At 36.2% G+C, this 219725-nt stretch overlaps 5 protein-coding genes and 1 non-coding gene across 10 annotated transcripts; 3 read left to right on the top strand and 3 right to left on the bottom strand.

The window, feature by feature from the left end:
* The first annotated feature begins 11740 nt into the window (after nt 1–11740).
* LOC123558087 (interaptin-like) lies at nt 11741–54240 on the top strand. 5 transcript variants are annotated; one of them, XM_053542596.1, is made up of 27 exons: nt 11741–11862; nt 20892–20944; nt 21451–21533; nt 23205–23281; nt 23790–23887; nt 24972–25158; nt 33895–34049; nt 34775–34813; nt 35299–35422; nt 37031–37148; nt 37431–37536; nt 37771–38005; nt 38967–39148; nt 39781–40035; nt 40856–44002; nt 44268–44441; nt 44805–45053; nt 45319–45390; nt 45640–45874; nt 46228–46392; nt 46661–46796; nt 46988–47118; nt 47442–47743; nt 47959–48201; nt 49520–49639; nt 51233–51261; nt 52223–54240. In XM_053542596.1, coding segments are annotated over exons 2-27 (6699 nt in total). In that variant the 5' UTR covers nt 11741–11862; nt 20892–20908; the 3' UTR covers nt 52224–54240. The 5 variants fall into 5 exon arrangements, with proteins under 5 accessions (XP_053398571.1, XP_053398570.1, XP_053398569.1 ...); XM_053542595.1 differs by lacking the exon at nt 51233–51261 and having other exon boundaries at nt 11741–11852; XM_053542594.1 differs by lacking the exon at nt 51233–51261.
* Nucleotides 54241–65228: 10988 nt separating this feature from the next.
* LOC123556371 (heat shock 70 kDa protein 12A-like) lies at nt 65229–73005 on the top strand. Its single transcript, XM_045347019.2, has 5 exons — nt 65229–65382; nt 69183–69569; nt 69754–69969; nt 70196–70352; nt 71458–73005. Exons 2-5 carry the CDS (start codon nt 69186–69188, stop codon nt 72504–72506), a joined length of 1806 nt encoding a protein of 601 aa, XP_045202954.2. The 5' UTR covers nt 65229–65382; nt 69183–69185; the 3' UTR covers nt 72507–73005.
* Nucleotides 73006–80369: 7364 nt separating this feature from the next.
* Nucleotides 80370–96061, bottom strand: LOC128556851 (heat shock 70 kDa protein 12A-like). The gene is made up of 5 exons (XM_053542593.1): nt 95918–96061; nt 91176–91501; nt 90652–90870; nt 90028–90184; nt 80370–88899 (listed from the first exon to the last, which is right to left on the bottom strand). Exons 2-5 carry the CDS (start codon nt 91497–91499, stop codon nt 87848–87850), a joined length of 1752 nt encoding a protein of 583 aa, XP_053398568.1. The 5' UTR covers nt 91500–91501; nt 95918–96061; the 3' UTR covers nt 80370–87847.
* Nucleotides 96062–106624: 10563 nt separating this feature from the next.
* On the top strand, nt 106625–106697 carry Trnat-ugu (transfer RNA threonine (anticodon UGU)). The gene has a single exon. It is a non-coding gene; the product is annotated as a tRNA-Thr (tRNA).
* A 1132-nt stretch (nt 106698–107829) lies between these two features.
* Nucleotides 107830–164467, bottom strand: LOC123556359 (PDZ domain-containing protein 8-like; the record flags this gene model as incomplete). The annotated part of the gene is made up of 23 exons (XM_053544422.1): nt 107830–111322; nt 112770–112959; nt 115053–115196; nt 119693–119862; nt 120283–120431; nt 120706–120800; nt 121052–121127; nt 125710–125892; nt 128415–128521; nt 129176–129379; nt 129891–130007; nt 141744–141871; nt 144238–144502; nt 147299–147377; nt 149256–149338; nt 154806–154895; nt 156108–156208; nt 157346–157559; nt 158999–159079; nt 160244–160420; nt 161314–161406; nt 161750–161828; nt 164274–164467. Coding segments are annotated over 23 exons (3129 nt in total), but the record flags the coding sequence as incomplete, so codon positions are not given.
* A 971-nt stretch (nt 164468–165438) lies between these two features.
* LOC128557242 (PDZ domain-containing protein 8-like) lies at nt 165439–217226 on the bottom strand. The gene is made up of 23 exons (XM_053544421.1): nt 217108–217226; nt 215272–215478; nt 212782–213092; nt 208599–208677; nt 208164–208256; nt 207270–207446; nt 203152–203232; nt 202599–202812; nt 200262–200362; nt 199380–199469; nt 198387–198469; nt 197429–197507; nt 195803–196067; nt 195021–195148; nt 187473–187589; nt 186758–186961; nt 185989–186095; nt 182716–182898; nt 167560–167635; nt 167214–167308; nt 166791–166939; nt 166197–166357; nt 165439–165696 (listed from the first exon to the last, which is right to left on the bottom strand). Exons 2-23 carry the CDS (start codon nt 215419–215421, stop codon nt 165439–165441), a joined length of 3201 nt encoding a protein of 1066 aa, XP_053400396.1. The 5' UTR covers nt 215422–215478; nt 217108–217226.
* Nucleotides 217227–219725: the final 2499 nt, after the last annotated feature.

Genomic DNA, 219725 nt, shown 5'->3' with positions numbered 1-219725 from the left:
CACCTCTTAATATTAACTTATCCCCTATTTTCAGATGCCAATAAGGGATTGACTTTTCAATAAATTTGAAACTTTTCAGAACCAACTACGGGCCTGTAACGGCAAAAGACCTCTGTTAGTTTAAGGCCACCAATTGTTTCGACATACAGGTCTCCATTTTAACATGTAACTAACGGCGGAACCTCTTTTTTCAGAGCTATCTTAGTGAACAAAACAGTGAATAGTAATGGTTTATTTGAGCACGATTCGAGTGAATGATGCATCGTTGGCATCATAGGAGAAAATGTAAGAGTTAAAGATGAAACTTTTTTCAATACACATCAATTATTGCAAATATAGTCAAATGTAGATCTGACAAAAAAATGCGAATGCAGATTCAAGGAATTCGAAGTCCTTGGCAGATAAAAAGACTGTATTTTGAAGATTGTTTTCATACTAACCAGTCAGAACATACCTTATTCTCAGTTCTTTTTGAATTGGTGGTCTCTGGCCTACAGACAAGATAAAAAGTAAAGCGGACACACGGGCACGCGCGAAAAGAAAAATCTTTTTTTCGGCGACGCCGTCTAAATTCGTTTTCGTTACCTATGCCACGTGACTTCAGTTTGCAAATCAAACTGCTTGATAGCGCATTATAGATAATTCATCAAAATGGAAGATTTATGCAACACTCTGCCTGATTGGACGAGAGTGTCAATTTCTTTCACTCTGTTGATTGTGCTACGCTGAGTGAAATGTAGACAAAGCGTTTATCCTAAACGACGCTGTTCACAGTTTTAAAGCTAACTTTGGCTCAGTATATTTAGCAAGAATATTGATATATCTCAAAATGATAAGTAAGTTTAATAAATATATGAAAAACCTGTTCAAATACCAACATATATCAAATTAAAGAAAGAGCTGAATACGGTCTGCGTATCACATGAATAAGGGTATGATAAAAGTCTTTTATGTAGAGAAGTGCTTTTTAAAAGATTTTCCTTGTTACAATTGTCGTCTGTATATGAAAAGGTTTCTTGCTTTTGTGACTTATTCAGATTGCATATTAAAATGAGTACTTGTTTGCTTTGATATATTTGTTATAAATTATCTAACTGATTTATTATATATGAATATTTTTTCTTTAGTATGGTATGCAAATATTGAACTCAGTTGAAATCTGTTTCATTATATATATGCTATATAATGACTGAAATGAAGGTACGCTGCATACAGTTTATCTATGTGATATGACTACGGTCAAACTTTGCTTATGAAACAGAAATATTGAAATAGTTACAATTGTATGTTTTGCTTGACCTTCACTTTTTTATAGGTGTGACGTCATTGTCCAAAGTTTCATGAATAGCGAATATGCATTTGTTAAAGCGGGATCAGTTGGCCTATTTTAGAAATAAATAAAAATAATAAATAAAAAATCCTTTAATTGATTTTTTCTCATGTATTCTAATCATACTTGATTTGTAGCATTTTTATTAGGCCCGCAGCCAACTTTGTTCAGCTGGGACATTTGACCCCTTTTAGGGGCTGCTAGAGCTAAAACTGGAAATGCCTTTGACTTCATCTCAGTGTTGTAATATTTTCTGGTTCTTCGGGATCATTGATTTCAATTCATTTAGATTTGAAGATTGAATACCGCTTAAGCCGGAGCTAGTGGGCGTGGGCAGTGTTGCATTTTCCATTACTGCTCATGAACAGACTCAATCAAACCGAGTCTGCAATTTTGACTGTTTGCCTTGTTTTCGGTGCTTCCGAGGGATCTACTTTCCAGATTTTATTTATACAGCGTCTCATGAACAGCTTGGTGGATCTTTGTCATACTTGGTCTGGAGCATCATTATAAGGTCCTCTTCCAAATTTATTTATATAGGAACTTGGGCCCTATTAGGGACCACTATAGCTAAAAGTAGATATGCCTTTCTTCGCATTAACCACTAAAATGTAGTGGATTTTTATCAAACTCGATGTGTAACAATATCGTAAGGTCTCCTGCTGTTTTGTTACAAATGGGGATAGGGACCAATTTAGCTAAAAATATAAACACATTTAATGACCTCTTCTCATGAACCGCGTCATGAATCTTCATCAAACTACTGCTGTAATTATTCGTCTAAGGATAAACGAAGCAAAATTGCAACCCTACGAAACCTTTGCGAAAAATTAAAAGAGAACCATTTAAATTGTTAAAGTGCAGTGTTTAGTTTTGCAATTTGAAAAATGTTAGATGAAAGATGAATGTTAGATGAAAAATTCATAAACTTCTTTCCTTATTACAATTCGCCGACTATCATTTTTAAAGATATTTCTTGTTTCTATTATTCATATTTTTAATTATAGGAAATCACATCTAAAGAAGTCTAAAAATCACATGAAATCACTTTTAGTTAAAATAATTTTCCCATGGGAACAGCGGCACGTAATGTATAAGAAGACGTGTGAGTGTTGCTTTCTACATAAGCTGTGAGTTCTGAACTCTACATATCTTTGGTACCATAAAATTGTATTAATTAATACGTCGAGATCTAAACACAGGACTTCTTGTCCACCAAAATTAGTCATCTAACACCACACTGGTCGTATCTTTAGAGAAGCTGAATATGTTACCACATAATTTACACCAGAGATTCATAAATCGAGCGTAGAAGGAAATAATATCGGTAATCATTAGTCATTATATCAACAACAACAACAAAGAAAAAACAAACCCCTATGCTATTTTTGGTAATGAACCCCTACAATATAGTAAGTATAGTATACATAACAGTGTATATAAAATACAGAAAAACGAAAAAAGAAAATATACCGTATTTAAGACAAAATAAACGGAAATGTCTGCAATGTTTCAGAAGTACTCGTTTTTATTCACTTTTGGCCCTAATATATTTTGTTGCTCACCTTACCAATTGTCTGTGTAAGGACTGATGCCATACGATCCGCTCTGTCTTCCACAGACTTTGGCAAAACCGCCTTGGAAGCTTGTACAAGCTGCCCGCTTATACCAAGTATTATAAAAGGTTTTAAACAATAACTTATGTAAGCACAGAGCACAGCCATTGCTGACCAACCTTCCCACCACAGAGAACCATACATATCAATATACACCATAATTATAAAGGGCGACCAACATGCAAGAATAGCAAATGAAACGATAATATTAATTGTCGCTAACTTCAAGGTTTTGTCCATAACGGCAGATTGTAAAAGCTTTTCCAATATGTTTTTGTTTTCCACATGTATATCTCCATTTGCCCTTTTAAAAGGAGTCATCGTACTTCTAACAGAATTTCTGGTTGAGCGGTTTGACATTGAAGCTGCGGTTGATATGATTCCTGGACCATACGTGTCATCAAGGCTTGATTCGTCGTCGCTGTCTCTACAATAATGTTGACTTGTGACCGCAACTTTGTTTAAACATGTAGGATGGGAGTGGTCATTTTCGCACGGCCGTTTGTCCGAATCCTTACTGATTACGCAAACGTTTGGGTAATCTATATTCGCGGAGTATTCTTTATCTAGAATATCAAGAGCTGTTTGAAGAGACGTGTCGCTTGAACCTGTTGCTCGTAAACAGTTTACCGTCGGATCTGTTGATTTTCTAAATGAAGTAAGCTCACTGCATGTTGTTGTGTCCGAGTCACAGTGTCTGAAATTTTTGCAGTAAGAATGTGTTCTATCTTCCATACTGACGGTAATTCCTGACTGTGTAGGAATGTTCCCGTACGATTTTGTCTGGTCTTCCATGCTAACTGTAACATCTGATCTGAACCGATTACAGCTGCGATCGGGCATACCTTCCCTAGCAATACCATACAATTTTGTCTGGTCTTCCATACTAACTGTAACATCCGATCTGAATCGATTACAGGTGCGATCGGCCATATCTTCTCTAGCAATGCCAAACTGTATTGTGTGGTCTTCTATGCTGACAGTTTCATCTGATATGAAACGGTTTCGTCTCTTATCAGACTCTGGCTCTGCAGTTCTGTTGTGTGATCCAGTCTGATCGTCCATTGTAACAGTCTCTTCTGATAGTGTGTGTCGAAGCTCAGACACTTTTGTATTCCTTGATAGGAACCTTTTTAAAAGCACTATTGATACAGTGAATGCTAGTATAAGTGATATAAACACGCTTATGGAGAAAATTCCATTAATATAAGCTTTCTTTATAGACCTGTTAGGTCCGCATTGGTATTCGCTTGTCCTGTATACAAAGCCATCTTTCCAAGTGGTAGGAATCGCTGCAAGTGTGATAGAAACTAAACAAATACAAACTATGGAGAAGAAATGTTTGCATGTTGTAGGATATTCGGTTTCCAGTTTGTGTTGTACAAGTGTGATAAACGAGGTTGCAAGTGCTAATGATAAGAGTCCAAATTGTATCAAAAATGTTGCTAAGTTGAACATTCCATTTATAGTACAGTATGTACCCGGGAGATCCTCAAGTTTGGAGTACGATATGAACATCCCGGGTGCTAGAACGAACACTTCTGCGAGTACATCGACCGCCACCAGTAGAGTGATTGTCCTTCTTATTCCAACATGCTCTTGCTTCGCAAACAGTTTACACACAGCTATGTTGAATATTATACCAAGAAGAATCGCGATAAGGCAGGTAGTTCCAAAAATATATGGAAATACATCTTTCTCCAACCAAAGAAGGTACGGTCGGCTTAGAATCAAGCTACCTGCTTCACTTATTGATAAGGTAGTGTTATTCGGCATATTTTGTGTTAATTTTAAGCAACACGCACAGTTTAAGATCAGTTGTGCAAATAAATTTGTTGAAAGGAGATGTTTGTGTTATATTTGTGCTATTTTAGTGTATTCATTGAAAGACAAAATGATCGGATTATAAATACTGGATTACAAGTATTGCCGTATTGGTTGCAAAGAACAGACAGAACGTGACTTAGTTTCAAAAGTTTCATATTATATTATTACGTTCTAAGAATAGCAATGATGTTTACAGACAAAATAAATATAAAGACAACACATTAGCAACGAACAAATACAGGAGCAAAGCGGGAACCACATTTGTAAAGTTTAAACCACTCCAGTTAATGGTGCCCAAAACTCCAGTTTATTCTAAAGTTACAGTTCAGTGTAAACTCTTACACATGCAATGAAAACAGGACGCGTGAAATGCAAAACACGAAAGTATTCTTGCAAAACAAACAGTAAGCCTGAGGAACAATAAACAAATGTACTCCAGCAAAAGAAGGGCTCTGTGAAAGAAGCCAGGAGACTGCTAAGGAAACAGTTCATTCTCGATATGTTGTATTTCAAATATCTCTGTTAATAAGCTTAATTGTAACATGTCGATTGCGTATAATGAAATCCCCAACGTGACTTCACACTGGCAAGTCGAGTTGATTGAGGAAATTGTAGCCTACTATTAGGATATTATCAAGACAGCGTGATATATTGGTAAGTGCAGAAATAACGTTTGTTTGCGTATCTAGAGAAATATCCAATTGAAAAAGATATCTCATAATAGTATAAAAAAAGTATGTGACAATGGGTGCACAACTTGTTCCTGCAAGAAAAAAACATATGTCCAAAAAAACTGCATTCCCAGATCTGATTAAATGTTGTTCAATAAAAAGAGAGAGGGGGCTTTACAATCCATCACAAGTGTCTTTTTACAGTTTTGCCAGTAAACAATTCTGTATTGAAATTTTATTTGCAAGTTGTCAAATTCTCTTTGACACTTTTTATTTTAAAGTAATGAGTTTGTCATTAATTGAATTATATGGTAAAGTGTAATAATATGAAGTAGAGAAAGCATATGTACTGATAATAGAAACCTTGAAATATCTATGAATTCGTCATGTTTAATAATATATTTTTACATTCTTTCAAATATACATATGTTATAAACTTATAATAACATATAACCGTCGTTTATATGACTGAAAATTGTCGAAAAAGACGTTAAACCCAAACACACACACACATAATAAAATATGAGTTTTAAGAACACACGTATATGTATATATGCACGATTAATCCGTGTAAACGGAATTCGCAATAGAATTTTTCATAAATTGATAATCTATGGAGACTGATCAATTGCTGGATAAAAGACAATAATATGCTAGGGTTGGTTAAATGGTAAACTTGAACAAACGAAACAGTTTAGAATTTTCCTTTCTAAGAGCCTCCTTTCGACGGGAGATGTGCCTAATTTGTTGTAGAAGTACGGTAGTTTGTAATAAATGCAGTCTTAAGACTTCGTTAAAATATGGAAAAATGAGAAAAAAAATATTAAACTGACTTAAGTCTCACAGTATTATCTTATTAGTTGAAGAAATGAAAAGACCATGCAGATGAAATAAATTTTATATAGCTAGGATCAGGAAAAAGTTGGTTTAACTATTTGAAATGCATTGTGATCTAAATCAATATTTATACCTAGCTGAAAGCATATTGCAGATCGCTTTAAGTAGAACCAAGCCTACTTACAAATTAGAAGTCAGTAGTAAAATCAGCGGCCTCTGCAGTTCAAACATTCTCTGTCGCCATCATCGTTGTTGTTGTATCTTAACCTATACGTAAAAGTGTAAAAAACAAGGATAAATATCCAACACACGCAATGGAAAAGAAAGCAAGGCGTGTAAAACATAAAAATGGTCCGGTATAATTTTATAAAAAGCAAACCTTAATTAAGAACCAAAAACGCAAAAACGCATGTACTCAATGCCTTTACAGAAGACAGAGCATCAAGAGAAGCATCCTTATTGGCCCGACAAAACAGACCAGAAGCGAAGACAGAACACAAAAACATTTCAGTCCTGGTGGACTTAAAAACTGCTTATCTCATCGTCCCCGCACCCCACCCCCTACCCCTACCCCCTCCTCGTCCGTCAGATACAATCAAAGAGGGCAGCATTGCGTACAACTGTAAACGGGTTGAACGTCGTAGCCTCTCTTAATAAACCGTTTTATAATTTTACCAAATACAGCTGGAAATTGCACCTACGTCGTTATGATGCAAAATAGGACAGTGTGGAATGTGGCATAAGTATGCAAGTTTAAGAGTTGGCAGATTTACTACAGCTTTATCGTAACATGTGATTACAAAAAAGTGTTCCAAGGCATTGACGTGTGTCCTTTTTTGTCTGTACCATTGTATACATCGGTGCCTCTTTGTGCGATGGGTGGCTTTAATTGGTGCCTCGTTATGCGTTGTGTAGTTCAGATAGCGTCTCGGCTCTGCTTGGTACCTTACTGTGAGGTGAGGGGTTCTGGTTTTGGGCTCGCTGTGTGGCGGGTGGCTCTCTGGTTGACGCCGCGCTGTGCAGCCGGTGCTCTGGTTAGTAGAGTGTGTGACTCTGGCTTATGCCTCGCCGTGCGGTGTGCGTTTATGGTTTGTACCTCGCTGTGCGGTATTTCCAGAGTGACTACGTATTTTTAATAAAATCACAGGACTGATTACTTTTAAATCTTTTATCAGGTCCAGTTTTAATTACTGTCCACTAATTTGGCACTTCTGCCATAAAACTAGAAAAAAAAATGCTCTTAGAAGTGTGTTTTACGACTATGAATCATCTTCCTCGTTACAAAAGTCACTGAAACCTTCAAATATTCAGTCTCTTGTAAACATTAAAAAATTAAGGTCAGACTTCAGATACACAAACATGCTGCATGGTAACATTACACGCAAGGAAAGTATTTTGTATGAGCTCTTTCCGTTTTGAGATTGTGAGTGGAACAGTTTGCCAAACGACGTGCGTAGAGTTGATAACTATAAAGAGTTTATCAGGCTGATCCGCACTTTCAAGAACAGCTCGTAAGTTTGTCTATTTGCCTCTTAAATTGTTGTAATGTGTCTTTCTTTTCTTTATTTAAATTGTGTTTTCTTTGTTTTTAGTTTTGTTGTTTGTTCTGTCTTGTTTAAGTTACCGTTGAGCTTGCATTTTATTCTATATGCTTTTAATAGTTATGTCATCCCCCACTGGGGGAGACATATTATTTTGCCCTGTCCGTCCGTCCGTCCGTCCGTCCGTCCGTCACACTTCATTTCCGATCAATAACTGGAGATTCGTTTGACCTAGAACCTTCAAACTTCATAGGATGGCAGGGCTTATGGAGTAGACGATCCGTATTGTTTTTGGGGGTCACTCTGTTAAAGGTCAAGGTCACAGGGGCCTGAACATGGAAACCCATTTCCGATTAATAATTTGAGAACCACTTGACACAGAATATTGAAACTTCATAGGATGATTGGACATGCAGAGTAGATGACCTTTATTGATTTTGGTGGTACTCCATGAAAGGTCAAGGTCACAGCGGCCAGAACATGGCAGTTCATTTCTGTTCAGTAACTTGAGCACCATTTGATCTAGGACCTTCAAACTTCATAAGGTGATAAGACTTACAGAGTAGATAACCCCATTTTTAGGGTCACTCCGTCAAAGGTCAAGGTCACAGGGATCATCTGTCCGTCACACTTCATTTTTGATCAATTACAGGAGAACCATCTGACATAGAACCTTCAAACATCATAGGGTGATAGGCCTGACAGTAGATAACGCTATTTTAATTTTGGGGTTACTAGATCAAAGGTCAAGGTCACAAGGGCCTGAAGATGGAAAACCGTTTCTGATCAGTAACTCGACCCAGAACGTTGAAACTTCATAGGACGATTAGACAAGAGAGGAAATGACACCTAATGATTTTTAGGTCACTTGATTAAAGGTCAAGGTCACAGGGACCAGAACATGGCTAACGATTTCCGATCAATTCTTTGAGAACCATTTGACCCAGAACCTTCAAACTTTATAGGATGATAGGACTATCAGAGTAGATTACCCTTATCGATTTTCGGGTCACTTGAGCTAAGGTCAGAGTCACAGGGGTCTGAACATGGAACACCCTTTCCGATCAATAACTTGAGAACCACTTGACTCAGAATGTTGAAACTTCATAGGATGATTGGACGTGCAGAGTAGATGATCCATATTGATTTTAGGGTCACTTGATCAAAGGTCAAGGTTACAGGAGTCTGAACTCCGATCAATAACTTAAGAACCACTTGACCCAGAATGTTGAAACTTCTAAGGATGACTGGACATGCCTATCCCTATTGTAGCCGACCATCAGTGTCTCTTTGACTTTCGCTCCTGTCCCCTATTGACTTCTTGCCTATTACGACTATGCACTGGGAGAGACATGCGCTTTTCTACAAAAGCATCTTCTAGTTTAGTTGTGCGTACGTCAGTGCTCTATATGCATGTTAATGTGACATTTATCCTTCAACATTGTCTATGCATTTAGTGTTGGCAGTGTAATGCGCATGTGAATAGTATCTATACTTAATAAGTTACTTTAGTTTTTGTTCACTTTTTTAGTATTAAAATCACCATTATAAACAGTTTTGTAATCTGCAATTTTGTAATCTAAATTGTGTTTCCGTAACTTTAAATGCATGGTTTACTGCATTCCCTGTTTGATATTTATCCTTGTTTCTTTATATACTCTGCATAGTCAGACTCTGTCACTCTTTATGTTCTAGCTCACCTGAACTTTGTTCAGGGTGAACTTATAGTATGGATGGATGTGCGTCCATCGTCCATCTTCTATCGTTTTGTGTCAACATTTTTACTTAAACATCGTCCCTTCAGACACTACTGTTAAGATTTACTCCAAACTTGGTCAATAGCATCCTGGTATGGACCGCTATCAATTGTTTACAAAATATTCAGCTTGACCTCTTTCACACCTTTATAGGACTTCTTCTCGTGAACCGTTTGAAGATCTTCATCAAACTTGGTTTGTAACACCACTGAAAGGACCTCTCCCAGTTGGGGATGTCTGGCCCTTTAAACGGCCGTTGGAGTTGAAAAAGGAAAAAAGTGACATCTTCTCATGAAACACTGGCTGGATCGTAGTCTACTTTGGCCTGTAACATCCTCTTTCAAATTTGTTCAAATGGTCCTGCTTTGTCCCTTTTAGGAGACACCGGACCAAAAAAATATTTAAAAAAAAATCCTTATCTTGAAGTTCGTTCTAATGGCAAAGCATTTGGACCATCTGAACAAAAATATTAATGTTCAGTGCCTTTCTTTTATATGCACATGTTGCTGTTCCAACTATTTATTTCTTATGCTATCGTAAAATCCAAATCTATTAAATATTTATGTTATTTGTAATTGTGTTATGCAAAATTTACTTGGCATCAATATTAAAACTAATATTTTAATTTACTAAATTGTGCTTAAACAAAAGCGTGTGTCGTTCCTTTTAGCTTATTTATCTTTTTAATTAATCTCCTTTTTTATATATGCTTGTCGGAAAAATAGCTTTATTGTTCCTTCTCATGAGAAGGAACACTTATGGTGAACATGTAACACTTGACTGAGCAGGTAATGGATACAAGGGTATTATCAAAGGCATCCGAATTCCAGTAGGCGCCGCCATTTGGTACTCATTCATATTCGTTAAAAATAGCCTCTTTGCCAATGTGTTTTTACGCATCTTTAAGTCAATCTTTAGTGAAATACAACTACGTAATAAACAGACATACAAAAACAATAATTTAGTTTAAACTATCTAACTCCTAAATCTTACATGTCATATTGTAGAATCGAGATTAACTAAATGAATATTCATCATCTAAAAATAGACTCCCGCCCAAAAATATCGTCTACTATTATTCTTCTCGGTTGCATTCTTTGCTGCTTCCAGAGGTTCTTGTTACGATTTTATTTCATACCAACTTTATTATTTTAACATTTTAAGTATAATCATCAAAACATACTGCACATTAATAAAGTTATTCGAGATGTTTTACTTGTCTGTGAATGCTATTGCACGATACGTACCGTCGCCGGATTACGACATTTCAATTACTTCCCTTGTTTGTTATCTAGAACTGTATAATGCATTTCTTCACTTTACTGAGCTATAAATATTTCGAACTTTGTAATTTCATACCTTTTGATTAATTGTTTTGTAATTTTCAAGTTGTGAACTTTTTGTACGCACTTTTTCAAATTCATCAGTTTGTTGGTGCCGACTTCTATAAAAGCCCTTTTTCTCCTGGTTTAGTCATTCTGGAGCTGTAAGTATCCATTCATGCAATGCAATTACTGGCATATGGCAGAACTTTTCATCCATTGTATTGCTAATTAAAATTAGGCAAACATACGACCAAATTCTGATCTATGCCACTAGGACAGCTGTCGACATTGGTGCCCGAAATTTTGACAGAGTGATGGCATTTATTGTCCGCTGATAATATTTAGGTATGATCGCTCATCTAAAGGTGTTTGTTTATTATTTTAAGTTAAATAAATGTTTGTGTGAAATAACTTTAAGTATTCTTACATTTATTTATTAAAATAGATAGATAAGAATACACGTAAACTAGCAAAAAACATAGTTCATAATTATTTTATTAAAGATCCCTTAAAATATATATTTAATATGCGCTAGAAGGAACCTTTTGGTAAGCTAAATCTTGTATGATGAACTACTGTTAACTTAGTATTGTGTGTATATTATATCTGAAATAAAGCTTCTTGTATCATGTACTTCATACATGTGTGTTAATAAATTGCACCACAGAGCTGTTCAAAAAATTTTATCACAGCAACATTTTACATTTATTTGTATTCCTCTAAATGCTATAAACACTATACGGTGATAAAGACAGGGCGTAACAGATTGACACGGCTCCGAAATGAATGATTACGAATATATTTGGAACGAATAAAACCGGAAGTTCACAATCTCTCTAAAACGAGGCTCGCCGCAAATTTTAAAAACAAAATTACGATAGGGATGTCAACAAAGAATTTGTGTATTTTAGTTTGAATTCCAAACCGAAGATGCAGTGAAAGGAACAGGTAACAAAATGTAGCTAACCTTTGAATTTACCGTTTATTTTAAATTTATAGCAGATCTTCATAACAGTTGAGCTGAATAAATAAAACTTTGTCGAAAGGGTATCGAGACAATACTCCTCTGGGACAATACACCCTTGGACTTTACTCCTCCAGGTCTTTACACCCTAGACCTTCAATGTCATTGTTTGTGCGGATCCTGTACCTGAAGACACACCAGCTCTCAATGGGAAATAACTCGGACTCTATCCACTGTTGTCTGATGTAATGGACAAGCTCCTTTTGTTGGTCATTGGTAGCACGCGCTTCTAGACTGTTAAACGTTGTTGCGATATGATTGCTTGGCAGGAATGGCAGAACAAGGAGTTTACGGATCCAATCCCAGACAGACATGCGCTCCATGTATGCTGGACCTAGCCCAACAGTTTGTACGTGACGCCACACAGACTGTGCCCATTTTTATCCAATGTGCATTGTTCCGATTATGAGTATATCACACAAAACATTTAATTCTTTTAAAATTTTTAATTGCAATCATCATCAAAGGATCAATTAACCTTTGAAATTCTTGTTACTATATTTGGGTGTGCAAACTTGGTAAATTATTGTGTTTGTAAGATGCTAATGCTTTAAATATTATCAATCAGTGGTCATTAAAACATCAAAGATTCAGATGTTAATGTTTCTTTTGTGATGATCAATTGATTAACATAACAATTATATTAAGGTTACTTTAATCTTGAACTTAGAAAAGTGTGACACAAATCATTTTCACTTTTGTATTATTACAGCTATAAAGTTTGATTTTTAAAAAATAAACAAGATTTTATACTCATAATTTTGAATAAAATAATTAAATATATGAAAAAGTTGTAAAAATATATATATAAAACCTTGGACTTTACACCTTCCTTTTGGAGGAGTAATGTCTCAGGTTTGGAAGGTGTAAAGTCCCAGGGTGTATTGTCCCAGAGGAGTAAAGACCTGTATTCGTCGAAAGCACAGGCTCCAGTCCAGTGAAATTCAAAATTAGAATTTAGAACTTACTAAAATTATATCCCAGCAGCGCGTCGGCTGAGTGATGTCTTCAGTGTGCGCTCGTTTTGTGTAATTCACGTATTTAATTATTTTCGCCAATTCATAAGTTGGGTGTACTGTATTTGGCAGTGGCTACGATTACGGTACCGTAATCCTAGCCTCCGATTCTAGGATTACGGAAGTTCCGTATTCCTAGACACAGCTATGAGGATAGGCTAGGATTACGGAAATACTTAAGAGGCATCAAATGTATGTTAGGACATGCACAAATGTTATTGTAAACTAACTTATTTCACTAAAAATATCGTGTGTGTTTTTTTTTTCATGCCTGTCCTATTATTTCGTGCTATCGATCACCCATTTCGGGTTAGTATAATCTTAAAGAAACAGGCGAAATCAACATCCGTATGTATAAATAAGTTTTTCTTTCCAAAACCACACTTAATAAATATATTTCTTGTTTGAAAATTGGCAGACAAATGAAGAATTATATATATTCTTAATAATAGCTCAAAAATATTTTTTTAAATATTTATTCCTTAAAAGTTTATGATTTAATTTTGCCAGTCACTTTAGATTTCCTCGCATATAGAATCGGGCGAAATCAACACCCGTATTCGTTTTCGTATTTCATTTCGCTATTTTAAGTGAAAAAAGTAAGTTTACAACATCATTTATGCATGTATTATATTTGATGCCTCTTAAATACTTCCGTAATCCTAGCCTATTCTCATAGGTATGTCTAGGAAAACGGAACTTCCGTAATCCTAGAATCGGAGGCTAGGATTACGGTACCGTAATCGTAGCCACTGCCACTGTATTTACCTCCTGCAGTCTTACACAGATGTTTTGAAAGGAGCTTGAAAATAAAGCTTGTACAGTGCTTTAGGGTATAAGTTGATAAATTTTGTATTTAGACTTGAATTATTGTATAAATTTTCATATCAGTCTTTTACTGGCATGTAGTCTAAATAATGAGACCTCGGGCAGACCGATTTTACATTTTGATATTTTACGTTGTCTACCTAGAGGTCTCAACCAGAAACAATCAAAACTGTGGTGGAAACTGTGGTCAATTGAAATAACGATTTATCAGTAGTCACGATTTTTCTTTAGCCCTAACTGCTTACCTGTTGTTTTAAATCATAAATAGTAAATAAAAAACATAAGAACAGGACATATTTATCAAGAATTTCTGTTGTAAAAAATTTAAACCTCTAACGTCAGCGTTTTTTTTCACCAAAATATTCGGCGGAATTCGGCCCCATTCCCCCCTCGAAATAGTATGTTTTTTTCCCCTTTCCGATGCCTAAAATTCCCCTCCGAAAATAAAAAATAAAATGCCAATTAATTAAATCATAATTCACTAGTTTATTTTATTTATTTTCATATAGAAAACAGTTCACCGCGGTATCTCGCGTTTTGTTTACATCGACACCGTTTGGAGTAACTTCCCTTGATAAATCAGTATCATCGAAGCGCTTTATTATTCTGCACAACAACGCTGTTGAATGATAGTCTGTAAATGATTTGCATTCTATTTGTTTGGCCGGGTAGTGTTGAGTTTTCCATCTTCTAGTCAGTCAGGATTTGATTTTATGCTTTGGGAAGGGACTAGTCCAACGCAATTTTTTTTACAGTTTGTGTTTTATTGTGACAGGTCAAATGTAACAGTGACTGCAAATGTCAGAATTTGACAGAAATAAAAAAAAACGGCCACTCACCGACTTGTTTAGGAAGGGACCAGATGTCTGCTGTAAATTTTGGTAGTCTAATGGATGTCTTATCCTCTACATTTGAAAAATTTATTCAGATATTTGGTATTGATATGCTACATTGTGTTATATGCATGATATGTCATGTCACAATGTTCTTATGGGCCCTGAATTTATCAATAAACTTGAAACTATAGTTTATTTACACACAAATGAAAATTCCCCTTTTCTTAGTTTTACGTCTTATTTTTCCCCCTCCAAAGGGCACCGACCCCCTTCCCCCAAAACTGAAAAAAATCACTGAACGTTTCAATCGTCTTCATGTAATGGCGGTCAGAGGAGTGACCAATATAAACGCTTTGTGTAGTAATGTGTTTACCGGTGATCGGCCATTTTCCAATATGTAGTACACTCGTGTTAAACCTTGGCATTTTTTTAACTGCCATAGTTTGAATTTCTCTCAAGAAATCTCGGTAATATATACATCTTTGAAAAGGAAAAATTACAGGCTTTCTATGTATGTATTGCTTTTTTTTATCCGTTGCATTATTATAACATAATTCCCGCCCAACAGATTCCATTGGGTGTTACTTACGCAAAGAAGAGGACAGTGCTACCACATTCTTTACCTTTTCTGGTTTGTACTCGGAGGCGGATATCGACAAGTCAAAATAATATAACGATATTCAACTCTTGAGTACAATTATTTGGACTAACTGACATGCAGACAAAGTAGACAAAATAATTCGTCATCCAGATTGTTTTATATTTGTGACGGGGCAATCTAAACGTCAAAAATTTGAAGGACCAAACTAATGGAGGATAAATCACACTACACAGTCTTGTAAAGTTATTGGTTTTACCGCTAAGGCATATTGGCATACTGTAGTCTAAATAATGAGACCTCGGGTTGACCGATTTTACATTTTGATATTTTACGTTGTCTACCTAGAGGTCTCAACCAGAAACAATCAAATCTGTGGTGGAAACTGTGGTCCATTGAAATTAACAATTTATCAGTAGTCATGATTTTTTAGCCCTAACAGCTTACATGTTGTTTTAAATCATAAATAGTAAATAAAAAACGTAAGAACAGGACATATTTATCAAGAATTTTTGTTGTAAAAAAAAATTTAAACCTCTAACGGTTCAATGTCTTCATGTAATGGCGGTCAGAGGCGTGACCAATGAAAGTAGTACTGTAGTAATGTGTTTACCTGTATCGGCCATTTCCAGTATGTAGTACACGCGATTTAAACCTTTGAATTTTTTTAACTGCCATGAGTTTGAAAGTTTTTTAAGGAATCTAGATAATATATATACATCATTGGAAAGGAAAAATTAAAGGCTTTCTGTGTATATATTTCTTTATTTCATCCCTCGCTGTATGTTAACATAATTCCCGCCCAACGGATTCCGTTGAGTATTACGTACCGTTTACGGAAAGAAGAAAACATTGCCAACACATTTTTTACCTTTTCTGGTTTTTTACTCGGAGGCGGATATCGACAAGTCTAAAAAATATAACGATATTCAACTCTTGAGTACAATTATTTGGACTAGGCGTACTGTACATGGTAACGTCTATCGGGGTATTATTGGACAAAATTCATAAAAATAAAGTTTCACATGACTTACCATAAACAAGACTCGGAAATCCTTTCTCACTTTACAGCTGCATGTGTACTTTCCATTTCTCAAAAATAGATTAGTCAATATTACGTCATATGACTTGTTACGTATACAATTAATTTGAGGTGTTCAAAGGGGGAGTTATCGGTCATGCCGGGGTATTACCGGACACGTATTTATGACACTAGTCATACACCATCAGTTTGATTTTGGCACATTCAGTAAGGAATATTTTGTGGAGTAATGCATTTCTAGGCAATATTCATTCCTATATGCATGAAATATAGATCTACTCTACACTTTTTTCAATTTTAGTTAATCACTGTAATGGTTTCATAGGCGTAGCAAGGATTTTCTTGAAGGTGTGTGAATACGAGACAAATGGGGGTAGGTGCAGGAGGGGCTTTCTTTTTGGTCTGTGTCTCCACCAACCCCTTCAGCAATTATAATTGAACTTTTGCGAGCAACTAGCAGAAAATTTGGACTGTTGTAAAATTTATTATTAATGCGGTTAATATAGTCTTACAATCTTTTTAAACAAGTGTCCAAAAACACCCCTTGATGGGCCTCCATGGAGAGCAAAGCCTTTCTGTCATACAGACTACCTTGATAATACATTGCATTGCTTTTTTATCATTCCGACTGTACTCGGGTGCCAAATCACAACTTGAGCACATCATTGTATATGTTTTCAAAGAAATATTCCAACAAATGTTATATCGGAATGTTAGTATTTGTAACAGGAAATTGATTTATTCTGCATAGGTGAATATTTTTGTTTGCATTTTTGTTACCTTTTATCGATGTTGCTTCTGTAGTCGTCTGAAATCAGGCGGCAAAAACTTTAAAAAACACGTGACTGGTGTAATAATGCATTTTTAGCTCGACTATTCGAAGAATAGTCTAGCTATTCTACTCACCCTGACGTCGGCGTCGGCGTCACACCTTGGTTAAGTTTTTGCATGCAAGTACATACAGCTATCATTTAAAGGCTTATAGCTTTGAAACTTATTTATTCTTTTTCTAGGTCAATTACCAACCTCACTGGGTCAAGTTCCATAACTCTAACATGTATTTTGAGCAAATTATGCCCCCTTTTGGACTTAGAAAATTTTGGTTGAAGTTTTACATGCAAGTTACTATCTCCAAAACTAATGCAGATATTGAATTGAAACTTCACATGTGTCTTTGGGGTTATAAAACTAGTTGATAGCACCAAGTCCCATAACTCTGACCTTCATTTTGGCCAAATTATGCCCCCTTTTGGACTTAGAAAATTCTGGTTAAAGTTTTGCGTGCAAGTACATACAGCTATTACTAAAAGGCATATAGATTTGAAACTTATTTTTTCTTTTTCTAAATCAATTACCTACCTCACTGGGTCAAGTCCCATAACTCTGACATGTATTTTGAGCAAATTATGCCCCCTTTTGGACTTAGAAAATCCTGATTAAAGTTTTACATGCAAGTTACTATCTCCAAAACTAATGCAGATATTGAATTGAAACTTTACATGTGTCTTCGGGGTTATAAAACTAATTGATAGCACCAAGTCCCATAACTCTGACCTTCATTTTGGCCAAATTATGCCCCCTTTTGGACTTAGAAAATTCTGGTTAAAGTTTTGCGTGCAAGTACATACAGCTATTACTAAAAGGCATATAGAATTGAAACTTATTTTTTCTTTTTCTAGATCAATTACCTACCTCACTGGGACAAGTCCCATAACTCTGACATGTATTTTGGGCAAATTATGTCCCCTTTTGGACTTAGAAAATCCTGATTAAAGTTTTACATGCAAGTTACTATCTCCAAAACTAATATAGATATTAAATTGAAACTTCACATGTGTCTTCGGGGTTATAAAACTAGTTGATAGAATTAAGTCCCATAACTCTGACATGTATTTTGGGCAAATTATGCCCCCTTTTGGACTTAGAAAATTCTGGTTAAAGTTTTGCGTGCAAGTACATACAGCTATTACCAAAAGGCATATAGCTTTGAATCTTATTTATTCCTTTTCTAGGTCAATTACCAGCCTCACTAGGTCAAGTTCCATAACTCTTAACATGTATTTTGAACAAATTATGCCCCCTTTTGGACTTAGAAAATTCTGGTTAAAGTTTACATGCAAGTTACTATCTCCAAAACTAATGCAGATATTGAATTTAAACCTAACATGTTTCTTCGGGGTTATAAAACTAGTTGATAGCATCAAGTCCCATAACTCTGATATGTATTTTGGTCAAATTATGTCCCCCTTCGAACTTAAACTCTTTTGATATTTAACATTTTGGGTAATAATTTCCTGCTTCTGTGACAATATTTCGAATAGTCGAGCTGGGCTGTCTTACGGACAGCTCTTGTTATGATTATATCTTTTAAAATAACCGATGTTCATTGGTTTGTCCAATAATACCCCGATCGACCTTAAATGTTAATTGTGTACAGTGCATACATAGGTTCGTAATTTTAGATATTACAGTTGATTAGGGGGCTCTGGATCACAGCACTGTGTACACTTACATGATGAAAATAATCATTTAATTCTAAGCATGAATATTTGTTTCAATAAGGGAAATAACATATCGAAATATAAGTTTTGCAGATTGCTGGAATGTGGAGAAAATTCGTATTTGTCAATCCATGTGATCTGGAACTCACACAACAGAGACACAAAACAATCGAGAAATTATTTTTAAACAAGAAAATATTTTTATCTTTCAAGTCTGTCAAAATGTAATGATTTGGTTGGATGATAGAAAACAATTATCATTTCACAGGTGTCACAGTGCATTTAAAGTTATAATACTGGCCAGATAAGATTACATAGCTAAAGTAATAGGAAGGTCATTTTTCTACAGCAACGCATAAAACATCCATTCAAGAAGACATTGACTGGATAAATTTACTTGTAAATTGATAGATTCCACTGATGGAGACGGATATAAAAATTGTTACTTTCGGTTTCAGTGACACAACCGCCATCATTCGGATATGTCCGTGACTATGCTAAAGGAAGTGGCTAATCATACGGTCCCAAATGAATAGTGAAATAAACCGCAGGTGGCTATTCGTACGGCAAATCGATTCCTGGTTAGGTGTCAGTACGGGATTCATTTTAGCTCAGAGATCCGTAACAGCATATTATATAAACATCTCTTAGCCTAACTTTTAGCTAGGGATTACTGTGCAGATGTAGACAAATTGATTGTGAAACATACGGGACCGTAATACGAGCCACGCTAAATGATTGTTCGTACGGGACCGTACAAAGAGCCATGCTAATCTATTTTAAGAAACAAAACAACAACTTGTCTAGCACATTCGTATCGCATTTTCTAGTAAACTGCCTTTCCTTTTATTTAACAACAGGCTTAATTTTATAACATTAATGTATTATTTGTAGAAATGGCATCGAAAAGCAAAATATTTGTAAATTTCTGCATTTATCCGCCGTCTTTACACAAAATCCTGTCACAGCCGATCAGCCATTGTTGTTTTCAACATATTAAAATTTTTGTCATGTGACACTGTCTTCGTTGGCTTACGGAATTCGGTGAAGCCTGGCGAGTGAATTAGTGACCACCTGGTCATTAAATATTTCATGGTTTTATATATAAAACCATGAAATATTTAATTACCAGGTGGTCACTAATCCATTCGTATCTCAACAATATTTGGCCATCCAAGTCTAACTAATGGGCGAATTTGTTCATTAGACTGTTTTCTACAAATCTACAAAGTTATTTGCTTTATATAAACGGTGATTTTTAACAGGATTATAACTTTAAGTTTTATTCTAAAATGATCAAAGTCTGACCAAAATGATCCGAAACTGACCGAAGTGATGACACCACTGTTGCTCCTGCAGAATAATTATTTACTTTGAATTTTCAAACCAAATTTGGTAATTTAAAAAGCAAAAGGATTTTCCTTTCTCTGTGTGCAAAAATTTGTTTTAAAAGATATATTTCCGAAGCTCTATAATAAATATAGCCCTTAGTGATCCGGAACTGACCAGTCAACTGTATTTGATAATTTTTACATAAATCAATGAGGAATTAAATCTCCTTTCGATACAATGTAAGTTTTATTTGAAATTGAATTTATGGCCAGTTCGTGAAATAATCGGAATTTAAACCTATATCATGTAAACAGGTCCCAGAAAAGTCACAAATTAGCTATATAGCTAAATCTAGCTATATATATAGCTAGAAGTAGCTACATTATTAAAAACCAAGAGCAGTAATGCAAAATATTGAAAATAATTTGTTTGGTGATATAAAGGGTCATCAAATTTCAATGGCACTATAATAAATCAGCCAACTATTTTATACTAAACTTGAAAGTGATTGAACATAACTACATTATCAAATTAATCTTCAGACTGTACACCTGAAAATTGCATGAGCACATGATTGCTTATCTAGATAGTTGGGAAAATTAGTAAACTTTTGGGATCGCTAAAGCTCATTCAAATCCTTAATTAATGTCACATTTTACTTCACCACAGTTATTACTAAAACATTTTTAAAATTACTAAAAGGAAATCGCAAATGCTTCCTCTTGTTTAGGATATCTTCAAGAATTTTTGTTAAATTCAGATACAAAATGTCATAATACATTCTTTTTGTTTCAACGTTTATGTTTGCAGAGGAGACGAAACACAGAATGGATCTTAATAAAAAAGTTGCTCTACTGAAATGGGTAGGTCATTAATTGTGGGACTTCCTTACATCTGTAGTCTAATAAAAACCCTGTTTTGTTCATGCTTAAAAGGTATAAATCAAAATTGTAAATTCATAATATTTTGGATGTTCATTTTCATATGCTACAGGTATAAATCTCTCAAATACACGACTGTATATTACTCAGTACTAATACATGTATGTAGTTTAATAATTTCTTAAATATGTATTTAATATTATGCAAGATGTTATTTAACCTTCAGCCTGCTAAATTTCTAAAATGGACTGGTCCATCATTCAATATGGGCAGCACGACTTATTATTCAAAGGGGTGTTCACTGAAAATTAACTGACTGAATAGCGAACAGTGCAGACCATGATCAGCCTGCACGGATGTGCAGGCTGATCTTGGTCTGCACTGGTCGCAAAGGCAGAATCACTTGCCGCCAGCAGGCTAAGGGTTAATGAAATCTTTTACATATGGTATAAATGTACTTTATTTAGTGTTTCTTTTTTCTGTGACAGCTGGATGCTCTCAGTGTGCGGTCAATCAGTAACTTTGAAGATCTTCGGGACCTTAGTGTAATAACAGACATTTTGTGCACCTGGTAATAATTTACATTCATCTCACCATCATCAAGTTTCTAGCATGTCCATGGATATACATCACTTGCTAACCTAGTATATTCCTTATCCACTTTGTTTCTCTACAGTGCTTTTACCCAAAATAATGGGCGAAATTCAGTCCCATTCACACTGAAAAAAGTATATGCTTCCACCCAATTTATGGAACAAATGATTTCATGGAAAAAATCTTTCCATACATGGAAAGGTTATTTATGTAAATTTAAGCACTGACATGCAAGGCAGTGCATTTAGTCATTGCTGCACAGTTTAGTCTTGCATGTTAATTTTTCATTAAACAATAGTGTTTTTTATTTTGGTGCAGATTTCTTTTTAAATTACTACAAGGTAATTTCCCCGTGTAACTTGATGTAAGGGCATTAACACTAAAAAACTAATGCTGTTTGATGTAAATTTTGTAGGAAAAAATTTTAAGTGCCTGAATTCAGCAGTAAATCGAATTAAAGGTTAGGTGGCAAAATAATCAATGGTGATAGAATATGGGATTTATACAGTCAAATTTGTATCATTCAAGCAGCCAGTCAAGGGAGTGACACAGTGGCTACTAAAGGCAGGTGACTGCTGAAGTCACATTTGAAATTATGACAAAAATCCATTTGGGTGGGTAGCTGCTTAATAATACAGGTGGCTGCTAGGTACACTGTCTCACATACAGGTGGCTGCTAGGTACACTATCTCACATACAGGTGGCTGCTAGGTACACTGTCTCACATACAGGTGGCTGCTAGGTACACTGTCTCACATATTATAATAATAATATACCTTTTATTGAATTAAAACATTGATAACAGATTAGATTCAATATGTTTGTCGAATGCATTTAATGTCCCATTGTTTTTATATTTTTGAACAGTATAACATTTAAAAGCAATAGTCTATACTGTTGACGCACCATCAACATTTTATTTACATATAATAATATACAGTATTATTATTATTATTATACCAGATTTATATAGCGCCCTTTTCATGATCAATTTCACGTTCAAAGGCGCTTTACATAGTTCAAATGCAGCCAAACAGGGCGCATAATTCATCCTCTACTAGTACAGACACAGAGCGATCTGACCAGAGCTCGTTGCGAAAAGACAGCCTGGTTCTTTAATGTGCCCAGTGTATAGCACTGATACACGCAAGGATTGCCTGGGTTCCTGACCAGTACACCTCTAGTTGGGTGGGAAACACTGAAAAGCGTTTCTGAAAATTCCCGAGTAGCTGCCGTGTATCGAACCCCCGACCTCAGGATTGGAAGGCCAATGTGCAAACCACTGAGCTATCCGTCCACCTATACAGTATTACTATATGATAGATTTCTACATACTAGATACTTAATATTATATGCTAGTTTATTTTAGCTCAACCTGGATTAAAGCTTGAAGTGTACTTGAATCACTCTCAAGTACTGATATCATATAAGAAGGCATCAGGGTCATAACCCCAGAAGGGCTTGAACCCACAACCTCTGGGTTGAATTACCAACACTAACTGCTACTGACTAGAGTAAGACTAATGCTCCTCTTTTTTAAGGCATACATTAATTATGAAAAGCATTTTTCAAGTTTTGTGGAAATATAAAGCAGTGCAGTGTGGTACTTACGAGTTTGTTTTTATAGTTAATTGTATTTGTTTTGTAGTGGGGATCTGTTACCAGATAGTGCTATCCAGACCAGTGTGGAGAAGAGGCTAGACAGTGTTAAAACATACATTGAAGGTAAACCAACAGTAATGCTGTCATTGCATGTAAAAATATTCATTATTCATATAGCAGTATGACAGGTGATGGTTTGAACTGCCTCACACGCCTAGACTAGTGGTAGAGCGCCCACTTTGAGTTAGGGGTGGGAGAGCAGATGTCTCTTCCTGGCTTCGTTGTACCATAAATGTGAATACTTGTACCAATAGGTCCTTAGTGCCTACATTAAAGGAGGAAATTTTAAATTAGTATAAAAATCAAAATCATGTAACAGGTATTTTAATATTTCTCTGTGCACAGTCAGTTGAAACTCTTTTAAATAAGCTGGGAGTACCACAATAATGAAATGCCAGAGAGAAGAGAAGATCAGGCTGTTTATACCACTGCACCGCTACACAATATACTTTACAGACTTAAATTTAGGATTTTCACCATGAAGTTTCTTTTGTTGAAATTATTCTTGTGTTTTGCTCTTGCTGTTGTTTTTAAACCTTGTTCTTTAATCGTGATTTCTGTTCTATTCTAGGATGTTATCATCAGTCATTTGAAGATGGAAGTCTGATAAATTTCCAGCTGTTAGCCAGCAGTGTAAGGGGTGATATGTTTGAACTAGAGATGGGAAAGGTTGGTGATGATGTACATAAATTAATACTAAGTAAATTAAAATTCTAGTTCTGTGATATAATCTTCCCTGTGCATTTTTTTCAGTAAAAGGTTCTGTAGAAACCATTTGCAGGCTTTGAATTGTTAGTTGGATTGATTGAAATTTTTCAAGTAGTGGAGCTTTTGTTTTCTGTTCACCCTTTCGTTGAAGTCTCCATCAATTAAGTTTTGCGTGTATTCAGATTTATTTAAAATTGCTGGGTCTAATGCTCTCAAACTTCACTTGTATATTGGATATCTTGAGGTGACTACAATGGACAAGTTGCATAACGCTAACTTTTATTTTAGCTCTGATAACTCAGTTTCCTGATTGGCAAGTAAAGTTTCCAGTTTGGGAAGCATTTGAATTCCTGAATTAAAAACTTCAGTAAAAAATTTACAAGATACTAAAAAACTTGAACAGTAGAAATTTAGAAAAATTTATCAGGTTGTAAGTTGTGTATTTTATCTCATGGTATGATATATATATACAGTCGACATTGTATTAAGAGACCACCCAAAGGACTGCTGAGAAGTGGTCTCTTAATGGAATGGTCTCTTAATGAATTTTAGTCAGATGAAAAGAAAAGTTATTTTTAATGTTAATGTAACTGTATCTATTAGTAACATACATGTATGGTTTAAAAATCTGTTTTAACATCGTGAACACTTTTCCAAGTCCACAAACCATGAAAATTATGGCTAGATTGTTTGTCAGTTTGACTGATACAAAGGTTAATTGCATTCAGTCACATGCAAAACGACCTCGCTAATTACACAGATGAAAAAATGCCCGGTAGAATTTTGGTACCCGGTCGCTTAATAGATACTTTTGTCGAATATTTTACCTGTCGGGACTACATTAATGTGGTCGCTAGTCGTTTAATGAAAAAGTCGTTTAATGGAATGAATTTATGTACTGAAAACTTTCCGGGGGGGGGGGAGGATTTTGACCGGTCGTTTAATACAAAAATCTCTTAATAGAGGTGGTTGCAAGTACGATGTCGACTGTATACTATATTTTTTGCACTGGGCATATTAATATCTGAATATGTCACTGTTACAGCTGTTGCTAGCTCTGTTAGGCTGTGTGGTTCAAGACAAAGCTCGAGAAAGGTTCATAGCACCTGCTCTAGATATGGACACCCAGAGTCAGTATGAGCTGAAAGAGATGATTGAATCCCTACTGTTTGTTAGTGATACAGACACACGTCTACCTGACGACTTCTCTGAAGTTCTCAAGAGGAAAACAGGTAATGAATTGTTAACAGTTGGGAATATTAGGAAATTCACTTACATTGGGGAAAGCTTATAAAATTAAGGTTTTGCATCATGAATTGAAACACTTGTTTGTTGGTCTGTTTGGTATAAATCTGACACTTAACATAAATCTATGATTGATTTTTAGCTTGACTTTTTGAAGAAAAAGTAAAGCTATTGCACTCGCGATGGCGTCGCTGTTGGTTAAAGTTTTTGATAAAGTCAAGTATCTCTATTACTATCAAAGCTTTTGAAACTTAAAATAGTTATTTACTATCAAAGTCTACACCAGGAGAAACAATCCTCATAACTCTGATTTGAATTTTATCAGAGTTATGCCCATTTTTAACTTAGCATTTTTTGGTTAAAGTTTTTGATAAAGTCAAATATCTCTTTTTCTATCAAAGCTTTTGACTTGAAACTTACTATTTAAGTCTACACCAGGAGAAACAATCTCCATAACTGTGTTCTGAATTTTTACTAGAATTCTTTAGTTAAAGTTTTATATAACGTCCAATATCTCTGTTACTTTCAAAGCTATTGACTTGAAACTTAAAATTGTTATTTACTGTCAAAGGCTACACCAGAAGAAACAATCCCCATAACTCTGATTGAATTTTGACAGAGGTATGCCCCTTTTACTGGCAAAGCTCTAATTCAGAGTCAAGCACTGAGAAAAGTTGAGTGTGTTGTCTTATGGACAGCTCTTGTTTTATGCACATTGTGTTTTGCATCCTACTTTGGTCAAATAGCTACTCAAATAAACTTAGTTGCATTTTCATAATAGCATTCACTTATGCAGAGCACTAGCTGACTCCTCAGTGTTAATGAATGATTTCTATTCCCAAACTGAAGTGTTGTAGTTTGTCTTGCTTGTGCTGCTTTTTGTGTGTAATATAAAAGGGCTGTCAGTGCTTGAAAATATGACCATTAAGATGATAATAAAACAGTGATCTATCAACTGATTGATGTACAAAATTACAGTAGCTATATTAGTTAAAAGTCACTAAGTACCAGAAATCTCTTGTAAAAAATAGACGGTCTGAACAAGTGTACACATTATTGATAAAGGAGAATAACATACAGATTTTAAATGTTTACATTTTCTTAAGTTTCTTTTACACGTTACAGGTGCTATTTTCTTCCAGTTTTATGTTCTGGCTAATTTCATATTGTAATTACTCTTAACTTCTGTATGTATTTATCATTGTTCTGTATCAGCATTAATATTTGGACCAGAGTTGACAGCGCTTTTGTGTAATCACCTTGCTTTATAAACAGTCAAACCTGCACTTATCACATTTAGGAAAGTTACAAGCTGATTTTTGTCTCCGTTTTGAACAAAAATAGGACATAGTGTGGAATGTTGTTGTTTGCCCATCGATATTTTAGAGAGGTTCCCATTATTGTTTTTGAGATCGGTCGATCAAAGGTCAGGGCTACAGTGACTTAGGGACTGAACATGATTTCGAGACTCTAACAAGTCATAAAGTATAATAGCTAATACATTTAGACTTTACACATTATGTTATTGCCACTCGAGGAAGATCCCTATTTTTTTGGGGAGGGGGTGTGGGGGGCGAGGTCAGTGGCTCAAAAGTTAAGGTCAAAGGGACCTGGTTTAATTTCTGGTAATCTTTTTCATTTAGGTCAAGTCAAAAAGTTAATAGCTGGAGATTTCAAACATTACACAATGACTAAATAATACCAGAGTCAAGGTCTTTTTGACTTCCAGTTCAGTTACTTGATGCCTTAATGCACATCCACCTTCCCCTTCTTCCCCCACCCCCCACACCACACCACCCCGAAGGTTGGCCATATTTATTTAGACATGCATAGAAAAAGCTGTAAAAATCAGACACTACTGGCCTAATTTTAAAATACGTTCATGTATTTGGGGGCTCATGGTCAATGTTACTGTAATAGAATCATTATTACTGAAAAAAAAAGACAAAAATTTTCTGGCTGTATAATCTTTGTTCATCATTTTCAGTCGTATTGTATAATGTTTGCATGCTACTTTGATTATGCAAATATACAGTATACATATTTTGCATGCCATTACACCTTGGAATATGTAAAATCACAAAGACTTGCCTTTCATATATGTCATAATATATTATGTTAAAACTACCAACTGGACTGTAAGCAACATGTATCCACTTGAGTCAGGTGAGCAAGATAGTGCTGTCATTGCCCTCTTGCTAAGAAAAAGTGGGTTTTTTTAAGCAGATTTTTTTAATTAGGGGAAAAGTATTTTGTACAGTTTGTATGTAGTGTTAAGTACAGAAAACAGACAAAATGTTAATTATTAAAATTGTGAAACACAAAAGTAACATTGCGTCTTTTCTTCAGTATATAAAAAAACATATTTCCTACTAAAATGTGACCCATTTGGCAGGTTCTTCTGTTCATTATGCATTATGTTTATTTCTTATTTTAGCTTGCTTGTTGTGCTATGTATTGTGTTAGAAAGATGATGCTGTTTGCTTTAAAGTCACTAATATTTGCTGTGACCTATGTATTACCAGTTCTTTCACAGGGATTCTCCAGATGATCTTCTGTTACCTCCTCTCCTCTTGCTATTCTTTCTTGCTTCTGCTGTATAACTGGAAGTGCTGTGCAAAAAACGTTCATGCTCTCTTACGGTTTCAGTATGGCTGACCAGAGGAAAGAACATTTTGTGTGATAATGTGACTACTTTTTCACTCTTAACCTTTAATAGCGGAACTTAAACAAAAACATGCATTGTAAAGATTGTATTGTCTTCAGATTTTCACACTTCAGGACTAAACCTTCCAATGTTAGAAGAAATGATCCCACACAGTGCTGTGCCTTCATTTCAGATATTGATATGGGAAAAAAACAGTTAATACTTTTATAAAAAACAGGATTAAGTGTTGTATTTAGTTTTTGCTGCCTATAACTTTGCTTCATTCTCATGCTTTGGAAGATAGATAATGCACAAAATAAACTTACTATTTAAAAAAAAAACCATATGTTATGCCTGTATTACCTATACATGTATATATACAGATATGAATTATAGTGACTTCAAAGTATCTAGGGCTAGGGCTATGTACATTTGTATTTTTTGGCCGAACTGTATCTGAAGGGTTCTCATAGACCTTGGAAAGTCCTTGAACTTGATGCTAGTCTTGAAACATGAAAATGGTTAAAAACCTAATTTTAATTTTGAAAAAAAAAGTCTGAAAAATTACGAAAGTGTCTTTGAAAAATGTTCTGTCAGCAACTTGCTTTGTGGAAAGAATTAACTTGAAAGTGTTCTAATACCTTTATATATTTTTTGATGTGTCTGCCACATTTTTACATGAAAATAAGATAGTTCTTGTTAAATTCTTTCGAATAATTATTATGTCTCCCCCAGGAGACATATTGTTTTTGCCCTGTCTGTCCGTCCGTCCGTCCGTCCTTCCGTCCGTCCGTCCGTCCGTACGTCACACTTCATTTCCGAGCAAAAACTGGAGAACCATTTGACCTAGAACCTTCAAACTTTATAGGGTTGTAGGGCTGCTGGAGTAGACGACCCCTATTGTTTTTGGGGTCACTCTGTCAAATGTCAAGGTCACAGGGGCCTGAACATTGAAAACCATTTCCGATCAATAACTAGAGAACCACTTGACCCAGAATGTTAAAACTTCATAGGATGATTGGTCATGAAGAGTAGATGACCCCTATTGATTTTGGGGTCACTCTGTCAAAGGTCAAGGTCACAGGGGCCTGAACATTGAAAACCATTTCCGATCAATAACTAGAGAACCACTTGACCCAGAATGTTGAAACTTCATAGGATGATTGGTCATGAAGAGTAGATGACCCATATTGATTTTGGGGTCACTCTGTCAAAGGTCAAGGTCACAGGGGCCTGAACATTGAAAACCATTTCCGATCAATAACTGGAGAACCACCTGACCCAGAATGTTGAAACTTCATAGGATGATTGATCATGAAGAGTAGATGACCCCTATTGATTTTGGGGTCACTCCGTCAAAGGTCAAGGTCACAGGGGCCTGAACATTGAAAACCATTTCCGATCAATAACTAGAGAACCACTTGACCCAGAATGTTGAAACTTCATAGGATGATTGGTCATGAAGAGTAGATGTTCCCTATTGATTTTGGGGTCACTCTGTCAAAGGTCAAGGTCACAGGGGCCTGAACATTGAAAACCATTTCCGATCAATAACTAGAGAACCACTTGACCCAGAATGTTGAATCTTCATAGGATGATTGATCATGAAGAGTAGATGACCCCTATTGATTTTGGGATCACTCAGTCAAAGGTCAAGGTCACAGGGGCCTGAACATGGAAAACCATTTCCGATCAATAACTGGAGAACCACTTCACCCAGAGTGTTGAAACTTCATAGGATGATTGTACATGCAAAGTAGATGACCCGTATCGATTTTGGGGTCACTCCATTAAAGGTCAAGGTCAAAGAGGCCTGAACATTGAAAACCATTTCTGGTCAGTAACTTGAGAACCACTTGACCCAGAATGTTGAAACTTAATAGGATGATTGGTCATGCAGAGTAGATGACCCCTAACGATTTTGGGGTCACTCTGTGAAAGGTCAAGGCCACAGGGGCCTGAACATTGAAAACCATTTCTGGTCAGTAACTTGAGAACCACTTGACCCAGAATGATGAAACTTCATAGGCTGATTGGTCATGCAGAGTAGATGACCCCTAACGATTTTAGGGTAACTCTATTAAAGGTCAAGGCCACAGGGGCCTGAACATGGAAAACCATTTCCAATCAATAACTTGAGAACCTCTCAACCCAGAATGTTGAAACTTCATAGGATGATTGTTCATACAGAGTAAATGACCCCTATTCAATTGTTTTTGGGGTCACTCTGTTAAAGGTCAAGGTCACAGGGGTCTGAACATTGATAACCAGTTCCGATCAATAACTTGAGATCCACTTCACCCAGAATGTTGAAACTTCATAGGATGATTGAACATGCAGAATAGATGACCCCTATTGATTTTGGAGTCAGTCAATTAAAGGTCAAGGTCACAGTGGCCTGTTCATGTAAAATCATTTTTTGGAAATAACTTGAGAACCATTTGACCTAAGGATGATTGTACATTCAGAGTAGATGACCCCTATTTATTTTGAGGTCACTTGATCAAAGGTCAAGGTCATAGGAGCCTGAACAGTGACTTGAGAACCACTAGGCCCAGAGTGTTGAAATTTAGCGGGATGACTGGACATGCCAAGTAGATGATCCCTATTGCAGCCAACCATCAGTGTCTCTTTAACTTTCGCTCCTGACCCCTATTGACTTCTTGCCTATAGGACTTTGCATTTGGAGAGACATGCGCTTTTTTACAAAAGCATTTTCTAGTTTTTTATAACATTTGTCGAAGGTTTGATTCTTGATTAGCATAGCCTCTCAACATGTTCATGTGCAGAGTTTAAATTTATTCATTTGAGTATGCATAAAAAATCATTACTGTCAATATTACACATGAACTGATACGATCAGAGTCATAAAGGGAGGTTATCAAAAACAGCAAACTCAATAATAATTTCTACTTGTGAGCTAAATATTCAAACCTTTGACATAATATGTGAGAAATCAATTATCAAAAATAGGATTTACCAAGAAATTAATATATTCTGTGTTCATAGACAAAAATATAGCAGAGCTCTGCATTATGTACAGTGTCATTATGACCCTTTAAGATAAAAATTGTACAATATTTACATACTTGCTCACTCGGGGATATCAGGTAAAATGTGTTTTGCAGTAGCAGTTGTGTGCTTTATTGAGAAAGGATTTTTCAAAAGAGACCACAGAGCATATTTGAATTTGTGAAATTTTGGGCTTTCTGCTCATTGTTTTTAGAAATGCTGAGAATTAAATAAAAGTGTTTCTATTACATATCAACATGTACCTGTTTCCAATGGGAACATGTGCAAATTTTTTATGTTGTAGTCCATATTATCTTAACATTTACATTTTTTTCTTAATTTCCTTAATAGTTAAAATTAGTTATTTTTCTTTTGTAACTGTAAGTGTGAACGTGTTTTTTCCTTGGATTTTTTTGTTTTCACCTCTTTTTAGAGTAAAGCTTCATCGTGATGCCGCTCTTTTCATTCAATTTACTAGTGCAGATGGTTAGGACAAAGAACAGGACTACTACCACAGCGGGACTCAGGGCACGCCAAATCCTTTCCATCTTCTTGTAGTTCAATTGGTTAGATAGTCTCCCTTTTTTCTTTTTTTTTTTTAATCGTTACTTTGTAACTTTAATTTAACCAAAATTATCTGTTTGTTATGAGCTTACAACATATGTTGAATATATTGGTACTAATGTTGTTGCCTGTTTTAGATCTAAGTAACAAGAAAAATTTTGGTTTGCAAAAAAAATTCGGGGTGATTCAGAGACCTGTGCAGCTTTTCTTTCTCATTCATCACAGTTTTCAAAAAAAAAACTCTAGATAAACAAATAGTTTTTAATGGCATGCTTTCATTTTTCAACAGTTTACAAATTGTTTTATTGACAGTAATTGTAAGTAAAACAAAATTCATTTGGTGACTTAAAGTGGGTATTTATATATAAAATATTACATTCCGAAAATTTTAACAGGATCCAATTCATTTTCCTATTAAAGAAGGCTGAAAACAGTGAATTATTATACAACACATTTTTCTGACGTCACAATTATTGCGTCATAGCGTCAAATGGCATAGTGGCTTGCTGGAAAAGAAACCAATTGAAAACGGGCAAATATTTAATGAATGTCATCAAGGATGCACTTTAAAATCCTTGGTTACATGTTAGATTCGAAATAATATATCTCATTTAGTGATTTGCTCTTGAATAAAATCATTGTTTGTCGTTAAGATGCGTATGATTATATCACTCGGGCTGCACCCTCGTGATATAATTCCTTCGGATCTGAACTCCAAGTCCAAACAATGATTTATTCAGCAACAAATCACTAAACGAGATATATTTTTTCTAAAATAATTCAGCAGCTGCTATGCTTCAAACCATTCTCGTAGAAACAATCTTGCAAAATACATTGTACTGGTTTATGACTTTCTTTTTATAGATGTTAACTGTTCTTAAACATCTGTAATTGGTGTTGTAAGAAAATGAACTGATATCCTTGGAGACATGCCCATTAACATCTGGTACCAGTATTCAACATTGTTACTGACATATTGTAACATCTGGATTCAGTATTCAACATTGTTATGCACAGTTATTAACATCTGGACCCAGTATTCAACGTTGTTACTCACAGTTTATGTATCTGGAAGCAATATTCAGTTGCAGTTACTACAAAGCTGAAACATGGCACTCCTATCTTTTAGCCAGTTGTGACATGGAAATTGTTGCTGTTTTTAGACTTCTTGATTTTCATTTTTTTATGTCTATTTTTCTAAAAATACCTTTCCAAGAATGTAGAATTCACCAAGTAAACAGATTGGCTTATGGCTAGAGAGAGATGTAGCTTTCAGACCCATGCTTGCTGTGTGTAAATGGTTCCATCAAGTTTTACATCAGCAAATTTTATTTATCTTTGAATTAATTTAGTCTAGTTGTTAGTGTTTCTCATTATTCTGTTGTTATCATTATTGTCAGCTTATTTTCAGATGTACTTCATTTGTAACTTTAAAACAAAATATGAGAAGAATATTTTTTATTGATTTTTAAATGTTTAAACAATTTATTTTTAAAGTAGGCTTTCTCATTTTTTTTGAAATTGAAAGGATTTTTTTTGCACATTATCTTATTCCAATATATATAATTATATGAATATAAATAATAGATACACCCTTAAACCATATAGATTACAAATGCATTTGTTCATTGTGTACATTCCAGCACAATCAGACATTGCAATATTTTTTCTATTTGTTCAAAGTATCCGTATCATCTATAAAAGTAATTGTTTCCTGTATGTTGAAATGTTTAAGTAAATTATTAAATATTATCTGATTTACAACTTCACTGATCTATTTCCTGCACTTAATAGTTTATTGTGTGAAATTTGATGAGAACAGGTGATTGTATAATTGATAATTAAGGGTCATGCTTGATGGAGCAGAACACTAGGGGATTATGGGAGCACAGTGTGACAGGCTTCAGTCACAGTTTTGTTGACTTGCTCTCAGTAGCTGATCGTTGACCTATCAATCTGTATTTTTGAGTTACTCAGTTTGAAGTTTTAATTGATCAAATTAGATTTTAGTCTCAGAATTTTCAATATGTCAGAAATCTTTGCTGAGATTCTTAAGTAAGTCTTCTTTTTTCATTTATATACAAAAGATTTTTAATATTTAAGTTACTGTTTTTTTGTTGCCAAATACAAAATGATAACATACAAGTATGAAACACTATTATTTATGAAATTTCTTTGTTAGATGTTATGGTGACTTGACAATCAATTAAAAACTATAGTGTCTATAAGATGAGACTTTTTTCAGCTAAACTATTATTAAAGGAAAATTAATTTTGTATAGTCTTCCTTTGCATGAATCCTTTAGTGCTACACCATTGAATGCAATAAATTTTATTGTAGCTTATAAATGGGTATTAAGGAGTTTTATTGGAACTGTTTTTAAATCATTTCGCTGAATTGTAAAATTTCATAATTTTTTACAGCATGTTATAGTATAGGTGTTGTTAACTGTTTCTGTACTTAAGCAGTAAATTTAAATTAAAACTGATTTCTGTTACAGATTCCGTGTTTGCCATGTATTCTAACAGTCCACAGGCGGGTAATACCAGCGGTATCAACATTCGTGACATATCGTCACCACTACGTGTTATGTCTATATCCTCACCAGTAACACCACTCGGAGCACTGATGTATTCACCGCAGCTTGCACAGAAGGTAAGTCTAGTAACACATATTTCCATTTTACTCAAATCAAGATGATACTTATTAGCAGCGACTTTCCTAACAATGCATTATTTTGTAGAACTAGAAGCTTTTGCTGTTCTGATTTTTTTCTTTGCTTAACCTTAAGCCTGCTGGCATCAGGTGATTCTGCCTTTGCGACCAGTGCAGACCAAGATTGATCATGGTCTGCACTGTTTGCTGTTCAGTCAGTAAACTTTCAGTGAACACCCCTTTGATAATAAATGATATTGCCCAAAATGAATGATGGACCAGTCCATTTTAGAAATTTAGCAGGGTAAAGGTTAATTATGTATTTTGGATTTGTTGACATTGTCGGAAAGAAAAAGCTAGAGTGAGTGAGCCTGGAGTGTTATGAACTTTGCATTGTTTTATGGATGTGACCTTGTCATTACTCAGTAAAGCATACATTTATTTTCTCAATGTCAGACAGCATGTTTCAGATAGGGTACTTGTGTCAGCTATCGTTATAAGAAAATCCCATTGTCTAATTGAGATTTGTTCAAATTTGGTGGAATTCTTTCTCAGACAAAAATTATAAGCTGTAGGATTTCCTAAACTGCTACTGCTGGCTGGATTCACATGGTCTTCTATTCCATGAAAACAATTCTTGGAAGTGAAGAGAGTTAGTATAATGTGAGTTTTAAAGCAAGATGCTGTTTGTGTACCCTCAGTATAGGTAGCTGCTAATATTGTAGATAGTGTCGCGTGAGGAGGACAAACGGAAACAAATGGAGGTGATACTTTAATAGTACGCTAATACTCACATGGACATGTTCTGTGTTGATAACTGCACTGAAATTTATTACAATAATACATGCACAAACTTTAACATTTATTTAGTTGTCATAAGAAGTTTATTGATTTCATTTTTGTTGAAGTTGCTTCATGTTTCTAATACCCACTAGCCAGGTACTAAAAATTATAATTATTTTTTTTAAATGATGGATGATGAAGTGTCTGTATGCAATGATGAATCAAGTATTGTCAGAATTGTGAGATGTGTTACATGTGTGTCATACACAGTGAGACCAGTAGTATTGTAAATTAGTTTGCTGAGTGGACTGTTGGTTGAATACTATTAGTGGCAAAGAGAAAAACAGTTCCGTCTTTGTAAATTCTACTCAATTTTTTGGTTCACTGTAAACTTTTATAAGAGACTCAAATGTGAAACTGTTCTTTGGAAAATGACCTAGATATTAAGAGATGTTTTTTATTTAAGGCGATACTGCGTAAGAAGATCCAGGAGTATAAACGTCTCGACCTTGAGCACCAGAATGAGAAACACCTTCGACAAGAGCTCGAGTATGATCTGGAACAAAGTGGACAGAAAATGATCGAAAAAGGTATAAATTGCTCGTTTATTTTTACTGACTGTTTAATTCAGAATAAATGCTTCATTTTAAACATACCATTTTTATTGAATTTATTAAATTGGTTGAATAAAATGTGAGGCTCAATCACATTTTCATTCAACAAGTTTAATCAATTTTAATGCAGAAGAACACATGCAAGATGATTTTTACCACATGTAAGCTTTTTTTCAAAGTCAGTTTGATTAACTGATGTCTTACATACTTAAAATGATGTCGGTGTCAAATTTCTATAAATACTTCTTAAATATCATGGATATATTAACCTTTACCCATAGTATATTTTAACGCATCTAGCATTACCCATGATTAATCCTTTAACGATTATGCATTATCATAGATACTCTTTTATCGCATTCTACTCACTGTGTTTAATGAAAATACCAATAAATTTTTTTGCAAGAAGTCCACAAAAGCATATTTTGGGAAGTTTTAAATGTTAATAAAGATCAGTTTAGAAAAATTGTGGTATAATTGTAATTTATTTATAATTATACTTTAATTCAGGTGGCATTTTCTGATAAAATCACATGAAATTTATTATATTGGCAGCTATTTATAGATGGGAAAATACATAGGTGACCAAAAAAAGTTTTATTTGCATTTATATTAACTATGGAAAATTATGTAAAGTGAGACATAAGATTGGTGTATAAAGGTGTGGTTACCATAACACCCTTAAATCCCTAGTTTACTGTAACTTGGAATTTAGTAATTGACCTGGAACCCTTGGAAGTGTGTTTATGGAAGCTGTCAAAACAAAGCAATTGGGGTGTTGTTTGCATCATTATTTATGTGTGGATAAAATTTATAGAAGGTTTTGATCAGTGCTTTTATCAAAAATTGTAATTAATTTAAATTTTATGATTATGAGTTCTGAAAGTTTGGTAGGGTGTAGATTTAATGATAATTAAATGGGTTGTATTTGAAATCACTTAAATAGACCTTTCAGTCTTTCATTACCTTAGTTTAAAAAAATTTTGCATTGTAACAGTAAAAATATTTTTTCTGTTGTATCACATGCTAAAAGCTAAAATTTTAATAATTTGTAAGGTCTTAGGTTGTGCTTTTATGTGAAAAATATTTACACAAATTTTGAAATTACCATCAGAAGAAATTAATTCTAAAATAATTTGTTGGAAATAAAAGGTTAAACAAGTATTATAGACTAATTTGTTGAGTACACAGGTATAAATTTGCATTTTCTGCAATAACCTGTTGGAGATAGTGTCAGATAATGCTGAGTGTTTGGGTATCAATATCAATAATTGTATCTGTATGGATGTAAAGGGTTAATGTAATGGTTATATCCCACTGCCAAGATGTCAGACATGATAAACTGCTCTTGTAGTTTTATAGGAATAAGACAGTCAGACTGATAGGGAAAAGACAAATTTTCTGTGTGCTGTCATTTTCTAGTGTTTATTGATTTTGGACTTTGCTATGAGATGTCAGTATTCAGTACTGTTAAAAGTTTTCTTACAGCATTTTGAAAAATTCTTATCAGACTTTGTAATTATATGCTTAACTAAGATTCTATAGAAATTATGTTTATTACCTAATTATGCGTTCTGTTTGTAGATAACAAAATCCGAGAACTTGAGAGACAGCTCGGGGAGGTTCGCAAGTTGAGGGATAATCAAGATGAACTGGAGGCGTTGCGTATAGAACGTGAGAGACTCGAATCTCATATCAAAGAGTAAGATTTTGTTTTCAAATACCACAGACAGTAGAAAATAATAGAATATGCTTGGGTTGTGTTACATTAAACACTGATACTTGATGCTCTGTTTGCCTAAAAGAAACTTTACATTTATTTATTCATTTATTATCTGAAATATTTATTATGGATAATGCACTGTTGATAGACTTCATTTAAATATAATGTGAAATAGTTTGATATTGAATTGAAATTTAGTGATTTTAAAAATGAATATTTTCTGTTCACAAAGATTGAACCCTTTTTCTTTTGCTATTGTAGTTTACAGTCCCGTCTTAATGAGCAGCAGGCCGTCAGAGAACAAAATCAGATGTTAGAAAGTGAGATTTCCAACATGTTGAAAGAACAGAAAATAACCAGGGATGAGGTTGGTTTCCATTTATAGTTATTATTCATTTTGAACAAAATTTACATATTTGAGCAATGTCTTGCCCATCATTGTAGAATTGTCTAGTTTGACTGTCAGCTTATTGATTCATATACATAGATTAGTGATTGATAAATAGATTGGTATGTACCTATTTTATCTTTTATAAACATTTCTAGCACAGAACTTTTACTTTTTGTTTACAACAGCAGTATTATTATTTTTTTCCTGCAGCTGGATATGTTGAATTCAGTGAAAAAGACGAGTGAAACATATCGTGTACAATCTCATAAACAACAGCTGACTATTAAGGAGCTTGAGGCATCCCTGGAGCATCGTAACCATGAGGTAGAGCAGCTTCATCAGCAGCTAGAGGAAGTGAACAACATGCGTCAAGTCTGTATGGAAAAATACAACTCAGTGAAAAAAGAGAAAGAAGAACTAGAGGAGTTATATGGTAACAATCAAGGTTTGTCAAAGTAATTTATTTTACAATATTTTTATGGGGCTTTCTTTGCTGAGTTGTTAAGTTCACTGACATCAAGTCAGTTGTCCCTCACCTCTGTGAGTTCGAGTGCTGCTCTGGTTGTTTGAAGGAAGCATTCCTCCTGTGTTGGGAAAGGTTGGCAATTTTACCCAAGTGCGTCTTCAGTTCTACCTGTAGGGTCACCTGGGGAAGGAATGATCAACAATAAGTTGACCTTTATGAAAGCTAGTGTTAAACCATTCATGATGCTGAAAACAATTTTAAAATTGGTCTTGTACAGAAGGAGGTAAGGCATTTTAAAATTAAGAAAATGGCTAACATGAGGCAGCCATTTTAGTGCTTCTCTGATGTCATTTTACACATTGCTGTAAAAAGATTTATTTGTATAGTTTCTTGATTTTAAGATATTAAACATAATGGACGGATACAAAACTGTCAGTAATTAATGTTTACATAAAACAGACTGTCCAATCGGGACTGTCAAATACAATTGACCTAGTTTACACAACAGACCACATGTGTTTTGTTTGTGATACTGTTTGTAAGCACTTGACTTGGTATGAATAGAATAACAATAGAGGGGGGAGTTAGATTAAATTTATCGACAAGAACTGGAACTGTCCATGATTTCTTTTGTTGGAAAATGTACAGAAATTATTTTTCAAAAGTAAGAAAATACAGTTATAACTAATATCTAAAGATGCACTGAATATGCCATTCAGTTTTATATTGCTGAGAAAACCAGATGGCTGCCATTTTATTAGTAATTGCTCTTGTTTTTGACGATTTTGATTATTATTTTGCAGTCTTTAATAAATTTAAGAAGTCCCTTTCAGAATGAATTAACATAGAAACTGTGTTGCCTTCTCATTTCAGTCAAATTTATATCATAAACATAAAAGTTAGAAAAAAGATCAATCATGCTGAAGTTTTCATGTTACAGGTGGCATTAGTGCGGGTATTCCTATGTACAGTGGAGAGTCGATGAATGTTGTCACAGAAAAAAGATTATCAGAGTTACAGGGGGAGTATGATCAGCTACGATCTACGTGGATAGATCCAGTCACACATCACAGTGTCAGTGAACAACTTAAACAGGCAGAACAGGCAAAGGCAACGTTTGAAGTAAGTATGATTGGTATTTACAGGGGTAATGTATTTCCAGATTAAATATGAATAAATCAGTACTTCACACACTTGTTTGCTGTGATGAGTCCTGTATTTTACAGTTGCATTATTCTTTGCTTTTGAAGAATTATAATATGCTTTTTTCTCTTTTTTTTTTTTACTTCTGTTTTCTTTTTGTAAGCCGTCAGTGAGCTCGATTAGTAGTCACTTTTGACGGGTCTGTGTAGTGCGTCCATCGATTTTGTCGGATCACACTTGCATGCTGGACAATCTTGTTTAATTTGCATGCTGTTACTCAATGGAAGGAGTGTCATGTGCAAACCATGTTCCTATCCAAAGGTCAAGGTCACAGTTGAGGTCAAATTGAAGTTTGTCAGGATTCTTGGTCATGCATGGGGGATTGATAACTAGGCATGAAGTTCCCATTATGAGACGGAGTGTCATGCAAAGAACCAGGTCCTAGGTCTGGTCAAGTCACACTTAGAGCCAAGGTGTGCGGGTCGACATTCTGCCGTAGCTGTGGAATGTATTTCTAGTATTTAGAATTACTTTTATATGCAATCTGTCCAGCAACAAAATAGAAAGACTTGGTTGGTCTATGAATAATGTAAAGTGTTTATTTTTTCAAGGAACAGTTCATTAGAACAAAAACACAGCTGATGAATGTTGAGAGTGATAACGAGAAGCTGACCTGTAGTGTGCGGCAGTTTGAAAGTCGTATTGGGACATTAGAATGTGACCTCGCTAACACAGAAGAGAAGTGCCGAGGTTTGGAGAGTCAAGTAGGCAAGTTGCAGAGTAATGAGGATAGTCTCCAGGCAGTTGTTAAAAATCTAAGACAGGAACTGTCGCAGCTACAGACCGAACTGATGTTAACAAGACAGGTGAGTCTTTTGAAAGTCAAGAGTTCAGTGTAATTGTCTGAAGTTCATGTGGTTTCTTCATGTGAGAAGCTGTTTTGAAGCTGTAAGCCGACATTAATATTTTGTATAAGGTTCACCAGTTTCATTACATTTTAATTGATTTTAAATGTTTCTTTTGAATAGTACTTCTTTAGAGGACAAGGGGCAAAATCAGAATTCAAAATAAGTGTATATAATGTTGGTGAACATTAATGTTTAAAACATACCTTTTTAGCTCGTCCGATTTTTAAAAAACATTTACGAGGTACTGTCATCACTTGATCCTCGGCATTAAGATTTTTGTTTAGGTCCACCATTTCCCAAAAACTTTAAGAGCTACAGCTTTGAGTATATAAGCCAAGAACCATACCCTAACCTGCATTTTGTCAGAATTATTGTCCTTTTTGTACTTGGAAATTCTGAACTATAACTTTTCTTACATACTGACCAGCACTTGCAGACGAGTGATGGCACCCGTAGGTGGTGCTCTTGTTTTGAACTGCAGTGACATATACAAAGAAAACATTTAATTTGATGGGTGTAAAATTTAATGATTTAGGCCAAAATTACTATTATATAGGGACACTATTTCATGGATTTCAAACTTGAAAGATAGCAAGTGAAAAATACTACAAGAAAGGGAGACAAGTTTTGTTAGGGTTAAATGATTTATATTACCACATCCATATAATCATGCAAATTTACACATCCACCCCTCATCGTTTTGAAAAATGATGATTTGATAGTATTTACTTCTTGAATTTTCAGATTTATAATAAAATGTTATCATTTACTTGAACAGGAACTGGACGATCAGAAGAAAGTCAGCGAGGATCGTAGATTAACAATAGCACAGCTAGATGAGGTAAAAACACACACGATGAACTCAGAACACCAACTTAGGCAGAGTGAGCAGACATTGAAAAGCACAATACGTGAATTGGAAATATTAATAGACAAACTCAAAGGTGAAAACACTTTGTTGAAAGATGAAATGAATGTACTGAAGGAAAAGGTGACACATATGGATGAGGACAATTCTGAATTGTCTATTAAACTTGAACAGGAAAGAAGTATTAATGCTAACACTGTGAAAAAGCTAAATACCGATCTTACTGAAGAAAAAATGACCACCGAGCAGATTCAAACCAGTTTGAAAAAACTGAACAGTGAATACTCGGAATACAGAACAAAAATGGAAGCTAAAATTGAAGAGCTTACAGAAACAGTGAGCGGAATTTCCAAAGAAAAAAATGCAGCAGATTTAGAAGTACGTAAGCTGCAGCTGGAATTAGATAGCACAAAGGAAAAGTCACAAGTGAAATATGAAAGGTTAGATAGGGAGCTTACAGAGCGTGAAACTCAGCTGAGTCAGGAAATAGAAGATCTGAAAAGAAAGAATGAAGATATTGAAAGAAAGAGACAAAAGGTAGTGGAAGAGCTGCAGACTTCAACCAATGCTGTTCAAGAGCAGACAAAAGATATCCAGAAATGTAACAAAAATATTGAAGAGCTTAAATCTAGAACAGCAAGTTTATCTGGAGATTTGGAGACGGCAAACAGAACAATTGTTGAATATGAACACGAGATTAAATCATTAAAGGAACAGTTAACTGATGACCAGGAACAAGCTGCTCAAACCACAAAGTCATTAAAAAATCAGTGTGATAACTTGCTAACCCAGTACAATGAAGAAAAAGCCTTCCTGGATCAGCAGTTAGAGGAGACAAAAGCTCAAGTTTGCAAATTAAATGAAGAGTTAAGGGCTGTTCATACTCAGTATAGTGAAGAAAAAGATTGTCTTAATCGTCAGATAGAGGAATCAAAGTCTGAGGTTTGCCTTTTGAAAGAAGAGTTGGACTCTAAATTAAATCAGTATAACAAGGAAAAAGCAGTGCATGCCAAAGACACAGAAGACACAAAGGCAGAACATGAATCTCAATTGTGTGAAGTTAATAAAAAACATGCAGATGAAATGAGTGAATTACAGGCTAAAATAGAAAAAATAAATGAAACAATAGAAGATTCAAACAAATTACATTCTGAAAAGGTTGCAGAACTAGTGAAGACTATAGAACAAAAAGAAAGTGAAAAGTTAGAGCTTGAATTTTCAAATAATGAGAAGAGTACTAGGATAGAATCTATGAGTCAACAGCTAGACTATCTGAAAGGTGTTGAGAAATCAATGAACTCTGCCCTAGAAAACTTGGAAACAGATAATGACACAATGAAAAACATGATGAATCAAAGGGAGGAAGTGAGAAAGGAGTTAGAAAAGGTAATTTATGAAAGAGATCAGGAAATAGTTCAACTTAAGGAACAGATTGCGCAGTTCACTGAACAAATAGAAACAAATTTAAGGGATGCTGAAAACAAACTTGGTACACTTGGTACTGAGAAGAGTGAATTAGATTCACAGTATTCCACATACAGAACACAAAGTGAAAAAGAAATGGAAGAATTAAGACAGAAATTAGATACTGTTATTTGTGAGAAAGACACTGAAGTAGAAAGTCTGAAAACTGAGATTGCTCAGTTGAATGAAAAGTTAAAGTGCCAGGAAGAAAGCAGTGAAAGTAAGCTCAATGCTCTGAATACTGAGAAGAGTGAATTAGAGTCTAAGTTATCTACGTGTAGTGAACAGACTGAAGCTGAAATTGCAGAACTTAAGGACAAGCTGGTGGAAGTGGAGAGTTACTGGAGGTCACAGTGTGAACAGCTTGAGGAGGAGTATGCTACAGGGACCCAAGAGCTGAGGGAAGCACACGAGAAACAGGTCGAGGAATTAGAGAGAATTTCAGAGGATAAAGATCTATATATTAGCAGTCAGAAAGAAACTTATCAACAGAAAACACAATCGTTAGAAAAGGTTCTTCAGGACAGAGCTGTTGAAGTTGATAGTTTGAATTCAGCTTTAGCAAAAGAAAGTAACGAGAACAAAAGTATTCAAAATGAATTACATAGCTTGAAAGAACAAATACAAATTATACATGAGGAAATGAGGATTCAAAGAGAAGCTCATGAGAAACAAATGAAGGAGATAGAGAAAGCTTCAGCAGAGAAAGACGTATCGGCTTCTGATAAGAAAGAGGAACTTGAACAAAAAATCTGTGATTTGGAAAAGATTCTAAATGAAAAGTTAGCTGAAATTGAAAGGGTAACTTCTTCTTTATTGAATGAAACAAATGAAAGAGAAAGAGTGCAAAGTGAAAAAGGTGCTGTCAGTGAACTGTTAGAAAAAGTAAGAGAGGAGAAGAAAAATGAAATAGAATCACTTAGGAAACAGCATTCAAACCAACTTGAAGAATTGAGAAATGGAATGAAACTTGAGCATAGAGACATTCTTTGTAAAACAAACAATGATTATGAAACAAAAATATCTAAGCTTCAGACTGAAATCGAGGAACAGAGAGTGAACTACCAGCAGATGGTGTGTGACATGGAGGAAAAGCTTGGTGGGGAGAATACAATGCTTAAAGAACGACTCTCACAGATGAAATGCCAGTATGAGACTCTCATTGAGTCAAAAGAGAAGGATATTAAGAAAACAGCTGAAGATTGGCAGACTCGGATAGAAACTGTAAAAAACGAGAAGGAAATGGCAGAACAGCAGTGTAATTTAGAAAGAGAAAGAAATAACAAGTGTCAAAGTGAAATTATGGTTTTGTCAAGTAAAGTGACTGAATATGAGAAAATGCTGACAGAGTCTAGCAATATACAAACAGAACTGAATCAGAAACTTGAAGCAGGGGCTGAACATTTGAAAACACTTGAAACAGAGTTAACCTCAGTGAAAGAATGTTTAAGTGCCAGTGAGAAGGAACTTTCTGGTTTCCGTGAGAGTATGAGTCACGAGAAGGGAGAGAAGGAAGAACTGAGCCGACAGCTGGAGTATACTCAGGAGAGGAATGATACACTGACAGGAGAACTCTCTAGTCAACAACAACAGGTAACTCTATACATTTTCAACTTGCATTCTTTTTATTTTGTACAAAAGAATCTATTAAAAGAATTTTAAACTTCATACATTCAAAAATAAACAACGTCCAGATTTGTTGCATTAAGTAAGGAAGTGCCAAATACATAGCAAATTATGTAAAAGATGGTCATTAGAGAAAATACACAGAAATATTTACCTCTGACAATAATATGAATTATTTTGTTATAAATGAAACAATTACTTTCTAGTCAAGGTTGAATGATGTATATTTCAGCTAGCTGCTGTGGAAGAAGAGAAGCGTCAGTTAGAAATACAGATCAACCAACTTGTTGCTGCTCAGGAGGCTACCATAGCTCAACTACGACAAGAAATGGACACCAAGATACGAATGCTGGAACTAGAAAAAGCTGAACTTGAAAGGCAGTTGCAGTCTAGTCAGAAATGCTATGTAAGTACACATTTCTAATTACTTATTTGGAAAAAGGTTTTTTCCATAGTCATAAAAATAGTCTTCATTTGAATGGAAGTCCAAGTACATACATTATCCATGTCAAGAACCTCGTATGGTATATTTATAAGGTAGAGGTCTTATTGTAAAAAAACTTATTGTTCCATTTAAGATCAATTCTTGTTAGATTCCACTAAAATGTTGCAGTAGTATTTCTCACATGGATGTTCTGCATTTACTAAAATTTGTGTTTATTTAGCAATCTTTTCTTCACCTTGCCAGTATGATATACAGTTAACAAAATCATAAATCTTGCATTCAGTACATTGTGCTCATGCTTCTGCATGAAACTTATTTTTACAGGATGCAATGCAGAAATCAGAAACAGAGCGACAACAGCAGGTGGAGAAATTACGTGTGGAGAACGATCGCTTGCAGGAGAAGAATCGCGAGCTAGAGCAGCGGTTGCGAGCGTTCCTGGAGGACGAGCGTCACATGAAGGAGGAAAATCAGCAGCAACGTGATCGCTGTACGGAACTCAACAACAGCCTGCAAACACAGATCCGACAGTGTAACACTTTACAGGAGACAAACACTAAACTAAAACAAGAGGTAAATGTTGATTCCTTTTGTAAAAGTTTTAACACTAGTTTTTAGATAAATTTATACCAGACAAGAAATTAGAGTTGTATCGGACAATGATGATAAGTCATAAGTATCGCACTCAAAATGCATTTTATAATGTATAACGCTTATTTATCATTTGTTGATCATTTGAATGTTAATCATTTAATACAGCCTTTATCTATTTAGAGACTAAATGCAGAATCTTAGATGGTACAGTTTGTTAACATTTTGTTTTGATACATTTATTCAGTATGAACACAACATACGTGTACTTAGAGAAGAGAAGACCACACTTGAAATTGAAAATGCAGAACTACTCAAGGTATGGCTTATGTTGCATCTACAGTCTATTTCTGTTTTCCAGAAAGGATGAAAGAATTTTGTTATTCATTTCTGTAGTATACTTACTTATTAAAGGAGAAACCGATAATTCTATTTAGGCAGCAACAGAAAAATATACAAAAGAAACAAGAATTTGCCTAAATTAGCAGTTTAAAATGATCATAAATGAATTCACTTTTTGGGAAGAGTTATGAACGTTATTTAATAAAACTTGTACAAATCATTTCAGGTTGAAGAAACTTTGAAGGCAACAGAGGCTGAGCGTAAGAAGTTAGAGGAGCACACAGACTTGTATAAGCTACATTATAACAAGAAGAAAGATATCATTGCTAAGCAGGCTGAACAGATTGAGACACAGAACAAAGAACTTGACTACTACAAACGAGCGGAGGAAAAACTCATCAATGAATATACTCCACTCAATGATAAACTTAACATGGAAATAATGAAAAATAAAACACTAGGTATGTCTAAATACATTCAAATCTTGTCAACTTTTTGTTTACATACAAGTATGAAATTAGTAAATGCATTGTTTATCATAATAGACATTGAAAAGCATACAACAGTGTGATTAAATGTGAGTGATTATAGTTTATTAGTAAATTACATTGTCAGTAGTTTTCATTTATGTGTGGACACTGCATTTGAAATGTTATTTAACTTTATTTATGTACTGCTCACTTGAGAATTTTTTGTTGAGTTTATAGATATTTTTCTAGTATAAAAACTAGAAGCAATACTGTATGGAACAAAAACAGTATGTGAGAGATCTGAAGAGTATTGTAACAGGTGTGCTTTATGTGATGATTTCCAGGTAAACAGATGCGAAGTCTCGAGACACAGCTGGACTTGGCAAACAGGAAGTTAAAAGAATACAAACAACAACTTGAGAAGAGTGGCAGTGTGTTCCTTGGTGATCCATCTGACTTCAATAAAATGCTGACATCTAGAGATAACTGTGATGATGCCAGCTTCATGGGTAAATTATTTTATGTGCATTTAGTATAAAATGGTATAAATATATGATTATTTGTAAAAAAAAACATATGCTATGTCTAATTATCCTCTTTCCAGAAGGAAGTTTTAGTATGTTTGTTTAAAGAATTTGCTTTTATATTTATGTAAAATATAAAACTTTAATTTTGTGAAGTAAATGTGTTCTGTTGCTCCAATTTAGTAACCTTAGTTTGTGTGAAAAGCTGTCATTGTTTTCTGAAAGTTTTCATAAATATGTTTGAAATTTACAGAGAATCATCCGTCGTCAGTGCCGCTGAACACATCAGTGTTTGATCAGGAGAATGATGATACATTAACCCCTGGTACACGAGCAAGTCGTTCCCGCAGAAGGATCAGCAAGTCCGTCAGTAGTTCTACAGTCTCCAGGTATTTAACTATCTCATTTTGTATCATTTCTTTTGCTATTACAAAAGAAAACCATTTTCAATCAAGTTTTGAATTTAATCAAGAATGGATAGGCTATATTTAATGATCAGTTTCGAGTGCTTGCATACTACATACTAACAGTAATATGGTGGAATTTAAAACGTAATGATAAACATGTTGTTATATTTCAGTGTTGACAATGCAGATACAATCAGCATAGGTTCAGCAACATCCCTGGCCTACAGACTGAGGTCCCGAGAGTCAGCAGTCAGCTTAAACAGAAGTATTACCAGCTTTGACTCATGCAAGTCTAATGTTCCAAGTAAGCTCATAATTTATTATACTGTATTTTTACTTTCATCATAAAACAACAACATGTATTTGTGAGGTCATGGATTCTATTTTGTGGGTTCTAGTTGCTGTAGTTGTGTTCTAAGATAGAATTTATTATTTAATTGCAAATAAGAATCAGTTCATTCAGTGCCTTTCTTAAGCCTAGATAAATAGATATACCTAAACCATTATATATATTGTATCGATTGTTGATTAAAACCATAAATTTTCTTCTTAGAATAGTCTCACAAATATAACAGTTAAAGGTATGCTATTATCTGTCTAACTGTTTGAAATATTTATATATTGCAGAAGGAACAGGAGGTATATTCCACTGTGAAGATGAACCCATGGAATTTGAATGGGGCCGTCTTGGTGAATTATCACGCAGGAACACAATGTGTCCCTCACATTTAAAAACTTCATACCCTGTTGAGACGCAGCTCTACAAACCGTCAAGATTCCGTGATGACGCACTAAGGGAGAGCACTATCAGTAATGATACTGTGATAAACATTAAGGGTCAGCAGCCTGGGAGTGGTAGGAAAAGAAAACAAGGTTGGGACAGTGCAGACTCCGGGAGTGATTCAGCAGATAGTAAAACAAGTAAACAGGTATGGATAGAAAATAAGATGTTAATTGTGTTTTTACAAACAATTTCAATGATTCATTTATTGGATTTGCTTTAGACTGATATTTTAGCACCTGTAATGTAGTGAGTTATACAAATTTTGCTGTGAAGGTGACAATTTCTACTTTTCATTTGATTCAGTTTAAGGTATTCAGGTAGCTGGTCACTTCTGTAAAATGAATTTATATCTGTTTGCAGGCAAAGACTGGATGTGTCTACCAGAAGCCAGGGCCTCCCACTCCTGCTAATTCCCGTCGGAGCTCCAAAGGATCAAAGTCACCAAACTCTCGGAGAAATTCTGGGAAAGGTTCAAATTCCAGGTCACCTCGGACCCCATTGTCAATACGTGGCAGGAGAACCCCTAAAAGAACGCCCAAAACCAACACACCTAAACGGAACACTACTGTGGACACTCGTTCAAATAACGGCTCAGGCAAAAAGGTACTGCAGACAGTGGTTTGCATGCTGGCTAAGTCTTTCTTTAGTTCATGTTTCATGACAATGCATTATTAAAATTTCTTGAGCATGTATTTATCCAAATGTCAATGGTAGAATTATTTAAGAAGTCTAGAAGACATGAACATGCCATGAGAGTTTATAATGCACAATGATATGGAAAAATTGTTCTTTTTACTAGGGATGGGAACGAATACTGAAATCAATATTCGAATATTCGGTTTGCCATATTCGAATATATTCGAATATTCGGTTTGTTTTAATGGAAGCTTTAAATTCTTATTAAGTGATTGGCATATACACAACGTATTCATTTGTTTAAAGCGTGGATCATCGTACGTAATAAGGCCAAAAAATGTTTGTTTCGGGTAACCCGTTCCTACCTAGCAAAACCTGCCGATCCTAGCGTTTTATTTCACGATTATGTCAGAATAAATCATGTACAGATTTAACTAATTCAGTGTTTTAGCTTCAAATGATACAAAAAATCAAAACGATTTATATTTAGACCGTCGCATTTTATCTAAAAATAGCAGGTCGTCCCATTTAAACACGTGACGCGCTGTTGTATTACCGCCGCCATTTTGAAAATTTTCAATCGGCGTGTAAAAATCGTCGTGTTAAAAGCAAGTAAGGCAGACTTAAACCTCTTCAACATGAACTTATGCATCAATCATATGTTATTTCTTGATTTTATTATAAAGTACTTCAAATTTAATTCGAATACGGCCGATGGCGGATGAAAACCGATCCTGCGGATGGTCTGAAACGTCATACAAATATTGTGAAAAGATCGACAATATCTACAAGTTTGGTGTTGTTTTCGAAAAAAAATAATTCTACAACTTGTTACATAAAACAGGTGCCAATAAAATGAACAAAAGATAAAAAGATATCACATTTACGCCTAATACAAACTGTTAAATCGTAGCGATGACCCCAGGTATTATGCATTGCAAGTTTCTTGTTAATTGGACATCTTTTGACATGCATCTGACACATTGACGCCTGGGGTCTGTTGCAAACTGTTAATCCATAACAATGGCCCCTGCCAATTATGCATTGCTATTTTCTTGTTAATTGGACATCTTTTGATACGCGATAAACAAACATGACATGGTTTTATTCTGTAGAATTAGCATGCTCATGTTACCCAAAATCAATGATACTTATTTTGAAAAAAAAATATACAATAATTTACGAATATTCGAATTTGATTTTCATATTCGAATATTCGACCGATTTTCGAATATTCGAATATTCGGATATTCGTTCCCATCCCTACTTTTTACCAATTTTTCAGTCAACAAAGCGGGAGAGTGTTGCCTTCAATGTCGGGTTCAGTCCACTTTCCCTGGGCCGCTCCAATCGTCTCACACGTCAGCAGGCATTCATACAGAAGCAACCACCTTCATCCTCTCAGGTCAGTAATCTTATAACCATGTTTGAAAAACGATCTACTCCTACCACTTTCAGTTTGCAGAATTCAAGTAGGAATGCTACACCTTGTTTGAACCTTAAGAATATCTTTGAAGGAAGAGGCAGTGAGCAGAGCAAATCTCAGTACAAAAATGATAATAACTCTGTATCTAAAGAATACACTTCACGGGAAAGAAACAACTTTTGTCCATCAGTGGGGGAGCTGTCCGAAAGGGAAACCCCATTTTTAAGTAAGAGTACCAGCATGAATGGACTATGTAGGTTAAATGAATCCAATGTTCCTGTAGTGCCAAAAGTAATGTCCGATACAGATATTACACAGTTGGTGTCTCAGACCAAACTGCCACCTAGAGATCCAGCATCACATGGTGCTAAACGCAGCCTTGTATACAATTCTACACCATCCATGAATCTTAAGAGACCATCTCCAAAAGTCAGAATGGCATCTGCAGTCACCATGGCAACACAGACAAGTTCAAGCCAACTGGATGTAACACATTGTGGACCAGACATATCACAAATAGAGAATAAACCCCTACCAACATTCAGTATTGAGCGGGCAGAGCATATTTATGATGAAATTGAAAATGTTAACCCAGAATTTCTTCCTCCACCAGTCAAGCCAAGAGGTCCGTCAATGGTGTCTACCCCACTACTTAACCGACATTTATCTGTAGCAGGTGAATATGTTCCTCAGAACAGTTTAGATAGCACAGATAACCAGTCAATCTACTCTGCACGCTCAGACAGTCACATTAGACATCTTCACAATTCTCCAGACTTTTATCGTCAGTCAACACGTCCAAAGTTCAAAGGGAACACACCAAACACCAGGAAAATGAATAGTTCAATAAACCAGGTGAATATGAGGAAGAGCTCCTCAGTGTCCGAATATAAAGGAACACCAAAACGTCTGAGACTAGCCACTATGACACCAGTCAGGGTTCATTCCTTTTTACAAAATGAACCAAGTCATGCATTTCAGAACTTTGATGATTTAGATTTTGGAAACAAACCACCAGCTGGAAATACACCAAAGAAATTATTAAGTCGTATAATAACGAAAATTAAAACCCCGAAATTGAAAAAGTCGAGAAGAAATATTCATCACCAACATGAGGATGATGATAATATGTTTTAATTCACAATTATATTTAATTTCCTGAAAATGTTAATGTAGATGTGATGTAAAGATGTCATTTAGGAACAAGTGTATGAATATATCTGTAATGTGAAGCATATACATGTATTGATATGATGTTTCAGCATGACATTATGTTTAATATCAAATTTTAATGAATGTACAACTGTTTTTATGGGAAGTATTTGTAAAATTGAAGAATGAAGGTTTTCATAACAACATCCCTTCCTTTGTTTTATGATAAAATTTCTGTCCTTTGCATTTCTGTGTGGCGTAATTAGGGAACATTGTTTTCAATAGTTTCTTTGATAATTAATCAATGTATTTTAGTATATACATGTACTTGTCCCTCATATGTAGTTTACTTGCACAAATGCATGTTGGATCAGTTTGTATGATTCTGCCCCATTCCTGTCTTAATTGTTTTACCTGTAGCTACACAGGAGAAATAGTATGAGAAAATGGTACGTTCATCTTGCAGTTCAGCATGCATGTCACTGTTCTATATCACAGATTTTCTTCTCTTATATACTACCACATGTTTGTAAAATTGATGGGCAAAATGCATGGCAGAAAGAATTTAATGAGTGGTATTGAAAATTGGATAAAAGGAACAATTTGTCAAAATGTCATATAGTGACAAAATAGTTAACAGATACTTATAATACATATTTGCACTTTTAGATATGTCATAAATTTTGCCCTTACCTGTTCAAGACAGACACTGTTTATACCATACCTCTTTGAATAACTGGCAAACAAACCTGTATGAATAAGTGGCATACAATGTCACAAAATGAACCTAACAAAAGGGAATACAGAGGACAATAGTAACCATACACATAGACAAAAAAACTCTTTGATACGTGAATTTTATTTAATTTGTTTGTACTACAATAATTATTGTTCCGACTTCTCGAGAGGTATGATAGGACTTTGTTTAACATTACACACAAATGTGTTACATCAATAATCCATAGGTAATAACACACAAAGACATTTGCATATTTCACTTTCAGCAAACAATCTTATAACTTGCTTTCTTTCTTTCCAGCATTACAGTCTCAAGCTGTTTCACAGTTTGTGTTCTAAGAAGTTTCTACTAACTATAATTTTGTTCCTGTATTATTTAATTAACATGTAACCATTTTGCAGCTACATGTCAGTTAGATAGCCTCTAGCTGGCTTCCATAAATGATACTGTTATGGGCATAATTTGATATTTAAGCCAGGGTTACAAGTTTTGTCACTTACTTGTTTTGTATAAAGTTATTACTTTTACTTGTCTTAAAGTAGTTATCAGCATTGTATAATAAAAGTAGAATAGATCAGCATTGTGTGATAACTGTCAGTCATTGTTAATCTTATACAGTTTGTTTTTTTGTATAACTAGGATTCTAAAATGTTTTTTTTTTTCCATTTCAGAATGAACCCTACATAAGAAAGCCCCTGGGTACACGGAACATTTTACAGACTGGTGTATGAACTAGAAAAGCAGGGTATTGCAGTGTTTATATTAAAATCCAGTTGGACTTCAATGTGAATATTGTGTAAAGAACAGCTCAGTGTAAATCTGTATATATTGTGTATAACCTAAGGTGTATTCTTACCTTGCAAGTAAACAGAGTGTTTGACTTGAGAAATAATTTCTCTAACGAAGAAGGAGAAAACACATGAACTGGCTTTTTAGAAAATCCAGCATGTATAAAGAAATATTTATAGATTTTATAGTGTAGTGAATTAAAATGTAGCTACCAATAACCTGTTTTAATATGTACATGGTTGTGTCAACAGTGATATGTTTTAATTTATAAAAGTGTTGTCTTTGCTGTATTTTGTAGTCCTCAGTTTTCCCTCTTTTCTAAATGTTACACTCTCTGTCTTCTTCTAATGTGACACTTGTGTTGTATGTATATGCAGTGTTAACCTATATTCATATTTGTTTTTCAAATACAATCTACAAGTTATTAAAGTTACAAAAATACAAACCATTGATCTATGTGTGCACCTTTAGGTTACTTGGGAAATGTTGAAAATCTGTGACTTCGTATTAATATAGAAATTTAACTTTGTTTCTTCAAATGGCACGATAACTGCAGTCACATTGTTGTTTTTGAACAGTGGCATTACTTTTTTTCCGTGTTATATTTTTACCATTGTAAATAATGTACTTAAGATATTAAGATAGTGCTGTGAACATGGACTGTTTATTTTAAAGGGATAGAAAGAATAGACACTAACTTATATTTAAGGGACTAGAATATAAAATAGATATAAGGCTCGTAATCATCAACACTTGAGCCGCACCATGAGAAAATCTACATAGTGCATTTGCGACCAGCATGGATCCAGACCAGCATGCACATCTGCGCAGTCTGGTCAGGATCCATACTGTTCACTAACAGTTTCTCTAATTGCAATAGGGTTTTAAAGCAAACAGTATGGATGCATTGATGACACTGGTCCCAGCTTTTGATTAAATACGTGAATGTGCTTTATTCTGCTACTGATTCCTGGATGTGTAACTGTAAGTGTTCTTTATCCTGTGAGCACGTCTGTTGCTTATGTCAGGGACAAAATTATAATCAGGAAAATTTGCTGTCCTTCATATCTATTCAAGAATATTTGCATTGGATAAAAGAAGAGTAGATTTTGTTGTTTGATATTATATATTAGGACCTCATGTTGAGTACAGGAATTGTTAAGTTAATGGGTGTAATGTTGTCAAAAATTTAATACTCCTTTGTGTCTGTGACTTTCTCCAGTTCCTCATTCAGTTGTCCTAGTAACATAATCTGTGTGTCTGTTTATGTTAATTTTTCTTTCAAATAGGGCTTGCCTGTGTGTGATTATTCCAGAAAAGAAAGGAAAAATGGATGTGCTTTTAACTCGTACCAGGGAATGTCTAGGCCTGGATCCAACACACATACTGAATGTATAGGCTGGTTTTTCAGGTATTTGAAGCTGCCTGTGTTATATAGTTCGAGGCTAGACTGTTCAGTATGTATACACTATTTCTTGGGGTTTATTTTGGTGCTTTTAGTGATCTCAAATCATGCTGAAATTTTCATCATTGTTCATTAAATTTTTGTCACATTTTAGTCAAATGCTATCTTTTACAGTAATAAAAAAGTATCTTGTGTAGTGAAAACTGACAATCCTTTGACATTAATCTTTCATATTGTTCGACAAAATTTGTCTGTATCAGAATTAAATATATTTTATATGATTTCAGTATCATTGTTACCAGAAATTAGTACTTATAAGTTCATTTTTATTAAATGTTCTCTGCAATTCTTAGAGACTGTGTAGATCAGAAACTTATAAAGGTGTTCTACCCTTGGCCTAAAAAAATAATTGTCAGGTTGTGCATATATCATTATATCATTTTATACATCATATTTGATTAGATATAGCTATAAATAAACTACATGGAGCTTGTACTGATTTGTTTACTTTTGCTTTTTAGTTTATCAGTATAACCTAGATATCTTGAACTATGGAATAGTATCATTCACAATAAAATCCTCATCTCGTTTTTATCACGTAGTATTAAGTGTTATTGTAATGTAAGAGTTGAAACTAAATCGTCCCAGAAAAATGTCCTCAAACAATCAAAAAAATTATGAAAATTATAATGCTTTGAAAGAAAAAGAAACTATGCCACCACAGTATATGGTGAATGTAATGAATATTGAATTGTCCTTCCAAATTTAACATAGACTTAGAAAGGGGAAAAAAATTAAAAATCTTCTTTTCTGCAAGTTCAAGGCCTAGGCCTTTGATATTTGTTATGTACCATTGTCTAGTAGATCTCTAACAAGATTGTTCAAATTATGCCCCTGGGGGTCACTTGTTATATGAGTTATATAGGAATAAAACTTCAAAAATTATCAGATCATACTTCCTAGACTGTTTGCTTATAATTATCTGATGACCCCAAGTGATTAGGAGTCACTTGACTTTGACCTTGACCTCCTGACCTACTATCTTCTTTTTTTAAGATACAGCCTTGAAATGTGGATGACATGTACAGTTTTGCACACCAATCTGAAAACTGACTTTCAGTGACCATGAATGTGACCTACTGACCTACTTTTTAGCTCACCTGTCACGAAGTGACAAGGTGAGCTATTGTGACTGCTTGATGTCCGTCGTGCGACGTCCGTCAACTATTTCTAAAAAAAAATTCTTCTTGAAAACCACTGGGCAGAATTACACCAAACTTCACAGGAATGATCCTTGGGTGGCCCCCTTTCAAAATTGTTCAAAGAATTGAATTCCATGCAGAACTCTGGTTGCCATGGCAACCGAAAGGAAAAACTTTAAAAATCTTCTTGTCCAAAACAACAGGGCCTAGGGCTTTGATATCTGGTGTGTAGCATCATCTAGTGGTCCTCTACCAAAATTGTTCAAATTATCCCCCTAGGGTCAATTATGGCCCCGCCCCTGGGGTCACATGGTTTATATAGACTTATATAGGGAAAACTTTGAAAATTTTCTTGTACAAAACCACATGGCCTAGGGCTCTTCTTGTCTGAAATTACTAGACCTAGGCCTTTGATATTTAGTATGTAGCATTGTCTTGTGGTTCTGTACCAAGATTGTTCAAATTATTACCCTGGGGTGAAAGAGGCCCCATCCTGGGGGTCCTAAGTTTTATATAGACTTATATAGGAATTTTTTTTAAAAATCTTCTTGTCTGAAAGTTCAAGGCCTAGGCCTTTGATATTTGGTATGTAACATTGTGTAGTGGACCTCTAACAAGTTAGTTCAAATTATGCCCCTCGGGTGAAAAGAGGCCAAGCCCTGGGGGTTACTTGTTATATGAGTTATATAGAAATAAATACTTAAAAAATTATCAGATTATATTTCCTAGACTGCTTAATTATAATTACCTGATGACCCCAAGTAATTAGGGGTCACTTGATTCTGACCTTGGCCTACTGACCTACTTGTTTTTAAGATACAGCCTTTAAATTTGGATGACAGGTACAATTTTGCACATAGATCTTAAAACTGACTTTCAGTGACCATGAATGTGACCTACTGGCCTACTTTCTAATATTTTAGCATCGGTTTGCCATTTTAAACATATGGCTCATAACTCAGGTGAGCGATTCAAGGTCATCATGATCCTCTTGTTAGCGGTTACGGCCCTTGATTTGCCATATTTTACAGTGTCTACACTACTTACTTTATACAATTTGGTTGATATTCACCAAACTTCACAAGTGATTAGTGTGAAGCATAGTAGTGTATATTACTGTCATGTCCTGATTACTTTTTAGCTCGATTATTCCAAAAATAAGTAGAGCTATCCTACTCAACATGGTGTCTGCATCACACCTTGGTTAAGTTTTTCATACCAGTCCACATTTTGACAAAGATAAAGCTTTGAAACTTTCAACACTTGTGTACCATAACCATGTCCAGTTTTAGGCAAGAGTACAAAACTCCATTAAGGATTTTGGCTGAGTAATGGCCCCTTTTAACTTAGAAATCTTTGTTAAGTTTTTCGTACCAGTTCACATTTTGTGTAAAGTGTCTGACATATGGCTTTGAAACATTTATCACTTGTTTATTATAACAGTCTCTATCTGTAGGCAAGAGTACATAACTGATAACTATTTTGGCTAAATTATGGCCCTTTTTGGACATGCAAATTGGTACAGTTTTTGTACAAGTCCATGTTTTGACAAAACTGTTTGACATGTGACTTTTAAAGTTTGACAACTGTTTATCATCTTGATTTCTATAAGTAGGCAAGAGTACATAACTCTGTCAAGGAGTTTGGCTGAATTATGGCCCTTTTTGGACTTGGAAAGTTTTCGTACAAGTCCATGTTTTGACAAAACTATTTGACATGTGGCTTTGAAACTTTGAACAGTTGCTGATCATCATGATCCCCATCTATAGGCAAGAGTACATAAGTCTGTCAAGTATTTTGGCTGAATTATGGTCCTTTTGGGAACTGGAAATTGGTTCAGTTTTCATATAAGTCAACGTTTTGTCAAAGCCATTTGACAAGTGACTTTGAAACTTTTGTTTATCATCATGAGTCCCATCTGTAGGCAAGAGTACATAACTCTGTCAACTACTTTGGCTGAATTATGGCCCTTTTTGGACTTGGAAATCGGTTAAATTTTTGTACCAGTCCGTATTTTGCCTAACCTGTTTGTCGACCTCATATGGCTTTGAAACTTTGACCACTTGTTTACCTTCATAGTCTACTTACCTAGGATAAGGACTTTAGGTCAGTTATGGACCTTTTTTTGGACATAGAAATTAGTTAAGTTTCGCATACCATTAGATATTTTGTCTATTAACTGTTTGATATATTGCTTTGAAACTTTGAACACTTGCATACCAACATGGCCACACATTGCCATATAGTACAAGACTTATCAAAATCCACAAGTGCAGGTACATTGTTTGTCTTATCTATTCCTTTTCTTTTGTCTGAAAATCTCTGCCAAAGTGTGTTGGAGAATACACCCACTGGACGCCCCCCTCCTCCTATGTGTCGTTGACTTCGATATTTTGTGGCGGAAAAAAAATTAGGGTCAGTGGAAACCCTGCTCTGGTAATATTTTGACCCTATACTTCTATCAATGATTCGAATAGTCGAGCGCGCTGCCAACAGACAGCTGTTGATTTTAGTGGAGTCGTGACATTTGATTTGTCAAATTCTCATGGTTTGAATGCTGTGATTCAGAGATTTTCCCCGGAGTTTATCATCTCTGCAGGTGTGGGAGACATGGGATTTTCGTGAAAAACAATACCTATTTTATATCCAGTTGCTCTCGGCGCTGTTAAGAAGAGTGTGTATAGTCTATGGCTAATTTCAGTTATGGATAAAGTTTAACCTATTGGTCTAAAATGAGGCCTGGTTCGAGGTCATCAAAATTCGTACATTCCTTGAGATTGTCTAATTATGTCTCCCCTAGGAGACATATTGTTTTTGCCCTGTCCGTCCGTACGTACGTCACACTTCATTTCCAAGCAATAACTGGAGAACCATTTGACCTAGAACCTTCAAACTTCATAGGGTTGTAGAGCTGCTGGAGTAGACGACCCCTATTGTTTTTGGGGTCACTCCGTCAAAGGTCAAGGTCACAGGGGCCTGAACATTGAAAACCATTTCCGATCAATAACTAGAGAACCACTTGACCCAGAATGTTGAAACTTCATAGGATGATTGGTCATGAAGAGTAGATGACCCCTATTGATTTTGGGGTCACTCCGTCAAAAGTCAAGGTCACAGGGGCCTGAACATTGAAAACCATTTCCGATCAATAACTAGAGAACCACTTGACCCAGAATGTTGAAACTTCATAGGATGATTGGTCATGAAGAGTAGATGACCCCTATTGATTTTGGGGTCACTCCGTCAAAGGTCAAGGTCACAGGGGCCTGAACATTGAAAACCATTTCCGATCAATAACTAGAGAACCACTTGACCCAGAATGTTGAAACTTATTAGGATGATTGGACATGCAGGATAGATGACCCCTAATGATTTTGGGGTCACTCTGTCAAAGGTCAAGGACACAGGGGCCTGAACATTGAAAACCATTTCCGATCAATAACTTGAGAACCACTTGACCCAGAATGTTGAAACTTCATAGGATGATTGGTCATGCAGAGTAGATGACCCCTAACAGTTTTGGGGTCACTCTGTGAAAGGTCAAGGTCACAGGGGCCTGAACATTGAAAACCATTTCCGGTCAGTAACTTGAGAACCACTTGACCCAGAATGATGAAACTTCATAGGATGATTGGTCATGCAGAGTAGATGACCCCTAACGATTTTAGGGTCACTCTGTTAAAGGTCAAGGCCACAGGGGCCTGAACATGGAAAACCATTTCCAATCAATAACTTGAGAACCTCTCGACCCAGAATGTTGAAACTTCATAGGATGATTGTTCATACAGAGTAAATGACCCCTATTGTTTTTGGGGTCAGTCTTTTAAAGGTCAAGGTCACAGTGGCCTGTTCATGTAAAATCATTTTTTGGAAATAACTTGAGAACCACTTGACCTACAATGTTGAAACTTATTAGGATGATTGGACATGCAGAGTAGATGACCCCTATTTATTTTGAGGTCATCTGATCAAAGGTCAAGGTCACAGGAGTCTGAACAGTGACTTGAGAACCACTTGGCCAAGAGTGTTGAAATTTAGCGGGATGACTGGACATGCCAAGTAGATGATCCCTATTGCAGCCAACCATCAGTGTCTCTTTGACTTTCGCTCCTGACCCCTATTGACTTCTTGCCTATAGGACTTTGCATTGGGGGAGACATGCGCTTTTTTACAAAAGCATTTTCTAGTTTATGCTTTGATTTAATACAAACTTGCACAGAATGATTATCTTCATGATTTCTAGGCCTGGATCAAAACTGGTTCATGTCGGGTCAAAAACTAGGTCATCAGGTCAAATCAAAGGAAAAGCTTGTTAACAACCTAGAGGTCACATTTATGACTCTAGCTTCATGAAATTTGGTCAGAATGTTTGATGATTTCTAGGATAGATTGGAAACTATGTCATATGGGGTCAAAAACTATGTCACTCGGTCAAATCTTGTTTCTTTAGCAGTACAACAGGCGCGGCCCATACACTTGAGCTTGGTTCAATGATATCTTGATGTATCATTTTCTGTATTTCATTATTTTCATAAAGCCTTTGGCTTTCGCATGTGTACACAGCATTCCTTCCTGGATGTATATTTATGTCGATCCGCACTTTAAACGGTACAAATTACCCATTAAAAAATGGAATATTCCAACGCACATGCGCAGTATATAACCGGAAATATCATTCGGAAACCTTCATATCTTTCTTGGCGTGTTAAGTGACCGCACGTGTTTTACTAAGTAGTCAATAATTCAGTAGTTTTATTCTAATCTTCTAATATGACTGCTGAAAATTGTTTTGAAAAATTTTCCTGCTCTTGCCCATAATTGTCGTAAGATTCATCATCAGAAATATCAGCAGCATTAACCTGAACATGGATATTTTGTCTATTAGCAAGAGCCGAAGTCTCTTGTTGGTCAACATCATCGTAATATGGCATTTCAACCTGTTCAGGAGGGGCCTGAACTCCTAAGAGATGCTACGTCATTTGCTGTAAGTTTTGAAATGTCAAATAACGGCCAGTCCGAAGACTTCTCCGAAGAGTTTTGGCCTTGTTTTTCAACAGTTTTTACCACCGACTTAACCTTCGGTTTCAAAGATTTACCTTTATTTTTGGAAGTTTTTCCCTTGCCTAAGCGTCGGGAATTTTTTGCATATTCTTTTTCGGTTCAATATCCCCTTCAGGGAATCCTGAAAAGGTTTCCTCCAAAGAGGACAAGCCCGACACAACAACTTGTTTGTCGAACATCTCAACTTACCGAATAACTTACCAAATAAACTGTCAAGAAACGAAACTTTCGTTGAATTATTGACTACTTAGTAAAACACGTGCGGTCGCTTAACACGCCAAGAAAGATATGAAGGTTTCCGAATAATATTTCCGGTTATATACTGCGCATGTGCATTGGAATATTCCATTTTTTAATGGGTAATTTGTACCGCTTAAAGTGCGAATCGACATAAAATACGTCCAGGAAGGAATGCTGTGTATACATGCTCGGCCTCCGGCTTTATTCCAATAATGTCCTTCATCCTGCACTAAAGCTTGGATGAGGGGACATTTTCAATTTTTCAATGACTTGCTTTTGAGCCATGGGAACTCTTCTGGAAGGTAATTTTATAGGTTTCGACTTATACTAGGTCAGTTTGTGTAACCTTTCCAGAATCATCACAGAAAATGTCTCTGAATTCATACAAATGTGCTCTTAATTTTTGTAATTGCTTAACATTTAAGTTTTTGGATGCTTCATCAAGCAGCGGCTGTAAATGACTAGGAAATGAAAATGTTTCATCTTCTACAAGGTGCTCATCAGGTACTGTACTAACAGAAGTAACTGTCTGAATACTGCCTAATGTGAAGTTTCTATCAACCTTAACGTTTTTGTCTGTTAAGTTTATTAAAGATACAGGTATGTTTACTTGATCAGCTGTCACCAGAGCCTTTGCCATTAATACCCCCTTTTTAAGCATAGCCTTGTATGGTTCAGTAACACCTTGGGAATCCAAAAACATTCTATCTACCTTAGCATTCACTGTAATTTCAGATTCAGCAGGAATTTTTGTAGCATTTTCTAGCCTAATACAAGTTAGTTTGTTGTTTTCATGCCTTTGGAGGTTAATTTTGTGTTTGCCTATGATCATACAAGCTTTCCCAAACTTTAGATTAACAACATGATATTCGAGAAAGTCTTCACCTAGAATTGCAGAAATTTCATCTAATTTAGCCACCAAGAACTCATAAGAAAACACTTCATTATCAGTTTCAAAAGCTAACTTTATTTTTCCATATACCTTAAGGTCACCACCATTTGCTGCTGTTAAGGTATATGATACCTTTATAAGTTTTTCTACATCAATGCCAATTTTCTTTGCAAAGTTGAGTGAAATAATACTGGCAGCTGAACCAGAGTCAATTAAAGCTTGGCAACGGAAGTTGCATATCACAAGGTTTGTAAACAAACTAGTTCTTTTCTTGATAGAATTCAAAACAATATTATGTTGCCCATTTTCCTGTGTTTCTCAGAGGCTGAACTTGTGAGGCAAAGCCGGCCTCAAATAGTTTTCCGAAAGGATCGTAAGACATTTTGAGGCTATGTGGCCTTTATCATGACATTTGAAACACTCTATATTAGCTGATCTTTCTCGACTATTTGACCTACTTCTATTTCCTTTGGTCAGTGTTTGATTTAATGTTTTGAGCAGAGATGCAATATCATCTAAGGTAACAGCTTCTTTACCTTTAGTGGGAAAGACATATTGTTTTTGCCCTGTCCGTCCATCCTTACGTATGTACGTCACACTTCATTTCCGGTCAATAACTGGAGAACCATTTGACCTAGAACCTTCAAACTTCAAAGGATGGTAGGGCTTATGGAGTAGATGGCCGCTTTTGTTTTTGGGGTCACTCCATCAAAGGTCAAGGTCACGGGCCTGAACATGGAAAACTGTTTCCGATCAATAACTTGAGAACCACTTGACCCAGAATGTTGAAACTTCCATAGGATGATTGGTCATGCAGAGTAGATGACCCCTTTAGTTTTTGGGGCAACTTTGTTAAAGGTCAAGGTCACAGGGGCCGGAACATGGAAAACCATTTCCGATCAATAACATGACAACCACTTGACCCAGAATGTTGAAACTTCATAGGATGATTGGACATGCATAATAGATGACCCCTATTGATTTTGTGGTCACTCTATTAAAGGTCAAGGTTGCAGCGGACAGAACATGGAAATCCATTTTCGGTCAATAATTTGGGAACTATTTAACGTAGAACCTTCAATGTTGAAACTTCATAGGATGATTGGACATGCATAATAGATGACCCCTATTGATTTTGTGGTCACTCTGTTAAAGGTCAAGGTCACAGGGACTTTAACATGGAAAGTCATTTCTGATGAATAACTTGTGAACCACTTGACCCAGAATGTTGAAACTTAATAGGATGATTGGACATGCAGAGTAGGTGACCCCTATTGTTTATGGGGTCTGTCTGTTAAAGGTCAAGGTCACAGGGGCTTGAACATGGGAAACCATTTCTGCTCAATAACTTGAGAACCACTTGACCCAGAATGTTGAAACTCCATAGGATGATTGGACATGCAGAGTAGATGACCCCTATTGATTTTGGGGTCACTTTAATAAACGTCAAGGGGACAGAACATAGAAATTGATTTTCAGTCAGTAGCTTGAGAACTATTTGAGCTAGAACCTTCATAGGGTGATAGGACGTACAGAGTAGATGACCCTCAATGTCTTTGGGGTCACTCTATCGAAGGTCAAGGCCACAGAGGGCTGAGCATAGAAAACTCTTTCCAATCAATAACTTGAGAACCACTTGACCCAGAATGTTGAAACTTATTAGGATGATTGGACATGCAGGATAGATGACCACTACTGATTTTGGGTCACTCGATCAAAGGTCAAGGTCACAGGAGCCTGAACATGGAATCCTTAACTTGAGAACCACCAGGCCCAAAATGTTGAAACTTAGTGGAATGACTGGACATGCCAGGTAGATGATCCCTATTGCAGCCAACCATCAGTGTCTCTTTGACTTTCACTCCTGTCCCCTATTGACCTCTTGCCTGTACGACTATGCACTGGGGGAGACATGCGCTTTTTTACAAAAACATCTTCTAGTTTAATGATGTTATTTCTTTCGGATACAATGCATATAATGTACATGTACATGTGTACAGAATAGAAAAAATGCAAAAAAAATATGTTCAGATTGTTTTTACTCTAACTGGACAATGATCGGGTCGACGTACAAGCCACCAGACTTTAAATGACCCTAATTGCGTCTGGTCAGTATATATGATCTTGTACTTGCAAAGGTCAGTATTACAGGAGTCAAACAGGAACTGGTTTCTGGAGGAGGATTGGAATTTCAAGGTCACTGTACCGCACGAGTGGTATTATAAGAACTTACAAACTTCATGGGATGATTGTATGTGGTCAGTATACAGATGTGCTATTTTGGGTGTCAATCTCATGGTAACGGTACGTTGAAACCGAAACGATAAAAAAATCGACAATGCTTGTCATTGCTTGCTTGGGTATGCAGTCATCAACCTTCACAGGATGATTTCCTTGGGTCAATAGACGGCATGTTATGATCACAAGTGCTAGCAATCTCGAGCAGTTACAGCAGAACTTTGTTGAACTGCTGTTGATCAGTAGATGACCCCTACAGATTTAAGTACCATAGGTTAGATGTCACTGAATCATTCAGTCGATCCACCGACCAACGATTGGAACTCCAAAAGCTACAACGGTCAAACTTGAGACTGAAAATCACAAGCACAATAACCTGCGACAAGCCATCACGGGTCCAGTAACCTGCGGCAGGCCATCACGGGTCCGATAACCTGCGGTAGGCCATCACGGCTCCAGTGACCGGCAGACCGTCACAGGTCCAGTAACCTGCAGCAAGCCATCACGGTTCCAGTAACATGGGCAGGCCAGCACGGGTCCAGTAATGCGGCAGGCCATCACGGCTGGCATAATGTAAGTTTTTACATACATTACTTGTCTTTAACATCCGAGGCCCTGGCGTTACAAGTCAAATGCGTTACACAGGCATTACTAGCGACTATAATTATGGCTTCTGAATATTTTTTACATGAATTATGCGGAATAAAATGCATGTTTGTATGACTTTAATTGATGATACTCTTTTGAAGTGTTTTTCTTAATATATTTTCTTTTTTCTACGTGAAGCTGTGCATTTAAACCAAGCGTTCTGACGGTCAATTATTTTGTATAAACACAACATACTTTATAATAGCTGCGTTTTGTCAGTCAGTCCCTCCCTTCCTCGCCTTCCATCCTTCCCGAGAGGGACCAATGTCACTTTTAAACGAACACATTATAATTAACGAGAGAACAGCAGCTGTAAACATTGGCTTTTGATGAGACTACGTACATTTTATTTCTTCTTAAGACGGCTAGATCTATATACATGTATATACAGCTTCTAAATATAACACAAAAACATATGTGTTGGTCAAAATAATTCGACGTTCAGATTGTTTAAATTTGTGACGAGGCAGTCTTGCATTCTTGCATGCGAGAGACCTACCTATGAAGTTCTGACAGTTAAGAAGGTTGTATTTGGTAGCCTTGTTTGATGCTACTAAACCTATATTGTTTTTAAGATAATTTCTCAAAATGTCATCAAGTGATTTATACCAAAGTGCTTCAAACTTCTGCGATTTTTAACATACTTTCTTATTTTAGTCTCGATATAGTTATCTGCACTTAATTAACCCATAACCAATTAAAGTTCGAGCACTATTTACATTAAACGTTACATTCAGTCATCTGTTACATCTTACGACAAAAAGGTGATATTTTATGCCAATGCAGTTATACTCTTTAATATTGCATAGATATCTTATGGAGACTGTTTTAAGATCATTTATATCAAAGTATAAAAATACATCTATTTATTTTTATAGCTCTTTATTTATATACTTTTATTTTGGTAGCTTGTCGTACGAAATTCAATTTCTATTGAATTGCTGCTTAAGTTAGTTTTTTTTTTTTATAAATGTAATATATTGTCGTATAATTTGTTTGAGTGACACAATTTATTCTTTTGCTGAAATCAAAAGGTTCTCTCTCAGAAGATCTATCAACATCATCATGCATCTTAAAGTGTATCTCGAATAGTCCCAATCGTATAAACAAATATATCATAACTATTTGCTTATATTCTGAAATTTTAAACCATTTTAGTTCATATTTAATTGCATGTCCAACCGCCACCTTTCGGTGCCTCTTTAAAAATGTACATTTTCGCGGAAAGATAAAATGCGACATTTCACAATAAATGTAAAGGTATTCCGAGTGTCGCTCTGACTTACACTTCCTTGTCGATGAATTAGTATTTTTTGTGTTTATTTCTGCTATGATGTGATCACTGTGCATTTTAAGGTAGGTGCGGATATATATATGTCATAGTGTACCGTTCAACTTGTGCCAGACACTGTTTTAAGATATGTAACTTCATCAAAATTGAAAAGTTATTGGCGAATCTGTAATCTTGTTTCGGTTTAGGTAGGTTTATACAGTGGGGCCCGCAAGAGGAATGTTTTATAACATGAAAATGTATTATTCTTTCTCGAATATTCTGAGAAAAATGTACAGTTTACCCGAACTAGATTGCTTATCTTTTTTTATGGAATTGTAAGTTAAAATGTCAGTAGTCTAACTTGAGTGCAAGGGTTATCAGTTTTTGAGCAGGAACGGACATGCGCATTGATCAAATTTGAGGGTTGTTCAAAAAATTATATTCAATCAATTTTGACAATAGCGATCACCGATTAAACAGAAAGTATCTTTCAAAAAAAGATACACGGCCGCATTTTAAGCTACGAAACGTGCATGCACTCTGTGCTTTTACATACGGTGGTGTATTTATAAAGCTAGACAAAATGTAGTTTTTAAAGTAAAATTTTCATGTTTTTTTATGTATTTAACATATGTTACAGAACACATATTTTTCATCATAATTATATCAATTATATTCTCGGAAACTTTGACTAAAAAGGAAGGGCCGAAAAGTGGGGGATTTGAAATTGTCAAGGGATACCAAATGACCAATATGAGGACGAGTTGAATTGGGGACGAGTTGACTGTAAATCGTTTCGGTGGCAGGGGAGTGCAAATTTGCGAATTCCACATTGACGTGTGGGTATCAGTGTTGAAATATCCATAGAAATCTCGTTTTTGCTTATTTTTTTTGAAACTACTATGGACTATTGCAGATACTATAGACTACATAAAGACGACTCTCCGGTCCTATGCACCTGTCGCTTTCCATGCCAGATGTAGTGAAAATTGGCCAAATCACCGAAATTTTATAGACCAAAATTAGCCTAACCTGGCCTCACTTTGAACTCTGCCACTCATCTATTTTGTATTTTTAAATCCAATTTCGTAGCATATATGTATAGTGCGAATATAGATGCATACCCAGGTGGCGTGGAATGTGTCTCCCAACCACCACTTTATTTCCCTAATTTTCACTTGAAAAAAAGTGGATGGATAACAGCCGAGCGTCTGGTCGACTTTTTGTTCTGATGTTTATGTTTTAGCCTCAACCGGAAGTACGGAGCTAGGAATTTTAAAACACCCGCCATGTAGAATCATTAACCGTTCCTCATTCCCCAGATATATTAAAGAATTAATAATGATAAATAACCAGTAAGATAGATATGCCTTTATATCTACCCTGTCCTGTTTATACAGAAAATCGACCGGGGCCAAACTACGAAACCGCTCCCCTGCCACCTTAAGTTTTTAAGATGTTTAAATAAAATAAAATATAACCTGTCCTGAATCCTAAGACACTTATAGTGATATCAACTGAACAAAAAGTGTTGCCGTACCTTGCAAGATAGCCGGTGAATAAGCCATCAAAAGTGCCCACCCCTCCACGCAAAAATCAGCCAAAATTTGCATTCTGAATCAAAGTAACCCCGAAAAACTATTGACTGCCTTTAAAGTTAATTTCACATGATATTTACATTTTAAAGCCTTTCAAATGTTAAAACCATGTACTTTTAACATAATTTTGGTATACAAATGCAGATTACCGTACTTATCCTATCGGGACACCCTTTAAAGGCCACCCATCCATCCTTTGGGGCCACCCCAGTCACTATATAGCTTAATGGCATTGCTAGATATAGACACATGTGTTGCTTTTAAACAAAATGGCATGAATAGTCATTATATAGGCACTAATTTCTTCTTTTGGCCGTTTTATGATACGAATCCTACTGGCTGGGGGTCCTTAGCTTCATTATTATATGGCCACCTACTGCCATTTTGGGACTCGCTAGGCCGAATTTAGTACTCAGATATGAATAAAAACCACTATAGGTTACAGTTCATTCCGTAATGGGTTTAAATACATGAAAAAAGTCAATATTTGAGTGGTTTGAAAATTTGTCTATTTTCCTTAAGGTGGCAGAGGAGTGCAAATTTGCGAATTCCACATTGACGTGTGGGTATCAGTGTTGAAATATCCATAGAAATCTCGTTTTTGCTTATTTTTTTTGAAACTACTATGGACTATTGCAGATACTATAGACTACATAAAGACGACTCTCCGGTCCTATGCACCTGTCGCTTTCCATGCCAGATGTAGTGAAAATTGGCCAAATCACCGAAATTTTATAGACCAAAATTAGCCTAACCTGGCCTCACTTTGAACTCTGCCACTCATCTATTTTGTATTTTTAAATCCAATTTCGTAGCATATATGTATAGTGCGAATATAGATGCATACCCAGGTGGCGTGGAATGTGTCTCCCAACCACCACTTTATTTCCCTAATTTTCACTTGAAAAAAAGTGGATGGATAACAGCCGAGCGTCTGGTCGACTTTTTGTTCTGATGTTTATGTTTTAGCCTCAACCGGAAGTACGGAGCTAGGAATTTTAAAACACCCGCCATGTAGAATCATTAACCGTTCCTCATTCCCCAGATATATTAAAGAATTAATAATGATAAATAACCAGTAAGATAGATATGCCTTTATATCTACCCTGTCCTGTTATACAGAAAATCGACGGGGCCAAACTACGAAACCGCTTCCCTGCCACCTTCCGTATCAGTTTACAGTTTACAGTAAGGCCCAAAATGGCATCTGACAACAATTATAACAATAACAAGTCATAGTAACAAAATCATGTATCAGAGTGTTTGTAGTCGAACTCTGTCGTGAACGGGATTCAGGTTTATGACGTAAGCTACTAGTATTTCCGCAGGAGTCTTGTAACGGATTATACTGTCTAACAATCCGCACATCCCTTAAGAAAATATTATCTTTTCCATTCGAAACCCTGTGGATTTTTAATTTTTTTTAATTAAACTTGCACACAACTTTTATTGGCAAGATATCTCGTTGGTTTACTTGGAGGTCGGCTGACATACATTTTAAATGCGTGTATGTAGTGTTATTCTTCACATGTAACCCATCTCCTGTGCTGTCTCAATCAGACAGTATGTGTGTAAAATAACAGTGAGTTAGATATTTTTCCGAAGTGTCTGGGCCGATTTGACTAGTTATCGAATTTGGCCGAGGACTTATTGGCAAACGCATTTTGTTCAAGATTAGTGAAGATCGGATGAGAAAATAATGTTCGACTTAGAATGCGGACAAGCTTTGTGACAGACAGACACACAGACAGGAGTAAATCAATGTCTCCGACACCACTTTGAGGTGGGAGACATAGTAATAACAGTTGCTGTCTTAAACTGTAGAAACAAAGTTTGGTCTAAATTCAACTTGATACATCAAGTACTTGGCATACTGCTACAATATATTTAGACATTAAACACATTGTCTTGGCCTTATATCCGTCTCAATTTTTCCAAGCAGATCATGTATGATAACACAAAAGAATACAGCTGTTCTGTGGCGCGTCTTTAAGTACTTAAAAGTCATATTGTTTACAACAATATTTAAGGTTTGAGTTAAGGTGAAATATGGTAAATCTGATAAAATTTGAAAAAGTAGGATATCATATTATTAATTTACTATCAATACTAGACAAGGTCTATACTGTTGTAGTAAAACTTGGAGCTTAGCAAAAACTCATGAGTCAGTTTCATCGGAAAGAGAGTAGATACCAGGGCTTGTCCGTCCTCTCTAGCGCCAAGTTTGATAACAAAAAATATGCATAAATACCGTTCAGAAATTGGCAACTTTATATTTGTTACAGGAGATGAGTCAGTTCCAACAACAATATCAAGTGTCCGGGGCGACCGGCGGGGCCTGCGGTAGCAGCGGGGCCGTCGGGAGTGACAAGAAAGACAAGATGTTGGTGGCGGCCATTGATTTTGGCACTACTTTTAGCGGTTATGCATTCTCTTTCAAACATGACTATCAATCCGACCCGTCTAAGGTTTCAACCAATCAGAACTGGGTGGCAGGTTCGATGGCTCTTGTCTCATTAAAAGCCCCAACTGTTGTGTTGTTTGACGAGAACAAAAAGTTCCACAGCTTTGGTTACGAGGCGGAGAACACTTACTCAGAACTGGCGCTTGATGACGAACATCACAAATGGTATTTCTTCAAACGCTTTAAGATGAGATTGCACGAAAAGAAAGTAAGTTCGTCCAGTTTACTTTAGTTTTGTTGAACATGAAGTGTTAAAAGAGTAATTGAAGACTGCTTTGTCATAGTTGAAGCGTATACCACGGTATATAGTTTATACTTTTAACCTACCTTTTTATACACTAATAGCATAGATTACAAAAGACAAATCGATACTTTTTCCTGTCTCGGAACAGATAACTCGGACAATTGAAATAGATGATGACAAAGGAAGAAAGATGAAAGCTCTTGATGTGTTTGGGGCTGTGATCAAGTACCTTAAGGACCATTTGCTTAACCTGTTAAAAACTAGGGGCACGGAGGTTCAGAATAGCGATATACATTGGGTGTTGACTGTGCCTGCTATATGGACAGACTCTGCCAAACAATTTATGAGGGAAGCTGCTTATAAGGTTGGTAGTTTTCTTGACCGGTTTAACATTTTTTGTAACTTGTAGTATTTAATATCTTAGTAAAATGGACGAAACATGGAAGAAGCGTAAACTTAAAGGTTGTACAGTCTGCAAATCCTCAAAATGATAGCGAACATCGTCTTGCTTACGAGCATCTGAAATAGCAGCCCGATACATTTATAAAAGTAAGATTCATAAATGTGTATACTAAACATTAAACTTTCAGGCTGACATAGATGGCGGACAGTTGTCAATAGCATTAGAACCGGAAGCCGCCAGTTTATTTTGTCAGATGATTCCCACAGACAAGATACATGGATCAGACGGGGCCAAATTTGCAGTGGCCAGTCCAGGAACAAAATACATGGTGATTGATTTAGGAGGTATGAGAAACACAGTTATTTTTCCGCAATACAGTCTTCTGTAAAGACGAGTTCGGTCGGTGTGAATTAAAACCCAGGAAAAATTGCCTGTAAGATATATGACAAATGCATGTCTTTTACTCTGCTTGTGTTTTTTAAATTTAGCGACAGGCAATACACCAGATACCCTATAACGATGTTCACATGCTTAAGTTTGACTACAATGTTATGCCACTTTTTGTGCCTGTATTCGGCTGAACATGTGTCAGTTCTGCCACTTGGAAATATAAGTAAGATATTCTTTTCTATTTGTACATGGTGAAATCTGCCTTGTATTAAATTTTTAATTAATTTTACAGAAGTTAATCTATGTATATTCGGAATTACCTCCCTAAACGATTTAAGAAAAAAATGTCGTGGTGAGTAAAAATGGGGCGTGGGTGAGGATAAGGAAAAACTCGTGCTGAAAAGCAGTGGTAGTAAGCCGAGATATGGCATGTTACGAACAATGCATAGGCTCTCCGTAATATCATGTTATTTAAGTTTGTATGAATGCGTTTTTTCGCCGGCGGAAATACAGCGGAAAGTAGTAAATAATTGAAGTTATTAGGTTAAAAACAACGATCACAATGAAAGAAACTCGCTAAATATTCAAAAGCTGTATACCATTAACGATCGTTATATTGATAATGATGCTACATCGTATACTCAAATGTAAAATTGCTATGTCCCAGTCGCAGAGTTGACACTTGACAAACCGAAGTGCAGGGCAAAACCTCTTCTGAAGGGACAAACCCATCCCACAGTTTTAACACCCATCTCATTGAAATATGAAGTGGACCAAACCCCGGTCTCTCACATTTCAAGCTGACGTATTATCGTAGTAATCAGATCAAAGTCGTTAATATGGCGCTAAACAGACATTTTAGGTCGAGTAAGACATGTATTTGCAACTGAAGTATTACGAGTAATTAGTACTTTAGGCATTATCGGACTTCCTTTTCTTTAGAATGACGTTCCACAGAGCCGCTATCGGCTTCCTTTCGTTATATTAGCCTGAACGGACTAAATTGCATCCCCTGTGAACAAAATTACCAGAAATTATTAAGTTTTATTTTACTTGCAGGTGGCACCGCTGACATCACTGTGCACGAACGACAGCCAGATGGTGGCCTCAAGGAGCTTCACAAAGCAAGCGGTGGCGCTTGGGGTGGAACCAAGGTAGACGAGGAGTTCTACAAACTGCTCCTTAAAATCATAGGTGGTCCAGTGTATCAAAAATTTGTTGATGAAAATAAATCAGACCATTTAGATTTACAACGAGAACTTGAAACAAAAAAGCGAACAATCACACCTAACTCTAGTGGAAAAATAACAATAAAAGTCCCAGTTGCGATTGTGCAGACATATAAAGATGAAATGAAAGAAGACATTAAAGAAGCTATAGATGGGTCAACATATAGTGGTAAAATTACCTGGGTTGGAGATAAAATGAGGATAGAGGCACAAATATTCAAAAACTTGTTTAAACCTTGCACTGATAAAATAGTAGCTCACATTCAAGACTTGCTAAAACAACCTGATGTTCAAGGGACAAATATATTTTTAATGGTAGGTGGGTTTTCTGAGTCGGTCATGCTTCAAGACGCCATTATGAAAGCACTTCCAAAGGGCAAGGTCATCATTCCAGCCGAGGCAGGATTAACAGTATTGAAAGGCGCTGTGATATTTGGCCACCGTCCTGTGGCTATCACTTCCAGAGTTTCCAAATACACCTACGGGATTAACATATCACCGCCCTTTGACCCAGCTATACACCCAGAAGATCACCGCGTGTCCGTCGGTGGCATAGATCGCTGCAGGGACGTCTTTAAGAAGTATATCCACGAAGCAGAGACGGTCAAAGTGGGTGAAGCTCGTTCCGGGAAACACGTCACGCTAAAATCTAATCAAAAAGAGATGCTGCTGAAAGTGTTTGCATCACCGAAGCGGGACCCGATGTTTGTAGACGAAGATGACACGGAATATCTCGGTAAAGTAGTTGTGAACCTTCCAGACAGCGAAGACAAGATCCGGGTTGAAGTCAAAATGATGTTTGGAGAGACGGAACTTACTGTAGAAGCTATAGAACTGTCACAGCATACCAAATATAGAGCATATTTCGATTTTCTCTGACAAGTATTTATCTTGAGTGAAAGATTTACTGTTGATTTATATTGATATGGACTGTTATTGGTTACTTAAATTATATTTGTGTATACAGAAACGACTTTAATTCTCGGATTTATGATTACTTGACAGGACATGTAATAACTTACATGTGCATTTCCTAATCTGAAAAAGTACACGTTGAAAATTAATTGCTAAGCCTTTTTAACTGAAGACGATACTTTCAAGCTTGAAGTATTCATTTCCTTACAGAAGAACAAGTTCAATCTCTAAAATCAAAGGTTTATTCTAGCAACATTTCTACACAGGCGCAGAAATAGCCTTTTTGAATGTTTACGAAAACGATTGAGAGAAAGGCCAAATATAAAATGTACTTTTTCTAAAAACTGTGTTACGAGACATGTGTTTATATATAAAATATGCAAACAATTTGTGCAAAATGATTTGAAAATGAATTCTTCATTAATAAAGATTTGTTGGATTTTAATATAAACAGAAAACTGTTCTTTCAGAAGGCTGTTGAAATCAATGGTCCGGTCATCAGCAAGACCAGGGACCCATTTTACGAAGAACTTAAGAGTATGGTGTTTCACAAACATTATTTTAAGCAGTATCATCTTAACTATTTGACAATTCTTAGAATCGGAGGCAAGCAAAACGTAGATATTTTTATCCCAGAACATTTTTAAAGGGATTCATGTTATATCATAGGAACCCCCGTGGTCGATAGGTTAAGGTCACTTGCCCCTCATCGATTTGGGTTCGCCGCACTCGGGGCGTCGAATTCTTCGTGTGAGGAAGCCATCCAGCTGGCTTACGGAAGGTCGGTGGTTCTACCCAGGTGCACGCCCTTGATGAAATAATGGACTTATGACTGTGTCGGTGCGACGTTAAATCCAATAAACCCCTCCCCCTCCAAAAAAAAAAGAAAACAACAAAAACAAAACGTTATATCCTAAAATAAAGTGTCTTAGGAGAGGACATAGGATGCAACTTATGAACTTGGAACGCCTGTAACTCCACAAATAACGCTAGTATGAACCACCAATCGATTTTGCAATGACACTGGAAGTAAAGCCAAGATTGATGTTAAGTTGATGTGAATTTGGTATTTAATGCATACCTTTCATTGAAAACGGACCAAAAATAATACTAGTAATTAAAAACCGATATTGTACTCTTGTAAAAGTCATGCCAAATAGCAGGCGTTTTGCTTGTTTCAAATCATTAACTGAATTTCACCCATTGTTCACTGTGATGAACGGACATGCAGTGCACAGTTTCCTTAACTCTACTTTGTATTTTTACGAAATTATGCCCCTCTTTTCGACTTTTATATTCATTCAACTGAATAGTCGAGCGTTGCTGTCCTCCAACAACTGTTTTTCGTTGTACCTAAGTGGCTTCTTTGCATACAAATGCCCTACCAAAAGTAACCTTTAAAAAATACAAATAAGCAAATGGTAAGAACAGGGCAACTTTATAGTACAGATCTGTTTCGCAGTTATTGAATCATTTCAAAATTTAACTTTAAGTTTAACTCCGCTCATTATGATAAAAAAATTACACGCAGTATTTATGATTTCTGAAGCATTCTCGTGTGCGAACCAAACTGTTTTAATATTTATTAAAATCTTGAGTACATGCTAGAATGCGATGGTACGGCACGGGGATTAGGAACAACCTTGTTACTTTGCGTGTTACTGCAGAACAGTCGTAGTAAAATTATTTCCCCGAGGTAATTGGAACAGCTTAAAAACTTAAAATTGAGGCCGACAGTTAGTTCTAAGTGCAGTTACCCGACGTAGAGGGACATGTTGACTTAAACCATCGGATTATTATGGAGATTTCAATTCTATTATTATATTCATATCTTCCTTAAGGCAAAACATGTTTATTCAATTAATACATGTGCTAAAAAAATGCTTCGGCAACCAGGATAGGAAAACCGAATTCTCATTGAACGCAAATAAGAGTAAATGATTAGTTGTTAAAGTTTTGAACAAACCCATAAGGTGACCAAATTCTGATTAACCACCTAAATGAATTTTAAGTTATGTCCCAGACACAAAATATGACGTCAGATTTGACCTTTGAAAAATATTAAAAATACCGTTCAGAAATTGGCAACTTTAGATGAATCAGTGTTCATGGCGACCGGCGGTAGCAGTGGAGCCGTCGTGAGTGACAATAAAGACAAGATGTTGGTGGCGGCCATTGATTTTGGCACTACCTTTAGCGGTTATGCATTCTCTTTCTAACATTACTATCAGGCTGACCCATCTAAGGTTTCAAGCAATCATAACTGGGTGGCAGGTTCGGTGGCTTTTGTCTCATTAAATGCCACAACCGTTGTGTTATTTGACGAGAACAAAAATATCCACAGCTTTGGTTACGAGGCGGAGAACACTTACTCAGAACTGGCGCTTGATGACGAACATCACAAATGGTATTTCTTCAAACGCTTGACGAAAAGCAAGTTTGTCCAGTTTGGCGTAATTTTATTTTTAGCTCACAGATTTTGTGATCGCTCGATGTCCGGCGTCCGTCGTCTGTCTGTCTGTCTGTCTGTCCGTCAACATTTAGCTTGTGTATGTGTAGAGGCTGTATTTTTCAACTGATCTTCATAAAATTTTGTCAGAATGATAACCTCAATGAAATCTAGGCCAAGTTCGAAAATGGGTCATCTGGGGTAAAAAACTAGGTCAAATCAAAGAAAAACCTTGTGTATGCGATAGAGGCTGTATTTTTCAACTGACTCATGAAATTTTGTCAGAATGATAACCTTGATGAAATCTAGACCGAGTTTGAAAATGGGTCATCTTGGGTCATAAAGTAGGTCACTGGGTCAAACCAAAGAAAAACCTTGTGTATGCGACAGAAGCTGTATTTTTCAGTTATCTTCATGCAATTTTGTCAGAATGATTGCCCTGATTAAATTTAGGTCTAGATTGAATATTGGTCACCTGGGGTCAAAAACTAGGTCACTAGGTCAAATCAAAGAAAAACCCTGTGTATGCGATAGAGGCTGTATTTTTTAGTTGGTCAGACTGAAATTTGGTCAGAGTGATAGCCCTGAAGAAATCTAGGCAGAGTTCGAATATGGGTCATCTTGGATAAAAATCTAGGTCACTAGGTCAAATCAAAGAAAAACCTTGTGTATGCGATAGAGGCTGTATTTTTCAGTTGATCTTCATGATATGTAGTCAGAATGATTGCCTTGATCAAATCTAGGTCGATTTTGAATATGGGTCATCTCGGGAGCAAAAACTAGGTCATTAGGTCAAATCAAAGAAAAACCTTGTGTATGCGATAGAAGCTGTATTTTTCAATTGATCTTCAAAAAATTGGTCAGAATGATTGCCTTGATGAAATCTAGATTGAATTCGAATATGAGTGATCTGGGGTCAAAAACTAGGTCACGAGGTCAAATCAAAGAAAACCTTTGTGTATGCAACAGAGGCTGTATTTTTCAATTGATCTTTATGAAATTTGGTCAGAATGATTGCCTTGATGTAATCTAGGTTGCGGCTGAATATGGGCCATCTTGGGTCAAAAAGTAGGTCACTAGGTCAAATCAAAGAAAAACCTTGTGTATGCGATAGAAGCTGTATTTTTCAATTGATCTTCATGAAATTGGGTCAGAATAATTGCCTTGATGAAGTCTAGGTCGATTTCGAATATGGGTCATCTGGGGTCAAAAACTAGGTCACAATGTCATATCAAAGAAAATACTTGTTTAAACTCAAGAGACCACATTTTGGATCCAATCCTAATAAAAATTGCCAGAATATTTGTTTCCATGAAATCACTAAGTCAAACATGTTTACACTGTTATGGTGTTTCTCAGGTGAGCGACCTAGGGCCATCTTGGCCCTCTTGTTTGTTGTACATAAAATGGTTATAGAGTAATTGAAGCTGCTTTGTCATATACGCAAGCCTTTATATTTGTGAGCAGTCACCCAGATCATTGCACGTGTTGTAGAGGTGCGCGGTATTACCGGTATACCGGTAACCGTGGTACCATCTTCCCGTGGTACGATACCGCGGTACCATCGGGGATACCGGTATTTTATCAACATTATCCCTACTTTTGTTTATTTTTAATTTACATTGTCTATGTAGCCTTCCGTAACAGCAATTGACACAATGCATGATTTTCCGATTTATTTCTCTGGAATTCCCATGCTACTATTATTAGTTTCCAAAAATAACCACCCAATGGTGCAATTGAACATGCGAACATGTATGATCGACCGCGTGATCCCCAATCAAAACCTTCGAAAACCTCCAGATTATTCCGTATAGATGGATGACGTCATGGGCGCACTTGTTTTTACTTTGAGTCTGGTAAATTCGGCGAGTCCCGACTTCTTGTTTAAATGATGATAGTTTAAAATATCCCAGTATGTATTTGCACGTATTAAAAAAGAAATAAATAGTATGGAAAATGTTGTCGAAATTTATTATTTTTTGTTTGAAAACGATCTGATGAAGCCTTCATAAACGTTACTGGTTTATCAAACGGGTGCACGAATCGAACTTCAAACAAGCGCGGCCTATATACATGTGACCCAGTGCTTCCCTAGAGACAATATGGCGACTTCCGACGAATACACGCTAGTAAAAAATACTAAGGGTCATTAATCTAACTAGTTAGTCATTAGTCAAGTTAATATTCCAGTGTATTTTTTTCTTTAATTCTAGTCAAGTAACTAGTCTTCTTTGTTGCTCATAATAAATTAAGTATTTCTGAGAGTTTTTCAATATTTTTATGACCACTACCATAGCTGTAGGTCTTACGATAAATATTGTGGTATACCGTGGTATATACCGCGGTTAGGAAAAAACCGTGGTATACCGTGGTATTTTTTTCAAGGCGGTACCCAGCCCTAACGTGTTGGTTTGAAAATGTTAGAAATTTGGTGTCTTATTTAACTTACTGTAACGAGTTTAATTGTGCTGAGGTTCATCGGGAAACATTTTAAGGAAACCATACCCTTACGTGTTAAATTGTTTGGGTCATTGAACATATAGCGTTACAGCGCACATATAGCGTTACAGCGCCTACATGTATTAATCGATAGATTTTCTAAAATTTTCTATTACTATCTCGTATTCGTCTGAAACTTGCAGAGCCACATTTCCCTTTAGCAGTTAATATTTTTACCATATTTTATTTTATTCCTTCAAACCATGAAAACCAGAAAAGTGAATAATAACACTATTATATACTATATATACAAGTACAAAGGGTCGCGGAAATCTTGTCATCTTCAAGCAGTCCGGACCGTGTTAACATTTTCAATAAATCCTACAAAGCAATTTTGAGATATGACTCCTGACCGACAAAAATTGAACAAGAGCTCGTCGAACACGAAATGCCCCCCTTGATGCATTCAGTAATTGCACAAGGAACAGAAATTATTTGCTCACTGTAAACAAAAGTTCTACTGTTCTGGTTCAATGTGACATTGACCTATTGACCTCAAAATCAACAGGGGTCATCTCCTGGTCATGATCAACCTCCCTATCAAGTTTAGTGATCCTAGGCCCAAGCGTTCTCAAGGTATCGACTGGAAGTGTTTAACTGTTCCGGGTCAATGTGACCTTGACCTTTAGCCTACTGACCTCAAAATCTATAGGGGTCATCTACAGGTCATGACCAACCTCCCTATCAAGCTTCATGATCCTAGGGCCAAGCATTATCAAGTTATTGTCTGGAAACGGTTTAAATGTTCCGGGTCACTGTAACTTTGACCTACTGACCTTAAAATCAATAGGGGTCATCTTCTGGTCATGATGAACCTCACTATCATCTTTCATGACCCTTGGCCCAAGCGTTCTCAAGTTATCGTCCAGAAACCGTTTTAACTGTTCCTGGCCAATCTGACCTTGAACTTTGACAAAATGACCTCAAAATCAATAGGGGTCATCTACTGGTCATGATCAATCTCCCTATCAATTTTCATGATCATAGGCCCAAGCGTTCTTGAGTTATCACCCGGAAACTGTTTTACTGTTCCTGATCACTGTGATCTTGAACTTTGACCTACTGATCTCAAAATCAATAGGGGTCAGCTGCTGGTCATGGCAAACCTCCCTATCAACTTTCACGATCCTAGGCCCAAGCAATCTTGAGTTATCATCCGGAAACCGTTAAACTGTTCCGGGTCACTGTGACACGTGCATTTTGACATACTGACCTCAAAATCAATAGGGGTCATCTGCTGGTCATGACCAACCTTCCTATCAACTTTCATGATCCTAGGCCCAAGCGTTCTTGACTTATCATCCGGAAACCGTTTAACTATTTAGGGTCACTGTGACCTTGACCTTTGACATACAGATCTCAAAATCAATAGGGGTCATCTGCAGGTGATGAACAACCTTCCTATCAACTTTCATGATCCTAGGCCCAAGCGTTCTTAAGTTATCATCCGGAAACGGATTGGTCTACATACAGACCGACCGACAGACATCTGCAAAACAATATACCCCTTTTTCTTCGAAGGGGGCATAATAAAAACACTAATATATATACAAAGGAAATAAATATCGTCGTTCTGAACCACTCTGGCTGAAACTTGCAGGGCCTTATTGCCTTGAGCAGTTAACATTTCTACCATGTTTTATTGAAATGCTTCAAAACATGTCTGACGGACAGAAAATGAATAAAAAGACAATATATACTTGTACAAAGGACCATCAATCTTGTCTTGCTCAAGCAAGCAGGGGCCAGTTGTTCGAAACTTTAACCGGCTGTTAAACTAACCACTGGTTAAATTTTGATTCAAAACACTAGTCTTGGTGGGAAACACTAGTATGAATTTCTGATTTTATTGTAAAGAATTTTCAAATTTCATAATTCTTAACTCATACATTTGTTTTTCTAAGTCTAAGTCTAAAATGTCGAAAACTAACGCTGAAAGTTAATCAATCGATAGCTTAATCCCCTGTTAAAGTTTCGAACAACTGGACCCTAACCGTATTTCTACCAAGTTTTAGTTAAATGCTCCAAATCCTGCCATAGATATGGCTTCAGATGGACGGCCAGACAGACGGACGGACAACGCCAACACTACCCCCGCCCGATTTCGGCTGTAATGTGTACTCTGAAAATTCCACATTGGCACTGTAGTATGGTCTGAAATGCAGTTGGTCTGTTGACCCTTTTTGAAAGTCAGTTGTTTTTGGGGTTTTTTGTTTTGGTACTCAAAGATGAGTCATATGCAAGGCTAAGGCTTCAGTTACTGTAACAGAAAATGATTTCCGTTCTAATTATGAATGAGACGTTGCGATACGACTTGGTGTGTAGGCAGCTTGATAGGACAGAAATGTTGGGGGATTGTTTTGTGGCCACTATGGTCAAGGTCACTGTTAACTAAACCGTGGTAGCGATGAAACTTAAAAAAGAATTTGCTCACTCGGATTGGACTATCTTAATGTGTAGACTGTAGAGTATCAGGAGTAGACATATGCAAATACTATCTGCTTTACTAATGTTGGAAATAGATATTAAGAAATGTACAAACAGCTACCATTGTCCTCTTAACCGTTAGCCTGCTGGCGGCAACTGATTCTGCCTTTGCGGACCAGTGCAGACCAAGATTAACCTGTACGTCATGATCTGCACTGTTCGCTATTCAGTCAGTAAATTTTCAGTGAACATCCCTTTGATAAACAAGTTGTACTGTTCAATTTGAATGATGGACCAATTCATTTCAGGAAGTTTAGCAGGGTAAAGGTTAAAATTAGCTAAGAATACTTCTTTCAGATTTTCATCATATCTGTGGTCCGACAGATCGCTTCAATTGTGTTTATTGCTTTACTCACCTGATTTTTAAAACACTACACCAATGCATTGAAAACATACAACATATTATTTATTGAAATCAAATGGTTAACCATTAAACAATTAACAACAAATAAGAAAACGTGTCTAAATTAATATATTTAAATTACAAATAGTATCATGCATGTTTAATCAAGGCTTAGCAGAAGCATAACTGCATTTAATAAAATAATCACAGGTGTTTTGTTGTGTAAATAAAATATTTTGATATGCTTGCTCAATATGCACTTGAAGCTCTATCAATATATATATCAGCATTATCATATCCCACCCACCTAATATACTAGATCTGACTTGCATATATATTTTATTGATTAAGCTTCAACCACATTGATTCTGATAAAACACACTTGGACGTATAACTTCCTTTTCGTGTATCACGATTTTCATTTATATTATTTCTTAATTTTAATGTGAAAACTCCACACACATTTCCGTTAAAACAAGGAAATTTGACATCACGGTATATTTGGATCCGAGGAATAGTATGGCACGCCATAGCTGCCTTCTACTTATACTTTTTAAATGGTGATGTAGTCATGTCATTTCGTGATGTGTGTTTCACATTTCGTAATTTCCCATTCCGTGTAGTAGATAATTCAGCTGGTGATGTGCATTTCATATTTCGTGTTGTGCATTTACTATGAGACAGTTGGTGATGTGCAACAGAAAAGTCAGATGGTGATGTGCATTATAAGTAGAAGGCAGATATGGCGTGCCATGCCATAGTAGAGCGCTATAACTTTATATAAACAAGAGATCACAGAGTGATCTTATGGCCCACCAATGAGCCATTTATGAATGTTCCAAATTTCAAGACTAGCTCAAGGTCAAATTTCATTTCGGTAAACAACACTGCATGTGGTCCATGCATGTGGTCCAAATTTTAAAGCTGTAGCTTCAGAAATGTGAAAGTAGGTCACTAGATCAATTTCAAGGTCAAAGTTCATTTTGGTACACAAAACTATGCATGTGCTTCAAATATGAAGACTGTAGCTTGAGAAATGTGAAAGTAGGTACCAGGTAAAAATCAATGTCAAATTTCAATTCAGAACACAAAGCTATGCATGTGGTCCAAATTTGAAGCCTGTAGCTTCAGAAATGTGAAAGTAGGTCATTAGGTCAATTTTAAGGTCAAAGTTCATTTTGGTATATAAAACTATGCATGTGATTCAAATTTGAAGGCTGTAGCTTGAGAAATGTGGAAGTAGGTCACTAGGTCAAAATCAAGGTCAAATTTAATTTCGGAACGCAAAACTATGCATGTGGTTCAAATTTGAAGCCAGTACCTTCAAAAATGTGAAAGTGTGAAAGTAGGTCACTAGGTCAATGTCAAGGTCAGTTTGTTTCGGTACACAAACCTATGCATGTGGTCTAAATTTGAAGGCTGTAGCTACAGAAATGTGAAAGTAGGTCACTAGGTCAAGATCAAGTCAAGGTTCATTTTGCCACTCAAAACTATACATGTAGTCCAAATTTGAATGTTGTAGGTTATGGACAAGAAAATTTTAAAAGTTTTTCCCTATATAAGTCTTTATGAACCATGTGACCCCTTGGGCGGGCCATATTTGACCCTAGGGGGATAATTTGAACAAACTTGGTAGAGAACCACTAGATGATGCTACATTACAAATATCAAAGCCCTGGGCTTAGTGGTTTGGACAAGAAGATTTTCAAAGTTTTTCCCTATATTAGTCTACGTAAACCATGTGATCCCTAGGGCAGGGCCATATTTGACCCTAGGGGAATAAATTGAACAATCTTAGTAGAGGACCACAAGATGATCTCACATACAAAATATCAAAGCCCTAGGCCCTGTGATTTCGGACAAGAGGTTTTTCATTTTTCTCCCTATATAAGTCTATATAAACCTTGTGACCCCCGGGGCGGGGCCATATTTGACCCCAGGGAAATAATTTGAACAATCTTGGTAGAGGACCACTAGATGACGCTACATACCAAATGCCAAAGCCATAGGCCCTGTGGTTTTGGACAAGAAGATTTACAAGGTTTTTCCCTATATAAATCTATGTTAATTATTTTTAACCGCCTCGGTAGCCTAGTGGTAGAGCGTCCGCTTCGAGTGAGGGAGGTCGTGGGTTCGATCCCCAGCCGCGTCATACCAAAGACGTAAAAATGGTACTAGTAGCTTCCTCGCTTGGCGCTCAGCATTAAGAGGGTAGTGCTAGGACTGGTCAACCCTGTGTCAGTATAATGTGACTGGGTGGGGTATCATGTCACGTGTCTACGGCGTGATATTCCAGTGAGGCAGAACTATAAAGTTGGGCATTGTGCTCACTGCTACAAGTAGACACCGTCGTTTATATGACTGAAAAATTGTTGAAAAAGACGTTAAACCCGAACAAAAACAAAATGTAAATTATAAAAATAAACAAAGGGCCATAACTCACCCAAAAATTGTTGAACCAGTCTGATTTTCATGGGGACACATCTAGGGTACAAATACATCATTCTGACAAAGTTTGGTTAAAATCCCCCAGTAGTTTCTGAGGAGATGCGATAACGAGAAATTGTTAACGGAAGGACGGACGGACGGAGGGACGAAAGGACCACGGACGCAGAGTGATTTGAATAGCCCACCATCTGATGACGGTGGGCTAAAGACGTTTAAGAACCGAAATGATACTGTATCTATTATTAGGCACGTTTAATAAGTCACTAGACGTCTATGCACTCATAAGTTAACTATTTTAAAAGCATTGACGTCACGTCGACCTACCATATGGCGACATACATGCGCCATGAAATAGTGCTATATTTCATCTACTTGTTTACATAAAATATATATTAGAATTGAAATGATATATAGCAGAACCATGTTTTAACATATCGAAACAATACTAATCGGTCAATTATTCCGCAAGCGCATAACCTCATCGTATTGTTTAGATATGTTAAACATGTTTCTGCAACATAGTATTTCTTAAATATACTCAAGACAGTGATTTATCATAAATAAAATCACTCTTTGGAGTTCCAAACAACGATTTTTTTCTAGAGCAAATAATTGTATGAGATCTGACACGTTATCAAGGATTATATAACTATCTGTATCTTTGAAGATATTCATAATTTATTTTCCTGTTTTGTGCGGTGTTTTTACCAGCGCACTGCTATTTCACGTTTGACGCTATGACGTCATAACTGTAACGTACAGACAGTGAAAGTGTTGTTCAATAAGACGGGTCGTGTAAGAATATAAGCGCATTTTTATCAAGCTAGATTCACACTGCCTCGGATGGGCTTGCGGATGGGTTCCAGATAGCATCAGTAACGCATCCGTATAACTCCTAACTCATTCGTAAGTCATCCGGTGTATCCGTTCAGAAATCGGAGGCACCCGGGGGCAAGGGTGCAAAGTTTTGAACATGATCAAAATTTTGCCACGGATAATATATCCGTAAGGAATCCTTAGTAAATCCGGAACAGTTCTGAAAAGATTGTAATAGATTTTAAAAGATTGTAATAGTCCGGAAGACAGTCACCTTGGTCAAAAAGTAGGAGATACGAGCACATTCGTAGCAATCCGGGGATGGGAATTCGGAACTCATCCGCAAGCCAATTCAGGACAGTGTGATTCTAGCTTTAAGTAAATCCTATTCAACATCGTTTCTGATTTCTCATTCATCACTTGCGTTACTGGCAATTATTACTTTTATGTTTTTAAAATAAAATCTAGTATGGCACTGATTTCTAGTCATTTTTCTGTAAATCAACGATATATGTCAAAGTTATATAACAAGAGGGCCAAGATGGCTTTAGGTCGCTCACCTGAGTAACACACCATAACTGTGTAAACTTGCTTTACCTAGTGATTTCATGGAGACAAATATTCTGACCAACTTTCATTAAGATCGGATAAAAAATCATGGCCTCTAGAGTGTAAACAAGCATTTTCTTTGATTTGACCTAGTGACCTAGCTTTTTATCCCACATTCGAACTTTTGCAAGACTTCTTAAAAACAAACATTCTGACAAAGTTTCGGGAAGATTGGAGCAAAAAGTGGCCTCTAGAGTGTATACAATCTTTTCCTATAATTTGACCTAGTGACCTAGTTTTTGATCCAACATTACCCAGACTTGAAAACATCCAAGACTTCTTGATAACAAATATTCTGATCACATTTTATGAAGATAGAATAAAAAATGTGACCCTTAGGGTGTAAACAAGCTTATTCTTTGATTGACCAGGTGACCTAGTTTTTGACCCCACATGACCAAGATAAAAATTCATGAAGAGAGGGTCATAAATGTGGCATCAAGACTGTTTTTTACTTTGATTTGACCAAGTGACCTAGTTTTTGATCCCATATGATCCAGTTTTGAACTTGGCCTAAAAATTCATACGATATTTCATGCAGACAAACATTATGACCAAGTTTCAAGCACATCAAATGAACAAGATTGTTAACAAGCTTTTCCTTTGATTTGACCGGATGACCTAGTTTTGGACCCCATATGATGGCATAGAAACCATCAAGATAAACATTCTGACCAAGTTTCATGAAGATAGATTCATAAATGTGGCCTCTAGATTGTTAACAAGCTTCCTCTTTGATTTGACCTGATATCAGTTTTAAACCCGACATAACCCAGTTTCGATCCAGGCCTAGAGATCATCAAGATAATCATTCTATGTAAGTTATTGTATCAAATCAAAGTATAAATGAAACCTCTATATGGCTAAAATGATCAAAATAGAAACATTATGCCCCTTTCAGGGACAGTAACTCTAGAACTCATGATGTAATTTAGCTGGTTTTCGATAGGAACCGAGAACTTATTAGGAAGTTATGTGTAAGTTTGGTTAAACTCAAATATAAAATGTCACTTCTATCGTATTCACAAGGTGAAAATTAACAAATTTTGGCTCTTTCAGGGGACAGTCAGGGGCCGTAACTCAGGAACCTATGAATGGATCCAACAGGTTCATCATGGAATTCAAGAGTTACTGTTGTTAAAGATAGTTTGCAAGTTTGTATCAAATCAAAGCATAAATGAAGTCTCTATATGGCTGCAAATGCCAAAACAGCAAATTTTGGCCCTTTAAGGGGCCATTACTCTGGAACCCGTGATGGGGATTTGGCCAGGTTTCAAAAGGAACCGAGATATTATGCCAGTACAAGTTGTATGCAAGTTTGATTAAAGTTGATTATAAAAAGTGGTCTCTGTCACATGCCAAGAATAGCAAATTTTGGCCCTTTATGGGGCCATACCTATGGAATCCATATCGGAATATGACCAGTTTTCGAAAGGAACTCAGATATTATGCCAATACAAGTTGTGTGCAACTGATTGCAAAATTTGGTCTCTATCGTGTTCTCAATCCCAAACTAGCAAAGTTCGGCCCTTTAAAGGGCCATAACTATGGAACTCATAACGGGATCTGGCCAGTTTTCGAAAAGAACCCAGATATTATGCCAATTTAAGGTGTGTGCAAGTTTGATTAAAATTAATTGCAAAATGTGGTCTCTATCGTGTTCACAAGAAATTGTGAACGGACGACGGATGGACGGACAATGAACAAAATGCGATCAAAAAAGCTCTACCTGACGGTGAGCTAAAAACATAAAATCATATGTTATTGATATTTTACGAATGGACGTTTCATTACACTAATATCAAAGCCCTAGGCTTTGTGGTTTTGGACAAGAACATTTTCGAAGTTTTTCCCTATATACGTCTATGTACACCAAATGACCCCTAGGGCGAGGCCATATTTGACCCTAGGGGAATAATTTGAACGACCTTAGTAGAGGACCACTAGATGATGTCACATACAAAATATCAAAGCCCTAGGCCCAGTGGCTTTTGGACAAGAAGATTTTCAAAGGTTTTCCCTATACAAGTCAATATAAACCATGTGACCCCCAAGAGCGGGGCCATATTTGACCCTATGGAAATAATTTGGACACCCTTGGTAGCGGACCACTAGATGATGCTACATACCAAATATCAAAGCCCTAGGCCCTGTGGTTTTGGACAAGAAGATTTTCAAAGTTTTTCCCTATATAAATCTATGTAAATTATAAAAATAAACGAAGGGCCATAACTCACTCAAAAATTGTTGAATCAGTCTGATTTTCAGACGGACACAACGAGGGAATCAATACATCATTCTGACAAAGTTTGGTCAAAATCCCCCCAGTAGTTTTTGAGGAGATGCGATAACAAGAAATTGTTAACCGAATGACGAAGGACGACAGACCACGGACGCAGAGTGATTTGAATAGCCCACCATCTGATGATGGTGGGCTAAAAACATGCATCAGTCACACAGTGAAAATCAAAAACAGATTTTTTTTGTACGACACTCAAGTTAGATAACACTGAAACATGAATTTGACCGTTTTTACCTGTCACATGCCCTTTAGTAGGAACAGTGTGATGGAGTGTAGTGGACATTGTGAATGTATGCATATCAACAAATAACAAGAGATGTTTGTAAAACACATATGTCATCCACAAGGCCTCTTGGTTGTAACTATGTGCGTACCTTTAAGAGTGAAATATGCTGTAACATTGACCTTTGACCTAATTACACCAAAAACATTGTGTCGTCAACTGTTCGACGACCATAAAATCAAATATTTACTAGTCATTTTAGTCTCAAGGCCTCTGTGCCCTCGGCAGCAGACCTACTGAACACCAAAAATTTAGGGTTGTATCTACTGATCATATGTATATCTTGTAAAGTTCAACAGCAGTAGCTCCAAACTGCACATAGGCAATCATCCCATAATGGGGTTTTATCACCGTAGGCCCAAGTTTTATCCAGTTAATGACCGTTAACTTTTGTTGTTTTTTTCTCCCAGTCAATGTAACCTTGTATTTTGACCTACCGACTCCGAACATCAGATGTCATCTAATGACCACTAACAATCATCCTATGAAGTTTGACTTCTGTAGACCAAACCGTTACTGTGACCTTGACGTCTGATCTACTGACACCCAAAGCAATAAAGGGTCATTTAGGTAATTTAAGTAATTTAGTGACACAACAATAATGCTATGGAGTTTAATTACTTGAGTTGAATCACTCTCCTCAAGATCACTTTGTCCTTGACTTTTGATCCCAAAGCATAACAGGCCAACTACTGGTCATAAGTAATGCTTCACTGAAGTTTGACAAATACTGACCCAAGTGTTGTATAGTTGTTGATCAGAAACAAAAGCAAAACGGACAGACAAACTGATATGAGCAAGTCACTTTGAAGGAATGAAGGTGATAATAAGATTTGTTAATTTAAGAAATAAAATACCAGTTTTATCATTTTAAACTAAATTAAATAAATGATATGTAGCCTTGTATATTCAGCCTTTATTCTTCATCCGTGAATTTAGATCATGTTTAACTCTTCTCACATGGATAAAATCAACGTGTTCCTTGTGATATTGTACGAAACGTTAACATATTTCAGTTGTTATTGCCATGTTCAGCTCAAAAGAAACAGAAACTATTTCATTCGTTTTAAAGGAAGTCGAAATAAGACTCGAATGTAGAATTTTCAAGCAACTCTTTAGCTTCAACTTTGAGTTCTGTTTCTCCAAACATCATTTTGACTTCGACTCTTATCTTGTCGGTGCTGTCAGGAAGCTTTACAACAACATTGCCGAGGCACTCCGTATCCTCCTCGTCGACAAACACTGGATCTCGTTTTGTAGAAGCAAAAACTTTTAAAAGCATTTCCCTCTGGTTAGACTTTAGTGTTACGTGCTTCCCGGTTCGAGCTTCACCCACAGGTATCGTCTCTCCTTCGTGGATGTACTTCTTGAATATATCTCTGCAACGATCAATGCCACCAACAGACACACGGTGATCATCCGGATGAATGTGGGGATCAAAGGGTGGCGATATGTTAATACCGTATGTGTATTTAGACACACGCGAGGTGATCGTTACCGGTGTATGACCGAATATCACAGCACCCTTCACAACAGCAAGGCCAGCTTCTCGTGGCGAAATAACTTTGACATCTGGGAACGCCGTCTTTATAGCGTTGGATACCAGATCAGACTCTGAAAATCCACCAACCAGCAGAAAGATATTTGTTCCTTTAACACCAGGCTTTTTCATTAAGTCTTTTATATGATTTATTATTTTGTCACAACAGCCTTGAAACAGATTTTTATAGACAGCCACATCCATCCTCAATTTATCATTGTCCCATGTCATTTTACCGTTGTATCTCGGACATCCTTCTATAGCCTCTTTTATGTCTTCTCCCGTCTCCTTTTTATAGGTCTCAGCGATTTTTACAGGGACTTTGATTGTAACCTTTCTGGCAGTTTTTGATAAAGGCGATCTCTTTTTTGTTTCCAGTTCACGCTGTAAATCTAGCATATCTTCGGTATTTTCGTCGCAAAATGTTTGATAGACCGGGGCACCGATGATGCGTATTAACAGTTGCTTGAACTCTTCATCAACTTTAGTTCCTCCCCATGCGCCTCCGCTTGCTTTATGTACTTCTTTCAGACCACCATCTACTTGCTTCTCATGTACTGTAATATCGGCTGTTCCACCTAAAATATACAGTATCATAGGTATTAAAACGTCTCCTGAACTGTTCTTGGTTCAAAAAGTTTTATAGATTTGATGTATCTTTTCTTTCTAATAAACATTTCACTGAAAACGATATTCAGTTATTGATATTGACAAATTTTTCATGTATTAAAAAAGCTGTCAGGGATCTAACATTTTACTGGAAATATAACGCGCGCATAGGAAGAGACTAGTTGGTGTCCTGAAATCGTAAAGTCTCGAAGAATTCTAAAATAAGTATTGGTATCATCAATGGATAAATGTGGATTTATTCATCGAAAACAAGTAGTAGATCACGGTTATAGTACAGTATAATTACTCTTTATTTTGCGGGACGTACTAAAGATATGCAGAACTAGGCATTGTACTAATAACTGGCGCAAAGTTTCATTAGAATCTGGACGGGAGATGAAGCATACACAAGAATATTTAAATGAACTTTATAAAAAATCATCAAAGGGCCATGGCAATGGATTAACCGTAAAATATGTTACAATGATGTTTCATTCGATCCTAACGATAGTACAGGCGAAGTAGTACGTGCCGATAATATATACTAAACTCCTTTAAGTTTCATTGAAATCCGGTCAGATTTTATAAGACAAAAAACAAACAAACAAGTAACATGTGGACGGACGCACAGGTGGCGAAGGCAAAAACAGTAGTTTTACATTTTATTTTAGTCACATCCGTTTACACGCCAAAAAAAAAAAAACAATTAAAAAAAACATACATCACAAATTGAAAAATGTAAATGGCCACTCTCTAAGAGTTACAGGAGACTATCGATAAATACTCATCTGAAATTATTATATACATGTAGGACTAGAGCAGTAAGAATGTTGTATAAGGTCATAAGAGGCGATTCCTGCCAACTGACTGTGACTAAGTAGATGGGTGAGTGGGCAAATGAGAGGGTGGACAGAAGGACAGTTAAAAATGGTCTTAAGATAAAGAATCTACATATGATCAGATTATCTGTATTTTGATTAGCAAACATATTTTAAGGTATTTTAAACAGTACATGTCCCATGAAATGGAAAGACATAACACCTACGGAAGCTAGATAACACGATATATACAATATTAGTACATAAAACAGTACATACCCCCTAAGTCAATAACCATGTATTTAGTTCCAGGGCTGGCCACTTGAAATTTCGCTCCATCCGACCCAATAATCATGTCGGTAGGAATTGTTTGACAGTAAAGCGATGCGGCTTCTGGTTCAAGCGCTATGGACAACTGACCTCCATCAATCTTAGCCTAAATAATGGGTACACGCTAACAGGTTAAATGTCTACCGATGTTATGGAAATCACACTAATGCTTTCAGATACTGGTCCAAAAATGCTTTTCCTGACCAGATTTTGCCATAATTTATTTATGATTAATTGAATTCCATTTATTGACTAGCAGTATAGTATTAAGCTATATGATCTTCTTCATTTTATATGTTCAAAGCCTTTTCAAAACTGAATAGGTTTATATTCTTTCTAAACATGATATCAAAGACACAAACCTTTTAAGATTTTAGTGAATAAAATTTCACCAAGACTTAGTGATATACATCCTCTTATTAGCATAGTCAAAAAAATCACAGCATTTCGTAAAATTTAAATTTTATAAAATTAATACATGACGCAAAGACGGTTAAACAGAAGGTTTTTCTGTGATGCGGGTTAATAAATCAAACATGTAATAATTGCATTAATTCATTTGAAATATGTTACCTCATAAGCTGCTTCTCTCATAAACTGTTTCGCCGAATCCGGCCATATTGCAGGCACTGTTAACACCCAGTGTATGTCGTTATTTTCTACTTTTGTTCCACTGGACTCGAGCTTTTCCAACAGATGATCTTTCAAGTATTTAATCACAGCGCCAAACACTTTCTTCGCCTTCATTTTCTTGTGGGTGCTGTCTTCTAATTCCATTTCTCGAGATATCTTCTATGGTATAACATAAAAATAACGAGACTTTTTTTAAGACTTTAAAAAAAACATTTATATCAAAGCCAAGCATCATACATCTTATATATAATCATTGTGTTTTTTAAACTTCATGTTATAACATTATTTCATTATAAAAAGTCAGACTGCAAGCTCAAGTACATCTATCAAACTTTTCTATCTTGAAGTTAATTAAATAATGATGTTCTCAATCTAAGAACAATTTCAAATGGAGAAACGATTTTTTTTTTCTTGTTAGCAGTGTTCTTATAAAATAAAATATATCTCTACAGTAAAAGTTTTACCTTCTTTTCATAGAGTCTCATTTTGAATTGTTTGAAGAAATACCAGTTATGGTGTTCTTTATCCGCAGCAAGTTCTTTATACTCATTTTCAGCATCATACCCAAAACTATGAAATTGCTGCCTCTCGTCGAAAAGGACCGCTGTAGGTGCTTTAAGAGAAATCAGTGACATTGATCCTGCATTCCACGTATGCACTAAAATTTTAGTGGGGTCCTTGTTATATTCATCTTTAAAGGAAGAGGCATAACCGCTGAAAGTTGTACCAAAATCTATGGCTGCCACCATCATCTTCTCCTTCTTCTTGTTTATAGCCGAGGAATCCATTCCTGGAAAAAAGCAACAACGACTGTTAAATGCTTCATAGAGAAGAACTCTGGTGACATTTTAATATGGCTTTCAAAGTTTAAGGGACAATTCGTCCTAAAACACATAAATAAACGATACGCATTTATGTAATATATCTTGCTGTTCCTGTCCGTGTTTAAAGCGGTTAATCAGATCTTTGCCAGCTAATGGATTTGTTCGACGCTTTAAAAGCTAATCATTTACACTATAGTTTGTGTTTTTCACTGGAAGTATTTTTAACTCATCTGATGTCATATCCCCCCACTAGATATTTTTGAAATACATTTTAGGTTAATTTTTGAGGCAATGGAGGGGTTACTCTCCTCTTGATTGGGGGATGGCGGGGAGGTCCCCTCAGTCAATTTAGTTAAATTTTTTGAAATTCAGGTATGCAATAAAGGCCTCTGGTGCGTTTCTGGGTCTAAATTTTGAGAAAAAACTATTCCTTTTGTATCTTTGATCAGTTTAAGTCGTGGGGTGGGGGGGGGGGGGGGGGAGGGCACGAGCCCCTCGGCCCTGGCCCTAGAACCGGACATGGTGTCCTTAAAATTGACTCAAATTTTTGTTTAGGTCCACATTGCAAATTTGTTTATCATCATTCAGTAGATTAGTAAATTTTTGGCCCGATCCTAAATGTTTTTATGACCTTGGAGAATATTTTTTTTAACTTTCTGACAAAAAGTTGCAAAATTGCACATTTTATGCTTTAAACATGATCAGTGATGTTAGAAATCAACTTACTGATGCTCTAAAGGCATAACCCCCTTATTTGTATTCATTTTTGACACAAAAATAATTTCCAAAAAGTCTCCCTTTCTCCCTTAATCAAAAAAAAAAAAAAAAAAAAAGAAGAATTTCCGACCTACCTACCCTAATTCTTTTTAGCATGTTACCGGAAACAAAGATTTTTAGGCCTTATTGTTCCTTCTCTTAAGAAGGAACTCTTTAATTTGGTAAGTTACACTTGACTGAGCAGCTGACCCAGAAACCTGATGTAATATACAATAGAAAGCTATTGGGCGCCGTTTTACTATTTTCTAGGCATTTTTTGATATCAAGAAATGATTTCTTGATATCAAAAATTCAATTTCTTGATATCAAGAATTATTTTTTTGATATCAAGAAATGTTTCTTGATATCAAGAAATCGAACTTGTGATATCAAGAAATAAAAAAATCGATTTTTTGATATCAGGAATTCATTTTTTGATATCAAGAAATGCTGTCTATTTTTTGATATCAAAAATTCGAATTGTCTCAAGCCTACTGCATATTGGAAATAATCAGAATATGTGGTGCAACTATCTAACACATGATTTTACTTTATCATACCTATCCCTTATAATTCGTAACATTCTACCTTGGATACCGCATTTATACTTTTTTAGCCATAATGAAATTCTACATATGCTGTCAAAACATGACTTAAGATCAATAAATCTAACATACAAACGTTTATTGTTATTGATGTAATGTTGTATTACAGACTGTAAAATAAAAATTGCGTCCACGGTCGATTTACCCTTTCTGAAACCAAACTGGCTATCAGAAATAACTGTATATTTATCACAAAAAGTTTCAATTCTTTTGAATTATCCCCCTATAATTACTTGCAAGTTTGGGATCACCTTTTTTAAATACCGACACAATTATACCCTCGGTCCATTTCTCTGGAAAAAAACAGATTCTAATATTGCATTGAAAATATCACAAAGATGTGAGACTGAAATATACTATTTGACAAATTTTCAAAATATTTCATAAATTCGTCAACAGATATGTCATTTTGGGGCACACCAGATTTCTTTTTCTTAAAATAGCTCAAAATTGTTTGGGTTTACAAAATCTTAATCTCTCAATTTCAGCATATTTGCGTTTTAAATAAGTTTTCTTTTTCTTCCGAACCAACTCTTTATACTCTTTTTTATATTTACAAAAATTTTCTCTACTAGCTATTAAATGCACTTAAGGTAGTTCTGCACGTTAGGATCGAATTTTTTAATTTTAATAATGTTGTTTGTTTTGAATAAAATATCGTCAGATATCCTTGAAAATAGCAGAATAAAACAATGATTGACTATTATGCTCGTCACTGATACTAAATGAGCGTCAAATCTGTCCTCAATTTACGAAAATACGATCAAAACTCACTTTCTTAGACAAAAGTGTGGTACAGCTCATACCCTCTTTGCCAACTGTTCGCGTTTTCGAGCAATAACCAAGCTAAACGTTCAACATGGAACACTACCTCAGAATAGTATACTCCAGGCCGGGTACGGTGCTCTTTATCTCGAGTCGAAAACTGCGGTAATAAAAAAGTTACAAGACTTTTCTGACCTGAATCGACGTAAATCTGTGTGTGGTCAGCTCATTTGCGCTGGGTTTTGATGACGTTGCATTCTTGGTTTCCCCACCGTGATTTAAATAAGTGTGTTTTGCTGATCTACAATCAGCGTCGAACCAGTCTGCATCATTTGAATAATTACGATCCAAAAACGAGACCTGCTTTTTTGTCGTGAATGCTTTAGAAAACAGTGGGTCTGCAACCTTTATTTACTGATAATCGGTCGCTCATGTCAATGTCAAAAGTAATTCGATTCAATATTAGCTATAGTAGTTTAGCGATCAGACTGGTTCGAAAATTGTCCTTTTTAGGTTTCATTCCATTTGTATTGAAGTCCAGTACTATCAGGTAAAACAGGTATACAATAATTGGAATACAATGAAAAACTAACGGGAGCATGATCACTCCATTCGTTTACAGATTGTATATTGAATTAACTTATATCTGAAAAATGTCTTTCATTGCAGATGAGATAACCAATAACTGACGCCCCGTTATGTGTAACATGTATAGTTACCAACGTTAAAATCATTACCTAATCTGCGATTACTAAAGCGACATAGATCTATTAATTTCACTCCAAAATTATTACAGGTTTTATCTAAGGAGGCCCGTACCATATACGTGTCAGGAACATAAGTATCATTATCAATAGACTGGCTTATACGATCACAAATAATAAAATCGTTTTTAATACCCACTCGGCTGTTAAAGTCGCTAATAAGATACATTGTACCTAGGTTTCCGAAATGGAGGCTATTCTTACGGGACCGTAGGAATAGCCACTTCCTTAAATGCCCTAGAAGGAACTTTTGCTATGCTTTAACCACAGGCACGGGTCCACTGTATATATATCTTTTTTTAATATAACTTTTTCACACAAATATACTTTATATATGTTAGTCAAATGAAAAAGAAATCGATGACAAAAAATCCGGCCATAGTGTCATTTAAATTGAAAATGTGAACTATGCGAGCGTAACGCTATGGGCACAGGAGCCTGAAATTCTATCTATAATGCTCCAAAATGGCTAAATATAAAAATGACCCCTCCTATTCTTTTATATATATATATAGGAGGGGTCATTTTTATATTTAGCCATTTTGGAGCATTATAGATAGAATTTCAGGCTCCTGTGCTATGGGAAGCTACTCGGCAAACTTGTGGAACATTTCAAAGTCGGAGTTTATACACTTGCAGTCGCTACCTGCATGATTGCACCTTTGAAACATTTAAAGCCGTCCATAAATACTAAACTGACCCCATAAATTGCTTTGAAATACACAGAACAAGTCTCTAGGAGCGAAATATTTCAAATATCCCCGGCGATTTCAGCTGCCAAACGAAGTGATAAAAACCAGGAACACGTCCGCTATCCGGAATGAAATCACCGGGGATTACTGAAATATATCGCTCGTAGAGACTTGTACTGTGTTTTTCAAAGCAATTTATGGGGTCAGTTTAGCATTTATGGAAGGCTTTAAATGTTTCAAAGGTGCGATCGTGCAGGTAGCGGCTGCAAGTGTATAAACTCCGATTTTGAAATGTTCCACAAGTTTGCCGAGTAGCTTCCCATAGTGCTACGCTCGCGTAGTACACCTTTTCAATGTAAATGACACTGACCGGATTTTTTGTCATCGTTTTTTTTTTCATTTGACTAACATATATAAAGTATATTTGTGTGAAAAAATTATATTAAACAAAAAAAAAAAAAAAAATATATATATATATATATATACACTGGACCCGTGCCTGTGGCTTTAACTTGTAGAATATACAAAAACTGAAAAATGTCAAACAATGCTACTTAGAATATGATTGGTCACTTTTAAAAGATCATGTAGCCCCTCTTTCCCACTCTTGTTTACCGTTCGTAATGTTTGTTTCCAGGCTTCTGGTGACAAGCACTTGACCATTGGGTGAAAGAAAAGACAAACTATTTCAAGCAAAACTGTCTTTCGAAAACGAAACAAGAAAGTATTTTTACGTCTGGAAGTAATATTTTACTTCTTTATATCTAACAAAAGACTTAATTAAAAAAAAATATTCTCACCTCAGTTACTGAAATTAAATCCGCTAATAAATCGTACTTTTAATTAATTTCTAGATACATTATTTTTTGTTATCGACAGCTTGACCTTTAATAAAGTAGACCGAGAGGCACCGAGTGGGGAACGGTATTTATATCTGTTAGGAATTTGTCGGTCGGTGTAAACACCCCGGGACACCCAGGGATACCACGGGACACCCCGGGATACCTTTATCTTATAGAAAGCTTTGAATTTAATTGTTTTTATTGCAGCTTTATCATATTAAGCAATAGACTGCTGTATCATAAGTGTTCCTGACTTGAAATCACTGTAACCCTTACTGGGAGTAATGGATTGAGCCTTGCTACCTATCAAATCTCTTTATGTTAGAAAGTTTACAGTTTCTTACGGAGGATCTGAGTTTAGTTCTTCAGTTTCAATGGTTTGGTAAACTGAAAGGAGAAAAGTTGACCTAAACGCAAAACTTAACCAACAAATCTGATATTTTCTTAGTCCAAAAGGGGCCATAATTCTCGCAAAAAGCAGGATGGAGTTATGTTTCTTGCTGTTCAGCGTCAGTTTTTGATGGTGAACGTGTGTTGCAACTTTTGAAGCAATAGCTTTGATAGTTTAGGAGAAAAGCTGACCTAAACATAAAACTTAACCAGGCAACGCCAACACTAACGTCGACGCCGATCAAGTCATGAGATTCTTTTAAATCAAAGTACTGAAAGTACAGAAAGGCTGGCTACCACAAAACACTGAATGAAAACTGTGCGGGAAAGATGTTTGCAAAACCTAGTTTATCGGACGTTAACATGGGTTCAAGAGAGTAAACTATAGTTTACGCCAGTTATCTTGTGTGTTCGTTCGAAAATTTATGTTAGTATTCGATAATCCTAGTTTTTCGACCAAGAATGTAATTATTGGATAATTTGATTGCCGAGAACCATTGTTTACGGACGTGAACCTATGTTTACGACCATGAACTTGGGTTTACGAGCGTGAACCTTAGTGTACGAACGTGCACTAAGCACTTTTTACTTTAAATCTTTCAGTATTTGTCAGAATATTTAAAACGAATTTAGTATAAAAATAGCCTAAAAAGGTATAATGTCGTCATTTGTTTCTTCTCACGTTACTGTGGCAATTCCACGCAGCGATTACGTTCAATAGTACCTATAGCAAATGATCTGAAAGAATAGATTCTTAAAACTTAAGCCCTAAATATAAGACCTGACATAACTCGTATCACTTTAAGTTCATTCTAATTGATATTTCATATTTCTTATTTCCCATGTTATGTCAGGTCGTCGAATAATGCGCAGTATAACTCATATCGACGATTGTTTCTCGGACCAGCGTTTGTTTAATCAGCTACTTATAGACCAGGGTCATAATCTAAAACGAAGCGGTCAACAGTGTTGAGTTACGAAAAAGTTCCATTCATGCGGACATTTCATTCATACAGGCGAATTAATTTACCATCATTATGTAATATTTTCTAATGTTATCTAGTATTTACCGTTAGAAAGAAAAAACACTGTTATAACATATTTGTGCAAATAGATATCTTGAAACAGGTAAGTTTAACAATCTCTATACAACTCTATGGCAAAACTGATAAACGTGATGGACTATTTGAATTGCGCATGAAATTATATTTTGTGTTGTCAGTCTCAGCTTCTGTTGAACTTTGTGGAAACTCGATATATGGTTATAATAGTCTGGCGAATATCACCAGCCTAAAAATCAGATGGGCTTAAAACTAAAATTATCATAAACTTTTAGATTATATTTCCCCTACCCCCATTTTTCACGCGCAGTTATTGTACAACAATTTTTTACCAAAAAAAACAAAACAAAAACAAAACTGTTTGTATTTTATTTTAAGGGAAAATAAATTTCAATTTATATGTCATTTTCCGATTCCATTCCTATTTTTATTCCGGTTACACGTGTAAACCTGAATGCATGTTACACACAAACTGAAAGCGAAACGAAAAAAATGATGCTTCTTATTAAACATTTTACTGCTCGTTTCCTGAAATATTTTTAAACAAAAAAAAATATAAAATTTCTTAACTACCAGGTTCATTTCTACGCTGCGGTGCTATGAAAATTAGGAAATTTTAGCACAGTTAAAACATTAGTCTTTTTTTCCGCGTTTTTCAACCTAGTCGGTAGTATTTATTTGCAACCTTTATTTAACGGCTTTCTGCATTATTAAAAAAAACTGTCGTATTTGGTTTGAGCCCGTTTCAACTGTTTCATATATCGTTAAATACAATTTTCCCCGGAATCCGAAGATATTAGTTTGAGCCCGACTACAGCGCTCAATGAAGTGAGAAAGTTGTCAATTTCTTACTTAGAGCATGTGCCTACTTGTCGACAGGTTGTGTAAGCAGACCGCCTGTTTGTTAGAGAAATGGCGTAAACACAACACAATCAAAGGTTATCTAATAATGCATAAGTACAATTATTTATTCATTTCCGTACACTTTTAACTTCATGTCGTTTTGACTGTGCATATTTCGACCAGCTTAAAATCAGAATTAGCCGGGAATACTTATGTTTTGTTTTGTGGTTTTACGCCCGTTTTCGTCAATATATATTTTTTTACATTATGAGCACTTCACGCTTTTTCTACAATAACTTACAACTGCCCCATTGAATATTATTAGTCACGGATAGAGTGACCAAACGTATGATCGCTCGGCTCCAACCCTTGTGTCATTCGGCCCGACAAGGAGTGGGGGGGGGGGGGGTGTGTGTGTGTGGGGGGGGGGGGGGTAATTTTTGACTGGGTGAATCAGAAAAGAGACTATTTTCTCAGGGTTAGTTGTATTTGAAGTTTCAAAACTGGAATTATTTTAAAATCTTAACTGCACACGTTTGTTTACAAATGGTTCAAAATGTTCATTTAAAAAGGATGAAAGTTAACATTGTGGTAATGGTTGTATATACCGATGTTGAAATAGCTTGTAGCTCGACCCAATCGTATATTTTTTTTAATTCTGTGTTAAAAGATATGCTTGTATTGTTTAATATATGAAAGAAAGAACAAGCAAATATGATTAAAATTTAAAACATGAAGTTAGCAGTTAATTGTTGAAACGCGAAAGTTCATTGCTGTCACTACCCTCGCGTTTATTCATGTCAAATATTTACCGTTTTTTATAGCGCTGTTTTAAAACAGATTGAGCGGTCATGTTTATGGGGACCCGGGTTCTAAATTTTGCGTAAAAGTTTGGAAATGACACCGATCTTTCATATTTTATACTTCAGTTCATTCATTTCTACAACATATTGTAACTCTGGTGGTCCCCTCCATACATATCATCCGGTTTTGTTTTAAGCTAAAAAAGTTGAAATGACTACGATTTAGCGGCTATATCCAACTATGTTATTCACGTTATTCAAATTTGAATTGTTGTACACATACAATTGTAGAGTTTATTCATGCATAATTTGCGTATTTATATACACAGAAAGTAGATAGACATTTTTATACATTAATCGATTAGATTATGAAAAAAGCTCCCGAGCCTCATCTTTCTGAAATGACGCAGAATATCAGGGTAAAAAGGAAGCATTATTTTATTTATTCTGGTTATAATATAATTTGTTTTCGGTAAAACTAAGCTGTTGACGGTTATCTTCTAGGTAAAATTAAAATATTTATATAAAAAAATTAGGGGATGGAATGTCTTAGAGGTGAAATAACTACCGGAAGAATGTAAAAAGATCGGGGTCTGGTTTTTGCGTCTTGATACCACTTGTCTACTAAATACATTACTATTTCTGTTTAAAGTATGCACAGTAATACCCATTTGTCTAAATATCACCAACAAGTGGTCCCTTTTTTGCTTAAACCATTGAAAGTATTACATTTGCCGGTGGTCTAAATTTAATTCAAGTTTCATAGTTCTTGGTCAAATATGGCATCAGTTATTAAGCAGAAATTGCAATTTTTATAGTACCTTTATAGTTGAAACTAGAAACTACTAAGGGCCATAACTCTAATCTGACTGAAATTGACTTGCCGCATTTCCATATAGTGGTGAACATGTATGTGAATTTTTATCTAAATATTCCAAACCAGTTCTGAGATATAGCTCCGAATGACGCAGGGGATAATAAGACCAGGTAAGTATGTACTGGATACCTAGTGTTTATATGCCATGTTAACTAAATAAAGCTTACCTCTAACATTGCCCCCTAAATGAGGCCCGATGTGACAACCCCATTTAGTAGTTTGAATAATAGGATGTTTTCGAGACAGCGTGATAACTTAATGACACGTTGATTGTCGAGCTACATTGAATGTAATTTAATCACCTAAAATATCTCGTTATTTTAGATATTTGCTTATGTGAAGTGCAATACCTCATTGAACATACGTTTCATCAATATTAAATACTTTCCTAGTAATGCATTGATTAAGACGACACTATAACCATCCGTAATTATATTAGCCTTCCGTCCGTAAGTTTTCGGTGGTTTCCGTACAATCGGAATCGGCTATTTCCGTTGTTTGGGCCGGTCCGGCACCGGCCCGGTGGGCCGGGTTTTATTAATAACCATAGATCGTATACGTGGCAAAGCAAGGCTGTTGGAAGTGGCCTTATATACCTACAACCACTACACTCCTCTCCTCTCTAACATTGAAGGACCAGGCATCAACTGAACCGCCTATCAGTTTCTAGCCCGAGGCATCAACTGAACCTCCTATCAGTTTCTAGCCCGAGGCATCAACTGAACCTGCTATCAGTTTCTAGCCTCATCCAAATGCATGAATCCGTCAAACATCCTCGTCGCCATTGTAGTAAAATACCACAGACTCTACCGCGGATCGAACCCCGGACCTCGTGATCTGAAGGCGGAAACTCTAACCACGTCGCTAAAGGGTTAACCCAAAAGCAAGGTTGGAAGGCTGTTGGAAGTGGCCTTATATACCTATAACCACTACAAAGTGTATATGGCTCACGAACCCGTACGTTACTGCCACCTTTGCCTTCCACATGCTTCACCATTTGATTAGAGCTAGGCCTACCTTGCCTTTCAGCCTTGAATCACTAACAGATTTTCTCTTCCTTTTTATTTGGCTCGATTTTCAACAATCTGTTGGTAAAAAGCTGTAGAGCTTGCAGTACATAGCTTTATTCTGTTTGTACATTCGTAAACCGACCTGTATTGTATCTCCACGCTATGACTAGATACCGGAAAGGGCCCTTTTCGCAAAAAGGACTTAACATGATCGGAAAGGGCCTGCCATATGTTTATTATTGGAATTTATTTAATTATTTCTTCATATTTCATTATGACATAATAAAAGAAAATAAATTAAGAAAAAAAAGTTATCAATTTGTTATTTTTAAATGAATTATAGACAAAATACTAGTCATGACATAAAGCGCGCTGATCGGAAAGGGCTTAACATGATCGGAAAGGGCCTGTCACATGTTTATTATTGGAACTTATTTTATTATTTCTTCACATTTCATTTAATAAATGAAAAAGGAAATTATTTAAAATAAAAAAAATATCAATATTCGATTTTTAAATGAATTATGGACAATATACGGATCATGACATAAACCGCGCTGATCGGAAAGGGCTTAACATGATCGGAAAGGGCTTGCTATATGTTTATTATTGGAAATTATTTAATTATTACTTCATATTTCTGTTAACAAATAAAAAAGAAAATAATTTAAAATAAAAGATATATCAATACTCGAATTTTAAATGAATTATAGACAGACTACGTGTCATGACATAAACCGTGCTGATCGGAAAGGGCTTAGCATGATCGGAAAGGGCCTGCTATTTGTTTATTATTGGAACTTAATTATTTTTTTTTTTTTTTCATATTTCATTTAACCAATAAAAAAGAAAATAAAATATGAATTATGAAATAGCAATTTACGATTTTTAAATTAATTATAGACAAAATACGGATCATGACATAAACCGCGCTGATCGGAGAGGACCGGTCTTTGAATATATGCGGCGTAACAAACACGTGCCTCTGATTAGTCCTGATAAGGTATGATTGGATTATCACACCTATTGATTACATCAGTTAATCAGTATAATTGTAAACACACACAAGTGCCATGTGACAAATAATGTCTTTATATTATAAAATATTATAATTCACTTTACATATGTTGTACTTTGCTCATACCATGTTAATATAATGTTAATAGATGTATAGCCCAGTTCGATAACTGTATTTACCTCCCTTAGCAGAGTTTTTCCCCTTGCGCGCATTGACTTCCGGTGAGCAAATATTTCCAAAATGGCGGAGAATCCAAAGAAAAAAATAAAAGAATACCTGTCATCATTGCACTCCAGGACAAGAAGGTCAAAAAATCATAATATATAGCTGAAATTTTCTTAAAGGTACAGATAAGTCAAAATACACCTATAAATTGGAGGTACCATCCATGTTGTACCACAGGAAATCCCTACATCCAATAATAAAAAAAGTTACTAAATAAGCTAATTATAGTAACATAAAAGGGAAGTAATTAAAAAAAAGTTATTGAAAGTGAACAAAAGAAAGATCTGCCAAATAAAAACAAGAGCATTGCAATGCAATGCAAATGCAGAGCAATATACACACAAAACAAAGTCATATGACTTTGACCCTTAAGAGTGACCTTGACCTTGAAGTGAGCCATCCGAAACATGTGCTCTGCACGTCATTTCAACGAGGGGAACATTTGTATCAGGTTTCTTTGAAATCCTTCAAGGGGTTCAAGAGTTACAGAGTGGAAGGGAAATTGCTAACCAACAGACAGACAGACAGACGGACACAGAGGCGATAACATAATACGTCTCTTAGGGCGTATAAAAAGGAATCGAGATCTTATGGTAATACAAGTTATGTGCAAGTTTGGTTAAAATCAAATCATAAATGAAGTCAAAATACCGTATTTTCTCGAATTAAGGCCCCCCTCTAATTAACGCCCCCCACCCATTTTGGAGGGAAAAAAAAGTCAACAAGAACGAAAAAAAAATCACCTACCTCAATTTTTTAAGTCCACATAATAAGTAATTTACAATAAGTATCCAATGTATTAAGAACTAAACACACTTTTAAACAGTCCATGTACAGTAAGTCCAATCATCAATTAGAAAATTAAACAGTAAATCCATTTTTGACAGTTTTAATAACTTTTAATTTAAAAGCAGGCATATAAGCAGCGTGTCGAACCATTGACATTGTATATTGCGCTATTAGCTACCCGCATGTACTAAGGAAAATGTTATCGGAGTACACAGCTGCTGTTTGGGTCACGACATAATGTGTAATGTCACGAGCGTATCAAGAATTCATGAGGTACCGTATTTACATGCATAAAAGACACACTGCATTAAATTGGATGCCAAATAATTACATTTTGGGGGGGATTAAACAACACAGAAACACTTTATAGTTAGTGTGAACGATGTTTTTAATTTTTGTAAAAATTTTCATTTTTTATTTTTTTTCCGCAAATGAACGCTCCCTCTTTGGAAAATGTAACGCCCCCGGGGGCGTTTATTCGGGAAAATACGGTAGCTAATTTTGGCCCTTTCAGGGGCCATAACTCTGGAATCCATTATGGGATCTGGCCAGTTCAAAAAAGAAACCAAGATCTTATGGTGACACAAGTTTATGTTCAAGTTTGATTAAATTCAAATCATAAATGAAACCACTATCGTGAAGACAAGAAATTGTGGACGGACGATGGACGGACAGACGACGGACGAAGGGCGATCACAAAAGCTCTCCCTGTCACTATGTGACAGGTCAGCTAAAAACAGGCTGAAATTACCTGTCATTGATCTGCACCAACACAAAATGAAATATTATATCCGGGTAACCCTATGTGCTGTGAAGACTAAGAAACTCAACTAGGGCAATAAGAAAATATTTCATCAATTCCAAAACTTACTGAACAAGAAATAACAACTGGTCCGTACAAACCATGATTAACAATGTACAACAATAACAATAAATATGGGTTTTGGTGTTAAATTTACAAGACAAAAATGTAACATAAATTACAAAACAGACCATTACAAAATACACGAAAAAAAAATAAAAAATTTTATTGTGTGTGAAATAAACTATGCTCTATAAAACTGATATATGACATTTTTGTAATAGGTTTTTAAGTAGTTTCTGCCTTAAAAACAGCTGATGAAATTGGAATTTATAACTCCAGTTTTAATTTAAAGGGACATGCCTTCAGAAGAACATCACAATACAGCAATGACTGTAATGTATCAATAATCATCTGTGCAGACTGATCGCGTTCTGAACTGGTCACTACTCAGTCAGTAAATTTTCAGTGAACACTCCTTCGAATATTATTTATTTATTTGGGTTCTATGGCGCACCAACACAGTATAGGTTATATGGCGCCAAACAGGACTACAAATCTTGGTTTAACATCAAATAATAAGTGGTTTTGCCCAAACTGAATGATGGAACAGTAAGAAATTTATCAGGGTAAACATGATTAATGCATTTGGCAGCATTTCTACATATATTACTGTTTATTATGTTTTGGTATATAGATACTGGCATCATACTGCCCACAACATATGAAACTATTCTGTTACCATAGCCTGGAGATGTGTCCCTTTAAAGTCAAGTAAACTGAAACTGACAGTTGCCCTACTGTACATATCTATGAATTACTGTAAAAAAGAATTTTTGAACTGATCTCTTTGAAAAATACCAAGAATTATTCTTCAAGTTATAGAAATTCTTCCAGTTATATTATAAAAAACATAAAATGACGCAACTATGTCTCTTTTATCTGTAACCCCTGATTTTATAAAAAATATGGCCTATGAAAATAACTGTATTCATGTAAGAATAAAGAATGATATACACCAGTTTCACTATCATCTCTAGAAAGACTTCTATGTGTATTCCTTTGCATTCTTCTATACAAAATACCTTCTTAGGGGTGTACAAACAAGGAAGCAAATGTTTTCGACTTGTGCTTTAAGATAACCATTGAGCTTCTGCAGAAATTTATGCATGGTATATTAACCCTACATTAATCCAAATCTTGATTAAGTAGAGTAACCAAAAATACATGCTCACTGAACAGGACTGAATAGCTAGCAAACATAACAAATAAAAAAATAAAAATATCAAATGGCCACATATAGTATCACAGAGCAGCATAAATCAACTTAATATCTATTCAGTAATTCCAAGCACAGCCGACACACAGCCGACACATATAGTAATACAAGCATCGTTTGCATTTATACAGTTACTGTCAGCATTTTTCAATATTTAAATATATTATAATTTTGTTTACATGAAGAAAAAAAATAACCTACCGATTTCAGTCAGAAAAAAATAGAAAGGGAATGTTAACTTGAAGCACCTGGAAACTACAACTTTTCTCAAACAAACTTTCAGAGAGGACTGTGTTGAGGTTGATAGCACAATTCAGGATCAAATTGCTCAAAACTTGATCCCATGTATAAACATTGATCAGTATGATAAACAGTAAATGGTAATTCAGGTCTGGCAAATACACTTGAGTCAAACGCAACATCCTAGATCAAGCTAATATTCTAATAACCCTATTAAAATTCTGCTCATGCTGATCTACAGACCATGTGACTATGAGGTGTCACTTTAAATAAAACATATTTTTGTTGACTTTATATAAACTTTGTCAACTCACTTGACAACATTACTATGTGAACACAACTGAACTAAAGTGAAAACCAGTAGTTTCATTTAAATAAATATGTGAACGTAACTAGTGTTTTTTACATCATATAACTGTATATGTGTACATGAGTGGTGGAATGCAATACTTTCTTCCTGAAATGAGATCACAACACCAACCACTTACTAAACAAATGTGGTGGTTATAAGTTATGGTGCAGTTACAGTAACAGGTAAGGAGAAACTTTCATTGTAAAAATATTTATCATGCTCAGTGTAAATATGGCTGAAACTATGTTAGTTTTTAGATACAGCAAGAGTTAGAAAGATAATTAAATATGTTAGTGTTTAGATACAACGAAAGTTAGAAAAATAATGCATCTATGTCAGTACTCAAATGAAGTAAATATGTTAGTTTTTAGCAACAGCAAAATTTATAAAGGTAAAGTTTCAATGCTAGTTTTAAGATACAGCAAAAGTTGGAAAGATAAATTGACTATGTTGGTTTTTAGATACAGCAGTTAGAAAGATAAAGTACTATCTTAGCTTTTAGATACACAAAAGTTTGCAAGATAAAGTTACTATGTTAGTATTTAGATACAGCAAAAGTAAGAAAGATAATGTTACTATGTTGGTTTTTAGATACAGCAGTTAGAAAGATAAAGTACTATCTTAGCTTTTAGATACACAAAAGTTTGCAAGATAAAGTTACTATGTTTGTATTTAGAAACAGTAAAAGTTAGAAAGATAAAGTGACTATCTTAGTTTTTAGATATAGCAAACGTTTGAAAGATAAAGTTACTATGTTAGTTTTTGGATACAGCAAAAGTTAGAAAGATAAAGTTACTATGCTAGTTTTTAGAAATAGCTAAAGTTAGAAAGATACAGTTACTAGATTAGTTTTAATTAGATACAGCAAAAGTTAGAAAGATAAAGTTACTATGTTAGTTTTTAGATACAGCAAAAGTAAGAAAGAAAAGTGTCACGGTACGGACTTGGTCACATAAGGGGAGAATATGTGCCAGGCAGCCGGTTAGCTCAGTTGGTAGAGCACTCGCCCTGTAAGCGAGAGGTCCCGGGTTCGAGCCCTGGACTGACTGCACATTTTTCTCACCCTGTGACAAAATGTAAACACGTTAGTTTTTAAATACAGCAAAAGTTAGAAAGATAAAGTAATAACGTTAGTTTATAGATACAGCATGTTAGAAAAATAACATAAATATGTTGGTTTTTAGATACAACAGAAGTTAAAAAAGATAAGGTAAATATGTTAGTTCTTAGATACAGCAAAAGTTAGAAAAATAAAGTAACAATGTTAGTTTTTAGATAAAGCAACAGTTAAAGATTATGTTGAAACAGTAATATATGAAAGACTCTGAATATCATCAATGTCTAACACTTATCTTAACATGATATACATGACTAAGTGAAGGATGTATTGACTGGCAATACCAAGACCCCTACTGGTTATAGGGCCAAGTAAATGAAATGGAACATTTCCATCCTTTAACAAACGTATCTAAGAAGTCTGCTATTAAAAACAAATGTTTAATTGTTTTGTTACAGTGAATTGTTCTCTTTATGTGACCTTGATCTTTGAGCTATGGATTTGTGTCTTGCATATGACATATTGTTATCATGAATGACTGTGGCACGTTAATTTGAATATATATCAATGCATAAAAATGTTACAGACCAGACAAGAAAAAAAACTTAAATATTTGTCCATTAAGAATGACCTTCACCTTTGAACTAGGGATCTGAGTCTTGTGGCAAGATACTGTTTTGTTATGGTTGTTAATCATGCAAAGCTATTCTATTTGAACTGTAGACACTGGTACTCACCACTCCTATCACTGTATGCATTATTTTACAAAGTCAAGGGCCATATCTCTGGTCTGGCTGTGTGAAATCCCAATTAAAAGACCTGGTGCACAATTTCAAATATTGAATAACAATCTTGTGCAGCTTGATGACTCCAGGTCAAATACATTTTGATAGATGTACAATACAATTCGGATAGATGGTAGGACAGACACACATATGGACAAGGGCAAAATTATGTATCCCCACCCCAAAATTTTTGGAGGGCATAAAAATCCATCCATGAATGTCAAAATCATTAACCAGACAAAAATGGGATAGACAGAATGGCAGACAAGACATAAAAAATCAGCCCCCCAAAAGGGTTTTCATCCATTATTTACTAACAAACAAAGGAACATAGAAGAAAACATTTTAAGGCTTTTAATATTGTAACTTCTTATATTGCACTAGTGATTTGATAGCACTGAACAAATAATATTGTATTGCAAAATAAAAATAATCTGAAAGGAAATAAAAAAATAATATCTTGAGAAGCACTTTCAAAATTTGATTGAAATATGACTATAAGCAATAAACTGAAAATAATGCTGCACATAATAAATGAACAGTAAACATAGCAAAACAGTTACATATAAAATACCCTCATTACTTAACTACAAGACAGATGTAAAACTGTATGTTTAATATTTCTGCCCCTTATATCCACAAAACAGAACTGGCAATATATGGCTCTGGAAGACAACAATTTTTGCACAGTTTAAACTATGACAGCACTCTTCTACAAATAATAGGCCAAGATACCAATATGCAGAGCAGACAATGATATAAATCACAAATATTTACACTTAACACATATTCTAATGCAACACTTGATAAATTGCAAATTTCTTAACCTTTAGCCTGCTGGCGGCAAGTGATTCTGCCTTTGCGACCAGTGCAGACCAAGATCAGCCTGCACATCCATGCAGGCTGATCATGGTCTGCACTGTTCACTATTCAGTCAGTAAATTTTCAGTGAACAACCCTTCGAATAATAAATGGTATTGCCCAAATTGAATGATGGACTAGTCTATTTTAGAAATTAAGCAGGCTAATGGTTGAAATCTGACTTGTCCAAAGCTTAACATGAATATCTTACTCAAAAATGAATGGAAAGTGTTGCATTTGAAACATTTTTAAGTGTAACAGAGTTTACATCATCCAGATTGTCATGGAAACAACCTGTTTAGTTCTTTAACAAGAGCAGTTAGCGGAGACAGCATCGCTCGACTATTTCCATGCTTGAAGGCATAGCTGCAGCAACTAGAGCTATCACCGGTGTAAATAGTACCCCCAATGCAGATGACGAAGCAAGTCAACATTTTGTTTCAAATCCATTTATTAACAGTAGAATAAAAGTGCACAGAAACTCTAACCTGATATCAAAAGTTAAAACAGAATCTTAATTAAATCCATTTGGTAGACAGAGATAAAGTATATCAAAACTTGAAACTGAAGTTCTGAGGGTATTTCTTGCAATATTGGTGTTAAGAGTTATGGCCCTTGTGTCATATGATGTGGGTGATGATGACGAACAACTATTCTAAGCCTGAAGCATACATTAACCATGCGGATGCCAGCACAGAAGTGAGTAGGACAGCTCTTCATAAACACAGATTCACTTAATTCTGCATCAGATAACTGGACCAGTCCTAACAATGATCTGTCTCATAGTGAAGTAAATGGTAATACATATCATAACGAAAAAACATAAAAAATATAATCTACAAGTGAAATGTTGATGAAAACCTATTTATCAAAATAGTATCATTTACAAAAATATCAGTTCACTCAGTATTTCAATGTGTTACCATGTACTGAGTGATATACCAGTACCCAAACACTTAATGCTGGGAAAATACAACAGCTGCAATTGATTCAATGTGAATAGAGGTCCTGTGTTTACAGAATTCAATGTAAAATGAGGTCCTGTTTTTAAAGAATTCAATGTAAAATGAGGTCCTGTTTTTAAAGAATTCAATGTGAAATGAGATCATGTGTTTACAGAATTCAATGAGCAATGAAGTTTTCTGTGTTTTCAGGATTCAATGTGAAATGGGGTCATATGTTCACAAGATTATTTTGGAAATGAGGTCTTATATTTACAGGATTCAATGTAAAATATGATCATGTTTATAGGATTCAATGTGAAATGGTGTTACGTGTTTACAGGATTAAAAGTGAAATATGGTCACATGTTTACAGGATTCAATGTGAAATGGGGTCATGTGTTTATGGGATTCAATGTGAATGATGTTCTGTGTTTACAGGAATTATTGTGAAATGATGTAACATGCTTACAGGATGCCATGTGAAATAGGTTCACATGTTTATGGGATTCAATGTGACATGAGGTTATGTATTTATAGGAGTCAACAGGCCATGTGTCTAAAAGATTGCACACGAAATATGGTCAAGCGTTTACATTATTCAATCTGAAATAAGGTCCTGTGTTTCATGATTCAATGTGGGTTTTTGTCATGTGTTTACAAGAATCTATGTGAAATGGGGTCATGTGTTAATAGAACTCAATGTGAAATGTCTGTAACAGATCATAATCAGTTGTTTTTTTGTTCTATTTAGTTTTATGCATACTTCTGGTAGTCTATTCTGTAATTTCACCAAGATCTAGGGCTCTGCTGCTAAGATCTAGCACTGTATGCCATAAAAAATTTGGCTAGGACAATATGTTAACAAAAATGTTTAGCAAGTTTGTTCAGAAAATAAATTTTCTTCTATACACATCATGGTGAAACTATAGTCAGGTAGCAATCACAAGAGCTTTACTTAGATTCTGAGTTAACTAGATTCAAACACGGAATCATTTCTTTAAATAAATTGCACATATATAAGCATGAGCAAATGTATAAATGACTTCAATAAAAAAATTACAATAACAATTAAATACAATAATCCTTAAAGAAAAATAACTTAATACAACATTTCTAATGAAATCCAGTTTACACTTTGGTACATTAAAATAATGTAACAAACAAAACTTTAAACCCAACATGTACATAAAACCATTGACTGTTTGTTGTCATCATATATAGCATGTAGAAAATAAATTATCCAAACAAATGTTCCCAACCAAATCAGGTCTAAATCATAGTCAGGTCAAATGACCTGGGGTATTGAAATTTAAAATGCAAATTATGTAAACCTTTTAACAAGGTAAATGAACAATGCACTCTGCTAGTTTTCCAACGAAAATACATGTCTAACCATTACCCTGTTTACATTGAAACTAATCTATTCCCTATATCCCACTATCTACCTACCTGTAATAATTCTGCCCACAAAAATAAATATTTCTCTGTTGTGCTGTCTACATGAATATATACAAGATTTCTAACAAGTATATGTGTTTGTTTCCAATGATTTTAAGTCTAAATCTCTTTAAAGCTTTGTTTACACACACTAAAATTTTACTTGCTCCCTGCATGCTGTAAAATCAAATATTCATAAACTGAATCTTGACATACTTGATGATTAAAGACTACTGAAACTACTTGGGGAACCAAATCATAAGAATCTTCAAAAATAATTTAACCTAGCATGCTCTTCAACAGCCTGGTTCCTTGTCTTGTTCTATGAATTGTATCCCAGCATCCTCTGTGATTGCCTGGTTCCCCACATAAAATTATAAGAATCTTTAACTAAAATTTATCCTAGCATGCTCTTCAACAGCCTGGTTCCTTGTCTTGTTCTATGAATTGTATCCCAGCATCGTCTGTTACTGCCTTGTTCTATGAATCTGTGACCACAAACTGTATCCCAGAATCCTCTGTGACTACATCATCATCATCATCATTGGTTGGTTCCATGTTTAACAACCTCTTGTGGGCTTCCTCTTGATCTGTAGAACAGAAATAATTGGGACAATTAAAGTTAAAAACAAGCAGACGATCATGGCCCTAAATTGCTTACTTGAATCTGCCATCTTAAACAGGTAGCGAGTCATCATAAAAACATATCTGCCAAATCACTTAGAAACCTGGCCAGCAGACTAGGGAGACAATTTTCAAAGCTTTCAATGCAGATTTCCATGTAAGGTAAAATAACTACAAACACCTGGTCTACCATTTTTTGTGACAAATCATTATAATTTGAACGTTTCTGTTGCAGAATTTGAAATATTTTCTTAGAAGGATGCTGTTTTGTTCAGTTTTTCTATGAATGATGTCAGATCACACTTGCAACCTCAGAAAAAGGGTCATCATTGATATAACTATACAACTAGAAATGTGTCCATGGGACACAGATGCCCCCACTACATGACATTAGTCAGGGGCCAGAACTCCTACAATACTGAATGAATCCGGACGCGAAACCCCAGGTGCACAACTACACATGCTGACCAACATTCCTGTAAACTTTGGTAATTCTAGGTCAAATACTTTTGGGGCTATGCGCGACACAACATTAAAATGACCAATTTTTTACTAAGTCAGAGGCCATAACTCCTACATGACTGGATGAATCCGGACGCGAAACCCCAGGTGCACAACTACACATGCTGACCAACATGCCTGTAAAGTTTTGTGACTCTAGGTCATATACTTTTGGAGCTAGGCACGACACAACATTAAAATGACCAATTTTTACAAAGTCAGCGGCCATAACTGCTACATGACTGAATGAATTCGGACGCGAAACCCCAGGTGCACAACTACACATGCTGACCAACATTCCTGTAAACTTTGGTGATTCTAGGTCAAATACTTTTGAAGCTATGCGCGACACAACATTAAAATGACCAATTTTTTACTAAGTCAGGGGCCATAACTCCTACATGTCTGGATTAATCCGGACGCGAAACCCCAGGTGCACAACTACACATGCTGACCAACATGCCTGTAAAGTTTTGTGACTCTAGGTCATATACTTTTGGAGCTAGGCACGACACAACATTAAAATGACCAATTTTTACAAAGTCAGGGGCCATAACTTCTACATGACTGAATGAATCCGGACGCGAAACCCCAGGTGCACAACTACACATGCTGACCAACATTCCTGTAAAGTTTTGTGACTCTACGTCAAATACTTTCAGAGCTACGCGCAACACAACATTTTCGGAAGGACGGACGGACGGAAGGACGGACGGACAAGAGCAAATCTATATGCCCCCCCCAAAGTGGGGGCATAAAAATGAACATTTTTTTCTATATATAAAATACACAGTGAAATTATCAATGTAAATATGAAAAAAAATCACTTTAAGGGACCAAACTCCAACAAAGGTGATTCCATAAGAAAATGCAGAAAAATGTGATAATCTGAATGTTTCTACAAATGTTTACCTAAGCAATGTTGTAATCCAGCACAGTAATGTACCATCATCATCATCAATGCCTCTATTTTCTCGTCACATTTCTCCAGTTGCTGTGACACTAGTCGTCTCTGGTCAATGTCTGTTATCTCCTGGTAATTCTTCATCAACTCAGATTTATACTCTGATTCCTTATCTATAGTGTCCTGGAGCTTTGTAACCTGGAGTAAAACATTTAGTTGGACTGGATTACACTGTATGACATACGGTGACAGAATTAACAAGAGCTTTCATAGGAGACAATGCGCTCGACTATTTCAATGCTTGATAGTGAAACTGGGCACATCTGAGGAAGCTGGAGCTGTCACTAGAATGTTTAATGATTCCAATGTGGATGAAGATATTGGACAATAGCTCAAGTCGGTGTCAAATGTACTTAGTAATAACAGAGACAGAAGTGTTTCAAAACATCAAATAGTATAAAAGGGATATAATTCATGCAAACGTTCTGCAAAAGTAATGCACCATGTGTCATATCATGTGGCTAATAATGTGGAACAACTATTTGAAGTTTTAATCAAATAAATGTGATAGAGCAGAAGAGCATCACAACTGGAACCTGAAATTCCAGTGGGAAGTTATGAACTCATAGCATTTTGGTGGCAGCATCATGAACATTGTGTTTTATGATGTGGGTGACCATGATTAACAACCATTTTAAGTTTGAATAAAATCCATTTAGTAACAACAGAGATATACTGAAAAAGCATAAAAATGAAACTGAAATTCTAAGTAAAAAGTGGACATAAGTCACTAAATATTTGTGCCAGAGTTATGGATCTTGTGTCATATGATGAGGACAACAATGTTCGAACCAAATTTGTTAAGTAATAACAAAGATAAAGTGGAAGTGCAACAACATAAACCTAAAATCGTAAGTAAAAAGGGGAAATAATTCATGAAATATTGGTGTCAGAGTTATGGCCCTTGTGTAATATGATGCGGGTGATGATATGGTAAAACTGTTTTAAGTTCGAATCAAATCTGTTATGTAATAACAGATATAGAGTGAAAGTGCATGAAACCTTTAACCTGAAATTTTATGTAAACAGAGGGCCATGATGTCCCTATATCCCTCACCTGAGTACCATTGCTTTTAATGATAAGATCAAGTTTTGACAAAGATCACATAGGCATACACATTAAATATCATCAGGATAAATATTTTCTTGTAACAGTCCCTTTTGACCTATGGGTCACATACAATCAGGGCCAATCTCCATACCAAGTTTGAGGGTCCAAGGCTCAAAAGCTGCATTTTTTGTACTAGCGTGACTATTCCTTACCCTGGAAGACTTAAATAACATTTAAAACCAATCTCATTAGATGCTGCTGAGGTATATTCATTTACATAAAATAAAGAGAGGTAATTTTTCATAAATTCAGTCAAAAGATATCTATCCTGATTGTCTGAGTCCATCTGATGGCATAAATGTCATTTCAAATCAGTATCTTCATTAGTTACGGAGACATACCCATTTTAATTTGAAATAAAGGGAGATAATTTGACATAAAATCAGTCCACTGTTATCTACCCTGATTGTCTCAGTCCAACTAATGACAATAATGAAATTTCAAATGAGTCCTATAAGTACTTACTGATATAAATCCATTTTGATTAAAATCACGGGAGGCAATCAGATATAAAATAACTCCGGAGCTTACAATTGGTTCTGAAAGATTCATCATGGAATCCAAGATTTATTGTTGTTGAAGCTATTTTGCAAGTTTGTATCAAATCAAACCATAAATGAAGTCTTTATATGGCTGCAAAAGCCAAAATAGCAAATTTTGGACCTTTGAGGGGCCATAACTCTGGAACCTATGAAGGGATCTCGCCAGTTTTCAAAAGGAATCAAGATATTATGCCAATATAGGTTGTGTGCAAGTTTGATTAAAGTTGATTGCAAAATGTTGTATCATGTTCACAAGCCAAAAATGGCAAATTTTGGCCCTTTAAGGGGCCATAACTCTGGAACCCATGATGGGATCTGGCCAGTTTTCGAAAGGAACCGAGATATTATGCCCACGTAAGTTGTGTGCAAGTTTGATTAAAATCAAATACAAAATGTGGTCTCTATCGTGTTCACAAGAAAATTGTGAACGGACGACAGATGAAGGGCAATCACAAAAGCTCACACATGGAACATATCTGAGAGATGGACAGACAGTTTAAACACTGTATTCCTTCCATGTCCTCAACACTGGGGACATAACAGATAAATGTACCAATATGTGTTATTGTGACAATTACCATGTCATCAAGCGTTTTCTTTCTATCTGGTAGCGACAAGTTGGCATAGAGTTCCTTCCCTCTCTCCTTGGCTTCTATAACCACATTATCATCGAGACTGTAGGTCGGGTGACGATATCTGAATTCATCATCAGAATCATCATCCTGGTATAAACAGAAAATAGTTACGTGAAAATGTTTTAGATGTAACTGCGACATAATACTTATTTACTGAAACAAAACTGCAATTTTTATCTATACAACTAAAAGCAGGCAAACATTCTCATGATGTCTATGTTCTGCAAGACTGAACTGTTCTCTCACCCTGACAATTGATTACTTTATTTAGGCAAACTAGAAATAATCCTTGCCTTATATATACTTAAAATTGTTGTAACTGTATTGGTTATAAATGTGTATTTGTCATTTTATGCCAAATAAAGTACTGTAGGCGTACATTTTTTAGCGCGGCAAAAATTTAGCACAAACGCAATTGTTGGTGAAATATCTAATTAATGCGTGGACGTGAATTAGCGCTCTCGCGAGACTACTCATTTCTAATTTTAGCGCTGTCTGAGATGAGGCTCTTGGAGATTTACGGAGGTTCACGAAGATTTTCGAAAATAAACTTAACCGTCGGCAATTTTTATGTAATGTGTTTCTGCAGTAATTATACGTCATACTGATTATGAAATCAACTTTTTTCACTGTTAGCGGGCTAAAGAAAGTACACTTTATTTGAAATTATTTACTTAAGTGTTATACTGTAAGTCTCACGAAAATGCGATAACTGGTCAGTGAGCGTATTGTGAATACTAGTTACTCCTAGTAAATATCTGATGACTGATTAAAAGTCTAATAAAATTCAATTTTCATTTGTCATTCCAATCGTTATGTTGCGAAAGTGGCTGTAAAGTGGAAATGAAAATGTTGCTGACTGTTCCTCCAGTACCAGCAGCAGCGACAATGACGATTGTATAGAAAGTTTTGGACTTGCCAGTCCCTCTCGTGCTCAATGCTCTGAACATAGGGAAATTATTTCTAGAGTTAATAGAGAACTAAGATGGTGTGTTTCAATGATACTTTCAACTGTGTAGCTTTATGTTTACGTACAGTATATAAAGTATACTATTGCCTACGTAACTGTATTGTCTTCTTGTATTTAATTATAATAATCTGCGTGTTTTATATTCTGTATACTAGTTATAATTGCTGAAATAAAATGAGATTGTCACACGTTTTAATCATTGAATCCCCTTTGTCCTCGTGCATTCATTGTGTCTTAATACAAACATTCACACCTTTCCGTAAACGAGTGACTGCAACAACGGACATGCCCGAAGGAGATACGGAAATCAATAACAACACAAACTAGAACTGTCACAGGAGTGACTCATACCCCCACCATACGGTCTTGTCACAGAAGAATGGCAACCATAAGAAATCTTAAAAATACTTAGAATAATATAAAAATGTCAAAAAAAGCTTAATACTTAAAAAGAATTATACTTGTCTTTGGAGTACTTCATCCTGGGCTTCCACATAAAAGTAATACTAGCATAATACTTTTGTAGTAATACTAGTAAATATAAAAAATCTCTAATATTAGAGAAACACTAAAAGTGAATACAAAAAAGTGCCTTACCGACCCATGTTACCACAGAAAAATGTATTTACTTTTTACATAGGACTTATAATAAACAAGAAGACAATGATGGTCCTGAATCGCTCACCTGCCCCTACATGAACTGAGTATGACGTCGTTTTTTTTATTATTTGACATAGTGACCTAGTTTTTGAGCTCATGTGACCTACTTCTGAACCTGACCTAGATATCATCAAGATAAAAATTCTCACCAATTTTCATGAAGATCCATTGAAAAATATGGCCTCTAGAGAGGTCAAAAGGTCTTTCTATGTTGAGACCTAGTGACCTAGTTTTTGACCGCAGTTGACCCGGTTTAAAACTTGACCTAGATATCATCAAGATGAACATTCAGACCAATTTTCATACAGATCCCATGAAAACTATGGCCTCTAGAGTGGTCACAAGGTTTTTCTATTATTTGACCTACTGACCAAGTTTTTGACCGCATGTGACCCAGTTTCAAACTTGACCTACATATCATCAAGATGAACATTCTGACCAATTTTCATACAGTTCCCATGAAAAATATGACCTCCAGAGAGGTCACACGGTTTTTGTATTATCTGACCTAATGACCTAGTTTTGGACCGCACGTGACCCAGTTTCAAACTTGACCTTGATATCATCAAGGTAAACATTCTGACCAATTTCATGAAGATCCCATGAAAAATATGGCCTCTAGGGAGGTCACAAGAATTTTCTATTTTTTGACCTACTGACCTAGTTTTTGACGACATATAACCCAATTTCGATCTTGACCTAGATATCATCAAGATGAACATTCTGACCAATTTTCATGAAGATCCCATGAAAAATATGGCCTCTACAGAGGTCACAAGGTTTTTCTATTATTTGACCTACTGACCTAGTTTTGGATCGGACGTGACCCAGTTTTGATCTTGACCTAAATATCATCAAGATGAACACTGACCAATTTTCGTGCAGATCCCATGAAAACTATGACCTCTAGAGAGGTCACAAAGATTTTCTATTATTTGACCTACTGACCTAGTTTTTGACCGCAGTTGACCCGGTTTCAAACTTGACCTAGATATCATCAAGATGAACATTCTGATCAATTTTCATGCAGATCCCATGAAAAATATGGCCTCTAGAGAGGTCACAATGTTTTTCTATTATTTGACCTACTGACCTAGTTTTTGACCGCAGTTGACCCGGTTTCAAATCTGACCTAGATATCATCAAGATGAACATTCTGACCAATTTTCATGCAGATCCCATGAAAAATATGACCTCCAGAGAGGTCACAAGGATTTTCTATTATTTGACCTACTGACCTAGTTTTGAACCGTATGTGACCCACTTTCAAACTTGACCTTGATATCATCAAGGTGAACATTCTGACCAATTTTCATGAAGATCTTGTGAAAAATATGGCCTCTAGAGAGGTCACAAGGTTTTTCTATTTTTAGACCTACTGACCTAGTTTTTGATCGCATGTGACCCAGTTGCCAACTTGGCCTAGATATCATCAAGGTGAACATTCTGACCAACTTTCATAAAGTTCCCATTAAAAATGTTACCTCTAGAGTGGTCACAAGCAAAAGTTTACGGACGCACGCACGGACGCACGACGGACGCAGCGCGATCACAAAAGCTCACCTTGTCACTTTCTGACAGGTGAGCTAAAAAGTTAGAAAAATACCTAAAATATTGAAAATCTAAAAATAGGATTTCTAAAAACAGACTAATTCCTGGAATTTAAGGGGAAGAAACTCAGTACAAAAGTTGAAAAAAGGTTACTTCCCTTCGGCTCTAAGCCAATCAGAATGAGATATAGTGAAAATCAAAATTTACCTTAAATTCTAAGTAAAAGGGGACATAATTCAAGAAAAAACTGGTGTCAGAGTTATGCACCTTGTGTCACATGATGTGGGTGATGAGGTGGAACATCTATTTTAAGTTTGAATCAAATCCATTCAGTAGTAACCGAGATATAGTGAAAATACATCAAAATTAACCTTGAATTCTAAGTAAAAAGGGGCATAATTCATGAAAAATTGGTGTCAGAGTTATGCATCTTGTGTCACATGATGTGGGTGATGAGGTGGAACATCTATTTTAAGTATGAATCAAATCCATTTTGTAATAACTGAGATATAGTGAAAATACATTAAAATCAGGCATAAATTTAAAGTAAAAGAGGACATAATTCATAAAAGATTAATGTCAGAGTTAAGCACCTTATGTCACATGATGTGGGTGATGAGGTGGAACAACTATTTTAAGTTTGAATCAAATCCATTTAGTAATAACTGAGATATAGTGAAAATACAACAAAATTAACCTTAAATTCTAAGTAAAAGGGGACATAATTCATGAAAACTTGGTGTCAGAGTTATGCACCTTGTGTCACATGATGTGGGTGATAAGGTAAGACATCTATTTTAAGTTTGAATCAAATCCATTTAGTAATAACTGAGATAATAGATTTCGCGATGCGACAAAACTGACTCCTATATAGCCCCCCCAAACATGTTTGGTGGGGGTAAAATTACAAGCTTAAATATTCTATTTTGCATGATCATATATTTAAAATAATAATATGAACAATAAACAGGAATATCATATGAACTTTAAAATATTAGCAAGCAGTGTAACTAGTGCAAACTCTCAAGAGTATTTAGTTGCAAAAGTTTGAAGAAAACATCATCAAATGAAAATGTACATGAAAATGCTTGGACAAAATAATGTGCGAACATGAATTAGCAGACATGCGACAGAGCTAAAAGCGCTGTTATTAGTACACCGCTAAAATAAGTAAGCCTACAGTATATGTTATGTTATGTTAAAATTCAGATTCAGATATATAACGAAACCAAGGCTTTCATTTGTCAAACCTGATTTTGTATACCTGTGTCTGAAAAACTAGATCAAGTGCAAATACCAGACAATTTTTTCTTTTTTTATAAGAAAGCTACTTTCCTTCTGTATTCTTACTGATCAAACAAAGAGAAGCTGTTTTACAATTTGTAAGCTGAATATAATACACCACATTTACCCTTTCCATTCCTGGCAGAGATTTGTTTGAGAGATTTTTCTTCATTCCAGATACGGTAAGATGTCTGTCTACATGCTCTGAAAGACTTGCAAAGGGACTCGGGCTACGTAATGGGCTTCTGCTTGGGCTTGATGATGCTTGAGCCCGGTTTGGAATATTCTCTGCAATAGGAGAAAAAAAGTTAAGTAAAAATGTTCAAATATTTAAACTAAAATCAGCATCTCCTTACATAACTATGAAATCTCTTTGAAAATGCAATATCAGACAGATTTTTTATTGTTTCATGTTCAATGTTTTGCTAGTTATTAGAAATAATATTCCCCTGTGACTGACTCAAAATAAAATGAAACCTTTTCTGTCAAATGATTCAGTGACTTTTGTAGGCCTAATGTTTCAAACGCTAAACCCAAGCCATTTGATGATGATTCAAGTGATATGTGATTGTAACAGTGCAAAACATTTAACATAATTATTCTTTTGTTCACCAGTATATGGAAAACATACCTGTCCAAAGTAAAAGTAAAAATATGTAATCACTTTTTTTTTCACTGGCCTACTTATAATAGACAAGAAAGACTTACTGTGAGGAATATTTAATGGCAAAGAAGGCTGCTCCTTTTGACGAAACTTGAAGAATTTTCCCACTTTCCCCTCCTCTTTCTCCATTTCCTGGCCCCTCAAAGGTGGAACCCAGGTTTCCTCTGGCTTACCTGACATCTTCGGCCCCTCTCTGCAACATTTACAGTACTATTATTACAGATAGATATAACTTAATACCTGGGAAATAAGATATATCTCAACTAGAACAATGCTCTTAAATGTCAGAAACTACTTAATATTAAAAGTGTTCAAAAACTGAGTAACTTTCTCCATCTTGAAATTACATATTAAACAACTTGTGTGTTAGGATAAGAAACTTATGTCTAGAGAATGTTTTCATAGTTACTAAAGCAGAAAACAATTAACTATACAGATTATGGTCTCATTGAATGGGTGCTATTTACCTTGAGCATTTTGTCTGTATGTAGCATTTCTCTACACATTTCTTATGACACACCATCTTACATATAGAACACTTCAGTCCTCCTTTCAACCATATCTGTGAAACAATGTTAAAACTACAAAACTGAAGACATTAAATTTAGGCAGCTTCAACTCTCACGAAACATGTAGAATTTCAATCTATAACTTTATTTTACACTGAATTTTAAAACCTACATCATAAACGACGCTCAAAGCTAAGCCAGCTTACATGTAGTACGGACCTTGTACAGACATTAGTTAGGTCTCGATAGTACAGCAAATACAAGGCTGACAGCAACAAAGTATACAGTAGCAAGTGAAATGTACCTTTTTCCCACAGAAATCACAGTATGTTTTCGATGCAAACTGACATGGTCTGAAGCTGTGCTGCCCATCTAACTGTCTGAAAACAAGAACAAGACCACTGATGTGCACAGCAAAACACACACAAAGCAACATGCTAATCAAGATAGAGTGTCACAGGTCAAACCATTCTAAAGTCAATGAGCAGATACTAAACAGTAAACAGGCAGATGGATGATCAGCACATTCACATAATGCGTCTGTCTGATCACTGAACAGTTGCCATGACCTTTGACTAACAAACCTCAAAATCAAGCGCAAGGGCGTAACTACCGTTCCACATAATATGCCCATGTGTATAATTTTTTGTCAAAGTACCACCCTAAGAAGCAGCCAGACTGCACCAAATGAAGCCAATATTTCTAAAAAATTCCAGGGGATGTCACCCGTACCCCCATCGTGAAAGGGGAATACCCCTCTAACACTCACCCCCTTTCCCATGCGAATAATTCATAACCCTAATCTCTGACCCACTGAGCACAAAATTAGAAGGGGGCATCTACTGCAAATGAACAATTAGAAGTGCCTACCATGTTTGAGGGTTATAGGAAAAGTAACCCTTAAAAATAATTTCTTTTTTTAACTAAGAATGTGGCCTTGATTTTCAACCCACAAACCTAAAACAAGAGGACCATGATGGTCCTGAATCGCTCACCTATACCCACATGACCCAGTGTTGAACTGAGTATGACGTCGTTATTTCTATTATTTGACATAGTGACCTAGTTTTTGAGCACAAGTGATCTAGATATCATCAAGATAAAAAATTCTGACCAATTTTCATGAAGATCCATTGAAAAATATGGCCTCTAGAGAGGTTACAAGGTTTTTCTATTATTTGACCTAATGACCTAGTTTTTGGAGGAACGTGACCCACTTTTAAATTTGACCTAGATATCATCGAGGTGAACATTCTCACCAATTTTCATGAAGATCTCGTGAAAAATATGGCCTCTAGAGAGGTCACAAGGTTTTTCTATTTTTCGACCTACTGACCTAGTTTTTGACTGCACATGACCCAGTTACGAACCTGACCTAGATATCATCAAGCTGAACATTCTCACCAGTTTTCATGAAGATCCATTGAGAAATATGGCCTCTACAGAGGTCACAAGGTTTTTCTATTTTCAGACCTAATGACCTAGTTTTTGACCCCACGTGACCCAGTTTCGAATCTGACCTAGATATCATCAAGGTGAACATTCTGACCAACATTCATGAAGATCTCATGAAAAATATGACCTCTAGAGAGGTCACAAGGTTTTTCTATTTTTAGATCTACTGACCTAGTTCTTAACCCCATGTGACCCAGTTTCGAACTTGATCTAGATATCATCAAGGTAAACATTCTGACCAATTTTCCTGAAGATCCATTGAAAAATATGGCCTCTAGAGAGGTCACAAGGTTTTTCTATTTTTAGATCTACTGACCTAGTTCTTAACCCCATGTGACCCAGTTTCGAACTTGACCTAGATATCATCAAGCTGAACATTCTGACCAATTTTCATGAAGATCCATTGAGAAATATGGCCTCTACAGAGGTCACAAGGATTTTCTATTTTTAGACCTACTGACCTAGTTTTTGACCGCATGTGACCCAGTTTCGAAATTGACCTAGATATCATCAAGCTGAACATTCTGACCAATTTTCATGAAGATCCATTGAGAAATATGGCCTCTAGAGAGGTCACAAGGTTTTTCTATTTTTAGACCTAATGACCTAGTTTTTGATGGCACGTGACCCAGTTTCGAACTTGACCTAGATATCATCAAGGTGAACATTCTGACCAATATTCATGAAGATCTCATGAAAAATATGGCCTCTAGAGAGGTCACAAGGTTTTTCTATTTTTAGACCTACTGACCTAGTTTTTGACCCCACGTGACCCAGTTTCGAACTTGACCTAGATATCATCAAGGTGAACATTCTGACCAATTTTCATGAAGATCTTGTGAAATATATGGCCTCTAGAGAGGTCACAAGGTTTTTCTATTTTTAGACCTACTGACCTAGTTTTTGATGGCACATGACCCAGTTTCGAACTTGACCTAGATATCATCAAGGTGAACATTCTGACCAACTTTCATAAAGATCCCATGAAAAATGTGACCTCTAGAGTGGTCACAAGCAAAAGTTTACGGACGCACGCACGCACGCACGCACGCACGGACGACGGACGACGGACGCCGCGCGATCACAAAAGCTCACCTTGTCACTTTGTGACAGGTGAGCTAAAAAAACAACAAGAATCATTTAGAGCCCATTGGCAATGTTCTAGCAGAGTTAAGGGGTCACAGGTCAAACCACTGGCAAATTATAGACAGTGTGACCCTGACAAGTGATTATATGTTGTTAAAATATACACAGGACACCAACTGTCCACAAGCAATGCACCTAACAAGTAAGACAAGGTATGTCAGGGGATATTTTAGATATTGAGCAGAAAAGGGATTTGTAATAACAGTCAGTGTGATTTCAACCTTTGACCATACAGTCGAAGCCATACACTTCCATGAGCAATACGTCCGACAAGAAAAGGGACTGTAAGACAAGTTGTTCTCAAAATACCGAATGGAAAAGATTCTAGCAATAATAGTCGTAATGATACTGACCACTAATCCTTTCTGATCATAAAATCAATAGATGTCATTCATTAGCCACAAGCAATGTGCCTAAAAAGTTTGTAGATCATAGGTCAATTGGTTCCCCAAATATTGAGCTGAAATATTTTTCTATTTACAATCACTGTGACTTTGACCTTTGGCCCACTGACTTTATGTCAACAGAGGTCATGTACTGCCAATAGGCAATACATCTGCTTAGTTTGAGGATCTTAGATTATTGGTTTTCAAGATAATCAGAAACAGTGCCCTTGACCTCTGAACCACTGATCTCAATATCAGTGCAATCAACGTCATGCAATGCCCATGAGCAAAGTGCATATAAAGACTGAAGATCATAAGTCAAACTACCGGTAATGAGCAGATACAAAAAAATGCTAACAAACAAACAGACGGACAAACAAAAAACCAGCATCATCACAAAAAAAATGTTCTGTCTAGTGTATATCAAAATAATTCAATAAAAATGTTAATGTGACAAATTTAAATAACCTATTTTTGCTGAATATATTCTACAAAGCATACAAATTCAATCCGAAGGTGAGAAAATACTCTCTGAAAATCTGACAGAAAAAATGCTGTCTAAAATCTTTTTGTTCCACACATCTCAAGTCCTTCATGTTCAACCTCTGATTCATGTGGAGAAGTTGTTATTTATGTTTGAATGCAAGTTAGTACTTAACCAGAGTACTGTTACATCGGTTGGCTGAAGTTCAATAGAGGTCTTAAGTTTAAAACAGATACTGCAGCTGTCTAAATAGAGTATACTCAGAAAAGCATCACTACAAAGTCACTGCAACCTTGCTCTCTGACCTACTAGCCCCAAAACAATACTATGAAGTTTGTTTGACATGAGATATTCTCTAGATACTGACCCAAAGACCAAAAAAGAGATCTGCCAAATAAAAACAAGAGCACTGAAATGCAGAGCAATATACACAAAGCAAAGTCATATAGGACCTTTGACCCTTAAGTGTGACCTTGACCTTGAAGCGAGTCATCTGGAACATGCACTTTGCAGGTCGCCTCAGTGTGGTGAACATTTCAAGTTTCTTTGAAATCCTTCCAGCAGTTCAAGAGTTACAGAGCAGACATGAAACAAACTGATATGACTTTTGACCCCTAAGTGTGACCTTGACCTTGAAGCGAGTCATCCGGAACATGCGCTCTGCACGTCATCTTGGTGTGGTGAACATTTGTGTCCAGTTTCTCTGAAATCCTCCAAGGGTTCAAGAGTTACAGAGTGGACACGAAACAAACTGATATGACCTTTGACTCCTAAGTGTGACCTTGACCTTGAAGCGAGACATCCAAAACATGCACTCTGCACATTGACTCGGTGTGGTGAACATTTGTGTCAAGTTTCCTTGAAATCCTTCAAGGGGTTCAAGAGTTACAGAGCAGACACGAAATTGCTAACGGACAGACGGACGAACGGACACCAGCGTCGTAACATAATATGTCCCTTCGGGCATATAACAATCAGCAAAACAACATACCCACATTAATTTGCATGTGTGCATAAAAATGTGGCAGTCACATTTTAATTTAAGCCATTATGACCCTTCAGCTAACAGCTGTTATAATGCCACATGTTTTCTTTTGCAATTCAAGTGAGTACAAACATGTGTTTGCAATAACTTATCTTTCCATTTTTCAGTTCTAATTCCAACATTACATAACCTAGGTACATCTAACTGGTGACATGTAACTACAACAGATATATCTATTTCATATGACTATTCATGTATGCTATCTCAAGAAGGAAAGTTTTAGAGTTGTGAATTAAATCTCTCATGTGAACAGCTGAAGATATGAACAGTTACTATGCACATAAAAGACATCCATGCATGCAGGGCAGTTGTTAATCTGGCGAAACTTAACAGATAATGAAATATATTGTTTGATCTAAGAATACTATGTAATGTTTGCTGACTGACTACACAGTTAGAGCACAAACTGTACAGCATTAAACTCAAACAAATAGCAATATACTTACTCTCTCTCCAGAGATTTAGCTCGGATTTTCACAGCAGGTGGGTTGAGTACATCCCTTATAATCTCTTTCCTCACAACCGACTCTATAGTCTTAAAAGGTTTGTGCACAAAGGACAGTGTAATATCACCATGACAAATATTCTTGTCAAATCCTATATGCCCAGAATATGGCAGCTTTGTACGGCTGAAATGGAAAAATGTATGGAGTGTTTGTTGTATTTCTTACTAGGTATACAAAAACACAAGTAGATTAACAGTTTAACTTAATACGCTGACTGTTTCTGTTAATATGCAAAACCAACATACTACATTTGGTTTAAGGAGGAGAAGTATGATATCATCAAAGCTAACTTCCTATGTACTGTGTATCTCCCAGAAGAAAATTCATCAGTGGAGGACACTTTGGTGGGTTATGATATATCCAGTACTGGTACATCAATGTGAAGCTATCACTACAATGTGGAGCAAGCCCCCTTACAGTAATAGTTTCCTCTTGTGCAGATATAGTTCACAAGTATTTCTAAAACAAGAGCACCGCCTTGCGGGTGCTGACACTCATCTGATTTTTTTTTTATAATAGAAATATTGTCCTACCCATGATTTTCTAAGTCTAAAAAGGGCCATCACTCTTGCAAAAAGCAGGATAGAGTTATGTTTCTTGATGTACAGTGTCCACTTATGATGGTGAAAAACTGTTGCAAGTTTTAAAGCAATAGCTTTGATAGTTTATGAGAAAAGTTGACTTAAACATAATATTCAACCAAGAAAATGATTTTTCTAAGTCCAAAAGGGGCAATAATTATTGCAAAAAGCAGGATGGAGTTATGTTGCTTGCTGTACAGGGTCAGCTTATGATGGTGAACAAGAGTTGCAAGTTTCAAAGCAATAGCTTTGATAGTTTAAGAGAAAAAGTTGACCTAAACATAAAACTTAACCAAGAAATCTGATATTTTCTAAGTCCAAAAGGGCCATAAATCTTGCAAAAAGCAGGATGGAGTTATGTTTCTTGCTGTACAGGGTCAGCTTATGATGGTGAACAAGTGTTGCAAGTTTTAAAGGAATAGCTTTGATAGTTTAGGATAAAAGCTGACCTAAACATAAAACTTAACCAAGAAAACTGATTTTCTAAGTCCAAAAGGGGCAATAATTCTTGCAAAAAGCAAGATGGAGTTATGTTTCTTGATGTACAGGTCTGCTTATGATGGTGAACAAGTATTCCAAGTTTCAAAGCAAAAGCTTTGATAGTTTAGGAGAAAAGTTGACCTAAACATAAAACTTAACCAAGAAAGCTGATATTTTCTAAGTACAAAAGGGGCCATAAATCTTGCAAAAAGCAAGATGGAGTTATGTTTCTTGCTATACAGGGTCAGCTTATGATGGTGAACAAGTATTCCAAGTTTCAAAGCAATAGCTTTGATAGTTTAGGAGAAAAGCTGACCTAAACATAAAACTTAACCAGGCAACGCTGACGCCGACGCCGACAACCGCTCAAGTGGTGACAATAACTCATCATTTTTTTTCAAAAAATCAGATGAGCTAAAAAAAACACTCCCCACATATTGATGGATTCTCTTAATATGTGTACTGAGTACAGTGATCATGCAACTAGTAGTTATTGCTTGTATCAGGTCAAAGTACATACAAGTTGTAATGACTGAAGTGAACACTTGCCTAACAGTAATAGTTTCCTCAGGTAGGTGTAAATACATGTACATAGTGTACTAGGAATAGTGGACACTCTACTTGCAGTAATAGTTTCCTCAAGTAGGTGTAAGTACATGGTGCACTAGGAATAGTGAACACTCACCTTGCAGTAATAATTTCCTCAGGTAGGTGTAGATACATGGTATACTGGGCATAGTGAACATTCACCTTGCAGTAATAGTTTCATAAGGTAGGTGTAATTACATGGTGTACTTGGCATAGTGATCACTCACCTTGCAGTAATAGTTTCATTAAGTAGGTGTAGATACACGGTCAGGTGTACTGGGCATAGTGAATCCTCACCTTGCAGTAATGGTTTTCTCAAGAAGGTGTAGATATATGGTATACTGAGTATAGTGAACACTCACCTTGCAGTAATAGTTTTCTTTGGAAGGTGTAGATACACTGTGTAATGGGCATAGTGAACCCTCACCTTACAGTAATTGTTTCATCAAGTAGGTGTAGATATATGGTGTACTGGGGATAGTGAACACTCACCTTCCAGTAATAGTTTCATACAGTAGGTGTAGATACATGGTGTACTGGGGATAGTGAATACACACCTTCCAGTAATACTTTCCCAAGTGGATGGAGATACACATTTTGCAGTAATCGTTTCTTCAGGTGGGAGTAGATACATGGTGTCGTAGGTATGTTGAATACACACCTTGCAGTAACTGTTGCTTCTGGTGGATGTAAATACATGGTGTACTGGTAATACCGACATTTTACAATGACAATCTAATTGTGATGGATTCCTCAGGTGAATGTTGATACATGGTGTACTGGGTATATTAAATACATACCCTGCAGCAAGTTTCCTTAGGTGGATGTAGATACAAGGTGTACTTAGTATAGTGAATACACACCTTATAACACTGTTTCTTTTAGGTGAGAGTAGATACATGGTATACTGAATACAGTGAATGCACATCTTGCTGTAATCATTTCCTCAGGATGTACATGTAGATACAAGCTGTACTGGTTGTAATAAATACTTACCTAGCAGTGATGGTTTCCTCAGGTGGGTGTAGATACATGGTGTACTGGGTATCTCCCTGCATTGTTAGTAAACAACCAGCGGTGATATCTGCCAATGGAACACTCACCTTGAATAGAATAAACATCCATTAAAACAATTCACTTGAGAACAAGGTAAGAAAATTTCAGACAAGTCTTAAAAATGCAAAATTCTAATTCAAAACAAACAAAAAAACCCAGAAAACTAGAGATGGAAAAGATTGAGAAAAGTGCATGTCTCCCACAACTGCCTAATCATCTAAATAGTATGTCAGTCTTTATATACTGTTTACTTAATCCACATGTGCATGCGCTTTCTTGACACCAAATGGATACCTATACTACTAGTAGTATAGGCGCTGGTTTGGGGGCAAAACTGAGTGTTTTTGGTAATTCAAGGGCCATAATTCCGAAGTGCCTAGGCCGATTTGGCTAGTTATGGAACTTGGCCGAGCACTTATTGGCAGACACATTTTGTTAAGTTTGGTGAAGATCGGATGAGAAATGTTCGACTTTGAGTGCGGACAAGCTTTGTGACAGACACACACACACACACACACACAGACAGGAGTAAATCAATATGTCTCCCACACCACTGTGTGGTGGGAGATATAATAATTTGTGCCTTTTCCTCTGGGCATCAGTCTTTTTATCTACTTTATATCTTAGACTACACAAGTGGCAATAATTCACCAATTAAAAAAAATTGTAATGTCCAGAAAAAAACATTCTTTAAAACTTACATATCCTATTTTGGTGGTAAGATCATAAGATGGAAGATCGTCAGTAGGTGGGGTATTTTTAAGCTGCGGACCATCAGCCTTGTTGATTGTGGAGATATTTTTAGATGCCCTATCTGTCTGTGCCATCTTACACCATACACACACATTCACATACTGGTCTTCCTCTTTACAATCAAATTCAAATTCTTCATTCCATTCAGGATCCTAAATCAACAAAAATATATTTTCTTTAATTCAAAGTTCTTAAGAAAATAAAATTTTGATGTTACAGTGACACTGAGTATGCAATGATGTAATCAAAAGTTAAATACTGCATATAAAAATGAGCATGTTTTGCACAAATTAATAAAACATAGGTATGCCTAAATTCAAATTATGTGAACTGGCTTAATTTTTTACAACTCTAGAAAAGAATTGCAAAAACTTATAATTACATAATGACCAAAGCTTTTAATCACTGAAAAAAAATCAAACTGATGGGTAAATCTAAAAGGAAGTTTATATAGAAATCTTTAAGCAGTCATAACTGACTGAGTTATCTTTTCTTTGACAATGACCTTGTGTAGTTTCTGAATTTGACAAGATGAAAGCTACACAAGTGTTCTCTACTATGGGGACTATTCTGGTAGTAGCTCTATTATACACTCCTGTATTTACATGGAAATATAACTTCTCAGGTTGTAAAACCACTTCATAGTTCTGTACATGTACTTACAGAGGAAAATGTAATTTCTCTGGTAGCAACCTCACCAATCCTCCTCTGCAGCTCCGGGTAACTATAGCTCCCAATATCACTGGAAGCACTCACTGTGTCACTATCACCTGTCTGAACCTAAAACACAATAGTCAATATTTCCCATTGAATATGTTTAACAATTATTTTAGGAATTAAAAGTCTATTGAATTGTTATTTACAGTCCAGAAATTTGATTGTAATTCATGAACATATTGGTATTTTTTAAATGCATATCTCCTCATGTATTGAAAGGTGTACAAACAAGAAGACAATGATGGCTCCAGATCACTCAACTGACATTCACAGCTGTATTGAATAATTTTAGAACACAGGAACAATGGTGTGAAATTATTTTAAAACTGGGTCAGAGGTTTCAGCAACTATTTTCAAAGTTGTCCAAATAGCCATATAGGGAAACACGGCCCCACCCCCTGGCAGCCATATTTCTAATGAAACAATGAATTGAAGGAATTCAATAGAGGGCCACAAAAGATACTGATGTTGAATCATTTGAAGAAGGGCCTGCAGTTTCAAATAAGAAGATTTTCAATTTTGTCAATATAGCCGTATAGGGAAAACTTGCCCACTCCTAATGGCCTTGTTTTTTTCCACGAAACAGAATGATTTGAAATAATGTGGTAGAGCGTCACCCAAGGAACATTTCTGTAAAATTATTTCAGAATTTGATTAGCATTTTCTAATAAGAATACTTTTAAAAAAAATTTCTTTCTGTGGCCATAGCAACCAGAATTCAGCATGGATGACCTACCCTACATTGAAGGATTCTGAAAGGGGACTACCCTAGGAAAAATTCTGTAAAGTCTGGTAGAAATTAGTAACTAAAGAGATGCTCAAGAAACTGATAGGTGGCAGACATTCTCCAGTTTAAAAGAAGATGTAAACATTGTATGACATAAGCCCATAGAGAATTCTTCGTAGTATAAGATTATAAAGTCCAACAAGAGTCATGACAGTCCTATATCACTCACCTGACTCAAATGGGTACATGATAATTTGGTAGAGGGCCTCTACACAATGCTACATGCTAAATATCTAAGCTCTCATACTTGAAGTTTTAAACAAGAAGATTTTAAAAGTTTTTCCTAAGTAGATCTATGTAAAACAAGTTAAAAGTATGGCAAAGCTGGGCAAAGTTTGATCCCAGGGGCATGATTTGGCTGAATTTAAACAGAGGACAACTAGGCAATCCTACTTACTAAATGTTTAAGCCTTGGGTCTTGCAATTTGATATAAGGAAATGTTTTTCTTGTATTAGTCTATGTAAAACAAGTGAATGAAGTATTGCCATGCAATACAAAGTCCCCTACTGGAAGGCACCTAATTTTCTCTACTGCAGTATAACATAATGAACTGATATCTGTCAATGATGTATAAACAATATTGTACTATATATTAATCCTAAAAAAACTAGAACTGTCACAGGAGTGACTCATACCCCCACCATACGGTCTTGTCACAGAAGAATGGCAACCATAAGTAATCTTAAAAATACTTAGAATAATATAAAAATGTCAAAAAAGCTTAATACTTAAAAAGAAGTTTATTCGTCTTTGGAGTACTTCATCCTGGGCTTCCACATATAAGTAATACTAGTATAATTATGTGCCCTGGATGAGGGATGGGGTAAATATAAAAAATCTCTAATATTAGAGATACACTAAAAGTGAATACAAAAAAAGTGTCTTACCAACCCATGTTACCACAGAAAAATGTATTTACTTTTACATAGGGCTGATAATAAAAAAGTTAGAAAAATACCAAAAATATTGAAAATTTAAAAATAGGACTTCTAAAAATAGACGAATTCCTGGAATTTAAGGGGAAGAAACTCAGTACAAAAGTTAAAACAAGAGGACCATGATGGTCCTGAATCGCTCACATCTTCCAACATGACCCAGTTTTAAGTATGATGTCGTTTTTTCTATTATTTGACATAGTGACCCAGTTTTGAACTTGACCTAGATATTATCAAGATAAAAATTCTGACCAATTTTCATGAAGATCCATTGAAAAATATGGTCTCTAGAGATGTCACAAGGTTTTTCTATTATCTGACCTATTGACCTAGTTTTTGAAGGTACGTGACCCTGTTTTGAATTTTAACTAGATATCACCAAGGTGAACATTCTCACTAATTTTCATGAAGATCTCATGAAAAATATGGCCTCTAGAGGGGTCACAAGGTTTTTATATTTTTATACCTACTGGCCTAGTTTCTGACTGCACGTGACCCAGTTTCGAAAATGACCTAGATATCATCAAGGTGAACATTCAGATCAATTTTCATGAAGATCCATTGAAAAATATGGTCTCTAGAGAGTTCAAAAGATTTTAATAATTTTAGACCTACTGACCTAGTTTTTCACCGCAGTTGACCCAGTTTCAAACCTGACATAGATATCATCAAGATGAACATTCAGACCAACTTTCAGACAGATCCTATGAAAAGTATGGCCTCGAGAGAGGTCACAAGGTTTTTTTTATTATTTTACCTACTGACCTACTTTTTTAAGGCACGTGACCCAGTTTCAAACTTGACCTAGATATCATCAAGGTGAACATTCTGACCAATTTTCATGAAGATCCATTCAAGGGTATGGCCTCTAGAGAGGTCACAAGGTTTTCCTATTTCAAGACCTACTGACCTAGTTTTTGATCGCAGTTGACCCAGTTTCAAACTTGACCTATATATCATCAAGATAAACATTCAGACTAATTTTCATACAGATCCACTGAAAAAAATGGCCTCTAGAGAGGTCACAAAGTTTTTTCATTATTTGAACTACTGACCTACTTTTTGATGGCACGTGACCCACTTTCGAACTTGACCTAGATATCATCAAGATGAACATTCTGACCAATTTTTATGGAGATCCATTCAAAAGTATGGCCTCTAGAGAGGTCACAAGGTTTTTCTATTTTTAGACCTACTGACCTAGTTTTTGACCGCACCTGACCCTGTTTCGAACTTGACCTAGATATCATCAAGATGAACATTCAGACCAACTTTCATAAAAATCCCATGAAAAATATGGCCTTTAGAGAGGTCACAAGGTTTTTCTATTATTTGACCTACTGACCTAGTTTTTGATGGCACGTGACCCACTTTCAAACTTGACCTAGATATCATCAAGATGAACATTCAGACCAATTTTCATACAGATCCACTGAAAAATATGGCCTCTAGAGAGGTCACAAGATTTTTCTATTATTTGACCTATTGACCTAGTTTTTGATGGCACGTGACCCACTTTCGAACTTGACCTAGATATCATCAAGATGAACATTCAGACCAACTTTCATACAGATCCCATGAAAAATATGGCCTTTAGAGAGGTCACAAGGTTTTTCTATTATTTGACCTACTGACCTAGTTTTTGATGGCACATGACCCACTTTCGAACTTGACCTAGATATCATCAAGGTAAACATTCAGACCAATTTTCATACAGATCCACTGAAAAATATGGCCTCTAGAGAGGTCACAAAGTTTTTTCATTATTTGACCTACTGACCTAGTTTTTGATGGCACGTGACCCACTTTCGAACTTGACCTAGATATCATCAAGATGAACATTCTGACCAATTTTTATGGAGATCCATTTAAAAGTATGGCCTCTAGAGAGGTCACAAGGTTTTTCTATTTTTAGACCTACTGACCTAGTTTTTGACCGCACCTGACCCTGTTTCGAACTTGATCTAGATATCATCAAGATGAACATTCAGACCAACTTTCATACAAATCCCATGAAAAATATGGCCTTTAGAGAGGTCACAAGGTTTTTCTATTATTTGACCTAAAGACTTAGTTTTTGATGGCACGTGACCCACTTTCGAACTTGACCTATATATCATCAAGGTAAACATTCAGACCAATTTTCATACAGATCGACTGAAAAATATGGCCTCTAGAGAGGTCACAAGGTTTTTCTATTATTTGACCTACTGACCTAGTTTTTGACCGCACCTGACCCAGTTTTGAACTTGACCTAGATATTATCAAGGCGAACGTTCTGACCAATTTTCATGAAGATCTTGTGAAATATATGGCCTCTAGAGAGGTCACAAGGTTTTTCTATTTTTAGACCTACTGACCTAGTTTTTGACGGCACGTGACCCAGTTTCGAACTTGACCAAGATATCATCAAGGTTAACATTCTGACCAATTTTCATGAAGATCTTGTGAAATATATGGCCTCTAGAGAGGTCACAAGGTTTTTCTATTTTTAGACCTACTGACCTAGTTTTTGAAGGCACGTGACCCAGTTTCGAACTTGACCTAGATATCATCAAGATGAACATTCTGACCAACTTTCATAAAGATCCCACAAAAAATGTGACCTCTAGAGTGGTCACAAGCAAAAGTTTACGGACGGACGCACGGACAGACGGATGCACGGACAACGGACGCTGCGTGATCACAAAAGCTCACCTTGTCACTATGTGACAGGTGAGCTAAAAAGGTTACTTCCCTTTGGCTGTAAGCCAATCAGAATGAGATATAGTGAAAATACATCAAAATTAACCTTAAATTCTAAGTAAAAGGGGACATAATTCAAGAAAAATTGGTGTCAGAGTTATGCACCTTGTGTCACATGATATGGGTGATGAGGTGGAACATCTATTTTAAGTTTAAATCAAATCCATTTAGTAGTAACTGAGATACAGTGAATATACATCAAAATTAACCTTAAATTCTAAGTAAAACGGGGCATAATTCATGGAAAAATTGGTGTCAGAGTTATGCACCTTGTGTTACATGATGTGGGTGATGAGGTAGAACATCTATTTTAAGTTTGAATCAAATCCATTTTGTAATAACTGAGATATAGTGAAAATACATCAAAATCAACCTTAAATTTAAAGTAACAAGAGCTCGTCGAACACGAAATGCCCCCCTTGATGCATTCAGTAATTGCACAAGGAACAGAAACTATACGCTCTCTGTAAACAAAAGTACTACATTCTGGTTTAATCTGACCTTGACCTTTGACCTATTAACCTAACAAGAGATTATAGAGTGATCTTGGCGCCATCCACTGAGCCATTTTTGAATGTTTCAAATTTCAAGACTAGCTCAAGGTCAAAATCAATGTCAAATTTCATTTCGGTACAAAACAATGTGTATAAGGTCCAAATAAAGCTGTAGCTACAGAAATGTGAAAGTAGGTCACTAGATCAAAATCAAGGTCAAATTTTATTTTGGAACATAAAACTATGCACGTGGTCCAAATTTGAAGACTGTACCTTCAAAAATGTGAAAGTAGGTCACTAGATCAATAACAAGGTCAAAGTTTTTTTCGGTACACAAACCTATGCAACTGGTCCTAACTTGAAGGCTGTAGCTACAGAAATGTGAAAGTAGGTCACTAGGTCAAGATCAAGGTCAACTCATGTCAAGGTTCATCTTGCCACTCAAAACTATATATGTGGTCCAAATTTGAATGATGTAAGTTATAGACATGAAGGTTATAAGGTTTTCCCTATATAAGTCTATATGAACAATATGACCCCTGGGACGGGGCCATATTTGACCCCAGAGGGATAATTTGAACAAACTTGGTAGAGAACCACTAAATGATGCTACATTACAAAATATCAAAGCCATAGCCTTTGTGGTTTTGACAAGAAGATTTTCCAATTTTTTTCCTATACAAGTCTATGTAAACCATGTGACCCCCAGGGCGAAGCCATATTTGACCCTAGGGGAATAATTTGAACAATCTTTGTAGAGGACCACTAGATGATGTCATATACAAAATATCAAAGCCCTAGACCCTGTGGTTTTGGACGTTATTGCCTGGAAACCATTTTACTGTTCCTGGTCACTGTGACCTTGACCTTTGACATACTGACCTCAAAATCAATAAGGGTCATCTGCGGGTCATGACCAACCTCCCTATCAAATTTTGTGACCCTAGGCATAAGCGTTCTTGAGTTATCATCCGGAAACCGTTTTACTGTTCAGGGTCACTGTGACCTTGACCTTTAACATACTGATCTCAAAATCAATAGGGGTCATCTGCTGGTCATTACCAACCTCCCTATCAACTTTCATGATCCTAGGCCCAAGTGTTCTTGAGTTATCATCCGGAAACCGTTTTACTATTCAGGGTCACTGTGACCTTGACCTTTGATAAACAGACCTCAAAATCAATAGGGGTCATTTACTGGTGATGACCAACCTCCATATCAACTTTCATGATCCTAGGCCCAAGCGTTCTTGAGTTATCATCCGGAAACGGATTGGTCTACATTCCGACCGATCGACCGACAGACTGATCAACCGACCGACCGACCTACCGACCGACATCTGCAAAACAATATACCCCTCCTTCTTTGAAGGGGGGCATAAAAAGGGGACATAATTCATAAAAAAATTATGTCAGAGTTAAGCACCTTATGTCACATGATTTCGGTGATGAGGTGGAACATCTATTTTAAGTTTAAATCAAATCCATTTAGTAGTAACTGAGATACAGTGAATATACATCAAAATTAACCTTAAATTCTAAGTAAAACGGGGCATAATTCATGGAAAAATTGGTGTCAGAGTTATGCACCTTGTGTTACATGATGTGGGTGATGAGGTAGAACATCTATTTTAAGTTTGAATCAAATCCATTTTGTAATAACTGAGATATAGTGAAAATACATCAAAATCAACCTTAAATTTAAAGTAACAAGAGCTCGTCGAACACGAAATGCCCCCCTTGATGCATTCAGTAATTGCACAAGGAACAGAAACTATACGCTCTCTGTAAACAAAAGTACTACATTCTGGTTTAATCTGACCTTGACCTTTGACCTATTAACCTAACAAGAGATTAACGGTGATCTTGGCGCCATCCACTGAGCCATTTTTGAATGTTTCAAATTTCAAGACTAGCTCAAGGTCAAAATCAATGTCAAATTTCATTTCAGTACAAAACAATGTGTATAAGGTCCAAATAAAGCTGTAGCTACAGAAATGTGAAAGTAGGTCACTAGGTCAAAATCAAGGTCAAATTTTATTTTGGAACATAAAACTATGCACGTGGTCCAAATTTGAAGACTGTACCTTCAAAAATGTGAAAGTAGGTCACTAGATCAATAACAAGGTCAAAGTTTTTTTCGGTACACAAACCTATGCAACTGGTCCTAACTTGAAGGCTGTAGCTACAGAAATGTGAAAGTAGGTCACTAGGTCAAGATCAAGGTCAACTCATGTCAAGGTTCATCTTGCCACTCAAAACTATACATGTGGTCCAAATTTGAATGATGTAAGTTATAGACATGAAGGTTATAAGGTTTTCCCTATATAAGTCTATATGAACAATATGACCCCTGGGGCGGGGCCATATTTGACCCCAGAGGGATAATTTGAACAAACTTGGTAGAGAACCACTAAATGATGCTACATTACAAAATATCAAAGCCATAGCCTTTGTGGTTTTGACAAGAAGATTTTCCAATTTTTTTCCTATACAAGTCTATGTAAACCATGTGACCCCCAGGACGAAGCCATATTTGACCCTAGGGGAATAATTTGAACAATCTTTGTAGAGGACCACTAGATGATGTCATATACAAAATATCAAAGCCCTAGACCCTGTGGTTTTGGACGTTATTGCCTGGAAACCATTTTACTGTTCCTGGTCACTGTGACCTTGACCTTTGACATACTGACCTCAAAATCAATAAGGGTCATCTGCGGGTCATGACCAACCTCCCTATCAAATTTTGTGACCCTAGGCATAAGCGTTCTTGAGTTATCATCCGGAAACCGTTTTACTGTTCAGGGTCACTGTGACCTTGACCTTTAACATACTGATCTCAAAATCAATAGGGGTCATCTGCTGGTCATTACCAACCTCCCTATCAACTTTCATGATCCTAGGCCCAAGTGTTCTTGAGTTATCATCCGGAAACCGTTTTACTATTCAGGGTCACTGTGACCTTGACCTTTGATAAACAGACCTCAAAATCAATAGGGGTCATTTACTGGTGATGACCAACCTCCATATCAACTTTCATGATCCTAGGCCCAAGCGTTCTTGAGTTATCATCCGGAAACGGATTGGTCTACATTCCGACCGATCGACCGACCGACCGACCTACCGACCGACATCTGCAAAACAATATACCCCTCCTTCTTTGAAGGGGGGCATAAAAAGGGGACATAATTCATAAAAAAATTATGTCAGAGTTAAGCACCTTATGTCACATGATTTCGGTGATGAGGTGGAACAACTATTTTAAGTTTGAATCAAATCCATTTAGTAATAACTGAGATATAGTGAAAATACAACAAAATTAACCTTAAATTCTAAGTAAAAGGGGACATAATTCATGAAAACTTGGTGTCAGAGTTATGCACCTTGTGTCACATGATGTGGGTGATAAGGTGGAACATCTATTTTAAGTTTGAATCAAATCCATTCAGTAATAACTGAGATAATAGATTTCGGGACGGGACAGGATGGGACGCGACGCGACAAAACTGACTCCTATATACCCCCCTCCAAACATGTTTGGTGGCGGTATAAAAAAATCTATATAATAGAAGTCCACAAGAAACTCCAGGTAGAAATAGGTCAAATTACAGCTAAAAATTGGATGTAACATGCATGTTGTACCACAGAAAAGTGGTCTCGATTTTTCTCTACTGCCAGTAATGAAAAAGTTACAATAAAATCTATTTATAGTAACAACAAAAGGACGTAATTCTAGAAACAAAGGTGCCTCACGGTGGTGAACATTTGGTCCAAGCTACATCAAAATCCCTTCATGCATGAAGAAGAAATGCTCCGAACAAAGTCATTCTTGAATTTGACTTTTGGCCTCTAAACACGACCTTGACCTTAGACCTAGGGACCTGGTTCTTGCGCACAACAATCCGTCTTATGTTGGTGAACATTTGCGCCAAGTTACATCAAAATCCCTCCATGCATAAAGAAGAAATGCTCCAGACAGTCATTCTTGTGTCTAACCTTTGGTCTCAGTGTGACCTTGACACTAGACCTTGGGCCTGGGTTTTGCACACGACATGTTGTCTCTTCCAGGGGAATATTTGTGCCAACTGATATCTAAATCCTGTTTTGCATGACAAAGTTATAGACCAGACAGGAAAAAAATCCTCTTGACCTTTGATCTCAGTGTGACCTTGACCTTTAAGCTAGGGTACTGGGTGTTGGGCATGACACGTCGTCTCATCATGGGGAACATTTATGCCAAGTAATATTGTAATCCCTTGATGGATGACAGAGTTCTTGATCGGACAGAAAAAAAAACTTATTTACCTTTGACCTCCAATTTTGACCTTGACCTATGCGCTAATGGGCCGGATTTTGTGCATGACATGTTGTCTCATCATGGGGAACATTTGTGCCAAGTAATATTAAAATCCCTTCATGGATGGCAGAGTTATGGACGGGACTGGAAAAATACTCTGTTGACCTATGACCCCATATTGTGACCTTAACCTTTGAGCTAGGGGTCAGGCCTTTGTGCCTGACACGTCGTCTCATCATGGGGAACACTTTTGTCAAGTGATATTAAAATTCCATAATAAATGTTAGAGTTATCGACCGGACACGAAACAGACCCTGTTCATGCTATCTTAACATTTGACTGCTAAGTGTGAGAGGTCTGAAAGTTGTGCACGACACATCGTCTTATTATGAGGTACATTTGTGCCAAGTAATATTAAAATCCCTTCATGGAAAAAAGCCCTGTTGACCTTTGACCTCCAATTGTGACCTTGACCTTTAAGCTAGGGGTCCAGGATTTGCGCAGGACATGTCGTCTCATCATGGGGGACATTTGTGCCAAGTAATATTAAAATCCCTTCATGGATAGGAGTGTTATGGACCGGACAGTAAAAAAGCCCTATTGACCTTTGACCTCCAATTGTGACCTTGACCTTTGAGCTAGGGGTACGGATTTTGCACATGACACGTCATCTCATCATGGGGAACATTTGTGCCAAGTAATACTAAAATCCCTTCCTGGATGGGAGAGTGATGGACCGCACAGGAAAAAATTCCTGTTGACATTTGACCTCAAATTGTGAGCTAGGGGTCCGGGTTTTGCGCATGACATGTTGCCTCATCATGGGGAACATTTGTACCAAGTAATATTAAAATCCCTTCATGGATGACAGAGTTATGGACCGGACACGAAATTGCGGACAGATGGACGGAATGACGGAAAAGCGCATTCCTATAGTCCACGAAACTGGTTTTCAACCAGTAGGGGACTAATAAGTGACATCTGGACTGAGCCATCTTTAAGCCAAGAAGCTTTATTTGAAAAAGAAACTTGGTACAGAACCACTACACCATGCTACATGCTTTTAGACAAAAAGATTTTGAAATATTTTCTACATTAAACAAGTTACCCACATGCAAAACCAATTTTGAACCGAGAGACATAATTGGAACAAACTTTATAGAGGACTATTACACAATGCTACAAGCAAAATATCTAAGTTCTGCAAATTCAAACTAGAGTTGTCACAGGAGTAACGAATTACACCCCCACAATATGGCCTTGTCACAGAACTAAGCCAATGTCAAAGCCGAACTTGCTTGACCTTTGACCTACTGACCTCAAAATCAATAGAGGTCATCTGCTAGTCATGATCTACCTCCCTATGAAGTTTCATGATCCTCGGTCCAAGCGTTCTCAAGTTATTGTCCGTAAAAGGATTAAATGACCTTTGACATTTGGAACTCAAAATCAATATGGGTCATCTGCTCGACATGACCAACCTCCAAATTAAGTTTCCTGATCCTAGTCCCAAACATTCTGAAGTTACGGTCCGAAAACTGTTTAAATGTTTCAGGTCACTGTGACCTCTACCTGTGACCCACTGACCTCAAAATCATTAGGGGTCATCTGCTGGTAATAACCGACCTCCCTATCAATTTTCATAATCCTAGGCCAAAGCATTCTTAAATTATCATCCTGAAACTGTTTAACTGTTTCCAGTCACTGTGACCTTGACCTTTTACCTACTGACCTCAAAGTAGAACTTGACCTGTATTTCATGATGTTACACCTGTGTACCAAAATTTATGATCCTAGGCCCAAGCGTTCTCAATTTATCATCCAGAAACCGTTTAACTGTTCAGGGTCACTGTGACCTTGACCTTTGACCTACTGATCCCAAATTCGAACTTGATCTGTATTTTCTGATGTTACATTTATTTAAATCGGTCAAGCCTTTCATGAGTTACCATCCGGAAACCATGAAAACCAAAGGACCGACCAACCGCCAAGCTCACTCCTATATACACCCCCGCCCCTGCCGCACGCCAAACTTCGTTTTGTGGGGATATAATAAGATTTTTGAAGTTTTTCCTATATAATATTATGGATGTGTAAAGCAAAATAACACCAGAGACACGCCAATTCTGACCCCATGAACATAATGTCTGCAAACTTGGTAAAGGACAACTACACATTTCTACATCAGGTTTCATAAAGACTAAACCAAATAAACATTTCTGCCACTTTTCAGGATCTTATTTTCCAGGACAATAATATTTCATTTGCAAAAGATCTCACCATTCAAAACAGTGACTTCACAAGATCTTGTCATTCAAAACAGTAATTTCACAGTAAGATACATCATCACAGGATAGCCAAGAGTAAGTGAAATAGAAAATATGTTGACAATTATATCACCAGCAGAAACCCTGCAAACATCATTAACTTCATTCATAACTTAACTTATCTCAGATGACTACATGGTTTCTGTCAGCTGCAAAGTTTTCACAGATTACTGTCACAGACTACTTATTCTATCTAGCAGAAAAACATTACCTTATTAAGGCTGGTATCACTGTGTGCTCGTTGTCTATTGATTTCTATCAGCTGTTTCTGTGGCGAGGATTTAGCCGACTGACTTCCATCCCGGAGACAACTTGCCACTGATATACTCTCACATACATCTATAGTGTACATATAATACTCCTAGTTCTATTACACATGTACTTTAAAAATGTTGCTCTCAAACTAATTAAAACAAGCTGAAAATTTCACAAGAATCCGTGGACAACTGCAGTGAACATTACAATTTACAGTAAATAAAAAAGTCATCAATATGGATATTTGGTGATGAATTAAAACACAAAATGTTATTACTAGATTTTCAAGAACTAAAATGACCAAATTACCACCCTCTCAGTTTTTTCAAATGATAGAATACCAAATCTTCTTTAGCTATCTAAAACAAGAGGACCATGATGGTCCTGAATCGCTCACCTCTTCCCACATGATCCAGTTTTGAGTATGACGTCGTTTTTTCTATTATTTGACATAGTGACCTAGTTTTTGAGCACATGTGACCCAGTTTTGAACTTGACCTAGATATTATCAAGATAAAAATTCTGACAAATTTTCTTGAAGATCCATTGAAAAATATGGTCTCTAGAGAGGTCACAAGGTTTTTCTATTATTAGACCTATTGACCTAGTTTTTTAAGGCACGTGACCCAGTTTCAAACTTGACGTAGATATCATCAAGGTAAACATTCTGACCAACTTTCACGAAGATCCAATCAAGGGTATGGCCTCTAGAAAGGTCACAAGAGTTTTCTATTTCAAGACCTACTGACCTAGCTTTTGATCGCAGTTGACCCAGTTTCAATCTAGACCTAGATATCATCAAGATAAACATTCAGACCAACTTTCATTCAGATCCCATGAAAAATATGGCCTCTAAAGAGGTCACAACGTTTTTTCATTATTTGACCTACTGACCTACTTTTTGAAGACACGTGACCCACTTTCGAACTTGACCTAGATATCATCAAGATGAACATTCTGACCAATTTTTATGGAGATCCATTCACAAGTATGGCCTCTAGAGAGGTCACAAGGTTTTTCTATTTTTAGACCTACTGACCTAGTTTTTGACCGCACCTGACTCAGTTTCGAACTTGACCTAGATATCATCAAGCTGAACATTCAGACCAACTTTCATGAAGATCCATTGAAAAATATGGCCTTTAGAGAGGTCACAAGGTTTTTCTATTATTTGACCTACTGACCTAGTTTCTGACGGCACGTGACCCACTTTCGAACCTGACCAAGATATCATCAAGATGAACATTCAGACCAACTTTCATACAGATCCCATGGAAAATATGGCCTCTAGAGAGGTCACAAGGTTTTTCTATTATTTGACCTACTGACCTAGTTTTTGAAGGCACGTGACCCAGTTTCAAACTTGATCTAGATATCATCAAGGTGAACATTCTGACCAATTTTCATGAAGATTTCATGAAATATATGGCCTCTAGAGAGGTTACAAGGTTTTTCTATTTTTAGACCTACTGACCTAGTTTTTGAACGCACGTGATCCAGTTTCGAACTTGACCTAGATATCATCAAGATGAACATTCAGACCAACTTTCATACAGATCCCATGAAAAATATGGCCTTTAGAGAGGTCACAAGGTTATTCTATTATTTGACCTACTGACCTAGTTTTGAACCGCACGTGACCCAGTTTCGAACTTGACCTAGATATCATCAAGGTGAACGTTCTGACCAATTTTCATGAAGATCTTGTGAAATATATGGCCTCTAGAAAGGTCACAAGGTTTTTCTATTTTTAGACCTACTGACCTAGTTTTTGACTGAACGTGACCCAGTTTCGAACTTGACCTAGATATCATCAAGGTGAATATTCTGACCAATTTTCATGAAGATCTTGTGAAATATATGGCCTCTAGAGAGGTCACAAGATTTTTCTATTTTTAGACCTCCTGACCTAGTTTTTGATGTCACATGACCCAGTTTCAAACTTGACCTAGATATCATCAAGGTGAACATTCTGACCAATTTTCATGAAGATTTTATGAAATATATGGCCTCTAGAGAGGTCACAAGGTTTTTCTATTTTTAGACCTACTGACCTAGTTTTTGACCGCACGTGACCCAGTTTCGAACTTGACCTAGATATCATCAAGGTGAACATTCTGACCAATTTTCATGAAGATCCATTGAAAATTATGGCCTCTAGAGAGGTCACAAGGTTTTTCTATTTTTAGACCTACTGACCTAGTTTTTGATGGCACGTTACCCAGTTTCGAACTTGACCTAGAATTTACCAAGATGAACATTCTGACCCATTTTCATAAAGATCCCATGAAAAATGTGACCTCTAGAGATGTCACAAGGAAAAGTTTACGGATGCACGGACGACGAACACCACGCGATCACAAAAGCTCACCTTGTCACTTTGTGACAGGTGAGCTAAAAATATGAACACTGTTATGATGTTCATGAATCAAAGTGTAATTTAGATATACTTTTGTCAGTGGACTGCACTGACTCCTCTTCAGCCAGTAGAGATTTCGTATCACTGTTGTCCCTATCTCTCTCACTTTCCTTAAGCCCCAATATTTTCTTCTTCCCAGACTGAAGTTTCCTTGTTAATTTTTCACTCAGTTTCACAGATTCCTGACTTGGCTGTACTTCAGCATTCAGTGAGGAGGATCGTTGGTGTTTAATGTCTATACTCACAAAATCTCCGATATCATCTTGTATATCACCATTCATTTCATGTTCTTCAAACTACAGGTAGAACACGTTTACTAGTTAATAGAAACAAGAGGACCATGATGGTCCTGAATCGCTCACATCTTCCCACATGACGTCGTTTTTTCTATTATTTGACATAGTGACCTAGTTTTTGAGCTCATGTGACCCAGTTTTGAACTTGACCTAGATATTATCAAGATAAAAATTCTGACCAATTTTCATGAAGATCCATTGAAAAATATGGTCTCTAGAGAGGTCACAAGGTTTTTCTATTATTTGACCTATTGACCTAGTTTTCGAAGGTACATGACCCTGTTTTGAACTTTAACTAGATATCATCAAGGTGAACATTCTCACTAATTTTCATGAAGATCTCATGAAAAATATGGCCTCTAGAGAGGTCACAAGGTTTTTCTATTTTTATACCTACTGGCCTAGTTTTTGACCGCATGTGACATAAATGACTTAGATATCATCAAGGTGAATATTCAGTTCAATTTTCATGAAGATCCATTGAAAAATATGGCCTCTAGAGAGGTCAAAAGATTTTAATAATTTTAGACCTACTGACCTAGTTTTTGACTGCAGTTGACCCAGTTTCAAACTTGACCTAGATATCATCAAGATGAACATTCAGACCAACTATCATAAAGATCCCATGAAAAGTATGGCCTCTAGAGAGGTCACAAGGTTTTTTTATTATTTGACCTACTGACCTAGTTTTTTTAAGGCACGTGACCCAGTTTCAAACCTGACCTAGATATCATCAAGGTGAACATTCTGACCAATTTTTATGGATATCCATTCACAAGTATGGCCTCTAGAGAGGTCACAAGGTTTTTCTATTTTTAGACCTACAGACCTAGCTTTTGACCGCACATGACCCTGTTTTGAATTTGACCTAGATATCATCAAGATGAACATTCAGACCAATTTTCATACAGATCCCATGAAAAATATGGCCTTTAGAGAGGTCACAAGGTTTTTCTATTATTTGACCTACTGACCTAGTTTTTGACGGCACATAACCCACTTTCGAATTTGACCTAGATATCATCAAGATGAACATTCAGACCAACTTTCATACAGATCCCATGAAAAATATGGCCTCTAGAGAGGTCACAAGGTTTTTCTATTATTTGACCTACTGACCTAGTTTTTGATGGCACGTGACCCACTTTCGAACTTGACTTAGATATCATCAAGGTGAACATTCTAGCCAATTTTCATGAAGATCTCATGAAATATATGGCCTCTAGAGAGGTCACAAGGTTTTTCTATTTTTAGACCTACTGACCTAGTTTTTGATGGCACGTAACCCAGTTTCAAACTTGACCTAGATATCATCAAGATGAACATTCAGACCAACTTTCATAAAGATCCCATGAAAAATGTGACCTCTAGAGTGGTCACAAACAAAAGTTTACGCACGCACGCACGAAGGACACCGCGCGATCACAAAAGCTCACCTTGTCACTTTGTGACAGGTGAGCTAAAAATAAAAAGCTGCGATTTCAAAACACAACATTATGCCTCACAGGTACACCAAAGATGTTGTTGTTTATCGTTTTATTGTCTGTTTGTTTGTTTGTTTGTTTAGGGTTTAACGCCGTTTTTCAACCGTATTTCAGTCATGTAACGGCGGGCAGTTAACTTAACCAGTGTTCCTGGATTCTGTACCAGTACAAACCTGTTCTCCGAAAGTAACTGCCAACTTCCCCACATGAATCAGAGGTGGAGGACGAATGATATCAGACACAATGTCGTTTATCAAATAGTCACGGAGAACATACGCCCCGCCCGAGGATCGAACTCGCGACCCTGTGATCCGTAGACCAACGCTCTTACCTATTGAGCTAAGCGGGTGGGCTGTTTAACGTTTTAAGTTGAAAGGTGAAGATATTATGGAGGTCAAGATCATCTATATACAGATCAGATCAGTTTGTAGGTCTTGCCAAAAGTTTTGTTAAGTGTGAGTATGAATTAATTTGGTCATATATTTGACTTCTAGGACTACAAATGTGGTTTATTAAGGTTTTAAGTTTGAAGGTGAAGATAATATATGGGTCAAAGTCATTTATATATAGGTAATTTTGTAGGTCTTGCCACAGGCATTGTTAAGTGTGAGTATGAATTATATTGGGTTATTAATGTGGGCTGTAGGCACTATGGTTTGTACAGATTGATGGATGGACAAACAGATGGACAGTTCAATCACTGTAAGCCAGTTGCCATTAAAAAATTTTTCAACAAGAGATGCGGAAATTACAAAATCAGACAAAATATTTCTCATCTTATTTATTAGCAAATGCTTTTCAAAAAATGTTTTCATAATGGTGACCTTAATCCACTAAAGCACTAACTCTGATTTACAGGCAGGCCAAGTTACCTTTAAATTTATCATCAGTAAACAGACATGAAAAGTTTAATGAACCTATATGCACACTTGATTTCCAAATTACAATCATAATCTTACTACCAGGATTTCATTTTTGAAGAAACTATAAAAAATTACATTTTCTTAGTATTATCTGAAAGGCAGACACAAGCAATAAAAACTGCTTTAAGCTCAAAAGAAAAAATCAGGAAACAACAAGTAAACAAGCAATCCAAGGGAAAGCAAAATTTTGTGATACTGTTTTGTTACAATAGAATTTGAAGCTTACATAACTCGAGGGTACTACATAATATGAATAGATATTAGTCTTTTTACAACACTAAGGAACCACAGAAAAGCCATATAAGGAGAACTAACTTGTTCAAACATCTTTGACCTGAGAAAATGTGACTGACTTATTTAATAACTAAAACATTTTCATGGTAACATACCTCTAAATCCTCAGGTTGTTCTAAGTAAGGGCTTGGATCCAAAGCTAATCTACTCTGCCTTTTAACACGAATGGTAACACTGAAATAATAACAAAAATTATCATTTTTAGCTCATCTGATTTTTTGAAAAAAAATGATGAGTTATTGTCATCACTTGAGCGGTTGTCGGCGTCGGCGTCGGCGTTGCCTGGTTAAGTTTTATGTTTAGGTCAGCTTTTCTCCTAAACTATCAAAGCTATTGCTTTGAAACTTGGAATACTTGTTCACCATCATAAGCTGACCCTGTATAGCAAGAAACATAACTCCATCTTGCTTTTTGCAAGATTTATGGCCCCTTTTGTACTTAGAAAATATCAGATTTCTTGGTTAAGTTTTATGTTTAGGTCAACTTTTCTCCTAAACTATCAAAGCTTTTGCTTTGAAACTTGGAATACTTGTTCACCATCATTAGCAGACCCTGTACATCAAGAAACATAACTCCATCTTGCTTTTTGCAAGAATTATTGCCCCTTTTGGACTTAGAAAATCAGTTTTCTTGGTTAAGTTTTATGTTTAGGTTAGCTTTTATCCTAAACTGTCAAAGCTATTCCTTTAAAACTTGCAACACTTGTTCACCATCATAAGCTGACCCTGTACAGCAAGAAACATAACTCCATCCTGCTTTTTGCAAGATTTATGGCCCCTTTTGGACTTAGAAAATATCAGATTTCTTGGTTAAGTTTTATGTTTAGGTCAACTTTTTCTCTTAAACTATCAAAGCTATTGCTTTAAAACTTGCAACTCTTGTTCACCATCATACGCTGACCCTGTACAGCAAGCAACATAACTCCATCCTGCTTTTTGCAATAATTATTGCCCCTTTTGGACTTAGAAAAATCATTTTCTTGGTTGAATATTATGTTTAAGTCAACTTTTCTCATAAACTATCAAAGCTATTGCTTTAAAACTTACAACAGTTTTTCACCATCATAAGTGGACACTGTACATCAAGAAACATAACTCTATCCTGCTTTTTGCAAGAGTGATGGCCCTTTTTAGACTTAGAAAATCGTGGGTAGGACAATATTTCTATTATACAAAAAAAATCAGATGAGCGTCAGCACCCGCAAGGCGGTGCTCTTGTTCATTCAAATTGTGTGCATCTATCTTACAAAAATCTTATTTTCGTCAAAAAAAAGGAAGAAGTTAGATGCCAATCATAGAATTTGCATTACATGATTAATCAATTAATATTAGTAAGAACCTTACTGAAATCTGGAATATACATGTTTTTACTTGGCCAAGACTATTAGGGAACACAAAACAATTTAGAGCAGAGGCCTATGGTAAGGACAAAATGTTTCATGTAAAAAGGCTGTTGCTATGGGCAGGTTAACTGTTTCTAATTAAGAAATAATAAGTTCCCAAGTGTAGTTTATTATATATTAAACTGTGTTTTGAGTTCTTAAGCATAAGAATATATCATAAAGGCCATAGGCCGAAGTGATATTGGCAAGACATTCTACCCTAAAATATAGATTTTTTACTCTCTAATGCAAATGCAGTTTTCATTATCATTTTGCAGTAAATCTGATAACTGTATGATACACTGAAGATGACATGTAGGTCCAATGAGTAATTAGTTAATCTTGATCAGCATATGATAATGTCCTAGCAAAATTTTAATTGTTTAAAATATGTGTACACCAATACAATCTTTGAAAAATTTGACCTTGAAGTATGATGGCCATGACCAGGTTTTTCACCACAGTGGCCTTGCTACTTGCAACAAGCTATCTTGTAATGTGAACATTATGTGCCTGCTAAAGACCTAGGCAAGGAAGAGTAGATACAGTAATGGACAGATAGACATGCTTTACTGAAACTCTTTTCTCCCAAAATACTGGAAACACCCTGTTGTAATAGCGCTACTATATCAAACAATTCAATTACACATGTATATATTATACACACACACCTTTCAGTTGAACTTTTCAATTGTTTCATTGCATGTTTGAAAGACAGGACTCTCACATTTCCGACAGTTTCCACAATGTCACCCTACAAAATGAATGAAAACAATAGTTATTACAATACAGCACTAACTTTTTCCCTTCGTCAAATAAAACACAATACATGTACTACTGTATTACTTAAGTAACATCTTTTATACCATACAGCATAAAATCACCAAATTTAACATTCCATGTTAACAATATATGTAAGATATTACATAAATCAAATCAAATTCTCAACATTTACTTTCTTTAAAGACTTATGTCTAGCATATCAGTAAAAACATAGTAAGACTAGCATTCCAAGCAAAATATAAATACAAGATCCTATGAACATAATCACTAACTCTCCCAAAGCCAATCTCACATTGGGTTGTGTTTATTTTGATTAATCTATGCTGTGGAATTGGACGATAAATACTACAAGATATCATGAAGAAACACAAAAGTAACTAAGATACTTTTTCAGGGGGACAGTGAGGGGAGTAGGAGAGATAACATCTAACTTGAGAGCAAAACTTCAAATCAAGTACACCATTCCAATAAAATGCTTAACAACATTCAAATAGTTTCATATCTCAAGATCATTTCTATCCACTTACCCTCAAAAAGCTAGCCTCAGCAGCATACAGTTCAGATATATGCTTCCATTTCAACCCACTTGCCTTCTGAAAGCCAGCCTCACCAGCATGAAGTTCAGAGGTACACTTTCCATTTCAACCCACTTACCTTCTGAAAGCCAGCTTCATCAGCATGAAGTGAGGTACACTTTCCATTTTAACCAACTTACCTTCTGAAAGCCAGCCTCACCAGCATGAAGTGAGGTACACTTTCCATTTTAACCCACTTACCTTCTGAAAGCCAGCTTCATCAGCATGAAGTGAGGTACACTTTCCATTTTAACCCACCTGCCTTCTGAAAGCCAGCCTCACCAGCATGAAGTGAGGTACACTTTCCATTTTAACCCACTTACCTTCTGAAAGCCAGCTTCATCAGCATGAAGTGAGGTACACTTTCCATTTTAACCAACTTACCTTCTGAAAGCCAGCCTCACCAGCATGAAGTGAGGTACACTTTCCATTTCAACCAACTTACCTTCTGAAAGCCAGCCTCACCAGCATGAAGTGAGGTACACTTTCCATTTTAACCCACTTGCCTTCTGAAAGCCAGCCTCACCAGCATGAAGTGAGGTACACTTTCCATTTTAACCCACTTACCTTCTGAAAGCCAGCTTCATCAGCATGAAAACCCACTTGCCTTCTGAAAGCCAGCTTCATCAGCATGAAGTGAGGTACACTTTCCATTTTAACCCACTTGCCTTCTGAAAGCCAGCCTCACCAGCATGAAGTGAGGTACACTTTCCATTTCAACCCACTTACCTTCTGAAAGCCAGCCTCACCAGCATGAAGTGAGGTACACTTTCCATTTCAACCCACTTACCTTCTGAAACCCAGCTTCTTCAGCATGAAGTTCAGAGGTACACTTTCCATTTCAACCCACTTACTCTCTGAAAGCCAGCTTCATCAGCATGAAGTTCAGAGGTACACTTTCCATTTCAACCCACTTACCTTCTGAAAGCCAGCTTCATCAGCATGAAGTTCAGAGGTACACTTTCCATTTCAACCCACTTACCTTCTGAAAGCCTGTCTCACCAGCATGAAGTTCAGAGGTACACTTTCCATTTCAACCCACTTGCCTTCTGAAAGCCAGCCTCACCAGCATGAAGTTCAGAGGTACACTTTCCATTTCAACCCACTTACCTTCTGAAAGCCAGCCTCACCAGCATGAAGTTCAGAGATACACTTTCCATTTCAACCCACTTACTTTCTGAAAGCCAGCTCATCAGCATGAAGTTCAGAGTACACTTTCCATTTCAACCCACTTACTTCTGAAAGCCAGCTCATCAGCATGAATTCAAGGTACCTTTCCATTTCAACCCACTTACCTTCTGAAAGCCACTCACCAGCATAATTCAGAGTACACTTTCCATTTCTACCACTTACCTTCTGAAAGCCAGCTCACCAGCATGAAGTTCAGAGTGTACCTTCCATTTCAACCCACTTACCTTCTGAAAGCCAGCCTCACCAGCATGAATTCAGAGGTACTTTCCATTTCAACCACTTCCCTCGAAAGCCAGCCTCATCAGCATGAAGTTCAGAGGTACACTTCCCATTTCAACCCACTAACCTTCTGAAAGTCAGTTTCACTAGCATGAAGTTCAGAGGTATGCTATCCATTTCAACCCACTTACCTTCTAAAACCCAGCCTCATCAGCATGAAGTTCAGAAGAATACATTCCATTTCAACCCACTTAACTTTTGAAAGCCAGTCTCACCAGCATAAAGTTCAGAGATATACCTTCCATTTCAACCCACTTACCTTCTAAACGCCAGCCTCATCAGTATGAAGTTCAGAGATATACCCTCATTTCGACCCACTTACCTTCTGAAAGCCAGCCTCACTAGCATAAAGTTCAGAGATATACATCCATTTCAACCCACATACCTTCTGAAAGCCAACCTAACTAGCATGAAGTTCAGAGGTATACTTTCCATGTCAACCCACTTACCTTCTCAAAGCCAGCCTCATCAACATGAAGTTCAGAGATATACCTTCCATTTCAACCCACTTACCTTCTGAAAGCCAGCCTCATTAGTATGTAGTTCAAAAGTACACTTTCCATTTCAACCCACTTACCTTCTGAAAGCCAGCCTCATCAGCATAAAGTTCAGAGATATACTTCCATTTCAACCCACATACCTTCTGAAAGCCAGCCTCACTAGCATGAAGTTCAGAGGTATACTTCCCATTTCAACCCACTTACCTTCTGAAAGCCAGCCTCATCAACATGAAGTTCAGAGATATACCTTCCATTTCAACCCATTTACCTTCTAAAAGCCAGTCTCACCAGCATGAAGTTCAGAGATATACCTTCCATTTCAACCCACTTACCTTCTGAAAGCCAGCCTCACCAGCATGAAGTTCTAAGGTATACTTTCCATTTCAACCCACTAACCTTCTGAAAGCCAGCCTCATCAGCATAAAGTTCAAGATATACCTTCCATTTCAACCCACTTATCTTCTGAAAGCCAGCTTCACCAGCATAAAGTCTGAGGTATACTTTCCATTTCAACCCACTTACCTTCTGAAAGCCAGCCTCATCAGCATGAAGTTCAGAGGTACACTTTCCATTTCAACCCACTTACCTTCTGAAAGCCAGCCTCAGCTGCATGAAGTTCAAAGATATAGTTTCCATTTCAACCCACTTACCTTCTGAAAGCCAGCCTCAATAGCATGAAGTTCAGAGATATATCTTCCATTTCAACCCACTTACCTTCTGAAAGCCAGCCTCACCAGCATGAAGTTCTAAGGTATACTTTCCATTTCAACCCGCTTACCTTCTGAAAGCCAGCTTCATCAGCATGAAGTTTGAGATATACCTTCCATTTCAACCCACTTACCTTCTGAAAGCCAGCCTCACCAGCATGAAGTTCTGAGGTATACTTTCCATTTCAACCCACTTACTCTCTGAAAGCCAGCCTCATTAGCATGAAGTTCAGAAGTATACTTTCCATTTCAACCCACTTACCTTCTGAATGCCAGCCTCATCAGCATGAAGTTCAGAGGTACACTTTCCATTTCAACCCACTTACCTTCTGAAAGCAAGCCTCACTAGCATGAAGTTCAGAGATATACCTTCCATTTCAACCCACTTACCTTCTGAAAGCCAGCCTCATCAGCATGAAGTTCAGAAGTACACTTTCCATTTCAACCCACTTACCTTCTGAAAGCCAGCCTCATCAGCATGAAGGCCAAAAATATTAGTTCCATTTCAACCCACTTACCGTCTGAAATCCAGCCTCACCTGCATGAAGTTCAGAGTTATACTTTCCATTTCAACCCACTTACCTTTTGAAAGCCAGCCTCACCATATGGAGTTTAGAGATATACTTTCCACTAGCACTCAATTACTGTCTGAAAGCCTGCTTTAGCACCCTTACAGTCCAATGATACACTTTCCATTGCTACTCACTTACCCTGTGAAAGCTAGCCTCAGCAGCACGAGAGTCCAGTGATTTACTTTACACTGATACCCACTTACCCTCTGAAAGCTAGCTTCAGCAGCATGACGGTCCAATGATATACTTTACACTGATATCCACTTACCCTCTGAAAGCTAGCATCAGCAGCATGACGGTCCAATGATATACTTTACACTGATAGCTATTTACACTCTGAAAGCCAGCCTAAGCAGCATGAAGGTCCAATGATATACTTTACACTGAGAGCTAGTTACCCTTCAGTGATATAATTTACACTGATACCCACTTAATACCCACTTACCCTTTGAAAGCCAGCCTAAGCAGCATGACGGTCCAGTGATATACTTTACATAAAACCTACTTACCCTCTGAAAGCCAGCCTCAGCAGCATGATGGTACAGGGATATACTTTACACTGATACTCACTTACCCTTTGAAAGCCAGCCTCAGCCACACACCGATCCAGTGATATACTTTACACTGATAGCTACTTACCCTCTGAAAGCCAGCCTCAGCAGCATGATGGTACAGGGATATACTTTACACTGATACTCACTTACCCTCTGAAAGCCAGCCTCAGCCACACATCGGTCCAGTGATATACTTTACACCGATACCCACCTACCCTCTGAATGCCAGCCTCAGCCACACACCGTTCCAATCATATACTTTACACTGATAGCTACTTACCCTCTGAAAGCCAGCCTCAGCAGCATGATGGTACAGGGATATACTTTACACTGATACCCACTAACCCTCTGAAAGCCGGCCTCAGCAGCATGACAGTCTAGTGATATACTTTACACTGATACCAACTTACCCTTTGAAAGCTAGCTTCAGCAGTATGACAGTCCAGTGATATACTTTACACTGACAGCTACTTATCCTTTGAATGTCGGCCACAGCCGCATGACGGTCCAGTGATATACTTTACACTGATAGCTACTTATCCTTTGAAAGCCGGCCTCAACAGCATGACAGTCCAGTGATACACTTTACACTGAGAGCTACTTATCCTTTGAAAGCCGGCCACAGCCGCATGACAGTCCAGTGATATACTTTACATTGATAGCTTCTTATCCTTTGAAAGCCGGCTACAGCCGCATGACAGTCCAGTGATATACTTTACACTGATAGCTACTTATCCTTTGAAAGCCGGCCACAGCCGCATGACAGTCCAGTGATATACTTTACACTGATACCCACTTACTCTCTGAAAGCAAGCTTCAGCCACATGACTGTCCAGTGATATACTTTACACTGATACCCACTTACCCTCTGAAAGCAAGCTTTAGCAGTATGACAGTCCAGTGATATACTTTACACTGACAGCTACTTACCCTTTGAAAGCTGGCCTCTGCAGCATGATGGTCCATTGATATACTTTGCACTGATACCCATTTACCCAGTGAAAGCTAGCCTCAGCAGCATGATGGTGCCTTGATATATTATCCATTGCTACCCACTTACCCTCTGAAAACCAGCCTCAGCAGCAGGACTGTCTTGAGTTATACTATCCACTACCACTCGTTTCTTTTCTGTTTTGTCACCTGATAATTGCTGAAATGATAATAAGTGTAAACTTAATCCACAGAAAAACCTCATCAGTATAACTGGACTGAAAACCAACAATTCTGAGAGAACTGAACCAAAATAAAAAACAAGAGCTGTCTGTGAACAGTGAGCTCGACTATTCTCAGTGCTTGATAGTATAATATAAGCTATGAGTAAAACATTAATATTACAATAAGCATATTCTAAGTTGAAAAGGGGCCATAATTCAGTCATAATGCTTGACAGAGTTGCCTCCTCCTTTTTACAGACTGGGGTCATGATGGTAAACAAGTATGCAAAATATCAAAGCAATATCTCAATGGACTTTGAAAATATTTGGGATGGTACACAAACTTTAACATTTGTGTGACGCTCACACTCACGCTCATGCCAACGCCGACGCCTGGGCGAGTAGGATAGCTCCCCTATTCTTCGAATAGTCAAGCTAAAAATGTCTAGAGCAGACTTGAATAAATTAATCAAAAACATTAAGTAAGGCAATATATTTGTTTTTATATCTACAATGTTCAAATGTGTTAAGCATTTGGGCTGGGTGCACACTTTGTTCAAATGCAATGTTATCTTGAACAATAGAACCCTGAGATAAAATATACAAATACTTTTATTTTAAAGATTCCATCAGTTGAATTCTTGATGTTCACTGAATTTAAATCACTTGCCATTCAACATTTTCAGCAGAAGCCCTGCCACAGCTAATTCTTTCGAATGAAGAAATCTTTACCCTAGCTGCTCCTTGTTTGTTTGTTTTGGGACTAGAGCTTTTTTCAACAGTATTTCAATTATGTAATAGCGGGCTGTTAACCAAGCAGTGTTTCTGGATTCTGTACTCTGGTACTAATCTGTTCCCTGCAAATATCTGCCACCTACCCCACATGAATCTGACAAATGATTTCAGATACAATGCCAGTTATCAATCTGTCATGGAGAACATATGCCTTGGCTTGGAATCAAACTCAATACCTTACAGTCCATAGATTTCTACTCTCCCTAGTGAGTAAAGCATGCTGGCATGGTCTGTGTAATAATAATAATGATTTTATCTTAGCCGTCCAATCATGTCTGAAGTCATGTCCAGAGGGTTGCCTAGACTAAATTAAGTCTTAGTATGATCTTTACTATCAGTGTGACTAACAACCCATCAAAGCAATAAGCTAGATGTAGGGTGACAAAACCTGGGTCTGACATATATATGCTTACATCTTTGAGAATAAATCCTGGTGCAGCATTAGGTAATATCCTTAATGTCATGTCAAGAGTTACCCAACTTTGTCTCCAAACCTCCTCTATCTCTTCTTTGTCTATAATAAAAAAATCTTTACTTAAATATAAACTAGAGATGCTTTTGAGAAAAGCACATGTCTCCCACAACTGCCCCTTTGAAAAATGTCTTGTTTCTCTGGATGGTCTAGATGAATGGATTCAATTAGATGGTGTCGATGAGTGGATCCAATCAGTAATTCAAGAGCCATATTCAAAAGTGCCTGGGCCTATTTGGCTAGTTATCGAACTTGGCTGAGGTCTTATGGTCAAACACATTTTGTTCAAGTTTGGTGAAGATCGGATGAGAAATGTACGACTTAGAGTGCTGACAAGCTTTGTGACAGACACACAGACAGATAGACACACAGACTGGAGTAAATCAATATAATATGTCTCCTACACCACTGTGTGGTGGGAGACATAAATATATGTACTGATGTTTGAAAGGACTGTATCAAAAATAAGATATAACTTAAACTACAATACTGAAACACAGGATGAGAGTTGTCAAGGAATACATAGTTTATTTTTATCTGCAGAAAGTCACAAAAATATATTACAAAGCTCACTGGTTCAACACTACAGAAAATCCTGATTTACCTGGCACCTGGCCTTACTAGAATCCTGCCTTATCTGGCATTGTCTCTTGGTCCCCACATATTTGCAATATGTTCTTTATAAGATAAACTTGTTTTTACTGTGACAATGCTTACCTGTTAAATGGCATCTATAGTCTAGTTGTCCAAAGATGTAACTTAACTTTCTTAACTTTATCAGTTTTCAAATATTAACACCTCATCTTGAGAAATTCAAAGTCATTACTATTCAGGTAAACCTAGCATAATTAGCAACCTCTATTAACTAAAATGATCAATCCATATCGAAGGCTTCCGGATATGCCCAGTTTTATTGTACACATATAAACCAATACCTTTACATTTTATAATGAATTCAACCTTCTACCAAACAAAATCATTAAAATGTAAATTCTAGTCTTGATCATTTATACTGAAACCAATCATCACTTAGGCAATCATTACAGGATTCATTCTCATAACTCTTGATTTTAATCAATTTAGAGTACAAGGACAGTATACATAGGATAAGAAGCTGATTTTGTCTAATACGGCCATTTATCTCAGATTAGGAAAACTGTTATAAAGTTACCTGCTTACCTACAGACAATGTACAGAATAATTTACTCTCTGGAGATAATTCTTGCAGTCTGCTACATTTTAGAACCTTAACAGACAGTTGTCCTGGTCCTAGTCGGTGTCCATGGAAACAAATATCTGGGTTTACAAATGATTCCTCTGGTTTTACAAACAATGGTTTATATCTCATCTTGTAACTAGGTAAAACATGCTTCTTTCTTATAGTTCTCTTTATCTGAAACCAAAACTGTGTGCTCAACAAAAATAGTTGTTTTCAAGGGATTTTAAATTCTGAAGGTAAAAGATTCGCTTTATTTGTGGTTTTGAACATAAATTTTTTGAATAGTTCAAATTTATTTATTTCATATGCACAAATTAGGGATGGGAACGAATATTCGAATATTCGAAAATCGGTCGAATATTCGAATATGAAAATCAAATTCGAATATTCGTAAATTGTATATTTTTTTTTTCAAAATAAGTTTCATTGATTTTGGGCAATATGAACCAGACATACAGAATAAAACCATGTCATGTTAGTTTATCACGTATCAAAAGATGTCCAATTAACAAGAAAATAGCAATGCATAATTGGCAGGGGCCATCGTTACTTATTAACAGTTTGCAACAGGCGTCAATGTGTCAGATGCATGTCAAAAGATGTCTAATCAACAAGAAAATTGCATAATTACCTAGGGTCATCACTACCGATTTTAACAGTTTGTATTAGGCGTAAATGTGATATCTTTTTATCTTTTGTTCATTTTTATTGGCGCCTGTTTTATGTAACAAGTTGTAGATTTTTTTTTCGAAAACAATACCAAACGTGTAGATATTGTCGATCTTTTCACAATATTTTGTACAACGTTTCAGACCATCCGCAGAATCGGTTTTCATCCGCAATCGGCCGTATTCAAATTAAATTTTGAAGTAGTTAATAATAAAATCAAGAAAAACGTATGATTGATGCACAAGTTCACATTGAAGGAGGTTTAAGTCTGCCTTACTTGCATTTTACACGACGATTTTTACACGCCGATTGAAATTTTCCAAAATGGCGGCAGTAATACAACAGCGCGTCACGTGTTTAAATGGGACGACCTGCTATTTTTAGATAAAATTGCGACGGTCTAAATTATAATCGTTTTGATTTTTTGTGTCATTTTGAAGCTAAAACACTGAATTAGTTAAATATGTTCATGATTATACTGACAGAATCGTGAAATAAAACGCTAGGATCAGCAGGTTTCGCTATGTAGGATCGGGTTACCCGAAACAAACATTTTTTTGGCCTTATTTACGATGATCCACGCTTTAAACAAATGAATATAAGCCAGTCACTTAATAAGAATTTAAAGCTTCTATTAAAACTAACCGAATATTCAAATATATTCGAATATGGCAAACCGAATATTCGAATATTGATTTCAGTATTCGTTCCCATCCCTAGTACAAATACAGAATTACAATAAATTAAAATAGGATTGTGTAGACTGCTTAAAGCTTGTTGAACACTCTCTCCTTTTTGACTGATGCTCACCACTATATTCACTAAAAGTAAAAGTAAATCACATCTTGATTTATACTATACAAGATAATTTTTACTTTTATCCAAAAGTTTGAAAGAAAGTCTCAGGGAAAATTATTTTCCTACTTAAAGAAGCAAAACCTTACCTGGTTTACAATAAGTGAAGAAATTTGTGGTATTGGACGGCCATTAAATCTTGAATCTACATTGAACTCCATTCTTGGTTCCTGTGATTAAATATAAATTGACAACACATTAAAAGCTGAGCTGCTTAATGCTCTATTATATGGTCAAATGGTTTGCAGTGAGTGGTATAATTACTGACACAACCTTCTGACTCTTTGAGTGACTGTTTGGGTTTAGCAGGTTTTTTTTTCCAACCATTTTTTTAGTCATAATCAGTCTCTAAATAGTGTCCTAATTTCAAATAAAAACAATAACAGTTCAAATGATATACCCTTATTACAATCAAGAACAAACATAGTACCATCACTATGTCGAGAACAGTCAAATTCTAACTGGAACCTTTCCATGATTAACAACAGGGCCTTGTAAGTAAATAACATTCTTTATTCTAAAAGACAATCTTACATAAACTTTAATAATGAAAGAAAATGTGTAAATGGCCCTCTTACATAACAGACAGAGGATATGTAAATGGTATCTGTAGAAGAAACAGTGCATAAGTGCTGCCCTTACCTCATAGGAATAGAAGAAGCAGTGTGTAAATGTAAAGGGAAGACCCTGTATGTAAATGGTACCCTTACTTCTTAGAAACAGTAGAACTTATATCTAAATGGTACCCTTACTTCATAGAAACAGTAGAACCAATATCTAAATGGTACCCTTACTTCATAGAAACAGTAGAACCAATATCTAAATGGTACCCTTACTTCATAGAAACAGTAGAACCAATATCTAAATGGTACCCCTACTTCTTAGAAACAGTAGAACTAATATCTAAATGGTACCCTTACTTCATAGAAACAGTAGAACCAACATCTAAATGGTACCCTTACTTCACAGAAACAGTAGAACCAATCTAAATGGTACCCCTACTTCTTAGAAACAGTAGAACTAATATCTAAATGGTACCCTTACTTCACAGAAACAGTAGAACCAATCTAAATGGTACCCTTACTTCATAGAAACAGCAGAACAAATATCTAAATGGTACCCTTACTTCTTAGAAACAGTAGAACTAATATCTAAATGGTACCCTTACTTCATAGAAACAGTAGAACTAATATCTAAATGGTGCCTTTACTTCATAGAAACAGTAGAATCAATATCTAAATGCTACCCTTACTTCATAGAAACCATAGAACCAAAATGTAAATGGTACCATTACTTCATAGACAAAGAAGAACCAGTGTAAATGGTACCTTTACCTCATAAAAAGAGAAGGACCAGTGCGTAAATGGTACCCTTGTCAACTGTAACCTCCCTCGTCCAGCAAGTTTAGTCACAGAGATGGACAAGTATGCCCAAGCACCAAATATAATATCAACATCGAGTGTCAGCTGAAATCCTCCCTCGTAGTCTATATCTAACTCAACGTCTACAGTCTGAAAGATGACAGTACTCAATGGTTAACAACTATTAACTGGCAAGTTAAGATTGAATTGCTGTACCGTAAATGTATCAATTCGTTTGTTTCTCTATGAATATATAACTCTTATTCTATTAATATTAACTTTTGAATATTTAACAAGTATTTCCTGATGTCAACACTAAAAGAGAATCTAAAGTTAAACCTATTCTTCAGAAAATCAAATCCAGTGTTACCATAGTCACTTCAGTACTTTTAAAACATTTGAAATATTCCATAAAAATTAGTTACATAACACATGCACAGCAATATTCTTTCAACATCTAATTCTCCATCATTGGATATACACAATGCCTTGCTCTAGAAGTATGGGTTTAACGACCAATAATTTGGGAGAACTTCATATTAAATACCAGCAAATTTTCTCATATACATATTGCGGACCATTCCATCCAAATGCATTAGTAACTGAGCAAGCAATACAATTTCAACAGTCCACATAATTGTTACCTTTGCAAGTAAACTAATTTTATATACACAAATGTATTAGTTTCTGCAGATGTTCAATGCAAAACAATAAAATCATTTTAGTTCTTAATTGAAGTTGTTAAAGTAGCATGGCTTTCAACCACCTATTTAAAATATTAACAGCTGAAATATTTGAGCCTCGCCATTAGAAAATCAACAAAGTGGCTTTGCAACCAGCATGGATCCAGACCAGCCTGCGCATCTGCACAGTCTGGTCAGGATCCATGCTGTTCGCTTGCAATTAGAGAAACCGTTAGCGAACAGCATGGTTCCTGACCAGACTGCGCGGATGTGCAGGCTGGTCTGGATCCATGCTGGTCGCAAACCCACTATGTTGGTTTTCTCATGGCACGGCTCATTTATGTTCTATTGTTTAAATACCTGAATAATCTCTTCATCATTAGACAACTGTACATGTCTCAGCTCCACAGACTCTACCAGAGGAAAACTGCTTCCAAAGTTAAAATCTCTCACCTGTAAATGGAATGCTCATTTACATGTCAAGTCATGTAATTTTTACATATAATCAGGATATAGTTTATTACAAACAAAACAACTCAAGCTCTAGTTATCTGACTTGATTTGATTCTTCATGAAGTTGAGATGAAAATCAAATGTTTTGGAATATTGTGTTTGAAAGAAAATTGTTTCATTCAACTGTAAGATATTTATCAAACAGCCAGGACTTGGCAACCTTTCACATTAATAAATGTAATTGCAGCAAAATTTCCAAATCCCCATGCAAGAGTAATAGTGAAATTTTCAATATTCATACAACTAATATAAGGTTTCTGCATATTTCAACAAGATAATTTACCTGTATCTGGTTCATGAGTTTGCCAGTTGTAGAGGTCAACATCTCATCAAATTCTGCATTCATCTTTCTAGCTGCCCATCTATGAAATATAATACATGTATAGTCACTATTATGTACAAACTGTGGATATGTTTTACAACTATATTTTGTATTTGATTACATGTAATGACACCCCTCTAAGATTATGTACTAAATTGTCAAAAGTATAAAATTGTGAAGCCAGGAAAAAATTCAACACTGAGGGAGAGCCTGATTGAACCAGTACCAGTCTGACATTTTTTAGTAGTTTTTCATATACTGTTTAAAAAACTGTAAAATGACTTTAAGAAGGATCAAAAGAATTCAAAACCTTCCATAAAATACAGCATAACACCAGAGCAAGTCGCTTTATAATCTCACAAATCTATACGCTTATCCTCCTTGAGTACCTGCAGTAAACGTAAAAACTTTGAGCCAGAACTTGTTTCTGAGCAGTTTTTCCAGGAAACAAATTGTTTTGTAGGGTCATCTTCTTACCACAAGAAATAATGAAATAAAGTTTGACAGCCACAAGCTTAAACATTGTTCACAAACTGTTCAGTCTCATGTGACCTTGAACTTTAGACATACTGACACCCAAAACAATAGCTGTAATCTATCGACTATAGGAAATCATGCTATGATGTCTTGACGTTTGCAGGTTGAGGCATCCTCAATTTATTGATTAGAAAATATTTTTAGTGTTGTGGGCATTGTGACCATCTTTGATATACATGTACTGATGCCAAAACCTACAGAGGCTACCTATTGACAACAGGTAATCACATCATGAAGTTTGGCAGTTGTAAGTCCAACCTGAAACATTCTCAATTTATTGATCAGAAACCATCTTAACATTCACCTTTGATGTACACACTCCTAAAACAATAGGTATCATCTACTGACTATGGCAATCATCATATGGAAATCTGACAGTCATAAATCCACGAGTTCTCAATATATTGAAAATCAAATTGTCTAACAAAGGGACAAAATGACTGACTAGCATTTGTAAAATAGCAATCAATCCCAGTTTCCTCAAGGTGTGCATCATTAGTTTGAATTATTAATAATATCTGTCATGTATTTACGAATCGGATAGAAATATCCGTCCCGAGGGCACCTGCGCATTGTGCGGTAATGAGGCTTGCCGAAATACCGCCCATGCGCAGGTGGCTGAGGGACGGATATTTCTATCTGATTCGTAAACACATGACTGGTATTTTTTCTTGCATATTGTATACATGTTAATATTTTTTCTTGGCAGATTATTTTTCTTGCATACCATATTTTATAAATATCAGGTAAAAATAATTTCTTTGTAGCATTCTTTCTTACAGTAGAGCACGGGAAATTAACGTCTGTAAGCAGAAGTGACGTCATGATGTTTTGCGTCACGCACAATAACAAAGTTCCACTATAATTTTATCGTTTGTAGCGTAACGTTGTTCTTATGGTAAACTAAAGTATTTTGAATCGAGAAATATACTATAAGGAACAGAGAGAAACTATCAAGGTACTGCTTTTTTCATAATTTTACACAGACAATATATCATCAGTGCATGAACCACTAGTTGTCATTAACAGCACGAGAGTCATCTGGCATGGGGGGTGCCAGATGGGTTTTGCCGGCATGGGTAAAATCACCGGAAACGCCAGTCCGATGTGCCAGAATATGTTACTCCTTATTATTATATAACTCAACAGTCCATATTTGTGCTACTGACCAGTTTATAGTTCAACACAGGTTTGCTGGGCTGAAGTCAGAACTTGAGAAAAAAAAGCTTTCAATTTTATTTCTGATGTCATGTAAGAAAACAGATACACAAACAGTCTTGCTTGTTGACTGAAAAACCATGCAATAAATGTATATTCTTGCATACCAGATGGGGATTTCCAGTATTTTTACCTGTGCTGGAAAAATCCATCTTACAGCCTGGGGTGTAAGATGACTCTCGTGCTTTAAATGACGTATTACGAACTACATATATGTAGAAGATTTATGTAGTTATTTATATTTTATTTCGAAAAACGGAATAAAAATCCAATACCTTGACAGTTCCTCTTTGTTCCTGATAGTATAATTCTCGATTCAAAACACGGTATTTTATCAAAAACTCATAACATTACGCTGGAACTGATAAAACAAAACCGGAACTAAACATTGTTATTTGTCTTTGAAACGTCATGACGTCTTTCCTGTTTACGGACGTTGATTTCCCGCGCTTTGTTTAAATACGCTGCTATAAGAAATAGTTCTAAAAAGAAAGCTGTTCGACTGGTTTTATTTTTATTATTATACCTTGATATTGGTATTCAAGAAAAAGATTCTGTCACTGGTAATAGGTGCAGATGGGAATATTCGGCTCTCGGATAACTGTTTAGGCGGTAACTCGGTAGGAACCTCGTTACAGCCTAAACAGTTACTCTCGAGGCCGGAAATTCCTACCTGCACCTATAACCAGTGAAAGAATCTTATATTGAGGATTATGAGAACCTGACTTACCTTCTCACCCTAGCTGTATCTTTCAGCTCAGCAAAGAGAAATTGGAAAAGTACATTAAGGATAAGACTCTGATCCTTCTTCTTCTCATCTGGAATGTTTTTGTGACCCGTTTTTTCATCATGATCTAGTATACTTTTACTACCCCTCTTCTCATCCAGAACAGTCTTACTACCTCTTTTATCATCTGGAATGGTTTGGCCAGTTTTCAAAAGGAAACGAGATATTATGCCCATACAAGTTGTGAGCAAGTTTGATTAAAATCAAATACAAAATGTGGTCTCTATCGTGTTCACAAGGAATTTGTGAACGGACGGACGTCAGACGAAGGGCGATCACAAAAGCTCACCCTGTCACTACGTGACAGGTGAGCTATAAGAAGAAAGTGAATGCGGAAGGACACCCATGCCGGGGCGAGTAGGATAGCTCTCAATATACCTCGTACAGTCGAGCTAAAAATAAAATCCATAACATGGCCATCACTCCAGAAAAAATAATTGGACATAATTGACTTGTAAATATGCATATGTCCACTTCATGTTCATGTCGTATACAGTTTCCTTTCAATTTGATCCGTGGAAACTGTATCAGGAGTTGTGTACAACATGTTCTGATGTAGTTATTATATTTTAATGTCAAAAGGGTCATAACTATAAACATGGTAGGGGGTCACACATGGAACATATCTGTGGAATTATTTTGAAATAGGGCCAATGTTTTCTGAAAAAAAGATATTTTAAGGTATCTGCTATGATGCATATAGGGAATACTGTGTATATATATATATATATATATATATATATATATATATAGTAGAGAGAATTTATACGAACTAAATCACCACCACAATATACCAGACCAATTACGGCAAAGCACCTAGCAGTACAAACGAACACGCATATGCCACAGCAAGTCCACTAACCCAGTCAGATTAGTTTCGATGCTGCTTTATATACGAGCCCGAATTGTACTACACATTCGTACTGGTTCAACATTTGCATATATATACTCAAATCTCTGTTTTCATGTCTCATAAATCAGTAGTATATATATATATATATATATCACAATGCAACAATGTTGATGATGTACATTTCATTTCAACTGGGTGGAAACTGTAGGAGAAATTGACCTGAAAGAAAGATTGACAGATGGAGTAACAGATAGACTAGCACAAGGACTGAGAGATGGACAGACAGTTTAAACACTGTATTCCTTCCATGTCCTCAACACTGGGGACATAACAGATAAATGTACCAATATGTGTTATTGTGACAATTACCATGTCATCAAGTGTTTTCTTTCTATCTGGTAGCGACAAGTTGGCATAGAGTTCCTTCCCTCTCTCCTTGGCTTCTATAACCACATTATCATCGAGACTGTAGATCGGGTGACGATATCTGAATTCATCATCAGAATCATCATCCTGGTATAAACAGAAAATAGTTATATGAAAATGTTTTAGATGTAACTGCGACATAATACTTATTTACTGAAACAAAACTTCAATTTTTATCTATACAACTAAAAGCAGGCAAACATTCTCAAATGTCTATGTTCTGCAAGACTGAGCTGTTCTCTCACCCTGACAATTGATTACTTTATTTAGGCAAACTAGAAATAATCCTTGCCTTATATATACTTAAAATTGTTGTAATTGTATTGGCTATAAATGTGTATTTGTCATTTTATGCCAAATAAAGTATATGTTATGTTAGGTTAAAATTCAGATATATAACGAAACCAAGGCTTTCATTTGTCAAACCTGATTTTGTACACCTGTGTCTGAAAAACTAGATCAAGTGCAAACACCAGACAATTTTTTCTTTTTTTATAAGAAAACTACTTTCCTTCTGTATTCTTACTGATCAAACAAAGAGAAGTTGTTTTACAATTTGTAAGCTGAATATAATACACCATATTTACCCTTTCCATTCCTGGAAGAGATTTGTTTGAGAGATTTTTCTTCATTCCAGCTACGGCAAGATGTCTGTCTACATGCTCTGAAAGACTTGCAAAGGGACTTGGGCTCCTTAATGGGCTTCTGCTTGGGCTTGATGATGCTTGAGCCCGGTTTGGAATATTCTCTGCAATAAGAGAAAAACAGTTAAGTAAAAATGTCCATATATTTAAACTAAAATCAGCATCTCCTTACATAACCATGAAATCTCTTTGAAAATGCAATATCAGACAGATTTTTTATTGTTTCATGTTCAATGTTTTGCTAGTTATTAGAAATAATATTCCAGTGTGAATGACTCAAAATAAAATGAAACCTTTTAACTTTTCTGTCAAATGATTCAGTGACTTTTGTAGGCCTAATGTTTCAAACACTAAACCCAAGCCATTTGATGATGATTCAAGTGATATGTGATTATAACAGTGCAAAACATTTAACATAATTATTCGTTTGTTTATCAGTATATGGAAAACATACCTGTTCAAAGTAAAAGTAAAAATATGTAATCACTTTTTTTTTTCATTTATAGTAGACAAGAAAATATGTACATCAGGACTTACTGTGAGGAATATTTAATGGCAAAGAAGGCTGCTCCTTTTGACGAAACTTAAAGAATTTCCCCACTTTCCCCTCCTCTTTCTCCATTTCCTGGCCCCTCAAAGGTGGAACCCAGGTCTCTTCTGGCTTACCCGACATCTTCGGCCCCTCTCTACAACATTTACAGTACTATTATTACAGATAGATATAACTTAATACCTGGGATATAAGATATATCTCAACTAGAACAATGCTTTTAAATGTCAGAAACTACTTAATATTAAAGGTGTTCAAAAACTGAGTAACTTTCTCCATCTTAGAATTACATATTAAACAACTTGTGTGTTAGGATAAGAAACTTATGTCTAGAGAATATCTTCATAGTTACTAAAGCAGAAAACAATTAACTATATAGATCATGGCCTCATTGAATGGGTGCTATTTACCTTGAGCATTTTGTCTGTATGTAGCATTTCTCTACACATTTCTTATGACACACCATCTTACATATAGAACACTTCAGTCCTCCTTTCAACCATATCTGTGAAACAATGTTAAAACTACAAAACTGAAGACATTAAATTTAGGCAGCTTCAACTCTCACGAAACATGTAGAATTTCAATCTATAATTTTTTTTTACACTGAATTTTAAAACCTACATCATAAATGACACTCAAAGCTAAGCTAGCTTACATGTAGTACGGACCTTGTACAGACATTAGTTAGGTCTCGATAGTACAGCAAATACAAGGCTGACAGCAACAAAGTATACAGTAGCAAGTGAAATGTACCTTTTTCCCACAGAAATCACAGTATGTTTTAGATGCAAACTGACATGGTCTGAAGCTGTGCTGCCCATCTAACCGTCTGAAAACAAGAACAAGACCACTGATGTGCACAGCAAAACACACACAAAGCAACATGCTAATCAAGATAGAGTGTCACAGGTCAAACCATTTTAAAGTCAATGGGCAGGTACTAAACAGTAAACAGGCAGATGGATGATCAGCACAGTCACATAATGCGTCTGTCTGATCACTGAACAGTGGCTATGACCTTTGACTAACAAACCTCAAAATCAAGAGCAAGGGCGTAACTACCGTTCCACATAATATGCACATGCGTATAATTTTTTGTCAAAGTACCACCCTAAGAAGCAGCCAGACTGCACCAAATGAAGCCAATATTTCCAAAAAATTCCAGGGGATGTCATCCGTACCCCCATCGGTGAAAGGAGAATACCCCTCTAACACTCACCCCCTTTCCCATGCGAGTAATTCATAACCCTAATCTTTGACCCACTGAGCACAAAATTAGAAGGGGGCATCTACTGCAAATGAACAATTAGAAGTGCCTACCATGTTTGAGGGTTATAGGAAAAGTAACCCTTAAAAATAATTTCTTTTTTTAACTAAGAATGTGGCCTTGATTTTCAACCCACAAACCTAAAACAAGAGGACCATCATGGTCCTGAATTGCTCACCTGTCCCCACATGACCCAGTTTTGAACGGAGTATGATGTCCTTTTTTCTATTATTTGACATAGTGGCCTAGTTTTTGAGCTCATGTGACCCAGTTTTGAACTTGACCTAGATATCATCGACATAAAAATTCTGACCAATTTTCATGAAGCTGCGTTGAAAAATATGGCCTCTAGAGAGGTCACAAAGTTTTTCTATTATTTGACCTAATGACCTAGTTTTTGAAGGCACGTGACCAAGTTTCGAACTTGACCTAGATATCATCAAGATGAACATTCTCACCAATTTTCATGAAGATCTCATGAAAATTATGGCCTCTAGAGAGGTCACAAGGTTTTTCTAATATTTGACCTAATGACCTAGTTTTTGAAGGCACGTGACCCAGTTTCGAAAGTGACCTAGATATCATCAAGGTGAACATTCTCATCAATTTTCATGAAGATCTCATGAAAAGTATGGCTTCTAGAGAGGTCACAAGGTTTTTCTATTTTTAGACCTACTGACCTAGTTTTTGACCGCATGTGACACACTTTCAAACTTGACCTAGATATCATCAAGGGTAGAGACCACCAATTGTTTTCCCACAGACTTACATTATAATATTATGGCGTGTATGGCCTTCCATACATCGAAACATGTATATCTAACTACATATTTTTCAAGAACTATCTTAGTTCTACCAAAATATCGGACGAAAAACATATGAATAGTGATACTTTATTTAAGTAATTTTCGTGTGAATGAGATGACCCCCTGTTTATATCGTTGGCATGGCCGGAGAAATTCGTTTGATAAAACTTTTTTTCAATACACATAAAATGTAGCAAATTTTGTAAAAATATATAATAAAATACTGTAAATGCAGTGAAAAAATATCAATTTTGAAAAAAGAATCACTTCCTGGGTTTGTTTACATGACTGACCAGTCAGAACGCACAGACATTACCTTATTCCCAGGTATACACTTACCTCATTCCCAGTAAGTTCCCTGTACATTTTTGAATTGGTGGTCTCTGACCTATAGATGAATGTTTTGTATCACATTTTCCAATTTTACAGTGATATTGTCAGACATGATCCAATACCAAATGTCTTACAAAGTTTCATCAAGAAATGTTCAGTTTTAAGAAAGATATGGACAGTTTACTGAGGTCACCCCCTGTCGATTTATATGCCCATAGTCAGTCCCTGTCGTCGTCTGATTGCAATTTTTTTGTGAAGATTTAAGTTATCTGCATTGGATTTTACTTGGAAGCTGAAATATGATTCATTCCGTAAAAAATAGAAATAAAGTCTATTAATTTTGATCATTCTCTGACATTACAAAGATAAGAATGATCCTTTTTGGCCCAAAAGCTCAGATAAAAATGGGCACATCTGTCAAAACAAGAGGGTCATGATGACCCTGGATCGCTCACCAGAGTAATATGAGCTACATGTTTCAAATGTCAAACTGATGATTTTTAGAAATTGTTTGGAAGATTTTCCGATGTACAATCAAGTAACCCCTGGGGTGGGGGGGGGGGGGGCACTTTTATCCCGAGGGTCATGATTTGAACAAAGTTTGTAGCAGTCTACTAGGCAATGTTACATATCAAATATCTAAGATCTAGGCCTTCTGGTTTATTTTTAGCAAATTTATGAAGATTTCCCTATGTACAATCAAGTAACCCCTGGGGCTGGATCAATTTGACCCTGGGGGTCAAGATTTGAACAACTTTTGTAGAGGTCCCCTAGGCAATGCTTCATGTCAAATATCTAAGCTCTAGGCCTTCTGTTGTTTTTTTTAGAAAATTTTGAAGATTTTTCTATGTACAATCAAGTAACCCCATGGAGCAGGGTCAATTTTGACCCCGGGGTTCATGATTTGAACAAATTTTGTAGAGGTCCACTATGCAATGCTACATGTCAAATATCTAAGCTCTAGGCCTTCTGGTTTATTTTTAGAAAAATTTTGAAGATTTTCCTATGTTAAAATCAAGTGACACCTGGGGCGGGGTCAATTTTGACCCAGGGGTCATGATTTGAATAATTTTAGTAGAGGTCCATTAGGCAATGCTACATGTGAAATATCTAAGCTCTAGGCCTAATGGTTTATTTTTAGAAAAATTTTGAAGATTTTCCTATGTAAAATCAAGTGATCCCTGGGGCGGGGTCAATTTTGACCCCTGGGGTCCTGATTTGAACAAATTTTGTAGAGCTCCACTAGGCAATGCTACATGTCAAATATCTAAGCTCTAGGCCTTCTGGTTTATTTTCAGAAAATTTTGAAGATGTTTCTATGTACAATCAAGAAACCCCATGGGGCGGGGTCAATTTTGACCCGGGGGGTCATGATTTGAACAAATTTTGTAGAAGTCTACTAGGCAATGCTACATGTCAAATATCTAAGATCTAGGCCTTCTGGTTTATTTTTAGAAAATTTTGAAGATTTTCCTATGTAAAATCAAGTGACCCCTGGGGCGGGGTCAATTTTGACCACAGGGGTCATGATTTGAACAAATTTTGTAGAGGTCCACTAGGCAATGCTACACGTCAAATATCTAAGCTCTAAGCCTTCTGGTTTATTTTTAGAAAAATTTGAAGATTTTCCTATGTAAAATCAAGTGACCCCTGGGGCAGGGTCAATTTTGAACCCGGGGTCATGATTTAAACAACTTTAGTAGAGGTCCATTAGGCAATGCTACATGTCAAATATCTAAGCTCTAGGCTTCTGGTTTTTGAGAAGAAGATTTTCCTATGTAAAATCAAGTGACCCCTGGGGCGGGGTCAATTTTAACCCCGGGGTCATGATTTGAACAAACTTGGTAGAGGTCCACTAGGCAATGCTTCACACCAAATATCTAAGCTCTAGGGCTTCTGGTTTTTGAGAAGAAGATTTTTAAAGTTTTTCCTTTCGGTTGCCATGGCAACCAGAGTTCTGCATGGAATTCAATTCTTTGAACAGTTTTTGTAGAGCTTCACCCCAGGAACATTCCTGTGAAGTTTGGATGAAATTGGCCTAGCGGTTTATGAGGAGATGTCATTTAAAGTAAAAAGTTTACGGACAGACGCCGGACGGTGACCCATCCTAATAGCTCACCCCGAGCCTTTGGCTCTGGTGAGCTAAAAAGAGGCCAAAATTTAAAAAATATTCAAATTTCACGCTTATTTTTGCATGAAAACGTGTTTCTACATCATTTACAACAGATTTGTGGCCATTAACATTACCTGTGATGGCTTCCGACGAAAGTCATGTTTTAGCTCTAATATAGGGTAGAGACCACCAATTGTTTTCCCATAGACTTACATTATAACATTATGGCGTGTATGGCCTTCCATACATCGAAACATGTATATCTAACTACATATTTTTCAAGAACTATCTTAGTTCTACCAAAATATCGGACGAAAAACATATGAATAGTGATACTTTATTTAAGTAATTTTCGTGTGAATGAGATTACCCCCTGTTTACATCGTTGGCATGGCGGGAGAAATTCGTTTGATAAAACTTTTTTCCAATACACATAAAATGTAGCAAATTTTGTCAAAATGTATAATACAAGAGGACCATGATGGTCCTGAATCGCTCACCTCTTCCCACATGACCCAGTTTTGAGTATGACGTCGTTTTTTCTATTATTTGACATAGTGACCTAGTTTTTGAGCTCATGTGACCCAGTTTTGAACCTGACCTAGATATTATCAAGATAAAAAATCTGACCAATTTTCATGAAGATCCATTGAAAAATATGGTCTCTAGAGAGGTCACAAGGTTTTTCTATTATTTGACCTATTGACCTAGTTTTCGAAGGTACATGACCCTGTTTTGAACTTTACCTAGATATCATCAAGGTGAACATTCTCACTAACCTTCATGAAGATCTCATGAAAAATATGGCCTCTAGAGAGGTCACAAGGTTTTTCAAATTTTATACCTACTGGCCTAGTTTTTGACCGCACGTGACCCACTTTCAAAACTGACCTAGATATCATCAAGGTGAACATTCAAATCAATTTTAATGAATTTCCATTGAAAAATATGGCCTCTAGAGAGGTCAAAAGATTTTAATAATTTTAGACCTACTGACCTAGTTTTTGACCGCAGTTGACCCAGTTTCAAACTTGATCTAGATATCATCAAGATGAATATTCAGACCAACTTTCATACAGATCCCATGAAAAATATGGCCTCTAGAGAGGTCACAACGTTTTTTCATTATTTGACCTACTGACCTAGTTTTTGAAGGCACGTGACCCACTTTCGAACTTGACCTAGACATCATCAAGATGAACATTCTGACCAATTTTTATGGAGATCCATTCACAAGTATGGCCTCTAGAGAGGTCACAAGGTTTTTCTATTTTTAGACCTACTGACCTAGTTTTGGACCGCACATGACCCTGTTTCGAACTTGACGTAGATATCATCAAGATGAACATTCAGACCACCTTTCATACAGATCCCATGAAAAATATGGCGTCTAGAGAGGTCACAAGGTTTTTCTATTATTTGACCTACTGACCTAGTTTTTGATGGCACTTGACCCACTTTTGAATCTGACCTAGATATCATCAAGCTGAACATTCAGACCAATTTTCATACAGATCCCATGAAAAATATGGCGTCTAGAGAGGTCACAAGGTTTTTCTATTATTTGACCTACTGACCTAGTTTTTGATGGCACTTGACCCACTTTCGAACTTGACCTAGATATCATCAAGGAGAACATTCTGACCAATTTTCATGAAGATCTCATGAAACATATGGCCTCTAGAGAGGTCACAAGGTTTTTCTATTTTTAGACCTACTGACTTAGTTTTTGATCGCACGTGACCCTGTTTCGAACTCGACCTAGATATCATCAAGATGAACATTCAGACCAACTTTCATACAGATCCCATGAAAAATATGGCCTTTAGAAAGGTCACAAGGTTTTTCTATTATTTGACCTACTGACCTAGTTTTTGGTGGCACGTGACCCAGTTTCGAACTTGACCTAGATATCATCAAGGTGAACGTTCTGACCAATTTTCATGAAGATCTTGTGAAATCTATGGCCTCTAGAGAAGTCACAAGGTTTTTCTATTTTTAGACCTACTGACCTAGTTTTTGAGGGCACGTGACCCAGTTTCGAACTTGACTTAGATATCACCAAGGTGAACATTCTGACCAATTTTCATGAAGATCTTGTTAAATATTTGGCCTCTAGAGAGGTCACAAGGTTTTTCTATTTTTAGACCTACTGACCTAGTTTTTGAAGGCACGTGACCCAGTTTCGAACTTGACCTAGATATCACCAAGTTGAACATTCTGACAAAATTTCATAAAGATCCCACAAAAAATGTGACCTCTAGAGTGGTCACAAGCAAAAGTTTACGGACTGACGCACGCACGCACGGACGACGGACACTGCGCGATCACAAAAGTTCACCTTGTCACTTTGTGACAGGTAAGCTAAAAATACTGTAAATGCAGTGAAAAAATATCAATTTTGAAAAAATAATCAGTTCCTGGGTTTGTTTACATGACTGACCAGTCAGAACGCACAGACGTTACCTTATTCCCAGGTATACACTTACCTCATTCCCAGTTAGTTCCCTGTACTTTTTTTAATTGGTGGTCTCTGACCTCAAGGTGAACATTCTGACCAATTTTCATGAAGATCCATTGAAAAATATGGCCTCTAGTGAGGTCACAAGGTTTTTCTATTTTTAGACCTACTGACCTAGTTTTTGATCGCACGTGACCCACTTTCGAACTTGACCTAAATATCATCAAAGTGAACATTCAGACCAATGTTCATGAAGATCCATTGAAAAATATGGCCTCTAGAGAGGTCACAAGGTTTTTCTATTTTGAGACCTACTGACCTAGTTTTTGACCGCTTGTGACCCACTTTTGAATCTGACCTAGATATCATCAAGGTAAACATTCAGACCAAAGTTCATGAAGATCCATTGAAAAATATGGCCTCTAGAGAGGTCACAAGGTTTTTCTATTTTTAGACCTACTGACCTACTTTTTGATCGCATGTGACCCAGTTTCGAATTTAAACTAGATATCATCGAGGTAAACATTCTGACCAATTTTCATGAAGATCCATTCTAGCATAAAACTGCTGTTCTTGTCACATTTCGGGGGTGTTTTAACAGGAGAGAAAACGTGTGTTAACAGAGAGATTCTCGCGCTCGCGTGCTGTTATAACACCTTTTTATATATGCGAGTTCCGTGGCAAAGCGTAAACGTCATTCGGCCCCAAAACGGATAATTCAAAACAAAATGACGTCAACGTAAAAAACAACTCAGACATTCCCGCGCATTTCATGGAAATTTAATGACGTTGAGCTAGGGTGTATTCATTTATTAGTATTTTTTCCGCGTTTTATGCTAGAATAGCGTTAGCGCATGTTCGTTTCGTGTTATAACATCTGCAGAATCCCTTGGGATTCTGCAGACGTTATAACACGAAAAAACATGCGTTATCCCTACATTGAAAAATATGGCCTCTAGGGAGGTCACAAGGATTTTCTATTTTTAGACCTACTGACCTAGTTTTTGACCGCAGGTGACCCAGTTTCAAACCTGACCTAGATATCATCGAGATGAACATTCTGACCAATTTTCATGAAGATCCATTGAAAAATATGGCCTCTAGAGAGGTCACAAGGTTTTTCTATTTTTAGACCTACTGACCTAGTTTTTGATCACATGTGACCCAGTTTCGAACTTGAACTAGATATCATCAAGGTAAACATTCTGACCAATTTTCATGAAGATTCATTGAAAAATATGGCCTCTAGGGAGGTCACAAGGATTTTCTATTTTTAGACCTACTGACCTAGTTTTTGACCACACGTGACCCAGTTTCAAACTTGATCTAGATATCATCAAGATGAACATTCTGACCAATTTTCATGAAGATCCATTGAAAAATATGGCCTCTAGGGAGGTCACAAGGTTTTTCTATTTTTAGACCTACTGACCTAGTTTTGGACCGCACCTGACCCACTTTCGAACTTGACCTAGATATCATCAAAATGAACATTCTGACCAACTTTCATGAAAAATGTGACCTCTAGAGTGGTCACAAGCAAAAGTTTACTGACGCACGCACGGACGGATGGACGACGGACGCCACGCAATCACAAAAGCTCACCTTGTCACTTTGTGACTGGTGAGCTAAAAAAACAACAGGAATCATTTAGAGCCCATTGGCAATGTTCTAGTAGAGTTAAGGGGTCACAGGTCAAACCACTGGCAAATTATAGACAATGTGACCCTGACAAGCGATTATATGTTGTTAAAATATACATAGGTCACCAACTGTCCACAAGCAATGCACCTTACAAGTAAGACAAGGTATGTCAGGGGATATTTTAGATATTGAGCAGAAAAGGGATTTGTAATAACAGTCAGTGTGATTTCAACCTTTGACCATACAGTCAAAGCCATACACTTCCATGAGCAATACGTCCGACAAGAAAAGGGACTGTAAGACAAGTTGTTCTCAAAATACCGAATGGAAAAGATTCTAGCAATAATAGTCGTAATGATACTGACCACTAATCCTTTCTGATCATAAAATCAATAGATGTCATTCATTAGCCACAAGCAATGTGCCTAAAAAGTTTGAAGATCATAGGTCAATTGGTTCCCCAAATATTGAGCTGAAATATTTTTCTATTTACAATCACTGTGACTTTGACCTTTGGCCCACTGACTTATCATGTTATGTCAACAGAGGTCATGTACTGCCAATAGGCAATACATCTGCTTAGTTTGAGGATCTTAGGTTACTGATTTTCAAGATAATCAGAAACAGCGCCCTTGACCTCTGAACCACTGATTTCAAAATCAGTGCAATCAACATCATGCAATGCCCATGAACAAAGTGCATATAAAGACTGAAGATCATAAGTCAAACTACCGGTAATGAGCAGATACAAAAAATGCTAACAAACAAACAGACGGACAAACAAAAAACCAGCATCATCACAAAAAAATGTTCTGTCTAGTGTATATCAAAATAATTCAATAAAAATGTTAATGTGACAAATTTAAATAACACATTTTTGCTGAATATATTCTACAAAGCATACAAATTCAATCCGAAGGTGAGAAAATACTCTCTAAAAATCTGACAGAAAAAATGCTGTCTAAAATCTTTTATGTTCCACACATCTCAAGTCCTTCATGTTCAACCTCTGATTCATGTGGAGAAGTTGTCATTTATGTTTGAATGGCAAGTAAGTACTTAAAGGCCTAGATTCACTACTGCTTATCAGCGAATATGTAACCGTAACTGATTAGAGGGCAATTAGCACAGCAGGGACCCCTAGACCATGAAGATGTGTGCAGTGGAGTTGAAAGAAATTAATTTTTCTTCAGTGAAATGTGGAATAATAATAATATTACTTATTATTTTGATATTATATAAATGATAATAACTATTACTTTAATGTTATAATAATGATAATAATAATAAAAAAAATAATAATAATTATGAATATTGATATTATATTACATAAAGGATGATTAAAGATACAGTAATAATATTGAAAATAATAATAATGATAATAAAACACAAGTATAGTGAAAATTTCACGAGTTCTTTGTGCTGACAAACAATATTTTTCTAATTGGAAACTGGGTTTCTTGTATTCATGTAATCAACATTATTTGAACTTCAAATTATTGTGTTCCATCTGTACTGAATTTTCATTTTCAGTATGTTGCCAAAAGTGACTTTTTTCATGCTTTGCTTTGTAACTTAGAAACACATATACTGTTTTCAATTTTTAGACATATGTTATTTACAGTATTCTGCAAGCTTTAGATGAGTGAAAGTCACATTTTTATGAAATATCACAATTCTCCAGACAGACTTTGAAAAAATAAAAACTTGCATATTTCTTTAAGAAAGTTTATCATTATTTCATTATTGTGAAAATAAGTTTCTGATTATCTTATTATTGTGATTGATCAACAAATATTTTTCTTTACATAGAAATGCCAAAAAAAATACTAATATAACTTTAAAAGTTATCAATTATATATCAATTAAAAATAAATTACATTGTTTCCTCTTCTCACTAATTGATACACTTGTAAGGTAGACTGACTCTCCAATAAACATTGACCCTTGTTTATTGGAACCATACTGTGATGGTCATTAGCCCCCAACTGTGCTGGTCAAGACAGAAATCCCTTGGCTCACTGCCAAAATCTAGGCCTTTAACCAGTGTCCAGTAACATTGGTTGGCTGAAGTTCAATAGAGGTTTTAAGTTTAAAACAGATACTGCAGCTGTCTAAATAGAGAATACATATAGTTAGAAAAGCACCACTACAAAGTCACTGCAACCTTGCCCTCTGACCTACTAGCCCCAAAACAATACTATGAAGTTTGTTTGACATGAGATATTCTCTAGATACTGACCCAAAGACCAAAAAAGAGATCTGCCAAATAAAAACAAGAGCACTGCAATGCAGAGCAATATACACAAAGCAAAGTCATATATGACCTTTGACCCTTAAGTGTGACCTTGACCTTGAAGCTAGTCATCCGGAACATGCGCTCTGCATTATTATTATTATTATTATTATACCAGATTTATATAGCGCCCTTTTCATGATAAACACGTTCAAAGGCGCTTTACAGCAACTGCAGCCACACAGGGCGCAAAATCATCCTCTACTAGTACAGGCACAGAGCGATCTGACCAGAGGGACAGAGTGAGACAAAGCCCCCACAGAGAGATCAGAAATCAGATACAGACTTGTCCGGCTAACTTAGCCTAGCTCGTTGCGAATAGACAGCCTGGTTCTTTAACGTGCCCAGTGTATAGCACTGATACACGCAAGTGCATGTCGCCTCAGTGTGGTGAACATTTCTGCCAAGTTTCTTTGAAATCCTTCCAGCAGTTCAAGAGTTGCAGAGCGGACACGAAACAAACTGATATGAACTTTGACCCCTAAGTGTGACCTTGACCTTGAAGTGAGTCATTCGGGACATGCTCTCTGCACGTCGTCTTGGTGTGGTGAACATTTGTGTCAAGTTTCTTTGAAATCCTTCAAGGGGTTCAAGAGTTACAGAGCGGACATGAAACAAACTGATATGACCTTTGACTCCTAAGTGTGACCTTGACCTTGAAGCGAGACATCCAAAACATGTGCTCTGCATGTCGTCTCAGTGCGGTGAACATTTGTGTCAAGTTTCCTTGAAATCCTTCACGGGGTTCAAGAGTTACAGAGCGGACACGAAACGGGGGTATAACAATCAGCAAAACAACATACCCACACTAGTTTGCATGTGTGCATAAAAATGTGGCAGTCACATTTTAATTTAAGCCATTATGACCCTTCAGCTAACAGCTGTTATAGTGCCACATGTTTTCTTTTGCAATTCAAGCAAGTACAAACATGTGTTTTGCAATAACTTATCTTTTCATTTTTATACGCCCGTTTAAAAAACGGGACGTATTATGGGAATGCCCCTGGTGGGCGGGCGGCGTCCACAGACCTTGTCCGGAGCATATCTTCTACATGCATGGAGGGATTTTGATGAAACTTGGCACAAATGTTCACCATCATGAGGCGGAGTGTCACGTGCAAGAACCAGGTCCCTTGGTCTAAGGTCAAGGTCACACTTAGAGGTCAAAGGTCAAATTCAAGAATGACTTTGTCCGGAGCATATCTTCTTCATGCATGGAGGGATTTTGATGAAAGTTGGCACAATTGTTCATCATCATGAGACGGAGTGTCATGCGCAAAAACCAGGTCCCTAGGTCTAAGGTCAAGGTCACACTTAGAGGCCAAAGGATACAAGAATGAAAAATTCAAGATTGACTTTGTCCGGAGCATATCTTCTTCATGCATTAAAGGATTTTGATGTAGCTTGGCACAGTTGTTCACCATAATGAGAGGGAGTGTCAGGCACAAGAACCAGGTCCCTAGGTCTAAGGTCAAGGTCACACTTAGAGGTCAAAGGATACAAGAATGAAAACTTTCTCCGGAGCATATCTTCTTCATGCATGAAAGGACTTTGATGTAGCTTGGCACAATTGTTCACCATCATGAGAAGGAGTGTCTCGCGCAAGAACCGGGTCCTTAGGGGTAAGGTCAAGGTCACACTTAGAGGTCAAGGATACAAGAATGAAAACTTTGTCCGGAGCATTTCTTCTTCATGCATTGAGGGATTTTGATACAACTTGGCACAAATGTTCACATGCATGAGACGGAGTGTCATGCGCAAGAACCAGGTCCCTAGGTCTAAGGTCAAGGTCACACTTAGAGGCCAAAGGTCAGATACAAGAATGACTTTGTCCGGAGCATTTCTACTTCATGCATGGAGGGATTTTGATGTAACTTGGCACAATTGTACACCATCATGAGACGGAGTGTCATGCACTGGTCCCTTCTTTTGAATTACTTCCCTTTGCTGTTACTATAAATAGCTTATATTGTAACTTTTTCATTACAAGTCGTAGGGAAAAATCGAGACCACTTTTCTGTAGTACAACATGCATGTTACATCCAATTCTGAGGTGTATTTTGAGCTATCTCTACCTGGTAAGGATTTTTGTGTGGACTTGTAATTTTTTTTTTTTCTCTTTAAAGATTAACTTCCCTTAGTTGTTACTATAAATAACTTACATTGTAACTTTTTTATAATTGACCGTAGGGAAAAACCAAGACCACTTTTCTGTGGTACAACATTGATGTTACTTTCAAATTTTGGGTGTATTTTAAGGTATCTCTACCTGGTAAGGATTTTTTTTGTGGACTTAGAAAAATAAAAGAATTACAATAATTTCTAAAAAAACAAGAGCTGTCTCCATAGGATGACACATGCCCCCGATGGCACTTTGAATGAATAGTTATGGCCGATGTTAGAGTTTAGGACCTTTGACCTATGGACCTGGGTCTTGCGCGCGACACGTCGTCTTACTGTGCCACACATTCATGCGTAGTTATTTTACAAGAGCTGTCACAGGAGACAGCGCGCTCGACTATTTCGATGCTGGATAGTGAAACTGGGCACATCTGAGGAAACTAGAGCTGTCACTGGAGTGTTTAATGACTCCAATTGTGGATGAAGATATTGCACAATAGCCTGAGTCTATGTCAAAAATATCAACTTAAAGTAATAAGAGAGGTAAAGATAAAATGTATCAAAACACTATATAAGTATATTCTAAGCAAAAAGGGGCATAATTCATTAAATATTGGTGCCAGAGTTATGCAGCTTGTGTCATATAGTTTGGGTGATGATGTTGAACAACTATTTTAAGTTTGAATCAAATCCATTCAGTAATAACAGAGACAGAGTGAAAGTGCATCAAAACTTTAACCTATAATTCCAAGTAAAAAGGGGGAATAATTAATGAAAAATTGGTGCCAGAGTTATGCACCTTGCGTCATATGGTGTGGGTGATGATGTTGAACAACTATTTAAAGTTTGAATCAAATCCATTCAGTAATAACAGAGACAGAGTGAAAGTGCATCAAAACTTTAACCTATAATTCTAAGTAAAAAGGGGAAATAATTCATGAAAAATTGGTACCAGAGTTATGCACCTTGTGTCATATGATAAGGGTAATGATGTTGAACAATTGTTTAAGTTTGAATCAGATCCATTCAGTAATAACAGAGATAGAGTGAAAGTGCATAAAACTTTAACCTGAAATTCTAAGTAAAAAGGGGAATAATTCATGAAAAATTGTGCCAGAGTTATGCATCTTGTGTCATATGATGTGGGTGATGATGCTGAACAACTATTTTAAGTTTGAATCAAATCCATTCAGTAATAAAAGAGGTAGAGTGAAAGTGCACCAAAACTTTAACCTGAAATTCTAAGTAAAAAGGGGGAATAATTCATGAAAATAATGGTGCCAGAGTTATGCACCTTGTGTCATATGATGTGGGTGATGATGTTGAACAACTATTTTAAGTTTGAATCAAATACATTCAGTAATAACAGAGATAGAGTGAAAGTGCATCAAAACTTTAACCTGAAAATCTAAGTGAAAAGGGGGGATAATTCATGAAATATTGGTGCCAGAGTTATGGCCCTTATGTCAGATGATGTGGATGATGATGAGGAATGAGTATTTCAAGTTTGAATCAAATCCATCAGGTAATTATAGAGATAAATTGATAAAAGAGAAAGTGCACCAAAACTTTAACCAAGGTGGGGACGCGGAAAGACGCCGACGCCGACGCCAGGGTGAGTAGGATAGCTCTCCTTATACTTCGTACTGTCGAGCTAAAAATCCATGCATGAATGACAAAGATATGGACCGGACACGCCTATCAATGCACTATCATGAAATATGACCTTTAACGTCTAAGTGTGACCTTGACCTTTGAGCTACAGACCTGGGTCTTGCACGCGACACGTCGTCTTACTGTGCCACACATTCATGTGTAGTTACTTGAAAATCCATCCATGGATGACAAAGATATGGACCAGACAAGCCCAAATATCATGAAAAATGACCTTTAACGTCTAAGTGTGACCTTGACCTTTAAGCTACGGACCTGAGTCTTGCGCGCGACACGTCGTCTTACTGTGGTACACATTCATGCCAAGTTATTTGAAAATCCATCCATGGATGACAAAGATATGGACCGGACACGCCCAACTATCATGAAAAATGACCTTTAACGTCTAAGTGTGACCTTGACCTTTGAGCTACGGACCTGGGTCTTGCGCGCGACACGTTGTCTTACTGTGGTACACATTCATGCCAAGTTATTTGAAAATCCATCCATCGATGACAAAGATATGGACCGGACACGCCCAACTATCATGAAAAATGACCTTTAACGTCTAAGTGTGACCTTGACCTTTGAGCTACGGACCTGGGTCTTGCGCGCGACACATAGTCTTGCTGTGGTACACATTCATGCCAAGTTATTTGAAAATCTATCCATCTATGACAAAGATATGGACCGGACACGAAAATTGCAGACAGACTGACAGACCGACGGTTCAAAAACTATATGCCTCCCTTCGGGGGCATAAAAAAACATTGTAAACAACTAGAAAATTAAAATTCCATTTGCAAATACAGGTGCTAGTGTAAAGAAATTTGCTGTGACGGGCGTATATTGTGACATTCTGGCACTTTTGTTCAGTTCTAATTCCAACATTACATAACCTAGGTACATCTAACTGGTGACATGTAACTACAATAGATATATCTATTTCATATGACTATTCATGTATGCTATCTCAAGAAGGGAAGTTTTAGAGTTGTGAATTAAATCTCTCATGTGAACAGTTGAAGATATGAACAGTAACTATGCACATAAAAGACATCCATGCATGCAGGGCAGTTGTTAATCTGGCGAAACTTAACAGATAATGAAATATATTGTTTGATCTAAGAAAACTGTGTAATGTTTGCTGACTGACAATACAGTTAGAGCAATAACTCTACAGCACTAAACTCAAACAAGCAGCAATATACTTACTCTCTCTCCAGAGATTTAGCTCGGATTTTCACAGCAGGTGGGTTGAGTACATCCCTTATAATCTCTTTCCTCACAACCGACTCTATAGTCTTAAAAGGTTTGTGCACAAATGACAGTGTAATATCACCATGACATATATTCTTGTCAAATCCTATATGCCCAGAATATGGCAGCTTTGTACGGCTGAAATGGAAACATGTATGGAGTGTTTGCTGTATTTCTTACTAGGTATACACAAACACAAGTAGATTAACAGTTTAAAGTTAATATACTAACTGTTTCTGTTAATATGCAAAACCAACATACTACATTTGGTTTAAGGAGGAGAAGTATGATATCATCAAAGCTAAATTTCTATGAACTGTGTATCTCCCAGAAGAAAATTCATCAGTGGAGGATACTTTGGGTGGGTTATGATATATCCAGTACTGGTACATCAATGTGAAGCTATCACGACAATGTGGAGCAAGCCCCCTTACAGTAATAGTTTCCTCTTGTGCAGATATAGTTCACAAGTATTTCTAAAAAAAACACGTTCTCCACATATTGATGGATTCTCTTCTGTGTACTGAGTATAGTGATCATGCAACTAGTAGTTATTGCTTGTATCAGGTCAAAGTACATACAAGTTGTAATGACTGAAGTGAAAACTTGCCTAACAGTAATAGTTTCCTCAGGTAGGTGTAAATACATGTACATGGTGTACTAGGAATAGTGGACACCCTACTTGCAGTAATAGTTTCCTCAGGTAGGTGTAGATACATGGTGTACTGGGCATAGTGAACACTCACCTTGCAGTAATAGTTTCCTCAAGTAGGTGTAAACAAATGGTGCACAAGGAATAGTGAACACTCACCTTGCAGTAATAATTTCCTCAGGTAGGTGTAGATACATGGTGTACTGGGCATAGTGAACACTCACCTTGCAGTAATAGTTTCATAAGGTAGGTGTAGATACATGGTGTACTTAGCATAGTGAACACTCACCTTGCAGTAATAGTTTCATAAGGTAGGTGTAATTACATGGTGTACTTAGCATAGTGATCACTCACCTTGCAGTAATAGTTCCATAAGGTAGGTGTAATTACATGGTGTACTTAGCATAGTGATCACTCACCTTGCAGTAATAGTTCCATAAGGTAGGTGTAATTACATGGTGTTCTTAGCATAGTGAACACTCACCTTGCAGTAATAGTTCCATAAGGTAGGTGTAATTACATGGTGTACTTAGCATAGTGAACACTCACCTTGCAGTAATAGTTCCATAAGGTAGGTGTAATTACATGGTGTTCTTAGCATAGTGAACACTCACCTTGCAGTAATAGTTCCATAAGGTAGGTGTAATTACATGGTGTTCTTAGCATAGTGAACACTCACCTTGCAGTAATAGTTCCATAAGGTAGGTGTAATTACATGGTGTACTTAGCATAGTGATCACTCACCTTGCAGTAATAGTTCCATAAGGTAGGTGTAATTACATGGTGTTCTTAGCATAGTGATCACTCACCTTGCAGTAATAGTTCCATAAGGTAGGTGTAATTACATGGTGTTCTTAGCATAGTGATCACTCACCTTGCAGTAATAGTTCCATAAGGTAGGTGTAATTACATGGTGTTCTTAGCATAGTGATCACTCACCTTGCAGTAATAGTTGCATAAGGTAGGTGTAATTACATGGTGTACTTAGCATAGTGATCACTCACCTTGCAGTAATAGTTTCGTAAGGTAGGTGCAGATACATGTTCAGGTGTACTGGGCATAGTGAATCCTCACCTTGCAGTAATGGTTTTCTCAAGAAGGTGTAGATACATAGAGAATAATAGGTTAGTGCCGTAGATGAGAAAGTTTATCTGGCGAGGTGGAGGAGGTTATCGGGTGAGCCGAAGGCGAACCTGATAACGTCCGAAGCCAAGCCAGATAAATGTTCTCCATCTTAGGCACGAACATATTATTCTATTTATCTTGTCATCACTTCATTTTCCGATATTTGGCAATTTATTTTACAAAATAAGTGTGTGACAACCGTTTTAATTACGTCATATTCGTAATGGCGTCACTTATATAATGACATAATCACCGACACAGTAATGTGGTTACAATTAAAAATCCAGTAACTTCTTTGTTTTTGAATAAAAACTCATTATTTGACCACTCATTTTCTTAGTTCGGACATTTCCAACACAATGGTGATGGTTTCAATGCAAAATTTCTTATGACAACAATATCCATCATAAGGTCACATGATCAACTAACCATATATCACTGGTCACGTGTCAACTGACGGTATATCAAGAAAGATATACGGCACCCTGCTATCGGGTCGAAAATACTGCAAGTGACAGGATAAATGGTGTACTGGGCAATGTGAACACTCACCTTGCAGTAATAGTTTTCTTAGGAAGGTGTAGATACAGTGTACTGGGCATAGTGCACTCTCACCTTACAGAAATTGTTTCAAGTAGGTGTAGATACATGATGTACTGGGCATAGTGATCACTCACCTTGCAGTAATAGTTTCATACGGTAGGTGTAGATACATGGTTTAGTGTACTGGGCATAGTGAACACTCACCTTGCAGTAATAGTTTCATACGGTAGGTGTAGATACATGGTCAGGTGTACTGGGCATAGTGAACACTCACCTTGCAGTAACTGTTTCATCAAGTAGGTGTAGATACATGATGTACTGGGCATAGTGCACCCTTACCTTACAGTAATTGTTTCATCAAGTAGGTGTAGATACATGATGTACTGGGCATAGTGAACACTCACCTTGCAATAACTGTTTCATCAAGTAGGTGTAAATACATGGTGTACTGGGTATAGTGAATACACACCTTCCAGTAATACTTTCACAAATGGATGGAGATACACATTTTGCAGTAATCGTTTCTTCAGGTGGGAGTAGATACATGGTGTCGCAGGTATGGTGAATACACACCTTGCAGTAACTATTGCCTCAGGTGGGTGTAAATACACGGTGTACTGGTAATACCGACATTTTACAATGACAATCTAATAGTGATGGATTCCTCAGGTGAGTGTAGATACATGGTGTACTGGGTATATTAAATACACACCCTGCAGCAAGTTTCCTTAGGTGGATGTAGATACAAGGTGTACTTGGTATACTGAATACACACCTTATAACACTATTTCTTTTAGGTGAGAGTAGATACATGGTATACTGAGTACAGTGAATGCACATCTTGCTGTAATCATTTCCTCAGGATGTACATGTAGATACAAGCTGTACTGGTTTTAATAGATACTTACCTAGCAGTGATGGTTTCCTCAGGTGGGTGTAGATACATGGTGTACTGGGTATCTCCCTGCATTGTTAATAAACAACCAGCAGTGATATCTGCCAATGGAACACTCACCTTGAATAGAATAAACATCCATTAAACAATTCACTCGAGAACAAGGTAAGCACAATTCAGACAAGTCTTAAAAATGCAAAATGCTAATTCAAAATAAACAAAAAAAAACAGAAAACTAGAGATGCTTTTGAGAAAAGCGCATGTCTCCCACAACTGCCTAATCATCTAAATAGTAAGTCAGTCTTTATATACTGTTTACTTAATCCACATGTGCATGCGCTTTCTTGACACCAAATGGATACCTATACTACTAGTAGTATAGGCGCTGGTTTGGGGGCAAAACTGCGCAAGAAATCTGAGTGTTTTTGGTAATTCAAGGGCCATAATTCCGAAGTGCCTAGGCCGATTTGGCTAGTTATCGAACTTGGCCGAGCACTTATTGGCAGACACATTTTGTTAAGTTTGGTGAAGATCGGATGAGAAATGTTCAACTTAGAGTGCGGACAAGCTTTGTGACAGACAGACAGACACACACACAGACAGACAGGAGTAAATCAATATGTCTCCCACACCACTGTGTGGTGGGAGATATAATAATTTGTGCCTTTTCCTCTGGGCATCAGTCTTTTTATCTACTTTATATCTTAGACTACACAAGTGGCAATAATTCACCAATTAAAACAAATTGAAATGTCCAGAAAAATACATTCTTTAAAACTTACATATCCTATTTTGGTGGTAAGATCATAAGATGGAAGATCGTCAGTAGGTGGGGTATTTTTAAGCTGCAGACCATCAGCCTTGTTGATTGTGGAGATATTTTTAGATGCCCTATCTGTCTGTGCCATCTTACACCATACACACACATTCACATACTGGTCTTCCTCTTTACAATCAAATTCAAATTCTTCATTCCATTCAGGATCCTAAATCAACAAAAATATATTTTCTTTAATTCAAAGTTCTTAAGAAAATAAACTTTTGATGTTACAGTGACACTGAGTATGCAATGATGTAATCAAAAGTTAAATACTGCATATAAAAATGAATATGTTTTGCACAAATTAATAAAACATAGCTATGCCTAAATTCAAATTATGTGAACTGGCTTAATTTTTTACAACTCTAGAAAAGAATTGCAAAAACTTATAATTACATATTGACCAAAGCTTTTAATCACTGAAAAAAAATCAAACTGATGGGTAAATCTAAAAGGAAGTTTATATAGAAATCTTTAAGCAGTCATAACTGACTGAGTTATCTTTTCTTTGACAATGACCTTGTGTAGTTTCTGAATTTGACAAGATGAAAGCTACACAAGTGTTCTCTACTATGGGGACTATTCTGGTAGTAGCTCTATTATACACTCCTGTATTTACATGGAAATATAACTTCTCAGGTTGTAAAACCACTTCATAGTTCTGTACATGTACTTACAGAGGAAAATGTAATTTCTCTGGTAGCAACCTCACCAATCCTCCTCTGCAGCTCCGGGTAACTATAGCTACCAATATCACTGGAAGCACTCACTGTGTCACTATCACCTGTCTGAACCTAAAACACAATAGTCAATATTTCCCATTGAATATGTTTAACAATTATTTTAGGAATTAAAAGTCTACTGAATTGTTATTTACAGTCCAGAAATTTGATTGTAATTCATGAACATATTGGTATTTTTTAAATGCATATCTCCTCATGTATTGAAAGGCATACAAACAAGAAGACAATGATGGCTCCAGATCACTCAACTGACATTCACAACTGTATTGAATAATTTTAGAACACAGGAACAATGGTGTGAAATTATTTTAAAACTGGGTCAGAGGTTTCAGCAACTATTTTCAAAGTTGTCCAAATAGCCATATAGGGAAACACGGCCCCACCCCCTGGCAGCCATATTTCTAATGAAACAATGAATTGAAGGAATTCAATAGAGGGCCACAAAAGATACTGATGTTGAATCATTTGAAGAAGGGCCTGCAGTTTCAAATAAGAAGATTTTCAATGTTGTCAATATAGCCGTATAGGGAAAAATAGCCCACTCCTAATGGCCTTGTTTTTTTCCACGAAACAGAATGATTTGAAATAATGTGGTAGAGCGTCACCCAAGGAACATTTCTGTAAAATTATTAGCATTTTCTAATAAGAAGACTTTTAAAAAATTTCTTTCTGTGGCCATAGCAACCAGAATTCAGCATGGATGACCTACCCTACATTGAAGGATTCTGAAAGGGGACTACCCTAGGAAAAATTCTGTGAAGTCTGGTAGAAATTAGTAACTAAAGAGATGCTCAAGAAACTGATAGGTGGCAGACATTCTCCAGTTTAAAAGAAGATGTAAACATTGTATGACATAAGCCCATAGAGAATTCTTCGTAGAATAAGATTATAAAGTCCAACAAGAGTCCTGACAGTCCTATATCACTCACCTGACTCAAATGGGTACATGATAATTTGGTAGAGGGCCTCTACACAATGCTACACGCTAAATATCTAAGCTCTCAGACTTGAAGTTTTAAACAAGAAGATTTTAAAAGTTTTTCCTAAGTAGATCTATGTAAAACAAGTTAAAAGTATGGCAAAGCTGGGCAAAGTTTGATCCCAGGGGCATGATTTGGCTGAATTTAATCAGAGGACAACTAGGCAATCCTACTTACCAAATGTTTAAGCCTTGGGTCTTGCAGTTTGATATAAGGAAATGTTTTTCTTGTATTAGTCTATGTAAAACAAGTGAATGAAGTATTGCCATGCAATACAAAGTCCCCTACTGGAAGGCACCTAATTTTCTCTACTGCAGTATAACATAATGAACTGATATCTGTCAATGATGTATAAACAATATTGTACTATATATTAATCCTAAAAAAACTAGAACTGTCACAGGAGTGACTCATACCCCCACCATACGGTCTTGTCACAGAAGAATGGCAACCATAAGTAATCTTAAAAATACTTAGAATAATATAAAAATGTCAAAAAAGCTTAATACTTAAAAAGAAGTTTATTCGTCTTTGGAGTACTTCATCCTGGGCTTCCACATATAAGTAATACTAGTATAATTATGTGCCCTGGATGAGGGATGGGGTAAATATAAAAAATCTCTAATATTAGAGATACACTAAACGTGAATACAAAAAAGTGTCTTACCGACCCATGTTACCACAGAAAAATGTATTTACTTTTTACATAGGGCTGATAATAAAAAAGTTAGAAAAATACCAAAAATATTGAAAATCTAAAAATAGGACTTCTAAAAATAGACTAATTCCTGGAATTTAAGGGGAAGAAACTCAGTACAAAAGTTAAAAAAAGGTTACTTCCCTTTGGCTGTAAGCCAATCAGAATGAGATATAGTGAAAATACATCAAAATTAACCTTAAATTCTAAGTAAAAGGAGGGGACATAATTCAAGAAAAATTGGTGTCAGAGTTATGCACCTTGTGTCACATGATGTGGGTGATGAGGTGGAACATCTATTTTAAGTTTAAATCAAATCCATTTAGTAGTAACTGAGATACAGTGAATATACATCAAAATTAACCTTAAATTCTAAGTAAAAAGGGGCATAATTCATGGAAAAATTGGTGTCAGAGTTATGCACCTTGTGTTACATGATGTGGGTGATGAGGAGAACATCTATTTTAAGTTAGTATCAAATCCATTTTGTAATAACTGAGATATAGTGAAAATACATCAAAATCAACCTTAAATTTAAAGTAACAAGAGCTCGTTGAACACGAAATGCCCCCCTTGATGCATTCAGTAATTGCACAAGGAACAGAAATTATACGCTCACTGTAAACAAAAGTTCTACCATTCTGGTTTAATCTGACCTTGACCTTTAACCTATTAACCTAACAAGAGATTATAGAGTGATCTTGGCGCCATCCACTGAGCCATTTTTGAATGTTTCAAATTTCAAGACTAGCTCAAGGTCAAAATCAATGTCAAATTTCATTTCGGTACAAAACAATGTGTATGTGGTCCAAATAAAGCTGTAGCTACAGAAATGTGAAAGTAGGTCACTAGGTCAAAATCAAGGTCAAATTTTATTTTGGAACAAAAAACTATGCAAGTGGTCCAAATTTGAAGACTGTACCTTCAAAAATGTGAAAGTAGGTCACTAGATCAATAACAAGGTCAAAGCTTTTTTCGGTACACAAACCTATGCAATTGGTCCAAATTTGAAGGCTGTAGCTACAGAAATGTGAAAGTAGGTCACTAGGTCAAGATCAAGGTCAACTCATGTCAAGGTTCATCTTGCCACTCAAAACTATACATGTGGTCCAAATTTGAATGATGTAAGTTATAGACATGAAGGTTATAAGTTTTTCCCTATATAAGTCTATATGAACAATATGACCCCTGGGGCGGGGCCATATTTGACCCTAGAGGGATAATTTGAACAAACTTGGTAGAGAACCACTAAATGTTGCTACATTACAAAATATCAAAGCCATAGCCTTTGTGGTTTGGACAAGAAGATTTTCCAAGTTTTTCCCTATATAAGTCTATGTAAACCATGTGACCTCCAGGGCGAAGCCATATTTGACCCTAGAGGAATAATTTGAACAATCTTTGTAGAGGACCACTAGATGATGTCATATACAATCAAAGCCCTAGGCCCTGTGGTTTTGGACGCGAGGTTTTTCAAATTTTTTCCTATATATATATCAGTCTATATAACCATGTGACCCCCGGGGTGGGGCCATATTTGACCCCAGGGAAATAATCTGAACAATCTTGGTAAAGGACCACTAGATTTTGCTACATACCAAATATTAAAGCCCTAGGCCCTATGGTTTTGGACAAGAAGATCAGAAACCGTTTTAACTGTTCCTGGCCAATGTGACCTTGACCTTTGACCTAATGACCTCAAAATCAATAGGGGTCATCTGCTGGTCATGGCCAACCTAACTATCAATTTTCCTGAAACTAGGCCCAAGCGTTCCAGAGTTATTGCCTGGAAACCATTTTACTGTTCCTGGTCACTGTGACCTTGACCTTTGACATACTGACCTCAAAATCAATAGGGGTCATCTGCTGGTCATGACCAACCTCCCTATCAACTTTCGTGACCCTAGGCATAAGCGTTCTTGAGTTATCATCCGGAAACCGTTTTACTATTCAGGGTCACTGTGACCTTGACCTTTGACATACAGACCTCAAAATCAATAGGGGTCATTTACTGGTGATGACCAACCTCCCTATCAACTTTCATGATCCTAGGCCCAAGCGTTCTTGAGTTATCATCCGGAAACGGATTGGTCTACATTCTGACCGACCGACCGACCGACCGACCAACAGACCGACATCTGCAAAACAATATACCCCTCCTTCTTTGAAGGGGGGCATAAAAAAGGGACATAATTCATAAAAAATTGATGTCAGAGTTAAGCACCTTATGTCACATGATGTGGGTGATGAGGTGGAACAACTATTTTAAGTTTGAATCAAATCCATTTAGTAATAACTGAGATATAGTGAAAATACAACAAAATTAACCTTAAATTCTAAGTAAAAGGGGACATAATTCATGAAAACTTGGTGTCAGAGTTATGCACCTTGTGTCACATGATGTGGGTGATAAGGTGGAACATCTGTTTTAAGTTTGAATCAAATCCATTTAGTAATAACTGAGATAATAGATTTCGGGCCGGGACGGGACGCGACGCGACAAAACTGACTCCTATATACCCCCCTCCAAACATGTTTGGTGGGGGTATAAAAAAATCTATATAATAGAAGTCCACAAGAAACTCTTTACCAGGTAGAGATAGGTCAAAATACACCTAAAAATTGGATGTAACATGCATGTTGTACCACAGAAAAGTGGTCTCGATTTTTCTCTACTGCCAGTAATGAAAAAGTTACAATAAAATCTATTTATAGTAACAACAAAAGGACGTAATTCTAAAAACAAAGGTTTGGTCCAAGTTACATCAAAATCCCTCCATGCATGAAGAAGAAATGCTCCGTACAAAGTCATTCTTGAATTTGAACTTGACCTCTAAACACGACCTTGACCTTAGACCTAGGGACCTGGTTCTTGCGCATGACAATCTGTCTTATGTTGGTGAACATTTGCGCCAAGTTACATCAAAATCCCTCCATGCATGAAGAAGAAATGCTCCAGACAAAGTCATTCTTGTGTCTAACCTTTGGTCTCGAAGTGTGACCTTGACACTAGACCTTGGGCCTGGGTTTTGCGCATGACATGTTGTCTCATCCAGGGGAATATTTGTGCCAACTGATATCTAAATCCTGTTTTGCATGACAAAGTTATAGACCAGACAGGAAAAAATCCTATTGACCTTTGATATCAGTGTGACCTTGACCTTTAAGCTAGGGTACTGGGTGTTACGCATGACATGTCGTCTCATCATGGGGAACATTTATGCCAAGTAATATTGTAATCCCTTGATGGATGACAGAGTTCTTGATCGGACAGAAAAAAAACCTTATTTACCTTTGACCTCCAATTGTGACCTTGACCTATGAGCTAATGGGCCGGATTTTGTGCATGACAAGTTGTCTCATCATGGGGAACATTTGTGCCAAGTAATATTAAAATCCCTTCATGGATGGCAGAGTTATGGACGGGACTGGAAAAATACTCTGTTGACATTGACCCCATATTGTGACCTTAACCTTTGAGCTAGGGGTCTGGGCTTTGTGCCTGACACGTCGTCTCATCATGGGGAACACTTGTGTCAAGTGATATTAAAATTCCATAATAAATGTCAGAGTTATCGACCGGACATGAAACAGACCCTGTTCATGCTATGTTAACATTTGACTGCTAAGTGTGAGAGGTCTGAAAGTTGTGCACGACACATCGTCTTATTATGAGGTACATTTGTGCCAAGTAATATTAAAATCCCTTCATGGAAAAAAGCCCTGTTGACCTTTGACCTCCAATTGTGACCTTGACCTTTAAGCTAGGGGTCCAGGATTTGCGCAGGACACGTCGTCTCATCATGGGGAACATTTGTGCCAAGTAATATTAAAATCCCTTCATAGATAGGAGTGTTATGGACCGGACAGTAAAAAAGCCCTATTGACCTTTGACCTCCAATTGTGACCTTGACCTTTGAGCTAGGGGTACGGATTTTGCACATGACACGTCGTCTCATCATGGGGAACATTTTTGCCAAGTAATACTAAAATCCCTTCCTGGATGGGAGAGTTATGGACCGCACAGGAAAAAAGTCCTGTTGACATTTGACCTCAAATTGTGAGCTAGGGGTCCGGGTTTTGCGCATGACATGTTGCCTCATCATGGGGAACATTTGTGCCAAGTAATATTAAAATCCCTTCATGGATGACAGAGTTATGGACCGGAGACGAAATTGCGGACGGATGGACGGAATGACGGAAAAGCGCATTCCTATAGTCCACGAAACTGGTTTTCAACCAGTAGGGGACTAATAAGTGACATTTGGGCCGAGCCATCTTTAAGTCAAGAAGCTTTATTTGAAAAATAAACTTGGTACAGAACCACTACACCATGCTACATGCTTTTAGACAAAAAGATTTTGAAATATTTTCTACATTAAACAAGTTACCCACATGCAAAACCAATTTTGAACCGAGAGACATAATTGGAACAAACTTTATAGAGGACTACTACACAATGCTACAAGCAAAATATCTAAGTTCTGCAAATTCAAACTAGAGTTGTCACAGGAGTGACGAATTATACCCCCACAATATGGCCTTGTCACAAAACTAAGCCAATGTCAAAGCCGAACTTGCTTGACCTTTGACCTACTTACCTCAAAATCAATAGAGGTCATCTGCTAGTCATGATCTACCTCCCTATGAAGTTTCATGATCCTCGGCCCAAGCGTTCTCAAGTTATTGTCCGTAAAAGGATTAAATGACCTTTGACATTTGGAACTCAAAATCAATATGGGTCATCTGCTCGACATGACCAACCTCCAAATTAAGTTTCCTGATCCTAGTCCCAAACATTCTGAAGTTACGGTCCGATAACTGTTTAAATGTTTCGGGTCACTGTGACCTCTACCTGTGACCCACTGACCTCAAAATCATTAGGGGTCAACTGCTGGTCATAACCAACCTCCCTATCAATTTTCATGATCCTAGGCCCAAGCATTCTCAAATTATCATCCGGAAACTGTTTAACTGTTTCCAGTCACTGTGACCTTGACCTTTGACCTACTGACCTCAAAGTAGAACTTGACCTGTATTTCATGATGTTACACCTGTGTACCAAAATTTATGATCCTAGGCCCAAGCGTTCTCAATTTATCATCCAGAAACCGTTTAACTGTTCAGGGTCACTGTGACCTTGACCTTTGACCTACTGATCCCAAATTCGAACTTGATCTGTATTTTCTGATGTTACATCTGTGTACCAAAAATTATTTAAATCGGTCAAGCCTTTCATGAGTTACCATCCGGAAACCATGAAAACCAACGGACCGACCAACCGCCAAGCTCACTCCTATATACACCCCCCAACCCCCCCCCGCCCCCCTGCCGCACGCCAAACTTCGTTTTGTGGGGATATAATAAGATTTTTGAAGTTTTTCCACGCCAATTCTGACCCCAGGAACATAATGTCTGCAAACTTGGTAAAGGACAACTACACATTTCTACATCAGGTTTCATAAAGACTAAACCAAATAAACATTTCTGCCACTTTTCAGGATCTTATTTTCCAAGACAATAATATTTCATTTGCAAAAGATCTCACCATTCAAAACAGTGACTTCACAAGATCTTGTCATTCAAAACAGTAATTTCACAGTAAGATACATCATCACAGGATAGCCGAGAGTAAGTGAAATAGAAAATATGTTGACAATTATATCACCAGCAGAAACCCTGCAAACATCATTAACTTCATTCATAACTTAGCTTATCTCAGATGACTACATGGTTTCTGTCAGCTGCAAAGTTTTCACAGATTATGTCACAGACTACTTATTCTATCTAGCAGAAAAACATTACCTTATTAAGGCTGGTATCACTGTGTGCTCGTTGTCTATTGATTTCTATCAGCTGTTTCTGTGGCGAGGATTTAGCCGACTGACTTCCATCCCGGAGACAACTTGCCACTGATATACTCTCACATACATCTATAGTGTACATATAATACTTCTAGTTCTATTACACATGTACTTTAATACAAAATTGCTTTAAAGGCGTATGCTAGAATTCCCTGTATATGAGATGGGCGAAAATTTTCCCAATAACAGAATTTCTTTAAACTTTGGATATTGAAGGACAATCATCTAAGATAAAAAAATAGGCAATAAAAATCATAGGTCACCGGTATCGAAAAAGAGTTATCTGCCCCTGAAAACGTCATTTTTGATACCAGTGACCTATGATTTTTATTGCATTTTTTTGTTTCTTAGATGATTGTCCTTCAATATCCAAAGTTTGAAGAATTTCTGTTATTGGGAAAATTTTCGCACCAAATTCTAGCATACGTCCTTAAAGAAATATGTTGCTCTCAAACTAATTAAAACAAGCTGAAAATTTCACAAGAATCCGTGGACAACTGCAGTGAACACTACAATCTACAGTAAATAAAAAAGTCATCAATATGGATATTTGGTGATGAATTAAAAAACAAAATGTTATTACTAGATTTTGAACAACTAAAATGACCAAATTACCACCCTCTCAGTTTTTTCAAATGATAGAATACCAAATATTTTTTAGCTATCTAAAAAAATATGAACTCATTTATGATATTCATGAATCAAAGTGTAATTTAGATATACTTTTGTCAGTGGACTGCACTGACTCCTCTTCAGCCAGTAGAGATTTCGTATCACTGTTGTCCCTATCTCTCTCACTTTCCTTAAGCCCCAATATTTTCTTCTTCCCAGACTGAAGTTTCCTTGTTAATTTTTCACTCAGTTTCACAGATTCCTGACTTGGCTGTACTTCAGCATTCAGTGAGGAGGATCGTTGGTGTTTAATGTCTATACTCACAAAATCTCCGATATCATCTTGTATATCACCATTCATTTCATGTTCTTCAAACTACAGGTAGAACACGTTTACTAGTAAATATAAAAATGAAAAAGCTGCGATTTCAAAACACAACATTATGCCTCACAGGTATACCAAAGATGTTGTTGTTTATCGTTTTATTGTTTGTTTGTTTGTTTGTTTTGGGTTTAATGCCGTTTTTCAACAGTATTTCAGTCATGTAACGGCGGGCAGTTAACCTAACCAGTGTTCCTGGATTCTGTACCAGTACAAACCTGTTCTCCGAAAGTAACTGCCAACTCCCCCACATGAATCAGAGGTGGAGGACTAATGATATCAGACACAATGTCATTTATCAAATAGTCACGGAGAACATACGCCCTGCCCGAGGATCGAACTCGCGACCCTGAGATCCATAGACCAACGCTCTTACCTATTGAGCTAAGCGGGCGGGCTGTTTATCGTTTTAAGTTGAAAGGTGAAGATAATATGGAGGTCAAGATAATCTATATACAGATCAGATCAGTTTGTAGTTCTTGCCAAAAGTTTTGTTAAGTGTGAGTATGAATTAATTTGGTCATATATTTGACTTCTAGGACTACAAATGTGGTTTATTAAGGTTTTAAGTTTGAAGGTGAAGATAATATATGGGTCAGTCATTTATATATAGGTAATTTTGTAGGTCTTGCCACAAGCATTGTTAAGTGTGAGTATGAATTATATTGGGTTATTAATGTGGGCTGTAGGCACTATGGTTTGTACAGATGGATGGATGGACAAACAGATGGACAGTTCAATCACGATAAGCCAGTGGCTATTAAAACATTTTTCAACAAGAGATGTGGAAATTACAAAATCAGACAAAATATTTCTCATCTTATTTATTAGCAAATGCTTTTCAAAAAATGTTTTCATAATGGTGACCTTAATCCACTAAAGCACTAACTCTGATTTACAGGCAGGCCAAGTTACCTTTAAATTTATCATCAGTAAACAGACATGAAAAGTTTAATGAACCTATATGCACACTTGATTTCCAAATTACAATCATAATCTTACTACCAGGATTTCATTTTTGAAGAAACTATAAAAAATTACATTTTCTTAGTATTATCTGAAAGGCAGACACAAGCAATAAAAACTGCTTTAAGCTCAAAAGAAAAAAACAGAAAACAACAAGTAAACAAGAAATCCAAGGGAAAGCAAAATTTTGTGATATTGTTTTATTACAATAGAATTTGAAGCTTACATAACTCGAGGGTACTACATAATATGAATAGATATTAGTCTTTTTACAACACTAAGGAACCACAGAAAAGCCATATAAGGAGAACTAATTTGTTCAAACATCTTTGACCTGAGAAAATGTGACTGACTTATTTAATAACTAAAACATTTCCATGGTAACATACCTCTAAATCCTCAGGTTGTTCTAAGTAAGGGCTTGGATCCAAAGCTAATCTACTCTGCCTTTTAACACGAATGGTAACACTGAAATAATAACAAAAATTATCATTTTTCATTCAAATTGTGTGCATCTATCTTACAAAAATCTTATTTTCGTCAAAAAAAAAAGGAAGAAGTTAGATGCCAATCATAGAATTTGCATTACATGATTAATCAATTAATATTAGTAAGAACCTTACTGAAATCTGGAATATACATGTTTTTACTTGGCCCAGACAATTAGGGAACACAAAACAATTTAGAGCAGAGGCCTATGGTAAGGACAAAATGTGTTTCATGTAAAAAGGTTGTTGCTATGGGCAGGTTAACTGTTTCTAATTAAGAAATAATAAGTTCCCAAGTGTAGTTTATCATATAATAAACTGTGTTTTGAGTTTTTAAGCGTAAGAATATATCATCAAGGCCATAGGCCTAAGTGATATTGGCAAGACATTCTACCCTAAAATATAGACTTTGTACTCTCTAATGCAATTGCAGTTTTCATTATCATTTTGCAGTAAATCTGATAACTGTATGATAAACTGAAGATGACATGTATGTCCAATGAGTAATTAATTAATCATGATCAACATATGATAATGTCCTAGCAAAATTTTAATTGTTTAAAGTATGTGTACACCAAATACAATCTTTGAAAAATTTGACCTTGAAGTATGATGGCCATGACCAGGTTTTTCACCACAGTGGCCTTGCTACTTGCAACAAGCTATCTTGTAATGTGAACATTATGTGCCTGCTAAATGACCCAGACAAGGAAGAGTAGATACAGTAATGGACAGATATTTGACATTTGTCAGAATGCTTTACTGGAACTCTTTTCTCCCAAAATACTGGAAACACCCTGTTGTAATAGCGCTACTATATCAAACAATTCAATTACACATGTATATATTATACACACACCTTTCAGTTGAACTTTTCAATTGTTTCATTGCATGTTTGAAAGACAGGACTCTCACATTTCCGACAGTTTCCACAATGTCACCCTACAAAATGAATGAAAACAATAGTTATTGCAATACAGCACTAACTTCTTCCTATCGTCAAATAAAATTAGGTAATTTAACATTGTTTAGTACAATAAGGAGACATATTTGGACTCGTACCCAGCTAAGAAAACCATATTGGGCGAGTCGCTATGCGAGTCAAATATGGTTTTCCAAGCTGAGTACCAGTCCAAATAAATCTCGTACTGTACAGTTTAATGTTAAATAACCTTTTTATTCTCTATTTATTTTAGATCAGTTTAAATTTAAATTGATTCTTCTGCCTTTCTGATTTCAAGTCACATAAACAAATTCTATACATAGAGATTCAACCCACTTACCTTCTGAAAGTCAGCCTCACCAGCATGAAGTTCAGAGATACACTTTCCATTTCTACCCACTTACCCTCAGAAAGCCAGCCTCACCAGCATGAAGTTCAGAGACATACTTTCCATTTCTACCCACTTACCCTCAGAAAGTCAGCCTCACCAGCATGAAGTTCAGAGATATACTTTCCATTTCTACCCACTTACCCTCAGAAAGCCAGCCTCACCAGCATGAAGTTCAGAGATATACTTTCCATTTCTACCCACTTACCCTCAGAAAGCCAGCCTCACCAGCATAAAGTTCAGAGATATACTTTCCATTTCTACCCACTTAGCTTCTGAAAGTCAGCCTCACCAGCATGAAGTTCAGAGATATACTTTCCATTTCTACCCACCTTCAGAAAGCCGGCCTCACCAGCATGAAGTTCAGAGATATACTTTCCACTGGCACTCAATTACTCTTTGAAAGCCAGTTTCAGCTCCTTTATAGTCCAATGATATACTTTCCATTGCTACTTACTTACCCTGTGAAAGCCAGCCTCAGCAGCAGTCCAGTGATATACTTTGCACTGATACCCACTTACCCTCTGAAAGCCGGCCTCAGCAGCAGGACTGTCTGGTGTTATACTTTCCACTACCACTCGTTTCTTTTCTGTTCTGTCACCTGATAATTGCTGAAATGATAATAAGTGCAAAGATAACATAATCCACGGAAACACCTCACCAGTATAAACAGTCACACTGTACTGGACTGTCACCAACAATTTAGAGAGAACTGAACCGAAATAAAAAAAAAATGTCTAAAGCAGACTTGAATAAATTAATGAAAAACATTAAGGCAATATATTTGTTTTTATATCTACAATTTACAAATGTGTTAAGCATTTGGGCTGGGTGCACAATGTAGTTGTTCAAATGCAATGTTATCTTGAACAATAGAACCCTGAGATAAAATATACTAATACAAATGTACTTTCATTTTAAAGATTCCATCAGTTGAATTCTTGATTTTCTCTGAATTTAAGACTAGAGCTTTTTTCAACAGTATTTCAATCATGGCATAGCAGGCAGTTAACCAAACAGTGTTTCTGGATTCTGTACTGGTACAAATCTGTTCTCTGCAAATATATGCTACCTACCCAACATGAATCTGACGAATGATTTCAGACACAATGTCAGTTATCAATCTGCCACAGAGAACATATGCCTCAGCCTGGAATCAAACTCAGTACCTTACAATCCATAGATTTCTATTCTCCCTAGTGAGTAAAGCATGCAGGCATGGTCTGTGTAATAATAATGATTTTATCTTAGCCATCCAATCATGTCTGAAGTCATGTCTAGAGAGTTGCCCAGACTAAATTAAGTCTTAGTACGATCTTTACTATCAGTGTGACTAACAACCCATCAAAGCAATAAGCTAGATGTAGGGTGACAAAACCTAGGTCCAACATATACATACTTACATCTTTGAGAATAAATCCTGGTGCAGCATTAGGTAATATTCTTAATGTCATGTCAAGAGTTACCCAACTTTGTCTCCAAACCTCCTCTATCTCTTCTTTGTCTATAATAAAAAAAATCTTTACTTAAATATAAACTAGAGATGCTTTTGAGAAAAGCGCATGTCTCCCACAACTGCCTCTTTGAAAAATGTCTTGTTTCTCTGGATGGTCTAGATGAATGGATTCAATTAGATGGTCTGAACGAGTGGATCCAATCAGTAATTCAAGAGCCATATCATACATGTCATACGTCCCGGATTGTCCCGGATTGTTCCGGAAATGACATACTCGTCCCAGTGTCCCGGACAGTGTTGTAAATGTCCCGGAAATTTAAAAATACAGAAAACAAAAATAACCCCCCAAAAAAACTAGTTTTTTCGGTCTATAAATTGTTGAATTTTACATTAATAAAACACAATAAACAGTCCTCGGTGTCACACTGTTTATTCCTAATTATCCGATATCAGTTTCATGCCCTCGAGCGGGACACATGTTGATGAAGCCAGCTCCGATCAACACTCATTGAACGCGCCCCGCGATCTTTTGATGACCCAGATTAATTAACAGTCGGCTATTTTGATGACCCTGATTATTAATTGACAGAATTATGCAATCAATAACAGTTTTATGATAATTTAATATTAGGAACAATAGCCGAAAATCTCGTTTCTTCCATAAAGGCTACATGTAGCAAGTAGGCCGTGAAGCTACATGTAGCCTTTATGGAAGAAATGGCTGAAAACGGTCAATTAAATGATAATTATTTTAAAAGGTTGTAATCTTTTAAAATGTAGATTGATTGTCACACATATTCTAAATTAAATTTTTGACTGTTGAATGCCTTTGCCGACAGATCCATGAAAATTGACCCAACCCGAAATATTTTATATCAATTTGATCTACATGATTTATTTTATTCCTTTCAGGATTCCATTTTATTAATGATTAGATAAACGTTTAAGCTTTAAAATGATACCAAATAAGCTGGATTCTAAATCACGATGACAAGTTAATTCTTCGTATGTAGTAAGTCTCCTAATTCTGTTCACCTCGGGAACGCAACCAATTCACGTGCCGAATTATAGTCGTGAATTGCCTTATTTACCTCCCTTTGAAAGCTAGATGACATTTGCAGCAAATTATTCCTAAGCGAGTGAACAATGTTTATCTCCGGAAACTACATGTAATTTTATGATATTTATGCATGAAACAGACGAATACTAATGTCACAGTGTATGTCCCGGACAAAGGGTAAAAATCCCGGAAATTTTAAGTCAGAATCCCAGAAATGTCCTGAAAAATTATGCATGTATGGCCATATTCAAAAGTGCCTGGGCCTATTTGGCTAGTTATCGAACTTGGCTGAGGTCTTATGGTCAAACACATTTTGTTCAAGTTTGGTGAAGATCGGATGAGAAATGTTCGACTTAGAGTGCTGACAAGCTTTGTGACAGACACACAGACAGATAGATAGACACACACACACACACACAGACTGGAGTAAATCAATATGTCTCCCACACCACTGTGTGGTGGGAGAAATAAATATATGTACTGATGTTCGAAAGGACTGTATCAAAAATAAGATATAACTTAAACTACAATACTGAAACACAGTATGAGAGTTGTCAAAGAATACATAGCTTATCTTATCTGCAGAAAGTCACAAAAATATATTGCAAAGCTCACTGGTTCAACACTACAGACAATCCTGATTTACCTGCCACCTGGTTTTACTGAAATCCTGCCTTATCTGGCATTGTCTCTTGATCCCCACATATTTGCTACATGTTCTATATAAGATAAACCTGTCTTTACTGTGATAATGCTTACCTGTTAAATGGCATCTATAGTCTAGTTGTCCAAAGATGTATCTTAACTTTCTTAACTTTTATCAGTTTTCAAATACAAACATTTCATCATAAGCAATTCAAAGTAATTACTATTCAGGTAAACCTAGCGTAATTAGCAACCTCTATTAACTAGAATGATCAATCAATACTGAAGGCTTCCGGATATGCCTGGTTTTATTGTACACATATAAACCAATACCTTTACATTATATAATGACTTCAACCTTCTACCAAACAAAATCATTAAAATGTAAATTCTACAGTCTTGATCATTTATAATGAAACCAATCATCACTTAGGCAATCATTACAGGATTCATTCTCATAACTCTTGATCTTAAGCAATTTAGAGTACAAGGACAGTATACATAGGATAAGAAGCTGATCTTGTCTAATACGGCCATTTATCTCAGATTAGGAAAACTGTTATAAACTTATCTACTTACCTACAGACAATGTACAGAATAATTTACTCTCTGGAGATAATTCTTGCAGTCTGCTACATTTTAGAACCTTAACAGACAGTTGTCCTGGTCCTAGTCGCTGTCCATGGAAACAAATATCTGGGTTTACAAATGATTCCTCTGGTTTTACAAACAATGGTTTATATCTCATCTTGTAGCTAGGTAAAACATGCTTCTTTCTTATGGTTCTCTTTATCTGAAACCAAAACCGTGTGCTCAACAAAAATAGTTGTTTTCAAGGGATTTTAAAATCTGAAGGTAAAAGAATCGCTTTATTTGTGGTTTTGAACATAAATTTTTGGAATATTTCAAATTTATTTATTTCTTATGTACAAATACAGAATTACAATAAATTACATATAGGATTGCGTAGACTGTTTAATGCTTGATGAACACTCTCTCCTTTTTGACTGATGCCCACCACTATATTCACATCTTGATTTATACTACACAAGATAATTTATACTTTTATCCAAAAATTTGGAAGAAAGCTTCAGGGAAAATTATTTTCCTACTTAAAGAAGCAAAACCTTACCTGGTTTACAATAAGTGAAGAAATTTGTGGTATTGGACGGCCATTAAATCTCGAATCTACATTGAACTCCATTCTTGGTTCCTGTGATTAAATATAAATTGACAACTCATTAAAAGCTGAGCTGCTTAATGCTCTATTATATGGTCAAATGGTTTGCAGTGAGTGGTATAATTACTGACACAACCTTCTGACTCTTTGTGTGGGTGTTTGGGCTTAGCATTTTTTTCAACTATTTTTCAGTCATAATCAGTCTCTAAATAGTGTTCTAATTTCAAATAAAAACAATAACAGTTCAAATGATATACCCTTATTACAATCAAGAACAAACATAGTACCATCACTATGTCGAGAACAGTCAAATTCTAACTGGAACCTTTTCATGATTAACAACAGGGCCTTGTAAGTAAATAACATTCTTTATTCTAAAAGACAATCTTACATAAACTTTAATAACTTCTTACATAAACTTTAATAACTTTCAGCGCTTCTGAACGTTTATTTTATAGATGAAAAGAGCACTATAAAAATCTGGTAAATAATAATAATAATAACGAAAGAAAATGTGTAAATGGCCCTCTTACATAACAGACAGAGGATGAGTATGTAAATGGTATCTGTAGAAGAAATAGCGCGTAAGTGCTACCCTTACCTCATAGGAATAGAAGAAGCAGTGTGTAAATGTAAAGGGAAGACCCTGTATGCAAATGGAACCCTTACTTCTTAGAAACAGTAGAACCAATATGTAAACGGTACTGCTACATCATTGAAACAGTAGAACCAATATGTAAATGGTAGGGCTGGGACGATTTCGAAATTTTGAAACTGGCTAATCTTTTGTTTGAAATCGAATCGAACCGGTTAATCAGCCGCCATATTGAAAATGCTGTTTTCTTTCCTGACGACCGTTTCAACATACTTCCAGCAGCTGACTTGATTAAAAACTTACCGACATTATCATTTGCAGGCAGTCTGACAATTAATGCGGCTTATTGTCTTGTACAATAAAGCTCAGCTTGTTTTAGCAGAAATACAGTAATTGTTTGCTATCAAGGGAGGCTACTGTGTATCATAGTAATATTTTATTCCTGGTGTTGTCCTTCCTTATAACTCTTCAACAGGAAGTGTTCCAAAAGTAATCTCCTCTTGATTTCGCATGAGTTGGAAGCAACATCAAAAGAAAAATTTAGAAAATTAAACCCGCCCACCACACCCACAAGGTTAATGATATATGATTTCAATGCATCACTACATTTTCATTAAAATAACTTCATCTACATGTACATATTTAAGTGAAGCTGTTACTGTTTGCTGTCTCGAAGTTTTATATATTTCAGAAAAAATGACAGTGCATCTACAGAGCCGTTCATAGCGTGCAGAACTAGAAGTCAAACCAATGATTCCATGTCAAGGCAAGACTAACAGCAGTGACTTTTAACACTTCAGCAATAGACAGTGTACATTGTATTTAAGTACATGGAAGTGATCTAAAAGTGTACATATATAAGTAAATGAAGTGATTTAAAACTGTTCTGACTTTTTGAAAGGGGTGAAGTCTTGGAGCTAATAAACTAACAATTAACTATTATATATTTAAAAAGTGTACATACATAAGAAATGGAAGTATTTCAAAACTGTACTGACTTTTCAAAATGGATAAAGAATGGAGCTATCGAACTAACAATCAGCTATTTTCTTATTTAAAAGTGTACATACATAAGAAAATGGAAGTATATCAAAACTGTACTGACTTTTCGAAATGGATGAAGTCTTGGAGCTATCGAACTAACAATCAGCTATTTTCATATTTAAAAGTGTACATACATAAGAAAATTGAAGTGATTTAAAACTGTACTGACTTTTCGAAATGGGTGAAGTCTTGGAACTAATGAATTAACAATAAACTATTTCCATAAATCAAACTTAAGTGTAAGTGCCGCAATTTAAAAGTAAACAGAAAATTCTAGGCTGCTGGCGATGGGATGGTGTCACTCTCAAATTTTATAAATTTATCTTCAAAATATAGGTCTGGTTGGTTTTCTTCTCTCCTTAATATGGCTCTAAGAATACCTGTATTCTTTAAGATGACCAATTTTGGAGGGATGCCATCCTCTATTTGGCACATTCTCAAATTTTCATTAATAAGGTGCTTTCTGTCTGCTCGGAACAGGTGGACCTAAAGCGAAGATGAAGTATTTAATTAGGAACAGTATATATGGAGATATATATATACTGAGGAGTATGGTTAACATATATATGGGGAGATATATACATAGGAGTATGAACAGTATATATGGAGATATATATATACTGACATAGGAGTATGAACAGTATATATGGAGATATATATATATACTGAGGAGTATGGTTAACATATATATGAGGAGATATATACATAGGAGTATGAACAGTATATATGGAGATATATATATACTGAGGAGTATGCTCAACATATATATATGGGGAGACATATATACATAGGAGTATGAACAGTACATATGGAGATATATATATACTGAGGAGTATGTACAGTATATATGGAGATATATATATACTGAGGAGTATGGTTAACATATATATGAGGAGATATATACATAGGAGTATGAACAGTATATATGGAGATATATATATACTGAGGAGTATGCTCAACATATATATATGGGGAGATATATATACATAGGAGTATGAACAGTACATATGGAGATATATATATACTGAGGAGTATGAACAGTATATATGGAGATATATATATACTGAGGAGTATGGTTAACATATATATGAGGAGACATATACATAGGAGTATGAACAGTATATATGGAGATATATATATACTGAGGAGTATGGTTAACATATATATATGGGGAGATATATATACATAGGAGTATGAACAGTATATATGGAGATATATATATACTGAGGAGTATGCTTAACATATATATATGGGGAGATATATATACATAGGAGTATGAACAGTATATATGGAGATATATATATACTGAGGAGTATGCTTAACATATATATATGGGGAGATATATATACATAGGAGTATGAACAGTATATATTGAGATATATATATACGGAGGAGTATGCTTAACATATATATATGGGGAGATATATATACATAGGAGTATGAACAGTATATATGGAGATATATATATACTGACATAGGAGTATGAATAGCATATATATGGAGATATACTGGCATAATAATATAATGGAGAATACATAAAGATATGATATTAATTAATAGTTGAATTATAAGAGGGTGACACTGTCCTGTCGCCGGCACCATGAGTTTTCTTTGATTAATAACAAATTCCATATGGCAATTAGTTGACGACCAGTGGAATTTAAGCAAATGTACTTCTTTTTTTGCAGTTAGATTACGCCAACTTTAAGTCTGTGACATTTTGCATTGTAAAATGTATTTCAGTATTGTTTTATATCAACTTTGTATAATGTACTGAATTCATCATAATCTAATATTGAATAAACATGTCATAATTATAAACTGAATTCTTTATTTGGTTTGTTGTTATTAATTTCTGTCTTGAAATAGTAAGTAATACTTTGGTGTAATTTATTTTAAATATATCACATCAGGCAAACTCGAGACTATTGATTATGTTCAGTTGATGTGTTTTAGCGGAAATGTACTGTAGGTCTACGTGCTGGTCAAAGAAATGTATAAAGAAAAAGTACGACTCGTGATGTTTATTGTTTGAGAGCGATTTCCGGTTTTGCAAAATTGAAATCGGTTTCACCTAGTAATCGAATTGGATCCGATTAACCGAGTAATCGTCCCAGTCCAAGTAAATGGTACTCTTACACCACTGAAACAGTAGAACCAATACCTAAATGGTACCCTTACTTCATAGAAACAGTAGAACCAATATCTAAATGGTACCCTTACTTCATAGAAACAGTAGAACCAATATGTAAATGGTACTCTTACACATCTGAAACAGTAGAACCAATATCTAAATGGTACCCTTACTTCATAGAAACAGTAGAACCAATATGTAAATGGTACCCTTACTTCATTGAAACAGTAGAACCAAAATGTAAATGGTACCCTTACTTCATAGACAGAGAAGAACCAGTGTAAATGGTACCCTTACCTCATAAAAAGAGAAGGACCAGTGCGTAAATGGTACCCTTGTCAACTGTAACCTCCCTCGTCCAGCAAGTTTAGTCACAGAGATGGACAAGTATGCCCAAGCACCAAATATAATATCAACATCGAGTGTCAGCTGAAATCCTCCCTCGTAGTCTATATCTAACTCAACGTCTACAGTCTGAAAGATGACAGTACTCAATGGTTAACAACTATTAACTGGCAAATTAAGATTGAATTGCAGTACTGTAAATGTATCAATTCATTTGTTTATCTATGAATACATAACTGTAATTCTATTAATATTGACTTTTGAATATGCCTTGACTCACGATGCCTTGCTCTAGACGTATGGGTTTAATGACTAATAATTTGGGAGAACTTCATATTAAATACCAGCAAATTTTCTCATATACATATTGCAGACCATTTCATCCAAATGCATTAGTAAATGAGCAAGCAATACAATTTCAACAGCCCAAATAATTGTTACCTTTGCAAGTAACCTAATTATATATACACAAATGTATTAGTTTCTGCAGATGTTCAATGCAAAAAACTAAAATCATTTTAGTTCTTAATTGAAGTTGTTAAAGTAGCATGGCTTTCAATGACCTATCTAAAATATTAACAGCCAAAATATTGGAGCCTCGCCATAAGAAAATCAACAAAGTGGCTTTGCAACCAGCATGGATCCAGACCAGCCTGCGTATCTGCGCAGACTGGTCAGGATCCATGCTGTTTGCTTGCAATTAGAGAAACCGTTAGCGAACAGAATGGATCCTGACCAGACTGCGCAGATGCGGATGCGCAGGCTGGTCTGGATCCATGCTGGTCGCAAACCCACTATGTTGGTTTTCTCATGGCACGGCTCATTTATATTCTATTGCTTATATACCTGAATAATCTCTTCATCATTAGACAACTGTACATGTCTCAGCTCAACAGACTCTACCAGAGGAAAACTGCTCCCAAAGTTAAAATCTCGCACCTGTAAATGGAACGCTCATTTGCATGTCAAGTCATGTAATTTTTACATATAATCAGGATATAGTTTATTACAAACAAAACAACTCAAGCTATAGATATCTGACTTGATTTGATTCTTCATGAAGTTGAGATGAAAATCAAATGTTTTGGAATATTCTGTTTGAAAAAAAATTGTTTCCTTCAACTGTAAGATATTTATCAAACAGCCAGGACTTGGCAACCTTTCACATTAATAAATGTAATTGCAGCAAAATTTCCAAATCCCCATGCAAGAGTAATAGTGAAATTTTCAATATTCATACAACTATATAAGGTTTCTGCATATTTCAACAAGATAATTTACCTGTATCTGGTTCATGAGTTTGCCAGTTGTAGAGGTCAACATCTCATCAAATTCTGCATTCATCTTTTTAGCTGCCCATCTATGAAATATAATACATGTATAGTCACTATTATGTATAAACTGTGGATATGTTTTACAACTATATTTTGTATTTGATTACATGTAATGACACCCCTCTAAGATTATGTACTAAACTGTCAAAAGTATAAAATTGTGAAGCCAGGAAAAAATTCAACACTGAGGGAGAGCCTGATTGAACCAGTACCAGTCTGACATTTTTAGTAGCTTTTCATATACTGTTTAAAAAACTGTAAAATGACTTTAAGAAGGATCAAAAGAATTCAAAACCTTCCATAAAATACAGCATAACACCAGAGCAAGTCGCTTTATAATCTCACAAATCTATACGCTTATCCTCCTTGAGTACCTGCAGTAAACGTAAAAACTTTGAGCCAGAACTTGTTTCTGAGCAGTTTTTCCAGGAAACAAATTTTTTTGTAGGGTCATCTTCTTACCACAAGAAATAATCAAATAAAGTTTGACAGCCACAAGCTTAAACATTGTTCACAAACTGTTCAGTCTCATGTGACCTTGAACTTTAGACATACTGACACCCAAAACAATAGAAGTAATCTATCGACCATAGGAAATCATGCTATGATGTCTTGAGGTTTGCAGGTTGAGGCATCCTCAATTCATTGATTGGAAAATATTTTTAGTGTTGTGGACATTATGACCATCCTTGATCATATACATGTACTGATGCCAAAATTACAGAGGCTACCTATTGACAACAGGCGATCACAGTTTGGCAGTTGTAAGTCCAACCTGAAACATTCTCAATTTATTGATCAGAAACCATCTTAACATTCACCTTTGATGTACTCACTCCTAAAACAATAGGTATCATCTACTGACTATTGGCAATCATCATATGAAAATCTGACAGTCATAAATCCAAGAGTTCTCAATATATTGAGAATCAAATTGTCTAACAAAGGGACAAAATGACTGACTAGCATTTGTAAAATAGCAATCAATCCCAGTTTTCTCAAGGTGTGCATCATTAGTTTGAATTATTAATAATATCTGTCATGTATTTACGAATCGGATAGAAATATCGGTCCCGAGGGCACCTGCACATTGGGCGGTAATGAGGCTTGCCGAATTACCGCCCATGCGCAGGTGGCCGAGGGACAGATATTTCTATCCGATTCGTAAACACATGACTGATATTTTTTCTCGCATATCGTATACATGTTAATATTTTTTCTTGGCAGATTATTTTTCTTGCATACAATATTTTATAAATATCAAGTAGAAATAATTTCTTTGTAGCACTCTTTCTTATAGTAGAGCGCGGGAAATTAACGTCCGTAAGCAGAAGTGACGTCATGATGTTTTGCGTCACGCACAATAACAAAGTTCCACTATAATTTTATCGTTTGTACCATAACGTTATGTTCTTATGGTAAACTAAAGTATTTTGAATCGAGAAATATACTATTATGAAACAGAGAGAAACAAGTGAATGAAGTATTGCCATGCAATACAAAGTCCCCTACTGGAAGGCACTTAATTTTCTCTACTGCAGTATAACATAATGAACTGATATCTGTCAATGATGTATAAACAATATTGTACTATGTATACAATATGTTATAACAACACACTTGGATTAAAATGTGCATATATAAAAACAGACAGTTGTTTTCATATTTAATTGTTTTGGCTGATTATAAAAATGTTATCATATAAGTTATTTATAGTAACAACAAAGGGAAATTAATCTTAAAAAAAAAAAAATCTATATAATATAAGTCCACAAGAAACTCTTTACCAGGTAGAGATAGGCCAAAATACACCTAAAAATTTGATGTAACATGCATGTTGTACCAAAGAAAAGTGGTCTCGATTTTTCTCTACCGGTTACAATAAAATCTATTTATAGTAATAACAAAGGGACGTAATTCAAAAAACAAGAGTGCCTCATGGTGGTGAACATTTGGCCCAAGTTACATCAAAATCCCTCTATGCATGAAGAAGAAATGCTCCGTACAAAGTCATTCTTGTGTCTGAACTTTGGTCTCTTAAGTGTGACCTTGACATTAGACCTTGGGCCTGGGTTTTGCGCACGACATGTTGTCTCATTCAGGGGAATATTTGTGCCAACTGATATTTAAATCCTGTTTTGCATGACAAAGTTATAGACCGGACAGGAAAAAAAATCCTCTTGACCTTTGATCTCAAAGTGTGACCTTGACCTTTAAGCTAGGGTACTGGGTGTTGCGCAAGACACGTCGTCTCATCATGGGGAACATTTATGCCAAGTAATATTGTAATCCCTTGATGGATGACAGAGTTCTGGATCGGACAGGAAAAAAACCTTATTGACCTTTGACCTCCAATTGTGACCTTGACCTTTGAGCTTAGGGTCTGGGCTTTGTGCATGACATGTTGTCTCATCATGGGGAACATTTGTGCCAAGTAATATTAAAATCCCTTCATGGATGGCAGAGTTATGGACGGGACAGGAAAAAAACTCTGTTGACCTTTGACTCCCAATTGTGACCTTGACCTTTGAACTAGGGGTCTGGGATTTGCATATGACATGTTGTCTCATCTTGGAAAACATTTGTGCCAAGTGATATTAAAATCCCTTAATGAATGTCAGAGTTATGGACCAGACACGAAACAGACCCTGTTCATGCTGTTAACATTTGACTGCTAAGTGTGACCTTGACCTTTGAGCTAGGGGTCTGAATGTTGCGCATGACACATCGTCTTATTATGAGGAACATTTGTGCCAAGTAATATTAAAATCCCTTCATGGATGGGAGAGTTATGGACCGGACAAGAAAAAAGCCTTGTCGACCTTTGACCTTTGAGCTAGGGGTCCGGGATTTGCGCACAACACGTCATCTCATCATGGGGAACATTTATGCCAAGTAATACTAAAATCCCTTCAAGGATGGGAGAGTTATGGACCGGACAGGAAAAAAGCCCTGTTGTCCTTTTACCTCCAATTGTGACCTTGACCTTTGAGCCAGGGGTCCAGGTTTTGCGCATGACACGTCGTCTCATCATGGGGAACATTTGTGCCAAGTAATATTAAAATCCCTTAATGGATGACAGAGTTATGGACCGGACACGGAATTGCGGATGGACGGACGGACAGACGGAAAAGCGCATTCCTATAGTCCCCAAAACTGGTTTTCAACCAGTAGGGGACTAACAAGGTACCTGCTTTTTTCGTATTTTTACACAGACAATATATTATCAGTGCATGAACCACTAGTTGTCATTAACAGCACGAGAGTCATCTGGCATTGGGGGTGCCAGATGGGTTTTGCCGGCATGGGTAAAATCACCGGAAACGCCAGTCCGATGTGCAAGAATATGTTACTCCTTATATAACTCAACTGTCCATATTTGTGCTACTGACTAGTCTATAGTTCAACACAGGTTTGCTGGGCTGAAGTCAGAACTTGAGAAAAAAAGCTTTCAATTTTATTTCTGATGTCATGTAACAAAACTTAGAGATAGGCCCTAAAATTTTCAATGATAGAATTACATTAAATAAAGTCTAGAAATTAATTTCCAAGTCCTTGAAATAACCAAAAATGATTTCACAAATGTGAAGTTTATGATACTTTTGTTAATATCAATAACAGAAGTTTTAATTTTTAATTTAAAGTTGTGATCCACAAAAGAAAGACAACTCTTGCCTTGGGCTAGTACTTATAAGTAGAGATCTATTAGTTTACTTCCCTTGCAATTACACAATTGAGTGGAAAATGAAAACTGTTTAAGACACAATATCATACTTTTTTGCACAACAAAATCATTAAGGATTCATTCATTTGTGTTTGATTTACCCCTCAAGACATGGTTCCTATGATTCTGTCAACTTACATATGGTAAAAAATTAACTTTTAACAAGCCAATAATAAAACGAAGTACCAGTAGGTAAATAATAGTGCAGATAATACAGTTTTGCTTGTATCAAAATGTCACAATAGATCCACTTTTGTAATACAGAACACCTGGTAGGATTAGTAAAGGTGCAATTATATTGATCTCTATTTCCTATGCCTACAAAACTGATACACAAACAGTCTTGCTTGTTGACTGAAAAACCATGCAATAAATGTATATTGAGGATTATGAGAACCTGACTTACCTTCTCACCCTAGCTGTATCTTTCAGCTCAGCAAAGAGAAATTGGAAAAGTACATTAAGGATAAGACTCTGATCCTTCTTCTTCTCATCTGGAATGGTTTTGTGACCCGTTTTTTCATCATGATCTAGTATACTTTTACTACCCCTCTTCTCATCCTGAACAGTCTTACTACCTCTTTTATCATCTGGAATGGTTCTGCTGGTCCTTCTCTCCTCAGGAACAGTTTTAGCACCTCCTGTTACACCCCTACCTCCTAAATCTCCTTTAGATCCATGATGCCTCCGTATACCATACACTGACCTTCGCAAAACCTATACATGTAAAATAAATGTGGCAGTCCGGATTGTAAGAGTTTGGATAGTAACATTTTAAATCAGATTTATCTCCCTTTGTCAGTTGTGCATCTATGTGTACTGACCCCAGGTCAGAATTTTCACTCTGAAATGCATTAATTTCACTGGTTTAGGCTTTCATAAGATACCTGGTCATTGTCTGGATAGTCATGTAATTGAATACATGTATTGGGCTTTATATTTAAAAACAGTTGGATTAATATTGGGGATATAAATATAGGTTTGTTGATTTCACTAATCACAGCTTGTAATTATCAATTCAAAGGTCTCATAAAGTGCTCAGTAGTGATTTTATCTTTTATACTTTCGGCTCATTCTGTTTAATAGACAGTTTGTTTAATATTTTGAGTAAAGTCTATGTTTCATAAATGGCAGTCTTTCTTATATCACTGTCTCATTCTCTATTTGCACTATAAACCATTCAATCATTTACAGACCTCTAACCAGATCACAGAGTATGTGTGTTGTGCTGTGCTGAGATATTGTTATGAAGCGGTGCATTTAGGTCCACAACTTATATTTATAACCTGTAATTAATTGCATAACTATGTCCATGTAAGTTTACACACTACCTAAAGTATATGTATTTATTTAGCTGTATTATGCCACTACACATACATGTATGTTTGAGCCTGAAATTTTATTATACCGTAATAATTCTATTTATAGCCCATGCTCTAATAAACGCCCAGTCCCGATTTTTTGTTAAAAAAACGGCCTTTTTTAAGAAAAAAATCAAAAATACGATGTTATCTAATAAGCGCCCATCCTATGAATCTTAGAAAATAATCCTACCTTTTATCAGTTAAACAGCGAGTTTTCTTATTTCCCTTCTGATGTAAGAGCGTACATCACTTTTCTTGTCTTTAATTCCGTATATTTTATATGAACACAGTATTTCAATGACCGCTCCTTGCACGAACAATAGCACTATCACTGTGTTCGTTTTCAGGTTCTAATATGCATGTCAGTATAGTTCCGAAAGGATGATTAATTTTATGAACATGATAACCTTTTATGGCTGCTTTAACTGAAACTAACACACATGCCGCCATATCATATATACATGTAATGTGTATTGATCCAGGTAAACATGTGCTAATGCAAAGGCGCGCGCTTTTCGTAATTACGTCACGTCACTAGTCTGACATTTCGAGACAGGGGTCCCGCAAGGGAAATTTAATCAATACTGGATTCAATGCGCTTTGATCTAAAACAATAAGGTGTTTTTAAATTTGCTTGAAAATGACAGAATCACGAACAAAAATACTTAATACTATATTCACGACAGAATAAATTAAATTTAATCATGTATCTTGTGAGTTTAGCTTGGCCGGTTATAGTACCGATATAGTACGGCCGTTATCGATTTTTGTACGACTATCACATCATTACTTTCTTATAGTCACCGGTACATTTGAAAATAAATATTACATCAAGATTTTGAATGTTTGCTGGTGATTTGTCTCTATTATTCGCCCATCCCCAACTTTTGAGCCGACCGTGTTTCTAATAAACGCCCGGGCTATAAATAGAATTATTACGGTAATTTGATTTAAGAAATATGCTTAATATGAACTGTATGTTATTTTGTGTAACAATTATGTGTCTTACATGATTGTAAGTATTTACAGTAAGTATTGTTCATATTGTGTATTTTCAGGATGCGTTTTACTAATACTATACACTGTATGACTGATTATGAAGATATAACAATATTAAAATAGTGAAAACCTTTATCGGTATTGCTCGTTGAAATTCACAATGGAATAAGAAGAACCCATCCCCATAAACACTTTACAAACTAACAGCAACCCAGTACAAACTAATAACAACCCAGTACAAACTAACAGCAACCCAGTACAAACTAACAGAATGACATAAACTAATCCAACAATCTGGTAAGAAAAGTTATATATAAATGCTATTTCAATCAAATAACCTACTGCTCTGTGTTTGCAAGAAAAATCAAAATGAATCAGACAATATGTAGGTGCTAGTGCTGTAAGGACAAAAAACTGATTAATGTAGGGGCCTGCAGCTATTTTGGCTAAGCATTACATGATTACAACACAAATGGTAAGAGTGTGACAACTTTTAATCTCCTGCAGTTATCTATAGTAATATAAAGACATACCGGTGGAAGCTCCGCTTTCTCATGCTGCTGTCTGTAAGGCGGATACAGTTGAGGCTGGTGAGATAACCACCTACGAGTGATCCATAACTGTGCCAGCAATGTAAATACAACACCCAGAACAAACGAAACAATCACTGCTGCTATGAACATGTCACACTGTCAGCAACTCAAACCTCATATCACTGTCTTGCTACCAGCAATGTCATCCTGTTGAAAAGGCACAGGGCGAGTGTTATTTTTTCATCAAAATATATAACATCAAACTAAAACAGAAAAGTGCAGAAGCCTATAACTGGTACAAGATCTTAAACAAAAAATGATTTGTTGTTAACACTAGTCAAAATAATTCCATGTTCAGATTGTTTTATATTTGTGACAGGCAATCTAAACATCAAAACTTTGAAGGACCAAAATAATGGAAGATAAATAAAAGTACTGGTACTGATGATAAACCCGAACAGAAAATGAGGTTTTTTACCTGTAACTATTTTATTTCTGCAAATTGAAATCAATGGTCGGTATCAAAATAAAGCTTAACCTTTGCTGAAAACTTTACATAATTCAAATTTATATTTAGTAAGCAAACTCGCACGAGGTGAGGGCCTGAAAGGGGTATGTAAAAAGGGGACTTTATGAACGTTGACTGATGATAAATTCGAACCCTTTGTCATTTACAAATTTTGTTTGGTATTATTATATTGAAACTTTCCCGAAAAAGCTGCAACAGTCATTCCTGATCAAGTTATTAAAAGTTAACAAATGTCAGGCCTTCATGTTTCGACAGTGAGCATGCACAAAAAACACCCTCTTCCCCAGTAATTTTGGATAAATATTTTTTATGCAAATTTATGTAATTCATTTATTTATACAGAATATTAACCAATTTTGTTTTTGTTTACACCAGTTGATGTTGTAAGTGAAAACTATTAGATGGTGTGTTCAGTTTTATAAATAACAGATTGCAATCGAATATTTCCAAGGTGTTCGACTTTATCATCTGTTCGGGTTTATCATCAGTACCAGTACACAGTCATGTAAAGTTATTGGTTTTATCGCTTGCGCATATTGGCGTGTAACACGGTAAATGTTAATCTTGTACAGTACATACATAGGTTTAAATCACCAGAAAATGTGTAATTTTGGATATTACTTGATAATTTTGGCGTAAATCAATGAGGAATTGAATGCTTTTTCAATACATGTAAGTTTTATTTGAATTTATGGCTATTTTGTGAAATAATCAGCTTTTAAACCTAAAGCATGTAAAGCGTCGGCAGGAAGTTGCTTCAGCTATTTTGGTCTTTCGAGTGTTTGACGCGAGTGGGGATATTGCCCGTATGAAAAAATTATCTCAATATTTCCTAGGATTGTGTCAAATTAGTTGGACAATTAGTATTGTTTACACCACTAAAATCTGTCCTGTTCTGTAAGGTACAGCATTAGCTAGACACTAAATCTGATGTTCCGACAAGACTACAGTATGTATGGGTTTTACAATAAATGCTCTCTGTACAAGGAAATATAGTAGGATGAGTGAAAATTGAAGGCAGCTCACTGCCCCTGCACTAGCTAGAAATCTACTAGAAAAAACAAACTGAACTATTCATAAATCATGAAATTAATTTGATACAATTCCATTCCCCGCATCATAATATCACAGTTAAATCTTCTGCATGGAAGAAGTTTACATCACTTATAATACCTCACACAATAATAAGAATAAAGATCGAATCTAAAACGGGTCGAAAACGTTCGAGGGCGGTCTTGACGAGCAAAATTTTTAAGTAAAATGACAAGCTTTAACATCTCACAATCAAGAGAATACTGCACAGTTACCACATATGTCAAAATGGAATCCTGGAAACACATAGTTATTGATTAATCATGTGGTGACACTGTTGCTCAGATCATGCAACAGTTTGTTATTGATTTAATTACAAATGTGGACTTCTGTGACTTCCGCAAAGGGAAGTAACCTTGCAATATTTGTTTAAGTATATGGGCCTATCTCTTGCAGTGAACATCGTCTAGTTCCCTGTAAATTGTTTGAATATAGGTGTATCTGTATATCTAATTCTTTTAAATGTTTTCAGTCTCACTTTCTCATTTTGACATCTCACTTTCACTTCTTTTGTAATAGTAAAAGTTGATAAATTTTATTTACCGCCGCTTTGTGAAACAATGAACACTGTATAAAAGCTCTGTACAGTATATCCCAGCTCTGTGTAGCTTTTGAGCGACTGTTTTAAATTATACCTTACCCGCAGCCATAAGTATTTTGCATAATTTCCTGATTGGTTCCAGTCATTGTCATTGTTATATAAGTGTTGTCTGAACTCGTGCCAACCATAAACAAGATGGCCATGATGGCCCTATATCGCTCAGCTGTGTATCAAGTTTCATTGCTCTTAATGATAAGATCAAACTTTGACAAAGATCACATAGGCATACGCATTAAATATCATCAGGATAAATATTTTCTTGTAACAGTTCCTTTTGACCTACGGGTCAAATACTAGTCAGGGCCAATCTCCATACCAAGTTTGAGGGTACTGCATTTTGTACTAGCATGACTGAGGTATATTCATTTACAGAAAATGAAGGGAGGTGATTTGTCATAAATTCAGTCAGAAGTTATTTACCCTGATTGTCCGAGTCCACCTGATGGCATAAATGACATTTCATATCAGTATCTTCATTGGTTACTGAGATACACCATTTTAATTTGAAACAAAGGGAGGTAATTTGACATAAAATCAGTACATAGGTATCTGCCCTGATTGTCTCAGTAGAGGAGGATAAGAGCAAAATATTGACTGATGAAGTCCAAAGGACAGGAACAACAAAGAGAAGAAATTATAAATCTAAGTCCTCAGAAAAAATATCTAAGTCCAAAGGACAGGAACAACAAAAGGAAGAAAATTAACCAAAAAGAGAAATAAATCTTACAAGGTACAGATATGTCAAAATACACCTAAAAATTGGAGGTACCATCAATGTTGTACCATAGAAAAGTGGTCTCGGTTTTTCCCTACGGCCAATAATAAAAAAGTTACTAAATAAGCTATTTATAGTAACATAATAGGGAAATAATTAAAAACATTATTGTAAGTGAACAAAGAAGTCTGCAATAAAAACAGAAAACGCAATGCACCAATGCGGCATCTACCACAAACAGTCATATGACATTGTGTCCTAGTGTACTGACCTTGAAGTGAGCGATCCGAAACATGCGCTCTGCACGTCGTTTCGATGAGGTGAACAGTTGTGTCAGGTTTCTTTGAAATCCTTCAAGGGGTTCAAGAGTTACAGGGCGGAAGGGAAATTGCTAACCAACAGACAGGCAGACGGACACTAGGCGATATCATAATACGTCCCTTCGGGCGTATAAAAAGGAATTGAGATCTTATAGCGATACAAGTTGTGTGCAAGTTTGGTTAAAATCAAATCATAAATGAAGCTGCTATTGTGCAGACAAGGTCAGAATAGCTAATTTTTGCCCTTTCAGGGGCCATAACTCTGTTACCCATAATGAATTCTGGCCAGTTCAAGAAAGGAACCAAGATCTTATGGTGATACAAGTTGTGTGTAAGTTTGGTAAAAATCAAATCATAACTGAAGCTGCTATTGTGCAGATAAGGTCAAAATAGCTAATTTTGGTCCTTTCAGAGGCCATAACTCTGGCACCCATAATGGGATCTGGCCAGTTCAAAAAAGGAATCAAGATCTTATGGTGATACAAGTTGTGTGCAAGTTAGGTAAAAATCAAATCATAAATGAAGCTGCTATTGTGCAGATAAGGTCAAAATAGTTTATTGTTGGTCCTTTCAAGGGCCATAACTCTGGAACCCATATGGGATCTGGCCAGTTCAAGAAAGGAACCAAGATCTTATGGTGATACAAGTTGCGTGCAAGTTAAATGAGTTTGGTTAAAATAAAATCATAACTGAAACCACTATCGCGCAGACAAGAAATTGTTGACGAACGGACACGCATGGACGACAGACGACGGACGAAGGGTGATCACAAAAGCTCACCTTGTCCCTATGTAACAGGTGAGCTAAAAAAAACGCACTTACTTATGTTCCTATTCACTTACTTACTGAAGCAATCGCGGTAAAGTGCCTTGCTCAATAACAAACCACAGTGGGAGCAGCCAGGCCTTCACAGAATAAGAAACCGTGTACACTTTGCAACTTAAAGCCAAAGAAAAACAGATATAGAATATTTCATGATAGACATATTGTGTTTAGGCTAATATTTCAGAAGTTTTAATAGATCTAGTTTAGTTTTGTAATATAGATATTAGTTTTCATTTCATATTGCAGATTTGTCTTTCTGCTTCATGTGTATGCCTGACATGTATTGTATTGTAGTGTATTACAGGTAATTTCCGCCACTTGGATATGCGCACCCTCCGGAGAGGTATTTTTCTTTATATATGAACTAAGTGT

Source organism: Mercenaria mercenaria, chromosome 5 (assembly GCF_021730395.1).
Source record: "Mercenaria mercenaria strain notata chromosome 5, MADL_Memer_1, whole genome shotgun sequence".
Lineage (NCBI taxonomy): Eukaryota > Metazoa > Mollusca > Bivalvia > Venerida > Veneridae > Mercenaria > Mercenaria mercenaria.
Note: the sequence above shows the minus strand (reverse complement) of the source record. Positions and strands in the feature narration are given on the sequence as shown.

Excerpts from the sequence above, each read along its gene's own strand:
- LOC123558087 (XM_053542595.1), top strand. The coding sequence starts at position 20,909 with ATGGATCTTAATAAAAAAGTTGCTCTACTGAAATGG. Across the intron at positions 38,006-38,966 it reads GTTATATGGTAACAATCAAG|GTGGCATTAGTGCGGGTATT; the intron begins GTTTGTCAAAGT and ends TTCATGTTACAG. Across the intron at positions 46,797-46,987 it reads AGTAGTTCTACAGTCTCCAG|TGTTGACAATGCAGATACAA; the intron begins GTATTTAACTAT and ends GTTATATTTCAG.
- LOC123556371 (XM_045347019.2), top strand. The coding sequence starts at position 69,186 with ATGAGTCAGTTCCAACAACAATATCAAGTGTCCGGGGCGACCGGCGGG. Across the intron at positions 69,970-70,195 it reads TGAGGGAAGCTGCTTATAAG|GCTGACATAGATGGCGGACA; the intron begins GTTGGTAGTTTT and ends TTAAACTTTCAG. Across the intron at positions 70,353-71,457 it reads CATGGTGATTGATTTAGGAG|GTGGCACCGCTGACATCACT; the intron begins GTATGAGAAACA and ends TTTTACTTGCAG.
- LOC128557242 (XM_053544421.1), bottom strand. The coding sequence starts at position 215,421 with ATGTTCATAGCAGCAGTGATTGTTTCGTTTGTTCTGGGTGTTGTATTT. Across the intron at positions 208,257-208,598 it reads AACTCATGAACCAGATACAG|GTGCGAGATTTTAACTTTGG; the intron begins GTAAATTATCTT and ends TTCCATTTACAG. Across the intron at positions 200,363-202,598 it reads ATTCTGTACATTGTCTGTAG|ACAAAGAAGAGATAGAGGAG; the intron begins GTAAGTAGATAA and ends TTTTTATTATAG.
- LOC128556851 (XM_053542593.1), bottom strand. The coding sequence starts at position 91,499 with ATGGATTCCTCGGCTATAAACAAGAAGAAGGAGAAGATGATGGTGGCA. Across the intron at positions 90,871-91,175 it reads TGAGACTCTATGAAAAGAAG|AAGATATCTCGAGAAATGGA; the intron begins GTAAAACTTTTA and ends GTTATACCATAG. Across the intron at positions 90,185-90,651 it reads TGAGAGAAGCAGCTTATGAG|GCTAAGATTGATGGAGGTCA; the intron begins GTAACATATTTC and ends CCCATTATTTAG.